This window comes from Callithrix jacchus, chromosome 22 (genome assembly GCF_049354715.1).
Source record: "Callithrix jacchus isolate 240 chromosome 22, calJac240_pri, whole genome shotgun sequence".
NCBI classification, from domain to species: domain Eukaryota; kingdom Metazoa; phylum Chordata; class Mammalia; order Primates; family Cebidae; genus Callithrix; species Callithrix jacchus.
This window is the reverse complement of record NC_133523.1, coordinates 48,405,422-48,682,500: the sequence shown is the minus strand read 5'-3', so window position 1 is coordinate 48,682,500 and position 277,079 is coordinate 48,405,422. Positions and strand designations below refer to the sequence as shown.

The window sequence follows — 277,079 nt, the reverse complement described above, 5'->3', positions numbered from 1 at the left end:
CCAAAGTGCTGAGATGACAGGCAGGAGCCACCGTGCGTGGCTCTATCCAAAGTGCTGAGATGACAGGCGTGAGCCACCGTGCCCGGCTCTATCCAAAGTGCTGAGATGACAGGCGTGAGCCACCGTGCCCAGCTCTATCCAAAGTGCTGAGATGACAGGCAGGAGCCACCGTGCCAGGCTCTATCCAAAGTGCTGAGATGACAGGCGTGAGCCACCGTGCCCGGCTCTATCCAAAGTGCTGAGATGACAGGCATGAGCCACCGTGCCCGGCTCTATCCAAAGTGCTGAGATGACAGGCAGGAGCCACCGTGCCCGGCTCTATCCAAAGTGCTGAGATGACAGGCAGGAGCCACCATGCCCGGCTCTATCCAAAGTGCTGAGATGACAGGCAGGAGCCACCGTGCCCGGCTCTATCCAAAGTGCTGAGATGACAGGCAGGAGCCACCGTGCCCGGCTCTATCCAAAGTGCTGAGATGACAGGCAGGAGCCACCGTGCCAGGCTCTATACAAAGTGCTGAGATGACAGGCAGGAGCCACCGTGCCCAGGCTCTATCCAAAGTGCTGAGATGACAGGCGTGAGCCACCGTGCCCGGCTCTATCCAAAGTGCTGAGATGACAGGCAGGAGCCACCATGCCAGGCTCTATCCAAAGTGCTGAGATGACAGGCAGGAGCCACCGTGCCCAGCTCTATCCAAAGTGCTGAGATGACAGGCAGCAGCCACCGTGCCAGGCTCTATCCAAAGTGCTGAGATGACAGGCAGGAGCCACCGTGCCAGGCTCTATCCAAAGTGCTGAGATGACAGGCAGGAGCCACCGTGCCCGGCTCTATCCAAAGTGCTGAGATGACAGGCAGGAGCCACCGTGCCCAGGCTCTATCCAAAGTGCTGAGATGACAGGCAGGAGCCACCGTGCCAGGCTCTATCCAAAGTGCTGAGATGACAGGCAGGAGCCACCGTGCCCGGCTCTATCCAAAGTGCTGAGATGACAGGCGTGAGCCACCGTGCCCGGCTCTATCCAAAGTGCTGAGATGACAGGCAGGAGCCACCGTGCCAGGCTCTATCCAAAGTGCTGAGATGACAGGCAGGAGCCACCGTGCCCGGCTCTATCCAAAGTGCTGAGATGACAGGCAGGAGCCACCGTGCCAGGCTCTATCCAAAGTGCTGAGATAACAGGCGTGAGCCACCGTGCCAGGCTCTATCCAAAGTGCTGAGATGACAGGCGTGAGCCACCATGCCTGGCTCTATCCATTGTTTATCTTCTGGGCATCTAGAAAGACTTACAGGGACAAGCCCGACAGGTACTGAAAATGTGCAGAGTAGCCGCCAGCTCTAGATAAAATACATGTGCAGGCTTACTGCTGCCCCTGAACTGGTCATACGGAGGAAGAGATTTCAGGTTGTCTCCAGTCATAGCCTAAAACAAATCATTTACCGTCTGCTAAACTGCTGTTGGTTAATTGATCATGGTAGCGAGACTCCAGTGTTACCTTCTGATGCGAGGAGAAGCCAGATCTCAGTGTCTGCCTCTTTCACATTTAATTGTTGGTACCCATTTCAAACTTTAAAAATGGCTTAAAATTTAAAACCGTCTCATGGGCCAGGTCCAGGTTTGGTCCCAGATTTAAACCTCTGGCACAAAATGAGAAGATAGGGAGTTTGAAGCTGAATCAGGTGAGCAATAGGGAAACTTGGCTAGCGTATCCCACTCGCCCACCTTATTCGAGAGCTGAAAGCTGTTTTTTCATTTTTCACATCTTCTCGCATATAAATTTACAACCAGAAAAAAATCTAACACATAGCCTACAGTATTCAAAGAATACAAAAAACAAAACAAAAAACTAAGGTCACCTGGAATCCCACGTCGTTGAGTATAGCCAACATTAATAGCTAACACCTTCCGAACTTTCCAGGCGGACAGATACAAATGTGTAAAAATAAAATTGGGCCAGGTGCAGTGATGCCTGCTTGTACTTTGGGAGGCCGAGGCAGGCGGATTGCTTGAGGCTGGGAGTTCGAGACCAGCCTGGCCAACTTGGCAAGTCCTCGACTCTACAAAAAAAAAATTGCAAAAATAAGCCAGGCGTGGTGGCGCATGCCTGTAATCCCAGCTACTTGGGAGGCCGAAGTGGGAGAATTGCTTGAACTCTGGAGGCTGAGGCTGCAGTGAGACATGATCACGCCACTGCACTCCAGCCCGGATGGCAAAGCAATACCTGTATCCAAGAAAAAGGTCACACTCTCTACTATACTTAGGCCCATTTCGATTTACCAGATTTCCAGGTAAGCATTTTCAGATAAGCTTAAAAGCATCTTAAGCCGTCCCCATTCTGCGGCTCCTTCCAAAGGAGTAACAACTTATCAGTTTTCATAGATACCCTTCCAAGGTTTTTACCAATGAGTTACAATGACATATCTAGATAGAGCAATTTGAATAGAAGAAGCGGGCTGGGCGCGGTGGCTCACGCCTGTAATCCCAGCACTTTGGGAGGCCGAGGCGGGTGGATCACGAGGTCAACAGATCCAGACCATCCTGGTCAACATGGTGAACCCCTGTCTCTACTAAAAATACAAAAAATTAGCTGAGCACGGTGGCACATGCCTGTAATCCCAGCTACTCGGGAGGCTGAGGCAGGAGAATTGCCTGAACCCAGGAGGCGGAGGTTGCCGTGAGCCGAGATCGCGCCATTGCACTCCAGCCTGGGTAACAAGAGCAAGACTCTGTCTCAAAAAAAAAAAAAAAAAGCAACCTCTAATGGATACAGAAGTGAAACCGTAAGGGAGGCACAATCTATAAAAAGTGGCCAGTGGCCAGTCCCGTTAGAGAACCTGGTGCGTTGTTTTTCCTTCAGCGCACAGTGGGCAGATGCTCCTCCCGGATGAAGAGTCCACTGTTCACCTCTGTGATTTGCTCAGGTGGATACATTTCATCTTCCTGAGGGTGAGGCCATAAGCCCAGTGGAGAGTGGATGGTGACAGGCCAATGCTTCAAGTAACGCTTTCTATTCACTGCTTCCTGGACAGGGTCTGCGGTGGGAAAAGGAGACAAACCCCAAGAACGCTGTCTGCTTGATGCTGCTTAGACACTCCATTGGTTAAGAGCACAGACAGGCCAGGCGCGGTGGCTCACGCCTGTAATCCCAGCACTTTGGGAGGCCGAGGCGGGTGGATCACAAGGTCGAGAGATCGAGACCATCCTGGTCAACATGGTGAAACCCCGTCTCTACTAAAAATACAAAAAATTAGCTGGGCATGGCGGTGCGTGCCTGTAGTCCCAGCTACTCGGGAGGCTGAGGCAGGAGAATTGCCTGAACCCAGGAGGCGGAGGTTGCCGTGAGCCGAGATCGCGCCATTGCACTCCAGCCTGGGTAACAACAGCAAAACTCCGTCTCAAAAAAAAAAAAAGAGCTCAATGAGTTACCCACACTGGCGCCTGAACCCCAGTTGTGTATCTGATATGCCTTTTAATGCCAAGCGATACAGGCTCAGTATTTTAATAACTCGAGAAACAAGGGTTCATTAAACTGGTCATTCTAACAAGTAGCGGATGTGTGCAGTGAACAAGTCCAGAGATCTACAGGTATTTCTGTTAAACAAGCCTCCTTCAGCTCTTCTAGTCACACACAGAAGTAACTGTGTGGTGATGCTAATTTGCTTCTCCCACTGCAGTAACTCCCTTGTGATCTCTACGTATCCCATAACACCATGTTGTGAACCTCAAATGTCTATGACAAATCTTATTTTTAAAAGATCATGTCAAACCATACCTTCAACATGTAACTAGAATTAATATTTAACTCCTAGACATCAACTAGGTTATTAGTAGCAGTAGGTTGACAATGTGACTTCTGAATTATTTTTATCCGAATGTTCGAATTTAAAAGTCAACTGAAATGAAGGAAATTGGACTATAGATCTTTAATTTTTGTGGGTACACATCAGGTATGTATATTTATGGAGTCCATGAGATGTTCAGGCGTTCCATGTGTAATAATCATGTCATGTGAAATGGGGGATTTGCCCTTTCAAGTTTTATCCTTCGTGGTACAATCCAATTACACTTTTATTTTACGGTATATACTTACTGAGTATGTGTCGCTCCGTGCTATCAAATACTAGGTGGTTTTTTTTTTTCTGGACTCATTAACCAACCCCACCTGCACCCACCTCATCCCCTATTCCCCTTCCAGACTCTGGTAACCTTGAGTTCAGTTGTTTCCGTGGTGTTTTACGTTCCCACAAATAAGTGAAAACACGCGACGTTTGTCTTTCTGTGTGTGGCTTGTTTCACTTAAGGATGACCCGTTCCAACTACCTTGTTGTAAATGACGGGATCTCATACTTCTTATGGCCCAATAGTGCTCCATTGTCTAAAGGTACCACCCTTTCTTTATCTGCTGATGGACGCTACGGTTGCTTCCAAATCTTGGCTTTTGTGAACGCAGCTGCCACACGCACGGTACTGCAGACATCTCTTTGATAGACTTACTTCCTTCCTTTTGGGTGTATGCTCAGCAGCGGGATTGCTGGGTCATGTGGTAACTGTATTCTCAGGTTTCCAAGGAACCTCCAAACTGACCCTCACAGTGGTTTTACTGACTTACATTCCCATCAAGAGTATATGAGGGTTCCGTAGCTACCTGGTGGGGAGATACGGTGATCACGAGGGTGGTTTTCCCACAGGGAGGCTTACCCAGTGCACTCCAGATGTGCTGACCCCCGCCATCTCCCCAAATGCGGCAAGCTCCACTGCATAATTTGTGGTGACGGGGACTGCATTCACGCTTTCCCCTGGATAAAGAAAAAAAATTGTTTAAGAGTGTATGAGGGTTCCCTTTTCTCTACACCCTCTCCAGCATTTGTTCTTGTGTGTCTTTTGGATGTGAGTTATTTTAACCAGGGTGAGATGACGCCTCCTTGTAGCTCTGATGTGCATGTCTTTGATCAATATGTTGAGCACCTTTTCATATGCCTGTCTGCCACTTGTATATCTTCTTTTGAAACATGTTCGAGTCTTGTGTACATTTTTGATCCAATTATTAGACTTTTTCCTCTACAGCTGTTTGAGCTCCTTCTATATCCTGGTTACTGACTCCTTTCAGATGGGTGGTCTGCAGATACATTTCCCCATGTACGGGTTGTCTCTTCACTTTTTGATTGTATCTTTTGCTGTGTAGAAACTTCTTTTTTTTTTTTTTTTGAGGCGGAGTTTCGCTCTTGTTACCCAGGCTGGAGTGCAATGGCACGATCTCGGCTCACCGCAACCTCCGCCTCCTGGGTTCAGGCAATTCTCCTGCCTCAGCCTCCCGAGTAGCTGGGATTACAGGCACGCACCACCATGCCCAGCTAATTTTTTATATTTTTAGTAGAGACGGGGTTTCACCATGTTGACCAGGATGGTCTCGATCTCTTGACCTCGTGATTCACCCGCCTCGGCCTCCCAAAGTGCTGGGATTACAGGCACGCGCCACCACGCCCAGCTAATTTTTTGTATTTTTAGTAGAGACGGGGTTTCACCATGTTGACCAGGATGGTCTCGATCTCTTGACCTCGTGATCCACCCACCTCAGCCTCCCAAAGTCATTTCATTTATCTTGAGCAGTTCATTAAATGGTCAGGATTTAAGTAAAAATACGTGTAAACAAACCAGAAGGAAAGGTGAGTGTGCACCTGACGACTGACGGGCAGAGATGTAACAGGTTAGCTGCTTCGAGCTGAACGCGTGCCAGGAAACAGTCCCTCAACTCAAGTTATTCCCTCAAAGGAAAAGCTGGGTGTGAAACTAGCATTATAACTGAAGGCTACATAAAATGCTATGGAACCCCAAAACAGGGAGGAATATGTCCCCGATGCCAAGCGAATGAGAGGGCGCAATGCTAAAATAGATGCCGATTCCATCGTAGGGGTGAATAGGTTTTATCCAACCTTTTTCCTTTAAAGCAACACGGGCCGGGTGCAGTGGCTCATGCCTGGAATCGAAGCGCATTGAGAGGCAGAGGCAGGTGGATCACCTGAGGCCAGGAGTTTAAGATCAGCCTGGCCAACATGGTGAAACCCCCGACTTCACTAAAAATATAAAAAATTAGGCTGGGCACAGTGGCTCAAGCCTGTAATCCCAGCACTTTGGGAGGCCGAGGCGGGCGGATCACAAAGTCAGGAGATCGAGACCATCCTGGTCAGCATGGTGAAACCCCATCTCTACTAAAAATACAAAAAATTAGCTGGGCATGGTGGCACGTGCCTGTAATCCCAGCTACTTGGGAGGCTGAGGCAGGAGAATTGCCTGAACCCAGGAGGCAGAAGTTGCGGTGAGCTGAGATCGCACCATTGCACTCCAGCCTGGGCAACGAGAGCAAAACTCCGTCTCAAAAAAATATATATATATTAGCCGGGTGTGGTGGTGCACGCCTGTAGTCTCAGCTACTCGGGAGACTGGGGCAGGAGAATCGCTTGAACCCGAGAGGTGGAGGCTGCAGTGAGCCGAGACTGCACCACTGTACTCCAGCCTGGGCGACGGAGTGAGACTCTGTCTCAACAACAAAAAAAGCAACATGTTAGTAAATATCCTTGTACCTGTATCTTTATGATGAGTAGTAAGTGAAAATTTCTACCATGCTTTTCCTGTAGACATGAAAACAAGGTAAGACTGATCGTACATCTTAAACTTTTTTTTTTTTTGAGACTGAGTTTCGCTCTTGTTACCCAGGCTGGAGTGCAATGGCGCGATCTCGGCTCACCGCAACCTCCGCCTCCTGGGTTCAGGCAATTCTCCTGCCTCAGCCTCCGGAGTAGCCGGGATTACAGGCACGCGCCACCATGCCCAGCTAATTTTTGTATTTTTAGTAGAGACAGGGTTTCACCATGTTGACCAGGATGGTCTCGATCTCCTGACCTGGTGATCCACCCGCCCCGGCCTCCGAAAGTGTTGGGATTACAGGCTTGAGCCACGGCGCCCGGCCTAAACTTTTATCTTTGCATTTCTTTCTGCCATGTACCCGCTGACTTAGGCAATGTGGAAGCATGCAAAGCTCTCATGAGGAGAAAATTCACGCTGCAATGGGAAAATCAGACTCTGGGAGAATTTCACTATAAGTTTTTCTGTGACACTGCCGCGGATGTGTTCTACGTGATTCACTTGGCCTACGATCCTACCAGCCCTTACTCAGCAAGGGATCTCAACGTGTTCCTGATGGGAGAGGCGGCCTCTGGCAAAACCATGATTGTGAGAATGGCAGTGACGAGGTGGCTCAGCGGTGACATGTGGCCCAACACGATCTCGTACGTCGTTCCCCTCACTGCTCACGAAATAAACCAGATGAGCAGCCTCAGCCTGGCTGAGCTGATCGCCAAGGACTGGCCTCACCGCCAGGCTCCCGTCGCAGACATCCTGTCTGATCCCGGGCAAGTCCTTTTCATCCTGGAGGACTTGGACAACGTGAGTTTCCAGTTAAACATCGACGAACACGCTTTGTGTAGCGACAGCACCCAGAGAGTTCCGATCCCGATCCTCCTGGTCAGTTTGCTGAGGAGAAAAATGGCCCCAGGTTGCTGGTTCCTCATCTCCTCGAGGTTCACCAACGAGGGTGCCGTCAACATGTTCTGGAAAACCGCGGATATCTTCACGAGCTTGCATCTCTCTAACGGTAAGAGGGAGATCTACTTTAACTCGTTCTTCAACGACCGCCAGAAGGCTTCGGCGGCCCTCCGACTCGTTCGTGGCAACGACATGCTCTCCGGTCTGTGCCGAGTCCCCATCTTATGCTGGATCACGTGCTCTGCCCTGAGTCAGCAGAGGGACACGGGGGAGCAGGACCTCGAACTCTGCTTCCAAACCCCCACGGATCTCCATGCCCACTTTCTTGCGGGTGCCTTCACGTCGGAGGCTGGAGCTGCCGCCAGTGAGTATCACCTAAACCTCCTCAAACGTCTGTGTTCGCTGGCTGCGGGAGGCCTCTTCAAAAACACCCTACATTTCAGTCGGGAAGACTTCAGCTGTGTCGGGCTCACCGAGGCCGACGTCTCCCTGCTGCAGACCCTGAACATTGTCCTGCCAAGCAGCACTCATAAAGACTGCTGCACGTTCATCCACCTGACCCTGCAGGAGTTCTGCGCGGCCATTGCGTTCCTGATGCCAGTGCCTCCCTGCCAGCTCCCCTCGGGCGCGAGCGGGCATAAAGAGAAGAGGGAACAATACTGTAACTTTAGTCAAGTGTATTCTTTCATTTACGGCCTTCTGAATGAAAAGAGGAGAAGGATTCTGGAGACGTCCTTCGGCTTCCAGCTGCCGACGGTGGACGCCTTCAGGCAGCACTCGCTGGCATACCTGAAACACGTGGGCCGAGACGCGGAGAAGCTGACGCACCACGTGTCTCTGTTTTACTGTCTCTTTGAGAATCGGGAGGAAGAATTTGTTAAAATGACTGTGGACCCTTTGCAGGAGGTTACCGTTTACCTTGAAGCCAACAATGACATGATGGTCTCGTTATACTGCCTGGGGCACTGCCGTCACGTGCAGACCCTCAAGTTGAGTGTTCAACGCATCTTTGAAGGCAGAGAGCCAACCGTGAGGCCGACCGCTAGGTGAGTCTTAAAAAAAAAATCCTCTTTCCTGTTTTGCTGAGACCTGCCCGTAATTCTAGAGCTGGTTGACCAGAACAAGACAAACACAGGGCCATTAAACTCGATGTCCAATCTGGCGTCTGATTAGACCCGTGACGTCAGTGTCTCTGCTTCTGTTTGAACTGAAAGTTTGAGTTCCACCTCAGCGCTGTTGACCCCTTCGGCCAGCCCGTTCATTGTGGTGAGGGTTTAGCAGTATTTCTGGTCTCTCCTTCAGCCAGTAGCATTTCCTTCTCTCCGGCTGTGACAACAACAAAAATCTTTAGACATAGCCAGATGTCTGCTGGAGGGCAGAACGGCCTCGTTGTGAAGCGGTGGTTTCACCTAATTTCTTCAGATCTGTTGTATAGATTAAAGAGAAATAAACCTCGTGCTGTTACATTCCAGGACTGTTCATGATAGCACAAAACTTGTGATATGTATTTTCGGGTGGATCACGAGGTCAAGAGATCGAGACCATCCTGGTCAACATGGTGAAACCCCGTCTCTACTAAAAATACAAAAAATTAGCTGGGCATGGTGGTGCGCGCCTGTAATCCCGGCTACTCCGGAGGCTGAGACAGGAGAATTGCCCGAACCCAGGAGGTGGAGGTTGCGGTGAGCCGAGATGGCGCCATTGCACTCCAGCCTGGGTAACAACAGCGAAACTCTGTCTCAAAAAACATATATATATATTTAATCTCACATTTAAAGGCCCTGCACTCTGCTGCATCTCTCTCACCTGAATATGGAGTCACCAGCTCCTTCAGTGGGTCTGAGTACTGAGTTTTCATGGCCGACCCTACTCTATTTCTCGCTGAGTGGTCTGAAGTCGGAGTGAGCAGCAGGCACTCTCAAAAGATACCTTAATGTACACGTTTCTTAACTTGCTGGAGTTGAATGGATTCTGTTGGAAAACTCGATCTTTCTTCCCTGTAGTCAAATGAAGAGCCTTGTCTACTGGAGAGACCTCTGCTCTCTTTCTCGGACGATGGAGAATCTCCAGGAGCTGCACGTTTTCGACAGTGACCTTAACAATCTTTCAGAAAGGATCCTGTCTCAAGCCCTGGAGCATCCTAGCTGCCGACTTCGCACACTTCGGTGAGTACTGTACCGACCGCTGCCTTAGATGCTCCTCCAGGAATAACTGCCATCTCTCTTCCTTTCTCTCGGAGAAGACGATATACAAAACCTACTTTCGGGTCAGGCTCATCAGGGCCGAGGCTCCTTCTGTACTTGTCTCCCATCTTTAGTGTGTCTGTGATAAAGATGACCTTGGGCCACAGTGACGCTGAGGTCCCAGCCAACATGGCTGCCTTCAAGGCAGGAAGCAACAGAAGGGAGAAGGAAAGGTTTATCGCTAAGCTTCAGGGGCTTCCTTGAGGGAGCCTTTCCAAAACTCTGTCTTGTATCACTTCTGCTTGCATCTCACTGGTCTGTTTATCTTGTCCTCACACAGCCTCATATAACTGCAAAGTAGTCTCTTGCAAGCAGGAAGAAATAGTAACCACTGGAGTTATCTTAAGGGAGAAAGTGGAAATGGGTCAGGGTAGGCGTCTAGCCGTTTCTTTCCTAGAGAGGCGTCAGAATCAGGTGAAAAGCAGCTGCACTTGCCGAAACACTCATTGGGATAATCAGTATTTATCTGAGTTTACAGTAGCTCCACAGGGAATGTCACTAAATTATTCAGCACACATCAACATCTATGGTGTTCTTAGGATTCTGGAAGCCCAAGAGTTAGTGTTGTTTTCATTCAAGAAGAACGCCTACTTGGAAGTGCTAGTCTATCGCTTGGGATAGGGGAAAAAAGACAAATGTCCTTGCTTGGCTCTCTGATGAGACAGAATATAGGAAAACATAATAAGTGCATGCATTGTAAAGTATTTTAGGGTTAAGAGTGCTATGGGGAAACGAATGGCAAGGACAGGTGCCTAGGTGGATATTTGGGGGTGTGGAAGGGTATAGCCTGTGCCTCAGTGGATATTTGGGGGTGTGGAAGGGTATAGCCTGTGCCTAAGTGGATATTTGGGGGTGTGGAAGGGTATAGCCTGTGCCTAAGTGGATATTTGGGGGTGTGGAAGGGTATAGCCTGTAGCAATAAGTTCCACAGGGAAAGTGAGGTTTGAACAAAGACTTGAAAGAGGTGAAAGAATGAATCAAAGAAACAGCTGTTGGTCGTTCCTGGGGGGGTGGGAGAAACGGTGGAAACAAAGGCTTTGTGGTTAGACTGGCGTGAGAGGAAGGGTGCCAGTGAAGTGGCTCAGAGGTGTCCGTGGTAGGATCCTGTGTTGTAACCAGGGTTGGGACTGGGTTTTCTGGAGCGAGGTGAGGAGTTTTGAGGGGTTTTGAGCAGAGATGCCATAATTTAGCTTGCATTTTAAGAAACTCATTCTGGATACTGTGTTTAAAAATGGCCAATCCGGGAGCAAGGGCAGAATCTGAAAGCCCAGAGGAGGCTCTTTCTCGGTGTTCTCCGGGTGAAAATCAGTGGTGCTTCTGAGGATGTGAGTTGTTTTTTGCACGTGGTGTGAAGAAGGCGTTCGGTTTGTCTTCTGCATGTGACTGGTCGGTTACCCCAGCACCCGTTAGTGAAAAGGGAGCCCTTTCTCCATTGCGTGTTCTTGTCAACTTTGTTGAAGGTCACATGGTTGTAGGCGTGCGCCCGCACTTCTGGGGTCTGCGTTCTGTCCCACTGGTCTCTGTGCTCGTGTACCAGGACCATGCTGTTTCGGTGACCGTAGCCTACGTACAGCTGGAAATTGAGTAGTGTGACGCCTCCACCTTTGTTCTTTTTGCTGAAGACTGCCTTGGCTGTTGGGGCTGTCTTTCAGTTCTATATGAACTTTAAAATAGTTTTTTTCTAGTTCTGTGAAGAATGCCATTGGTAATTTGATAGGAATAGGGTTAAATCTGTAAATTTCTTTTTGTTTTTGTTTTTGTTTTTTTTTTTGAGACGGAGTTTTGCTCTTGTTACCCAGCCTGGAGTGCAATGGCGCGATCTCGGCTCACCACAACCTCTGCCTCCTGGGTTCAGGCAATTCTCCTGCCTCAGCCTCCTGAGTAGCTGGGATTACAGGCACGCACCATCATGCCCAGCTGATTTTTTGTATTTTTAGTAGAGACGGGGTTTCACCATGTTGACCAGGATGGTCTCGATCTCTTGACCTCGTGATCCACCCGCCTCGGCCTCCCAAAGTGCTGGGATTACAGGTGTGAGCCACCGCGACCAGCCGGCCATTTATTTCTGTCTCTTGCCTGATTGCTCTGGCCAGGACTGCTGAAACGGAATGATTTACATGTGCTTGGTCCTGTGGCTATACCAGCCATCAGCATATTATGTCTTTTGCTCTCAGTATAGAAGAGCATGATTAAACTTACGCATGTGGATGTACATTTTCTCAGTATCCCACTCGTGAATCCTGCTTACGAAAATCAGTAAGGTGGGCCGGGCGCGGTGGCTCATGCCTGTAATCCCAGCACTTTGAAAGGCCGAGGCGGGTGGATCACGAAGTCAAGAGATCGAGACCATCCTGGTCAACATGGTGAAACCCCGTCTCTACTAAAAATACAAAAATTAGCTGGGCATGGTGGCAGCTACTCGGGAGGCTGAGGCAGGAGAATTGCCTGAACCCAGGAGGCGGAGGTTGCGGTGAGCCGAGATTGCGCCATTGCACTCCAGCCTGGGTAACAAGAGCGAAACTCCGTCTCAAAAAAAAAAACAAAAAGAAAATCAGTAAGGTGAACACACAATAAAGAGCCAGGGATTACTTCACGGTCGACAGGCTGGCCTTGGAACTAGCAATAGTCTTTGGACCTGACTAGAAATTTAAGATGGAGAGCCATGTGTGAGGACGTAATCCACGCCCAGAATCTTTATTCTGGAATGAAGTAAAGCAGGCAGGAGACATTGCGGAGCTGTTCAGACCTTTACTGGCCCTTTCCTGCCACTCTGTCTTCTGCAGATTTTCCTATGTCTCGACGGGCACTGGTTTTGAGGACATACTCAGCGCTGTGGCTTCTAACCGGAGCCTGACCTGCCTGAGCCTCAACTGCATGTCCATTTCCCTAAACATGTTTTCACTTCTGCACGAGATCCTGACGGAGCCCACATGCCAAATAACTCATCTGAGGTGAGTCACCCACTGCATCTCAGGGAAACGGCTGGTGCTGGTGGGTGGAGGTGCCCTTTCCGTAACACTACCTGCTACCTACCTTCGATGCCACTCATTCCTCAGAGGTTTTCAGCTCATGGTTTATTTCTACCTCACCAACATGATTGCTGTCTTGATTTCAATTTCTACATTGATGTTTTATATAAAACGGCTTCCCCTTCTACTGATATTTCTGTAATGATCTAATTCCTCTGGTGTTCCTGAAGTACAGGTGACTCGTGAAACCCTAAAACAGTGTCCGTTGGAAATTATTCAAGCCACGAACTGAAATTTTCCTGCAGCCACATTAAAGAGCAGAAGGAAGCAGCTGAAACTAATTTTAACAATATCTGAACCCAGCAAATCAAATTATATCCATATGTCATTAGTACAAAAAGCTGTTGGTGTGATTTTTATATTCCTTTTTTGGGCAGAGGCTTCAGAACCCGGTATTTCACAGAGAATGTCGCCATTCCGGCACATTTTCATCAGAAATAGTTGACCTTCATATTAACTGCATAAAATTTGCAATTGAGAGAACTAATTCACGTGCCCGTGTCATAAACATACTTAAATCTTCCAATAATCTGAAATCAACCTTTAAATTTAAACTAACCAGGCCTGCTGGCTCACACCTATAATCCTGGTACTTCGGGAGGCTGAGGGGTGGATCGCTTGACGTCGGGAGTTCAAGACCAGCCTGGCCAACATGTTGAAACAAAAATTGGCCAGGCGTGGTGTCAGGCGCCTGTAATCCCAGCTACTCAGGAGGCCGAGGCAAGAGAATCAGTTGAACCTGGGAGGTGGAGGTTGCCGTGAGCTGAGATCATGCCACGGCACTCCAGCCTGGGCAACAAGAGCAAAACTCCATCTCAAAAAATGAATACAGGCTGGGCGCGGTGGCTCACGCCTATAATCCCAGTACTTTGGGAGGCTGAGGCAGGTGGATCAAGAGGTCAAGAGATGAGACCATCCTGGTCAACATGGTGAAACCCCGTCTCTACTAAAAACACAAAAAATTAGCTGGGCATGGTGGCGCGTGCCTGTAATCCCAGCTACTCGGGAGGCTGAGGCAGGAGAATTGCTTGAACCCAGAAGGCTGAGGTTGCGGTGAGCCTAGATCGCGCCATTGCACTCCAGCCTGGGTAACAAGAGCGAAACTCCGTCTCAAAAAAAAAAAAGAAAAAAAAATTTAGGTGGGCGTGGTGACGTGTGCCTGTAATCTCAGCTACTCGGGAGGCTAAGGCAGGAGAATCGCTTGAACCTGGGAGGCAGAAGGTCACAGTGAGCCAAGATTGCGCCACTGCACTCCAGCCTGGGCAACAGGAGCAAAACTCCGTCTCAAAAAAACAAAAAGTAGAGAGATCTATTCCTTTTCTTTTTAAGTGGATATCTCACTTGGTTGACTCTGATTTTTTTTTTTATTTGAAAGAGGTGTTGGTGTAAGCGGGAAGCCTCTTTTCATCTCCGAATTCCTCTTGCAGCCTGATGAAGTGCGACTTGCGAGCCTGTGACTGCAGACAAATCGCCTTGCTCATCACCAGCGGCTGCAGCCTGAGAAAACTGACCCTGTCCCACAACCCTCTGCATGACGATGGGGTGCACACACTGTGCGAAGCCCTGGTCCACCCCGACTGTACGCTCCGTTCGTTGGTGTGAGTCGGCTCGGACTGGCCTGAAAGTCCAAGCGTGTGATCAGAGAGTGGTGCTGGGGAAAGGGCAGCCACGCAAAGCAGCGGGGGGACGTGGGCTCTGGAGTTCGGCAGGTCTGGGTTCATACCGATTGGCGAAACGTTGGCAAAAACGTATCTGGATTTTTTTTTTTTTTCCTACTCGTATTTCTCAATCTGGACAGTGGGGTCATGACGCTTTGGAAAGAGAGTTAAAAATGGTGGTCATGGCTGGGCACAGTGTCTCACGCCTGTAATCCCAGCACTTTGAGAGGCCGAGGTGGACGATCATGAGGTCAGGAGATTGAGACTATCCTGGCCAACATGGTGAAACCCCGTCTCTACTAAAAATACAAAATTTGGCTGGGCGTGGTAGAACGTGCCTGTAGTCCCAGCTACTCGGGAGGCTGAGGCAGGAGAATCCCTTGAACCAGGGAGTTGGAGGTTGCAGTGAACTGAGATCGTGCCATTGCACTCCAGCCTGGTGGCAGAGTGAAACTCCATCTTAAAAAAAAGAAAAAAAAAAACGATGTTCACAACATTCCAAACGCAGTGCCGAGGCCATAGCACCTGACTTTCTAAGAGCAGGGAACCTATATTATTCTCGTGTAGAGTGAGGTGGAACTCAGAGCACAAGGAAGAATGCAAAGGAAGGGTTTGCTGCTAGATGGCCTTGAAATAGGATTTTTTTTTTTCCTTAGTCTCCTTCTTTCAGGAAGGTAGAGGACGGGTTCTTCCTGTACCTACACCTCCTGTGGGGCACTCCAATGGAAGATCGTCTCTGCTCTAAGTTGCTGGAAAGGCCAGCTTTCAGGAGGTTGGGTTGTGGCAAACACAATGAGAGATGGCAAAACGTGTGGCAAACGTAGGGCATCAAGGTACAAAAACCCAGGGTGGGGGTCTATAAAACACTGTCAGGAAACAAGACAGAGTAAGGACGCGGTCCCCACCTAGACGGAGTAAGGACGCGGTCCCCACCTAGACGGAGTAAGGACGCGGTCCCCAGCGAGACGGAATAAGGACACGGTCCCCCGCCTGCAATTCCAATTTCCAAAAACATGGAAGAATGCAGCAGCTCATCTTCTTTTGTTCTGATTTTGTTTTCTTCTTTTTTACCCCTGTTTGAGGACTCGCTAGATTCCAAAACAATACAAACTGGTATTATATTCTTTATCTTTTTTTTTTTTTTTTGAGATGAGTTAACTCTTGTTATCCAGGCTGGAGTGCAATGGCGCGATCTCGGCTCACCGCAACCTCCGCCTCCTGGGTTCAAGCCGTTCTCCTGCCTCAGCCTCCCGAGTAGCTGGGATTACGGGCATGTGCCACCACGCCCAGCTAATTTTGTTTTTTTAGTGGAGACAGGGTTTCTACATGTTGGTCAGGGTGGTCTCAAGCTTCCAACCTCAAGCGATCCACCCGACTCGGCCTCCCAAAGCGTTGGGATTACAGGTGTGAGTCACCGCGCCCGGCTTCTTTATATATTTTCTTTTTTTGAGACGGAGTTTCACTGTTGTTACCCAGGCTGGAGTGCAATGGCGCGATCTCGGCTCACCACAACCTCCGCCTCCTGGGTTCAGGCAATTCTCCTGCCTCAGCCTCCCGAGTAGCTGGGATTACAGGCGTGTGCCACCATGCCCAGCTAATTTTTTGTATTTTTAGTAGAGACAGGATTTCACCATGTTGACCAGGATGGTCTCGATCTCTTGACCTCGTGGTCCACCCGCCTCGGCCTCCCAAAGTGCTGGGATTGCAGGTTTGAGCCACCGCACCCGGCCTGCAATAACTTAATTCAAAAGGAATGTCTACTATGAATAAGGTGGCTATGTCGTAGCTATTATAGTCACGCATTCTACACATAAAATTTAACCAAATAGACTTTATTAAACAATGGGGAAACCGAATTCTAGAAGTAGCTTCCATGAGATGATTCTGTTACTGGGAGTTGGATTTCCCTTAAGCCCTGTTCTGCATTATCCATTCCGTAACTCACCCTCTGTACTAGCTGGGGTCCTTTTAATCACCTTTTCCAAATAAGAAAGTCATTGGTGGAGATCTTGGCAATGGCAGCAGAAGGCATAGAGGCACCCGTGGACGTGGGGTGGGTGGTCTCGCGTGCCCCCCTCTGGCGCTCACACCGTTGCTGATTTGCTCTTCTTTCTGTGTGTGTGGCCCTGTGCAGGTTGGTCTTCTGCTGCCTCACTGCGGGTTGCTGCAACTTCCTTGGAAAAGCTTTTCTGCTCAGCCCAAGTCTCAGAGAAGTAGACCTGAGCGTGAATCACTTAAAGAATTATGGAGCATTGATTTTGCTATTTCCCTTGGTATTTTCCTGTCGTTTAGAGGAGCTGCAGTAAGTCTTCCCCCAGTTCTCCTGGTTGCCATGTTTCTACTGTGTAAGGGCTTGGGTGGTGGAGTTGGCGACAGAAATAAGACTCTAATGATGCCATCATGGGTGATCCAGGTACGGGAACCCGTGGTCCCGAAAACAGGTGGCATGAAAGCACGGTAGGGGAACCCGTGGTCCCCAAAAACAGGTGGCATGAAAGCACAGTAGGGGAACCCGTGGTCCCCAAAAACAGGTGGCATGAAAGCACGGTAGGGGAACCCATGGTCCCCAAAAACAGGTGTCATGAAAACAAGGTAGGGGAACCCGTGGTCCCGAAAACAGGTGGCATGAAAACAAGGTATGGGAACCCGTGGTCCCCGAAAACAGGTGGCATGAAAGCCCGGTACGGGAACCCGTGGTCCCCAAAAACAGGTGGCATGAAAACAAGGTACGGGAACCCGTGGTCCCGAAAACAGGTGGCATGAAAACAAGGTATGGGAACCCGTGGTCCCCGAAAACAGGTGGCATGAAAGCCCGGTACGGGAACCCGTGGTCCCCAAAAACAGGTGGCATGAAAACACGGTAAGATTCGTTAGCGAAACCTTGTAGCTCAGAAAGAGCAGAGTTTACAAAATCCCTCAGATCCTTATCACACAGAGAAGGGTGCCTGGACCTGTCCCTGCCCCCAGGTGGACACAGCATGGGAAATGCCGCAGGAGAAAGGACCCAAATATCCTGCCCTGGCCCGGCTTACAGTTTCTGAGGCAGAGAACATCTTCTGGCGTGGGCAATCCTAGGGGCATGTTTTTGTCGGGAAATTGCTTTATTGGAAAAGGGATGCGTGGGGGGAGGTGGCCATATCCAAGCCACCGGTACCGGGAGAGACACCTAACTTAGGTGTGATGCAGCGGCCCCTGAATGAACCTCCGGGAGGAAATAGGTAACAAGCAGCCTTCTGAGTGTGCCTCATCAACGATGCCGAATAATCAGACTTCTTGTATTTTCTCAGAACTGATGAGTTCCCACTTACCTAAAAAAAAAAAAAAAAAATTGTTTAGGCCGGGCACGGTGGCTCATGCCTGTAATCCCAGCACTTTGGGAGGCCGAGACGGGGGGATCACGAGGTCAAGAGATCGAGACCATCCTGGTCAACATGGTGAAACCCCGTCTCTACTAAAAATACAAAAAATTAGCTGGGCATGGTGGCGCGTGCCTGTAATTCCAGCTACTCGGGAGGCTGAGGCAGGAGAATTGCCTGAACCCAGGAGGCGGAGGTTGCGGTGAGCCGAGATCGCGCCATTGCACTCCAGCCTGGGTAACAAGAGCGAAACTCCGTCTCAAAAAAAAAAAAAAGAACCAGCATGAGGGTCAGGGTGGTGAGGCGCTGAAGTAGGATCGCAGGAGTGGACAATCAGGGAGTGCGAGTGGCAGGTCACGTGGGAGAGCGTGGCCAGCCATAAGTACTTTGCTTGCTTTGAGAGGAAGGGCCATTGGGTAAAATTCTCTTTACGAAAATGCATGTTGCTCTCTCAGTGTTGGATTTTGACATGAGAACTGAAAGGTAGAAACACGAATGTCAGAGGTGGTTGCCTAACATCATTCTTCCGGATTCACGCTCAGGATGGCAAAGGCGTAGGTTGGAAATCTGACTTCCTGGGACAAAAATGCTTAAAACATTCTGGCCTCAGCCTCCTCGTTTGTAAAACCAGGATGAGAGCCTTGTGATCGTTGCGAGTTTAACGTGCCCTGGGAGTTTTGAATAATGCCCTGGTGTGTTGTAAGTGACCTGCGGATGTTAACACTGCTCTTGGCTCTGTAAACGGAGGGGAGCACTAGACACCGGGGCCTACTGGGGGGAATACGGGACGGACAGCGGTAGGGGGGAGCTGGGGAGGGATAGCCTGGGGAGAAATGCCAGATGTGGGTGCAGGGGAGGAAGGCAGCAAATCACACAGCCACGTGTGTACCTATGCAACTATCTTGCATGTTCTGCACATGTACCCCAAAACCTAAAATGCAATTAAAATAAATAAATAAAAAGGAAAAAAAAAACAAAACAAGTCCTTTATTCACAGACATTACAAGCCAGGTCCAAGAACGCTTAACCCTCTGTGGTACGAATCCTTGGAGGCAGCCGGTCATGACCTCAGGTTCCCCCCTTTGCAGGCTGTTTGGCTGTTTCCTTACCCCCGAGATCTGTGAGCAAATCGCCGTAGTTCTTGCTGCTAACGGAAACCTGAAGAGCCTGGAGCTCGGAAGCAACCACGTGGGCGATACGGGCATGCAGCAGATATGTGACGCTTTGAAAGAGCCCTCCTGCAAGTTGGCGAATATTGGGTAGGTGCCAGGGGAGAGAGCTCCCTGTTTCCTGCGAGGAAAAGCTGAAGGAAAGCACGAGAGGAAGTGGATCTGGAAATAACTCGGACATCACGGTTATTTCCTTTAAGAAAATAAGGCAGGTAGAAGCGGAATGCTGGATGTCACCACGCATGTCTACACATGTGGACGGTATGAATGGAAACTGGTAGGCAGCTTCTGAATGTGACTGTGCCAGTCACACCCTGGTATCATTGTCTCCTTGAGTGTAGGCAAGACCTGTGATTTGCTTCCCTTTTTTTTTTTTTAGATGTTCTCACTCTGTCACCCAGGCTGGAGTGCAGTGGCACAATCTTGGCTCACGGCAAACTCGGCCTCCAGGGTTCAAGCAATTCTCCTGCCTCAGCTTCCCGAGTAGCTGGGACTACAGGCGTGCACCACCGCGCCCGGCTAACTTTTGTGTTTTCAGTAGAGATGGGTTTTTACCAGGTCCATCTAGGAAAGATGGCTCTACTGTGTAGTAAGTTCTTTGGCCCAAAACTTGTCCAGCACTTTGGGAGGCCGAGGCGGGTGGATCACGAGGTCAAGAGATCGAGACCATCCTGGTCAACATGGTGAAACCCCGTCTCTACTAAAAATACAAAAATTAGCTGGACATGGTAGCACGTGCCTGTAATCCCAGCTACTCGGGAGGCTGAGGCAGGGGAATTGCCTGAACCCAGGAGGCGGAGGTTGCGGTGAGCCGAGATCGCGCCATTGCACTCCAGCCTGGGTAACAAGAGCGAAACTCCGTCTCAAAAAAAAAACTTGTAAGGGAGGGTTCTAGTAGACATCCACCTCTCACCCGTCTCATCTGTCATCTTTCCTCGAGGACTTGGCCCCATCTTACCTGTGCCTCTTTGTCACAGGCTAGAGGAGTGCATGTTAACCACTGCCTGCTGTGATGCTCTTGCCTCTGTTTTCGCCACCAACACAACACTAAAAAGACTCAATGTGCTTCAAAATAGCTTCAGCAATGAAGGAATTGTGAAACTTCTGGAGAGCTTGATGCACCCAAATTGTACACTAGAGATAGTTGGGTAAGTTGCTTATTTTCCTTGGCGATGGGGAAAATTCTGTGTGGAGATGGTCTCGGACCTATGAGAGAATGAGAAGCCCTCTTGCCAGTTTCAAATACCAAAAAAAAATGTGTTTCCTCTTGGGAGATGGAAAACGGATGCCTAGTTCTTAAAGCAGAGTCTGTCCTCAGTGGTGAGTAAAAGGTGACGATTGATGCTATACTTGACATAGAAAAAAAGGGTTCTATGTTTGAATATTTTCTTTCCTCCGTTTGGATGGGCCCCTCATTACAAGAGAAGAAAAATGGGGGCCGGGCGCGGTGGCTCACGCCTGTAATCCCAGCACTGTGGGAGGCCGAGGTGGGGGGATCACGAAGTCAAGAGATCGAGACCATCCTGGTCAACATGGTGAGACCCCGTCTCTACTAAAAATACAAAAAATTAGCTGGGCATGGTGGCGCGTGCCTGTAGTCACAGCTACTCGGGAGGCTGAGGCAGGAGAATTGCCTGAACCCAGGAGGCGGAGGTTGTGGTGAGCCAAGATCGCGCCATTGCACTCCAGCCTGGGTAACAAGAGCGAAACTCCATCTCAAAAAAAAAAACAAAAAACAAAAACTTGAAGATAAAACTAGGTAAGCTGGGTGCGGTGGCTCAAGCCTGTAATCACAGCACTTTGGGAGGCCGAGGTGGGGGGATCACGAGGTCAAGAGATCGAGACCACCCTGGTCAACATGGTGAAACCCCATCTCTACTAAAAATACAAAAATTAGCTGGGCATGGTGGCGCGTGCCTGTATTCCCAGCTACTGGGGAGGCTGAGGCAGGAGAATTGCCTGAACCCAGGAGGCGGAGGTTGCGGTGAGCCGAGATCACGCCATTGCACTCCAGCCTGGGTAACAAGAGCGAAACTCCATCTCAAAAAAAAAAAAAAAAAGGGCAGTTCTCACTGTGCTATTTCCTGTTTCCAAATCCATTAAATTCCTCTCATAAAGCAAAGTTTCTCTTCCTTTCCGTGTATGTTCCCACCGACTGGGGGATTAAATGACACATTACCCCACAGTCTCTGAGTGTCAGGGCTCCAGTCCCAGCTTTGGTCGTCCTCAGGATCTCTGATGAGGCTGCAGCCAAGATGTCATCCAAGGCTAGGGCCAAATCTGAAGGTTCCTCTGGGAAGGAAAAATCAGTCTTCTTCTCAGATCATGTGGTCGTTGGCAGAACTCGGTTCCTGCAGGGCTATCGGGCTAAGAGTCTCAGTACCTTGACAGCTGATGGCTGGAAGAGACCCTCAGTTATCAGCAATGATGCACTGAAAAGACTAGCTTTTTTTTTTGAGACGGAGTTTCGCTCTCGTTACCCAGGCTGGAGTGCAATGGCGCAATCTCGGCTCACCAAAACCTCCGCCTCCTGGGTTCAGGCAATTCTCCTGCCTCAGCCTCCTGAGTAGCTGGGATTACAGGCACGCGCCACCACGCCCAGCTAATTTTTTGTATTTTTAGTAGAGACGGGGTTTCACCATGTTGATCAGGATGGTCTCGATCTCTTGACCTCGTGATCCACCCGCCTCGGCCTCCCAAAGTGCTGGGATTACAGGCTTGAGCCACCGCGCCCGGCCTACATTCTAATACTTTATAGAGAAATCTCTATCTCGGGGTTTTTAGTCTCGAGCAGATTTTCGTTTCCTCAGAGATGGCTTGAGATACTCCCAAGGATGCCCGAAGGACGCCATATGGGGCATTAGTCATTGATGCAACCAACTGAGCACGTGGCATCAATGGAGTCCTCCCTCTGTTTTCCTCCAGGCTTCCGTTAAGCGGCGTGAGCACAGAAACCCAGCAGTTGCTGAGGACCGTAAAGGAAAGAAAACCCGAGTTGATCTTTCTGTCCGAAACTTGGTCTGCAAAAGAAGGCAGAGAAATCGGTGTGAGGCCGTCTTCTCGGCTGAGTTCAGAAATACCTCATTGTAATTTACAGAACATGTTTTCTGAATTTTCTCCAACCCTGTAGAGGCACATGCAGCATCCAGGCACCTGGTTCTGTCATGTTCTACATAAACCACATTCGTTATAAATGACTACCACGACTGGAATGCAGGAGAATCGGGGTTATGACTTTCCCGTTTTCTGTGTGTGTGACCTTGATCCAGTCAACCACTCTCTTCTGAAAATTCCAGCACTCTCAGGAGTATTAAAAGGTTTGTGTGACATAATAAAAGTTTAAAATGCATTGGAAAAAGGGGGGAAGCATGATTCTTTTATCGGCAGGCATTTATTTTCATGGTTTGTTTGTTGCTTGCTTTTGTTGTGCTCTTCTGTTTTTGTTCGGTCTAGGGAGCGTTGTTAGAAGGTATCCCTGGGCACCCCTCCTTTCCCCAACCCTTCTCTACTTGGCTGCTGTTTTAAAGTTTGCCCTTCCCCAAATTTGGATTTTTATTACAGATCTAAAGCTCTTTCAATTTTATACTGATTAAATCAGTACTGCAGTATTTGATTAAAAAAAAAAAAAAAGGAAGGTATCCCTGGGAATCCTGTGACATGAAATCTTTATTTAGCACCTAAAGACCCTAAAACCCGCCCCAACTTGAGTAGGTACCCCTCAGCTTTGGAGGCCTGCTAGATAAAGCAACCAGCTGCTGAGCAATGAGGCATTGTAAATAAAGCGTCAGGGCTAGAAACATGATCAAAGGATCCCCAGTGTGAACCCCAGCGTGGCCGGCGTCCATGAGATTTCTTATTCTTGCCAGTGTCTGATGAACCTGAGTTTAAGCACCTGGAGGCGAGCGGCTTCCTCGTGGGACACGCTTGGAGGAAGCTGGAAAGTGCTCCCCTGCGTTTCGGATTCCGGCCCAGCAGAGGGCGCCGGAGAGCGGGCGGGGCCGTGGGAAGCCGCTGGGATCCCGGGCGCGCTCGAGCTCCTCGTGGGCAGAGCACGGACTGTCCTCTCCACGCTCTTCCTGCAGCGCCCTGGCTCACCCGGCCCCCGCGGGGTGGCGCGTCCTCCCCGTTTAGACACCTGCAGTCACTGTCGCAGCTGAGCTGCATCCCCCTGAAAGCCGTCTGTTGAAGCCCAGCCCCCCGAACCCCAGAATTCAGGTATCACTTTTTTTCTTTCTTTTTTTTTTTTTTGATTCGGAGTTTCGCTCTTGTTACCCAGGCTGGAGTGCAATGGCGCGATCTCGGCTCACTGCAATCTCGGCCTCCTGGGTTCAGGTAATTCTCCTGCCTCAGCCTCCTGAGTAGCTGGGATTACAGGTGCACACCACCATGCCCAGCTAATTTTTTGTATCTTTAGTAGAGACGGGGTTTCACCAAGTTGACCAGGATGGTCTCGATCTCGTGACCTCGTGATCCACCCGCCTCGGCCTCCCAAACTGCTGGGATTACAGGCGTGAGCCACCGCACCCGGCCACTTTCTTAACATTTATTATATTTAGGGTTTTTTATCTCTAGGATCAGAAGGTTGATTTAAAAAAAAAAAAAAATTGGGGTTATTTTAGCCACATTTCATCCGTTTCTTTCACTGTCCCTGTTCCTCTCTCTACTCCTTCCTGGGCTGCAGTTAAATGCATGTTGTGATGCTTGAGGTGTTGGGCCATCCTCACATTGCTGTAAGGACCTGCCTGAAACTGGAGAGTTGATGAAGAAAAGAGGTTTCATTGACTCACAGTTCTGTAGGCTGTACGGGAAGCATCAGTGGGAGGCCTCAGGTAATTTACACCCATGGCAGACGGGGAAGGGGAAGCTTGCTTTTCACATGGCAGCAGGAGAGACAGTGAGTGGGAACGTGCCACGCACTTTTGAGCCATTCGATCTCTTGAGAACTCATGCATTATGAAAACAGCATGGGGAAAAATCCACTTCTGTGATCCAACCGTTTCCCACTGAGTCCCTCCCCCAAAACTGGGGATTACAATTAAACATGAGATTTGAGTGGGGGAAACGGAACCAAACTACATTAATCTGCAAATGGCTTCTCCCAAATCTCATGTCCTTCTCGCATTTCAAAACCAATTATGCCTTCCCAACAGTCCCCCAAAGTCTTAACTCATTTCATCACTGACCCAAACGTCCAGGTCCAAAGTCTCATCCGAGACAAGTCCCTTCTGCCTATGAGCCTTTAAAATTAAAAAAAAAAAAACAATTTATTACTTTTAAGGTAAAATGTGGGTACAGACATTGGGTTAATGTGCCTCTTCCAAATAAGAGAAATTGGCCAAAACAAAGGGGCTTGGGCCCCATGCACGTCTGAAACCCCACAGGGCAGTCATTAAGTCTTAGAATTCCAAAGTGTTTTCCTCTGACTTTGTCTCACATCCAGGGCCTGCTGGTGCAAAGGGTGGGCTCCCAAGGCCTTGGGCAGCTCCTCTCCTGTGGCTCTGCAGGCTACGGCCCCTCAGGTTGCTTTCACAAGCTGGGGTTGAGGGCCTGTGGCTTCTTCAGGTGCGTGGTGAATGAAAGCTGTCACGGGATCTACCATTCTGGGGTCTGGAGGACAGTGGCCCTTCTCTCACAGCTCCACAAGGCAGTGCCCCAGTGGGGACGCTGTGTGGGGTTCCAATCCCACATTTACCCTCTGCACACCTTTCACAGAGGTTCTTCATGAGGGTTCCGCCCTGGAAGCAGACTTCTGCTTGCACATTCAGGCATTTCCATATATCCTCTGAAATCTAGGGGCAGGTTCCGAAACCTCACCTCTTGCCTTCTGTGCACCTGCAGGCCTAGTCACATGGAAGCTGCCAAGGCTTGGGGCTTGGATCCGCTGAAGCAATGGCCCGAGCTGTGCCTTGGCTCCTTTCAGTCACGGCTGGAGTGGCTGGGATGCAGGGCGCCATGTCCCAGGGCTTCACAGAGCTTCGGGGCCCTGGGCCTGGCCTACAAAACCATTTTTCCTCCTAGGCCTCTGGGTCTGTGATGGGAGGGGCTGGCACGAGGAACTCTAAAATGCTCTGGAGGCGTGTCCCGCTTGTCTTAGCCATTAATATTTGGCTTCTCTTTACCTATTCATTTTTGCAGTGGACTTGGATTTCTTTCTGGAAAATGAGCTTTTCTTTTCTACCCATGGTCAAGCTGCAAAGTTTCCAAACTTTTATGCTCTGCTTTCCTTTTAAATATAAGTTCCGCCAGGCACGGTGGCTCAAGCCTGTCATCCCAGCACTTTGGGAGGCCGAGGTGGGTGGATCACGAGGTCAAGAGATCGAGACCATCCTGGTCAACATGGTGAAACCCCGTCTCTACTAAAAATACAAAAATTAGCTGGGCATGGTGGTGCGTGCCTGTAATCCCAGCTACTCGGGAGGCTGAGGCAGGAGAATTGCCTGAACCCAGGAGGCAGAGGTTGCGGTGAGCCAAGATCGCGCCATTGCACTCCAGCCTGGGTAACAAGAGCAAAATTCCGTCTCAAAAAAAAAAAAAAAATTGATCAGGGTTTATTTAAACGATTCATGGATTTCTTCCCATTACTGATTTCTAACTTAACTCTGTTGCCAATAGAGAATGGGATGTATATCATTCTCAGCAAACTGACACAAGAACAGAAAATGAAATACCACATATCCTCGCTCCTAGGCGGGTGATGAAAAAAGAGAACACATGGACACAGGGAAGGGAGCACTACACACTGGGGTCTACTGGGGGAAGAGGGGAGGGACAGTGGGGGGGGAAGGAGGGAGGGATAGCCTGGGGAGAAATGCCAAATGTGGGTGAAGGGGAAGACGGCAGCAAAACACACTGCCACGTGTGTACCTATGCAACTATCTTGCATGATCTGCACATGTACCCCAAAACCTACAATGCAATAAAAAAAAGAGAATGGAATGTATATTATTTCAATTTTAATATTAATGAGTTTTGTCTATGACCCCACATATCTACTCTAGCAAATAGTCAGTGTACACTTGAATGTCAGCTGTGGGGTTAGACTGAATACCTAGACATATATGTATAACTTTACTATATCCAAGTACGTTCTCGGCATTTGAAAAGTAAATTTCTCTGTGGGCTCACATTCGAATTATAATTTGGTTCATAACTTCCGTAACGCATAGTGCATCGATCATGCAGAAAACGGAAAAGAATGACAAATGAATCTGAAATTTCAAAATATTTATTGAACAAAAGAATAAACATAAGCCCCAAAGAAAATATGACAAACTTTATACGTAAAATGTCATTTTCCCCTAATTAATATCATTGCTTTCTGTCCGCGGTTTACAAAATGACTGGTGTTTCCCTTCTATCCCTCTGTACCCATGTGTATCTAGCAGAAACGTTTTTAACTCTGGCTACAGGCACACAGAATCCCGCTATCGATGATTATGTTCCAATGTTTATTTCCTTTCCTCAGAATAAACTGGGGGACTGGCACTGTCTGGATTGATCCCAGGACAGATACTCAGGAAGCTCTGATCATCTTGAGTTTCACGTTTATGAGAAAAAAATGGACGCAGAGGCTCGATAACAGGAAGGTCGTTGAACGTGTAGATATGGCACCCACCATCACTAACATTATAAAAGGAGATGGACCTCATGCCTACATCCAGGTAAATGCCCACTGTGCGCAACTGGGGACTCACCCAGAGAAAAGTCAAAGGCATCGTGCTGGCGGCAAAGATCGGCCCCGTCCTGCAGCCCACGGTCCAGAAGCCGAGTCCTGAAGAAAGCACGACGTCCCCCTGTCGATTCACAGATTCCTTACAAATGCCCACATCCCATATTTTGCTGGTGCCCACATCCACCTCCCAGTAATAGCGGCCGGAGGTGAAGCGGGAGGTGCCCAGGACGCACAGTGAGGAGCTGAACCTTTCCGCCTGCTCTTTCCTGTTGTGTCTGACATGCCCACATCGGAGGCTCCTCAGGTCTTCAGAAATGGTCAGACAGTTGCTGGCTGTGTCCACATCCAAGGTCATATCCACTGTGCAAAGAAGAACCGGTAGTTCAGCAAAGACACGCACTGCAGGCTCCCTCTGCCCCTTTACTGCGGACACCTAAATATATTGCTCACTTTCACTCTCCTTTCCCAAATCAAAATTGTCCTGTTGAGCTGCCTGATGAGGTCAAATTTTATGTATAGAATGCGTGAATATAATAGCTACGACATAGCCACCTTATTCATAGTAGAGATTCCTTTTGAATTAAGTTATTGCAGGCCGGGTGCGGTGGCTCACACCTGTAATCCCAGCACTTTGAGAGGCCGAGGCAGGTGGATCACGAAGTCAAGAGATCGAGACCATCCTGGTCAACATGGTGAAACCCCGTCTCTACTAAAAATACAAAAAAATTAGCTGGGCACGGTGGCGCGTGCCTGTAATCCCAGCTACTCGGGAGGCTGAGGCAGGAGAATTGCCTGAACCCAGGAGGTGGAGGTTGCGGTGACCCGAGATTGCGCCATTGCACTCCAGCCTGGGTAACAAGCGTGAAACTCCATCTCAAAAAAATAAAAAGTTCTTGCATAATTTGATAAGCATTTTTTCCATTGACTACGTAAGATACATGAAGGGAAAGACTGTAGCTAGCTCTCCAAATGACTGTGTAAACTTGCAGGTTCCATGAAAATCTATACCCAAAGGTGATGTTCTGAACGGCTGTTTGTGAAGCATGAAAGTTGTAGATGGCAGATTTCTGCTAACGCCCGTATTTAAACAAGTGTTTGAAAGTTGTTTTCCCAGTGCTTTCTCTTTTTATTGAGACGGAGTTTCACTCTTGTTACCCAGGCTGGAGTGCAATGGCACGATCTCGGCTCACCGCAACCTCCGCCTCCTGGGTTCAGGCAATTCTCCTGCCTCAGCCTCCTGAGTAGCTGGGATTACAGGCACGAACCACCGTGCCCAGCTAATTTTTTGTATTTTTAGTAGAGACAGGGTTTCACCATGTTGACCAGGATGGTCTCGATCTCTTGAGCTTGTGATCCACCCACCTCGGCCTCCCAAAGTGCTGGGATTACAGGCGTGAGCCACCGCGCCAGGCCCCCCAGTGCTTTCTGTGGGCTGTGGAAGGTCATATAGATTCCTCACCTTGAAACTTCTTCATCCTTGGGTTCATCGTTAGAATAGATTTCAGCTTGGGCTCTAGTTCCTTGATGATGGAAATCAGTGCCCTCAGCTTGTACTTGGGCTTGATGTCTTTCTTCTGAGACGCCACAGTGCATAAGGGGCACAGTACGCCTTCCCCATGGGGCTCCTTCTGCAGTGAATGGACACACTGCAGGCAGCAGGCGTATCCACATTTCAGCTGCACGGCTTCTTCAAGATCATTGAGACACACAGGACATCTAATTACTTGTTTGAAGTGTTCAGCCATGGCAAATGTCTATAGGAAAAAAATGAGCATGGTATTAGAATTTCCACGAGCTGAATGAACAGCTGATAGTGCTTGGGACCTTTACTGTTTACATGCAGAGAGTTATCAAGTATGATACTTACAATCACTACTACTAGTGACAAAGAACAAATAAATACAAATGTAAATGACTTAAGGCCCTGAGCTTCTGATATCTGTAATAGTCATGGAAACAGGGAGCCGCGGTGGCTCCGGCCAGTTGTCCTGGTGCTTGAGGAGGTGAGGCCATGAGTTCAAGGCCAACCTGAGCAACATAACAAGCTCTCATTGATTAACAACAACAACAAAAAAAAGAATTGGGGGACCAGGTGCAGTGGCTCACGCCTGTAATCCCAGCACTTTGGGAGGCCGAGGCGGGTGGATCACGAGGTCAAGAGATTGAGACCATCCTAGTCAACATGGTGAAACCCCGTCTCTACTAAAAATATAAAAATTAGCTGGGCATGGTGATGTGCGCCTGTAATCCCAGCTACTCAGGAGGCTGAGGCAGGACAATTGCCTGAACCCAGGAGGCAGAGGTTGCGGTGAGCCGAGGTTGCAGTGAGCCGAGATTGCGCCATTGCACTCCAGTCTGGGTAACAAGACCTAAACTCTGTCTCAAAAAAAAAAAAAAAAAAGTCATTGAAACAAAGGGCTTGATTCACTGAAAGACTTTGAGTTGAAATGGTAAAGCGGTCTCCACCTGAGCCGTTTGATATGGTAGCATCTGAAATGGGGCTCATCCACATGGAGATGTGCTGTGAGCAAAAACACTTTTATTTTTGAAGACAGAGAGAATGAGAGACATTGAGAAAAAGAAAATGCGAACTGTCTGCCTGAGAAGCTGCTCACATGTCGAAATGGTTACATTTTGAGTAAATTTAATTTGAGTCGTGAATTTTACATTAGGCTTGTTTTATTATACTCTATGTGACTACCAAAAAATAAATTTCCAATTACATATGTGGGTTGTATTGTGTTTCTGTTGGACAGAAGACCTTCGACATCCCCAGCGGTGCAAACTGGATGTGGTAAAAAAGCCCAACAGCACACACACCATGAGGACAAGACACAAAACACAGATAACTAAGTGGTACTAGGTAAAACTCAATCTTCTGCATAGGAAAAAAAAAGCAACTGTATATATATGACAATGGATTAACATCCAAAATATATAAAGAATTTTTTCAAGGTAATAGCAAAAAGAAAAAACCTCAACTAATCTCATCTTTTTTTTTTTTTTTTTTTTGAGACAAGAGTTTCGCTCTCGTTACCCAGGCTGGAGTGCAATGGCGCGATCTCGGCTCACCGCAACCTCCGCCTCCTGGGTTCAAGCAATTCTCCTGCCTCAGCCTCCCGAGTAGCTGGGACTACAGGCATGCACTACCGTGCCCAGCTAATTTTTTGTATTTTTAGTAGAGAGGGGGTTTTACCATGTTGACCAGGATGGTCTCGATCTCTTGACCTCGAGATCCACCCGCCTCATCCTCCCAAAGTGCTGGGATTACAGGCGTGAGCCACCGCGCCCGGCCATAATCTCATTTTCAATGGGCAAAAACCTGAATAGACATTTCTCTGAAGAACACATGCAAATGAGCAACGAGTACTGAAGAACATGCTCCCCTTCACTCACCATCAGAGCAATGCAGAGCAGAACTGAGACAGGAAGGCTGGGTGGTCACAGGAGAATCGAGAACATATCAAGTGACAATTTCACATAGCAGCAAAATGGTGGCTGTTAAAATGAGCCACTTGTAATTAAAATTACAAGGACAAGGTGGACCCTGGGCTGATAAAGTGCTAAAAAACAGGAGGGAATTAAGCTGGCTGAAACCATTACCACACTAATTACCACACTAATTACCACACTAATTACTAATTTAGCGTGGTGATTACCACACTAATTCACACACCTTCCAGTGCCATGGCCAACCCCAGCATGCCCATGTTTAGTATATAAAAATGGGCCGGGCGCGGTGGCTCAAGCCTGTAATCCCAGCACTCTGGGAGGCCGAGGCGGGTGGATCAAGAGGTCAGGAGTTCGGGACCATCCTGGTCAACATGGTGAAACCCCGTCTCTACTAAAAATACAAAAATTAGCTGGGCACAGTGGCGCGTGCCTGTAATCCCAGCTACTCAGGAGGCTGAGGCAGGAGAATTGCCTGAACCCAGGAGGCGGAGGTTGCGGTGAGCCGAGATCGCGCCATTGCACTCCAGCCTGGGTAACAAGAGCGAAACTCTGTCTCAAAAAACAATAATAAAATAATCAAGCTTTCCTGTTATACTGATTGATATTGACTCCGTACGGTCATCTTCATAGAAGAAGAATAATTATGGTCATCTTCATAGCAGACCTTTAGCCTTACAAAGAGTGCCAGAGAACAGTATGAGAAACTCTGCATCGTGCACAACATGCTGACGCTCTGTGAGAATCTTGCAGAATACTTCATTTTTGACTCAAAGACAGTGAGCACGGAAGAGTTCTTTGGCGATCTCAACAACTTCCCAACTTTGTTTTTGGAAGCGGTGAGAGAAAACAGTAAGAGAAGAGAAATGGAAGAGAAGACCGGGAAGGCAAAACTTGCAAAAGAGAAAGCTGAGCAAGAAAAGTTAGAACGTCAGAAGAAAAAGAAGCAACGCGTTGGTATCAACAGAGAGGGCGATGAGGCTGGTGTGGCGGCTAATCTTCTAGAAGCCCCACAATCAGGTGCAGCATTCGGAGACCGAAAGCAGATTCCAAGGAATCCAGTCGTCAATCATCCCTGTGCAACGAGGGCGAATCCAAGATCAGCCACATACACGGCCTGAGTGCTGTTCTAAACAGGTGATGGTACTCGTGACTTTTAAGATAATCAAATAGTAAAAGTTTCTAGTGGAAACATAAAAAAAAAAAAAAATAGCACTGCGTGCGTTCCAGCCATCCTCCTTCTGTGTTTATACATGAAAGAAATGAGGTCAGCATGGCGGAGACACGCCCGTACTCAGGCTCACAGCAGCCGTGGAAACAGCCCCAGCGTCTGTGGGAGAAAAACGGTTACAGAAATGATGCTATATACAATGAGGTTTTCAACCGTAAAAAAAAAAAAAAAGAAGGAAGTCCTGGCATTTGCACTAACGTGGATGAAGGCTGAGGGCATGAGGTGGAAAGCAGGGAGGCCAAGCAAAATGAATCATTATGATCTCAGTTATGTGGAATGTGAGTTGACTGATCTCGTGGAATCAGAAAATCACAGGAAATGGTGGTTGGCAGGGTTTGTGGGAAGAGGGGAGCAGGAAACCCGAGAAAACCCGTAGGAAGACCTGACCGTGCATAACCCAGCCAACCCAACCTCTGTCCATCGTTTGCATAAGTCTGCCAACTTCTGATGAAATTCAACAAAATGAAGACTGGCATTGGTCTAGCCTTGGTATTGAGACTCTGAGGCTTACCCAACTGCTCCCGGGGCGGTGGTCCCACTATCCCCCAAAACCACGGTGTGTCTGGGATGGAGTCGGCCTCAGACAACACCTGTAGAGTCAACAAGTTATTGCATTCCCCCGACTCTCCTACACGCTTCGTAAAAATGAATTTCGTCCAACTGAACTCACCTTCCTTCCCGAGTTTCCTCCCCTGGCCTCCAGCTGCTCCTGCTGATGGCTCGGGTCTGCAGTGACAGCTGCCAGGGGCTTTTGAGGAGAGAGTCTCTCCACCCAGTGAGCCACACCCTTCCCCACCTCTTTAATCAGATTTTGAGTGAATTCCGGTGTCTGTGAGATGCTTACTATCGGCATAGGTTTTTACCGTAAAGGAAGATGACTGTGTTTTCAGAGTTCTGTTGTTTAATTAACAAGGATAAAGTGTTGTCATATAATCGTTTTAGGGAAGATCGTAAAGATTATGCCCACTGATAAAATTTGGAAAATTAATTAAAATTAACTAAATTTTGAAAAATTCGGTTGACATTTAAAATTCCTCTAAAGTCAATGGTGCTACCTTCAAATCGTTTTTTTTTTTTTTTCAATTATAAATGTAACATCTTTTCACATTTCAATAACAGAGGTGCGTTAAACCTACTCAGAAGTTAGGACACTCCACAGACCGTGCTCCACTCTTGAAAACATTTTCTCTATACTGTAAAGATTCTAATTAAGAAGCTTAGAAGGGCGGGCGCGGTGGCTCACGCCTGTGATCCCAGCACTTTGGGAGGCCGAGGCGGGTGGATCCCGAGGTCAAGAGATCGAGACCATCCTGGTCAACATGGTGAAACCCCGTCTCTACTAAAAATACAAAAAATTAGCTGGGCATGGTGGTGAGCGCCTGTAGTCCCAGCTACTCAGGAGGCTGAGGCAGGAGAATTGCCTGAACCCAGGAGGCAGAGGTTGCGGTGAGCCGAGATCGTGCCATTGCACTCCAGCCTGGGTAACAAGAGCGAAACTTCGTCTCAAAAAAAAAAAAGAAAAATTCACTAGAGAGGTTCAACAGAAGTTTTCCAATTTTTTTTGTAATCCCAGCGCTTTGGGAGGCTGAGGTAGGAGAATCACTTGAGGTCAGGAGTTCAACACCAACCTGGCCAACAGAGAGAAACCCATCACTACTAAATATACAAAAATTAGCCCATCATGGTGGCACACACACTAGAGTTTTAACTTGTATTTCTCTAACGATTAGTGATTTTGAGCATTTAAAGGTATCTTTTGGCCCTTTGTGTGTCTGCTGTTGATGTCTATTCAGGTCACATGTCCGTTTTTTATCTGGTTGTCTGTGTTCTCAATTTTGAGGTGCATTTCTTTCACATTTTGGATGGGAGCCCTTTGTGAGATGCATGGTTGGGAAATATTTTCTCTTACTTCTTGTGTTATCTGTTCGCTCTGTGAATTGTTTCCTCTGCAGAGGCATTTTCGTTTGATGCGACCTAATTTGTTTATATTTGTTCTGTCAGCCTAAGAGGAGGAGGCTGAAGAACAAAATATAAATGTAGGGAGTTTCCTTTTCCAAAGTGAGGACAGCTGCCTGAAAGACACAGGCCTCTGTGATCTCGGATTTGAGCTCTTTTCAAATCTTTGTAACAAATCTCTCTTTTATTACAAGCAGCTTTTAAAGACAAGTAGTGGAAACAGGGAATGGGCTGTTACAAAGTTGTTTGTCAGAAGCTCTGAGTGACTGACAAATAACATTGATCAGGCCGGGCGTGGTGGCTCACGCCTGTAATCCAAGCACTTCGAAGGCCAAGGCGGGCAGATCACCTGAGGTCGGGAGTTCAAGACCAGCCTGGCCAACATGGTGAAACCCTGTCTTTAAAAAAAAAAAAGAATATTGATTAGTCATTGCTGCTACACCGTTAAACTATAGCGTATGGATTATAGTGTCCAGTGCAGCTACTAGAGTATATAACTACTTGGGGCAATAGCAGGCAGTTTCAAGAGATGAACACGTAGCTGGGCGTAGGTGTGAGTGTGATCTCATTTTAATGTCTCTCTGGGTCGAATAATCAGGACTCACATTCCTAAAAGTTTATTTTTCATTTTCCCCTTTGGATCAGAAATATTTCTTCTTGAAAGCACTGATGATCAGAATCTGATTCTCAAGCTGTCCCTCATCACCGGGAAACTTGTTTCTGAGCAGTCCTGTCAACTTATTGTCCCATCGCTGCTGTGAATGGTTGAATTATCTCTAGTCTTCACGGTACCGTGAACTTGGTTTTTTCAGAAGAAGTAAAACACTGAGAGACACAGAGTAGAAATATAATTCACATAAGAATGATAATTTAAGAAATGTATATGCCATGATGAAAAAAAAAATCTATTCCACTGGGGAGTCCGTGAAAGACATCATGAAGAAAATTAAGACTCATTCCTTTTTTAGGGATTTGTTGTAGCAAGAAAATAATTCAGGATTTAGTTGAAATTGTAGAAAAACAACATAAAAATAACATAGAAATAATGGGTGGTCGGATAACAGATCACCCATTATTTAGATATTTAGATAACAGATCATCACAGAAATACAGATTTCCTCTGAACAAACGGTTTTCTTTTTCCAGGTCTGCGTTTTTACTAAACTTCATTTTAATAAAGATTTATTATAAATCTTCACAGAACAAATTTATTTGCAAAACATGTTTTAGTATCATACTTATCCTGCTTACGTGTACAAAGTGCAACAAGAATAGAAAATGGCCACATAGTCTCTTTCCAAGTTGGCTTTTCTGGAACTTTTTCATGAGGAATCCAGATTACCATTTCCAATGTCTGCCTGTAATACCTGTATGAATTGGGTGAATTTCTCTCTTCTTGAGGTCCCAAAATACCTTGTTTTTCCTGTGCCTGTCTGAAAGTAACATTCTTTACTTACTGCAAAGTAATGAACCTTGCAAGGAAATCGTGTATACAAGGTATCAGGCCAGTCTTTCTAAGAGACATTTTATCATCTCTGTAAAGTTAACCTTCATTCCTCAAAGCAGTCTGGTTATAACTGAAAATATGCCATTCCACTAAAAGCCTTGGTAAAATAACCCGCATATCTAATTGTGTGGTGGTAAAAAAACAGGTTCTTATTAAACTTATGCACATAACTGTTTTCCCATAAAATAAGAATGCTCACAAATGATTTCCAAGTACTAGAGAAATCAAATGGAAAGATAAATATTTCCATTTTTCCCACAAATATATACTTTACCCAGTTGTTGGAAGCTATAAATAGTTCAAAATAGAGTTTTCTTACCTCTGGAAGACAAAAACATAAAAATAGTGAGCCATGATATATAATAAAATAGTGTAAGAAAATTTAGTTATCTGTTAGTTTAGTCTCGTGTAACTAATTCTGGTTCCACTTGATGTTGGGTTAGCAATCAGGTCATAACAATATTATCCTACGCTGCCAGGATTCTCACACCAGTTTCTTCTCATCTGGAGAAGCCATCACTGCTTAATTCTGAATTTGCGTTCTTGTGGATGGATGGTTCCCCTCACCTCGAGGGTGTAACTAATGCATGTTGGGTGGGGTCCTGTGGCTTCACTTCTGAGTGCTTTCAGGCACAGGCTCCGTGTGAATTCCTTGGTTATAGATAGGGTTGGTGTGGTGGTTTTCTCAAACGCTGATTCTGCATAGGTCGTACTGGGCATGTGAGCAGGCTCACTGCCTCCTGCAGGACTGAGAAGGTGGAGCTTTCTGGAAGCTTCTCTCATCCCCCAGTGCTATGAACTGTCAGGGGGTTTTACAGGTTTGTGCAATTCAACGTGCCAGCCAGCAGGTGGAGCTTGTGCATAGGAGCTGACCTAGCACCGTGCAATTGCCTGGACTTCTGCAGAAAGGGGCTGGGCAGGTTGACCTCCCAGACAGCAGGTGAAGCTTGTGGGTAGGAGCTGACCTAGCACAGTGCAACTGTATCCGAACCCATAAAAGGGGCCAGGCACGTTGACCTCTCAGCAGGTGGAGCTTGTGCATAGGAGCTGACCTAGCACGAGGCAATTGCCTCGGCTCCTGTAGAAAGGGGCCAGGCAGGCTGACCTCCCAGTCAGCAGGTGAAGCCTGTGGGTAAGAGCTGACCTAGCATGGTGCAATTGCCTTGGCTCCTGTAGAAAGGGGCCAGGCAGGCTGACCTCCCAGTCAGTAGGTGAAGCCTGTGGGTAGGAGCTGACCTAGCACGGTGCAATTGCCTCGGCTCCTGTAGAAAGGGGCCGGGCAGGCTGACCTGCAGGCCAGCAGGAGGCTCTGGCAGGAGGCAGCTCGGTGGTGCCTGTGGGATTCCCGCCTGGCCTTTTTTTCATCAGAAGCCCCGGATGTCCCAGGCAGAGGGCAGTGTGTGGGGCTCTCAGGTTCCCCTGTATCACGTCTGACAGCCAGGTGGTAAGTGCTACCCCAAAGGTCCCAGGACCCTGGGACACTTTTCCAGGGAAGGGTGGGGCCTCTTCACTGCCCCAGAGCTCCTCAGAGGGCAGAGGGCAGCTGCACCCCACAGCCCCGCTGGTGTTGTGGGGACCCGCCAGCTCTCTCCCCGCCTGGCCTTGGTGGGCATCCCTCGGGGGTCTGGCCTGGCAGCAAACAGCCAACCCAGCCCCAGCGTCTGCGTTCAGTTCCTGAAGCTGCGCCACACTCCCTGCCCGGGGCAGAAACTGGGACTCCCAGGCCAGCATCTTCCAGGTCAGATTCTAGGACGGAAGGGCTCCTCTCAGATCTGACCCCTGGGGCTCCTCTTCTGCTCCGGTCAGATCCTCGATCTCATCCCCGTGCTCCTGGACCTGGACAGCGAGCTGGAGTCCTAGGGGGATGGGATTAGGCCGGGGGACGTGTCCTCAGGCTCCCTGTAAAGGGGCTAGGCTGGCTGAGCTGTGGACCTGCCACTGGGGCACAGGACAGCACCAGCCTCCTCTCGCCTTCCCTGCCTGCAGTGGGCAGTGGCGGCCTCGGGGCAGGACGCAGAGCCTTGGGGGAGGGATATCGAGAATGGCGCCCTGCAGCCCCTGCCCACTCTGGGAAGCCCGTGGGGCTCCATGTGAGTTCCTGCAGTGCCTCGGTGTGACCTCGAGGCAGCTCCCATGCCAGTCGGGAGGCCTGCAGGGGTTGAGGGCTCTCCTGTACCTAGGATTGTAAAGGTCCATGGTGGGAACGTGGAGCCTTGAGGGTCTCCCACTTACTCTTCCATGGGTCCAGGCCTGGGGGCCTCTCTTGCTCCCAGAGATCCGGTCTGAGCAGGCATCACTGCTTCCCGGTTTCTGCTCCCTCGGAGTCTCCCATAGCCTCTGTTGGATTCTGGAGTTCCTTCTCAGACAATCGATTTAAAGTGTCAATGTCTACTGCGTATTTTGGGTCCTCTCCGTGGAAGAGGGCCCCAGCTGGACCTCGTCAGCCTTCCTGCATGTCCTGTTTCATGCTTTTCCTTCTCCCCTGTGTGTATGACTTAGACGTCTTCCTCCTAGTGCAAGTCCTTCAGAAAACAGGGAGCATCTGCTACTCAGAGTCTGGTAATCCATTAACAGACACAAGAAATTCGGGCTCTTTGGGTGTCTTGAGAAGCACACTGTACTCTCCCTACGTGGGAAGGCCAGCAGCTTCTGGGAGAGAAACGGTGCTGCCAGGCGCGGTGGCTCACGCCTGTAATCCCAGCACTTTGGGAGGCCGAGGCGGGTGGATCACGAGGTCAAGAGATCGAGACCATCCTGGTCAACATGGTGAAACCCCGTCTCTACTAAAAATACAAAAAATTAGCTGGGCGTGGTGGCGCGTGCCTGTAATCCCAGCTACTCAGGAGGCTGAGGCAGGAGAATTGCCTGAACCCAGGAGGCGGAGGTTGCAGTGAGCCGAGATCGCGCCATTGCACTCCAGCCTGGGTAACAAGAGCAAAACTCCGTCTCAAGAAAAAAAAAGAGAGAGAAACAGTGCCTTCATGTGGCTTATTTACTAGTCTAAAGAGAGGGGGTGCATGTGTAGCAGGCGTTGTGCTATTTCACTTTGTAGGAAAGATCAGACTCCACATCATATGGAGACGTTCAGTGTGGAAGGATTTTAAGGTGTCACCGTGATTTTGGAAAAGGGAAGCAGCGTTGGGGGGAAAATGCCCCCAATTGGAAATGCGTTTGTCTGTGACCCACTCCTGGGTGTCCCTTCCACATCTATGAAGACGTAGATTCTGAACTTAGCTTCTTCCATAGGGAACAGAAAAAGCTTTCTCTGCCTTCTACTCAGCTGCTGTTAGCGTCTTGCCCGGAGTTGTGAAACGTTGTTATCAATCCCTGGAAGTTGCTGGTGCTGAACTGCGCTGGGGACAGATTTTGTTCTTCATGGAGGTGCTTCAGTCTCTCCACACAGATGATGCCACTGATTCTCCAGATGACATGATAATGGCATCTCTGTGGGGAGATCAGGTCCGGGAGCCCTGTCCCTATAACTAGGGACTCAGGTGCCCCAGCTTGTCCTGACTGACACCTCCCTGCACAGAGCTCTGCAGCCAAGACAGCCAGGTGGGTCTTCCTTCTGCTCAAGGCAGGAAAGAGGATAGGAGTCTCCACCAGGACAGTAACGTAGAGCAGAGGACAGGTGCCAGCTTCCACACCCTGAGCAGCCCCGGCCATGCTCTGGCACGGAGCAGGACAGGTGCCAGCTTCCACACCCTGAGCAGCCCCCTCCATGCTCTGGCTGGGCGGCTGCAGAGTGAGCGTGGCCTGCGGACATCTCAGGTGGGACCACCTGCTGAGGGTCCCTGCAAATCCCTGTGTCCTGGAGACCCTGTCAGTGAGAGAATGAGGGATGAGGTCTCCTCCTGGAGTCTGAGGCAAGCCTTGGATTTCCAGAGGCATTGAGCGCCTCAGCAGGTGAGACTAACAGATTAGTGTCGCCTGTGGATACAAGTGAGCAAGTTGATGTGCTGGGTGTGGATTCAAGTTTTAAAAATCTCAAACAGGGGCCGGGCGCGGTGGCTCAAGCCTGTAGTCCCAGCACTTTGGGAGGCAGAGGCGGGTGCATCACGAGGTCAAGAGATCGAGACCATCCTGGTCAACACGGTGAAACCCCGTCTCTACTCAAAATACAAAAAATTAGCTGGGCATGGTGGCGCGTGCCTGTAATCCCAGCTACTCGGGAGGCTGAGGCAGGAGAATTGCCTGAACCCAGGAGGCAGAGGTTGCGGTGAGCCGAGATCGCACCATTGCACTCCAGCCTGGGTGACAAGAATGAAACTCTGTCTCAAAAAAAAAAAAAGTCACACTTCTATACAATCTGAATACTAACTAAACTTCTAATTTTTTTCTCTCATTGCTTCATCATGTTAAGGAAGTGTAGAGATTTGCGTTCACTTGAAGCGCACACAGAGACACATGCACCACGCACAGTGCAGAACACACAGAAAAGCATCCCAGGAAGTCCTTGCAGAAGTACGGAGATGCTCACACCCTACTGCAGCGGGATTTGAGAAAGAAGAAACACCCATCACGCCATAATGCACCGCAGACTGTCCCTATGGATTTCTCTGTGTACATTTATGCATGTGTCACTCGACCTGATTTGTTTTAGGGTATTTAAGTTTTAACAAACACCCTGCACTTCAATTTTTTCTCTCATATTCATGCCCAAGTCTAAATCTATCAGGTCTGAGAAGATGAGCAGATTCTTGTGTACGCCGTTGAGGAGCTCAGTGGGTCTGGTCATCCAAGGTTTGCTTCAGACCCCAAAAAGACCCTGCCCTTCCTTCTCTCCCTGACAGGGTCTTTAGGATGCAGGGATTTGCAGCCACCCTCACCTGAGGTCCTACCTGAGACACTCCCCTGCAGATGGCCACCCACATCTGTCCAGCCAGAGCATGCTGGGGTAGCAGCGTGAGGCAGGGTCATCACCCACTCTGAACAAGGTGACTTCACAGCCACAGCGCTGTGTCCCTCTCCGGTGGGATAACACTCAGCCTGGCTTCTTCCCTGAGGCTGAACATAAGGAAGCACCCACCTGGCTCCTCTCGGCTGCAGAGCTGTCTGCAGGGAAGCATCGGTCAGGATGAGCAGGGACACCTGAGTCCCTAGTTAATGGGACAGGGCTCCTGGAGCTGATCTCTCCACAGAGATGCCATTATCATATCACCTGTAGGTTCCATGACATTGTCAGTAGGGAATAGTCTGGAGAACATCTAATGAGGAGCAAAATGTATCCCCAGTGAAAATCCCCCTCAGCCCCTTCTGGTGATGAGTGACAACATTCAGCAGTTAGCGAGAGGTTGGTAAAAAGCAGCTGAACCAGAGGCAGGTTTTCCGTGCTCCCTGTAGGAGAATTTAAGTTCAGAATCGATGTTGTCAGAGTGGAAGGGACACTCAGCAATGGGTCTGGGCTCCCCTTTTTTATTGGGCATTTTCTTCAATGCCTTTTTTTTTTTTTTTTTTTTTCTGAGAGAGAGTCTCTCTCCATCACCCAGGCTGGAGTACAATGGCGCCATCTCGGCTCACCGCAACCTCCGCCTTCCAGGTTCAAGCAGTTCTCCTGCCTCAGCCTCCCAAGTAGCTGGGATTACAGGCACCTACCATCATGCCTGGCTAATTTTTGTATTTTTAGTAGAGACAGGGTTTCACCATGTTGGCCAGGCTGGTCTCCAACTCCTGACAGGTGATCCAACCACCTCGGCCTCTCAAAGTGTTGGGATTACAGGCAGGAGCCACCGTGCCCGGCCCTTTAACTTTTTTAAAATCACGCTGGCACTCGAAGCCTGCTAATACAGAGCATCCGTGTAGGATCCAGAGTCTGGTCTTCCCCTGCTAATACAGAGCATCCGTGTAGGATCCAGAGTCTGCTCCTCCCCTGCTAATACAGAGCATCCGTGTAGGATCCAGAGTCTGCTCCTCCCCTGCTAATAATACAGAGCATCCGTGTAGGATCCAGAGTCTGCTCTTCCCCTGCTAATACAGAGCATCCGTGTAGGATCCAGAGTCTGCTCCTCCCCTGCTAATAATACAGAGCATCCGTGTAGGATCCAGAGTCTGCTCTTCCCCTGCTAATACAGAGCATCCGTGTAGGATCCAGAGTCTGCTCCTCCCCTGCTAATAATACAGAGCATCCGTGTAGGATCCAGAGTCTGCTCCTCCCCTGCTAATAATACAGAGCATCCGTGTAGGATCCAGAGTCCGCTCCTCCCCTGCTAATAATACAGAGCATCCGTGTAGGATCCAGAGTCCGCTCTTCCCCTGCTAATAATACAGAGCATCCGTGTAGGATCCAGAGTCTGCTCCTCCCCTGCTAATAATACAGAGCATCCGTGTAGGATCCAGAGTCTGCTCCTCCCCTGCTAATAATACAGAGCATCCGTGTAGGATCCAGAGTCTGCTCCTCCCCTGCTAATAATACAGAGCATCCGTGTAGGATCCAGAGTCTGCTCCTCCCCTGCTAATACAGAGCATCCGTGTAGGATCCAGAGTCTGCTCTTCCCCTGCTAATACAGAGCATCCGTGTAGGATCCAGAGTCTGCTCCTCCCCTGCTAATAATACAGAGCATCCGTGTAGGATCCAGAGTCTGCTCTTCCCCTGCTAATAATACAGAGCATCCGTGTAGGATCCAGAGTCTGCTCTTCCCCTGCTAATAATACAGAGCATCCGTGTAGGATCCAGAGTCTGCTCTTCCCCTGCTAATAATACAGAGCATCCGTGTAGGATCCAGAGTCTGCTCTTCCCCTGCTAATACAGAGCATCCGTGTAGGATCCAGAGTCTGCTCCTCCCCTGCTAATAATACAAAGCATCCGTGTAGGATCCAGAGTCTGCTCCTCCCCTGCTAATACAGAGCATCCGTGTAGGATCCAGAGTCTGCTCCTCCCCTGCTAATAATACAGAGCATCCGTGTAGGATCCAGAGTCTGCTCCTCCCCTGCTAATAATACAGAGCATCCGTGTAGGATCCAGAGTCCGCTCCTCCCCTGCTAATAATACAGAGCATCCGTGTAGGATCCAGAGTCCGCTCTTCCCCTGCTAATAATACAGAGCATCCGTGTAGGATCCAGAGTCTGCTCCTCCCCTGCTAATAATACAGAGCATCCGTGTAGGATCCAGAGTCTGCTCCTCCCCTGCTAATAATACAGAGCATCCGTGTAGGATCCAGAGTCTGCTCCTCCCCTGCTAATAATACAGAGCATCCGTGTAGGATCCAGAGTCTGCTCCTCCCCTGCTAATACAGAGCATCCGTGTAGGATCCAGAGTCTGCTCTTCCCCTGCTAATACAGAGCATCCGTGTAGGATCCAGAGTCGGCTCCTCCCCTGCTAATAATACAGAGCATCCGTGTAGGATCCAGAGTCTGCTCTTCCCCTGCTAATAATACAGAGCATCCGTGTAGGATCCAGAGTCTGCTCTTCCCCTGCTAATAATACAGAGCATCCGTGTAGGATCCAGAGTCTGCTCTTCCCCTGCTAATAATACAGAGCATCCGTGTAGGATCCAGAGTCTGCTCTTCCCCTGCTAATACAGAGCATCCGTGTAGGATCCAGAGTCTGCTCCTCCCCTGCTAATAATACAAAGCATCCGTGTAGGATCCAGAGTCTGCTCCTCCCCTGCTAATACAGAGCATCCGTGTAGGATCCAGAGTCTGCTCCTCCCCTGCTAATAATACAGAGCATCCGTGTAGGATCCAGAGTCTGCTCCTCCCCTGCTAATACAGAGCATCCGTGTAGGATCCAGAGTCTGCTCCTCCCCTGCTAATACAGAGCATCCGTGTAGGATCCAGAGTCTGCTCCTCCCCTGCTAATAATACAGAGCATCCGTGTAGGATCCAGAGTCTGCTCCTCCCCTGCTAATAATACAGAGCATCCGTGTAGGATCCAGAGTCTGCTCTTCCCCTGCTAATACAGAGCATCCGTGTAGGATCCAGAGTCTGCTCCTCCCCTGCTAATAATACAAAGCATCCGTGTAGGATCCAGAGTCTGCTCCTCCCCTGCTAATACAGAGCATCCGTGTAGGATCCAGAGTCTGCTCCTCCCCTGCTAATAATACAGAGCATCCGTGTAGGATCCAGAGTCTGCTCCTCCCCTGCTAATACAGAGCATCCGTGTAGGATCCAGAGTCTGCTCCTCCCCTGCTAATAATACAGAGCATCCGTGTAGGATCCAGAGTCTGCTCCTCCCCTGCTAATAATACAGAGCATCCGTGTAGGATCCAGAGTCTGCTCCTCCCCTGCTAATACAGAGCATCCGTGTAGGATCCAGAGTCTGCTCCTTCCCTGCTAATAATACAGAGCATCCGTGTAGGATCCAGAGTCTGCTCTTCCCCTGCTAATACAGAGCATCCGTGTAGGATCCAGAGTCTGCTCCTCCCCTGCTAATAATACAGAGCATCCGTGTAGGATCCAGAGTCTGCTCCTCCCCTGCTAATAATACAGAGCATCCGTGTAGGATCCAGAGTCTGCTCTTCCCCTGCTAATAATACAGAGCATCCGTGTAGGATCCAGAGTCTGCTCCTCCCCTGCTAATAATACAGAGCATCCGTGTAGGATCCAGAGTCTGCTCTTCCCCTGCTAATACAGAGCATCCGTGTAGGATCCAGAGTCTGCTCCTCCCCTGCTAATAATACAGAGCATCCGTGTAGGATCCAGAGTCTGCTCCTCCCCTGCTAATAATACAGAGCATCCGTGTAGGATCCAGAGTCTGCTCCTCCCCTGCTAATACAGAGCATCCGTGTAGGATCCAGAGTCTGCTCCTCCCCTGCTAATAATACAGAGCATCCGTGTAGGATCCAGAGTCTGCTCCTCCCCTGCTAATAATACAGAGCATCCGTGTAGGATCCAGAGTCTGCTCTTCCCCTGCTAATACAGAGCATCCGTGTAGGATCCAGAGTCTGCTCCTCCCCTGCTAATAATACAAAGCATCCGTGTAGGATCCAGAGTCTGCTCCTCCCCTGCTAATACAGAGCATCCGTGTAGGATCCAGAGTCTGCTCCTCCCCTGCTAATAATACAGAGCATCCGTGTAGGATCCAGAGTCTGCTCCTCCCCTGCTAATACAGAGCATCCGTGTAGGATCCAGAGTCTGCTCCTCCCCTGCTAATAATACAGAGCATCCGTGTAGGATCCAGAGTCTGCTCCTCCCCTGCTAATAATACAGAGCATCCGTGTAGGATCCAGAGTCTGCTCCTCCCCTGCTAATACAGAGCATCCGTGTAGGATCCAGAGTCTGCTCCTTCCCTGCTAATAATACAGAGCATCCGTGTAGGATCCAGAGTCTGCTCTTCCCCTGCTAATACAGAGCATCCGTGTAGGATCCAGAGTCTGCTCCTCCCCTGCTAATAATACAGAGCATCCGTGTAGGATCCAGAGTCTGCTCCTCCCCTGCTAATAATACAGAGCATCCGTGTAGGATCCAGAGTCTGCTCCTCCCCTGCTAATAATACAGAGCATCCGTGTAGGATCCAGAGTCTGCTCTTCCCCTGCTAATAATACAGAGCATCCGTGTAGGATCCAGAGTCTGCTCCTCCCCTGCTAATAATACAGAGCATCCGTGTAGGATCCAGAGTCTGCTCTTCCCCTGCTAATACAGAGCATCCGTGTAGGATCCAGAGTCTGCTCCTCCCCTGCTAATAATACAGAGCATCCGTGTAGGATCCAGAGTCTGCTCCTCCCCTGCTAATAATACAGAGCATCCGTGTAGGATCCAGAGTCTGCTCCTCCCCTGCTAATACAGAGCATCCGTGTAGGATCCAGAGTCTGCTCCTCCCCTGCTAATAATACAGAGCATCCGTGTAGGATCCAGAGTCTGCTCTTCCCCTGCTAATACAGAGCATCCGTGTAGGATCCAGAGTCTGCTCCTCCACTGCTAATAATACAGAGCATCCGTGTAGGATCCAGAGTCTGCTCTTCCCCTGCTAATACAGAGCATCCGTGTAGGATCCAGAGTCTGCTCTTCCCCTGCTAATAATACAGAGCATCCGTGTAGGATCCAGAGTCTGCTCTTCCCCTGCTAATAATACAGAGCATCCATGTAGGATCCAGAGTCTGCTCCTCCCCTGCTAATAATACAGAGCATCCGTGTAGGATCCAGAGTCTGCTCTTCCCCTGCTAATACAGAGCATCCGTGTAGGATCCAGAGTCTGCTCCTCCCCTGGTAATACAGAGCATCCGTGTAGGATCCAGAGTCTGCTCTTCCCCTGCTAATACAGAGCATCCGTGTAGGATCCAGAGTCTGCTCCTCCCCTGCTAATAATACAGAGCATCCGTGTAGGATCCAGAGTCTGCTCTTCCCCTGCTAATAATACAGAGCATCCGTGTAGGATCCAGAGTCTGCTCCTCCCCTGCTAATACAGAGCATCCGTGTAGGATCCAGAGTCTGCTCTTCCCCTGCTAATACAGAGCATCCGTGTAGGATCCAGAGTCTGCTCTTCCCCTGCTAATACAGAGCATCCGTGTAGGATCCAGAGTCTGCTCCTCCCCTGCTAATAATACAGAGCATCCGTGTAGGATCCAGAGTCTGCTCCTCCCCTGCTAATACAGAGCATCCGTGTAGGATCCAGAGTCTGCTCTTCTTCTGCTAATAATACAGAGCATCCGTGTAGGATCCAGAGTCTGCTCCTCCCCTGCTAATAATACAGAGCATCCGTGTAGGATCCAGAGTCTGCTCCTCCCCTGCTAATAATACAGAGCATCCGTGTAGGATCCAGAGTCTGCTCCTCCCCTGCTAATAATACAGAGCATCCGTGTAGGATCCAGAGTCTGCTCCTCCCCTGCTAATACAGAGCATCCGTGTAGGATCCAGAGTCTGCTCCTCCCCTGCTAATACAGAGCATCCGTGTAGGATCCAGAGTCTGCTCTTCCCCTGCTAATAATACAGAGCATCCATGTAGGATCCAGAGTCTGCTCCTCCCCTGCTAATAATACAGAGCATCCATGTAGGATCCAGAGTCTGCTCTTCCCCTGCTAATACAGAGCATCCGTGTAGGATCCAGAGTCTGCTCTTCCCCTGCTAATAATACAGAGCATCCGTGTAGGATCCAGAGTCTGCTCTTCCCCTGCTAATAATACAGAGCATCCATGTAGGATCCAGAGTCTGCTCTTCCCCTGCTAATAATACAGAGCATCCGTGTAGGATCCAGAGTCTGCTCCTCCCCTGCTAATACAGAGCATCCGTGTAGGATCCAGAGTCTGCTCCTCCCCTGCTAATAATACAGAGCATCCGCGTAGGATCCAGAGTCTGCTCCTCCCCTGCTAATACAGAGCATCCGTGTAGGATCCAGAGTCTGCTCTTCCCCTGCTAATACAGAGCATCCGTGTAGGATCCAGAGTCTGCTCCTCCCCTGCTAATAATACAGAGCATCCGTGTAGGATCCAGAGTCTGCTCCTCCCCTGCTAATAATACAGAGCATCCATGTAGGATCCAGAGTCTGCTCTTCCCCTGCTAATACAGAGCATCCCTGTAGGATCCAGAGTCTGCTCTTCCCCTGCTAATAATACAGAGCATCCGTGTAGGATCCAGAGTCTGCTCCTCCCCTGCTAATAATACAGAGCATCCGTGTAGGATCCAGAGTCTGCTCCTCCCCTGCTAATAATACAGAGCATCCGTGTAGGATCCAGAGTCTGCTCCTCCCCTGCTAATAATACAGAGCATCCGTGTAGGATCCAGAGTCTGCTCCTCCCCTGCTAATAATACAGAGCATCCGTGTAGGATCCAGAGTCTGCTCCTCCCCTGCTAATAATACAGAGCATCCGTGTAGGATCCAGAGTCTGCTCCTCCCCTGCTAATACAGAGCATCCGTGTAGGATCCAGAGTCTGCTCCTCCCCTGCTAATAATACAGAGCATCCGTGTAGGATCCAGAGTCTGCTCTTCCCCTGCTAATAATACAGAGCATCCGTGTAGGATCCAGAGTCTGCTCCTCCCCTGCTAATAATACAGCGCATCCGTGTAGGATCCAGAGTCTGCTCCTCCCCTGCTAATACAGAGCATCCGTGTAGGATCCAGAGTCTGCTCTTCCCCTGCTAATACAAAGTTCCACGGCTCTGGTCGTTTATGGCCCAGGTCTGAGTAGTCTGGAAGACGTGCCATGTGACGCTTTTCTGTGTCATCTCAGACCTCATGTTTCCCTAATATCTACAGGACTCTGCTGGACACTAATTTTTTTCCGTGTTTCCATACAGCCCTGCTTCCTTGTCTGTCTTTGGCCCACCAGGCTCTCCCCCTTTATTCCCGGTCACACGGGCTGGTATTAGGGGAATGAAACATAGGAGGAAGATGATGCCAGCATTCTTTAACATTGTGGGAAAAGGCCAAAAGCAAATAGAAAATTTGACAAAAACGTTTATAATTGCTTAAACATATGGAAAACATGGAAGGAAAATCAAAGCAGAGTGGGAGCACTCTCCACCAAAGACTGGAAACTTCAGCCTCCCAAGTATTCAAGAATCCGTAAGTGTGCCAGCAGAGCCAAGAGGAGGTCCACAATTTCTCATTCTCAGGAGAATCTGAGATTATCTTTTAATCTAGTGAAAACGGATACATAACCCGCCTTTATCACCTTTTGCACTCTAATAAAAATTTTAGGCTGGGCGCTGTGGCTCACACCTGTAATCCCAGCACTTTGGGAGGCCGAGGCTGGTGGATCACCTGAGGTTGGGAGTTCGAGACCAGCCTGACCAATATAGTGAAACCCCATTTCTACTAAAAATATAAAAAAATTAACTGGGTAGAGTGGTGGGTGCCTGTAATCCCAGGTACTTGGGAGGCCAAGGCAGAGGTTGCAGTGAGCTGAGATCGTGCCATTGCATTCCAGCCTAGGGGACACAGTGAGACTTCGTCTCAAAATATATATATTTATGTTAGACCAAGCCAATAAGGCATGAGCAATTTACCGTAGAGAACTAGGGAATGTTTACTTATGTCACTGAGGCGTTTAATATTGTCTTTTAAAATATAAAGTGTAGATAGATTTGAATAACACTGAATTTTTAGAAAAATCTGTTGGAGCGTCATACGAAAGGATAAGGCGAGATTTGAACATGCTTTTTTATTGGACAAGAAAACTGATCAAATCTAAATCTGGACAAACTAGAAAGTTCGGGTGCTCGCAATACAATCTATAGACACATTGTAGCGTGGCTTCTACGTCAGAAGAATCAGGATGGTGGTGCTTGCAGATCCATGGTCCTCCACACCAGGACACCGCTAAGAAAATAAAGCCGTGCTCTCCAGAGCCTCTAGCACTCATTTAACGTACTTGTTTTTCTAAGTATCACACAGTAGGACAGGATTTCTAAAGATAAGGGAATATAGGACCTAGGCCAAGACAATCAGCACACACCTACTGAAGCACACTCCGTAATCATCCTGCTAGAACCTGTCAGGGAACAGCCCTGAAGTCACAGCCCTGCTGCCGGGACATGCAGTTACAGGGAGAAGTGCCCGTGGTGATCGAGGAGAGCCTTTGTGAGAAGACTACTTCAGGGCGTGCTCCATCAGGGGATCACACCCCTGATCCTGTATTCCTCGTCAACCCAAGGTTCATGTGCAATGCTCAGGTGGGGACATTTTTCTTCCAGAGCCGTCAGCATCTTCTGAGATTCTTCATCAAAGGCGGATTTCTGCAGCCTGGGAAAATAGAAAAATTTTTGTTTTTTTCATTTTTACACAGTATTGCCTCTTTACATTCTGATGTCTGCGTCTTCTCTCCTCTCTGTTCTTTCCTAGAAATCACTGAGGATTGTAGTGAATTTGAAAAAACAAGCATGAATCTTTCCTGTAGAATAGGAAGCCTCTGATTTATACCATAAACTGAAATTTCATATACAGCATGTATCGATTAAGATTTAATTCAAAGAAGATGAATTTAGGTTAAAAAAGGAACAACTTCCATTCACTTGATGTTCATATGACCCGGCCCATTTATTCCTTCTTAAAATGTGGTTTAAACATATAAGATTTTCTCAGAGATACTCATATAATGAATTCACATTCCCATCACCAGCTTCTACAATGATCAATTTTCAGCCTCTTCCATTTACAACCCGCCCATTTTCGAGATGTAATTAAAACAGATGCTACACGTATAAAGTATTTAAAACGTCCCTTTCTATTTTTGGTATTTTACGTTTCTTTCATGTCATTGTCTCCTGAACCCTCTTCAATAAAGCTGGTTTTTGTAGTCACTAATAACATTGATTTTTTTTTTTTTTTTTTTTTTGAGACGGAGTTTCGCTCGTTACCCAGGCTGGAGTGCAATGGCGCGATCTCAGCTCACCGCAACCTCCGCCTCCTGGATTCAGGCAATTCTCCTGCCTCAGCCTCCCGAGTAGCTGGGACTACAGGCACGCGCCACCGTGCCCAGCTAATTTTTTGTATTTTTAGTAGAGACGGGGTTTCACCATGCCAGGATGGTCTCGATCTCTTGACCTCATTCGTGATCCGCCTGCCTCAGCCTCCCAAAGTGCTGGGATTACAGGCTTGAGCCACCGTGCCCGGCCAATAACATCAATTTTTAAAGTGACTTCTATCTTACTTAACCAGTTAGCCTTGAATACAGTTAATGACACTTGTCTGTTTTTCCCCTTCGTTTCCTGGACGCTGCTTTCTCCTGGCTTCCTGCCTCCCCCACCAGCTACCCTCCTTGCCTTATACACTGAATCTTTATCTACATGTTATGAGCATCAGGAAAACAAAAAATAAGTTCACAAGTAACTGGCAAGACTGGAACACAGGCTCTCCTGAGAGAATATGAGTAACATTTGCCAGTTTCTTCTCCCCTTCCCCGTGTCCTTCCCTCGTCTGGTGTTCAGTTATGTGCAAAAAGTTGAGGATTCGCAGGTCACAAAAATTCATAGACGCTTAGACACAGGAGAAAGAGTTTGTTACCTTAAATCTTCGGAAGTAGAGGAGATGCCTAAATTTGCTTTCAGCTACAGCGACACTTATCCAGAAATGACTGCTCTGATGTTTGCTACTGTGGAATGACGTGTTTTGGGTGTGGGGATGGTAACTGAACGTGAGCAGGACACAGTAACATTTTATACGCAAGTCTTCAGTACCCTGCCTGTCCCTACAGGTTCTGGGTCTCTCCCTTCCTGTGCTGTAGAGCTCCAGGGCCTGTGCGTTTTGCTGTAACCTCTTGGGATCCTCCGTAGAAATTCGTTGTATGGTTTGGATCTGTGTCCCCACCCAAATCTCCTATTCAATTATAACCCCCAGTGTTGGAGGTGGGATCTGGTGGGAGGTGACTGTATCGTGGGGTGGAGCCTTCACGAATCATTTCACACCGTCCCTTTGGTGCTGTTCTCATGATACAGCTCTCAGGAGATCTGGTTGTTTAAACGTGTGTGGCGGCCCCGACTTTCCTCCTGCTCCAGCCACCAAACGCGTGCCTGTTTCTCCCTTGCTTTCCCTCACAGTTCAAAGTTTCCTGAGCCACCTCAGAAGCAGAAGCCGCTGTGCTTCCTGTACAGCCTGCAGACCTGTGAGGCAATCAAACCTCTTTCCTGGCCGGGCACGGTGGCTCACACCTGTAATCCCAGCACCTGGGGAGGCCGAGGCGGGCGGATCACGAGGGCAGGAGCTCGAGACCAGGCTCACAAACATGGTGAAACCCCATCTCTACTAAAACTACAAAGATTAGCTGAGTGTGGTGTAATCCCAGCTACCGAGGAGGCTGGGGCAGAAGAATCGCTTGAACCCCAGAAGCAGACGTTGCAGTGAGCCAAGATCGCACCACTGCATTCCACCCTGGGCAATAGAGTGAGACTCCGTCTCCAAAAAAAAAAAAAAAAACCTTTTAAGTTACTCTGCCAGGTGTGGTGGCTCCTGCATGTAATCTCAGCACTTTTGGAGGCCGAGGCAGGTGGATCACCTGAGGTCAGGAGTTTGAGACCAGCAGGACCAACATGGTGAAACCCCATCTCTACTAAAAATACAACACTTAGCCGGGCATGGGGGTAAGCGCCTGTTATCCCAGCTTCTCCGGACACCGAAGCACGAGAATTGCTTGCGGCCGGGAGGCGGAGGTTGCAGGGAGTAGAGACGTCACCACTGCACTCCAGCCTGGGCAACAGAGCAAGACTGTCTCAAAAGAAAAGAAAAATTACCAGTCTCAGATATTCTCCATAGCAACGCAAGAACAGACAAATACCACTCAGCTGACCTCCCTGAACTCTGCTGGGAACTTTCCCCAGAGCCCACCCTGGGAGCATTTCGGTCAAGGACATTGTCAAGAGCTGTGTGTCTTTAGCCTTCATTGCTGATTCCAAGGTCCAGCTACACAACCCCTCAAGCAGAACTCGGCCCCTGAGCATCAGTGTCCTCACCCAAAAGGCAGGGTCACAGGAGTGCCCTCACAGACGACTGTGAGTTAATGTACTTAAGGAACCCAGAACCGTCCCCAGCCCTCTAGAATCTCTGTCCATCTGCCCCGCCCGCCACTCCAGGCCTCTCCTGCCCTGGTCAGGTAGCCTGCCTCACACTGCTCAGTAACCCGCAACCCTGGCTCTTCTCAGCAGCTCACTCATCACCTCTCACACACCAATCCTCCCGCCCCCGCATCAAGGGCACAAGGACAGAGATGTGAACGGTTTCGTTCCTGACCTCATCCCCAGCACATCATCCTAGCACGCATTCAAACATGCATCCTACAGGCTGGGCTCGGTGGCTCACACCTGCAATCCCAGCACTTCAGGAGGCCCAGGCGGATGGAGCGCTTGAGCCCAGGGGTTCGAGACCAGCCTGGGCAATGTGGTGAAACGCCGTCTCTACGAAAAATACAAAAATTAGCCAGCCTCATAACCCAGTCTCAAAATAAATAGAGATTAAGATTTGCTTCCAAAAAGATGAGTTTAGGTTTAAAAAAAAAAAAAAAAAAAGGAACTTGTATTCATTTGATGTTCATAGGCCCCAGGCACATTTATTCCTTCTTATGCAAAAGTTTATATAAAACGTAAACATAGGACAGGCGCGGCGGCTCAAGCCTGTAATCCCAGCACTTTGGGAGGCCGAGGCAGGTGGATCACGAGGTCGAGATCGAGACCATCCTGGTCAACATGGTGAAACCCCGTCTCTACTAAAAATACAAAAAATTAGCTGGGCATGGTGGCGCGTGCCTGTAATCCCAGCTACTCGGGAGGCTGAGGCGGGAGAATTGCCTGAACCCAGGAGGCGGGTTGCAGTGAGCCGAGATCGCGCCATCGCACTCCAGCCTGGGTAACAAGAGCGAAACTCTGTCTCAAAAAAAAAAAAAAAAAACCTAAACATATTGTGAGCTTTTTTCAGAGACATTAATATAATGAATTCACGTACCCCTCACAAACTTCAACAATTATCTATATTTAAAAAAAACTTTTAAAAATGAAAAAAAAAAATCAGAAGGAAAAATTAACTTTAAAAATTCATCCGACAGATTTCAAACAAGATCGCTCCAGTTTTCCAGACAACGTTAGCTGCTGCTGTTGGGCGAATGCATTTCTGGGTCGAGACCCTGCTCCGCCCATCCCAGAAGCCCTCCCCAAGTGTGCGCTGGGGTTGCGTTTTGTGGTAAGTAGGAGGTGACGTTTCAGGACAGCGCTGCTTCTCGCCCGGTGCGGCTGTGGCTCCAGGGGGCTTTCGGCAGTTTCTGGGGCTCTTTTTGGTCGTCATCACTCAGGGAGATGCTACTGGCCCTTCATGAGAAAGGCCAAGAATGCTGCTTGACATCTTACAATGTCAATGATTTGACATCTTGCAATGTGCACGGGGGCCCAGGGCAGGCCCCACGACAAAGAACCCTCCCGCCTGGTGCCCGTCGTGTCGCGGTTGGGCAAATGGCCAGCGAACTGAGCTCGTTCTGAAGTCACTCGCCACCAAGGGAGACAGAGTGCACTCACCCCAGCATCTGCAGGGCACAGTCCGGGTGGCTCAGAGCCTCACACAGCAACACCACCCCCTCGGGGTCCAAGGTGATCCAGTCAAGGTTCAGGCTCCTCAGCGTTTTGCTGGCGATCAGTGCCGCGGCGAGGTCTTCACAGCAGGCGTGGGTGATCCGACATGTTTGCAGCCTGCAAAAGGGAAAGCGGAGAGGGCGCCTTGGCTTTGGGCAGGCTGGAAGGCAGCCACCGTCTGCTGCTGCTGTTGGTGTTCCAAGGCAGCTTCGCCAGGCCGGAGTGCAGTGGTGCGATCTCGGCTCACCACAGCCTCCACCTCCAGGGCTCCAGTGATTCTCCTGCCTCAGCCTCCCAAGTAGCTGGGATTACAGGCACGCACCCCCACACCTGGCTAATTTTTATATTTTTAGTAGAGATGGGGTTTTGCCATGTTGGCCAGGATCCTCCCGAACTCCTGACATCAGGTAACCTGCCTGCCTCGGCCTCCCAAAGTGCTGGGATTACAGGCGTGAGCCACCGTGCCCAGCCAGGCACACCATTGTTACCTGTCAGTGACATACCACCAGGCAGGGGACTTTACAGTCTAAAAGAGCAGTTCTCAGCCAGGGCAGTTGTGCTCCTGGGGGACACGTGTCGAGTGACATTTATACCAGGCAGGGGACTTTACAGTCTAAAAGAGCGGTTCTCAGCCAGGGCGGTTGTGCTCCTGGGGGACACGTGTCGAGTGACGTTTATACCAGGCAGGGGACTTTACAGTCTAAAAGAGCAGTTCTCAGCCAGGGCAGTTGTGCTCCTGGGGGACACGTGTCGAGTGACATTTATCCCAACTGAAGGGTGCTGCTAGCAACTTGAGGGTAATGGCCAGCGCCACAGCTCACATCCTACGAGGCACAGGATGGCCCCCAAGGCAAGTAACGCTCCAGTCCCAAACCCCAAGAGTACCGAGACTGAGCAAAGCCTGGGACAGCATTTCACGCATCAGATCATCCCAGACAGAGTCGCTTTTAAACCTGCCCCCTGGCATTCCATCAACCCTCCAGATTTTCCTCTTCTAGAAATAGGTAAACTTTCCTACGATGAAGGTCAGCGGATACTCACCCAAGACACTCTAATTTACAGTTAGGATGCTTCAAAGCTTCACATAACTGTCTGACACCAGCGTCTCCTATCTCATTATGCCCAAGTTTCAGGATCTTCAGTTTTTCATTGCAGATGAGGGTATCAGCGATGTCCTTACAGGAATCGGAAGTGAGGAAACAGGCCATCAACCTGTGGGGGGGAAACACACACACTCACTCACACACTTACGAGGCCAATCACGATGGCCTAGCTAATTTTCACTTATTCTTAGGGAGCAATAAATACCCATGGACTTCTGAGATGAAAAGGGTGGGGAGGGGAGAGAGAGAACAAGGGAGAAAAGGGGAGATGGGAGGGGAAAGAAGGGGGCGTAAGGGGGGAAAGGGGATAGTAGCGGGGCACAGGAGGGGAAGAGGATGGATGAGGTAAGGGAGGAGGGGAGAGGGGAAAAGGAGGGGAGAGAACAGAAAAGGAGGTGAGAGGGGAAGAGGAGGGAGGAGAGGGGAAGAGGAGTGGGTGGGGAGGGGGAAGAGGGGATGGGGAGGGGAGAGGGGAAGAGGGGATGGAGAGGGGAAGAGGAAGGGGAAAAGAAGGGGGAGAAGAGGGGAGGAGGAGGGGACAGGGAAGGAAGAGGAAGGAGGGAAAGGGAGGAGGGATGAGGGAAGGGGGAGGAGGGATGAGGGAAGGAGGAGGAGGGAGGAATCCACCCAGAATGGTCTTCAGTTCCTAGCAGAAGGAATGAATGATTCTCATGCTCCGACTGTCATTTATCAAGTGTGCATGAAGAGCCAGGCATGGATCCTAATCCTTCAAGCATGTGATTCCCACAGACCACCTCAGTTCTTTGAGGAGACTGTAGCTATCCTCACACTGGATGGGGAGAGGGGAGTCGCCTGCACAAGTTCGCCCGGTCAGGGGCACTCAGGACTCCATCCAGGCCTTTCTAGGGCCAGGGACACAACCCCGAGTCCTGTGCTGCGTCCTTACAACCCCCTTCCAGAACGCTCCCAGAACCAGGTAGGGTAGATATAGAGTGAAGACACCGTTCTCTCCCTGTCTCGGTCTATGCGGGCTGTTATAACAAAATACCATAGAAACGGGTCCCTTAGAGATGACAGAAATGTACTTCTCACAGTTCTGGAGCTGGGAAGTCCAAGACCAACATGTCCACAAACTCTGGTGAGGGCCACATTCTGCTTAGCAGGTGGCATTTTCTTTCTTTTTTCTTTACTTTTTTTTTTTTAAGACGGGGTTTCACCATGTTGGTCAGGCTGGTCTTGAACTCCTCACCCCAGGTGATCCATCCGCCTTGGCCTCCAAAGTGCTTGAATTACAGGCGTGAGCCACTACGCCCAGCCACAGGTGGCATTTTCTTACTGTGACCACAGATGGTGGAGGGGCAAAGTCTCTGGGGCCTCTATTTTTTTTGAGACAGTGTCTCGCTCTGTCACCAGGCTAGAGTGCAGTGGCACGATCTCAGCTCCCTGCAACCTCTGCCTCCCGGGTTCAAGCAATTCTTCTGCCTCAGCCTCCTGAGGAGCTACAGGCACGTAGCTACTTGGGACTACAACTAGTTTGTAGCTACGGGTATGGGACCACAGGTGCACACGACTACACCCAACAATTTATTTTTCTTAGTAGACACGGGGTTCCACCATGTTGGCCAGGATGGTCTCCAGCTCCAGATCTTGTGACCGCCCACCTGGGCCTCCCAAAGTGCTGGGATTACAGGCATGCGCCACCGCACCGGGCCTGGGGCCTCTTTTATAAGAGTGGGACGCTCCACCCTTACGACCTAACCACCTCCCAAAGGCCCCGCCTCCTAGTGCCATCAGCCTGGGGGTGAGGATCCAGCATCCGAATTTTGGAAAGACACACCCCTTCCGATGCTCCATGTCCCTCTCCTGTTTCCTCCCCAGGGCCAACATTCAGAAAAGACACCCTGACAGTGAAGCGAGTCCCGGCCGGTCCTACCACAGCTCCCGTATGCTACAGTCCGGGTGCTTCAGCGCTTCGCACAGCAAGGCCACCGCACTGTCTTCCAGATGATTGGACCCCAGATCGAGGAGGGACAGGGATTTACTGCGCGCAAGCCCTTCGGAAATGGCTTCACAGGACACACAGGTGAGACAGCAGTACATCAACCTGCAGAGAAACACACCGTCGACCAGCCCACCGAGGCTTCCCGCAGTGACATTCACGCGCGCTCTCTGCCACAGGCAAAACCCTTCCAGGTATTCCTTCAATTCTGCTGTCACTCAGCAAAACAAGGAGCCGGGTGCGGTGGCTCACGCCTGTCATCCCAGCACTTTGGGAGGCCCAGGCGGGTGAATCACAAGGTCAGGAGATCGAGACCAGCCTGGCCAACATGTTAAAACCCCGTCTCTACTAAAAATACAAAAATTAGTCGGCACGTGGTAGTGGATACCTATAATCCCAGCCACTCGGGAGGCTGAGGCAGAATTGCCTGAACCCAGGAGGCGGAGGTTGCGGTGAGCCGAGATCGCGCCATTGCACTCCAGCCTGGGTAACAAGAGCGAAACTCCGTCTCAAAAATAAAATAAGGAGCTGGGCGCAGGGGCTCATGCCTGTAACCCCAGCCCTTTGGGAGGCCGAGGAGGGTCTGCTTTTATTGTCTAAACAACCCTCTCAGTAACAGTTGATTCTAGCCCTGTCTTACTCCACATGTATGCGTGAGCGTGTGACCCACATGTACACAGATGCCCTTGTGTGCACAGCATGCGAACGGAGCTGGCACTTCTCACTCTATGGACTTGAGTGTTGCGTGTCCCCAGTTTGGGCGTCCCAGTTTTGTCTTGTTTTTAATTTTTTTTTTGCGTGTCCCCAGTTTTTTGTTTTTTTTTTTTTTTTTTTTTTGAGATGGAGTTTCGCTCTTGTTACCCAGGCTGGAGTGCAATGGCGCGATCTCGGCTCACCGCAACCTCCGCCTCCTGGGTTCAGGCAATTCTCCTGCCTCAGCCTCCCGAGTAGCTGGGATTACAGGCACGCGCCACCATGCCCAGCTAATTTTTTTTGTATTTTTAGTAGAGACGGGGTTTCACCATGTTGACCAGGATGGTCTCGATCTCTTGACCTCGTGATCCACCCGCCTCGGCCTCCCAAAGTGCTGGGATTACAGGCGTGAGCCACCGCGCCCGGCCCAACGTGTCCCCAGTTTTAAGGCACCGCAGCAACCTGTCTCACTGAACACCAGGTGTCTAGCGTGGCCTCACTGGGAAAATAGAGAATGTGCTCTACTGTGACCCTTACCACGCCCCACCCACCGAGGAGGCAGGTCATTCTACGCATCAGCAGCAGGTAGGAGGACACGCAGGAGGGGCCCAGAAATAACCCTCGACATGCAAAGCCCCATCCCAGAAAGGAATCTAATGATTTCACCTTTCTCAAGTATTTATTCTCCCAGGCTGGGCATGGTGGCTCACACCTGTAATCCCAGCACTTTGGGAGGCCGAGGCAGACGGATCACCTGAGGTCGGGAGTGTGAGACCAGCCTGACCAACGTGGAGAAACGCCATCTCTACTAAAAATACAAAAATTAGCTGGGCGTGGTGGTGGGTGCCAATAATCCCAGCTACTTGGGAGGCCGAGGCAGGAGAATTGCTTGAACCCAGGAGGCAGAGGTTGCAGTGAGCTGAGATTGCACCATTGCATTCCAGCCTGGGCAACAGAGCAAAACTCTATTAAAAAAAAAAAAAAAAAGTATTTATTCTCCCTTACCCCAGCATCCAGGATACCCACAGGGACGTCATCCCACTTTGTGACCACCAAGATTTACTGAGCTCCAAATGAGATGGGAGACATATGGGGGCTAGTCGGGCACCTCCTGAATTCAATCTCATGGTGCCTCTATGGTTTCTTATCAGCTCCATTTTATTTATTTATCGTGAGACTGAGTCTTGCTCTTTCACCCGGGTTAGAGGGCAGTGGTGCGACCTTGGCTCACAGCAACCTCCACCTTCCGAGTTCAAGTGTCTGTCCTACCTCAGCCTCCCACGTAGTTGGGATGGAAGGTACCCGCCACCATGCCCGATTAATTTTTGTAATTTTAGTGGAGAGGAGGTTTTGCCCTGTTGGCCAGGCTGGTCTCAAACTCCTGACTTCAGGTGATCCACCTACCTCGGCCTCCCAAAATACTGGGATGACAGGTGTGAGCCACTGCGCCAGCCAGCTCCATTTCACTGATGAGCAGCTGGGGCACGGAAAGGGAACTCAGGGCTACCTAGGAACTCCACATTCTGCCGTGCCCCTCAGTGAGCACCGTAACGGGCGGACCCAAGTGCGCGCTTCAGACATCTCCCCGTCGGCCTGCTTCCCACAGCCCCACTTACATCAACTTCTCCAGGGCACAGTTGGGGTGCTTCAGGCCTTCACACAGAAACAGCATGCCTTCATCCCTCAAGGGGTTTTCTACCAAGGAGAGAAGTTTCAGCTTGGTGTTGCAGGCCAGGACAGAGGCGATGTCTTCACAAGCTTCGTGGGAGAGGTCACACTTTCCCAGTCTACACACGAGACACACACCATGAGATGGGACCGGAGCTTTCGATGACTCGTGCAAATTGGCCACGGGCCACACGACACCTCTGATCCTAATCTTGCACCTGCCCATCAGACTGAAGTACAGTGGCGCGATCTCAGCTCACTGCAACCTCCGTCTCCTGCGTTCAAGCAATTCTCCTGCCTCAGCCTCCCAAGTAGCTGGGATCACAGGCGTGCACCGCCACACCCAGCTAATTTTTCTTATTTTTTATTTTTAGTAAAGACAGGGTTTCACCGTGTTAGCCAGGCTGGTCTCAAACTCCTGACTTCAAGAGTTCTGCGCACCTCAGCCTCCCAAAGTGCTGGCATTACGGGCACCGGCCACCACACCTGGCCCACAGCTGCCTTCAGATCTCTCTTCTCCATCCTACTCAAAGGGCAAGGCACATTGCAAGTTTTAGGCATGGATTGTCTGCTCTCCATTATAATTTTTAGAAAGTTCCTCAGTCTCTAACTACTTACTGCACGCCTGTATCAAATTATCTTATGTACCCCACAGAAAGCTCCTCATTCTTCAAGCCTCTTGATTGAAAGTATGATGGGGATCTCTCGTCCCAGACCAAGGGGAAATTAGAGATAAGATGAAGAGAAGCAATATTTGAAGATAGAGATCACAGTAGAGTGTCCTCAGAAGCCTGTGCAAATTATTCATCCACAAATGTAGGAAGCTCAGTGAACGTTTAAGCAGTTTAAATACAAAGACATACCAAAACCACACAAAATTAGGGAGGAAAAAACCCTTAACATTAGCCAGAGACACGTTGCCTACCCTGGGATGAAATACTGATGGCTACACTTAGAGCATGGAAGCCAGAATGGAATGGAATTACATCGTTAACGTATGAAAGAACTTTGGGAGGCCGGGCCAGGCAGATCACAAGGTCAGGAGATCGAGACCATCCTGGTTATCATGGTGAAACCCTGTCTCTACTAAAAATACAAAAAAAATTAGCCGGGCGTGATGGCCTTGGGAGGCTGAGGCAGGAGAATCACTTGAACCCAGGAGGCAGAAGTTGCAGTGAGCTGAGATCGTGCCACTGCACTCCAGCCTGGGTGACAGAGCAAGACTCATCTTAAAAAAAAAAAAAAAAGGAACAAAAGAAAACATTGAAAACCTACAATTCTCTGATGTGTAGGGGAAAAGAAATCTTCAAAATTAAAATCAAAACAGGCATTCGTGGCTCATAAATACACCATGGTCACCTGGAATATACCATGGTCACCTGGAATTCACCATGGTCACCCGGAATTCACCATGGTCACCCGGAATACACCATGGTCACCCGGAATTCACCATGGTCACCCGGAATTCACCATGGTCACCCGGAATACACCATGTCACCCGGAATACACCAGGGTCACCTGGAATTCACCAGGGTCACCTGGAATTCACCATGTCACCTGGGATACACCATGGTCACCTGGGATACACCATGGTCACCTGGAATACACCAGGTCACCTGGGATACACCATGGTCACCTGGGATACACCATGGTCACCTGGAATACACCAGGTCACCTGGGATACACCATGGTCACCTGGGATACACCATGTCACCTGGAATACACCATGTCACCTGGGATACACCATGTCACCTGGGATACACCATGTCACCTGGGATACACCATGGTCACCTGGAAGTCACCCAGAATACACCATGGTCACCCGGAATACACCATGTCACCCGGAATACACCATGGTCACCTGGAATTCACCATGTCACCTGGGATACACCATGTCACCTGGGATACACCATGGTCACCTGGGATACACGTCACCTGGGATACACCAGGTCACCTGGGATACACCAGGTCACCTGGGATACACCATGGTCACCTGGAATACACCATGTCACCTGGAATACACCATGTCACCTGGGATACACCATGGTCACCTGGGATACACCATGGTCACCTGGAATACACCAGGTCACCTGGGATACACCATGGTCACCTGGGATACACCAGGTCACCTGGGATACACCATGGTCACCTGGAATACACCAGGTCACCTGGGATACACCATGTCACCTGGGATACACCATGTCACCTGGGATACACCATGTCACCTGGGATACACCATGGTCACCTGGAAGTCACCCAGAATACACCATGGTCACCCGGAATACACCATGTCACCCGGAATACACCATGGTCACCCGGGATACACCATGTCACCTGGGATACACCAGGTCACCTGGGATACACCATGGTCACCTGGGATACACCAGGTCACCTGGGATACACCATGGTCACCTGGGATACACCAGGTCACCTGGGATACACCATGGTCACGTGGAATACACCATGTCACCTGGGATACACCATGGTCACCTGGGATACACCAGGTCACCTGGAATACACCATGGTCACCCGGAATACACCAGGTCACCCGGAATACACCATGTCACCCGGGATACACCATGTCACCCGGGATACACCATGTCACCCGGGATACACCATGTCACCCGGGATACACCAGGTCACCCGGGATACACCATGTCACCCGGGATACACCATGTCACCCGGGATACACCATGTCACCCGGGATACACCATGTCACCCGGGATACACCATGTCACCCGGGATACACCATGTCACCCGGGATACACCATGTCACCTGGGATACACCATGTCACCCAGAATACACCATGTCACCCGGAATACACCATGTCACCCGGGATACACCAGGTCACCCGGAATACACCATGTCACCCGGGATACACCATGTCACCCGGGATACACCATGTCACCCGGAATACACCATGTCACCCGGAATACACCATGTCACCCGGGATACACCATGTCACCCAGAATACACCATGTCACCCGGGATACACCATGTCACCCGGGATACACCATGTCACCCGGAATACACCATGTCACCTGGGATACACCATGTCACCTGGGATACACCATGTCACCCGGGATACACCATGTCACCCAGAATACACCATGTCACCCGGGATACACCATGTCACCCGGGATACACCATGTCACCCGGGATACACCATGTCACCCGGAATACACCAGGTCACCCGGGATACACCATGTCACCCGGGATACACCATGTCACCCTGAATACACCATGTCACCTGGGATACACCATGTCACCCGGAATACACCATGTCACCCGGGATACACCATGTCACCTGGGATACACCATGTCACCCGGGATACACCATGTCACCCGGGATACACCATGTCACCTGGAATACACCATGTCACCCGGGATACACCATGGTCACCCGGGATACACCATGTCACCCAGAATACACCATGTCACCTGGGATACACCATGTCACCTGGGATACACCATGTCACCCGGGATACACCATGTCACCTGGGATACACCATGTCACCCGGGATACACCATGTCACCCGGGATACACCATGTCACCCAGAATACACCATGTCACCTGGAATACACCATGTCACCCGGAATACACCATGTCACCTGGGATACACCATGTCACCTGGAATACACCATGTCACCCGGAATACACCATGTCACCTGGAATACACCATGTCACCCGGAATACACCATGTCACCTGGGATACACCATGTCACCTGGAATACACCATGTCACCCGGAATACACCATGTCACCTGGGATACACCAGGTCACCTGGGATACACCATGTCACCCGGGATACACCATGGTCACCTGGGATACACCATGTCACCCAGAATACACCATGTCACCCGGGATACACCATGTCACCGGGATACACCATGTCACCTGGCTTATAAAGGTAAGGACTGTTGGTTGCTCACTTGAGGAAAAGCCATCTTCAACAGCGTTCTGTGTTCACATGTGCAAACGTTTCTCTTAAACCCGACTTTATACTTCACAGAAACATTGATTCAAAGTAGATTATAGCCCCAGTTTGCATGGTAAAATAAGGCTTTTAGAGAAAAATGCACAGCAGTTATCTATGACTTTGGGCCTGGAAACAATTCTTTTTTCCTCTGAGACTGGGTCCTACCCTGTCATTCCGATTGGAGTGCAGTGCAGCGATGACAGCTCCTTGGACCTTTGGGCTCAAGAGATCCTCCTGTCAGCCTCCCGAGTGACTACAGGTATGTACCACCATACCTAGCGAATTTCTTTTTTAGAGACGGGGGTCTCACTATGTTGCCCAGGCTGGTCTCTTCCTCCTGGCCTCAAGTGATCCTCCTGCCTCAGCCTCCCGAGTGACTACAGGTATGTACCACCATACCTAGCGAATTTCTTTTTTAGAGACGGGGGTCTCACTATGTTGCCCAGGCTGGTCTCTTCCTCCTGGCCTCAAGTGATCCTCCTGCCTCAGCCTCCCGAGTGACTACAGGTATGTACCACCATACCTAGCGAATTTCTTTTTTAGAGACGGGGGTCTCACTATGTTGCCCAGGCTGGTCTCTTCCTCCTGGCCTCAAGTGATCCTCCTGCCTCAGCCTCCCAAAGTGCTGGGATCACAGGCATGAGCCTCCAAGCCTGGCAACAGTTCCCTAAACACACGCAAAAGACAGCTGAACGTGAAAAGATCAATGTAGTTTTGATAAGGAATCTCTCTGAATTCAAAGATGATGTTAAGAATGTGGAAAACCAAACCACACAGAAGATATTTGCAATGCATATAAATCTGACCCAGGATTCATTCTGCAATATAGAAAGAACACCCATCCGTCAATTAGAAAAAGACAACCAAACAAAACCATGGGCTACACCAGCACATCAAACAGACACATCCCAACAGGAAGCCCAGAAAATCAAACGCATGAAAAGGCTCCCAAATTCTTAGTCATCAGAGAAATGCAAATTAAATCCACTCAGACATTATGCCCTAAGCAGAATGGATTTGAAAAGATCAACACCATCAAATGTGGTGAGAAGGTGGGACACGTAGAACAGGTTCATTTCACGGGAGTATAATCCGGGGAAGCCTCTGGTTAAAAGAAACTGATTCAGTCTAGTTTCACTGCAAGTTTTATAAAAGGTTATTTTTAAAAGCAGCTTTGGGCCAGGCACGGTGGCTCACACCTGTAATCCCGGCACTTTGGGAGGCCGACTCTGGTAAATCACCTGCGGTCAGGAGTTTGAGACCAGCCTGGCCAACATGGAGAAATCCTGTCTCTACTAAAAATACAAAAAATTAGCCAGGCATGGTGGTGCACACCTGTAATTCCAGCTACTCGGGAGACTGAGGCAGGAGAATCACTTGAACCTGGGAGGCGGAGGTTATGGTAAGCCGAGAGATGGCACCACTGCACTCCAGCCTGGGCAACAAGAGTAAAACTCTACCTTAAAAAAATTTTTAATTTAAAAATAAAAAAAAAATTAAAACAGCTTTGTACATTTCATTAGTAAAATTTTCTGGTTGTAAGAATGCACTGTTGCTGTGTAAGGTGTTACCTTTGGTGGAAGCTGGGTGATGGTTGGGACGTGGGACTTCTCTATACTGATTTCCTGTGAGTATAATAATCTTTTAATAAAAATAAACAATGACAAAGTAAAATGGCTGATGTGGGAAAACAGGTGTTTGCCATAAAGGTTTCCAGACACACATGAATTAAGGCGGTGGTATCCACAAAAGTGTCCAGGGCCTCTGCATACTATTGGATGGTTTTTTCCCTAGCACAAGAGCCCCTGCATTAGATTTAAGCAAATGTCTCCTTCTGTTTTAGCCAAGCTGACCCCCTCCCACCACCAGAAGAGAGGCATCACTCTAATCTATCCTAGGGCACGTCGCAGACTAGCCCTGCTGACATTTGGACTAGACAATCTTTCATTGTTGGGGCGCTGTCCTCCACATTACTGGCTATTTAGCAGCAATCTTGGTGCCCAAATCTCATCCTGTAGCTCCCATAGTCCCCACGTGTTATGGGAGGGACCCAGTGGGAGATAATTAAATCATGGGGGCAGGTCTTTCCCATGCCGTTCTCGTGACAGTAAGTCTCACAAGATCTGATGGTTTTATAAAGGGGAGTTTCCCTGCACATGCTTTTCTCTCTTGTTTGCCACCATGTGAGATGTGCCTTTCACCTTCCACTACGATTGTGAGGCCTCCCTAGCCACATGGAAGTACTGTTAAGTCCAATATATCCCTTCCTTTCGTAAATTGCCAAATCTCGGGTATGTCTTTCCAGCAGCGTGAAAACGGCTTAACAGGCTTGGTCGCTATCCACCAGATGCCAGCAGCAGCCCCCAACTCAGTTGTGATCACTGAACGTGTCTCTCAACATTGACATCCCCTAAGAGACAAAACTCCCCGCATTGATAACTACTTAGAGAGAACCTGATTTGAAGACCTCCCACCACCACCACCACACTGAAGTAAATGAATAGTCTGCCCCAAAAGGCAACATTTCTACCTACATTATGTTCTCCAATCCTTATGTTAATATATAATAGATGAATAATGTATTCATCTATTATATGCAAATAATGTAATTTGAAACAGAGCAAAATACTATGGAATTTTGAAAGTTTCCCCTGAGAAGAGAAAGAGTAGAAATTGAAAAAAAAAAAGTTGTCATGCACTGTTCACAATAGCAAAGGCCTAGAACCAACCCAAATGCCCATCAGTGACAGACTGGATAAAGCAAATGTAGCACATACACACCATGGAATACTATGCAGCCATAGAAAAGGAACAAGATCATGTCCTTTGCAGGAACATGGATAAAGCTAGAAACCATCATTCTCAGCAAACTGACACAGGAACAGAAAACCAAACACCGCGTGTTCTCACTCATAAATGGGTGTTGAACAATGAGAACACATGGACACAGGGAGGGGAACATCACACACTGGGGCCTGTTGGGGGGTGGGGGACTAGAGGAGGGAGAGCAATAGGAGAAATACCTAATGTAGATGACAATGGGGATGGATGCAGCAAACCATATGGCACATGTATACCTACCTAACAGGCACATTCTGCACATGTACCCTGGAACTTAAAAGTATAATTTTTAAGCCGGGCGCAGTCGCTCACGCCTGTGATCCCAGCACTTTGGGAGGCCGAGGCGGGTGGATCACGAGGTCAAGAGATCGAGACCATCCTGGTCAACATGGTGAAACCCCGTCTCTACTAAAAATACAAAAAATTAGCTGGGCATGGTGGCGCGTGCCTGTAATCCCAGCTACTCGGGAGGCTGAGGCAGGAGAATTGCCTGAACCCAGGAGGCGGAGGTTGCAGTGAGCTGAGATGGTGCCATTGCACTCCAGCCTGGGTAACAAGAGCGAAACTCCGTCTCAAAAAAAAAGTTGCCATGATACGGAAACAGCTTGAATGAGGAATGATATCCACAGCAGTTCTACGAACAACCCTTATGCACAGAACCTGCCTCTTTCTCCCAAAGAGTCTGGACACATAAAATTAACAGAGGATAGGTGAATCTGTCAATTACATTCTGATGGTTCCCGCAACAAAGAGACCGTGAACTGGGAGAGAGAAGACCGTATTCTCTTGGCGGGTTTCCTGAGCTGATTTCGCTTACTGCTGCCTCAATGACCCTTTGTTCTCTTTTGAAAGATACACAGGCTCTCCTTAAAAATCACCCAGTTAAGAGAGGGGCAGCCCAGAAAATTTTCAAGAGAAAGACGTGACTTTGGGCAAGTGACATTTCCCTTGGCTTTAATGCTGTCAACTGACAAATGAGATAATCACACTTGTGATCTTTTTTTTTTTTTTTTGAGACGGAGTTTCGCTCTTGTTACCCAGGCTGGAGGGCAATGGCGCGATCTCGGCTCACCGCAACCTCCGCCTCCTGGGTTCAGGCAATTCTCCCGCCTCAGCCTCCCGAGTAGCTGGGACTACAAGCACCCGCCACCATGCCCAGCTAATTTTTTGTGTTTTTAGTAGAGACGGGGTTTCACCATGTTGACCGGGATGGTCTTGATCTCTTGACCTCGTGATCCACCCACCTCGGCCTCCCAAAGTGCTGGGATTACAGGCGTGAGCCACCGCGCCCGGCCACTTGTGATCATTAACATGCTTCACTTTTCAGTTTCTATAAATATCTTTACGAAAAAAATCGTGTTGTTTTATCCATGTTTGTTGACGGCAGAAGCAAGAAGTCTCAAGTGAGGTGTCCGTGAGATGAGGCTGGGTGCAGCCACTCATGGGGAGTACCGTGATCCCAGTACTTTAGGAGGTCAGGGCGGGCAGATCACTTGAGACCAGGAGTTCGAGATCAGCCTGGGCACTAGGGTGAAACCCCACCTCTACAGAAAATATAAAAATAGCTGTGTGTGGTGGCGTGCACCTGTAATTCTAGCTACTCAGGAGGCTGAGGTGGAAGGATCACTTGAGCCCAGGAGGCTGAGGTTGCAGTGAGCCAAGATCGTGTCACTGCACTTCAGTCGGGGCAACAGAGTGAGACCCTGTCTCAAAAAAAAAAAAAAAAGGAATTAAAGTGAGATGGGAAGGCGAAAACAAACGTTCTGAGGAGGCCTTGCCCACTGGAGTGTACCTTCACCTTACCAGACAGACTGAGATCCGAAAGATGAAAAACGAGAGAGGTGAGGACATGCAGCGGCCCCTGCAGACGGAAACCCCGGTAAAAACAGCACTCGGCACGAACAGCCCAGACTCACATCAGCTCCTGTATCTTACACACTGGGTGCTTCAGAGTCTCACACAGGTACTTGACTTCGCTGTGGCAGAGGCTAGTGCCATACAGGCTCAGCATTTTCAGGTGAGGGTTGTGAAGAACAGCCCTAAACAATCCTGAATCCTGTCCAAAGTTAGACATAAAAGTAAGCCTGGAAAAGATGAAAAAATACGTAGTCACGCGACGAGATCCCAGCGCGAAGCCAGACACCTCTTGTACGATGCTTCCTGCCCCGCACGCTTGGCCTCACGACGCCGTTTCTGGAATTCCGGTCACTCCTGCTCGTAAATTATTTCTCGGTGGGTCTTCAGACAGCAGACAAGCACAGGGGCTCGAGCTGTTGGGCGTTTTCCTGTTTGTTCCTAGTCTGTCCACCAGTACATGACAGCAAGCACATGAGGAAAAGGAGTCAGAGGAATCCCGTGTTCAGCTGAGCCCCTGAGAACGGGGACAAACTATGCTTGTACCTCTGTGTGTTCCAAGATTCACGCCTCACATAAAATAGTCCCCGTATCCGAGGAAAGAACCCATTTCCTTTTCAAAACTAAGATTTTTTTAAATAGAGGAGACAATGTTAAGCACTGTCAAAAAAAAAACTCAGGCTCCAGAGTTGCAGAAAACTGGATCTGACGTTTTGCTTTCCTCCTTGTTGGTTTCGCAAGATTGGGCAAACAACCTAACGGCTGTGTGGTCCAGTCTCTTCATGAAATAAAAAAATACGGTCATGTGATTGAGAAATCAGCATTTAAGGCCGGGCACGGTGGCTCACACCTGTCATCCCAGCACTTTGGGAGGCCGAGGCAGGCAGATCACATGAGGTCAGGAGTTTGAGACCAGCCTAGCCAACAAGGCGACCCCGTCTCTACTAAAAATACAAAAAATTGGCTGGGCATGGTGGTGCACGCCTGTAGTCCCAGCTACTCAGGAGGCTGAGGCAGGAGAATTGCCTGAACCCAGGAGGCGGAGGTTGCAGTGAGATCACGCCATTGCACTCCAGCCTGGGCAACAGGAGCAAAAAGTCCGTCTCAAAAAAAAGAAATTAGCATTTATTGTAATGCCTGGAACACAGGCAATTCATGTTGGCTCTTATTTTAATATCTACATGTATTTGTCATATGTGTATTTATAAACCAAATACGTATCTATAAAACAGATATATACTTACCAGATAAATATGTATTTACAAACCAGAATATGTACTTATAAACCAGAGAAACATATGTATTTATATATTAGCCTGATAAATGTGTATTTACAAAGCAGACACGTAAGTATAAACACGTGACACGTACAAACTGCTGCGTCGGACTCCTGGTACTATAGCATGAGGATACCCCGATTTCTCTCCCAGTCAACTTCAGCAATGACAGAACTTTAAAAGTAAATATTCTGCCATGTTCAAAAACTAGAATGGGAATTTTGAGTAGGCCAGAATCAAAAGACAATGAAGGGCAGATTGCAGAAGGAAATGGCAGGCCGGAGGAACTGCGGAGATTGCCGGCAACGACCCCCTCAATGTACGAGCGACATCCAGGTACCACCTGCCCGTGGAAAGCGGGCATTCCCTGTCAGCCACAGTCTGGACAGTGAGCCACCATCATCAGTTAGGTCCGTGGAAACCCTCCCGAAATCCAAGTGGCAAGACATCAGCCAAAGGCTAACCCAGCAAACAGGCCGTTCTAGAGACAGCCGTCCTGAGTCCGCTGTGTTCACTTTCTTCTGCTCAGTATGTTGGCCAATAATTCGATGCAGTAACTCTTACCAAAAATATGTATAAGGTGCTTTGGGAGCACAGAAAGTCTTGCATGATGACAGGACCTTTCGAGCTGAAGGAAGACTTAAATTTAACCCAACAGCAGTAAGTTGGCTCACAGGGTGAACAGAAGAGCGTGGCCCAGGCCCAAGTATCAGGACAGCTGTGCTTCTCTCTACCCTCTCATACATTATGTGCATAAAACAACAAAAACGTCATCAGGATTCAAAGAAACTGAAGAAACGACTGCACAGTAGCACCCTGCTCTGTTTTATAAACGGTGCCTACTGTTTATCATTTTTCTTTTTTTTTTTTTTTTGAGACGGAGTCTCGCTCTTGTTACCCAGGCTGGAGTGCAATGGCGCGATCTCGGCTCACCACAACCTCCGCCTCCTGGGTTCAGGCAATTCTCCTGCCTCAGCCTCCCGAGTAGCTGGGATTACAGGCACGCGCCACCATGCCCAACTAATTTTTTGTATTTTTAGTAGAGATGGGGTTTCACCATGTTGACCAGGATGGTCTTGATCTCTTGACCTCGTGATCCACCCGCCTCGGCCTCCCAAAGTGCTGGGATTACAGGCTTGAGCCACCGCGCCCAGCCTATTATTTTTCTTTTTTACAAAATGGAAGCCTATTTCTCTGTCTGTCCTCAGCACTCTTCCTTCCTTGCCTGGGAAACATCTCTTCTCCACCCATCCACATCCGAGCAAAGCTCACCCCTAACCAGGACTGCTCCCTCCCTGTCCCTCCGACTAGATTTCATTCTAGACGTCACTATGTTTAAGACACTGGACTGCAGCTCTTCATTGACGCACCGGTCTTCTTCAAAAAAGGCACCAGTAGAGAGGAGGAAGGTCTGCTCTTTGCTTAAGGGACAAGTTAACGTTGAACTTACATGAGTTTTTGGAGTTTACAAACGGGCCGAGCCAGCGCTTTGCAAAGAACGGCCAGGGAGGCGTCGTCGAAGCTGGTGTTCTCCACGTCTAACACCTGGAAGTTCTTGTTGTTACTGAACATTGAGCAAAGCTCCCGCCAGTACATGAGCTTCTCATTGTGTCTATGGGAGAACAGAGACGAACTGTCCAGTGGCCAAACTCCATTCGAGACATTCTCAAAAAACCATTTCCAAAGCCCCTCAAAGCTGACGAGACACCCAGGCCCGAAGAGGGAGGAGGTCAGCCAGACAAACTGAGGCAACATGACACAGTAGTTAGAAAGCAGGCCCTGGCCGGGCAGAGGGGCTCAAGCCTTAATCCCAGCACTTTGGGAGGCCGAGGCAGGCAGATCACCTGAGGTCAGGAGTTCAAGACCACCCTGGCCAACATGACGAAACCCCGTCTCTACTAAAAATAAAAATAAATTAGCCGGGTGTGTGGCATATGCCTGTAGTCCCAGCTACTCAGGAGGCTGAGGTAGGAGAATCACTTGAACCCAGGAGGTGGAGGTTGCAGTGAGCCAAGACTGTGCCACTGCACTCCAGCCTGGGCAATAGAGTGAGACTCCATCTCAAAAAAAAAAAAAAAAAAAGAGAGAGAAAAGAAAAAAGAAATTAGCCAGGTGTGGTGGCATATACCTGTAGTCCCAACTATCTGGGGGCTGAGGTGGAAGGATCGCTTGAGCCCAGAAGTCCAAGACTAAAGTGAGCTGCACTATGCTAGGGAAACAGAGCAAGACCCTGTCTCCAAAAAAAAAAAAAAAAAAAAAAAAAAAGTGAGCATTGTTTACAATCGCAAAGACATGGAATCAACCTAAATGTCCATCAGTGATAGACTGGATGAAGAAAAAGTGATACATCAGGCGGGGCGCGGTGGCTCATGCCTGTAATCCCAGCACTTTGGGAGGCCGAGGCGGGTGGATCACGAGGTCGAGAGATCGAGACCATCCTGGTCAACATGGTGAAACCCCGTCTCTACTAAAAATACAAAAAATCAGCTGGGCATGGTGGCGCGTGCCTGTAATCCCAGCTACTCGGGAGGCTGAGGCAGGAGAATTGCCTGAACCCAGGAGGCGGAGGTTGCGGTGAGCCGAGATCGCGCCATTGCACTCCAGCCTGGGTAACAAGAGCGAAACTCCATCTCAAAACAAAAGAAAAAGTGGTACAGCAACACCATGGAATACAATGCAGCCATAAAAAGGAACAAGACCATGTCCTTTGCAGGGACATGGATGGAGCTGGCAGCCATTATCCTCAGCAAAGCAGCGCAGCAACAGAAAACCAAATACCACATGTTCTCACTTCTAAGTGGGAGATGAACAATGAGAACACATGGACACAGGAAGGGGAACAACACACACCGGGGCCTGTTGGAGTGTGGGGTTGGGAGGAGGGAGAGCATCAGGAAGAATAGCTAGTGAGTGCTGGGCTTGATACCTGGGCGATGACACGATCCGTGCAGCAGACCACCACGGCCCACGTGTACCTGTGTTAGACACCCGCACATCCTGCACGTGAACCCCCGAATACCTGGGCCATGACACGATGTGTGCAGCAGACCACCACGGCCCACGTGTACCTGTGTTAGACACCCGCACATCCTGCACGTGAACCCCCGAATACCTGGGCCATGACACGATGTGTGCAGCAGACCACCACGGCCCACGTGTACCTGTGTTAGACACCCGCACATCCTGCACGTGAACCCCCGAATACCTGGGCCATGACACGATGTGTGCAGCAGACCACCACGGCCCACGTGTACCTGTGTTAGACACCCGCACATCCTGCACGTGAACCCCCGAATACCTGGGCCATGACACGATGTGTGCAGCAGACCACCACGGCCCACGTGTACCTGTGTTAGACACCCGCACATCCTGCACGTGAACCCCCGAATACCTGGGCCATGACACGATGTGTGCAGCAGACCACCACGGCCCACGTGTACCTGTGTTAGACACCCGCACATCCTGCACGTGAACCCCCGAATACCTGGGCCATGACACGATCCGTGCAGCAGACCACCACGGCCCACGTGTACCTGTGTTAGACACCCGCACATCCTGCACGTGAACCCCCGAATGTAAAAGTTGGAAATAAAAATGAAGTGGATCCCCAGACAAGAGGAATTGACTGGACTCAAACCCTGGTGTAACCGCTTAGTGACTGTGACCCCGCACAAGCCATCCGGCCTTTCTCTGCTGCATTCCCTCCTCTTTTAGATGAGAATACCTGATTGTTATGTGAACAAGGGTTCTTTGGTGACCTCTCAGTGAATAGACAGCTATATCCATAAACAGTATCATGAACAAGAGTCCCCTCCCAGTGAGGTCACCAGAGGATACTGCACATGCTCGGGGGGAGGGGGGAAAAGCACAGTCTGAAAACAATAAAATTGGTTTAAAAAACAAAGGCAAAAGAGGTGGAAGGCACGCCACAGTGGCTCATGCTCATGCTTGTAATCCCAGCACTTTGGGCGGGTCACCTGAGGTCAGGAGTTCGAGACCAGCCTGGTTAACATGGCAAAACCCCACCTCTAACAAAAATACAAAATTAGCCAGACACGGTGGCACATGCCTGTAGTCCCAGCTACTCAGGAGGCTGAGGCGGGAGAGTCGCCTGAACACCAGAGGTGGAGGTTGCAATGAGCCGAGATCACGCCACTGCACTGCAGCCTGGGCGACAGAGCAAGACTCCGTCTCAAAAAAGGAAAATCCTGCCAGCCTCTCAACTTCACACGTTGGCGCTATGAAGTAGATAAAACTTTTAACCCTCTTTAGGCACATGGAAAAAGTTCACGAAGTCGCAGCTCATGATCCCACAGCTGGCAAACATGGAAGGGAAGCCTCTCTGCCCGGGCCCTCCTTGCTCTAAACACAATAGAATAAGGCCCATGAAAAACCCACTGGACCCCAGCACACACTCCAAGCGTAGTGCCCGGGGCGGGGGATTCACAGACGGACTCACTCTGAGGCACATCCCGAGTCGTCGGGAAAGATGTTCTCCATACACAGGCGAAGGGTGGTGAGGTTGTGACTGCGCTTCACGCAGAAGGACGCGATCACCAGGTGTTCTATGTTCGCGATATAAACGTACACTTCTTCGAAGAAACTCATCACTCGTGTGACAAATGCTTCCTCCTGAGTTTCAAATAAACAGCTGAATAACTCCTGGAAACCTATGGCTTCCCTGTCGGCTTCACGCTGACTGAAACCTCGAAGGCACTGGGCTATTTCCTGCTGGAGGTCTTTGGACAGCGGAAAACCGAAGGATGCCTCCAGCATGCCAGCGATCTCTTCCGAGGAAACTCCAAACACAAACACCCCCATCTGGGTCAGGACGTTCTGAGGTCGAGCCACGCTCGCTCTCACAAGCTGGGTTACGCTTCCGACGGCCGGGTTGGGACTGTCTTTGGGTCCCCTGAGCAAATAGAACATGGCAGCACAGAACTCTTGGATGCACACGTGGCTGAAGGTGAAACGGTCACCTGACCTCCGCAGGAGGTTCATGCCCACCCACATCCAGCCCTCGGACTCAGACAACCCGTTCCTCCGGAGATCCTCACGGCAAAATACGAACGTGTGTGTCCACAGTCCCTCTGCAGCCAAAGCGCTCAGGTTTTTCAGTCGGGCTCTGTTCAACTTAGGTGGGGAACTCTGACTTCCCGCCTTGAATACGTTGGTTATAAAGGATGCATGTAAGGAGGTGGTGTTTTGGGAGTTTATTTCAAGGTCTTCTCCCCTCTCTAGCCTGTATTTCATGCAAGTACAGACCAACCAGCATATAAAGGGATTATGGCACAAGATAAACAGCGGTCCAATCTCTCTGACAAAATTAAAGACTTTTGAGGCTTTACTCTTCTCGCCAAAGAAGCAGGAGAAATACATCTTCCTCTCAGGTTCAGTGAAACCCGAGAGCTTGATGAGTTTGGGACGCTGCAGCAAAAAGTAGTTCTTCCGCATACCCACCTGTCCTAACGCGAGCAGCAGGGAGCACTCCGGAAGCATCTTCCTCTGCAGCAAACTGCTCAGGATAACGGGCAACGGCAGCCGCTGCCTCCAGTCACCACACAGGTCGGCCTCCTGGTCCAAGTCAAGCCTCAGCTGCTCAAAGCCGTCCATGATCAAGAGAATTCGCTCTGGCTGGGAAAGAATGTCTTCCATCTTCTCTGAGGACTCAGGCCAGTCCCTGGAGAGGAGCTCGGGTAAGCTGGTCTCTGTGACACTGTTCATTTCATAGACCGTGAGGAAAAACACAAAGGTGAACCTGTCCTTCCATAAGTTCCCCTCTGCCCAGTCCAACATCACTTTTCTCAAAAGGGTCGTCTTTCCGATTCCGTCAGGACCCTCCACGACCACAGTGACCGGCGCGGCCGCAGCAGCATATGCCTTGTTCAGCACCGTGCACTCGTGTTTCATGCTTTCCTTGTAGAAATGCTCGGGGACCTGAAGACACGTTTCCTTTTCCCATATGAGTTGAAACTTTTCCTTTATTTGTTTTCTATATGGGTTTAGCTTACCTGTGTTAATGAGAACAGAAGACAGGTAAAAACGCACCCATTCTTTTACACTCCTCAGAACTGTAACAACAAAAAAACTCTAATACCCGCCAGCCATCTGAATGGAGGGCGTTCTTAGAGCCCTTTTCAAATTTAACCCGAAAGGCCGGGCGCAGTGGCTCACGCCTGTAATCCCAGCACTTTGGGAGGCCGAGGCGGGTGGATCACGAGGTCAACAGATCAAGACCATCCTGGTCAACATGGTGAAACCCCGTCTCTACTAAAAATACAAATAATTAGCTGGGCACGGTGGCGCGTGCCTGTAATCCCAGCTACTTGGGAGGCTGAGGCAGGAGAATTGCCTGAACCCAGGAGGCGGAGGTTGCGGTGAGCCGAGATCGCGCCATTGCACTCCAGCCTGGGTAACAAGAGCGGAACTCCGTCTTAAAAAAAAAAAAACTCAATCAATTCTCAATCTGAGAATTTTTAAACCCGCCTATAATCTGCAAGCGTCCCCCAACCCCCAGGAGCTTCCAGTTGTCCCCCCTTTCTCAGCCAAACCAATGTGTTTCTTATATGCATTTGACTGAAGTCTGACATCTCCCTAACATGTATAAAATCAACCTGCACCCCAACCACCTTGGGGACATGTTCTCGGGACCTCCTGAAGGCTGTGTCACAGGCCAGGGTCACTCGTATTTGGCTCAGAATAAATCTTTTTAAACATACTACAGAATGTGACTCTCTTCACTGGCAGAAGGACGCCTGAAGGTTCACTGGCACACACAGGCGAAGGCTGGCACACATACCAAGGTAACCAGGCTGGTTAACAGAGCTTTGTCTGGACCGTAATCTGTCCGAAATCATGTTCATGGAAACACGTGACCAAATCGGAAACCTAGAGTGGCAGGCCACTGTGAGGTTTCCAAGCTGGAAGGGGTGGCATCTCCCCGGTACAGAATCCGAAAGCACCTCCATTTCCACCATTTATTTGCGAAGGACGTACCGGAGTCAGGGATGAGAGTACGAGGGCTGACTCCGCACATCTCATCTCAACAACTCCTTACGGTTCATCCTACTTCCACTTTCCCAAAACAAGTATTGAGTTGATGTGTCTGGACTAATTTAGACTGAAGAATCAGTATCAAGGGTCGGGTGTACGAACCACGCGTGTTGGATGTGAAGCCGTAAGGTCTAGGTTTTTCTCTGGCACCGTGCTGCTGTGCTGAATTTCAGAAATGCACCTCTGAACCAGCACTTGCTTTTTTCCTGTGGGGACGGGCTCTCACTCCGTCGCCCAGGCTGCAGTGCAGTGGCACAATGTCAGCTCATGCAACCTCCCACTCCCGGGCTCAAGTGATCCTCCTGCGTCAGACTCCCGAGCAGCTGGGACTAGAGACGTGTGCCACCACACTTGGTTAATTTTTGTTTGTTGGTAGAGATGGGATTTCGCTACGTTGCCCAAGGTGGTTTCAAACTCCTGGGCTCACGCGATCCACCCACGCTGGCTTCCCAAAGTGCCGGAATAACAGATGTGAGCCACCGTGCCCACCTCAACCTTCCTTCTTTCAACTTGCCTTTCTGGCCTTCATCTGCCTTTCTGTCACTTCATTTTGGTCAACGGTGTTATAGTAACTGAGATTTGACTGTCTCTGTTTAAACATCCAATGTTACCCCAACGATCAGAAACAAAATCCTCCTCTACCTTCTCCCATCAGCCAGCTTTGCCTTCCCTATACACCGGGACAGACATAAAGACATTCCTTTCATCCTTCAGTGGCAGTTCACCTAGACTCCTAACATGACAATGGCTTTGGGGCCTCTTGATGACAGTCCCTCTTAATCCCGATTGTTAAGAACCAGGATTGCGACCTTTATCGGATCTTTCCAGTAATAGCTGCTATTAAGCCAAAATGTAGAAACTTGTAAGAATTCTGGCCGGGTGCGGTGGCTCACACCTGTAGTCCCAACACTTTGGGAGGCCAGGAGCTCAAACCAGCCTGGCCCACACAGTGAAACCCCATCTCTACTAAAAATACAAAAATTAGCTGGGAGTGGTGGCAGGTGCCTATGGTTCCAGCTACTCAGGAGGCCGAGGCGCAGGAATTGCTTGAACCTAGGAGGCTGGAGATTACAATAAGCCAAGATGCACCAATGCACTCAAGTGTGGGCAGCAGAATGAGACTCTGTCTCCAAAAAAAACAAACAAACTTTCCCTGTATCAATTGCTTCTAAAATTGATCTCCTCTATGTAACTTTCCCCTAATTTCTGCATTCTCTTTAATTAAACTGATAGCCAGTCACCTATCAGCAAAATACATATTTTTTTTTTTTTTTTTTGAGACGGAGTTTCGCTCTTGTTACCCAGGCTGGAGTGCAATGGCACGATCTCGGCTCACCGCAACCTCCGCCTCCTGGGTTCAGGCAATTCTCCTGCCTCAGCCTCCCAAGTAGCTGGGATTACAGGCACGCGCCACCATGCCCAGCTAATTTTTTTAATTTTTAATAGAGACGGGGTTTCACCATGTTGACCATGATGGTCTCGATCTCTTGACCTCGTGATCCACCCGCCTCAGCCTCCCAAAGTGCTGGGATTATAGGCGTGGGCCACCACACTCGGCTGGTGATAATCTTTTTTTTTTTTTTTTTTTTTTTTGAGACGGAGTTTCGCTCTTGTTACCCAGGCTGGAGTGCAATGGCACGATCTCGGCTCACCGCAACCTCCGCCTCCTGGGTTCAGGCAATTCTCCTGCCTCAGCCTCCCGAGTAGCTGGGATTACAGGCGTGCACCACCATGCCCAGCTAATTTTTGTACAAAATACATATTTTATGCAAAGTTTAATGAGTGATGAGAAATGGGGAAGGGAAAAAAGTTAAAATTCTGTTCATAATCTGAGTTTTCAAATTTCAGAAAAATCTCAGGTCTGGGAAGGGAACGAACAGACCGCAGAGGGACCCTACGGCTGCTCACATAAAGGCAAGGATGGTTCCTCCAACGGAGTTTGTTCTCCTTGCACGCTCGACTGTGGACACAAGAGGGCGCAGCATCCGCTTTTACTCTCCGCTGTGTCCTTTACCACCAACACCGAGTTGTCAAGTCTCTGAGCAGTGACCGAGTCTGTGCAAAGTTATTATTGTAAAACCGTCTCGAATTTAAAACATAGGTGCCAGGCACGGTGGCTCACGCCTGTAATCCCGGCACTCTGGGAGTGCTGAGGCAAGAGGATCACTTGACGCCAGGAGTTCGAGACCAGCTTGGCCAACACAGTGAGACTTCGTCTCTATTAAAAAATAATAAGGCCGGGCGCAGTGGCTCACGCCTGTCATCCCGGCACTTTGGGAGGCCGAGGAGGGCGGGTCACGAGGTCAGGAGATCTAGACCATCCTGGTCAACATGGTGAAACCCCGTCTCTACTAAAAATACAAAAAATTAGCTGGGCATGGTGGCGCGTGCCTGTAATCCCAGCTACTCAGGAGGCTGAGGCGGGAGAATTGCCTGAACCCAGGAGGCGGAGGTTGCGGTGAGCCGGGATTGCGCCATTGCACTCCAGCCTGGGTAACAAGAGTGAAACTCCGTCTCAAAAAAAAAAAAAATAGCTGCCAGGCACGGTGTCTCACGCCTGTAATCCCAGCACTTTGGGAGGCCGAGGCAGGTGGATCACGAGGTCAAGAGATCGAGACCATCCTGACCAACATGGTGAAACCCCGTCTCTACTAAAAATACAAAAATTAGCCGGGCATGGTGGCGCGTGCCTGTAGTCCCAGCTACTCGGGAGACTGAGGCAGGAGAATTGCCTGAACCCAGGAGGCAGAGGTTGCGGTGAGCCGAGATCGCGCCATTGCACTCCAGCCTGGCGCCTGGCAACAGAATGAGACTCTGTCTCAAAAATAATAATAAAAATGATAAAACATGTAGATAAAGAGAAAGGAAATAAGGCCATCCCAAAATGTCATCAGTGTATGTAATCATGGTTCACAGCTTGATCTGAGTCCGGATTACTCCCTGTTTTCCTTCTGCCTAAGTTTTCTCCCTACAGTAGTTACATTGTATGCACTATTTCAGTTTTTCACTGAACATTACTGACATCATTTTCCATCGTAAAACCCTGTGCTCTTTATTGATTTATTTTGTGAGGTGGAGTCTCATTCTACGGCCGAGCCTAGAGTCAGTGGTGTCATCTCGGCTCACTGTAACTTCTGCCTCCCAGGTTCAAGAGATTCTCATGCCTCAGCCTCAAGAGCAGCTGGGATTACAGGGGCGAGCCATCACGCCTGGCTCATTTTTGTATGTTTGGTAGATACAGGGTCTCGCCATGTTGGCCAGGCTGGTCTCGAACTCCTGACCTCAGGTGATCTGCCCACCGCAACCTCCCAAAGCGCTGGGATTACAGGTATGAGCCACTGTGCCCAGCAAAACCCTATGGAATTTAATTTTTTTTTTTGAGATGGAGTTTCGCTGTTGTTACCCAGGCTGGAGTGCAATGGCGCGATCTCGGCTCACCGCAACCTCCACCTCCTGGGTTCAAGCAATTCTCCTGCCTCGGCCTCCTGAGTAGCTGGGATTACAGGCGTGCACCACCATGCCCAGCTAATTTTTGTATTTTTAGTAGAGATGGGGTTTCACCATGTTGACCAGGATGGTCTTGATCTCTTGACCTTGTGATCCACCCGCCTCGGCCTCCCAAAGTGCTGGGATTACAGGCGTGAGCCACCGCGCCCGGCCTATTACTCACTTTCTATATTTGCCCATAATAAATATTTGCTGACAGCTTTTTTTTTGAGATAAAATTCATAAGCAGGAGAACGATCCAAGATGGCCGATCGCTAACATCCCGGGATTGCAGCTCTCAGGGAAGGCGCGGAGAACTAGAGGACGCCACACTTTCAGACAAAGTCTGGTCGCTCACAGAGCAGAAGATCCCCCAGTGGTGGAAACACACGGGTCGCCAGCGCGACTCTCGAGGTCGGCGCAGTGGTTCCGCCGGCACCTCCGCCCGGCAGCTCTCGGAGCAGAGTAAACGGGACCGGTTTCCCTTCTGACCGAGGTTTGGAGCCCCGGGGAGGCAGAGTCGCCTACTACGGAAACAAGAAGGAAGCCCGACAGGAGAATCCTGGGCAGAAAAGCACCATCAGTTTTAACGCCGCTGCTCTGGCCCTGGGAACTAACAACCTGGACGTCCACTCAAGAGACCTAATTGAAAGTTGGTAATTTCAAAGACGAGAGGAGGATAAATTTACAATGACGGGAAGAAACCAGCGTAAAAAAGCTGAGAATACTCAAAGTCAGAACGCCTCTCCCTCTAAAGATGATCACAGTTCCACATCAACAATGGAACAAGGCCTGATGGAGAACGAGCGCATCCCAATGACAGAATCACTCTTCAAGGAATGGATAATAACAAACTTCGGTGAGTTAAAAGAACACGTTGTAGCCCAACGTAAAGAAACTAGGAACTTTGACAAAAGGCTTGATGAAATCCTACTGAGAATAGACAACTTAGAGAGGAGTATGAGTGAATTAATGGAACTGAAGAATACAATACAGGAACTCCGAGAAGTATGCACAGGTTTAAACACTCGAATTGTTCAAGCAGAAGAAGGGATATCAGAGGTCAAAGTCCAACTTAATGAAATAAAACGTGAAGAAAAGATTAGAGAAAAAAGGATAAAAAGGAATGAGCAAAGTCTCCAAGAAATGTGGGACTATGTGAAAAGACCAAATTTACGTTTGATAGGTGTACCTGAATGCAACGGAGAGAATGAATCCAAGCTGGAAAATACCCTTCAGGATATTATTCAGGAAAATTTTCCTAAACTAGCAAAGCAGGTCAACATTCAACCCCAGGTAATACAGAGAACACCACAAAGATATTCCTCAAGAAGAGCAACCCCAAGGCACATAATCGTTAGATTCACCAGGGTTGAAACGAAGGAGAGGATACTAAGGGCAGCCAGAGAGAAAGGTCGGATAACCCACAAAGGCAAGCCTATCAGACTTACAGCAGATCTCTCGGCAGAAACTCTACAGGCCAGAAGAGAGTGGGGGCCAATATTCAACATCCTCAAAGAACAGAACCTTCAGCCCAGAATTTCATATCCAGCCAAACTAAGCTTCACAACTGAAGGAAAAATAAAATCTTTTATGAACAAGCAAGAACTCAGAGATTTTATTACCACCAGGCCTGCTTTACAAGAGCTTCTGAAAGAAGCATTACACACAGAAAGAAACAACCAGTATTAGCCTTTCTAAAAATACACCAAAAAGTAAAGAGCACCAACATAAAGAAGAATTTACACCAACACATGGATAAAACAGCCAGTCAACATCAAATGGCAGTAACCCTAAATTTAAATTGACTAAATCCCCCAATCAAAAGACACAGCCAAAACCCAACGGCATGTTACATCCAGACCTGTTTCACATGCAAGGATGCACAAAGACTCAAAACAAAGGGATGGAGAAAGATTTACCAACCAAATGGAGAGCAAAAATAAATAATAAATAAATAAAAAGCAGGAGTTGCAATTCTTGTATCGGATAAAATAGATTTTAAAGCAACAAAGATATAGTGGTAAAAGGATCAATGCAACAACAAGAGCTAACGATCCTAACACCCAGATAGGAGACTTAGATTCAATGAGACGGAAAATTAATAAGGATATCAAGGACTCGAACTCAGATCCAGAACAAGTAAACTTAATAAATATTTATAGAGCTCTCCACTTCAAATACACAAAATATACATTCTTGTCAATACCACATCACACCTACCCATTAGTTTAAATGAAACATTGATTGGCCATTATTAATACCCATTTTTTTTCAAAATAAAGCAATATTTCCATTTACTCTCCCTCTTTCTCTTCCTCTTTCTTCCTCTCCTTTACTTATTTTTTTTTTTTTTTCTTTCCTTCTCTCAAAAAAAAAGAAATCAACTTGTAAACCTCTAGATCCAGGTCGGCAATGTCTCTTTCATTGCTTGATTTCCTTTTTTCCCTTCCCTCCCTCCCTCCCTCCCTCCCTCCCCGCTTCCTCCCTTCCTTCCTTCCTTCATCCCTTCCTTCCTCCCTACCGTCCTTCTTCCCTTCCTTCCTGCCATCCTCCCCCCCCAAAAAAAAAAAAAAAAAAAAAAAAAATTCATAAGCAATATTATTTAAAATTGAAGATGTATCATTATTCACGGTATACCTACTATGTACCAGAAATGCAGGAACCTATGATATTGTAACTATTAAAAGAAAAAATCTATACATTAAAGTCGTTTGATGAAAGGCAAGGAAAATGAAGCCTTTGACCCCTATTTCCAGCATGCAACTCAGGTTACAGTGCTTAGTGGCTTCCTCTCCTTCTCTTAAAAACAATGAAAAGGTCGGCCAGGCGCGGTGGCTCAAGCCTGTAATCCCAGCACTTTGGGAGGCCGAGGCGGGTGGATCACGAGGTCAAGAGATCGAGACCATCCTGGTCAACAGGGTGAAACCCCGTCTCTACTAAAAATACAAAAAATTAGCTGGGCATGGTGGCACGTGCCTGTAATCCCAGCTACTCAGGAGGCTGAGGCAGGAGAATTGCCTGAACCCGGGAGGCGGAGGTTGCGGTGAGCCCAGATCACGCCATTGCACTCCAGCCTGGGTAACAAGAGTGAAACTCTGTCTCAGAAAAAAAAAAAAAAAGGACAGACAGCTACCATACTAGAATTCCATCTCAGGAGACATGGTAATGCACACACCAACTGCCCAGTCATCTCCTATAATAGCAGTGACTTCACCTGGGGTGGAGAAGCGGGAAGACCCTCCTCAGGTGAACGGTTTGTGTTCAGGACACCATCCACCCCAGTTCATCCCTGGCCGGAACACGAACAGCCCGGCCTTGCCACTCGTCCTACCTCCAGCTCTCACGCTGCCCCACACACCTTCTCATCGGGTGGAGGCCGTGGCCACTCATTCCGTGACATCACCTGGTCCCAGTGAACTCACCCTGCCCCTTGGGCCCCCGCCCTCCATCCGGCACTTACGCATCTCTTCCTGAGCCTTCGTCCGGAGATCTTCCCGACCGATCTGTAGGAACAGGTCCAGCGTCACCTCCCACGCCCGTTTTCCTGGGTAGTGTGTGTCCAGCAGCTTCGCTACGTCTTCCTTGGAAGCCTTTTTCAGCTCAGTCCAGGGGATCGGCTTCTGTTCCAATTTCAAAGCTGCTTGTTTCAGGAGCTCCTTAAATTTCCAAAACTCTTCTTTTCTGAGCTCCTTCAGATACCACAACAAGCCGAAATCCGAAAAAAAAGATTCTGCCATCTCGTCCCAGGACTGCGGGCTCCGGTGTCTCCAGAAGGAAAATAAAGATCCTCAAAAATAGAGAATGAATGATACCTGAAGAAGAACATGATGGCAGGGGTGAGTTTCCGCAGCCTAAGGCAGCTCAGAAGTATGGATATCCTCACACGCATCATGCATCAGTCATCATCTAGGGAAGAAGCTTCCTTTTTCTCCACACGAATGCATGTGAATGGTAGAGTTGTCTTTTTTTTTTTTTGAGACAGAGTTTCGCTCTTGTTACCCAGGCTGGAGTGCAATGGCGCGATCTCGGCTCACCGCAACCTCCGCCTCCTGGGTTCAGGCAATTCTCCTGCCTCAGCCTCCTGAGTAGCTGGGATTACAGGCACGCGCCACCGTGCCCAGCTAATTTTTTGTATTTTTAGTAGAGACGGGGTTTCACCATGTTGACCAGGATGGTCTCGATCTCCTGACCTCATGATCCACCCGCCTCGGCCTCCCAAAGTGCTGGGATTACAGGCGTGAGCCACTGCGCCCGGCCCACTTACGTGTCTTTCTAGTTTTTGTGTAACATAAATGATACTTCCATGAACAAGCATTTATGTGTAGTTTGGTACACACAAGCACACATTTCTCTAGATTTATAAATTACAGGTCAAACAGCACACACGGGTCACCATGTTTACCGCAAACTGCTCAATGATTGTCCTTTGCGGATGTAGTAACTCAGGTTCCTGCTGGCATCCTATGCGTTCGCTCTATACACCTTCCGACACTTAGTCTAGTCAAATCCAATTTTGATAATGAAAAAATAAACATACTAAAATTGCAGATGGTCACATTCAGGAGGATGAAAATAAAGGAAGAAAGAAGGTCTGAGAGCAAATTTAGAACTTTTCATTTTGTTTTGGGGTAAATGTCTTATTACAGTATATAAAGAAAAAGTTGGATTTACCATAGTTTAGTATCTGCAGACTAACGACTCAGACAGAAACAGAAGAAAAACTTTCCCACTATTAGAAACTCTCTGCTGGGTGTGGTGGCTCACGCCCATAATCCCAGCACTTTGGGAGGCCGAGGCGGGTGGATCACGGGGTCAAGAGATCGAGACCATCCTGGTCAACATGGTGAAACCCCGTCTCCACTAAAAATACAAAACTTAGCTGGGCACGGTGGTGCATGCCTGTAATCCCAGCTACTCAGGAGGCTGAGGCAGGAGAATTGCCTGAACCCAGGAAGCGGAGGTTGCAGTGAGCCAAGATCGCGCCACTGCACTCCAGCCTGGGTAACAAGAGCGAAACTCTGTCTCAAAAAAATATATATATATTTTTTTGAGACAAGCTCTCACTCTGTGCCCAGTCTGAGTGCAGTGGGCCAAACATAGCTCCCTGCAGCCTCGATGACCCCCCCAACCTCCCCACCTCCCCGCCCAAGTAGCTGGGACTACACACCACCGTGCCCAGCTAATTTTTTTAGATTTTTGTAGACATGATGTCTCGCTATGTTGCCCAGGCTGATCTCAAACTCCTGGCCTCAGGTATTCCTCCCACCTTGGCTTCCCAAAGTGCTGAGATTACAAGTCAAGAGCCACCACGTGCAGCAAAAAAAAAAAAAAAGAATTAATAATGTATCATTTAGGTAATGCATGAGAAAGTTTGTGGCGTATGTATGGGAAATACACGTATATTTTTTTAAAGGGAAAATGCTTTGACTCCAAATCAAATATGTACATTCCATTCAAACACACATGAGACCTTTACTAAACTTGACCTTATGTTGGGCATAAATTAGAAATCACCGGTCTCATTCTACAGTCACAATAGAATTAGAAAATAAAGGCAAAAGCATGACAATCCGTTGTTAAATTTTAAATGTACATTTTACTATAACAGGCAAGCAAGAAGCTAATTTAACTCATTGAGAAAGAAATGGACAAACTTAATGAAATAAACTTAAATGGCTGTTAAATATATGAAACATTTCTTAGAAGCTCATTTTCCATCCAGATTTGCAATATATAGGCCAGGCACAGTGGCTCACACCTGTAATCCCAGCACTTTGTAAGGCTGAGGCGGGTGGATCACCTGAGGTCAGGAGTTCGAGACCAGCCTGCCCAACATGGCAAAACCCCGTCTCTACTAAAAACACAAGAAGAGGCCGGGCGCAGTGGCTCAAGCCTGTAATCCCAGCACTTTGGGAGGCCGAGGCGGGTAGATCACGAGGTCAAGAGATTGAGACCATCCTGGTCAACATGGTGAAACCCCGTCTCTACTAAAAATACAAAAATTAGCTGGGCGTGGTGGCGCGTGCCTGTAATCCCAGCTACTCGGGAGGCTGAAGCAGGAGAATTGCTTGAACCCAGGAGGTGGAGATTGCGGTGAGTGGAGATCGCGCCATTGCACTCCAGCCTGGGTAACACCAGCGAAACTCCGTCTCAAAAAAAAAAAAAAAAAAAAAAAAAAAAACACAATAAGATTAGCCAGGCATGGTGGGTGCCTGTAAATCCAGCTACTCAGAAGGCTCAGTCAGGAGAATTGCTGGAACCTGAGAAGCAGAGGTTGCTGTGAGCAGAGATGGTGCCACAGCAGTCCAGCCTGGGTGACAAGAGCAACATTCCATCTCACAAAACAAAAAAAAGAAAAAATATATACAGAGAATATATAGAAAATATAGAGAATATATAGTATATAGAATACATATAGAGAAAATATATACAATATATGTCATTTTCTTTTTTTTTTTGAGACGGAGTTTCGCTCTTGTTACCCAGGCTGGAGTGCAATGGCGCGATCTCGGCTCACCCCAACCTCCGCCTCCTGGGTTCAGGCAATTCTCCTGCCTCAGCCTCCTGAGTAGCTGGGATTACAGGCACACGCCACCATGCCCAGCTAATTTTTTGTATTTTTAGTAGAGACGGGGTTTCACCATGTTGACCAGGATGGTCTCGATCTCTTGACCTCGTGATCTGGCCGCCTCGGCCTCCCAAAGTGCTGGGATTACAGGCGTGAGCCACCACGCCCGGCCCACACTTTTTTTTTTTTAAAGAACTCACATGCCCTTAATCTCTTCTCCGAACCTTCCTTTCTCCTTCCTGCTCTAGGGGAAGCCTCCCTCTGGCGACACTGAGACTCCCGCCTGTCCCATGCTGACGGTTTCCCCAGCCCAGTACTCCAGGCTGCAGAGTCCGCCTAAGGGGTAGTGGATAGCCTCGCCCCTGCTCCCCTACACCTTTAACTTTCCCGAGACCGACACTAGGCTCCACCACCCGTTACCATTTCGTGCGACTGCCATCCTAGGTCCCTGGCACAATCTCCCCCTTCCCCCCGGATTCTACCCCCTGGTTCACCCTCACACCGGTCTAGGCGTGCAAAGGAAACATTAATTCTGACAACGTGATGAAGGCATAATTTAGCATAAAACAGGACGTCCTAGCACCGGCTGATGAAAGATGACTTCAAACCCCATCAGCTGAGTCACTGAATCAGCAGCTTTCAAGCTTAGCTCTCTCCACTTGACTCCTCACGGCCAAAGATTCGCTGGTTTTTTGTTCGTCTGTCTCCCCAGGTTACATGAATCTCCTAATCAGACCCAACAAACCAGGTCGGTGTTGGATATTTTCATCATTTCTCCCTAGCCCTCCAAGACCTCCAGTTTTCTGTATCTCTAATTCAGTTTTAGAAAAAAAAAAAAATGAGGAGACAATGCCTTCTGGAAGAGTCTCATTCTCTCACCTAATTTAAAGTTGGGAAACACAGGCCGGGCGCGGTGGCTCAAGCCTGTAATCCCAGCACTTTGGGAGGCCGAGGCGGGTGGATCACAAGGTCAAGAGATCGAGACCATCCTGGTCAACATGGTGAAACCCCGTCTCTACTAAAAATACAAAAAATTAGCTGGGCACGGTGGTTCGTGCCTGTAATCCCAGCTACTCAGGAGGCTGAGGCAGGAGAATTGCTTGAACCCAGGAGGCGGAGGTTGCGGTGAGCCGAGATCGCGCCATTGCACTCCAGCCTGGGTAACAAGCGCGAAACTCCGTCTCAAAAAAAAAAGTTGGGAAACACAAAAGTTTTCAGTTGTGAAAATGCCGGGTACACAGTCTTTCTGCAAATGTAAATGGCTTTCATTACAGGCCCGGTATGGTGGCTCACTTGTAATCCCAGCACTTTGGGAGGCCGAGGCAGGCAGATCACCTGAAGTCAGGAGTTGAGACCAGCCTGGCCAAAATGGCAAAACCCCGTCGCTACTAAAAGGACAAAAACTAGCCCGGTGTGGTAGTGCATGCCTGTAATCCCAGCTACTTGGGAGGCTGAGGCAGGAGAATCGCTTGGACTCGGGAGGTGGAGGTTGCAGTGAGCTGAGGTTGCGCCATTGCACTCCAGCCCGGGCCACAGAGCAAAACTCCATCTCAAAACAATAAATAGGTGCTTTTACCTGTAGTGCATTCTTGCCGAAACACAAGGTCAGCACTTGATCACTTCTGGTGCCCTCCTACTTGTTCTTTTTGCACTCCCGACCTCCAGGAGGCACTGAGAGTTCGGGGGAACGAAGAAGAAAGAAAGGACAGAGGGGACACTTACCCAACCCAGACCCAGGTCCTCCCGGCTGGCACTCATCAAAGAGCAGCTGTGGACACCGAGCATTAAAAAGCCAGGGCGGCTCTCTGACTGGCCACGGAATCTCTCCCTTTTCATTGGCTGTCATGGATAATGAGGGCTAGACCCAGAGGGCAATTGTTTAGGTTCGTTTTTAACTCCTCAGGTGTGACTGCCACAAAGGGCAGGCGTTAGAATCTCCAGGTGTCTCCCAAGGCCCTGTTACCCGCATCATTGACTCCTGTGCACCGGCTGCCCATCTTCAACCTCACCCCCTTCATCCACCCACAGCTGCCATTCTTCTCTCCACCCTCTTTAGCATTATTTGAATGCTAATGTGTAAAAGTCCTACTGCTCAATGCGTTTCATGCAAGATCCTTCTCTTAACAGCCCCGTAAGTAGACAGCATTATCATTCCCTTTGTCAAACATACCGGAGGCCATCAGGGTGCAGCTACAGCTGGGAACGTTCCTACCCGCTGCCTCCAGGCATCGCTGATCCCAGTGGGGCTTAGGAAGTGTGTCGGATCTATGCGAAGGTGAGACTCAGTTCTGCCTAATGAGACTGAGCTAAGAGACTCAAAGAAGGCCGGGTGCGGTGGCTCACACCTGTAATCCCAGCACTTTGGGAGGCCTAGATTGGTGGATCATGAGGTCAGGAGTTCCAGACCAGCCTGACTAACATGGTGAAATCCCGTCTCTACTAAAAATACAAAAATTAGCTAGGCATGGTGGTGCACGCCTGTAATTCCAGCTACTCGGGAGGCTGAGGCAGGAGAACTGCTTGAACCCAGGAGGCGGAGGTTGCAGTGAGCCGGGATCTTGCCACTCTAGCCTGGGCGACAGAGATAGCATCTTTAAAAAAAAAAAAAGGGAGGGGGGCTGGGTGCGGTGGCTCACGCTGTAATCCCAGCACTTTGGGAGGCCGAGGCGGGTGGATCACGAGGTCAAGAGATCGAGACCATCCTGGTCAACATGGTGAAACCCCGTCTCTACTAAAAATACAAAAAAATTAGCTGGGCATGGTGGCGCGTGCCTGTAATCCCAGCTACTCGGGAGGCTGAGGCGGGAGAATTGCCTGAACCCAGGAGGCGGAGGTTGTGGTGAGCCGAGATCACGCCATTGCACTCCAGCCTGGGTAACAAGAGCGAAACTCCGTCTCAAAAAAAAGAATCTTTTCCCTCCAGGGATCTCGGCCCTTCTTTAACCCCGGCACTCATCAGAATTCTCACCTGGCCTCCTTACCCTGACTGCTGAAACCATCCTGAGCTGGGCCACGGTGCACACCTCAGAGGGCTGTGTCTTGATTTCCCTTTCCTCGGTTTTTCTGATGGCTGCCGCGGGATCTGCCGTAGGCCAGAAGTGGTGGAGCACTTCAGCAGAACAGCAGCCTCTTTTCTAGACTACGGTGCGGCTTAACTTCACACTTTCCCCGCCTGTGTGTGTGAAATGAAGAGGATGATGATCGTGATGATGTCATGATGGGGGTGACGATGATGAGGGTGACGGTGAAGACGAAGATTATGGTGTGATGATGGGGTGGGGGGAGTAGGGCTGGGCTGTCACTCGATTTCCCTTTTGTGAATTGCCTGTTCTTTTCCTTAAAGATTGACTTGACTTTACATATTTTAATACAAAATCACAAATCTTTCCAAAATTTGGGCTTTTCTATTTATTGTTTATGATATTTTAGGGGTAGAGTTGTTTTAAAATGTATTAATGTCTATTTTTGTTAGTCTTTTCATTTACGAGTGATATAAATACTTCCTATCCTGAAAGTCAACTATTTCCCTGTATTTTCTTTCACACACTAATATCTCGTTTTCACATGTAAATTTTTAATAAACCTTCGCTTAATAAACCTTCATAATGTGATGCAGTGGTTCAGTTTGATTTTATCTGCTGCCAGTTACTTCAACATATATATTACACAGCCTGTCTTCCCGTGTCGGTTTTCCAAAGCCACAAGCTGCCTTGGTCTCTTTCTTTCTTTTTTTCTTTTCTTTTTTTTTTTTTTTTTTTGAGATGGAGTTTCGCTCTTGTCACCCAGGCTGGAGTGCAATGGCGTGATCTCGGCTCACCGCAACCTCCGCCTCCTGGGTTCAGGCAATTCTCCTGCCTCAGCCTCCCGAGTAGCTGGGATTACAGGCACGCGCCACCATGCCCAGCTAATTTTTTGTATTTTTAGTAGAGACGGGGTTTCACCATGTTGACCAGGATGGTCTCGATCTCTTGACCTCGTGATCCACCCGCCTCGGCCTCCCAAAGTGCTGGGATGACAAGCCTGAGCCACCGCGCCCGGCCAATTTTATAGTTTGTATCATGCACCCTTTAGAGTGTGGGGTATCAGGGCACGCACTCTCACGCAGCGTCGCTGACTCTTGCTCATGGGAGATAGTTTCTAAGTGTGTCTTATAGTTATTTTGAAGCAGTGAATAAGGAATATTTTCACTTTGGTATTACTGTGGCTGTGCTTGCCAAGGTACCCGAAAGTGTTCGATTCTTCTTTGGGTGGGTTCACCGAGCAGCCCTTGCCCAGGATAAATTCGAGTGTTCGCGTGTTGGTTTCGTATCTTTTTGCCTTTAGGGTACTTCCAGGAAATTTGTGGAACGACCTTTGGCTTTCAATTGCTAATGTTTTTAAATTGTTGAGAATCAACTGTCCTTTGTGGGAAGTCACTGCCTTACTTTCCTGGCACAGAGGTAAGAATTCTGCTGCGGAATCACTAGAATCTCAGCACCTCAAGAATCTCCTGTGAATGAAGAGTTCTGTTTCTGCATCTCACTTCGCCAGTGTAAACGCTCACACCTGTCCCTGCACGAGTGATGAGTCTCCAGGTCTCAAAGGAATCCAACTCGTTTCCAACCTGACCCTCCGACCATGCCCCAGGCTCACAGTAGCACTGACGCGAAGAGGAAACACTCAGCATTCATTTTCCTCTTCATGTCCACGAGATGTCTTTATTTTTGTTGAAAGTTCTTAGATTGATGACATTAACCATGTTAGACAAAATCATGCCAATTATGATGGTGAAACTGTTCTTTTAATTTCAGGAAATTCTGCAGTTTTCTCTTCCTCTTACGGATGTATATTAGTTCTTTTTTTTTTTTTTTTTTTTGAGACGGAGTTTCACTCTTGTTACCCAGGCTGGAGTGCAATGGCGCGATCTCGGCTCACCGCAACCTCCGCCTCCTGGGTTCAGGCAATTCTCCTGCCTCAGCCTCCTGAGTAGCTGGGATTACAGGCACGCGCCACCGTGCCCAGCTAATTTTTGTATTTTTAGTAGAGACGGGGTTTCACCATGTTGACCGGGATGGTCTCGATCTCTTGACCTCGTGATCCACCCACCTCAGCCTCCCAAAGTGCTGGGATTACAGGCGTGAGCCACCGCACCCGGCCCTATTAGTTCTTTAATGAATTGCATTATGCCTTATTTCATTCTGGCTGAAACTGAATTTCCCACCCTGGCTGAATATTATATTAGCCCATGTGTATTAAGAAGTCTATTGGTGGCCGGGCACGGTGGCTCACACTTGTAATCCCAGCACTTCGGGAGGCCGAGGCAGGAGGATCAGTAGGTCAAGAGATCGAGACCATCCTGGTCAACATGGTGAAACCCCGTCTCTACAAAAATACAAAAATCAGCTGGGCATGGTGGCGCGTGCCTGTAATCCCAGCTACTCGGGAGGCTGAGGCAGGAGAATTGCCTGAACCCAGGAGGCGGAGGTTGCAGTGAGATAAGATGGCGCCATTGCACTCCAGCCTGGGTAAGAAGAGTGAAACTCCGTCTCAAAAAAAAAAAAAAAAAAGTCTATTGGTGGCCGGGTGTGGTGTCTCACACCTGTAATCCCAGCATTTTGGGAGGCCAAGGTGGGAGGATCACCTGAGCTCAGGAGTTCAAGACCAGACTGACCAACATGGAGACACCCTATCTCTACTAAAAATACAAAATTAACAGGGTGTGGTGGTGCATGCCTGTAATCCCAGCTACTCAGGAGGCTGAGGCAGGAGAATCACTTGAACTCAGGAGGTGGAGGTGGAGGTGAGCCAAGATTGTGCCACTGCACTCCTGCCTGGGCAACAACGACAACAATCAGGATGAGTGCCATGGCTCACGCCTGTAATCCCAGCACTTCTTTGGGAGGCCAAAGAGGGAGAATTACGAGGTCAGGAGTTCGAGACCAGCCTGGCCAATATGGTGAAACCCCATGTCTAAAAAAGAAAAAAGACATATACTGTAACCCATATATGTAATGATAAATTTTCTAGTAGATACACTAAAGAAATGGAAAGAAACATGTTGAATTAATTTTTTTCTCATCATGTTGGTCAGGCTGGTCTTGAACTCCTGACCTCAGGTGATCCTCCCACCTTGGCCTCCAAAGTGCTTGGATTACAGGCGTGAGCCACCACACCCGGCCATGTTGAATTAATTTTAACATCCAAAAATTTGTCATTTTAACATGTAACCAATATTAAACAGCTATTAATGAGAACTCTTTTCATGGAACACCTTCACAATCTCGTGTGTATTTTATACTCACTGTGCATCTCAATTCAGATAAGCTCCATTTCAGCGGATCGCTAGTCACATGCTGTTGGTGGCCGCCATGTTGGACAGCCTGGGTCTCAACCCTTTCACCACCTCAACTCTAAGTCAAATAATGAACGATATTCTTCGTTCCAGCTCACATTTGAAATTCAGAAGTTAGCAGCCATGCTTTGCCTGGCACAAGGGATCTCGCATAGTAGGTACACAATCCCTAAAGGTAAAAGAACCCCAGTTCATTCATCTCATGGAATCTCCATGAAGAGGCACTTTTCCCCCCAGGAAGCAGCCACAGCTGAACATTTGTGAGAAGCAAGAGGTCCTAACTGTCTGGCCTGTCTTGAGAAACCTGAATTTTTTTTTTTTTTTTTTTGAGACGGAGTTTCGCCCTTGTTACCCAGGCTGGAGTGCAATGGTGCGATCTCTGCTCACCACAACCTCCGCCTCCCGGGTTCAGGCAATTCTCCTGCCTCAGCCTGCTGAGTAGCTGGGATTACAGGCACGCGCCACTGTGACCAGCTAATTTTTTGTATTTTTAGTAGAGAGGGGGTTTCACCATGTTGACCAGGATGGTCTCGATCTCTTGACCTCGTGATCCACCCACCTCAGCCTCCCAAAGTGCTGGGATTACAGGTGTTAGCCACTGCACCTGGCCTGAGAAACCCGTATTCTTGAGATGTAGATACGTCTGCCGTATCAGCTGCATCAATTCGTTGAAGATGGAACCCCGAGGGGAGGCCAAACAGTGCCCTTTCTGTACCATGGTCACTCAGAAGAATGACATTAAGATAAATTATCAACTGGAGAAGCTAACTTCTAAGATCAAGGACCTGGAGCCACACCTGAGATCTATTCTACAGCTAAGCCAAGGATGCTGAAATTCTAAGGTAAAGTACGTGCCTCCCCTAGACCCTCCCCACAAAGGGCCTAGGAAAAAGCAACCGGGCGAACGCCTCATCAGATATTAGCAGAATTCTGGCGACCTTTGCGCATCAGTGGTTCTTACCTCTGAGTATAGAACCACCTGGAGATTCTTAAGAAAATATAATATAATATTTAGGTCATGCCTCAACGCTGTGCCTTCCACGAGGGTAGGCACTAGGGGCTATGGACCACGAGAAATGCAGCCAGTACCTAGTGGAGATCATGATATTCTGTACATAGTGGGTTCAATAAGACACGTTACTGATGTTAGTCTCACCAGGTTTTATGCTTCTGAATGTAGTAAATTCACAGTGACACGTGTGGGTCATGTTATATTTCTTTGGGTAGCACTGGCCTACAAGCTGAGTATTTGTTAAATTATCTGAGGGGCTTACTAAAATGTGTATTCTGGTGGTACAGCTCTGGGATTTCCTGAGAATCTGGATTTCTGACAAGAGCCCGGAAATTTCTGACAAGAACAGCAGATGCTGCTGGTTCCTGAAGCACACGTTGTTTTGGGTTTTTTTCCCTTTTATTTTTTATCTATTTATTTTTTTATTTTATTTTGAGACGGAGTTTCGCTCTTGTTACCCAGGCTGGAGTGCAATGGCGCGATCTCGGCTCACTGCAACCTCCGCCTCCTGGGTTCAGGCAATTCTCCTGCCTCAGCCTCCCGAGTAGCTGGGATTACAGGCACGCGCCACCATGCCCAGCTAATTTTTTGTATTTTTAGTAGAGACGGGGTTTCACCATGTTGACCAGGATGGTCTCGATCTCTTGACCTCGTGATCCACCCGCCTCGGCCTCCCAAAGTGCTGGGATTACAGGTGTGAGCCACCATGCCCGGCTTCCCTTTCATTAAGTTCTTTTTTTCCACCTTTTATTTTAGGTTCATCAAGTACATGTGCAGGTTTGTGACATGGTAACCTGCATGTCTCAGGGGTTTGGGGTACAGATGATTTCATCACCCGGGTAATGAGCATAGCACCTGACAGTTTTTTGATCCTCACACTCCTCCCACGCTCCACCCACAAGGAGCCCACCGTGTCCATTGTTCCCTTCTTTGTGTCCATGTGGCCTCCATGTTTAGCTCTCACTTCTAAGTGAGAACATGTGGTGTTTGGTTTTCTGTTCCTGTTATTTCACTTAGGACAGTGGCCCCCACCTGCATCCATGTTGCTGCAGAAGACATGATTTCATTCCTTATTATGACTGTGTAGTATTGCATGGTGTATATGGACCACATTTCCTTATCGAGTCCACCATTAGTGGCCATCTAGGTTGGTTCCACGTCTTCCATAGCGTGGATGGTGCCGTGACTCACACTTACGTGCATGTGTCTTTATAACGGAACAATTTATTTTCCTCTGGGTATATACCCAGTGATGGGATTGCTGGGTCCAATGGTAGTTCTGTTTTAAGCTCTTTGGGAAATCTCCAAACGGCTTTCCACAGTGGCCGAACTAACTTACATTCCCACTAGCAGCGTATAGCGTTTATTTTTCTCTGCAACCTGGCCAGCATCTGTTATTTTTTTACTTTTTGTTTTGTTTTGTTTTTGAGATGAGTCTCTGTCACCCAGGCTGGAGTGCAGTGGTGCAGTCTCTGCCCATGGCAACCTCTGCTTCCTGGGTTCAGGCAATTCTCCTGCCTCAGCCTCCTGAGAAGCTGGGATTACAGGCACGTGCCACCACACCCGGCTAATTTCTTGTATTTTTAGTACAGATGGGATTTCACCATGTTGGCCAGGCTGGTCTTGAACTCCTGACCTTGTGATCCACCCACCTCAGCCTCCCAAAGCGCTGGGATTACAGGCATGAGCCACTGTGCCCAGCCTGTTTTTTTACTTTTTAATAACAGCTGCTCTGATTGGTGTGAGGTGATATCCCATTTTGGGTGTTTTGTTTGCTTGAGGCTGAGTCTTGCTTTATCTCCTAGAGTGCTGTGGCATGACCTGGGCTCACGTGATTCAAGAGCACATTCCCAACTGCATTGAAAAGAATACAATTCTTAGGAATAGATTTAACCAAGGAGGCAAAAAGATCACTGAAAACTATAAGACAAATATGAAAATCACTGACACAAATATACAGACATTCTGCGTTTACGGATTAAAATCGTTAATACTGATAAATGTCTATATGCTTAAATTCTGCAATAATAATTTTTGTCATTCTTTTGTTTATTTGAAGAATGACTTGGGACCAGGATCTATTTCACTGAGTTGGGCAAGAATCTGGTCCCTTTACACCTCACGGATACAACAATGCTGTTCTGAGGGGCAGACCAAGTGGTGTTTTTTCGGACAGGTCAAAATAACGTTAATAATTAACGTTAGTAATAATTACTATTTCCCAGTATCAGGTTTATCAATCATGACTGTATTCATAGGGGCCGGGTGCGGTGGCTCACGCCTGTCATCCCAGCACTTTGGGAGGCCGAGGCGGGTGGATCACGAGGTCAAGAGATCGAGACCATCCTGGTCAACATGGTGAAACCCTGTCTCTACTAAAAACACAAAAAATTAGCTGGGCACGGTGGCGCGTGCCTGTAATCCCAGCTACTCGGGAGGCTGAGGCAGGAGAATTGCCTGAACCCAGGAGGCGGAGGTTGCGGTGAGCCGAGATCGCACCATTGCACTCCAGCCTGGGTAACAAGAGCGAAACTCCGTCTCAAAAAATAATAATAATAATAATTAACGTTTCCCAGTATCAGCTTTATCAGTCATACCTGTATTCATCCAATCACGATCTTTCTAGCTGCTCCTTCCATACTTCAAGCTTAGGCTGGCAGGGGCTCTCTCGTCTAATTCCCTTCAACCTTAACAGAATACATCACTATGGCTGTCGTCGTCTAAAACAGACACCTCAAATGACATTTTCACTGATTACGTACACATCCTTACAATTTAGTTCTGGCGATGAGGAATAAGCAGAGAGCGCTGTCGTGGACTCTACACCACCGAAAGAAGCTGACTTTGGGCTCTGTTTATTTTGCGAAGCTCCAGGCAGAACGGGGAAAACAAAGGAGACGACACTCAGAAACCTTAAGAGAGTTGCGGGCTCAGAACCAGGGGAAGAGTCCTGGATCCAGGCTCGACATCTTCTCTTGAAAGAGCCTGTCAAAGTCTTCACTCTGCGCCACAGTGAAGTGGTTTTTCCAGTCCCCAGAAACTCCTGCCAAGCAGACGAGGAAAGGGAAGCATCAGAACATGAGAAAGAGCCACGGTCAGGAAACCGACACTGTCACTCACTGCTTCCCAGTGGTTTCGTCCACCCAGCCCACGTTCTCCCTGAGGAATAAAATGAGGCATCCTGCAATTTCCGTGCTTCGGAGGCACTGCCAGAGGCCCCGGAGCACAAAAGGGAAAGGGGATGGAGGACAGTGGTTTTGAGTTCTTTTTTTTGAGACGGACTTTCGCTCTTGTTACCCAGGCTGGAGTGCAATGGCGCAATCTCGGCTCACCACAACCTCCGCCTCCTGGGTTCAGGCAATTCTCCTGCCTCGGCCTCCCGAGTAGCTGGGATTACAGGCACGCTCCACCATGCCCAGCTAATTTTTGTATTTTTAGTAGAGACGGGGTTTCACCATGTTGACCAGGATGGTCTCGATCTCTTGACCTTGTGATCCACCCACCTCGGCCTCCCAAAGTGCTGAGATTACAGGCGCCCGGCCAGGTTTTGAGTCTTTATGGCAACAGAGAGATTAGGTTTGAAATCCCGCTTCTGCCACATACTAGCTTGGAGAAACGGAGAAAGTTACATAATCTCTCTGAGGTTCAGTCTCTCTGAAAAAAACAATGGTAACCGTTTAAGAGAGCTTCAGTGGATTTTAAATAATACTTTGGGAGGCTGAGGTGGTGGATCACAAGGTCAGGAGTTCAAGACCAGCCTGTGTGACATGGTGAAACCTCGTCTCCACAAAAAATACAAAAATTAGTCAGGTGTGGTTGTGCACGCCTGTAATCCCAGCTACCCAGGAGGCCAAGGTTGGACGATGAATTGAGCCCAGGACACTGTGACTGCGCCACTGCACTCCAGCCTGGGCGACAGAGTGAGACCCTGTCTCAAAAAATAATAATAATCATGTAATGGGCCGGGCACAGTGGCTCACACCTATAATCCTAGCACTTTGGGAGGCCGAGGCGGGTGGATCACGAGGTCAAGAGATCGAGACCATCCTGGTCAACATGGTGAAACCCCATCTCTACTAAAAATACAAAAATTAGCTGGGCATGGTGGCGCGTGCCTGTAATCCCAGCTACTCGGGAGGCTGAGGCAGGAGAATTGTCTGATCCCAGGAGGTGAAGGTTGCGGTGAGCCGAGATCGCACCATTGCACTCCAGCCTGGGTAGCAAGAGCGAAACTCCGTCTTAAAAAAAAAAAAAGAAAGGATAGACTATTTAAGGCACTGACCCTAGTCAATGCCACATTCAATATCCAGAACAAATTATTTCTGCTTTAAAATACCCACTGTGGTGGAGTACAATACCTATCTCGGCAGGAGGCCCATTACGTATTTTTCTTTATTTTGAGTCGCAGTTTCACTCTTGTTACCCAGGCTGGAGTGCAATGGCGCGATCTCGGCTCACCGCAACCTCCTCCTCCCAGCTTCAAGCAATTCTCCTGCCTCAGCCTCCCGAGTAGCTGGGATTACAGGTGTGCACTATCACATCTGGCTAATTTTTTTGTATTTTGAGTAGAGACAGGGTTTCGCCATGTTGGCCAGGCTGGTCTTGAACTCCTGACCTCAGGTGACCTGCCTGCCTCGGCCTCCCAAAGTGTTGGGATGACAGGTGTGAGCCACTGCACCTGACCTCCAGGTTTTCATGAAGTACTATACTTGTGAAAACGCTGCCACTGGGGGACACCAGGTGAAGGACACACGGGACCTCTCTGTGCTATTTTTGCAACTTCCTGGGAATCTACAGTTCCTTCCAAATGAAAAGTTACCCAGTAAAGACCACCCAGAGCACCTAACAAGCAAAGATCTGTGGGGGGCACCGACATTCCGGGTTCTGCTCTATGTTGACAGAAGCCCTCACTGTTCAGAGAGAAGATGACCCATGTATCTGCCAACACTCTCTTCCTCTAGTATTTTCGGGCCCATTTTAATATTTATTCCGGAAACAACCAGTCTCCTCAAAAATGGAGCATGGGATAGTGAAGACTCAAACACCTCTGTTTCCATGCCTTGTGCTATACACGAATGTTAAAAGACGATCTGTGTGCCACATTTTCTTTGTCCGGTCTGTCATTGATGGGCATTTGGGTTGGTTCCAAGTCTTTCCTATTGTGAGCAGTGCAGAAATAAACATATGTGTGCATGTGTCTTTATAACGGAACGATGGCACATATACACCATGGAATACTATGCAGCCATAAAAAAGATGAGTTCATGTCCTTTGCAGTGACATGGAAACTGGAAACCATCATTCTCAGCAAACTGATGCAGAACAGAAAACCAAACACTGCATGTTCTCGCTCATAAGTGGGTGTTGAACAATGAGAACATATGGACACAGGGAGGGGAACATCACACACTGGGGCATGGGGGGTGGGGGGCTAGGGGAGGAATGGCAGCGGGTCGGGGGATTGGGGAGGGATAGCATTAGGAGAAATACCTAATGTAGATGACGGGGTGATGGATGCAGCAAACACTACCATGTCACGTGTACAGCTATGTAACAATCCTGCACGATCTGCACATGTACCCCAGAACTTCAAGTATCATAAGTAAATAAATAAATAGGGCCGGGCGCGGTGGCTCACGCCTGTAATCCCAGCACTTTGGGAGGCCGAGGCAGGTGGATCATGAGGTCAAGAGATCGAGACCACCCTGGTCAACGTGGTGAAACCCCGTCTCTACTAAAAATACAAAAATTAGCTGGGCATGGTGGCGCGTGCCTGTAATCCCAGCTACTCGGGAGGCTGAGGCAGGAGAATTGCCTGAACCCGGGAGGCGGAGGTTGCGGTGAGCCGAGATCACGCCATTGCACTCCAGCCTGGGTAACGAGAGCGAAACTCCGATGCAAACAAACAAACAAACAAATAAATAAATAAATGTTTTTTAAAAAGACGATTATGCCGAGAATACAGCATGGCCCCTCCAACCACCTCCTCTTACCCTTTCTCAGCGTTGGCGAAATGATTGCTTTCTGCAAGTTACTGTGTATTGCAAAATGGTCAGACATTGTGTTCTCTTTCATGGCTGAGAAAGAACTGTTTTGGATGACTAAATCAATTTCTTCCGGCTTCAGCTTTTTACCAAGAAACTGACAAATCTTCTCCACACTGGCCCTGGGGTCCTACAGAAAGAAAATGCTGTCAGCAGATGGCGGTACAAGAACTGACTGTGGAGCAGGCGCGTCAGTCCCAGCCAAGGTCAGACACAGGCCCGCACTCCCCTCTGCAGTTTGGGGGCTTCCTACAGGCCCCCCCCCACCCGTGTTCAGGACTGAAACGGAAACTACAAAAGTGTCTACCACCTAAGTTAGTTATGAGGCTTGAACTGGAAGCTAATGTGAGCTGACGTGATAACCTGCCTTCAACTCCTGACGTTCAGCGCTAAGTTGTTTTCTTGCACACATAAAGTTTAGCGTGGATTCTGCTAGTCACATGGATTTTATTTTTTATTTTTATTATTTATTTATTTATTTTTGAGACAGAGTTTCAGCCGGGCATGGTGGCTCACGCCTATAATCCCAGCACTTTGGGAGGGAGGCCGAGGCGGGTGGATCACGAGGTCAAGAGATCGAGACCATCCTGGTCAACATAATGAAACCCCGTCTCTACTAAAAATACAAAAATTAGCTGGGCATGGTGGCGCGTGCCTGTAATCCCAGCTATTCGGGAGGCTGAGGCAGGAGAACTGCCTGAACCCAGGAGGCGGAGGTTGTGGTGAGCCCAGATTGTGCCATTGCACTCCAGCCTGGGTAACAAGAGGGAAACTCCATCTCAAAAAAAAAAAAGTATGTATTATGCTGCTTGGGAAGTGTGCATAAGCAGAGAGACCAGGAGATGTGCCAGGATGCCGTTCTGGCCCCGCTGCAGAAGAGTATCTCATCCTAAAATTGGAGATCTATTTGGAAGAAGCATACGTCTGCAACAGTGACATGGCTAACATACACACCATGCCAGGCACTATTCCAAATCCTTTGGTTTTATTCTCACAGTGCAGTAAGTTAATAACTATCATCATCCAGGTTTAGGAATGCGGACACTGAGGCACAGAGTGGTTTAGAACTCGCCAAAGTTTCCCAGTCAATGGCACAAAGCCTCACTCACGAAATCAAGATCTTCACCACTACACTCACGGCTCCCCACCAATGACTCTGCCTAGAGGAATGGAAGAGGAATCCAGGAGGGGAGAGGAAAATATGGCGAACTCTGGGAGGGACGGTAAAAGGGAATTACCCTCTGCAGCTCCTCATAGAAAATTAGTAGGAAGGACCCCATGTCTCTCTTTTTTATCCATCCAAGGGTATGATCAAACCAAGATCCATAATGCACTACAATGACAGGAAAAAGAGAGAAAGGCGATGATTTCTCTCAAACTGATACCCATAAATACGTATTGCCGTTCCTTAGTGAAGGTCATACGTGTTTCGTGGAATATATTAGGTAAATGATGTCAAGCCTTCTCTCTAGAAGATTAAAACAAAATGATTAAATAAATCAACAAATCTAAGACACATTTTCTCCATATACTGAGAAAAAACTATACTCATTCTTACCACCTGGATTTTTTGTTTTTGTTTTGAGACAGAGTCTCACTCTGTCGCCCAGGCTGGAGTGCAGTGGTACGATCTCTGCTCACTGCAACCTCCGCCTCCCAGGTTCAGGTGAGTCTCCTGCCTCAGCCTTCCAAGCAGCTGGGATTACAGGCGCCTTTCACTACTCCCAGCTAATTTTTTGTATTTTTAGTGGAGACGGGGGTTTCATCATGTTGGCCAGGCTGGTATCGTACTCCCAATCTCAGGTGATCCACCCGCCTCGGCCTCCCAAAGTGCTGGAATTATAGGCGTGAGCCACCACACCCGGTCATAAAAAACCCTTTCTCACTGTGATTCAAAACCCTGATAAGATGAATAATAAGATTAAAATATGAATATGCATTTTTAACATTATGGGACCAAAAAGGAGTTGTTAAAAAACTGACAAGGCCGGGCGCAGTGGCTCACGCCTGTAATCCCAGCACTTTGGGAGGCCGAGGCGGGTGGATCACGAGGTCAAGAGATCGAGACCATCCTGGTCAACATGGTGAAACCCCGTCTCTACTAAAAATACAAAAATTAGCTGGGCATGGTGGCGCGTGCCTGTAGTCCCAGCTACTCGGGAGGCTGAGGCAGGAGAATTGCCTGAACCCAGGAGGCGGAGGTTGCGGTGAGCCGAGATCGCGCCATTGCACTCCAGCCTGGGTAACAAGAGCGAAACTCCACCTCAAAAAAAAAAAAAAAACAACTGACAAATTGGAGGAAATATTTAGAATAGATATTGCAGATAAATAATTAATATTAAAAATTTAAACTTAAATTTTAATTAAAGGAAGTAAAAACTTTTAAAAACTGTATTATCTATGGCCTCCTACTAAATTCTTCTTAAGACATTGGGTAGATTTTAAAGATTTATAGACCATAGATGTACTTTTTAAAAACAACACGTCATGAATCATATTTCTGACATGGCCCTGATTATTATCATTCCAACATTTTTAAATGAGAGGTTTGGATTTACTTACTATCCCCTTCCATAAACCGGTTCAAGAATTCATCAAAAGTCTCTGGTTGCTTCTTACAAAGGAATCCTCTTGATATGTGGTAAAGAGATGTAAGGATATCTTTCGGATTCCTTAGGATATAAACAACCTGAAAGAGAAAGGAGATTTATGAAAGTGCAGTTCAGATCTGTCTGCCCTCCTCAGCGTCCACATTCATCCCACGTCAAGCCCTATCTGCTCCTCTGTGGAAGCACAGCCCGGGTTATAAAAGAGAAGTCTTCAGCCTTCCACACGCGCTCCCCTTCCCGCTACCACTCCCTTTGCTCTTAAAGATGCTAAGTTGTTCTTAACCTTGAGCAGGTTTCTTAAGTAGTCACAGTCGCCATGTTTCACTACATGAAGAAAAATCTGGCCGGGCGCCGTGTAATCCCAGCACTTTGGGAGGCCGAGGTGAGCGGAGCATGAGGTCAAGAGATGGAGACCATCCCGGCCAATACAGCAAAACCCTGTCTCTACTAAAAATACAAAAATTAGCTGGGTGTGGTGGCGCGTGCCTGTAATTCCAGCTGCTGGGGAGACTGAGGCAGAAGAATTGAACCAAGGAGGCGGAGGATGCAGTGAGCCGAGGTCGCACCACCCTGGGTGACAGAGTGAGACCCTGCCTCAAAAAAAAAAAAAAGAGAGAAAGAAAAAGAGACAGTGAGAGGGAGGAAGGGTAGGAGGTAGGGAGGGAGGGACAGAGGGAGGGAGGGAGGAAGGAAGGAAGGAGGGAGGGAGGGAGGGAGGACAGGAGGGAGGGAGGGAGGGAGGAAGGAGGGAGGGAGGGAGGACAGGAGGGAGGGAGGGAGGAACGGTGGGAGGGATAGAAGGAGGGAGGGAGAGAGGGAGGGAGGGAGGGATAGAAGGAGGGAGGGAGAGAGGGAGGGAGGGAGTGATAGAAGGAGGGAGGGAGAGAGGGAGGGAGGGATAGAAGGAGGGAGGGAGAGAGGGAGGGAGGGAAGGAGGGATAGAAGGAGGGAGGGAGGGAGGAATAGAAGGAGGGAGGGAGGGATAGAAGGAGGGAGGGAGAGAGGGATAGAAGGAGGGAGGGATAGAAGGAGGGAGGGATAGAAGGAGGGAGGGAGAGAGGGAGGGAGGGAGGAATAGAAGGAGGGAGGGAGGGATAGAAGGAGGGAGGGCAGGCGGGAGGGAGGGAGGAAAGGAAGGAGAAAAAAGAAAACCCCAGAGCTGACCTCTGGCTTCACTGGAAGCGCTGTGGTCAGTTAATCACAGGTGCTGCAGATGCGGAGTAGAGAACACTACAACCCATGCGTGGACTCGGACAACTTCCTCACATTCTCTCTCAAACATGTCCTGGGATTCCTGAAAAGGGACGAGCATACTCACCTTGGCGTTGCAGCTGAAGTAGGACCTGGGGAAGAGTTGCACAGGGAGATGTGACACCATGAGGCGTGGTCCGTTTTGATTAACTAGGTCTTTCTGCAAATGAGCATCCTCTATCCATGGGGACCTCAAAAAAATTGGTACAGTTTGGATCCAGGTAGGGTCCCCATTGAAGTAGATCAAACCGATAATTTCAATTATCCAGTGCGTTCCTGGGTGTAAAATAAAGGGACAACCCTATTTTAATCTATTGCATTAAGATGGTGAAGATATTTCACATATTAAGGGCCCTGGAGTCTTTTTTTTTTTATTTTTAACTTTTGTGAGCACATGGTACGTGGATATATTTATGGGGTACATGAGATGTTTTGATATGGGCATGCAATGCATGGTAATTACATCGTGGAAAATGGGACATCCATGTCCTCAAGCATTTATTCTTCGTGTTACAAGCAACCCAATTTACTATTTTAGTTACTGACTACAGCAAAATTATTATTGACTACAGTTGCCCTGTTGTGCTATCAAATACTAGGTCTTTTTTCTTTTATTTCTTTTTTTTTTTTGAGACGGAGTTTTGCTCTTGTTACCCAGGCTGGAGTGCAATGGCACGATCTCGGCTCACCGCAACCTCCACCTCCTGGGTTCAAGCAATTCTCCTGCCTCAGCCTCCCGAGTAGCTGGGATTACAGGCACGCGCCACCGTGCCCAGCTAATTTTTTGTATTTTTAGTAGAGACGGGGTTTCACCATGTTGACCAGGATGGTCTCGATCTCTTGACCTCGTGATCCACCCACCTTGGCCTCCCAAAGTGCTGGGATTACAGGCGTGAGCCACCGCGCCCGGCTACTTGATGTATTTTTAAGAGCGGTTTCGCCTCTCCACTCACTTACACAGTGGGTATCATGGTTATTGTTTGCAGTTTTCAGACGAGGGCATAAAGGCACAGATGAATGAAGACCTTTGCTCAAGATCACACCGCTAGGAAATGGCAGGCCAAGGCTGATGCCAGGCAGTGCTCAAAGTCCTTTTGACAACAGCAAATACACTGATCTCCAGCCCAATGCCAGGCAGGTGGTGAGCCCTGAGTCAAGCTCAAATGTGGTCCGTTGTCATCATGTCCACACATTGCTCCACCGCCATATAAGCTCCACAGAACCGTGACTGCTCTGCTCTCCACCGTCTCCTCACCAAAAAACAAATACACACAAAAAAACTCAGTTCCGGCCGGGCTCGGTGGCTCACGCCTGTAATCCCAGCACTTTGGGAGGCCGAGGCGGGTGGATCACGAGGTCGAGAGATCGAGACCAACCTGGTCAACATGGTGAAACCCCGTCTCTACTAAAATACAAAAAATTAGCTGGGCATGGTGGCGCATGCCTGTAATCCCAGCTACTCAGGAGGCTGAGGAGGAGAATTGCCTGAACCCAGGAGGCGGAGGTTGCGGTGAGCCGAGATCACACCATTGCACTCCAGCCTGGCTAACAACAGCGAAACTCCATCTCAAAAAAAAAAACCTCAGTTCCTGGAACAGATTAAAAACTTGGGTTCATATTAGCTAAAAACATGAGTGTTGAAATCACTTGTCTGTTTATGTTCCTAACTAAACCAAACTATGAACATTTTAGGGCCAAGAACCTGATTTTATTTACTCAATGTGGCCAGGGCCAAGCTCAAAGTCCGACAGGCAGCAACCTTCCTCACATGTCTGCCCAACAGACTTGCCTGCGAAGGTCTCACACCACTGTACCTGCTTGATTCCATTTCACTCTCACACGAGCCCCGAAGAGGAGAATTTTCAGTCATTACCACATAATAGATGAGGAAACCGAGGCACAGAGGGGATAAGTAAATGGGCACAGATCACACTGGGAGGGAGAAGCATGACTCAAAGCCAGGGCATGTAACCCCCATGACAAAGTCATCCACGCCTCTCCTACGGCTGCTGCTAATAATAATAATTAATAGCCACATGAAGGGATCCTGCTGAAAGGACCCCTAAAGGAAAACATGTAACACACTAAATCGTGTCAGTTGTGAATTCCACGAAGAGGAAAAGGTGGTACACTTCACCTGCACCACCCTGCATCCCATTCGGGAGAAGCTCAGAGGCAACAGGGCAAGGGGATCCCAGAGAGATCCTCACACAGGAAGAAGGAGAGCAGAAAGACTCCAGCAGCCCTCGTCACCATCACGAAAGCTGAGATACAGGGCTCTGTAAATCACAAACATAAAATCTTTCCATAAAGAAACGCCCAGGGCCTGGCCGGGCGCGGTGGCTCACGCCTGTAATCTCAGCATTTTGGGAGGCCAAGGTGGGTAGATCACAAGGTCAGGAGATCGAGACCATCCTGGCCAACATGGTGAAACCCCATCTCTACTAAAAATACAAAAATGAGCCGGGTGTGGTAGCACGTGCCTGTAGTCTCAGCTCCTTGGGAGGCTGAGGCAGGAGAATGGCCTCAACCTGACAGGTGGAGGTGAGTGAGATGAGATCGCGCCACTACACTCCAGCCTGTCGACAGAGCGAGACTCCATCTCAAAAAAATAAATTAACCTGGAACTACAAAGCCAAAACAATTCTGAAAAAGAACCAAGCTGGAGATCTCAACTTTCTGACTTCAGACAAAGCTATGATGCGATAAGGAAAACAACTCTCCAGACATACAGACCAACACAACAGAATACAGAGCCAAAACCTATGCTTATGCGTATGTGACCAACTGCTCTTCAATCCGGGTGCCACAAAACTACACCGTGGAGAGAGGATAGTCTTTTCTTTCCTTTTTTTGCATGGAGTTTCACTGTTGTTACCCAGGCTGGAGTGCAATGGCACGATCTCTGCTCACCGCAACCTCCGCCTCCTGGGTTCAAGCAATTCTCCTGCCTCAGCCTCCCGAGTAGCTGGGACTACAGGCACGCGCCACCGTGCCCAGCTAATTTTTGTATTTTTAGTAGAGACGGGGTTTCACCATGTTGACCGGGATGGTCTCGATCTCTTGACCTCGTGATCCACCCGCCTCGGCCTCCCAAAGTGCTGGGATTACAGGTGTGAGGCACCGTGCCCAGCCCCACATGATGCATTTCCTACCACAATAAAAAATGAACATCATTATCATTATCCACTGGGTTACGCAGAAGACATTTCCATGGGTCTCCTGCCGAGAACACACACACATGACGTATGCATGCGCACGCAGGCACGGATCCTCACGCACACTCTGCTCACCTGATCTAGGGTAGCTTAGTATGATGACATCATCATCTCGCACCAAAAATTCCTCCCTGGCAAAGCACAACGTCTCCACATTGGTCAAGATGGGAGGCATCCGGAGTCCCTCAAATAAGAAGTATTCGCTCATCTCGACACTGTCCTGGAGCATTTTTCAATAAAGCTTGCAGGTCTGACAGCCAAGAGTCCTGATACTGGGGGTAATGGCTTCGAGGTGTCACCGCCAAGCGTCCTGATACTGGGGGTAATGGCCCTTTACATTAGCCGGGGAAGGAAAGTGCAGTTACCGGTGCTGAGTGAAGAGCAGCCCTCCGCGGCTCACTAAGAGCAGGTCTCACTAAGAGTGGAGCTAGGTGGGTGGAGCTTCAGAGAGAGTCAAAGTAAACAGGAGGGTGGAGAGAACTGAGCCAAAGAGAGGACATGGCAGCCTACGGAGGAAAAAGCGTTTTCCAGTGAAAGAAAATGGGCCTTCTGGGGGCAAAGGGACTTCCTAGGGCTCCTGGCAGAAGCTCTGAGTCCTGCCTCTCACCTCTCAGGATCCTCACTGCCTGCCTTTAGCCAAGCTCCCATGGTGGGATGTGTCTGGTGCAATAGGAGGAAGCCCAGGTCAAAGCGGCTTCTTATCTCATGTCAAAGGTTCCCAGGGACTTCTGGCTTCATCCCTCGTCCAGAAAGAGCTTGCTCCAACCCTTACAGTGAAATATGTGCTGAACTGACTTCCAGTTACGTGTGTGTGTGTGTGTGTGTGTGTGTGTGTGTGTGTGTGTGTGTAACTCAACAGAGAATTGGGGCCGGAGAGAAAACAACTAACTTAAAATCTAAAGAGAGGGCTGGGTGCGGTGGCTCATGCCACACTCCTGTAATCCCAGCTACTCGGGAGGCTGAAGCCGGAGAATATCCTGAACCCGGGAGGCAGAGGTTGCACTGAGCCAAGATCACGTTACTGCACTCCAGCCTGGGCGACAGAGCCAGACTCCATCTCAGAAAGCAAACAAAACAAAATCTAAAGAGAGACACTGTCTGCAGGGAAAGAAGGGACGTGGGTATCCACTTGGCTGAGTCAAGACAGACAGTGTTAGAAGAGCCGATCCAGAACATCTATGAAGCTAGTTCAAGCTGGCAGGACTGGGAAACCCTGAGGCTGCAGATATTGGTGAAATCTATTCCACTTCAGGCTCATTCTCCATGAATCCCATGAGACATCCACAAAAAAATGTTTCAAAGAACCTTTAAAGGTGTCTATTATGGTGCATCCTAGGGGGACAGAAACAGCAGACATGCCAGAGGAGCTCCTGGATCAAGATGGAACCTTGGAAGGCCCAGGTGTACGCACCTGTTTGAATGGATATCTAATCTGGGAGACCCAGGTATATAGAAAAGGTGGATGGAAATTTAACCTTGGAAGACTCAGGTACACAGATGCAGCTGGAACACACCACTGCTCCTCAGTCAGAGGACACTGCACTAGCCCCAGATTTTCCCAAAATGGCCTTGGCCGAGCTGGGCAGAGTTGACAAGGGGACAGTGGCTGCTGGCAGCATCTTCTAAGGAAGATCACCTTCCCAGGGACAATTTTCCCAGCTTTCCACCTGTGCAGAAACTAGTGTCTGCACGTGTGCTCAGGAGAGAACGAGGGACTGGACTGGTGTGACATTCCTTCATTTTCCTTTGGATTTTCCACGCAGGCCATACATTCTCCATTTTACCACAGAAAAAGAAGATCCTTCTCCTCTATGTCCACTAAGGAAAACATCACTTTCATCTGTGTGAGGATGGGCGCCACTACTGGCCTTCAGGCATTAGTAAACGTTCATTGTTCAGACAAACAGACCCTGAAGAAATGTTTGCTGGCAGATAAACCATTTAAGATATGCCAAAGCAAGTTTTTCCGGCAGTAATCATGTAATATCAGGTTAACGCTAGGTCTTTACAGAGGAGCAAGGGGTACTGGAAATGGAATATATTCATGGTTTTTACTTTTTTCTTTTTTTTTTTTGAGACGGAGTTTCGCTCTTGTTACCCAGGCTGGAGTGTAATGGCGCGATCTCGGCTCACCACAACCTCCGCCTCCTGGGTTCAGGCAATTCTCCTGCCTCAGACTCCTGAGTAGCTGGGATTACAGGCACGCGCCACCATGCCCAGCTAATTTTTGTATTTTTGTTAGAGACGGGGTTTCACCATGTTGACCAGGATGGTCTCGATCTCTTGACCTCGTGATCCACCCGCCTCGGCCTCCCAAAGTGCTGGGATTATGGGCGTGAGCCACCGCGCCCGGCCTAGGAGGGACTTTCTTATGCAAGGAAAAGTTAAGCAGAAGAACACCAGTATCCCCTATTGCCACCACAAATACAGCAGTTCTTACTAGAGAATTCCACAGTCCTCACAAGCCCTGATCCCAGTGTGGGCACCTGCCAGGAATCCACACTGCTGCATTGCTCCTGATTAGGAGCACAAAGTGTGCCCTCCCTACCCTCGTCGTGCCCTGTGAGACAACCTGCTGTGGCACGGTGCCCTCTTGAGACAGAGCCACCTCGGGGGCATATCCTGCTCTGGGGGCCAGCAGCCACCGCACCTCTCCTGTCCTGGGCTCTGTCTTCATTCCACCAAGCCCACGCAGCTTGCTGAATGCCACCAACCTGGCTTCAGGGAGCCTGGGCCCAGAACTAGCTGTAACTCTGGTTCTGTGCGACAGGAAAGCCAATGCCTGTCAGCCACACTTCCACCGGGAGAAACAGTCTGGCAGTCCTTCCCAGGTTGAACCCACCTATTCAAAAGCCGAACCATTGCACATGGAGCTAGGGAGACCCCGAGCTGTTGAGCAGCTGAGAAGCCGTCAGGCCAGCAGAGTGGCTCTACATCCTGGCTCAAGATCTGACAAACAGGCCGGGCGCGGTGGCTCACGCCTGTAATCCCAGCACTTTGGGAGGCCGAGGCGGGTGGATCAAGAGGTCAACAGATCAAGACCATCCTGGTCAACAAGGTGAAACCCCGTCTCTACTAAAAATACAAAAAAATTAGCTGGGCATGGTGGCGCGTGCCTGTAATCCCAGCTACTCGGGAGGCTGAGGCAGGAGAATTGCTTGAACCCAGAAGGCGGAGGTTGCGGTGAGCCGAGATCGCGCCACTGCCTGGGTAACAAGAGCGAAACTCCGTCTCAAAAAAAAGATCTGACAAACAGCCCTGCCGGCCACCTCTGATGGACACAGCACAAGGCCAGCCAGCATCTGTGTGCCCGTGTCTGGGACCTAGGAAAGAGTGTGGCAGATCAGCTCACGACAGACATGCCCCCAGGCTGGTGAGCAGATACCAGCCCCCATCCTCGGCCTGGGAACCAGCTGGTGGGCTAGCTCCCAGAGGACCTCCTCCTGTGACTGTCCAGAGGTCCCAAGTCAGCACCCAGGGCCTGAAAACAGCTCAGCAAATCCGCTCCTGGCCAAGCAGCCACAGGCTTGCAGCCCAGGTCGGAGGAACAACCCCTAGAGCCACCCCAGTGGGCACCCCCTGGAATAGCCAACTGGTCACACACCCACATCCAGGACCTGAAAAACTGCCGGGCCGTTCTGCTCCCAGTGGTCATGTGCCCAGGCAGGCTACGCAGTGATACACACACTTCCAGTGGTGGGAAATACCCTGGGATGGTTTGGATGCGTGCTCCACCCAAATCTCATGTCCAGTTGTAATCCCCAGTGTTGGAGGTGGGGCCTGGTGGAAGGTGACTGGATCCTGGGGGTGGATCCTCATGCATGGTTTAGCACCATCCCCTGCATGCTGGTCTAATTATCATGATTAGTGAGTTCTTGCAAGAGCTGCTTGTGTAAAAGTGTATCGCACTCCCCCTTCTCTCTCTCTTGCTCCAGCTTCCACCACGTGAGAAACCTCCCTCGCTCTTTGCCTTCCCCCACGATTGGAAGTTTCCAGAGAAGCTGCTATGCTTCCTGTACAGCCTGTAGAACCATGAGCCAACTGAACTTTTCTGTATAGATGACCCAGTCTCAGGTATTTCTTCTTTTTCTTTTTTTTTGAGACGGAGTTTCACTCTTGTTACCCGGGCTGGAGTGCAATGGCGCGATCTCGGCTCACCGCAACCTCCGCCTCCTGGGTTCAGGCAATTCTCCTGCCTCAGCCTCCCGAGTAGCTGGGATTACAGGCACGCGCCACCATGCCCAGCTAATTTTTTGTATTTTTAGTAGAGACGGGGTTTCACCATGTTGACCAGGATGGTCTTGATCTCTTGACCTCGTGATCCACCCGCCTCGGCCTCCCAAAGTGCTGGGATTACAGGCGTGAGCCACCGCGCCCGGCCCCAGGTATTTCTTTATAGTAATGTGAGAACAGACTGATGCAGAAAATTGGTGTTCAGGAGTGGGGCATTGCTATGAAGATACCTGAAAATGTGGAAGTGACTTTAGAACTGGATAATGGGCAGAGACTGGAAGAGTCTGGAGGACTCAGAAGAAGACAGGAAGATGAGGGAAAGTCTGGAACTGCCTAGAGACTGGTTAAATGGTTGTAACCAAGTGCTGATAGTGATACGGACAGTGAAGGCCAGGCTGACTGAAGGCCAGGCTGACGAGGTCTAGATGGAAGTGAGGAACTCACTGGGAACCAGAGCAAAGGTCACTTTTGTTTTGCCTGAGAGAAGAATGTCGTTGCACTGTGCCCCTGCCCTAGGGATCTGTGGAACTTATTTGAGCGCAATGATTTAGGGTATCTGGTGGAAGAGATTTCTAAGCAGCAAAGCATTTGAGATGGGGCCTGGCTACTTATAACAGCCTATGCACATATGTGTGAGCAGAGAAATGACCTAAAGTTGGAACTTGTACTTAAAGGGAAAGCAGAGCATAAAAGCTTAGAAACATTTGCAAACTAACCACGTGGTAGAAAAGCAAAGCCCATTTTCAGGGCAGGAATGCAAGCCAGCAGGCTGCAGAAATTTGCACGAGTAAAAACAAGTCAAGTGCTAATAGCCAAGACAATAGGGAGAAGGTCTCAAAGGCACTTCAGGGAACTTCGTGGCAGCCCCTGTTATCACAGGTCCAGAGGCCTAGGAGGAAAGAATGATTTCCTGCCTAGGCCCAAGGCCTCGATACCCTGTGCAGTCCTGGACACTGCTATCCACACCCCACATCCAGCAGAATGATTTATAACCCTGTGTGTATATACCCAGTAATGGGATTGCTGAGTCAAATGTATTGATAATTCTAGATCCTTGAGGAATTGCCACTGTCTTCTACAACAGAACTAATTTACACTTCCACCAACAGTGTAAAAGTGTTCCTATTTCTCCACATCCTCTCCAGCACCTGTTGTCTCCAGATTTTTTAATGATGGACATCTAAGTGGCCTGAGATGGTAACTCAGTGTGGTTTTGATTTACATTTCTTTTTTTTTTTTTTTGAGACGGAGTTTCGCTCTTGTTACCCAGGCTGGAGTGCAATGGTGCGATCTCGGCTCACCGCAACCTCCGCCTTCTGGGTTCAGGCAATTCTCCTGCCTCAGCCTCCCGAGTAGCTGGGATTACAGGCACGTGCCACCATGCCCAGCTAATTTTTGTAATTTTAGTAGAGACGGGGTTTCACCTTGTTGACCAGGATGGTCTTGATCTCTTGACCTCATGATCCACCCGCCTCGGCCTCCCAAAGTGCTGGGACTACAGGCGTGAGCCACCGCGCCCGGCCTTGATTTACATTTCTCTAATGACCAGTGATGATGAGCTTTTTTTCATATGTTTGTTGGCTGCATAAATGTCTTCCTTTGAGAAATGTCTGTTCATATCCTTCACCCACTTTTTGTTGGGTTGTTTGTTGAATCAACCTGTTGTTGGCAAGGAAGAGAAACTCATTGTGTTGAAAACCACATGGACTGTAGCATCCCAGCTCACTGGGAAAGGAGCTGGGTGGAGAGCCTTTCCCACACACTGGGAGCATAGCTAACGAAAGAGGGAAACTCAGTGTTAAGGTTTAGGGTTCTTAGGAGGCCAACAGTTATTACAAAAGCCTTTGAGCTTTTTGATTTAGAACATGATGACTTGGTCGGGCGCGGTGGCTCACAACTGTAATCCCAGCACTTTGGGAGGCCGAGGCGGGTGGATCACGAGGTCAAGAGATCGAGACCATCCTGGTCAACATGGTGAAACCCCGTCTCTACTAAAAATACAAAAAATTAGCTGGGCATGGTGGCGCGTGCCTGTAATCCCAGCTACTCGGGAGGCTGAGGCAGGAGAATTGCCTGAACCCAGGAGGCGGAGGTTGTGGTGAGCCGAGATCGCGCCATTGCACTCCAGCCTGGGTAACAAGAGCGAAACTCCGTCTCAAAAAAAAAAAAAGGAATGTGATGACTCCCTAACTGATGTCATATGCTTCAGGGTCATTTTTCATTATATTTTTAAGATTTTTTAAATAATTTTCACCAATTTCCTTTTTTTGTATTTTGGCCTTTTCCCACAATTTCAAATAATGGTGGCTCAACCTCCTTGTAAATCCTATATAGGCTGGGAGCAGTGGCTCACAGCTGTAATCCCAGCACTCTGGGAGGCCGAGGCGGTCAGATTGCCTGAGGTCAGGAGTTTGACACCAGCCTGGCCAACATAGTGAAATCCCATCTCTCCTAACAAATGCAAAAACTAGCCAGGTGTGGTGGCAGGTGCCGGTAATCCCAGCTAATTGGGAGGCTGATGCAGGAGAATCGATTGAACCCAGAAGGTGGAGGTTGCATCAAGCCAAGATCGTGCCACAGCACTCCAACCTGGGTGACAGAGCAAGACTGTGTCTCAAAAATAAATAAACTAATGAATTAAATCCTATCTGTTGCCTTCCCTTAAACAGCTTCCCATGTGACCAGAGATGCTTATTCCATTCTGGAGTAAAGGAGAACAGCCTTGTGGTCCAAAGGAAGATAAGGATGTAGGGCTGTACGGAAACAGAAAACGCAAACGACAATCTCCCAGCAGAGTTGTGTGGGCATTACAGAGACAAGAGCTCCGAAGTCACACAGAAAGGCTTCAGACGGAATGTCTTCCGGACTGCTCAGACCTTGGGCATAAGTCACCAGAGCTGCGGAACTTGAAGTCATGGAGAAGGCCAGACTGCAGACCAAACGCCTGTATCAACGGCCTTTCAGCATCAGCATGATTTTACTTATTTATTTTGAGACGGAGTCTTGCTCTGTCATCCAGGCTGGAGAGCAGCGATGTCATCTCAGCTCATTGTAACCTCAGCCTCGTGGGTTCAAGCGATTCTCCTGCCTCAGCCTCACCAGTACTGGGATTACAGGCACCTGCCACCGTACCTGGTTAATTTTTGTATTTTCAGTAGAGACGTGGTTTCCCCATCTTGGCCAGGCTGGTCTTGAACAATCCTGACCTCGTGATCCACCCACCTCGGCCTCCCAAAGTGCTGGGATTACAGGCGTGAGCCACCGCGCCCGGCCGGCATTTTAGAAAACTGAAAGAGCGTGGAGAAAATGCGCAGCTGTAAGTACAGAAAAGAGCCCAGGACCCATCACCGAGTGGCCCCTCCACCCTGATTCCAGCACTGACTCTCAACTTAGCTTCTCCCGCTGGGATCACAGAAAACTTTTCTCTGACTCCTTTTCAACTGCTCATTAGGATCTTCTCACTAATTGCCAAAAGCTGCTACGCATCACCAGCAGCGCCCGAGGGTGATTGGCACTGGTGATCAACTTGGCTCCTCCTCACTGAAGATTCTCCACTCTGCACACTGACAGTGGCACTGATGCCACAGATGACATGACTGTGGCATCCCTCTGGGGGAAAAAGTTCCAGGAACCCTGTCCCTATAACTAGAGACTCAGATAACCCCGGCACATACTGATTGACACTTCCCTGCACAGAGCTCTGGAGCCAAGACAGCCAGGTGGGTGCTTCCTTAGGTTCAGTCTCAGGGAAGAAGGAGATGAGTGTTATCCCACACATACCTGTGGCTGTGAGGTTACATCGTCCAGAGCAGGTGATAACTGCCTCATGCTGAGATTCTATTCATGCTCTGGCTGGGCAGGGGAGGGTGGGCTCGTGCTCACGACTGTCTAGGGGTGGGACCACAGGTGAAGGTCACTGCAAATCCCTGTGTCCTAGAGACCCCATCTATGAGAGAAAGAAGGACAGGGTCCCTTTGGAGTCTGAACCAAACCTTGGATGTCACTGAGCTCCTCAGCCATGTACACAAGAGTCTGCTCATTTTCCCAGACTTGAGAGATTTAGACTTTGGCCCAAAAGTGGGCCGGGTGCAGTGGCTCATGCCTGTAATCCAGCACTTTGGGAGGCCAAGGCAGGAGGATCATTTGAGGTTAGGAGTTCAAGACCAGCCTGGCCAACATGGTGAAACTTTGTCTCTACTAAAAATACAAAAAAAAAAAAATGGCCAGGCATGATGGCAGGTGCTTGTAATCCCAGCTACTCAAGAGGCTGAGGCATAAGAATTGCTTGAACTCGAAGTGGAGGTTGTAGTGAGCTGAGAGTGCACTACTGCACTCCAGCCTGGGAGACAGAGTGAGATTCTGTCTCAAAAAAATATATTTTTTTAATTTTAAAAACAAAAACAAATAGAAAATTGGCAAAAATCATGTTTAAAAATTTACAAAATATGGGCCGGGCGCAGTGGCTCACGCCTGTAATCCCAGCAGTTTGGGAGGCCGAGGCGGGTGGATCACGAGGTCACGAGATCGAGACCATCCTGGTCAACATGGTGAAACCCCATCTCTACTAAAAATACAAAAAATTAGCTGGGCACAGTGGCGTGTGCCTGTAATCCCAGATACTCAGGAGGCTGAGGCAGGAGAATTGCCTGAACCCAGGAGGCGGAGGTTGTGGTGAGCCGAGATCGCGCCATTGCACTCCAGCCTGGGTAACAAGAGCGAAACTCCGAATCAAAAAAAAAAAAAAAAAGTGATACCTGAATTCTGGGGTTCGGGGGGCTGGGCTTCAACAGACGGCTTTCAGGGGGATGCAGCTCAGCTGCGACAGTGACTGCAGGTGTCTAAACGGGGAGGACGCGCCACCCCGCGGGGGCCGGGTGAGCCAGGGCGCTGCAGGAAGAGCGTGGAGAGGACAGTCCGTGCTCTGCCCACGAGGAGCTCGAGCGCGCCCGGGATCCCAGCGGCTTCCCACGGCCCCGCCCGCTCTCCGGCGCCCTCTGCTGGGCCGGAATCCGAAACGCAGGGGAGCACTTTCCAGCTTCCTCCAAGCGTGTCCCACGAGGAAGCCGCTCGCCTCCAGGTGCTTAAACTCAGGTTCATCAGACACTGGCAAGAATAAGAAATCTCATCGACGCCGGCCACACTTCAAGCGTTCTACGTGGCATGTGGCTAGTGGCATCCCTTTTGCACGGCACAGAGAATTTCCAGGATCTCAGAGTTCCGCCAGACGCCCCGCCAGTGACCACTCAATCTCTGCAAAAAAGTGAGAGGATCCCGGGCTGGGCCGGGGGCGATGGTTCAGGCCTATAATCTCAGCACTTTGGGAGGCCGAGGCGGGCGGATCACCTGAGGTCAGGAGTATAATGAAACCAGCCTGGCCAACGTGGTGAAACCCCGTCACTACTGAAAATACAAAAATTAGCCATGTGTGGTGGCGGGCGCTTGAATTCCAGCTATTCCGGAGGCTGAGGCAGGAGAATCGCTTGAATCTGGGAGGCAGAGGTTGAAGTGAGCTGAGATTGAGCCACTGCACTCCAGCCTGGCTGACAGTGAGACTCCATCTCAAAAAAAAAACAAAAATGTGAGGATTCCAAACTGCCCACAACGTGCGGGCGCGCACACACACACACACACACACACACAGCAGAAATCTCTTGAGGGCACTTCCCACTTAGGCCCCTCAGCACAGTGCTGTCCAGGGTAGAGACACACGTGGCCACACACAGGCCGTCCCCTGCATCTAGGGTTCGCCCACAGCAGCCCAGCCAGAGACGACACAGGGTGGAAGGAGATAATCTGCTACCCAAACAGTGACAGAGGCTGGGCCGGGTGGTTTATGCCGGAACTTTGTGAGGCTGGGGTGGGCGGATCATGAGGTCAGGAGATTGAGACCATCCTGGCCATGGTGAAACCCTGTCTCTACTAAAACACAAAAAGTTAGCCAGGCATGGTGCCGTGCACTGTAGACGCAGGAGGCTGAGGCAGGGGAGTCGCTGGGAGACGAAGGTTGCAGTGAGCCGAGATCGGGCCGCTTCACTCCAGCCTGGTGACAGCAAGACTCCATCTCAAAAAAAAAAAGAAAGAATGCAGTAAATACAGCTTAGATGAATAAATACATTCACTCATTCTACTTCAAATCAATACCCAATTGATATAATAGAGGGAAATCATTTAGGTAGATAGGGTGAAGACAGTCCCTGGGAAAAAGCATTCTAACAAAAAGGAGCTTAGAAATTGCTTCCTTTCAGCCCGGCGCAGTGGCTCACGCCTGTAATCCCAGCACTTTGGGAGGCCGAGGCGGGTGGATCACAAGGTCAAGAGATCGAGACCATCCTGGTCAACAAGGTGAAACCCTGTCTCTACTAAAAATACAAAAATTAGCTGGGCATGATGACACGTGCCTGTAATCCCAGCTACTCAGGAGGCTGAGGCAGAACTGCTTGAACCCAGGAGGCGGAGGTTGCGGGGAGCCGAGATCGTGCCATTGCATTCCAGTCTGGGTAACAAGAGTGAAACTCTATCTCAAAAAAAAAAAAGAAAAGAAACAAAGAAATTGCTCCCTTTCTAACCACACCACAGTTCAAAGAAATCACCTCTCCTAACAAAGAGCAGCCTGAAAGGTCAGCCTGTAAAACACAGATAAGCAACCTGGGCAGAGGGGGAGTTTCCTGGGTAATCACCAAACCACACACATACGGTGGGCCCCGATAAAAACAGTGGCCTTGGCCGAGCTCGGTGGCTCCTGCCTGTAATCCCAGCACTTTGGGAGGCTGAGACGGCCAGATCACCTGAGGTCAGGAGTTCCAGACCAGTCTAGACAACAGGTGAAATCCTGTCTTTACTAAAAACACAAAAATTAGCCGGGCGTGATGGCAGGCACCTGTAGTTCCAGCTACTCAGGAAACTGAGGCAGGAGAATCGCCCAGGAGGTGGAGGTTACAGTGAACTGAGATTGCGCCACTGCCCTCCAGCCTGGGGGACGGAGCAAGACTCAGTCCTCCCCGCACCAGAAAAAACCAGTGGGCCTTAATAAGCACATTCCTTTCCCTTTCTTTAGGCACAGTAAGATAGGGAAGCTGGAAGCGTGCACAGGGGAGATGTCTGCGGCTGCGAGGAGGAGCCTGGGAACGGGCACAGGAACTCTCCCTCCTGTGTTAGCACACGCAGATAGGCAGCACAGAGCAGCACAAACTGCAGGACTGAGGAATGCGGTGGGGGCTGGGCACGGTGGCCCACCCCTGCATTCCCAGCACTTTGGGAGGCTGAGGCAGGTGGATCACCTGAGGTCAGGAGTTCGAGACCAGCCTGGCCAACAAGGTGAAACCCCTGTCTACACTAAACACACAAAATTATAAAAACATAATATCCGGTGTGATAGCATAACCTGTAATCCCAGTTTCTCAGGCAGCTGAGGCATGAGAATTGCTTGGACCCAGGAGGTCAATGTTGCAGTGAGCCAAGAACGTATCACTGCACTCCAGCCTGGGCAACAGAGCCAGACTCCATTAAAAAAAAAAAGAAGGGCCGGGTGCAGTGGCTCACGCCTGTAATCCCAGCACTTTGGGAGGCTGAGACGGGTGGATCACAAGGTCAAGAGTTCAAGACCATCCTGGTCAACATGGTGAAACCCCGTCTCTACTAAAAATACAAAAAATTAGCTGGGCTTGGTGGCGCGTGCCTGTAATCCCAGCTACTCGGGAGGCTGAGGCAGGAGAATTGCCTGAACCCAGGAGGCGGAGGTTGCAGTGAGCCGAGATCGCGCCATTGCACTCCAGCCTGGGTAACAAGAGCGAAACTCCGTCTCAAAAAAAAAGAAAGAAAGGAGGGAGGGAGGGAGGGAGGGAAGAAGGAAGGAAGGAAGGAAGGAAGGAAGGAAGGAAGGAAGGAAGGAAGAGAGAGACAGAGAGAGAAGAAAGAAACGGGTTGGGGCTGCTAAAGACTGTGCCCTATGTAGCTAGCACAGCTGGTCCTAACCGGTTCTTCGGGCCCTAGGAAGATACGACACCCCCTCCTCACCAGCCCATCTATAAAAGCCTGACATTTCTACTACAACTTGACAACCCGTTTGGGCCCCCTCTCTGCGACAGAGCTGTTCTTTCCTTTTGCCTATTAAACTCCTGCCCCAATCCCACCCTGTGTGTATCCGCATCCTTGATGTCCTCGGCTGTGAGACCTAGGACCTTGGTGTTTACCCCCGACGGCAAGCCAGGCAGGGTCCCGAAAGCTCAGCGTTTTAAGGGTGGAACAGGGAGAAGTTGTCATGGATGTCAGGATAGGCTGGGAAAGGGGAGAGGAGACACAAGGTCCTTGGTCAAATAATGTATTTCTTAGATACTAAGAAAAAGGGAAGGAAAAGTCAAGGAAGCTACAGAAGAAACAGTATCTTTTTTTTTTTTTAGATGGAGTCTCCTATGTTTCCCAGGCTGGAGTGCAGTGGCCTGATCTCGGCTCACTGCAACCTCCACCTCTCAGGTTCCAGTGATTATCCTGCCTCAGCCTCCTGAGTAGCTGGGACTACAGGTGCTTGCCACCACACCCAGCTAATTTTTAAAATTTCTTTTAGTAGAGATGGTGTTTCACATTGGCCCGTCTGGTCTCAAACTCCTGACCGCGTGATGTACCCGTCTCAGCCTCCCAAAGTGCTGGGATTACAGGCATCAGCCACTGCGCCCGGCCGAAATGGTATCACGTCTAACCCTTTTCACATGGCTGTCCAGACTTGTTTCCAGCACCAAGTCCAGAACCAGGGACTCAGTGCCCCAGCGCCAGCCCTCCCACTGCAAACCCACACACACACTCACCATCTGGAGCTTGCCCTCCCACCGCAAAGCCACACACTCTCTCTCACCATCTGGAGCTTGCCCTCCCACCGCAAACCCCCACACTCTCTCTCACCATCTGGAGCTTGCCCTCCCACCGCAAACCCACACACTCTCTCTCACCATCTGGAGCTTGCCCTCCCACCGCAAACCCACACACTCTCACCATCTGGAGCTTGCCCTCCCAACACAAACCCACACACTCTCTCTCACCATCTGGAGCTTGCCCTCCCACTGCAAACCCACACACACTTTCACCATCTGGAGCTTGCCCTCCCACCGCAAACCCACACACTCTCTCTCACCATCTGGAGCTTGCCCTCCCAACACAAACCCACACACTCTCTCTCACCATCTGGAGCTTGCCCTCCCAACACAAACCCACTCTCTCTCACCATCTGGAGCTTGCCCTCCCAACACAAACCCACACACTCTCTCACCATCTGGAGCTTGCCCTCCCAACACAAACCCACACACTCTCTCACCATCTGGAGCTTGCCCTGCCACCGCAAACCCACTCTCTCACCATCTGGAGCTTGCCCTCCCAACACAAACCCACACACTCTCTCTCACCATCTGGAGCTTGCCCTGCCACCGCAAACCCACTCTCTCACCATCTGGAGCTTGCCCTCCCACCGCAAACCCACTCTCTCTCACCATCTGGAGCTTGCCCTCCCACCGCAAACCCACTCTCTCTCACCATCTGGAGCTTGCCCTCCCAACACAAACCCCCACTCTCTCACCATCTGGAGCTTGCCCTCCCAACACAAACCCCCACACTCTCACCATCTGGAGCTTGCCCTCCCACCGCAAACCCACTCTCTCTCACCATCTGGAGCTTGCCCTCCCAACACAAACCCCCACTCTCTCACCATCTGGAGCTTGCCCTCCCAACACAAACCCCCACACTCTCACCATCTGGAGCTTGCCCTCCCACCGCAAACCCACTCTCTCTCACCATCTGGAGCTTGCCCTCCCAACACAAACCCACACACTCTCTCTCACCATCTGGAGCTTGCCCTCCCACCGCAAACCCACACACTCTCTCTCACCATCTGGAGCTTGCCCTCCCACCGCAAACCCCCACACTCTCTCTCACCATCTGGAGCTTGCCCTCCCACTGCAATCCCACACACTCTCACCATCTGGAGCTTGCCCTCCCACCGCAAACCCACTCTCTCACCATCTGGAGCTTGCCCTCCCACTGCAAACCCACTCTCTCACCATCTGGAGCTTGCCCTCCCACTGCAATCCCACTCTCTCTCACCATCTGGAGCTTGCCCTCCCACTGCAATCCCACTCTCTCTCACCATCTGGAGCTTGCCCCAACCTGGCTCCCCATGGTAGGGAGCTGGAGTACCCCAGCCGCTCTGGACAGAACAGCAGCAAAGCCTCTGTGAACTTTGGCTGAACTGCAGGGAAGTGAAACCACAATAGAAGGATGTGTATGTCTTGGGGTAGAAGAGATCGGCCTAGAGAGATACCAGCTTTCGCCGACCTTGCTGTAAGATAGTTGTTAGCTGAAGTATGTTAACTGGGGTATGGGAATAGTATCCACAGGCTGTTCTAAGTAACGGCACCCTCCCTCTGCTGTGTGCTTTGTGAACATGTCAAGTACACTGAGACAGGTCGGGGCAGAGACTGGCATCCTCACCTCTTGGACCGCCTGGCCCAGCTTTCTCTATGTCCTTCATCCCACACCGTTCCCTCTTAGGTCTTTGAACCCTTGTGCAGCACAGGCCACAGCACAGGCCAGACACCGTGACATCTGGACCTAGCCACTCCTGGGTGAGGGGCCCTAAGCCCACCTCCCCCGAGGACGCAGCAATGCTTGATTCAGGTGGGCCATTCCCCACAACACAAGCCATTCTGCATCCTCACATCCAGAGCCTCTGAGCTACCCTTCATTCCCTTTGAGAACGCGAAAACTGCTGCAGGGGTTCCACCCATAAATGCATGAGTTACACTTTTTTAATTTTTGAGATGAAGTTTCGCTCTTGTTACCCAGGCTGGACTGCAATGGCGTGATCTCGGCTCATCACAACCTCCGCCTCCTGGGTTCAGGCAATTCTCCTGCCTCAGCCTCCCAAGTAGCTGGGACTACAGGCACGCGCCACCATGCCCAGCTAATTTTTTGTATTTTTAGTAGAGATGGGGTTTCACCACGTTGACCAGGATGGTCTCGATCTCCTGACCTCAAGATCCACCTGCCTCAGCCTCCCAAAGTGCTGGGGTTACAGACATGAGCCACCACGCCCGGCCAAATTACACCTTTCGACAGTAACACCCAAGGATGACTAGAGAGCGTGTAGTTATCATTTTTAAATGTTTCATGGGAGGAGCCATGAGGAGGCTGTAGGTGAAACAGGAGTGTCTAAGATGCAAATGATGGCTGAACAGCAGTGAGGCCTTCGCGAGGTTGGGAGGGCTTATGATAATGCTGTGCATAATTTTGGGTGCTTCAAGATGTCAGTCAGAAAGTTTGTATTTCTGAAGCAATCATTAAATAGTGCTTTGTGAAATCATAAATATCCAAAGTAAAATACTGTGGATGAAACATAACCTTATAGAATTATCCCTAAACGCACATGACCACCACGAGCAAGCAGTCCCTAGCAAACAAGCGGCAGAAGGAACGGTCTCCCGGTGGAAAGCCTGCTGGACCCTGTGGGAGCCTGGGTGTCCCAGACCCCTGCCAGGTACAAGGACTCGCCAGGGGTCAGCACACTTTTTCTGAAGAGCCAGACAGGAGGTATTTGAGGCTCAAGGTCCAGGCCGCCTCCCCTACACCTGCTTCATGCGCTACTGTAGTGCACCAGCAGCTGCAGCTGCATTCTAGGCTCGCTGCCTTCTAGTAAAACTTTTTTTTTTCTTTGAGATGGAGTTTCGCTCTTGTTACCCAGACTGGAGTGCAATGGCGCGACCTCGGCTCACCGCAACCTCCGCCTCCTGGGTTCAGGCAATTCTCCTGCCTCAGCCTCCTGAGTAGCTGGGATTACAGGCACCCACCACCATGCCCAGCTAATTTTTTGTATTTTTAGTAGAGACGGGGTTTCACCATGTTGACCAGGATGGTCTCGATCTCTTGACTTCATGATCCACCCGCCTCGGCCTCCCAAAGTGCTGGGATTACAGGCGTGAGCCACTGCGCCCGGCTCTAGTAAAACTTTTTAAAGCAAGCCACCAGCCCCGGGTCTGCAGTTTGAGAAGCCCGTGGTCACCTGTGATGTGAGCGGGCAGGTTTCTCACAGCCAAGGGCCTGGCAGGACGGTACTTGAGGGGTGAGCTGGCCGACCCAAGGCATCACAGAGACAGACAAGTTCTCAAGAAATAAAGTGTTTCTTTCTGTTCAATGAGAAAGTGAGGGAAAGGCGGGGGCTGGCTGGGAGAGTGTCTGTGTGTCTAAAACTGAGTTTCAGTGTAAAGAAAAAATCAAGGGCGGAACTAAAAGCCGAGGCTGGCGTCGCAGTTCCAGAGCAAGGGGCAGAAGTGGCCTGAGTGTGGGTGGGCGGGAGACACGGGAGTCAGCGAGAGCTCCCAAGGGCCCCAGAAAGGTCCCCTCAACGCCCTCCCCACCCAGTCTCTAGGCCCTGGAGTCAAGAACCAGGAATGCCCCACGCCCCATCCACTTCTCCAGTCCCAGGGAAAAGTTCTGTGGGGTTTTGTCCACTTCTGCTCCTCTGGGGGAAGATGCCTGGTCAGAAGCACAGCTCTGACCCCAAAGAGCTGGGTGGGAGCACCGCCGTGACTCTTGCTCGTCCAAACCCGAGAATTCTGACCTCCTCCTAGGCCTGTCTGTGCACGTCCTTATAAAATTGTTTTGGCAGACGAACCCCACCCCTGCTGCCCCCCTCACATCTGATCGGCTTTTTCATCCTCCACCATCCCCAGGCAACGTCTCATCACCCTGGCCTGCCTTCAGCAAGAATCCTGCTAGGTGGGTTCAGCCAGCACCCCCAGACCCCTGAGGTCTGCTTAGTGATCTTCCATCCCCTGATGGAGGAGAGGACCACCTATCTCTGTGGTCCTGAGTAACATCCTCCTTATGGCCACTGAACAAGCTCGCCATCCCTCTGGGGATAGAGACACATTTGCTGTAGAAAGTGACGCACATACGGTGGGGGCAAACCCTCGATCTGGACACAGCAAGCTCCCAGCATTCACCCATGTGTGGTCACTAAGCCCTGGTGCTGGGGCCTCATCGGGGACTCTCACGTGGCAGCTCCTGCTAGGCACTTTGGTGGCTGGAATATTCTGGAAAGAGGAATAAAGTAGGAGACACGAGATCTCTGGTGCTGCTTTGATTCGCACTGTAGGGAAAGGAAGATGCCGAGGATGCTGTAATTTATGCGCAAGTGCCGTGTGGGTTTTTGTAGCTTTTTCAATACTATGTTCTCTGTTTCACCAAGTGAGGACATGGCAGGGAGAACCCTTCCACTGGACTAAGCCCAGCTGTGACAGGTGAACATCTTCTGCCTCAGCTTCTTCAGTAGAAAGGGGTGAAGGCAGTATGAAATAGTGCAACTGGTCCTTCATCTGGCCAATGGAGGGTCTGACAAGTAAGTGAAGGAGACCAAGACGGGCGAGAGGGAGGCTTGCCTCCCCTTCCCTGCGATCCCATCCCCAGCCGCCTTTGGCTGGCTCTCCGTGCCCTGTGGGGAGCTCCCCCATCACCAGGGCCTACAGCAGGAGGGTCTCAGAAAGCCCAAGCATAAGGAATGCTTGTGGCTGCCCAGGGACGGCCCCCATTTTCTCCCTGGAAATCACTCCCCACAACACATCCAGGTGGGGTGTGAGAAGGTGGCTTCCCCTCCCTGGCTAAGCAGGGGAATGATCCTCTGCAACTGAATCTGGAACCAGCTGACCCCAAAGTTCCTGTGTCCCTGGCCCCACCCCCACTCTCTGACCTCATCCTGGTGTCTCCGCAGCACAAGCATGTGTCTGAAGACCCTCCTGAGCTCTCCAGAGCAGGGCCTCCTGCACTGGGAGCGACTGGCCACTTCTGGCCTCCCAGTGCCTGGACCTGCGTGGGCTGCAGCTCCGCCAGGCCTTGTGCCCTCCTACCCCCAACCCAGCCACCCCTGGACCCAGGAGGGTCAGGGAAATCAGGGCTCCTGATACAGAGGGGCTGGTTCCCAGCCACCCCTGAGAGACAGGACCTGAGCCCTGGGTCACTGGACAAAGGGGCTCAGAGGGACACACGAGTCACAGGTGGGAATCTGGGGGAGCCACGCCCATGGGAAGTGCCATTTATTCCCAAAGTCGCCAAAATCATCACCAAGGGTTCACCGAGGGTGTGTGAGGGGAACGAGGAGGCTCAAACACTGACTGGGGGTTGGGAATTTGAGGGAGGGGAACATATGGGGCCCCAGCCGCCCCTCCCCCTCTAATGCCACGAGAAAGGGTCTTTCTCTGGCCAGCTCCCTCCCCAGGCCCCATGTCCAGTTTCTCCCCCGGGAGGCAGGGTGGGAAAGGGAAGAGGGTGTAGTGTGAGTGGGCCCCAGGACAGGGAAGGGCACTGGGGGCGCGCACCCCCATTTCACATGCACTCACAACACTGATCTCCCAGAGAGCCGGAATGGGGGCGGCCAGGTGGGGCCAGGTCCCCCTCCTGCCCTGGATTATAGGAGGAAGGGGTTAGTGTTGGGGGCCGGGGGACCCGGGGGCATCATGGGGGGCAGGCCGGGGCCCCCACCGAGGGGAGAGATGTATGTGGGTGGCGCTCCCGCGACAGGAGGCACAGGACTGAGACGGAGCTGGTTCAAGGTGAGCGTCGCGGGGGGCGCGGGCTGGAAGGGGTTGGTGACGGAGGGGCTGGCGGCTGGGCCTCCTGCAGGGAGAGAAAACCAGAGACAGGAGCAGAGTCAGCAGCGCAGCCACCCGTGTCCATCCGGCACGTGCGGGCGGGGGCGTGAGATGCCTGCTCTGCTGGGACCCATGGGGAGGGTGCAGGCAGGCAATGGGGCCACACTCACCGCCTGGCAGGAAGGGGTTGGAGGCCTTGGCTCCAGGCAGCGTGGGGCCTGGCCGGCTCACCAGCGAGTCCAGGTCGACGAGGGCTGCATTGGGCCCCAGGAATGACTCCGGCGTCTTCCGGGTTGGGGGTGTGGGAGTTGGCGTGGCTGCAGGTGGCGGGCTGCCCACAGCCTCGGCCAGAGATCCCCTGACTCCACTCATGTCAAACGCCCCAGGGCTTCGGGCCGGCACCTCTCCTGCCAGCAGCTCCAGCTCCCCTGGAAGGAGCGGGAGGGGCTCAGAGGGGCAGACAGCAGTGAGGTCCCAGCCCAGGAGCAGTACAGGCGTCCTGGGAGGCGCTTCAAAGGCCCCGGTGCCAGAGGCCTTGGGAAGGAGAAACTGAGGCATTGCTTGCCCAGGCCAGAAGCTCGAATGTCAGCCCAGATTCCAAACAAGATGGGTCTGATTGCAGTGAGCAAACTGAAGAGGAATGGCGGACCCTGGTGTAACCCTGACAACCACAGGGCAGCACCTGCTGCAGGGATGGGCCGTCTAGGGTCTCCAAGCCAGCATGGGCCTGTCACAGGCACCTCAAGGCTCACAGGAACCTGCCCTCAGACGCTCCCTGACTACAGGGTCCCCAGCGGGAGCTTCCAAGTGGACAGACAGCACAGCAGACATGTGTTCCAGGCTGGTGTGAAGGCGTCTGTTGGCTGGAGGTCCTTTTTTTTTTTTGAGATGTAGTTTTGCTCTTGTTGCTCAGGCTGGAGTGCAGTGACGCGACCTCGGCTCATTGCAACCTCTGCCTCCGGTTTAAGCAATTCTGCCTCAGCCCCCTGAGTAGCTGGGACTACAGGTGTGTGCCAGCACGCCTGGCTAATTTTTGTATTTTTAGTAGAGATGGGATTTTCAGCATGTTGGTTAGGTTGGTCTCGAACTCCTGACCTCGTCATCCATCCCCCTTGGTTTCCCAAAATGCTGGGATTACAGGCGTGAGCCACCTCGCTCGGTCTGATTTTTTCTTTTTAAGTAGATTTAAGAATTCTATCTAATGTTGAAAAAAGGCACACGTTTGTATGGGACAAAAAAGGGCCTAAAAGAAGGGAACCTGCAGGCTGGAAGCTAGTTGAGACGAGGGGTGGGCTGCGCTCAGTCCCGGCAAGGTGCCCGCCTTCGGTCAGCGGAAGCAGGGTTCTGTACCACAACCTGTGCTTCAGTAACAGCTCGGTTAAAAAAAACAAGTGATCAAAGCCGACAGACTCATCATGGACAGACAGGGTTGGGGCCGCGGCAAAGCACTAGCGGCCCACCATGACCTCAGACACTCCTGACGGAGGAAGAGCCACCCCGGGACTCGGAAGACGGGCCTCATGGGTGGTGGGTGCCAGGAAAGGCCCAGTGAGCCAGTGCAGCCAGCAGCACCCGAGAGGATGCACCCTGGCCCCGGCGCCGCCAGCAGGTGAGTGAGGACCTGGGCTGCCTTCCACACCCCTGTCCATGGAGCTTGCTGCACAGGACAAGACAGTCCCTGTTCTCTGACACACCTGTAGAGTTTGCAAGGCATTCGAGTGATGTGGAGGCAGAGAGGGTCAGAGGTCAACATTTGGGTGGGAACCCTTGAGAAGCACTCCCCACTTTTCTCTAAGTCTGCAATCTAAAATAAAGAAGCGTACTCTCTTAAAGACAGGTGGATGGTTCCGGCCCCCACTATCCACCTGAACTTTTCATCCCTAAGTCCAGCCGGCCCTGCCTGGAGCAGGACAAAGCAGCAGGGGACAGTGCTCCCGAAGAGCCAGCGAAGGCTCCCTCTGGTCGCTGGGAAGGAGGGGAGAGGCTCACCCGCGCTGCTCCCGGGGGTCGGCAGGGCCGTTCGGAGTCGGTCGAAGTCAGAGAACTCATCGGGCTCCGTGTGGAAGCCCCCGGCGGCTGTGGGGTCAGGGTGTTCTGCTCAGCACCCCTCCAGTCCAGGCACCCACCCCTCCCTTAGGATGCTAGACACTAACTTCTCCCACCCACCCCCACCCGGGGCTCTGTTCCCACCCCGACTCCAGTACCTGTGGTGCCATTGGTGCTGGGCTTTGCAGGTGACCCTCCCCAGGGGTCCGAGAAGGCCGGGGCCGGTGTCCAGGGATCAGAGGCGGAGGGTCCACTGACCGGGGCCCCACCTGGGTGACGACAGAAGAGCCTGAGGGCTGGCAACCTTGAATGCCTGGGTGGCTGAGGGGACCAGTGCCTCTGAATCTGTGGCTGTTTACAAAAAAGCCTCCCCACTGCCCCCAAGAGGCCAAGCCCACCGGGCCTCCCGCACACACCAAGTTCCAACTGGGCATCACTGCCAGGCTCTGCCCCTGGAACCCCAGTTGCGGTGAGGGGTATCCCCACGGCCACTGCAAGACCTGACCAGCCCTCCCCAGCTCCCATGGCTCCCCTACCCTTCCCGTCCAGCTGGGCGTCAGGCCCCTTCTCCACCTGCACCTCCCAGCTCCACCCACTGAGCTCCCCAGATGCCTACACCACACAGGCTCTGCCCTGGCTATAGCCTCGGCCCCTCGGCTGAGCTTCTCACCCTCTCCATAGCACCCTACCATGTCCTCCAAGGCACAATCTCACGCACATTGTGCTGGGCTGTCTCATACGACCCCTCTCGGCCCCTCTCCTGCACCCAGGACGCCCCCACCACTGCCCTGGCGCCATTTAGCTGCATCTGTCCCTGTCCAAGGGCACAGCCAAACAAGGACAGGTGCACACAGGCTTGGAGGCTTCGTGCAAGCCAGCCACACACTCACCATCGGAGCTTCCCCATGGATCCGGCGTGGGCCCCTCTCCAGCCGCAGGGGCTGGGGTCCCACCCCAAGGGTCAACTGAGGGTCCTGCAGGGGCAGCAGGCCTCCAGGGGTCCCCAGAGGCTGGCGTGGGGGCTGAACCCCCCCAGGGATCAGCAGCCGGAGGGACAGGGGGGCCACCCCAGGGGTCTGGGGTGGGGGCAGCCGTGGGGATGGCAGCAGCCACGGGTGCTGGGCCCCCCCAGGGGTCTGTGGTCGGGGGAGGAGCTGGGGCTGTGAAGACGTCAGCAAGATCCATGAGGGATGACTGTGGGGGAGAGAGAAGAGAAGGAGCATGAACAAGCGGTGGGAAGCCTGGGACAGGGACCAAGCTGGGGACCAAGCTGGGCACCAAGCTGGGGAGGTGGCCAGGCCCTGGGCAACCAGACAGCAGCCATCCATTCAGAAGGAATGAGAGGGAAGCAGGCCCCAAACATGCCACCTGTGCTCCCTCCTCGAACGTCCTGGGGTCGGACAACCTCTGCCAGCCTCCCCTACCCCAGGGCACCCCAACATGGCCTCCACCCCTGCCCGCATCCACTCTCCACACTGCAGCAGGGCAGTCCCTTCACCCCACCTGCTCCCAGGTCCCCTGGCCCTGACTAAGGACAGAGGCTGAGCCGTCCCTCTGTCCACTGCGCCTTCTCTAGCCAGCCCCTGTGCCATGCCTTCCCCTGGGAAGCCCCTGTTAACTGTCACTCAGGCCACTCTGAGCACCTCTCATGATGCCCCCACACGGCCCTGCAGTCATCACGCTGCAGGCCTTCCCGTGCCACATGCACACACAGCAAGGTCCTGTGTTCTGGAGGTGGGCACACGACGGGCCCGGCTAACCAGAGTGCTGGTCTCGGAAAGGGGAGGTGCCCCCACATACTCATGCAAACACCTCCAGTCGGCACCATGAGGCAGAGGCCCTAGGGGGCTGTGAGGGGAAGAGCTGAGTGTGGGGTAGGGGCAGGGGCAGGGGCAGAAGAGATGGGTGAGACCTGGCGCTCCTCCAGCAGGGCAGCCCTGGGGTGACTCTGAGCTGTGACAGAGGCCTCTTGACCGAGGCCAACCTAAAGAGGCTTTCTGTCTACCAAGAAAGCCCCACTGTGCCTGATCACAAGCTGCCTGCTGCCTCCCATGGAGAGCGGCCTCGTCCCCACCCCTCGAACCTGGGCTGGCCCCTCAGGACCCGCTAAGACCAGCAGCAGTGCAGGCTGGCGAGCCAGCTCCAACCCAGCCCAATAAACTTGTCCTGTGGGGGGTGGCAGCAGCTGCTGTGCTGTGAGGACACTTGGGACAGACTAGTGACCGGGGAGAGGCCAGGGGAGGAGGTCAGAGGGCAAGGCCCGTGTGGATGTCCCAGGCCCAGCAGCATGAGTGACCTCAGCCCTGACTCAAAACAGAACCAGCCAGCGGATCTCATCATAGAGAAGCACCGAAGCATGACCTGGACGCACAAGGTCGTGGGTTTGCTACTCAGCTGCAGAGCACAGAACGCCACAGAAACACTGTCTGGGAGGGCAGGACCACGCCTCCCTCGCTCACCAGCACACGGCCTGGCACCAAGGAGGTGTCGGAGCAAGTGGGGCGGATGGCCGTGTCAGCTGCTGGCCTATTCCGGGCCTTCCTCATCCAGCCGAGACGGCTGGTGGTGGCCCTCACAGTGCTCAGCCTGAAGTGGGATGACCAGCGCTGACCACAGGAGGTCACAGGGCAGCCTGGTCAGTCAGCGGCCTCACCCCAGCAGGGAGGGAGAAGCAGGCTTGTTTGTCAGCCTCTGCTCCAGGCGCCTGGCCGCCCTCGGGAGCCCCGCTCACCTCCTCCTTGCCCCCGGTCTCCCTCTTGCTCTCTTCGATCGCCATCTGCAGCCGCAGGTCATCCCCGCGCCGGATCCGCTCCTCCTGTGGGGCATGGGCAGCACCAGGAAGAAGCGAGAACATGAGCCACGGTGCCACCCCAGCCCACCCCAGCCCATCCCGGCAAAGGCGGCTGGCTGAAGGAGTTGATGGGATGCGGACGACGTATGAATGGGGATGGGACACCTGGGTCAGAGGTCAGGCAGGACACAGGGACTGAGGGGGTGGGGGCTGTGCTGGGGCACCCGGGGAGGACAGGCACCCGCTGCGGATGGGACACCTGGGTCAGAGGTCAGGCAGGACACAGGGACTGAGGGGGTGGGGGCTGTGCCGGGGCACCCAGGGAGGACAGGCACCCTCCTAGGTGGTATCTCCTGTGCCGGAAGAGGGAGGCACCCTGGTCACCCGAGGAACAATGGCAGGGCTACGCTGGCCGCCACCCAGGCTCTGTCTGACCTGAGGTCCTATATCCTACAGCTGAAGGTTCTGGCGTTTCACCTCTCGTGAGCCTGTGGACCTCGGCCCAGCAGGATGGCAGAAGGGGACTCAGGAAGGGGCGACGGGGCTGGTCTGAGGGGAGCCCCTGGCAGAGGCAGGGACAAAGAGGCTGCTCTGACCTTATCGTGCTCTTCTCGGCTCAAACTAAGGGCCAGCTGGAGCTGGGCGTCGTCCTCGGGGCCGCAGGACGGGGGCTGGGGGAGAGAGAGTGTGAGGGGCACGGCGGGAGGGGCCAGAGCCAGAGTCACAGAGGCGAAGGCAAAGGCAGAGCCAGGGTCAGATAGGGCCGAAGAAAGAGTGGGCTTGGGGTCCCTGAACCAGCAAGAGACAGGCAGAGAGGGACACGCAGAGGGACAGAGGGGTGAGGATGAGGCAGGCTGGGGAGGAGGCGAGTGATAGCACGAGAAGCGGTGACAGTGAGGGCCAGGCCCGAGTCTGGCCAGGAGGAGCGTGAGGTGAGGCGCGGAGGTGGGCGGCGGGCAGACAGCCGCGGCTGCACACCCGGTACCTGATCGGCCTCCTCCTTGCTCATGGCCAGGGCCAGCTGGAGCTGCAGCTCCTCCTCCCCGCTGCTCTGCGGCCATGCCTGCTCCGCCTCAGGAGGGGGCCCCGAGCCCACAGCTGCTGATGAGGCTGGAGGACGGGGGAGAAACTTATGAGACCCAGGCCAGGGAACAAGAGACAGGAAACCCCATGGATAGACAGACTGGGGCTTCTGCTTCCAAACCCCGCCGTCTCCCACCTCCAACCTCTGAGGGCCAAGACCAGGACTGAGAGGTGGGGACCAGATACCAGGTGCTCAGAGGAGGAGGGGCAGAGATGCAGGGTTCCCAAGAAGGGGTGCAGGCAGCCCCACCCATGGGAGAGGCCAGGCCTCCGGGAAGGACAGGAGCAAAAGTCGGCCTGATAAGCAGGTGGGGAACCCTGGAGGCCTCTGAGCCCTGCCACCATCCGGACTCTCTGCGGCCTGGGGTTTGTTGCTGGGCCCTGGGGGATGGGAGGAAGCGGGCTCCCAGGCCTGTGTCCCGGACTCATTGAGTGCAGTAGCTCTAGCAAGGAACAACTGGAATTTGCCAGGGAGAACAGCGTTGGTTTGATGGTGGAGTCCACGACCCGGCTGGGGTTGGGGAGTGGGCCAGCGAGGAGCCCTTGGTTCCAGGAGCAGGAAGGGAGAGAGGACACACGAAGGTAGGGCTGGACCTGCCAGGAAGGGGCCAATATCCCCAGCCTCAACTGCAGCAACCTCTCAGCGACCCCGCCTGCACTCACACTCTGACTGCCCTCTCTACCCGCAAGACCTGTGAACCCCAGCCCCTTTGCAGTCCAGGGGAAAGGCTCCAACCAGGCCCAGGGCCATTGCCCCAGCCTCCAGAGCCCCAGAGTGGACCCTGCCTCCCTGCCCCCCTGCCCCAACACTGTGGACTTGTCAACAAGTTCTGCTTCTCCAGCTGCAAGATGCCTTGCATCTGTGCCTGTACTTCCCTTCAAACCCTGCCCACGGCCCAGGCCCAGGCCTAGGCCTCTCCTCGATGAGCAGGCCCTGGCTTCCCCTTGCCTGGAGCCACAGCAGGCAGCTGTCTGGAGGCCCCACTCGCACTGGGAGCAGGGGCCCCAAGCTGGCCCCCGTGTGGTGAGCCTAGCAGGGCTGGGTGCATGGGTGCCCCAGGGGGCAAGTGTGCAGCAGAGCAGGGCGAAGAGTAACCATGTGAGGTGAGGATGAGAGAACCAGCAGGGACTAACGGACTTGGGTGGGTAAGTGGCCATCTGGAGGGGACGGGCAGACAGAAGGGCAGCGTGGGGCACAGGTGATGCCAGAGCACGGGGAAGACCACACCCCTCTGGCCCCTCTTCCCCTTCCCTGCCCCAGGACTCCCTCCTAACCTCTGAGGACATCACCTAACCTGTACCTTGCAAATGGCCCAACCCCCCAGCCCGGTGGTGATTAAATACAACGCCCCGAAGCCCTGAGGGCCCTGCCTCCCACATCACAGGTAATCCAGCACCCAGCCAGCAACACTCAGGCCTTCCCATCACTGGAGCACCCACCCTTGGTGCTACCCACTGGGGTCTCAGGGCGCACTCCCCAGCTGCCCCCATCTTCCTCCCCAGCCACAGCCTCCCCACAGCTCACTCCAGGACAGGGGCCAGCACACAACAGTGGCAGCCACAGGTGGCCTGAGAAGGTCTAAGAAAGGACTTTACATGTTTCAATGGCTGGAAAAAAATGAAAAGAATGCACCAAGATGGGCAAAAACTCAGAGCACTACCTTAAAAAATTAAATAACAATTTAAAAGTCTTAAGTCATGTGAAAACTACAAGAAATTCAGATTTCAGAGTCCTTGGTGAGTGTTGGAGAGGCGGAGCTGCTTCCCAACATCTGCCAGAAGGGCCAGGAAGCTGAGACTGGACGGCATGGCCAGCCAGCAAAGCAGAGGATGCTGGCTCTGGTCCTGCATAGAGTCTGACGACTCCCAAGCCATGATCTCCCATCCACAGGCCTCTGCCCTGAAGTAGCTCCCGGCTCCTGCCAAGGTCCCTCCTCAGTCCACCCCAACCTCGATGCCCACCTGCCTGCCTGCCTGCCTCGAGTGGCCAGCCCCTCTATGCCTCCTGCCTACCTACCTCCAGTTGACTAGCCCTTGTATGCTGCCCACCCGCCTCAAGCTGACCAGCCCTCTCTGCCACCCACACTCCCTCCTGGTATCCCCGGCTCTGAGCACTCCCCAGCCAGTCCAGCCTCCTTCCCTCCACTTCAAACTCTCTCTGCTCTAATGCTGTGTACAGGCTTGTGGGTCCCTACTCTGGAGTCTCGGCCATGCCTGTGTCTCCCCATGGATGCTGGACAGTGATCCCAAATGAGACCTGTCCAAACAGCCGAGACTTCACTAGACCAGTCCAGTCCCTCGAGCTGGACACCAGGGGGGCCATGGGCCCTCCCTGCTGTCTGTGCCAGCCTGGCTGACCTAGCTCCACCTCTAGGGCAGTCCTCCGGTGGCCTCGCCCCATCTCACACAGCTCCGCTGAGGTGCCTCCACTTCCTGGAGAGCAGGAAGAGCCTCGCAGACGTTCTCCCAGCCTCACTGCAGGCCAAAGGCAGCTAGACTAGTCTCTTCCCAACCACCATAGACAATACTTCCCAGCACAGTCCGAACCCACCCCATCCACAGAACTGGAAATGCTTCGTGGGACAGAGCCGTGGCCCATGTACTATTTCCACCATTTTCTTCAGTGCAGGTCACCTCCCAGCAGCCTGCGTCTGCCACCTACGCAAGCACTGTCAAGGCTCCTAACACAGGCCCAGACACCTGGAGCAACCCGCAGGCCCTGCCTCTGGCCTTCCTTCTGTGCCATGCCAGACCACCCTGCCTGTCCGATGTCCCTTCATCTCAGCACAGACAGAAGGACAGTGCCCCCAGGGGTCGCTGTGCGTGTCGCCTCAGAGCCCGGCCTCCAGCACTGGCTGCTCTCAGGCCCTGTGCCTGTTGGGGAGCGAGATAAAGGTCCCCAGTCCCAGGCCTGCCCTGGGGCATGGGGCAGGAGGCAGGAAGGGTACAGAGCTGCAGCAGGAAAGGAAAGGACCCAAGTGAGAGCAGAACCGGGGTCCCAGGCGGGGAGAGAGAAAGGGGCCGCCTCAGTCGCTCCTGCCTCTGCAGCCAGAGAGGACAGATCTGAGGCCACCAAGGGCCTCAGGAAGGGGGCTCACCCGTGGCGGTCTGTGCCAGCTTCTCCTTGGTCTTGAGTGCATGTGCCCGCTCCTCCCGCAGCCGGTCCTCGTCGCGCAGCAGGGCCACCAGTTGCTTGGCTTTCTCACGCACGTTCACGCCCTGGTCCTTGCCGTCGCGGTCCACGTACTGGAAGTCCTTCAGCGTCTGCACGGCGTACATGTTCTCCTTGCACTGCTGCGACACGCGCTCCGAGCCGGTCTTAATGAGGTACTCCATCAGCGTCATGGCCTGCGGGTGGGCGCGGGGACACCCAGTCACACGGCAGGCTGGAGACTGCACGAGGCCAGGCCCTGTCCCCACAGAGCAGCACGCAGCCACGCACAGGAATGGAGCACGGACAGACGCCATGACGGGGCCAGCCACAGGAGCACTGTGCTCAGCGACAGAAGCCAGCACAGAGGGCCACACTGCATAAGTCCGCTGACACGAATCTCCAGAACAGGCAAATCCAGAGAGGCGGGGAGTGGACTACGGGTTGCCGGGGTGCAGGGAGGGAGGGACAGGGACCACCTGAAGGCTGTGGGTTTTCTTTCTGGAGCTAGACAGAGGTGCTGCACAACCTTGTGAATGGGCCAAACGCCGCGGAGCTGTTCAGTACAAAGTGGGAGCTGCACCGTGCAGGAGCTCCATCTCAACTGACAGAGGAGGCAATGGCCACTGCAGTCACCCTGGCCACCGTGGCATCGCTGGGTGTCCCGGAGCCCTGTCTATTTCTTTAAAACTAAAATCTAAAGTAACATGGCCAAGAAAACCACATCTGCTGAATCACAATGAATGGGGGGGGGCTTAGCATTCAGCTTGAAGTATGTCACCATTTCTGACTAAAACCTCACAGTGGCACTGAACAGCCTGGAACAGGAGCTGACCCGCTCTGCAAGAAGGGAGGAGATCCACACAAAGGCCTGTGTGGGCCCGGGCTCTCTCGGGAAGGGCACCCAGGTTTGACACCAGCGGGAGCAAGAGGACAGGCGGAGGGAACAGAACCATTCAATCTGCACCCTTTGGCATGTTTGCATTTTACACCATGAGAACAAACTCCCCCTTCAACAAGTTGAAATTAATTTGTTGGGGATGGGGGGGGGACCAAGGTCTCTGGGGCTCTCCCAACTCAGGCTCAAGTCCTGCACTTGGGGGGTCATGGCCCCTTTAAGGCTCTGCAGGGGGTGTCTTGGTCACTGACCTCAGAAAAAGGCACACCTTCACAGAGCCACAGAAACCCCCCGAGGGCTCCTAGGGCTAGAGTACTGCCAAAAAAAAAAAAAGGAAGGACTCAGCTGTCACAACTAAGCTCTGTCTGAACCAAGGAGAAATGTGCCAGGAAAAATGCCAGGGCCATCCATATCTCTCGCCCTCTGAGGCAGCTGGACCTAGCTCTGGCAAGGCCTTTGGAAGGTGTGTTAACAGTATTTACAGTGTAATCAGAGATTAGTGTTTAACCAGCTCTCAAGGTATTCACAGAGGAGGAGAAAGGAAGCAAGGAAAGCCATTTGTACACCTTAGCACGCCGCAAGCCAAGAGGCAGTCCCAGCTGCAGAACTCCTGCGGCTCTTGTGTTCTGGAATTCGGAATTTTCATGAGTGCAGACCAGGAAAACAACACATATACAACACAGAAGAGAACCCTCCAGGCAGCGGGTTGTGCCCACACTCTGTGCCAAGTGAATCAAGAAAAACTTGTTTTCAGAGCTCTCTGGACTTTAGAATTGCAGCTAAAAAGATTGTGAAGTGGGAAATGAGCGAATACCCACCCACAGTGAAATGCATATATAAACCACAGCAAACTTACACAGTGGGACTACCACATACGCCAAAATAAAAAAACAAACGAGGAAGGGCGCAGTGCCTGGTGCCTGTCACCCCAGCATCATGGGAGGCTGAGGCTGGAGGATCACCTGTGGTCCGGGGTTCGAGACCAGCCTGCCCAACATGGCGAAACTCTGTCTCCACTAAAAATACAAAACAATTAACCAGATGTGGTGGTGCATGCCCGTAATCCCAGCTACTCAGAAAGTTGAAGCAAGAGGATTCCTTGGATCAGAGAGGTAGAGGTTACAGTGAGCCAAGATCACGCCACTGCACTCCAGCCCAGGAGACAGAGTGAGACTCCACTTAAAAATAAACAGGCTGGGCGCAGTGGCTCACGCCTGTAATCCCAGCACTTTGGGAGGCCGAGGCAGGTGGATCACAAGGTCAAGAGATCGAGACCATCCTGGTCAACATGGTGAGACCCCATCTCTACTAAAAATACAAAAATTAGCTGGGCATGGTGGTGCGCGCCTGTAATCCCAGCTACTCAGGAGGCTGAGGCAGGAGAATTGCCTGAACCCAGGAGGCGGAGGTTGCGGTGAGCTGAGATCGCGCCATTGCACTCCAGCCTGGGTAACGAGAGTGAAACTCCGTCTCAAAAAAAAAAAAAAATACATACATACATACCTACATACATACAACAAAATAAATTGGGCCAGTGGCTCAAGTCTGTAATCCTAGTGCCTTGGAAGGCTGAGGTAGGCAGACTGCTTGAGATCAGGAGTTCAAGACCAGCCTGGGTGACAATCTCTAAATAAATAAATTAAATAACAAGAAATTAGCTGGGCATGGTGGCACATGCCAGTCATCCCTGTTACTTGGGAGGCTGAGGCAGGAGGATCGCTTAAGTCCAGGAGGTGGAGGCTACAGTGAGCCGAGATCATACCACTGCACTCCAGCCTAGGCAACCATGAAACTCTTCCTCAAAATAAATGAACAATTGCTTTATGCAATAGCAGAGTCAACCTCACTGACCTGATGTTGACAGTGAGCAAAAGAAGCCACACACACATACACGACCACACATGTGACTCCACGTGTATAAAGTTCAGGAACAGTCTCAGCAGACTCAACTCAGACACACTGCTTGTGGGAGATGGGTCTCAGAGGGAACCTGGAAGCCCGGACGCATCCAGTACTCTCTGGGCAAAGCCTACACAGGTGTCCACGCGCGTTAAGAGCTAGCTGTGTTACACAATCATGACGTGCTTAGTACGTAACTCCTTAATGAAAACTTTAAACCCTTATTTTAGAAGAGAGCAAGTGGGCCAGGTGCAGTGGTTCATGTTTATATAATCCCAGCCCTTTGGGAAGCCAAGGCAAGAGGCCTGCTTGAGCCCAGGAGTTCAAGACCAGCCCGGGCAACAAAGTGAGACTCCCAACTGTACAAACAATTTGAAAGATTTTAAATTAGCTGGCCATGGTGGTACGTGCCTGTGGTCCCAGCTACTCCTCAACCACACCTGGAGCCCAGAAGGTCAAGGCTCAGTGAGCTATGCCTGTACTGCTGGATTCCAGTCTGGAATACAGAGAAACACCTTGTCTCTAAAAAAGTGGAAAAAAAGAAAAAAAAATTCAAAAAATAAGTCATTATCTCTCCTTTGCTTTTCTAAAAACAAACAAAAAGCAGTGGACAACTGCATAAAGCAACAGTCTTTTTTTTTTTGAGATGGAGTCTCTCTCTGACAACCAGGCTTGAACCAGGAGTGCACAGTCTCGGCTCACCGCAACCTCCACCTCAGTCTCCCGAGTAGCTGGGACCACAAGCATGCACCACCATGCCCAGCTAATTTTTTGTATTTTTAGTAGAGATGGGGTTTCACTATGTCAGCCAGGATAGTCTCGATCTCCTGACCTCGTGATCCACCCACCTCGGCCTCCCAAAGTGCTGGGATTCAGGCATGAGCCACCGCGCCCGACATTTTTTTTTTTTTAAGACATAGTTTTACACTGTCAACTGGAGTGCAATGGCATGATCTCGGCTCACTGCAATTTCTGCCTCCCGGGTTCAAGCGATTTTCTTGCCTCAGCCTCCTGAGTAGCTAGAATTATAGGCACCCTGGCTAATTTTTTGTATTTTCAGTAGAGATAGGGTTTTACCAATTGGCCAGGCTGGTCTGGAACTCCTGACCTCATGATCCACACACCTCGGCCCCCCCAAAGTGCTGGGATTACAGGTATGAGCCACTGTGCCCGGCCAGCAACAGTCCTTTTTCATGTTTAAGGTAGCTTTGTCAAGGACACCCTGCAACGCAGAAATAGAGTTTAAAACAGGGATCAGCAAACATTTCCCTAAGAAGCCAGATGATAACAATACAGTTTTTCAGGCTATATACTCTCCGTCTCAACTATTCCACAGCCACAGATGAATGGGCCTGGCCGTGTTCCAATAAAACTTTATTTACAAAAACAGGCCATGAATGGGATGTGACCAGTGGGCTGTCCTTTGCTGACCCCTGCTTTAAAATAAAGACTGAGACCCTGCATTCGTCAGAGAACTCAGGTGACAGAGCTAAGCATCTCTGTATCTCAGTTCCCGCACCTGGAAAACAGAGGAGGAAGAAAGGTACTTCCTTCACCAGGTAACTGAGGATTCGAAGAGAACCTATGCGTGCTACACATACAAGGTACCAAATAAACCCCGGACCTTACTCACCAAGACTCACCCCAAAGGCCATGCAGGGAGGCCGTGCAGAGCCCCCACAGCTCAACCTCCCTCTCCACGGGGACAGTAAGACCCCCAAAGTGCCAGCCAGCAGGGTCGCAGGGTAGAACAGCCTGGAGTCTGCAGAGATGGGCCCAGGCCCAAGCCCCAGCTCCACTCTCTCTGGGCCTCAGTTTCCCCATCCATCAAAGTGGAAAGATTGCTCTCGCACAACCCACCACCTGGGACTGAATTGACAAAATAAGACCATGGTCGGGAACAGGACCCACTCTCGTGCCAGAACAGGTCAGCACGCTGGGCTTTGGAGAGGGCCAGAGGGGGTGGCAGCTTCACAGTGGCTCAGGCCCTCTGGGCCAGTCCCTCGTGCTTCCAGAAAGGGACTGCAGGATAGAAGTGCTCAGCCAAGAAGGCAGGCACTGGCTGGACGTGGCCCCAGGGAGCCCCTCTGGAGCCCTGCCCTGTGCCTGTGCTCAGTTATCATCACGTGCCGCAGTACAGACAACACTGACACACGCCGGCCCCACACGGCTGCTCTCAGGACAGCGTCCGGAGGGGATTTTCAGACACCATCAACCCTCCCCTGGGGCACTGAGACTGAACCCTGCCCTCAGTGTGAGGAATCAGTGGTTCAGGGTAGAGCAGGAACCCCATGTCCTCAGCCACATGGGCTGGGGAACCCAAGCATTCAAAGCAAAAGGCCCGCGCCATGGACTCTGCTGTGGGGAGCACAGAAAGGAGAGCCCCAAGAATCAGGAAAGACTTCGAGGATGGAGAACACAGCAGGAACAGCGGGCCTGGGGAGGCTCAGGAGGCGCTGCAAAAACCACAGGGGAGGTTTTGGGGGTGACAGACACCTTGTGTGCCTTGACTGTGATGACAGTTACAAGATATGTCCATCTGTCAGAATCCAGAGAACTCTATCTTCGGAAAGGCTGGGTTTTACTGCATGCAAATTACACCTCAGTAACTCTACTTTTAAAAAGTTATTAGGAAAACCCAGGGTGGAAAGGCTGGCTGAGTCCTGTGACTGGCTGACTGCTTCCTCCAGGAAGTCTGCCCTGACCACTCGAGGCCTGCAGGGCCTTGTGCTGTTGCCTCCTCCACAGCACCCGCCAGCCTAACCACTCGACTCCCACCTACCCAGGAGCGCTTGAAGGCTGGGGTCAGGTCTGATCAGGGCTGGGTCCCTAGCACTACCCAGCAAGAGGCTGGCCCACAGGAGACCTCAGGACAAATAGTGCAGCATGAACAAAAGAATCCATCTGCTTCCCAGTGTAGACTCTCCCACCTCCTTTAGGGAGCAGCCTGCCAGGAACTGGAGGCCACATCCCCCTCTCCTGCCCGGCCTGGCTGCCAGCAGTGCATGCTCCCCAGCACTCTCAGGCCTTGGCACCTGCCGGCCCTGCCCAGAGGCCACACTCAGTCTCTGCCCCCACAGCATCACCTCTGCCACTGGCAGGCAGGATCTGCGCCTGGAGCCCCTCTGCACACCCAGCCCTCCAGCCCCACCTGCCCCATCCTTCCTCCTTGCCTCCATAGAGGCTCGCCTGCACCCCTAGCCGTTTCCATGATTCTAAACTCCACAAACACCACCCAGCTCTTCACAATGAACTACCCGTAACTGATTCAACTTGAGTTGACCTGATCTTGGTGTGTCGGGACGGGCATGAGAATAAGTCACAGGAAACCCACCTCCACTGCTCCAGTGTTTAGGTGGAACAGCGCTCCGGCCTCAGCCTCCTGCTCTGTGAGCGGAGGGAACCACCCCCACCTAGGCAGGAAGTCTCAAAAATCAGCAAGGACAGGGACCTCAGCTGCCCTGTTGGTCTCGTGCACCCTCCGCGGAGGCTTGCCAATGGAACAGCAGCAGCAGGACTATGACACTCACCAGCCCCCACGTCAAGTCACACGGGAAGGGACTCCAGACCCTCACGCAGAGGAAGATCCAGGGACCAGCCTGAGATCCTGCCACCGGGAGTGTAACCCGGCCCCAGCCTGTTTCCTTGGCCACTTTGCCATTACATAAGGAACACAATGACCACAGGCAGGGATTATCTGTGCGCTAAGGCCCCTGGCCGCTGAGTCCTGCTCACAGGCGCAACCCCTGCGATCTGCGTGTCTGGTCAGTGACTGGATCAGGGCCAGCAACTACGCTGCATCTGTGGCGAGCACTTCGGCCACGTTCACCGAAATTACACATGCACGAGCCTCTTGACGTGGCAGCTCCAGTTCTAGAAAACAGCAAATATATGAGGATATTCACGGCAGTCTTGTTCTTAAAAGCAAAACACTCCAAAACCCTTTTTAAAGAATCCATCACGGAGGCACTCGTTAAACTAGTTATGGCCAATCCATAGAGCTGAATGTTCTGCAGTTGTAACAGGAAAAAAGTGACAAATCTTTTACATCCTGAGAGGAAGTGTGTGAGATAAAGTCTCGTCTTCCTTCCTTAAACTGGGGTCTAATTTACATACGGCAAGGCCCACGCATTTTAACGTCAGCCTGAGTTCTGACAAGCGCAGAGGACATGAAGCCACCACTGCCCTCAAGGCACAGAACAGTCTCACTGACCCCAAAATGTCCTCGTGCTGCGCTGTGTAGCTGACCCCTCCCCTTCAATCCCGCTAGTGCCAGCCTGTTATCCGCATTCTGTCCCCACGGTCCTGTCTCTCCCACAATCAGACTGATGCCAGCAAACAGCACGCAGGCTTGAGTCTGATGGGAGTGTGAGGTCACCACGCTGTTTCGGCGTTCATCCCAGCCTGGCATTGACTGCCACGGAGCACACACCTGCCTGAGGCGCATTCACAGACGGGGCCCAGAGTGGAGCCGTGGCTGCTGTGAGGAAAGGCACTGGGTGTCTGGGCACACAGGAAAGATGGGCACCAAGGGCCCTCTCAGGCCTCCTGAGCACACGAATCGCACCACTCACTCACAGACAGATTTCAATCACCAGGCTCCCGACTCCTTGGCCTTATATTCGTTGCCTTCATTAAACAAAAGGAGAGACTTTACTCTTCTCCAGCTCCCCTTGGGAACCAGGAAGCCACCCAGGCAGAGTGCACACAGGCTCCCATCCCCCCGCCTGAGCCCCTGCACCTGCCCACAGAGGAGAGCAGGGCGCTGACCTTGTAGACGTGCCGCCAGTTCTTGCCGTGGTCGTTGAGCCGCTTCCAGATCATGCTCATGATCTCTGAGAAGGCGACGACGTTGTAGGTAAGGTCGGCAATCTCTGACATGAGGGAGCTGGACGGGCCCCAGGGGTCATTGCTCGTGGCCTCTCGAACCTTGATCTCCGCCTCTGAGTAGTTGTGGACGATGTTCTTCATCTGGCGCCTCAAGGACGAGGTCGACATGGTGCCCTGCTGCAGCAGCAAGGGGCACAGGGCCCCTGATGCGTGGAGAGATGGGGAGACTCTGGACAAAGGCAGTGGCAGGCGCTGGCAGGTCACCGCATCTGAGAGGGGAAGAGGACCTCTGCAAACACAAATGGGACATGGGCTGCCCAGAGCTCTCAGGGTCAAAGATGAGATCCTAACTGTGGCCCACAAGGCTCTGTCCCTTGTTAACCTCAAGGCCTGAAAGTAACCCCATCCATGTTTCAGTTCCTCAAATAGGCTGCCTCCTTCCTGCCGGGGCCCCTGCTCAGTGAGGCAAAGTATGCAGTGGCAGATTAAAGGCCCATGCCCTGGCTCGGCCACTTCCTGGCCAGGCCACGCTAGGTAGGCTGCCATCTTCTGCACCTCAGCCTTCTCGTCTGTCAAATGGGGCTCCATGTGGCCATCTCGGGAACTGACACTCTGTAAACACTGGCGGCGTGTCCCGAGATACTCCGTCCTGCCCATGCGCTCCTTCTTCCTCACCCAGGAACGGACACTCACCACAGGGCTCTGCTAACACTTCTCAAGTCCACATCCAAACACCATGGTTGCCTTTCCCTGGAGCCTCATCAGTAAACTCAATCTCCCTGACGATTTTATATTGTCTGATTCTGTAGCTAAGGTCAACCCTCAGGCCCCCAGCAGGCAGAGATCTTGTTTGTCTAGACGTGGCTTTTCCCAGCAAAGAAGCTGGCCCAGAAAAACCATTCAGTAAACCATGCAAGGAGGACGTTGGGGGTGGGGGGCAGGTGAGACCACTGGAACAAGGGTGGAGTGGACAGGAATACACAGCAGAAGCGACACATGGGAAAGAAGGCTGATGGAAAGGATTAAAGAGAGGGGCAGGAGCTGGGAGCCAACCCAGGGTGTCAGGAACTGCGGAAGCCAGAGGACCAGACAAGGGCAGGCGAAGCCCAAGGCTCAGAAGAGATAAGGAACCTAACAGCTCCACTGCCTGGGTCCCAGCTGAGAGCCAGGCACTCACTCAGCACAAGAGAGGGACATTCCCTCTTTCAACAGTGCATGTAGAGACTGGGCTCCTGGAGGTTAAATAATTCAACCAAAGTCACACACCAGGAATGGCAGGGCAGACTCAACCCAAGGCCCACCTGAACTCCAAAACTTGTACTTTTAAATTAACCTAAATTACATTAACCCAACCCAAAACTGGTGATAAGAAACAGAAGGAGAGTCAAGCAAATGATGATTACACCAGCGGACACTTGCGAGGCTCTTATCCCGGCCAGGCCCTGCTGTAAGCGCTTTACATGTATTAAGTCAGTTAACCCTTCAAACAACCCCATGATTCACAGCCACCTCACACGGTGGAAACTGAGACACAGAGAGATTCAGCTTCTTGCCCACGGACACACACCTTACTCCTGGAGCAGCCTGGTTCCAGAGCCAGCTCTAATCACCAGTCTATGAGGCTCCAACAAGCCACAGAGGGAGGCTTACAAAGCCTTACGATGATGTAAGCCCAGGGGAGATAGGGATGACTGAGAGAGGCTGGCCTCTGCTTCCAACTCAGGCCACAGGGCCAGGCACCTGAAGACAGATGTCCCAAAGCAGCCCCAGCCCAACACATTTTGATGAAGCAATGATGTAACAAATATAGAGGAGACTGACAAGAAATGAATTTAACAAATACAGAGAAGAAGACTGACAAGAAACAGACACACCGAAACCCAGGCAGAGAGAACTACCCAGAGAGACAGTGAGAAAGACACAGACAGCAGCAGATATGAGACATGGGAAAATAGGGAGGCAGGAGGCCAAGGAGGAAAGATAGAGGCCCAGAAACAATATGACACCTGGCACTGAGAAGTAAGAGACAAAAGAATGGCATATAATGGAAAAGAACATCAACCGGGTTCAAATCCTGGCCACATCAGCTACCTGCAGCACAAACCTTGAGGTGCAGTTTGCTCCACTCTGAAATGAAAGAAGGCCTACCTGGCAGGCCTGTTGATTAAATAAGATGGGTACATACAGTGCTTGGCCGTGTGCCCCACAGATAGTAGGCGCTCAATAACACTGGCTGCTATCATCAGAGAAAAAAGCAGAGAACAGCTCCAAAAGGGTGGCAGCAGACACTGCACTGTCTTCACACTGTGGAGTGTGCAGGAGAAAAACATAGATTAGCACATCAAAGCTAAGAGTTCTTAGATACTGCTTAGAATGACTGTATTTCAAATTAAACTGATTCCGAGAATTAATAGATTAAAAAGCATACAAAGAATATGACAAAATTCCCCAAGGAATACTCCAATGACCGACCGACACCTAACGCTTCCTGTGTCAAAATCTCTAAGCACTGTAATAATAAAAACCAGAGCTCCCCGTAATTACACACTTCCTCTGTACCAGAGACGGCCCGGCACTGTAGAAGCATCACCTCAATTTACATGCACAAGGACCCTGTGGTGCAGGAACTATGAACGTCCCATTTTAAAGACTAGGCAACTGAGGTTTGGAGATACACAATAGCACATGGCAAATATCGCACGGCTTAGCAGGCAGCCCGGGCCTCTGAATCCAAGCCTGGGACTCTTCACCATCACACCAGAGACTCAGAAAACTGCAGAAAAGGGGCAGATTCTTCTAGACCAAGCAAGACTCCTGGAAAGAGACTTCAGGATCGGAGGTGATAGATACGGGGGCAAAAACAGATGCGAAGACGGGGCAGAAGAGTCCGCAGGGGAGGGCTGGGGACACCCTGGGAAACGAAGACTCGGAAACTCAGAGACAAGAACAAAATCCTGAGAGACACGGACATGACAGAGGAGAAAGAGACTCGGGACAGACACGCTCCTACGTCCAAACCCTCTTCTAAGGCCACTGGGACAGGCAGAGGCCCACGGCAAACAGACGCCGACAGACACGACAGAGAGGGAGACACGAGGGGCAGGGGGAGAGACAGACACCGACACCGACACCGACACCGACACGGGGGCAGTCAAGGCCGACCCAAGAAAAGAGACACAAAGGCCGCCAGAGACACCCAGAACCCGAGGCCCGGCCCGAGCCCGCACGCGCCGCGGACCAAGCCCGAACACCCGGAGCAAGCGGGCCGGCGTCCCCTGCGCTCACCTCGGCCCCCTCACGCTGGGCTCCGGGGGGTCATGGCGGTCAGCACCCTGCCCCGCTCGGCCTCGGTGTCGCGGAGCGTGCGCCGGGCCGCGGGCGGCGGACCAGGAGGCGGCACGGGCGCACGCACAAACGCACGGAGGGCCGCACGCCCAGGGCCCCGCCGCCCCGCCGCCCAGAAGGGGCGCGGAGAGCCGGGCGGGGGAGGGGAGCCGCCGGGAAGACGGGAAGCTACCGAAGGCGACGGACCGGAAGCGGAAATTGCCGCGCTCCCCGCCCTCCCGTGCCGCACCCGGCCCAGGCGGGAGTTACTTCCGCAGCCCAGCCAACCAGGGAGGCATCACTTCCGGCGCGCAGGTCCCCGTTACTAAGTGTTCTTTACGTCATTTTTGCCCGCCGCCGCTAGGCTCCGCACGGGACCCCGAGGCTCAGTCCCAGCTCCCTCCGCGGAATTCATGGAGTTCCTGGCGCACCCACGCCGCGCCCGCCCGGTCCCGCTCGGCCAATCCTCCCTCCTGCCGGTGGGGTGGGAGATCACTCGGGAACTTCACGCCCCACCCCCCCGAGCCGTGCCTGTGCCAACCCCCAGAAGCGCACTGCGCTAGCAGGGAAGGCCCCGGGGATGCGGATGCCGGCACCGGGGGCGTCCCGGTCAGGGGCCCGCAGTTTGCCAAGGGGACCCCCACCCGAGCCCGGAACCGAGGAAGAGGGTGGGACACACTGGACACACAGCCGCTCCATAAAGTAAAATACAACAAAATGTTTAATGAGCAAATTCGTCTTAGCAAATATGAAACTGCCACAGAGAGTAGGAGAAGGACAGAGGGACAGAGCCACGGGGCTGGGCGCAGATTGGGGAGACTAAAGAGGGAAAAATCAACTACATAAGAAATCCGGGAGGGGACCAGAGAGGACCAGAGGCCGAAGGAACAGAGCTGTGGTCCTGATAAGGGAGAGGGCAGGGCACTGAGGGCCGGACAACAGAATTCAAAGTAGTTTGGCCATAAAATATAAACACGCTATGTTCCTACTGTGGGGAAGGGGAGGAGAATGGGGTCTAAGGGAGAAGGGAGAGGCTGTTTTGGGAGGGGCTGGGGTCGTACCCCGCCCTGCTGTGCACCCTGTCCCCATCCCTACCCCTTCCCTCTGTGTCTGTGTGGGTGCATGTTGTCTTGTGGGCTGTGTGCGCACTTCCCCAGTCCCGTCCCTGCCCTAACCCCCAACCCCCGCCCCCCACCCTTAATTGCTGCCATTCCAGTTGCTGCCGGCTGCCGTGTGTTGTGCGGCTGTCACTCCTCTGCCCATCGTCTTCACAGGGGGATAAGGGGGGGGCGGGAGTGGGGAACAGCCCCCAGCCAGCCCTGCCCCCACCCTCCCCCGGCCGCCTCTACCAGAAGTCCCGGCGGTGATAAGAGTCGGGGTCACAGTATTTTGTGACAACCACTCTGTTGGCGAACTTGCGGCCTGTCAGGCCCTGCATGGCTTTCTGGCAGTCAAACACAGAGGTGAACTCCACAAAGATCTGCGGGGAAAACAAAGGCAGGTTTGTGAACAAGGCTCACACCCAGTGGCCAGCCAGCATCCACCCAAACCCAGAACTGAACGCAGGAAGGGGCAGGGAGGAAGGGGCTTTGCCACAGGCGTCAGAAAGGGACCCTTAGTGGAGGTTTGGTGGAATTCACCCAAACATCCTGCAAGATCAAAAAACAAGAGCACAGACACACCACAGGCATAGAGAATCAGCAGAGCCACAGAGGGCAGGCGGAAGGCAGAGGCAGAGGCAAGCTCACCACCCCTACCCCAGGGGTCCCTCGTGCTGAGTGTCTACTCCACACCAGCCATCACGGTGGGCGCTCCCAGAACCACCCCAACAGCCATGTTCTCCCAACAATAAATGAAGTAAGTGATGCTCGGAAATTAGGAATCGGAAACAAACAAGTATTCTTGAGTCAGAAACCTTTGAACATGGACTAGGCACTGAAAACTTAATTTTGCTAATTAATCATGCTATTGTGGTTTTGTTAAAAAACAATTTTTTAAGGTTATCTGGTTAGAGCAGTGGTTGTCAACTGGGGGAGGGGAGAGGGGCGTGTCCCCAGGGAACACTGAGCAATGTCTAGAGATGCTTTTGGTTATCTCAAAGCAGGGAGTAGTGCTTCTGCACTTGATGGGTGGAGACTGGGGATGATGCCTCTCAACACCCTACAACATACAGCATAGACCCCCACAGAGAAGTTATGTGACCCAAAGCTGAGAATTCAGAGAAACATACTTAAGGACCTCAGGAGAAATATATCTGACATTCTTTATCCAGCAAAGAAAAAAAGAGGCGGCGGGAGAAATTAGCTAAATATAAAAAGAATGACAAAAATATTGGCAACTTGAAGCCAGGTAAAGGTAAACCAAAATATTACCACATATACTATGATAAAAATATATTACTATCACAGTCTCTGCTTTTAAATATATTTGCAAAGATAAGTAACAAAAAAAATGTAATAAATAAGACGCATTTTTTTTTTTTTTTCTGAGACAGAGTCTTGCTCTGTCGCCCAGGCTAGAGTGCAGTGGTACAATCTCTGACTCACTGCAACCTCTGCCTCCTGGTTTCAAGTAATTCTCCTGCCTCAGACTCTCAAGCAGCTAGGATTACAGGCATGCACCACCACACCCAGCTAATTTTTGTACTTTTAATACAGATGGGGTTTCACCACATTAGCCAGGCTGGTCTTGAACTCCTGACCTTGTGATCTGCCAGCCTTGGCCTCCCAAAGTGCTGGGATTACAAGCATGCGCCACCACACCTGGCAGATGCAATACACTTAATATGCAAAACAGGTCAGCTAATCCCAAAGGCCAGGGTCTCTTCATTCCTCCTCGTTCCCACAAATGTTTCCTCAGCTTCTGCCTGAGCCAAGCTCCATCCCAGCACCAGAGGGCAGCCCTGAGCAGCCCTGACATACCGTACTCTGGAGCGCAGCGGGCAGGAGATGCCGTTGGCCTTCCACATGCTCCTGTAAGATGCCCCTTCCACCTCTCCAGCTGCCCTCCCCAACCCTGTTCTCCCTGGGCAAAGCACTCCCACATCCCAGGCCGGACCTGCGACCATCAGCCCTCACACTGGGAACACAGACCTGTCCAGTTAAGTGTTGCTGGACATCTCTACTGGGTGTCTCAGAAACCGCAAAGCCAGCTAGCCCCACACCTGCTCACCCCTGCATTTCACCTGGCATCCCCACCATCAAAGCTGCCACCGAGTATCTCATAGGCCTTCTCCCTCCCTCCACACCAATCACCAAAGTGTGCACACTTCCCAGGCCCGAGTCTCGAATCTATCAACCCCTCTCCATCCCCTGCTACTACTACTTTAAATCAGGTCACCAGGAGACCTCCCCACCATTCCTTTTCTCAACAGCAGCCAAAATCACCTCAAAAATGGAACCACGGCCCTGTTTTCTCTTTAAAAAAACCCACCACTCCAGGGAGAAACTGAGCCTCTTCCACAACATATGAAGGCCCTCCCCAGTCTGGCCCTGCAGAGCCAGCCCTGGCCCCGACACCCCTGGCTCCTGGGCCACTTCAGCAGCATCGACCCTCCAGCTCCTGGCATGCCCTCCTGCTCATCCACATCCTGCCCTGCAAGGAAGTGCCTGCTGTACCTCTGCACCCCCAACCTCACTACATGGGGCCATTTCCATCTGCCAGGTGTGACCACACTGGAGGCCTCTCAATAGCTTCCCTCCCATCTGGCTCAAAATAACTGGTCCTTCTAAGACCCACGCAGCCCTCCAAGGCCCACCACTCAGCCCCAGCCCCACCACCTCCCTCCCTCACCTGCTCACTGCCACCTCTTGACCTTGACCCCCCTGAATGAACATGCCCAGGAATGCTGCAACTCAACACAACAGGGGTGCCCTCTAACAGCTGCATCCCCAGGGCTTCAGCAGCACAGGATGGAAGAGACCGCTATTCATTACTGAAGTCTCAGAGCCTGGTCCAATGGGAATTCCATACACACGCCCTCACCACTGCCTCAAGAGGCAGACAAGGTGAGGTGATGATGACACCTGTCACGGCGCTGGAGGTAACAGGACTTGGTGGGCTCTGAAATCAGACTGCAAAAACCTGACACCTCCCTGTGTAGCTGCCCCCACTGTGCCTGTCTCCTCCCACGATGGGGCTCAGGAGCTACTGGGAGGGCTCCGGGTGAGCACAGACACAGCTTCAGCAGGGTGCCTGGCACACACGAGACACCAGCAGGTGTCCTGGGGCTGTTCCCAGCACTCTTCCCTGCTCCACAAACCAGGCAAAACCATTTCCACAAGCAAGACCACTTAAGGAGGAGGAGCAGAGTCCAGCTCTAAACAAATACAGAGCTGCATTCCCCAGCTACTGACCCTCCTGCAGGCCCTGGGCCCCCACAGGACCACACCGCCCTCTGGGTCACCAACATCTCCCATGGCCAGGCCTGAGGGCGGCACACAGTGATGGCACCTATGCTCGTGAAGCAAAGGGAGACCCAGACAGGGAGAGCAGGAGAGAGGGAGAGGAACGGGAAGACAGAACAGGAAGAAGGCGGGGGCAGGGAGAGGAGGAGAAGGGGAGAGGGTGAGGAAGTGGGGCGCGGGCCTGGGGCATCCTGACCTTTCCGCAGCCAGGCACCTCGACACCGTCCACGGGCCGGGGGATCTCGATGGACTTGACCAGCCCGTACTTGCTGCACTCGTCACGCACGTCCTCCACGATCTCCTCATACTCCTCGTCATCCAGCAGCTCCTCGGGCAGCACCATGTTCATGAGGCACAGGACCTCAGTTGGGTGGCCGCCCATCTGCACCTGGGAGCTCATCAGCCCCGGCACTTGCAGGGTCACAGGTGTCTGATTGATGGTACTCTGTGGAGCCAGAGGACGAAGGGGTGTCACAGGGGGCCCAGACCCAGTCACCCTCTGCTCAAGCCTGTGCCCCTCGGATGCCCACCCTGGGGAAAGGCCAGCTCTCCACTTCAACACCTAAAGCCCCACTCCGCAACACTGCACTGAATGACCCCCAAATGCCTTCCCATATATGCTGGGGGAGAGATCAGGAACACCTGTCCCTAGCCAGCCCCTCCCAACCCCGGGGGCCCTCGAGCCAATGGAAGATGACGTGCCGGGGGGCTCACCAGCGTGGCATTCTTGGCTCCCACACTCGCCCTCTGGACAAGCAGCTTCTTATCCCCCAGCTGCATGCCGTTCAGCCCCGCAATGGCCTGTGTTTGGAGGACGAGGGGTGGAGGGGTGCGGGGAGAGGTGGGGTCAGGGATCTGGAGCCCAACACCTACCCCCAAGCCGGGGCATTGGTGGGGGAAGAGGGGAAGGCAAAGGGGATGAAGAGCCTGGAAAAAGTCAACACCATGGGAAAGGGACCAGCCCACACGCAGGGCACTGCCTCAGGTTGGCCGCCTCCCGCCCCGTCCCCTGAGGAGGGGAGACCACAGCTTGGCAACAGCACAGAGCGGGGAAGGACAGATGCGGCAGCGGCCAGGGACTGGGGACTCACCTGATCCGTGACGTTGATGTCCACGTACTCACAGAAGGCGTAGCCCTTGGAGAGCCCCGTGGCACTGTCCTTGACCAGGTTGAAGGCCTTGAGGGGCCCGAAGGATGTCAGCAGCTCTTTGACCTACAGCAGCCAAGAGTCCATTAGGGCTGGGCTGAGGTGGGGCAGGGTGTGGGGAGGGGACTGGAGGGAGGCAGGGAGGTTACCTGGTCATCATTTAGGTAGTTGGGTAAGCCCCCGATGAACAGCTTGTGAGCAGAGTCAGGGACCACAGTGGATACAACCCCTATGGGCAGAGGAGAGACAATTCCAGGACCAGGTCAACTCCCAAAAACCTGGGACAGTCCTGAGGCAAGGAGGAGGGGCCACACCACGCGCCCATCACCACCCCCCCGCCCCCGCAGCCTGATCTGACAAGGGAGGGCCTGGCCAGTGGCACACCACGGCTCCGTGAGAAGGCACCATGTCTCCCAGATCTGCCCAGCCTCAGAGGAACCTCAAACTAGAACATCCCCCAAAACACCCCGAGGGCACCAAGACCCGAGTTCACACCCACCTCTGCCACCTGCTGCTGTGGAACGCTGGCAGGTCACCTGGGCTTGGGACCCACTGGTGAGTCCCAACACACTCCACCCCTTCACTGACAGCCACCCAGGCAAGGCTCCCATTAACGCTCGGTCCCCCACTTCACGCCCTGTCAGAACAGCAGGTGCCACTGCAGGGGCAGCCTGCCCTCCTAAGTGGCATGATGAGATGAGGAGCCAGGGCTGCTCGGGCAGTCTCAGGACAGCGTCCACAGCGTGAGCTGTTCTGAGCTGCGTGGGAGCTGTGGGCTGACTCCGGGCCCGACACACCACAGTGGGGCTTAGCAGCTGAATTGATCAGCCCAGGGTCCTGCCCTCTCCACTGAACTCTGGACTCAAAGACAGGCGCCTGCTGATGGGATACTTCAACCTGACACCCCACAGGCTCTGCCAATGATCTTGGTGCTGAGCTGTCAGATGTGAGCTATGCAAGGCCCCAGTTCCCCACCAGCCTGACTCCCAAGTTCAAAGCCTAGACCATGTGGCCTCCCCTTCCTCTGCAGCCCCCACACCAAGTGTGAGCAGCCCCATGCCACCTCCATCCTGATCCTGGGAAGAAATAGGTAAGAGTTAATGAGGAAGAGCCTCAGAAGCTGAACCACTGTGCCCATGGGAGGAGGGGAGGCGCCGCATGCACCCCTTCCCACCAATCTACTCAAGCCCCTCTAGCCCATGATGATACTGCCCCCGGCAGAACTGGAAGCACCAACCAAGCCGGCTCCAGTCATCAGAGGGGGGCCACATAGACCCCAGGAGACTTGGCTCCTCTGCTACAGGGACGAGCGGCAGCAGCCTGGGAGCAGGATGCGCACCGAGCACTTGCCCAGGAGCCAGGCATCTCCTACTGCAGTGCTGTAGATACAGCACAGACGGCAAAAACTGAGGCGCTCAGAGAAGCCACAGAGGCAGGAAAAAGGCAGCCTCCAGAGCCTGCACCCGGCTGTGACTCTCCACAGGCAGTGGGGCAGGCTGCAGGCTCTGCCTGGGTCCAAGGAAGAAGGGGCCTCACTGGAGCTGGGCCCCAAACCCTGGCTCTGCATGTCTCACTGGAGCAACGTGGGGCCGAGGGTACAAGAGCTGGGCTCGCCGGGTTCATGGCTCCTCGGGCTCGAGTCATATTTCTTCCACATGAGACTCCAAAGGCCTCAGTGTCTTCATCTGCAGAATGCGAAGGACCCTGGCACTCATCGTACAAGCCTCGTGCATGAGAACAGCTCGGGCCGAGTGTTTGATTTAATAGAACTGAGAACAGGCACAGCAGTCCCTGTGGCCTGGGCATTTGCTAGACTCAGTGCCCACAACAGGGCAGGCCAGCCACTGTCCCCTGACAACTTCAAAGGAATCTTCTCCACTCATCACTGAGGAGGATAAGCCCCACTTGACAGGGACACTGCAGTAGCCGGGTGGGGAGCAAGCCCCAGGCCTCTGCAACGGCTACTGTCTATAAAGCATCACAACTGGAGCAGAGGCGGTGTGGGAAAGACCCGGCAGGGATCCCCACTGTCCCACAGCTCTTTCCTCATCCGGAAGATGGAGGAATACCCACTCCCATGGTGACCAGGCCAGCTTGGCCCAGGGGTGCCTCAGAGGAGCTCAGCAGCCACTGCTATCACTGGGCCACCCTCAGCCCAGCCCCTGGCAGAGCACCCCATCGCCCTCAGAAGAGTCAAGGCCCTCAGCCTGGTAACAGAAGCAAACGTTAGATCCGTAACCCACCCTTCCTATTCCCCAAGGCCCACGTGTCCCTACCCAGGAAGGAGGCACTGCAGAGAGGCCAGCTGTGCGGCAATCCATCCGTATTTACAAAAACAGGCCATGAGCCAGAGTTAGCCTCTAAACTGCCCTGCCAATCCCTGTATCACCGAACTGCCCTGAAGGCTAAAGGTGATCCGTGGAGTGCACTTAGGACAGTGCCTGACACACACAGGAAGCACCAGCAAGTGGCGGGCCACTTATGTGATCTACAAGGAACAAAAAGGCAGTGGCTTTTCCAGGAAGAGACATGGGGAAGATATTCTATAGCTTGATCTGGGACACATACCCATATGTAAAAAGTCCATAAAGATTAAAGCACGTCAATACGTACATGCTCTAAAATGTTAGCGGAATTCACCAAAACTCATGGTAGACAAACACTGAGCTGGGTGCAGTGTCCCACACCTGCAGTCTCAGCACTTTGGGAGGTTGAAGGGGGTGGATCACTGGAGGTCAGGGGTGGATCACTGGAGGTCAGGAGTTCAAGTCCAGCCTGACCAACACAGTGAAACCCTATCTCTACTAAAAATACAAAAATTAGCCGGGCATGGTGGCAGGTGCCTATAATCCTAGCTGCCTGGGAGGCTGAAGCAGGAGGATTGCTTGAACCCCAGAGGCAGAGGTTGCAGTGAGCCAAGATCGTGCCACTGCACTCCAGTCTGGGCAACAGAGCTAGACTCCATCTCAAAAAATAAAACAGAAAGAAAGAAGCAAAGCACTGGAGGCAGGTGAGACCCAGCCCAAGTCCTGCTGGACACAGATGTGCTTCGGTCTGACACTCCACATCACCCACCCTGAAGAGCTGGTTCGGTTCCTAAAGGGCTCCTCCAACAGTCGGTGCTGGCCAGCAGAACCCACCTCCTCCATGTCCCGGGTCTGAGACACAGCCGTACCCAACAGGGCGCCGGACAAGCCTCAATTCTCACTCACATCCCATTCATCCACTGCAAGGGTCAGCAAACAGCCTAGGGGCTGACACGGCCCTCTGCCTGCTTGTGTACCCCTTGCACGTTCTCTAAAGGGAGACCATCCCATGGCCCGGGAAAAGCACAGGAAATCCCAACCTCAGCAGCCACGTGTGTTAAGGTGTGCCAGCACGAAGGCAGACACCCTCCAGCTGCTTCAGACACAGTGAAATGGTCTGCCCACCCCTGGTCTGCTCTGTTACCTACCAATTAGAGATGATATTAAACACAGCTATGAGGAGTGGCCCGAACACAAGATTCAAGGCAAACGTTGGGAGACGAGAAATGAGTGAATATCCAGGTGCCAGACCCCACAGCAGGAGCTCTGCTGACAACTGCTGATGGCACACCCGCCCCGACGTGCAGACTGAGCCCTCTGAAGTCCCACAGCCGCAGACCAGGAAGAGGTCCAGGCCACAAGCCCCTCACTTCCCCAGCACCTTTGGTCTGTCCTGGCACTGCCACGTACAAGCTGTGTGTCCTCAAGGAAGTCAAAGTTTACCGTCCTGGCCCCAGACACCTCCTCTATTAGCAGAGAGCACCCCACTCACAGAGACATGGAGGAAGCAGGTCAAAGAAACCTGTGTTCCAGTACTTACATGACTCCCTACGCCACTCCAGCTGGGCTGAAGTGAAGGATGGGCCAGGGGAAGAGGGTTGAGGGAGATGGGGGCCCTTAATGGATCCCCCACTCACCAGGCACATAGACGGAGGGGTTCTCTGACATGCCAGGAAGCGGCTGGTAGTCATGAGGCCTGCGGATCTTTAGCGACTGGCCCTGGAAGATGATGCCATCAAAGGCCATAGCCTGGGTAGTCTCGTCCACTGAGCGGAACTGCAGAGAGAAAGCAGTGGTGAGGGATGAGGGCAAGGGGCTAGCACAGCCCCACATACTCCAGGATCAGGATTTCTTCTTTCCTTTCACTCATGTCAACAAATGCAACTTATCAGGCCCCGGGCCAGGCACTGGGAGGACGACAGACATGCACGTCCCCGATGCCAGGAGTTCACACTCCACAGTTAGACACCAGGCACCCAACACACACAGAGGCAAACACACAATTGCAGGCTGTGATGAGGAGGGAGGGGCAAAGGGCTGAAAGTGGATGCTGTGGGGAGGTGACAGTACTGGAGTCTTTCTGGTGAGGAGACGTTTCAGCCGATACCCGGAGCAGTGCACCTGAAAGAGGACCTCAGCGAGGCGAGTACAGAGCGAGAGGAAGCGCTGGGAAACCTCTGCAGCAAGCTACCAATGCCCTTCACAGTATTTCACCAGAGAATCAGTCCACCAAGAGTGGTCGATCAAAAACCATGGCCCTTTTCCAGACACTTGAGAAACACTGACATGCAGGACTAGTTAGTAACATCAGTTAGCTGGGGTAAGTACCTCCAGCCAAGTGGGCAGGTGCGTGGTATGTTCTGGGAAGGTCGGTGTGGCCAGGCAGGCCTCTCAAGTCACACAGAAAGCAAAGGGGAGGCAGACAGTAGGATCGGATCTACAGAGCTATTACAGGGCTCACTTTGGCAACCAGGTAGAGAGCGGACTGCAGAGGGTCCGGTGGAAACAGCGCAAGGCAGCTTGCCACACCTCAGGCCTGAGGGACAGGCCCTCCAATCACACACATTGCCTTGACCCCACTCGCTCCCCCTGCTCACCTCCAAAAAGGCAAAATTCTTGTCCTGGTTAATCTGCACAGCCAAGACCGGGTTGCCGGGGGCCTGCGTCAGCCCCCCGAGGCGCATCTGGGCGTTGAAGAAATCCATCATGGCCTCCTGCAGAGGGAATAGGAGACAGGGGGGGGCGGGGGAAGGGAGGTGGAGAGAGGAGGGGAAGGGTGAGAGAGGGAGACACAGAGGGGTTTGGGGGCAAGGGGAGAGGGATGAGGGGAGGGAGGAGTCGGGGAAGGAACAGTGGATTATGGGTGGGGGTGTAGAAGTCAATAGTAGGAACAGAAGCGAGAGAGAAATGGGGAGGAAGCAGCAACAAGAGACGGCCAAGGGCAGGCGGTGGACAGGCGTTGGGGGAGAGCCACAGGGGCCCCGAAAAACCAGGGAAAAGAAGATTGTTCGAGAAAAGGCAGAAGGAATGATGACAACGCAAAATGAAGAAAAACATGAACAGAGATGGAGACAGCACACAGGAAGGGACACCCAGTGGAGACAGACGGAAGAGTGGAGGAAAGTAGAAAGGAAGCAGCAGGCAGGGGCAGAGACGAGCAAGGACAGAAAGAAGAGCAGGACGGAGACGAGCAAGGAGGAGGTCAGAGTGCAGGGGCGGGAGAGGAGGAGTGTGGGGAGGAGGGGCAGGGCGGGAGGGGAGGAGAAAAGAGTGATGTGGAGGAATCTGGCCCTGGAGTCCGGGGGCTGGTTTATCAAATGTAGCAAAGTGCAGGTTGAGAAAGTCAGAATGGACCTTACTTGCCTTCAACGATGGTAGCAAACTTTTTGTTGCTACGAGGGATCTCAGCCCCACAATATTTCACTTTAAAGAGAAATGGAAACAACTCTTTGATCTCGGGATTCTCAGGGGGTGCCACAGGAAGGGGTGGGGGAGAGGGATAGGGAAAAGGAGTGGTGGGGAAGGGGGGAGGTCAGGGGCGATCAAAAATAAAAGAACAGCGACCATGGGAGGGACATGGGGAGAGGATGGGGGACAGGCGGCAGAGAACGAGAGGCGTGTCAGAAAAAAACTGAGGGGCAGCGTGCGTCTGTGTGTGTGTGTGTGTGTGTGTGTGTGTGTCCAAGTCTCCCTCTCTGTCTCTCTCCGACACGTAGGTACAACACGTGGGTACATTATGTGTGTGCTTGATCCCTGGGTTGCTGGAGGAGGTTGGGGGGAGGGGAGACGGGAGAGGGGAAGAGGAGGGAGGGAGGGCCACCCCCAGCCCGGCCCCTGGCTGGCTCAACTCCATCCGTCCGTCTGGGAGGGGGCCGGGGGGTCTTGCAGGAGCAGAGTCTGACCCGTGCAGGTTGGGGAGAGGGAATGGAGGGAAGGGGAGGAGTGGGGAGGGAACAAGGGAGAGGGTGGGGCAGGGGGAGGGCAGTACCTCAGTAATGCCAAAGGGGATGTTGCCGACGTAGAGGCGCCGGGCCTGTCTGGTCATCTGGCTCCCGACCACGGGCACCGGCGTTGGGGTCACAGCCAGACCGTCAGGGGTCATGGTGGGGAGAAGAGCAGTGGCTGGAATCTGGCCCGCGGCTTGAAAGGGGGTAAAAACAGGATAAAACCCCATCAGGGGAACACTCAGTGACCACCCACACTGCACACCAGGAGCTCCCCCCTCAGCAGAAAGCTCCTACAGGCTCTCAGCCTCTAGAACCCTCTCCCCACCCTCGGGGCCCCCAGTCAGTAACTGCTGCTCATGCAAAGCCTAGTTTCCCAATGGCGTCCAGATGGAGGTCTCATTCGCATCAACCATGGGTGTCTGGTCATCTCCTCCTCTAGGGAGGCTTCAAAAGGGCAGAGGCCAGCCAGAAACCCCAGGCTGCACAGCGCCCCACGCGCACACACAAGGCAGCCTGCAGAGAACCCCGCCTGCACCCTCCAGCTCTGGGAGCAGCCCGGCCTCAGACCTACCTTGCATGGCCTTGTACTGCATCGGGGTGATGTGCTCGAAGCCTGGTGGGGGCACATCCCAGTATTTACGGACCTTCTTCTTCTTCTCATGACGGGGGGAACGACTGGGGGAGGTGGGAGGGGAGAGGGGGGCAGGGTAACCTCAGTCTGACCAACAGTGGGCCTCAGAGCCCCTCCCAGGTGCCCTTTCACCCTCCCCCCCACCATGTAAGCTGCACTCTCTCCAGGGAAGGAGAGGATCCGGGACAGGGCCTGGGGAAGGGGTGCTGGTTTCAAGGCAAGTGGACTCTTCCCAGTGCTTGGGCCAGGGCTGGAAGCGGACAGGGCAGGGTAGGCGGGCGTGAGGAAGGTGAAGGGAGTGGACATCAGGGAGGAAGGGGCAGGAAGAGAAGCTCACATCAATCCACCGTGCTCCTCTTTAGCGCCTCTGGTCAAAGGTTTGCTGGGGGGTGGGAGGGAAAGGTATGGGGAGGGGTGACTGGGGACCCTCGTCTTCCCCACATGCCACACCCCCCCAAGGGCACTGAGCCCCAGGATGGGAGCAGGGCCGAGGTGAACAAGCAGCAAGCAGGCCCCCCTCGGCCCTGCCATTTCCCCCCAAACACTCCCACCCCCAGGAAAGAGGAAGTGAGGAAAGGAGACAGGGGCCAGGGGCCAGGAAGGACCAGTCTCTAGCTGGAGAAACTGCTGGGAGAAGGCAGGAGAACTCTGCCTATCCTGCCCTTCCTCACCTAAGGGGCAGAGAACAGAGACGGGAGCCTAGAGAGAAAAAGGCGGTGGAAACCAACACCCCTGGGCCAGAAAAGAAGCCCAGGCTGTGTACACTGCCTCACTCCCAGGAGCTCCCTTCTCCAAGGAGGCAGGGAAGAAAGAAACTGGAGGCAGAGACCAACCCCCTCGAATAGAGTCCCACAGAGAGCCCCAGAGAGTTGACAAGAAGAAACAGGCAGTCAGAGTCAGAGACAGAGAACAGCCCCTTGCAAAGGAAAACACAGAATCAATTCCATGGCCCCAGAGAAAGAACCTATTGCTCCCAGCAACCCACCAGCAACCCCCAATAGAGGAAATGAAAGAAACCCCAGAAACGGGGGAAAAATCGGAATTCAAGACAGACCAAGCAGTAGATCCCTCCCCCAGATCCACACAAAGAAAGATGAGCCACAGAAGGCCTGGGCCCAGATACAGAATCAATGGGCCACCCCCAGGCTGGCCAACACCCACCCCCCACCCGACTCCCAGGCTGGCCCAGCCCGGGGTCCCTGAGCCCTAGTACCTTCGGCGCCGCCTGTCCCGGGAAGCGCTCCGCTGGTCCCGGTTGCGCCGGTCTCTGCTCCGGCTGCGGCGTTTGCGGTCCCGGCTTCGAGAGCGGCTGTGGCTGCGCTTCCTATGCCGATTCTCCTTGTCCCGCTCTGGGCAAGGGTGAGAGGAAGGGGATGCGATGAGCGGAGTAAGGATGTGGACCCAGCCCACCCTGCGCACTGGTGGCTATGTCCCAAGCCCCAGGGAGGCCACCCCCCAAAGGGAAGGGATTCGATGGAGGAAGGGAATTAACAGGCCTCCTAGATCCACAAGCGAGTCCAGGGACCCTGAGGGGACCAGGGGGACGGGCCTGGAAATGCCCCCGGGGTGTAAGATACCTGAGGATGCTCAGGAGGAGCTGGGGAGCCAGAGAAGACAGAGGCTGGCTCCTGGTCCCCCTCGAGGGCTGAGGGGCCTGACCCCAGGGTCGTCCCTGAGAGGGGCAGGGCTAGAGGCTGGGGAATCAAGAGACCCAATGATGTTTTCCTGAAGGGACGCAGAGACCCCTCAGGAAAGACCTCTGCAACCAGCTGGCACCCACAGCCCCATCATCAGGCCTAGAGGTCAGGTGCCAGGCAGGATTTGATATCCCCAGGAAGCAGGGAAACTCAACCCATCCCTTCCCAACCTGGTGAATAATGCAGAAGCAAGCACGCTTCCCCCGGGGAGTGAAGGGCCTTGAAGCAGCTGCAGATGGAGGGTACAGAGCCCTCCTCTGCTTCAGCAGGTCAGGGGAGGAGCTTGCCCTACCCAGACTTTCACCCCAAACCACCTGACTCTCCCTGCCTCGCTCCCTTCAAAGCCAAGTACTGGAGAGGTTGTAGAGTACGGGTGTGTATCTCCGCCAGCCTCCAGACGTCCTATTTTCCTCCAAGGTGGCCACTAGAAACAGAGCCTCACTGGCAAAACCACAGAAACCTCTGCTTCCACCAGACCCTTCAACTCCTGAAGACCAACCCTTCAAGATGGAGGATAAACCATGAGCTGGGGGTGTTCATAAGCACCACTTAGAATTCCCTGAATTCAGAGATACCCAGATTTCTCAACTATCCATGAAACACACACACACACAAGATGCACATGTTAAGGTGCTCATACATGTTAACAAGCATCACCTAGAGTGATGATCCCTGGGGCCAGAGGGGGGAAAAGGCACAGAGGGAGAATGTTAAACTTCAGCCTCACCCAGCATTTTGTTATTCTGACACCAGATGAATGTTGGGAAAAGCATCACAATTCCAAAACCACCAACACTCAGAAAAATATGCACCCAGCGGGGGGAAAAAAACAGTAACAAATAATGTGATGCTTCTTACGACGGAAATCTGTATTAAATAGTTCTGTTTGCAAAAAATTAGCTGGGCATGGTGACGCATGCCTGTAATCCCAGCTACTTGGGAGGTTGAGGCAGGAGAACTGCCTGAACCCAGGAGGCAGAGGTTGTGGTGAGCCGAGATCGCGCCACTGCACTCCAGCCCGGGTAACAAGAGTAAAATTCTGTCTCAAAAAAAAAAAAAAAAAAGTTCTGTTTGTACTTAATCCTCACTACTGCTTCAGAAAAACACTGCTGGGGGCTGACATAATGGATAAGGAAACTGAGGTACAGAGAGACCACAACTTGCCCAAGGCCAAACAGCTAGAAAATGGTGAAGCCGGAATTTCAACTCTGTAAAGCCATCAAGTTCAGCATGAGGCCATGCTCCTGAATTCGGATCAGGCAGGACATTCTGGCTAGAACCACTAATGACAATGCAATTGTCGGCTTGAAGGCCCAAAACCCCAAAATCAAAGACAGAAACGGGGGGGAACAATCAGCAGGACAAGCCAGCAGCGGAGTAAGCACACAGGCATGGCAGCGGGCACAGCGCTGGCTCCACACTTGAAAGATGGACAGGCTGTGAGCCCCAGGAGCCCTTCCTGCTGCTAAGGCTCTGAAACAGGCAGCAGGCAGAAAGGAACACACGCACAGAAAGCAGTGACGCCTGGCTGGGTGCCTGGGACATAGACAAGGAAATTCCCTGTAGACACAGCGAGCAGAGGAAGGCGCTGAAGCAGAAGCGGGCAGGTACAGAAGCTGGCCCGTCCTCCAAAGAGACAAAGACCCACAGCCAGAATGATACGTGTGCGCGGGCAGAGCTTCCCCTACGGCAAGAACCCTCTCCCACACACTGATGCTGGACAGGTAAAAACAGAAAGGGAGTTTCGTTTGCTGAAAACATTGTATTGTGGTCATCTTATGGGAGCAGCTCCGCCAACCCAGGAACCACGCCAGGTCCAGGCACTGGCCTCCCAGCATCAGAGGAGAAACCACAGGAGAACCAGTACGGTGCCATCTAAGGGCCTCAAAGAACGGACCAATCAGCTCGACTTGGTGGTCAGCATAGAGGAACGTGGCTTTGCAGCCAGCCAGAGCTCAAAATCAGTACCTGTTTTTCTACTTACCAACAACATAAAACCATGCAAAAGCAACTGAAGCCTTTAAGATTTGGTTTTTTCTTCTTTAAACGAGGGGGGGGGTCACATCTACTCCACCCAGGTGTTGTGTGGCAGAACAACATGTGGAAAGTGCCTTCGCCTGCCCTTGGCCAACTCTGAAACCATCTCTATGAGAGTGAAAGACTTTCCTCTCTAGGCATGCAATTTTACAATTGCAAGTATTGCTTACTGGACACCTGGTGTAAGCCAGGCCACATGCCACGCACTTTACATGTTACCTCATTTAATCTCAGCTCTGCCTCTGACCAGCTGAGACCTGAGAAAGCTTTTAACTTTGCTGAGCCCTCAGTTAGTTTCCTCCCCAGTAGAAGTGGAAATCATTTTGGCCTTACAGGGAGAGTTGCTACAAGGATCCACTTAGGGCCGGGCGTGGTGGCTCACGCTTGTAACCAAGCACTTTGGAGGCCAAGGCGGGCCTATCACCCGAGGTCTGGAGTTCAAGACCAGCCAGACCAACATGGTGAAACCCCGTCTTAAAGGATCCACTTAGTACAATCATGATAAGAGTTTAGCAAAGAGCCTGCACGCAGCGCTCAGTTTAACTGCATCTATCATTACTATAATCCTTATTGACATTCTCAAAGCCCAGTGACAAGAGAACAATAATCAGTCTATTAAAAAAAAAAAACGAAGACGCAAACATATTAAAAGTAGCTATTAAACAACGCAGCAGGTATCTAAACCCCTAGTGCGTTCAGCTCCAACGCCTATGCTCTTGAGCAGTCATCACCGAAGACAGTCAGACACTCGGTAAACGTTACTTCTTCCCCAGGGCACTGTTTCCTAATCCAGCCCCTATCCAACTCTAGCCCGGGTTCAAAGGAAAATTCCTCAGCCCTCATTTCGTCCTCTGAACCAGCTGGGAACGCTAGGAACACGGGCAGCTGAAGCCTCACAAGGAAACAAACACGTCCCCAACCTTCCTCGGTCCTCTATCTGTTCACTCTAACTAAAACATCCAAAACTCCCCCACTTGGAATATTCTCGGAATCCCTAAAATGAGTCGGGCCCCAGGCTTTGTTCTAAGCCATCGCAATTCTCCATACCCTGATGGGAACCTGCCTCCCACCTGCCCCGTAAGTGGAGAGTTTAGCACCGTGGGCCAGACCCTCCGCTTCCTTCTCTGTATTGGGATCTGAGACCGAGTACAGGAGCCCTGACTCTGGCATTGCACATCATTTGGGGTTTATCTCCAACACTCCATATCGCGACTCTCGGGACCGCTAAAAGCCCCGCGTATGCAGCATGTCTGCGTGTCGACACTCAACGCAGACACTTCTCCTCTACGAGGGAAGAGGGGACATGCGGCCACCACGCTAATATGAGGCGCCCCACGACCAGCAGCTGGAGAGGTCACAGCAAACCAACAAAAAGGAAAAAGGGTACGAGATGGGCCCGTGGCCTCTAAGCGTCCCCGAAATGGTTCTGTCCTCATCCACGTGAAGAAGGGAAATGGGGCTCCCCCCCCCCCAGTTCTCACAACCGCCATTTTGGAAACAAAGGGGGCGTGGAGACGCGGCCGTAGGCCAGACCGGAAGCGGAAGTGCCAAGGCAGCGGGAGAAAAAGGAGGGATTACGGGGCCTAATATAATCTCCTTTTTAGAGGAAATAAAAAGATTTTAAAAAACAAAAATTCACGTCGAGGCATCCGGCGCGCCGGCGCCGCGTTCTCCGCGCCACCTCCGCCAAGACCACGTGGGGCGCGGGGACAGCCGCCGCACGCATGCGTCACGGGCCCGCGCCCCGCCGCCCCCTTCCCCTCACGGTGCGCGCGGCATAACGCCGGGAACGTCACGTGAACGAGGCGCGCGCCACGGAACCGGGGTGGGGGGGCGCCGCGCAGCCGTGAGAGGTGGGGGGAAGAGGGAGAAAATGGCGGGGGACAAACAGCGACGCGAAAAGCCGCCCACACCTCCGCCCCGCGACCCCGGCGCCCTCACCTTGTTTATTCTCGTTGAGCTGCCGCTCGAACTCGTCGAAGTCCGACATGCTGAGGCGGCCGCGTAGGGCCCGGTGAAGCTCTCGCCTTGCTTTGCCGCCCGCTCCGGCCGCTTCGGCTACTTCCGCCGCTAGCCTCGGCTACTTCCGGCCGCCGCCGGCGCTTCGCCACCTCCTACCTAATCAAGCCTCCGGCAGCCCGCCCCACCCCACCCGGGCTCCGCCCCCTTGCCCGCCCGCCCGCCTGCCCGCGAGTTTGCCCCTCCCCCCGAGCCTGGCTCCGAAACGCGTCGGCTATTTTCGGACACTGGACGAAGGAGAGGCAGGCGGCAGTTTCGGCTGCTTCCGAAAATACCCGAAGCTAGGTTTTCGCCGACTTCCCAGGTTTCCGTAACTTTTCGGAGATTAGCTCCTCAACCTTCAGAGGTTTCCGTGTGTCCTTGTGTTCTACTGCGCCCAGCCCCCTCTGAGAGTTTGGCTTCTTCCAACAATTCAATCCGTCTCAGTCTTTGGCTTCTTCCACGGACTTGCTCCGCTCCTCTCTGTCCAAGCAATCGGCCACTTTCGAGAATCCTAACGGTCCGGGTCTTCGGCTCTTTCCGGAGCTCGCCTTCGGGATTAATCCCCTCCTGGAATTAAGCTCGATTCCAAGTTTCGGCTCTTTCCGGATATGCCACTCGCTCACTCCTCCCGTCAGACAACTTCGGCTCCTTCCGCCACCGCTTCGTGAAGGCCTCACTCTCGGGGGACAGCTTCGGCTTTTTCCGTTGGTGCCTCGGCTCCTTCCGGCTTCAGGAATGGAAAAGGGAGTGAGGACAGAGGCGAGGTGGGTCAGGGAAAGAGATACAGAGGAGGGGGCGAGGTCAGGGTTCTCGGCACCTGGCTCTCCGAGTGGGGAAAGTGAAAGAAAAAAACAGCTGGCCTCGCGGAGGGCCTGCGAAGGTTGCGCGAGACAAAAGCAGCCAGAGGAGTAAAGGGTGCGCGCGACCGCTGCGGAGGTTGCCAGCGCGGCTTTTTGCGCCTGCGCAGGGTGGAAGCGGCGGGTGGGGGGGAAACAGGCTTCTGCGCCTGCGTGAGTCGTTGTGTGGCTTGCTCTCCCACTGCTCGGGTGGAGGGGGTTGAGGGGAATAGGTTCCAGAATCCCCATTGCGCGTGTGCGAGATTTTCCTTTCCTAGAGTGAAACTGCTTAATCCCCAACCGTTAAATCCAGCCGCCCTCTTGGTTGTCTTGGCAACCGCATCAACGCGCTCCGGCCCCTCCCTCCGCGCAGGCGACCAATGACCGACCATTAGTTCCTGGAGATGGATAATCTCGCATTACTGCCCCCTGGCGGCCCAACGGAAGTATCCTCCAGACTTCGCCGGGCCCCCAGGTGGCCTCCAGCGCTAGAGGTCATCGAGTCCCGCCGCGATGTGATCCGGGTAGCTCAGCGGATCGTATCCGTGCTGCGCGCGCGCGCGCGTGTGTGTGTGTGTGAGACGGAATTTCGCTGTCACCCAGGCTGGAGTGCAATGGCGCGATCTCGGCGCAACGCAACCTCCGCCCCCTGGGTTCTGTGTGTGTGTGTGTGTGTGCGTGTGTGGGGGGGTGTGTAAGACGGAATTTCGCTCTTGTCACCCAGGCTAGCGCGATCTTGGCGCAACGCAACCTCCGCCTCCCGGGTTCAAGCGATTCTCGTGCCTCCTGAGTAGCTGGGATTACAGACTCGCGCCACCACACCCGGCTAATTTTTGTATTTTTAGTAGAGACGGGGTTTTTCCATGTTGGTCAGGCTGGTCTTGAACTGCTGACCTCAGGTGATCCGCTCGCCTCGACCTCCCAAAGTGCTGGGATTACAGACGTGAGCCGCCATGTCCGGCTGTGTCCACGCTTCTTTTCCCGAGCTCTGCCTCCAAGTTTTCTGGGGCACAGCTGCTTCTCTCTCCATCTCTGCCTCCAGGGAGCTAATTACACCCTGTCCTCGCCGGCCTCCCGCCTGACCGCCCACCACACTGGAAGCCCCCGCAACCCTTTCACTGTCTTCAGGGCGACGGCCGTCCCCTCCCAGGCACGTCCCCCTCCTAGGAAGAGGCTGGGGCCCAGTTTATTCCAAATTTTCACGTCTTTTTTTTAATTTTAAATTCTCTGAATAATTCTCTGTCGCGCGGAGTTGGGAGGTCCGTCCGGGAATCGGTTGGGAAGCTCCTCCGCGGGGCAGCGGGACAGGGAGCAGAGCCGGGGTCTGTACAGTCCCCCACCCGAGACGGGGCGGCACCCGCCTGCCTGGTTCTGCAGGAGGAAGGGGCCCGGCAAGGGCAGGGCTGGGCAGCCCCAGCAGAAAGAGGTGCCGGCGGCCTTCGGGAGGGGGACGCGGCCGGCCCGGGGCCGTTGCGCTTGGGGACCCGGACAAGGGAGCCTTCAACCCAGGGAGCGAGGAGGAGGGGCAGGGGCGCGGCGGGGACAGGGGCAGGTCATCCACCGGGGGCTTGGGGAGGGAGGCCCGGGCCGGGCGCCGAGACGCGGCGCGATCACCGCTTGAAGCGGTAGGTGATGGGCAGCAGCAGCTTGCTCTTCTTGAGCGCCTGCACCTTCTTGAGCGTCTCGTCGTCCAGGGCCAGGAAGCAGCGGCGGGAGTACTCGAGCAGGCGCTCCTTGGAGGGGTCGAACTCGCCCACCTCCGCCAGCTTCTCAGGGGCCACGATGAGCAGCTCGGCGATGGGTGTGGTCAGCGCCACGGTGTTCCTGTCCACGCGATGGTGCTCGAAGGCCCGCGACATGCTCTTGAGTTTCTGGAAGGTGCCCAGGATCTTCTTGTACCGGCAGAGGACCCCATCAGCGTCCTTCACTGCGGGGGGGAGGTGGGGACACGGAAGTGAGGGGCAGGGGGCGGACACGGGAAGGGAAACGGCCATGGGAAGGATCCCGGCGGGTAGAGGCACGGGCCGTGCAGAACAGGAGGCCGAGGGGAAAAGTGCATCCAGAATTTGGACCAGTGGGAAGTGGGAAGAGGCCCAGGGAGGGGGGTGAGGAGAGAAAATGAGCCAAGAGACTGAGTTAAACCGACAGGGTCCCAGGCCCGGGCGGTGCCCTCACCCTCTCCTCCCTGCCTCAGGTGAATTCACTTACTCAAGCCTCACGCTCCCCGTGAGACAGGTCCTCCAGCAGGCCTCTTTCTCACTGATGAAGGTTAAGGAGGTGCCCAAGGCGCTCAAGGATGGACCCAAACTTAAAGATACTAAACCCAGGGCAGGCCCGGTAGTGTGGCTCACGCATGTAATCCCAGCACTTTGGGAAGCCGAGGCAGGCGGATCACTTGAGGTCAGGAGTTCAAGACCAGCCTGGCAAACACGGTCAAACCCCGTCTCTACTAAAAATACAAAAATTCGCCGGGCACAGTGGCGCACATCTGTAGTCCCAGGTACTTGGGAGGCTGAAGCAGGAGAATCGCTTGAACCTGGGAGGCGGAGGTTGCAGTGAGCCAAGATCACACCACTGCACTCCAGCTTGGGCAACAAAGCCAGACTCCCTCTCAAAAAAAAAGTAAACTGAGGACCACACGTGGAGGAGGGAGAGAAAGAACCTGGTGGGTCTTTCTCCAGCAAGGTGTAGGGGCTTGGGGAGAAAGGAGGGCCTCTGGGAAGGTCACAGCAATTCAGCAGCCCAAGACCTCAGCGCCTACCCCATGCCCCCCACTCACCCCGCTGCCTCTCCCGGGCCTTGGGCTTCCCAAAGCGCCTCCGACGGGCACCTCCCTTCTGCTTCTGCCGCCTCTTCTCACTGGCACTGCCTTCTTCCGACGCTCCGCTGAGGGAAGAGGCTGCTGACTCGGGGTCTGAGGCCTCGCCCCCAGCTCCACCCCGGCTGTCCCCCTCAATCCGCCGTGGCCCAGGCTTCACCCGGCAGTGGTCCTCTGGAGAGAGAGACACACATGAGCTACCAGACCAGAAACCCATCACAGGTCCCGGGACTGACAGAGGCTGCAGTCCCCAGAACTGGATCCCCCAGGCTGGGCTGGTCCCCTACAGAGATAGATGGACAGGGAGGACAGCAAAGACACTGGTGGGCTCAGTAGGGCCAGCTGGGGGCTGTGGGGGGTGCTCACAGGTGGAGCGTTTTCTCAGAGGCCTGGGTTGGTCAGAGATCTTGGGGAAGCAGCCAGAACCAAGGACCTTAGGACCCCTGTGACTGTGTGTGCTTCCCATGGAGGAGGGGCTGGGTCTGGGAACCCAGGAGGCAGGCAAGGCCTTGGCTGGAGTCGGGGGGTCAGACCCTGAGAGAAATCAGGGGCCCTGGGTGCAGCAGGCTGGGTCCCACCTCCACCCAGACACAGGGTCCTCTAGAAGGCGGGTTAGGGGAGGGGTCTGGTGCAAGGGTCCCCGCTGGGAAAGTGCTGGGGCCGCAGGGCCCAACCTCCGTGCAAAGGAGTCAGAAAGTCAGTGGAAGGAGACAGTGGCAGGCAAGGGCAGCCGGAGGCAGTGTGCTTCAGAGCACAGGGAACGGCAGATCCCCAGATGCCACAGGCCCCTAGCCCACGCTTTTGGGGGAAAGGGTTGAATTTACAAAGAGAGATGTGGGAGCTTTTGAGGGGTCTTCCCAACCAGGGAGCTACCAAGGCTGAGCTGAGGGTAGGTGAGGTAGAGTGGGTCTTCAGGACATGGGCTAAGGGTCTGGGGCAAAGGGCCTGACCATCTGGAGAAAAGGTTGGGGCTGGGCTCTCAAATGTATGAAGCAGGGCACAGGGTCCCAGCGGTCAGAAGAGAATAGCTGTGAGCTGGCTGAGGCAGTGGGCTGCCTCTGGTCATGAATTAGAGCAAGGGACGAGGGTGGGGACTGCCTGGGAACCTGGTGCAGGGTCTGGGGGACAGCACATGCTGAGGCCCCACCTGAAGAGCCTCACTAAGGGACTTAACTTCTTTGATGGGGAAGGAGTGCTCATTAACCAAGGATGGGACACGGTGGGTAGGAAGACAGCCCCTGGTGTCACACAGGGGAGGGGACAGAAGAGGCTAGATGGCTGGACTCCTGGATCTCAGAGAAGACAGGCCTGGGAAGAGAAGCGGGGGCCCCTGAGGACACTCAGAGGACTAGGATGGGCTTCTCAGCCAAAGAGAAGCAGGAACATCCCCTAGGAGTCCGGAAGAGAGAAGCTCAGGTCCCTGAGTCCCTAAAAGCACCCAGGGCTGGGGAAACATGGTGGGACACTTGAGGCTGATGGAGAAGGCAGAACGGGCCCCAGGAGATCGTTCATGGGGTTGAGGCCTTGGAGGCCAAGCGAGAAGGAAGCTGGGCTTGAGGCCTGGAAACAGGCAGGGGACTAGCAGAGAGGGCCAACATGGCAGGTCCCACACAGCCAAACAGTGGAGCCTCAAGCCTGGGCAGGCGGGTGCCCAGGAGCGGGACAGGGAGGTGACAGGCCCAGTGTGTCCCACAGACACACCTGCATCCATTCGAGCGGAAGAGATGAACTTGTCCAGCTGGCAGCGCAGGAAGTCCCTCTCTTCCTCCAGGTCCTCGATGCGTTTCTGCAGCCAGGAGTTCCTCTCCAGGGCCATGTGCAGCTGGGCCTTGACGCTGTTCATCAGGGCCCGGGTAGGGGATGTGTCTTCAGGGAGCCCTAGGGACACAGCAAGGGCGGGGCCCAGGTCACACCTTGGGACTCAGGGCCTGGCTTCCCAGCTGGCTCCAATCCCTCCTCGGCCCCTCAGCTCACCCTCGAAGTTTCCCCGAGAGGGGCTCAGACTGTAAAAGATCTGGGAGTCTAGGTGGGGCGCCTCGTCGAAGGGGATGGAGATCTCGAAGGCCTCATCTTCCTTCACTGGAGAGGAGAGGCCCTGGGTCACCCCAGAGGAGTTCCCAAGCCCCTCAGCCCACCCCCCCCAACCACGGCAGCCTGGAGCAATAGCACTGGGACCCAGCTTCCTCACTTGTCCGCCTCCGGCTGGTCCGGTCATTCATGGTGTGGCTTCCTGTGGACCCCAGCAGCCGAGCGCCTCAGAGGCACTGGACAGAAACAGCAGCCACAAATGGAGGGACGCGGACGGACTCGAGGGTCCATCCTGGGGGAGGTGAGATGAGAGAGGAGGGAACCCTGGTCTGAGGGAGGAGGGAGCCCGGACGCCAGGACTGAGGCCAAACGTCCAGGTTCGAACTCCTGGCCTCCCAGAGACAGGGGCAGGGGGCCCAGCCGCCTATGTCCTGAGGAAGAAGTGAGCTGGGGACGTGGGCTCCTGGGTATGAAAGGAAGAAGCGGAAGCCCTAGGTAATTGCTGGGGCTCATCGCAGGCCACCTCCAGGCCTAAGCAAGAGGCAGGTGCAAGGGAAAACTGCCCCAACTTCCCAGGATAGGGGGAGGTCCGGCCGGTGCGCGCGGCCTCCCATACCCCCTGGGCTCCATGCCCCTCCCCCGCACTCGCGTGGGCGGGCGAGCCCTCCCCCGGTGGTGGGGGCTGGGCGCGTGCGCAGTACGGGGAAAGGTCACGCGTGGGGATGCGCCCCCCCCGCCCCCGCCCTTTGTCCCGCGGGTTGGGGGGGAGCAGTCGTGGAAAGATCCCAGCGGGGTCATGCAACAGGCCGGGGGTGCAAACGCGGCCACCATCCCCTGACCGTGGATGCCCGGGGTCCGAGGGGCCGCGGTCCCCCACGCTCACCCACCCGCGCGTGGAATCCGGCTCGGGGACCGACGGCGGCGGCGCCCATGCCCGGCGCCGGGGAATGTCTGCAAAGTGTCACGGGGAGCCGAGGGAAGCGCCCACTCACCCGCGAACAGGCGGGGCGGCAGGGTAGCGAGCCGTGGAACTGAGCGATGGAACGGACAGGGACGTGGGGACTCGCCCCGTCGGGCTAGGCCAGCGCGCCTCGTTCGAGAGTCCCTGGGTCCAGGTGAGGCCTGTCGTTTGCGGCAGAAGCAGGGGGATGCACTTGTGCGATGGTCCCTTACAGCACTCCCCCGCCCTCCCCGAAGCTCAGGCAGGGAACGTCACGAAATTCCCATCCAGGCGAGCCGGAGAGTCTCCGGGGGTCCCCGGGTTCGGTGGCGGTGTGCCCAGTGGGCCCCGGAGAAGGCAGGAGAGTTGGAGCGAAAGAATCTACTTTTAACGATCCCTCCGGAACTAGCCAGCGCGGACCCGCCCAGAGCCCCCGCCTCCCACAGCCAGACTCCAAGGTTCCCAGGGACGTGGGGGCCAAAATGGGGGAAGCTACCCTCTCCCGGAAAGCGAGGGCCAGGAACACGCCACCCCCACCCCCATGTTGGTAATGAAGAGCTAGCTTTGGAGCAGAGCTACATTCCAGTCCAGACTGTTCCTGCCCCTCCCCAGCCTGCTAACTCACCTGTGAAATGGGGACATGACAAGCCCTAAATTTCTTGCCAGCGTGCGGTGCTGTGACAGGCAGAAGCGCAGCCCAGCACCTGGCCATAGGCAGGGCTGAAGAGAGGGGCGCTGCCGGCATTGAGGCCACATGATGGGGTGTGATCGCAGCCTCTGTGAGGCTCTTTCCCACTTCTGGGAGTTGAAACAGATTTGTTCCTCCTCCCAAAAGAGGTCGGGAGAACAAACGCGGCCTAGCACAGGGCCTGGCACAAAACAGGCAAGGAAAGTGCACTCAGCTCCATCTGCCTCTCCTGTCCACCAGAAGCATCCAGCCAGCTCTTAAGAAAGCGAGGTCTTCACTCCATAGAGAATCTACATGTCTGCACCTCCTGCAAAGCTGTGACCATGACTCTCCTCCCCAGCTCACTTTACAGATAAACTGCAACCTGGTCCAAAAATTCCTGGGCGAGCCACCTGCCCTAGATTGGCCTCTTCCAAAGTACAAGATCGTAAGTGGAGAATTCAAAACAGGGTGGAATCAGCAGTTTAAAAAAATAATTAGCCGGGTGTGGTGGCACATACCCATAATCCCAGCTACTCAGGAGGCTGAGGCAAGAGAATCGCTTTCACCCGAGAGGCAGAGGTTGCAGCGAGCCAAGATGGCACCACTGCACTCCAGCCTGGGTGACAGAACAAGACTCCATCTCAAAACAATAATAACAGTTGATGGAAAAAAAAAAATCTGCATACTAAAGCTAACTATGGTAAAGAAATTTTTGTCTCGAGGCCCAGCACTCTGGGAGACTGAGGCATGTGAATCACCCAAGGTCAGGAGTTCCAGGCCCATCTGGCTAACATGGTAAAACCCCATCTCTGCTAAAAGTGCAAAATTAGCCAGGCGTGGTAATCCACACTTGTAATCCCAGCTATCTGGGAAGCTGAGGTAGAAGAGTCACTTGAACCCAGGAGGTGCAGGTTGCAGTGAGCCGAGACCACACCATTGCACTCAGTCCAGAGCAAACACTAAAAACAAACAAATAAAAGGCCTGTAATCCCAGCGCTTTGGGAGGCTGAGGCAGGCAGATCACGAGGTCAGGAGTTCTGAGACCAGCATGGCCAATATGGTGAAACCCTGTCTCTACTGTAATACCAGCTACCCGAGAGGCTGACACAGAAGAATTGCTCGAACCCGGGAGGTGGAGGTTGCAGTGAGCCGAAATTGTGCCACTGTACTCCAGCCTGGGCAACAGAGGGAGACTCCATCTCAAAAGAACAAACAAAAAAAAGAAACTTGTTTCACATATATTTTGTATATCTGTGTACTCTATTGCCATATAAAATCTGTTAGTTTTAAAATTTAAGTTTAAAAATATTCTTTCCAGATGACACAGGTCTTTAGGAGCTGAGGCAGGGTTAACCCCACGGCAGGCCGACCTTCCTATTCCCCAGCCAGGCGGCCACAAAACAGGGTCTGAGATGCTGTGTCTGGAAACAAACCAAGTGCTCAGAGTGGGAAATGTGTTTATTGTCAGGTCAGTCTCAGGCCTGGTTGGGGGGTATAAGGCAGGATGGGGGTCCCTTCCCCAACAACAGCACAGGCCTCAGGAAGATGGCAGCAATTCCTGATGACCCCAGCCATCTTCTATGAGGCCAGAGGATTTCCACAGCACTCTCCCAACCCCCATCCAGTCAAGGCTCTGCCACGGAATAGCTGATCTCTTTAGGACTCCACTCTGCGTGGGGTTCATTCCCATCTCAGCTCCAAAACACGGAGGACCTGAAGACTACTCACGGATTCCTCCTTCGGGCAGGGCTCTGCCTTTGAGATGCGGCTGCTCTATGTCTGTTCGGGGCCCTGAACGCCAGCCTCAGGCTCTCACCAGGTGTCTGGACCAGAGTCCAGGCTCCCTGCAAAGTCCTGTGGTACCTGGGGCACCCAGCCACGCGGCTCACGGGTGCTTCCACCGCGTGTGCTTCTGCAGCGTGTTCTGCTCCATGAAGCGGCGAGGGCAGTGCGGACACTGGAACGGGCGTTCCCCGGAGTGCACCCGGCTGTGCTGGGCCAGCTCACCCGCATCCCGGAAGCGGCGAGGGCAGAGCGGGCAGCCGTGGGGCCGTCCGCCACCCGCCCGGTGAATGGAGATGTGCCGTGCCAAGTGGCTGGCCCGCTTGAAAGCCTTCCCACAGGTGTCACACGTGAAAGGCTTCACCTCCGAGTGCGTGATGCTGTGTCGCTGAAGGTACGACATGTACTCGAAGACCCTGGAGCACACCGGGCAGCTGTAGCACTTTTTCTGGCCTGAAGCCCCATTGGCCCCCGGCTCCCTCTTCGACTCCTCATCCACCAGCACAGTGTAGGGGACACCCTGAGTGTCAATGAGCAGGTAATGGTTGGGCTTTGGAGGGGATGAAGTCTGGGGAGCTCCGATGGAGGAGGAAGGTCCAGGTTCTGGGGAGCGGCATGTCCGACGCGGAGGGCCCTCCATGGTCTCAACGGAGGAAAATGCCAGGGGCTGAGGGCAGCGGGATGGCAGCACCAGCATCCGGAGGGGTGGCTGAGGCCTGGCGGATGGGAAACAGGATAGGAAGGTTATACAGAAGAGGGCAGCTCAGCACCGCAGGCTCCACCCTTTTCCCTCCCTATATCCGCCCCAGGACTTCTGCAGCCCGTGGCCCCTCAGTCCCTCCTCCAGTCCCACTCAAAGCTGGACTCTGGCCCCCTAAAAAGTTCCCCCCTCCTTGGAAAACCTCTTCCAGCCTCGGTGCTCCGCCACCCACTGTACTCACAGGACCTCTTGGCCTGCTCTGCACAACCTGGACCTCGCTCTGACTTTCCCCTTTGTGCCCTCCCAGGTCACTGGGTGCCCCCCCCGCAGGCCTCAAGGCCTCTCCCTCCCCTCTTTCTGGCTCCTTCCAGGGTCTGCGTGTTGGCCCATCCTACACACTCCACTCAAGCCTTTCCTGCCCCCTCCATACATGCCAAACCTATTCACAGGGGCTGCGAGTTAGGCCCCCCAGGTTTTGGGTCCCTCTCCAGGCACGTGCCTGGAGAACTCTGTGCCCCCGCCCCGTCCACCCACCTCAGGTGCTCGCTAGTCCTCGCCCGGCCACCACCAGGCTCGTTCTAGGTCCCAGCAGTCTCCAGGCCTCCACCCCGAGGGCCGCAGCTCTCGCCTTCTGGGCCTTTCAGTGGAACTTCTCGACCCCGGGAAGCCCCAAAACAGCCCCCTCCGGTGCCTGCCCCACCCCCGCCCGGGCCCAGGTACCCTCCACGCGGCCCCGGCCCTCCCGCCGCCCGCTCCCAGCCCCCTCTCTCTTCCCGGCCCTCGTACCCAGTGCAGCAGCCTCTCAGGTCCGGGCGACTCCAAGTGGCCCCGGGCTACCCTCGCAGTTGCAGGCAGCGGCGGGAAGGGAACTTCTGGGTGTGCCCGAGGAGCAGACGGCGCCGGCCAAGAGTAGCCGAAGAGAGGAGAGGGTCTAAAGAAGGAAGTTGGGGGCGGGGCGCCGAGGCCGTCGCGAAACGGCTCCGGCCAGAAACACACACCCAGAAGAAGGTTCCTAAGCGAGGAAGGTCCGGCCTCCACCCCCCAGCACCCAGGGCGCACGCACACGCAAGACAGACCCTGATCATGGAATGCGGAATGTTTATTGAGCGAAGGGTAGGGAGCGTGGGCGGAAGGGGGGTAGATACAGAAATGAACCAGACCGTGCCCGCGCTCTTTATCATCTCTTCCCCGCTGACAGCCACCGGCTCACCGCTCCAGAGGGCAGGAGACCAAGGCTTAGAGAGGTCATGTCACTTGCAAAAGTTCACACAGCACAGCTGGACCGGAACGCAGTTCCGACTGGTTCCCGGGTCCAGGGAGGGGCAACGACTTTGGTCTACATCACACAGCTAGAAAGGGGATAAGGAAAGAATGATGCGCCTCCCTTTGGAAGGTGGGGAAACTGAGGCCCGGGGTAAGGCAGTAACCTCAGCAGAGCCGGGGGGTGTGTGTGGGAGTGAGTGACGCTGTGTGGGTCAGACTTGGTGGCCCTGAGAGGGGCAGGGCAGCACAGGCCGGGTCTCGAGCTCAGTGGAGGCGCACGTGCTGCGCCAGCTCCGCGGCGTCCTGGAAGCGGCGTGGGCAGAGCGGGCAGGTGTGCGGCGGCCCGGCGCGGGCGCGGTGCGTGGCGCGATGCCGCGACAGGTGGCTGGAGCGCTTGAAGGCCTTGCCGCAGGCGCCGCACGTGAAGGGCTTGAGGTCCGAGTGCGACACGCGGTGGCTCTGCAGCCTCAGAGGGCTGGCAAAGACACGGGCGCACTCCGGGCAGCTGTAGCCCTTGCGAGGGCTGGGCTCTCCTGGGGGCGCCTCGCGCTGGGGCGGGCCCCGGGGCTCCTCCTCCAGCTGCACCGTGTATGTGTAGGGGACCCCGTTGGCGTCGATGAGGAGGTGGCGGCCCAGCCGCGGGGGTCGGGGCCCCGCCGCCGAGGAAGGCGTGGAGGAGGGGCCTTCCGCCTTGGGAAAAGGGGGAGCCTTGGGGGGCGGTGGGTCCATGGCCTCCGGAGAGGAGGACCGAGGGTGGGGTGGCCGCGGCGGCAGCAGCAGCATCTGGAGCGGCAGCTGGGAGCGGCGGAGGGGAGATTAGTTAAAATTGCCACTTCCTTTAAGGAAAAGCTTCTTAAAATGGAAAGCGTCCCCACTATCACTGCTTGTTGCCCTTTATGCGCCACTGACCACCTCCCCAGCAAAATACAAACTGACTGCAGCCCAGCTCTCCCACGTTCCATCAGCCTGCCTCGGAGGGGCCTCCAACTGAGCTCGGCAAAACCCTGCCACCACCCGCCGTTCCTCCAGGGCCCGCCTCTCAGCACCCAGCCAGGTCTGAGGGCGTGGCCCCCCGACTTCTCAACCCACCCCAGCAGACAATCAGTCCTCAACTCTGTTTACCCCTTTTATGTCTCACGGCCCGGCCTCCTGACCTCCGGGATTTCTCTAATCTGTGCTTTCTTCCTCTGTTGCCCAGCCCCAGTTCAGGTTGCTTCCCCTCCCTCTGCCCCCCACCCCGCCGCCACGGGCCCCGCATCAGCCTCCGCGCCCTCCCGGGGCTGCATCCCCGCTACAAGCCGCAGGGCCTCCCCATCTTCAGATTCCGTGGCCTCCCTCACTTCCTTTCTAGGTGCCTCCCCAGAGCCCCACTAACCCAATTCCCCACATTTCACTAGGGCTCCTCCATCCTGCTCCTACACTTAGCACCTGGAAGTCTAGCCACCTCTCCCCACTACGGAACCCATCGTCTCATCCATCTAGAAAGAACCAAGATGCCTCAAATGCCTGCCTTATGTATACCCCGTCCCCCCAACCTGGCTATCTGCTACATTCTCCCCCGCCCCTCAGACGACGGCGACATCGTGACTTCTTTCTGTACCCATCAGGGGGCTTCTCCCAGGCCCCGGAACTCCGCTTCCCACACTACCTCTCCAAAGCCCCCCTTTCCCTCCTTTCTCTGCATCTCATTCTCCTCTTCACCTCTTCCAGGAGCCCCATCCCTCTCCCCGTTACACAGCATGGCCCCATCCCTGTTCTTTCGCTCCGCTCCCCTTGATTGTGGGAACCCCAGCGCCTGGGCGTTTTCGCCCCCAACCCGCTACACCGCCCCCCCGACCCCGGGGCCCCTCCTTTTCCCCTCACTTCCCGGCCCCCGTACCCCGTGCGTCGGCCTCTCGGGTCCTTAGGAGGGGGCCGAGGTCCCGGGCTGCCCCGGGCTTCCCCTGGCGAGCGCCGGCGGCGGAACCGAGACTTCCGGGCAGCTCCGGGCCGGCGGCGCCGGGGACGCGGGGACTGGGGGCGCGGGCGCGGGGGCGCGAGGGGCGGCGGCGTCCCTGGGAAAAGGCGCCGGCCGGAAGCGCGCGAGCCCCGCGCGGAGGTTCCGCCGCCTGGAGCCGGCGCTCCCACCGCCCCCACCCCCGCCTCTGCGGAGCGCCCTGCGGGGAGGGGACCCGAGGCGGGGGGGCCCACGGAAGACGCCCGCCCCCGGCGGCCCAACTCCCCTCAAGCCTCCCGACCGGAACAGTTCGGCCGCTTTGACAGAGATCGGCCAATAAACCGATACTAAGCAAAGTGACGTCTTGGCCCGCAAGCCCACAAGGGTTTGTTCTCTTTCCACTGGGCGGTAGCTGCCTGACCCGCCGTGGCCACCCACCGAGGCAGACGGCGGGAGAAGGGGTGTTCCTGCCGGCTGAGCAAATGGGGAGACCGAGGCCCGGAGAAGGCCAGACACTGCCACATAGTGTGGGAAGGTGTGTACTTCCCACAGGCACATGCGGGAACTGAGACCACAGAGGGCCAGACTGCTGAATGTGCAGGTGGGGGGGGTGTGAGGTTTCCAGAAGTCACGTGGGGACACCGAGGCGCAGCGAAGGCGGAGGTGGGAAACGCTGGCACTGCCCCCGAGAGCCGCGGGAAGCCTGGTGCGGGCGCGCGAGCTGCGCCGGGTCCTGGGGCACTTGAGGCCTGGGCGCTGGCTGCGCACACGAAGGACTTGGGCGTCCAGAGCAACCGCGGAGGCGTAGCGGCCGCACTAGGAGCCGCACACGTGGTCAGCACTAGGGGCAGCTGCAGCTCACGCCCGGCTGCAAGTGGCACCCACAGCTCCTCCTCCAGCCATGTGGCACCTCGGCCTCGCAGGAGGCCGGCAGCAGCAGCATATGCAGGTGCAGCTGGGAGTGGGGGACGGCAGGGCAGTAACTGTAGCAGCCAGCCCCAGGACCCTGGGTGTGCCACAGCTACGTCCTAGAGCACTGTCCATCAGAACTTTCTGCAATGGTGAAAAGTTCTATGACAGTCACTAGCAACGTGAGAGTCTTAACACTTGAAATGTGGCCTGTGCGTCAGAGGACCTGAATTTTAAATTTCCCATTATCAGTGCGGTGGCTCAGGCCTGTAACCCCAGCACTTTTGGAGACCGAGGCGGGCAGATCACCTGAGGTCAGGAGTTCAAGACCAGCCTGGCCAACATGAGGAAACTCCGTCTCTCATAAAAATACAAAAATTAGCTGGGCATGGTGGTGTGCCCTGCTGTCCCAGCTATTTGGGAGGCTGAGGCAGGAGAATCACTTAAACCCAGGAGGTGGAGGTTGCACTGAGCCAAGATTGTGCCACTACCATCCAGCCTGGGTGACAGTAAGATTCTGTTTCATGATAATTTCCCAACATGGTGAAACCCCATCTCTACTAAAAATACAAAAATTAGCTGGATGTGGTAGTGCATGCCTGTAGTCCCAGCTACTTGGGAGGCTGGGACTGAGGCAGGAGAATCGCTTAAACTTGGAACACAGAAGTTTCAGGGAGCCGAGATCATACCACTGTACTCCAGGCTGAGACTCTGTCTCAGGAAAAAAAAAAAAAAAAGAGTTTGTCACCTCCCACCAGTCTTTTGCCCCCACCATGTGATATGCCAGCCACCCCTTCACCTTCCACCATGATTGTAAGCTTCCTGAAGCCCTCACCAGAAACAGCTGCCACATGTCCTGAACAGCCTGCAGAACTGTGAGCCAATTAAACCTCTTTTCTTTATAAATTACCCAGCCTCAGGTATTCACTCAGAGATGCCACAAAACTAACACAATCCTCTCTCGTTTCAGACCACATAACTGGTGGCATGATAGTGGCCACGACCCCCACCCCCACTGCTATCCCTGAAAACAATGACAACGTAACCAGCATTTATTGAGCCTTCACTCGGGAACAGCCATGGCTAAAGCATAGCATCCTCGGGGCAGAGCTACAGGAGTGCCATGAGGATCCCTATTTTACAGATGAGGGAAGCGGAGCTCAGAGAGGTGCTGTGACTGGCCTGAAGTCACACATCCGCAGACGGGGTGGCCAGGACAGCACCTGCTTCTGCCTGCCCACAGTCAGTACACATGACCCGTCAGCAAGCCACACACTTCCCCATAATCCCACAGTCGCTGCCGCCGCCCCAGAGCAAACCACCACCATTCACCCCGGCTGAAGACAGCAACAGTCTCCCCCTCCAACCCTCTCCCTCCCCTCTCTGCTGTTGTTGTCTGTTTTTCAGATAGACTCTCACTGTGTTGCCCAGGCTGGAGTGCAGTGGTGCCTTCTCGGCTCACTGCAGCCTCCAACTCCTGGGTTCAAACGATTCTCCTGCCTCAGCCTTCCAAGTACTGGGCCACCACGCCCAGCTACTTTCTTGTTATTTTAGAAGACACAGGGTTTCACCATGTTGCCCAGGCTGGTCTCGGACTCCTGGCCTCAAGCGATCCACTGCCGCAGCCTCTGAAAGTGCTGGGATTACAGATGTGAGCCAGTGCGTCTGGCCTTCTCCCTCCCCTCTCTATGGCAATTTCCAAGTGATTTTTTTAAGCTCATAGAATTATTCCCTAAATTAAAACCTTCCCCTTTGAGACTGAGCAATATATTGAAACCCTGTCTCTCCAAAGAAATGATAATGACAATTAGGCAGGGGTGGTGGTGCCTGCCTACAATCCCAGCTACCCAGGAAGCTGAGACAGGATTGCCTGAGCCCAGAGTTTGAGACTGCAGTGCCTTGTGATCTAAACCTTCCCCTCTGCCCTTATCGAGTAAACCCAGACACTCTGCAAGGCCCTGTGTACACTGGCCCCGCAGCTGCCTTTCCTTCTGGGCGCCACGGTGCTGCCTGTCCCTTGCCCGCTGCACCAGCCTCTCCCATCTGCAGAGCCTTTGCGCTTGCTCTTTCCCTCTCCGTGATGTTCCTTTCAGCTCCTCACAAGAGTGACTCCTTCCTGCATTCTGATTTCAGCTCACGTAACACTTGGTCATAGCAACCATGTCAGCTTGAGGTGCCCTCCATCTGTTCATTTCCCTCATACCCCACAGCACGATCCATGATGGCCTCGCTGACCTACTGCCTGTCTGCCCCACTCTCCAAGGCCCAGCTCCATCCTGGTCAACATTCTACTCTCAGAATCTATCGAAGGTCACAGGAAAGGGTAGGGAATCCATTCGATATTGGTTGAATGAATAAATGAATAAATTTGATTGCCCCATCCAAAAGCCAAGCATTACTTCCCTACCCAACTCCCCACCAAACAGAACCCCTACTCACCCCCGAGACATGATCATGGGGAAACCATAGCATCTAGAACTTTGAATGTCCTCATTTCCTCCCACTCCCTCACTCCCCAAAGCCAGGCAAGCATCGAGTTCCATACCCTCACCCACTGAAATGTTCTTAGAGCTGGCCACTCCCCTCCATTCTCCAAGCTCAGCTCTGGCCCCTCCCTTCTCACGTGGACCACGATACCAGCCTTCTCCCTGGTACCCTGGCCTCCTGTTCCCCTCCCACACTGGCCTGACCCCGACGGATTCTTCTCACAGCTGTGTTGATGCAACTTTAGCACCATGCATAACAGTCTCCCTGCCCCCTTCACCCTCAGGACCAAGTGCGAGTTTCTCAGCCTAGAATTTGAGGCCCTTTGTGAGGTGACCCAGCCACTTCCCCACCTCACCTCTCTTCCTGTGCTCCAAGCATACATGGCATCTCACAGCCCCCTGGCCAGACCCCGAACATACACGGCTCCATACGGAAAGGCGTGTGTGTGTTCCGTGCCCTGGGAATTCTTCCCCTTCACTACGGCAGCCTTCCCTTAGCCTTCCTTCTAGAATCATGTCTTCTGACCTCTCAAATTGGCCAGGTGTCTCCTATGTGCCCGGCTCACCAGTCCACCAGCTCCTCTGCTTAAAATCCTCCCTACAGTATAGTATAACCCCCTCAGCCTGGCTGAGGCCTCTCACAACCTGGCCAAGGCTACCTTTCCCACCCTTGCACCTCACCCCACTTGTTCCAGACAGCTGCAGCGAATCTTTCTGACGTCTCCATTTACACCTCAAATCTCGGGCCACAGTGGCTGATTACCCCTGTCCCCAAACTTCAGTTTACACTGCGTGTTCATATCCAGAGTCTCGATGAATCCTCTCGACGGTCCAGCGAGGCTGGCAATCAGACGCACTCCACGGCGCAGAGTGGGCAGAGGCCACTCGGATCTCCGGCCGGAGTGACCGAGTGACCCCAGCTCCACCACCCTCACCTCCCTCTGGCTGCCCAAACCCTCCACAGCCTGCAGTCTGGGTCCTACCTCCTCCAGGAACCTTTCCCGGCCACCCCCTCTTCTCAAGGTCCGCTATTCGTCCCACTTTGTCTTCCCATGCAATAACCCCTTGTCCCCTCGGGGACAACTGGGACCCAAGAGGTCCACTCTCAACGCTTTCTGCCCTCCTCTTCCTATACCTCGTCCCCGGCCTCCGCAGCCCCTCCCCAAGCCTTCCTCGAAGGACCTCAGTTTCTAATACCCACTGCCCTGGGGGCCACTGTGTCCCACACCCAAGTCCTTCACTTGGGCAGGACTCTTCAGAATGCCGTCCCTGCTGAACCTGCTCGCTCCCCGGAGTCCGGTCCGGCCACCCTCTCCCTACGCAGCAAACTTTCACGTCCGGAAGTGGCCGCAGGGACGACTTCTGAAATGCTCCGACTTCTCCAGCAGCTTCCGGATTCCCAAAGCATCAGGAAAGCACTCCGGCCAGAAACGCACACGCAAGAGAAAGGTTCCCGGGTCGCGCCCCTTGCTGCTGCTCTGCAAACAATACACGGAAGTTCAAATGAAATCACAATTTGGCGCAGTGCTGGATGCTGAGGGAGGGAGTAGAAGAGAGGTGGCTTTTGTCCAAAAAATAGGACTTTTCTTACACAGTCACTTAATCAGGCCGGGCGCGGTGGCTCACGCTTGTAATCCCAGCACTTTGGGAGGACGAGGCGGGCAGATCACGAGATCAGGAGTTCGAGACCATCCTGGCCAACATGGTGAAACCCCGTCTCTATTAAAGATACAAAAATTAGCCGGGCTTGGTGGCGGCGCCTGTGATCACAGCTTCTCGGGAGAATCGCTTGAACCCGGGAGGTGGAGGTTGCGGTGAGCCGAGATCACGCCATTGCACTCCAGCCTGGGTAACAACAGCGAAACTCCATCTCCAAAAAAAAAAAAAAAGACGAAAGAAAATGCATTAACTAATATGATAGAATATGTTAGGAAGAAAATGCATTAACTAAAGGTAGAGAGACGCAACCTAAGGGTTGAGGTAATCAAAGAATCCTGTATCCCCCAATGTTTCTTACCCATTTAATCCTCCATTTCCCTACTCCTTAAACCCGTCATTTCCCCAAGGCGCTGATTTTTTAAGGCGTTCTATGTGCCCAAACTTTACACTTTTTTTTTTTTTTTTTTTTTTTCTTTTTGGGATGGAGTCTCGCTCTGTGAGCCACCGCGCCCGGCCCAAACTCTACACTTTCTTTTCTGAGACGGAGTCTCACTGTCACCTAGACTCGAGTGCAATGGCGCGATCTCGGCTCAGCGCAACCTCCGCCTCCTGGGTTCAGGTAATTCTCCTGCCTCAGCCTCCCGAGTAGTTGGGATTACAGGCACGCGCCACTGTGCCAGCTAATTTTTGTATTTTTAGTAGAGACGGGGTTTCACCATGTTGACCAGGATGGTCTCGATCTCTTGACCTCGTGATCCACCCGCCTCGGCCTCCCAAAGTGCTGGGATTACAGGCGTGAGCCACTGCGCCCGGCCTGTTTGTATTTTTTAGTAGAGATAGCTTTTACCACGCTGGCCAGGCTGGCCTCAAACTCCCAGCATCAGGTGATCCACCTGCCTTGGCCTCCCAAAGTGCTGGGGTTACAGGTGTCAGCCATCACACCTGGCCAGATTGATCTTTATTGGAAAACTGCTTTGAAAGGGAACCCTCTTAAGCCTCATGGGGGCGACAAAGACCAAAATATCAAAATATCTCACCCACCTTAGGACCTAGGAAAAGTAGGTAGAGACTACTGTGTTTCCTCTAATCTACAAAAACTCAATTTCAAAGACTCGTTCAGCCTCACTGAGGAAACTTATGTAACTCATGACTAGAATTTGGAAGAGGAAGGCCCTTTGGTTTCTCAAATTCAGCTCTAACATGTCACAGATAAGGAAACCGAGGACCAGTGAGCTTGAATGGAATGATGGTGGCTAGATGTGGTAGCTCACATCTGTCATCCCAGCACTTTGGGAGGTCAAGGCAGGAGGATTGCTTGAACCCAGGAGTTCAAGCCCAGCCTGGGCAACATGGTGAAGCCCTGTCTCTACAAAAAAAAAAAAAAATTACAAAACTTAGCCGGGCATGATGGCATAAGCACTTGTAGTCCAAGTCACTCAGGAGGCTGAGGTGGGAGGATCACTTGAGCCAAGGAGTTTGAGGCTTCAGCGAGCTATGATTGTGCCGCTGCGCTCCAGCCTGGGTGACAAAGCAACACCCCGTCTTGAAAAAAAGAAAAGTTGGTCACAGTGAGTGGATGGCAGAGCCAGGATTAGAACACAAAGGTCAGGAGGTCTTTACACATCCTCATCTAAGAATCTTGATTTTTAGGGAATGGAGGCTGTGGCCCTTCAGGGATACAACTGGCAAAGTCAAGGTTGGGAATGATGGAGGGCTTCCGTGGGGAACATGTTTCTTGATGGGAAACAGAAGCCCCAGAACAGGTGGAGGGCGTGGTCTGGACTGGTCAGCCACATGCTGAGAGTCAGTGCCGGCAAACAACGGTTAGGAAAACGAGAAAGTGGGCCTTTGAGTTTCTGTTCACCCAGAGCCCTGTGAATTCATGAAAATGCTGCCTTGCTTCAGTGCAGGCTGTCTTGAAGGATTAGGGTTGTGTGGCAAAAATATCATGTTTTAATAGGCGGCTTAGAAATGACAGGATCCTGTATCTGGTCTGAAAACAATCAGTCCTTTCCAGGAGGACCTGAGAGCCACTGGGGGCTCCATTCCCCACCTGGTGGCTCGGTTTGCCCATCTGACCCAAAAGAGGTCATCCTTTTTTCCCATTTTATTTACTTTATTTATTTATTTAGACGAGGGCTTGTTCTGTCAGTCAGACTGGAGTGCAGTGGTATCATCGTGACTCACTGCAGCCTCTTACCTCCTAGGTTCAAGGGATCTTCCCACTTCTCAGCCTCCTGAGCAGCTGGGACTACTATTAGTGTGTACCACCACGACCAGCCACTGTTTATATTCTTTGTAGAGACAGTTTTGCCATGTTGCCTAGGCTGGTCTTGAACTCTTGGGCGCAAGCAGTCCTGCCTTGACTTCCCAGTATGCTGGAATTACAGGCGTGAGCCACCATGCTGACCAAGAACTATTCATTTTTCAGGGCAACTGAGCACAGACAATGTGCCAAGCAAGGGACGATGCTGGTGGAGCTATCTACAAGTACCTGACTAAAGAACTTGGACTTTGTGCCAGAGGCACTGGGGCATCATGGGAGGGTTGAGCTGCAGGGGAACGGCATTTGGTGAGAGCATTAGGATTCCTCTAGAAAGAATGGCCTAAAAGCCACACAGGAGAGGAGCTGCAGGGGTGCCTCACTCTGCCTGGGAGAAGGAGGTAGGCAGAAGTCAAACGTGGCTTTCCAGAGGAAATAAGTCCTGAAAAAAAAAAAAAATGAACAAGTTACACAAGAATAGTTACTTGGCCAGGTGCAGTGGCTCACGCCTGTAGTCACAGCACTTTGGGAGGGTGAGGTGGGAGCATCATAAGCTCAGGAGTTAGAGACCATCCTGGCCAATATGGTGAAACCGTCTCTACTAGAAACACAAAAATTAGCTGGGCGTGGTGGTGCACGCCTGTAATCCCAGCTACTCAGGAGGCTGAGGCCAGAGAATCACTGAAACCCAGGAGGCAGAGGTTGCACTGAACGGAAATGGTGACACTGCACTCCAGCCTGGGCAAAAGAGCAAGACTCCATCTCAAAAAAAAAAAAGAAAAGAAAAGAAAAAAAAGAACGGTTAAATGAGGCTGCTGGAACAGTCCAACGCTTAGCACCTGGACATGTGAAAGAGTAAGGGTAGGGCACAAAGTGGTGAGAGGTGAGGCTGCACTGTTCCGCCGACAATACCCGATGAATAGTCCTCAGATGCCAGACTGAGGAATTGATTTTATTTTATTTTTTGTCTTGAGTCAAGAGGAAGCAGCAGAAGAGATCAGAGCTGGGAAAAGCACGGGTTTTAGAAAGCATTTTAGAAAGATCTGTCTGTGGCCAGGTGCGGTGGCTCACGCCTGTAATCCCAGCACTTTGGGAGTCTGAGGAGGGCAGATCATTTGAGATCAAGAGTTAAAGACCAGCTTGGCCAACATGGTGAAACCCTGTCTTTACTAAACACACACACACAGCCGGACGTGGTGGCACACGCCTGTAGTCCCAGCTACTCAGGAGGCTGAGGCAGGAGAATCGCTTGAACCCCGGAGGCGGAGGTTGCAGTGAGCCCGAGATTGCACCATTTCACTCCAGCCTGGGCTACAGAGCGAGACTCCATCTCAAAACAAACAAAGATCTGTCTTCGTGTGTTAAGCGGCTGAGTTGGGAGCCGAGAGACTAGGGAGGAGGCTGGGCTGGTGCTGTGACCCAGATGAGGAAGAATGAGGTCTGAGCTAGGGACAAGGTTTTGTAGATGGGGAGACCTCGAGAGTGATTACACGGGGAATCCTTGGAGATGGGGAGACCTCGAGAGTGATTACACGGGGAATCCTTGGAGATGGGGAGACCTCGAGAGTGATTACACGGGGAATCCTTGGCGATGGGGAGACCTCGAGGGTGATTACACGGGGAATCCTTGGAGATGGGGAGACCTCGAGAGTGATTACACCGGGAATCCTTGAGAGTGATTACACGGGGAATCCTTGGAGATGGGGAGACCTGGAGGGTGATTACACGGGGAATCCTTGGAGATGGAGACCTCGAGAGTGATTACACGGGGAATCCTTGGGGATGGGGAGACCTGGAGGGTGATTACACGGGGAATCCTTGGAGATGGAGACCTCGAGAGTGATTACCTGGAGAATCCTCAGATCTCTCTCTTTTAACGAACGAGTGCCTGGTTTTCATTCCCTGATGAACTTCAGCGCTGCAGAAAGAATTTCGGCGTGGGAAAATAATACCAGCACCCGTTCCCAGGTGCCCCCTATTGTCCGTGCGAAGGCATTATGCTTGGTCCTTTCATGCACGGTTTTATTTCATCACCCTAGAGGTGACAGAATCATTGCTGTTTTACAAGTGATCAGTATGAAGCCGACTGAGAGTTCACAGCTCTAGGGCACGCCGGTAGCGCTGGACTGAGACTAACGCCCTCCCAACACGCCGGCATCTCTCAGCCCAAAGAGATCCGTTTTCCGTTCCCGCCTTCGGAGGCCAGCTGCCAGCCCCACACCGCACCTCGCCCGTGACGGCCCGTCTAGCCACTCCGCGTCTCTAGGGTTTTCCCTTCTTGCCCATCTACCCGCAGGCTTCCTCTCGTCTCTCCACCCACGCTGGCCCCTCTACGCGCTCACCTCTCTATGGTTCACCCTCTCCCCAAGCCCAGCCTTCCTTGCTTCTTACATCCGCTCCTTCTCCAGGCTCCTCCATGCTGGAGCCGGAGGGTCCTGCTCGGGTTGGGTCGGCTATTCGGGCTGTCTTTCTGGTCCAGCCCGGGATAAACGGTGGCCAGTGAGATTGCTTTTACGGAAGGCCCGAGCCGCGACTTCTGGAGCCAGTCCCCGGGAAGTAGGGTCGTGTTTTGGGTTCTTTGCGAATACGTTCCGGCTGGAAACACAAGGCTCCGAGAGGAAGGAGCCGCTCTCCCCTGGGACCTACCCCACCCCCTTCAATACTTGGGATTCCCCCCCGCCCCGCCCCACCAGTTTTCCAAAAGATCACCCTCCTCAGAGGGGCTTCCTGACCCTCGTTCATTTTTGTTCTGACAGCGCTGGGGACCAACAGGGAGATCGGGAAGTGCCCGTCTCACGACATAGACGAAAACATCAGTCCCAGGGAGGAACTCGCTTAGAACGAGTCAGCCTGGAGCCAGTTGGGGTTCCCGACCCTTCGTCCTGGAAAACTGCGCGTTTTTCTGTTTGAAGATGGGCAGAGCAGGTAGCGACAGGAAGGATCCCAAGAGAGGCGTGGGGGGCCGCCACAGTCAGGTTCCAAGTCGGAGTCCTGTCTTGCCCATCAGGATTCCCTCTTTGGGTAGGAATGCGGATGTTACTCTTCCCTTTAAAAATAGGGCCGGGCGCGGTGGCTCACGCCTGTAATCCCAGCACTTTGGGAGGCCGAGGCGGCCAGATCACGAGGTCAAGAGATCGAGACCATCCTGGTCAACATGGTGAAACCCCGTCTCGACTAAAGATACAAAAAATTAGCTGGGCATGGTGGCGCGCGCCTGTAATCCCAGTTACTCAGGAGGCTGAGGCAGGAGAATTGCCTGAACCCAGGAGACGGCGGTTGCGGTGAGCCGAGATCGCGCCTTTGCACTCCAGCCTGGGTAACAAGAGCAAAACTCCGTCTCAAAAAAAAAAAAAGTAGTTAAACATAACTATTCAGGTGGATTTACCACAAGGCTAGTAAAGCTCAAGCTTCAGAGGCTCCTCGCGGGGACAACTCCTTCCCTACGTAACGAGTGCCAACAGTTCCAAGTGTTTAAGAGTAGTCATTGCTCAAAAAAGTTTCCCATGCCCTCTAAACTTAACTTCATACCTGAAAGAAACGTGATTATGATTTTCCCAAACTTGACAATACTGAAAGTACAACTGTCATGAATCTGAAATAAAAGTTTCTTAAACTGCAAATTGTTGTGTGAAGAACAGACTGAAGGTCGTAGGGAGGAAAGTACAACACAGCTGTGTAAGGCCTACAATCCCAGCACTTTAAGAGGCCAAGCCAGGTGGATCACCTGAGGTCAGGAGTTCGAGACAAGCCTGGCCAACATGGTAAAAAGCTGTCTCTACTAGAAAAATAAAATTAGCCGGATCAGAAGCCGCTGAGCTCTTCCCTGGTTATTGCACGTCTAAAGGCCGAGCAGCCCCGTACGTAGCTAGGATGCCACCAGGAAGCCGAAGCCGCTCCTCCCGCATGTCCCCTCCGGCCAGCCGGGCCCCTCAGATGAGAGCTGCGCCCAGGCTCAGCCACCAGCATCGGCACCCCCCTCTGCAGTTGGCTCTCCTGCTGCTGCGCCCAGGCAGCCAGGTCTGCTGTCCCAGATGGCAAGCACTGCAGCTGGCGTGGCTGTGGGCGCTGCTGTGGGGCACACACTGGGCCACGCCATTACTGGGGGCTTCAGTGGAGGAAGTGATCCTGAGCCTGCGAGGCCTGACATCACTTACCAGGAGCCTCAGGGAACCCAGCCGGCACAGCAGCAGCGGCCTTGTTTCTATGAGATCAAACAGTTCTTGGAGCGTGCCCAGAACCAGGGTGACATCAGGCTCTGCGAGGGTTTCAGTGAGGTGCTGAAACAGTGCCGACTTGCAAACGGATTGGCCTGATCAAGAAGTTCAAACTGGAGAAATGGAAAACCAGCTCTTATAACCAAGTTAACTTGATATAAAAATTTAATTAATAGTGAAGGTATAAAGTGTAGCCATCAGGTAAACCTCTCCTGTCATTCCTAGCTTCCTTGCTTCAGAATTGAAATGGAAGGGGTTTTTCCTACTCTGTAGAATTTGGAGCTGGTCAAATGTTTGTGTGGCCTCCTTAAACTAGTTGTTATGATTTTATTCTTTGTGAGGTAATTAGAATAAAGCGATTTTCTTCCAAAAAAAAAAAAAAAGCCCGGCCCATGTGGTGGCGCATGTCTGTAATCCCAGCTACTCGGGAGGCTGAGGCAGGAGAATGACTTGAACCCAGGAGGTGGGTGCAGTGACTCGATCTCATCTCACTGCACTCCAGCCTGGCGACAGAGTGAGACTCCGTTTCAAAAAAACCACAGAGAGGCTGGGCAGAGTGGCTCACTGCCTGTAATTCCAGCACTTTGGGAGGCCAAGGCGGGTGGATCACCGGAGGTCAGGATTTCAAGACCAGCCTGGCGAACGTGATGAAACTTGGTCTCGACTGAAAATACAGAAAACTTTAGCTGCGCATGGTGGTGGGAACCGGTATCTCAGCTGCTCGGGAGGCTGAGTCAGGAGAATGGCTTGAACCCGAGAGGCGGAGGTTGCAGTGAGCCAAGATTTCGCCATTGCACTCCAGACTTTTTTAAACTCCTTTTAAAAAAGTATGTCTTCTTTTTTTTTTTTTTTTTGAGACGGAGTTTCGCTCTTGTTGCCCAGGTTCACCACAGCCTCCGCCTCCTGGGTTCAAGCAGTTCTCCCGCCTCAGCCTCCCGAGTAGCTGGGACTACAGGCACGCACCACCATGCCCAGCTAATTTTTGTATTTTTAGTAGAGACGGGGTTTCACCATGTTGACCAGGATCGTCTCGATCTCTTGACCTCGTGGTCCACCCGCCTTGGCCTCCCAAAGTGCTGGGATAATAGGCATGAGCCACCGCGCCCGGCCGTTAGCATGATGTTTTAAAGGTTCATCCATGTTGTAGCAAGTATCAGTATTTTATTTATTTATTTATAGCCAAATAACATTCCACTGTATGGATAGATCACATTTTGTTTATGTTTTGGGCATTTGGGTTGTTTCTGCTTTTTTACTATTATGAATAATACTGCCGTATAAGCATTTGTTTCCAAGTTTTTCTGTGAATGTATATTTTCATTTTTCTTGGGCACATAGAAAAGTGAAAGGGAGAGGGAGTGCAGAGCCATCAAGCTAACTCTATTAGCCAATTTCTTTTAAAAGGCAGGAAATCTAGGCTCAGTGAGGAGAAGTAATGTGCTCAGGTTTTATAGGAAGGTAGACAGAAAGAAGCGAGACAAATCTTCTGACTCCAAGTCCAAGGCTCTTTCTGCCATTTCCTTTTTTTCTTTCTCTCTCTCTTTTTTTTTTTTTTTTTTTTTGAGATGAGTCTCACCCTGTTGCCCAGGCTGTAGTGCAGTGGTGTGATCTTGGCTCACAGCAGCCTCCACCTCCCGGTTCAAGCATTTCTCCTGCCTCAGCGTCCCGAGTAGCTGGGATTACAGGCCCTGCCACCACGCCCGTCTCAATTTTTTTTGTACTTTTAGTAGAGACGGGGTTTTCACCGTGTCGGCCAGGCTGGTCTTGAACTCCTGACCTTGTGATCTGCCCACCTCAGCCTCCCAAAGTGCTGGGATTACAGGCTTGAGCCGCCGGGCTCGGCAGCCATTTTCTAATGGCTCCATGTGTCGGGACTTCTGGCCTCAAGTCATACAATAGTCTGTTAGTGTCATGCTGGCACCGAGGGACTCAGAAGCCAGGCAACAGGTGAAAAGGCAAGAAACCCACATTTGTTTTTAAAGTTTATATTTATTAATTTTGTTATGTTTATTTATTTTTATTGACAGGGTCTCTCTGTCAATATTTTATTTTACGTTTTTATAAAATACAAAAATGCTTTATGTTTATTTTTTGAGACAGGTTCTCTCACTTTGTCATCCAGGCCAGAGTGCAGTGGCGTGATCTCAGCTCACTGTAGCCTCAACTTCCCAAGCTCAAGCACTCCTCCTGCCTCAGCTCCCCAGGTAGCTGGGACTACAGGGGCACAGCAACGGGGCTGTTAATTTTTGTATTAACACTGCACCCAGCCAGAACCCACATTTATGGAGCGCCAGTTGACTCCAGGCATGTCATAGTCCTTTGGCATTCTCTAACTACAACCCTGCCAAACGGCATTATGGTGCCCACTTTGTAGATGTCAACTAGACACGTAGAGGGGACATCGCTTGCCCAGAGTTGTGCGGCAAGCGGATACATGGATCTGGACCCAGGTTTGCCTGATTTGAAAGCTTATGTGAATTCCACTAAACACTGCTCTCTTCTGTGACTATGTAATAGCTTTAGTGGGGGTGGGAGGAAAAAAAAGGGAACAAAAATATTTAGCAGCCTTAAGCTCTGGTACATTAATTCAATCTCTCAGTCATTCATTTAGCAAACATTCACTCAGGCATATACGTGCCTTCTCTGTAGGGACGCAGAGATGACTCACTTCCACCTCTAAAAAAAGGGAGACTGGGGGATGAGTTCTGTGTGCTATGAATGATCTCATTTAACGAAGACACTCTCAATAAGAAATAGGCCAGCCACAGTGGCTTGTGCCGGTAATCCCAGCCACTTTTGGGAGGCCGAGGTGGGAGGATCAACTGAGGTTAGGAGTTCGAGAACTGCCTGGCCAACATATAGTGAAATTCCATCTCTACTAAAAAATTACAAAAATTAGGTGGGCTGTAACAGCCTGGGAACAAATCCAGACGTTCCTTCTAAACCAACGCAGGCCAACCTGAGGCTCTAGCAGTCAGCGGAACCTTGGCAGAGCTCAAGAAGCCTTGCTTTGTTCCCACAGTAAAGGTTTTTGTGGTTACCTCGGCACCACGAGTGATAATGTAATGACGTGTTATGCCTGTAGTACCAGCTACTTGGGAAGCTGAGGCAGGAGATTCACTTGGACCTGGGAAGCAGGGGTTGCAGTGAGCTGAGATCACGCTACCACAGTCCAGCTGAAAGAAAGAAAGAGAGAAAAGGAAGGAAGGAAGGAGAAGAAAGAGAAGAAAAGGAAAGGAAAGAAGAGATTTCATACCCAAGAGATTAGCAAACATGTTACAGTTTGACTCTCAGATACCGATACTTCTGTTAAGCAACAGAGGTCCCCATTAACTGCTAGTGGGAGTGTCCATTGGTAATAATGATTACAGCTGACTCATAGCACCTGTGTGCCGCACATTGTCCAAAATACTTTACATGGAATGGTTTCTTTAGTCATCATAGCAACTATGTGAAGTGGGTTTTATTATCATCCTCATTTTTCAAATTAGGAAATGGGCAAAAAGGGCTGACTTGTGCATTAAACACAGTAGCAAATACAGTGCCTCGGCCCATGATACTCGTAGTAACCAAAAAAATTTAAAAATTTATTTTAAAATCGAAAGAAAAGAAAGAAGAATATAGCTTTGGAAAACCAAAGCAGAAGGATCGCTTAAGGCAAGGAGTTCAAGACCAGCCTGGGCAAAACAGCAAGACCCCCATCTCTATAAAAGAAGAAGAAAGAAGAAGGAAGAGGAGGAGGAGATAATTTAGCCTAAGTGGTGTTTATTTTATTTTATACCAATATATCATAAAATATAATTTTCACATATATTTATGAATGAAAAGATCACAATTAGGATGATGTTTAAATATCTCCTATCCTGCCCTTTCAAGAAAACAATTTAAAGACGTTTCCGGGCCAGGCGCGGTGGCTCATGCCTGTGATTCCAGCACTTTGGGAGGCCGAGGGGGGTGGATCACGAGGTCAAGAGATCGAGACCATCCTGGTCAACATGGTGAAACCCCGTCTCGACTAAAGATACAAAAAATTAGCTGGGCATGGTGGAGCGTGCCTGTAATCCCAGCTACTCAGGAGGCTGAGGCAGAAGAATTGCCTGAACCCAGGAGGCGGAGGTTGCGGTGAGCCGAGATCGCGCCATTGCACTCCAGCCTGGGTAACAAGAGTGAAACTCCGTCTCAAAAAAAAAAAAAAAAAAGACGTTTCCAAACTCTCCCATATCTCTTCTCAGTGGGTTGTCACAATGCTTCTACAACTGTATACAAAAGAAACAAAAGAAAGAGAAATGGTCCAGAGAAGTGGGGTGACTTATCTAAGGTGACCCAGCCGGGAATGACCAAACTGGGCAGCTCAGAAGAGCCCTGTCCTTGGTGCTGCCGAAAACCCTGCGTCTTTGAGCTCCTTCCTCCCTAACATAACGTCAGCTTGCCGGTTTTTGCGCCCTCCCAGGACTACCCGTGTTGCTGTTTACTGAGTATTTTTCTCTACACTGCCCTTTTTTTTTTTGGACAGAGTCTCTGTCGCTCAGGCTGGATGCAGTGGCGAGATCATGCTCACTACAGCCTCGACCTCCTGTCCTCACGCGATCCTCCCATCTCAGCCTCCCGAGTAGCAGGCAGCAGCCACCGCACCCGGCCTAGAGGGACATTTTAAAAATCCTCACATTCATAAACTTGGCGTCATTACGTTATCATGAGCAGTGCAGAGGTAACCACAAAAACGTTTACTGTGGAAACAGCAAAGCTTCTTCGGTTCTGCTGAGGTTCCCCTGACTGCTGGAGCCTCGAGTCGGCCTACGTTGGTTAAGGAACGTTTGGATTTGTTTCCAGGGTGTTACAGGCATCCCAGCGCCATACAGAGCGTCCCCTAGGAGGGACCAACAGGTAACTAGATAGGGAACAACTCACTTTCTCCCGGGCACAGCCGCCACGCCACGCCACACCTCGCCACGCCACGCCACGCCACGCCCCCTGCTGTGCCACGCCCCCTCACCGCCCCACAGTGCGCCTGCGCAGTAGCTCTTACGCCAGTTAGAGCCCCACCCTCTTCCAGAGCGAACACTGGCCTCGGGGGCGGGGCTTGGGCACAAGATGGCCGCTGCGCGCCCGGAGCCCCAGAGTCCGAGCTCACCGACCCCGGAGTCGCGATCCCAGGAGCCACCGGACCTGGTGCGGGCGAGGAAGGGGCCTGGGCCTGGGGCTCGAGGTGGGAGGGGGTCGTAGTGTAGGGGGCGGGGCCGGGGCGGGGCCTATGAGGGATGGGCGGGGGAGGTATTTAGTGCTATGGCGCTGGGGGTGGGGCTTCTTGGGGTTACGCGAGGGGTGGGACAGGGGAGGAGCCTATGAGACAGTGGGCGGGGAGTGGGGAGGGGCCTATAAGACTGGGCGGGGCCTGAATGGAGCGGAGTCTGAGGACGGTGTTGTCCGTCGGGCGGGTATGGGTTCAGGGAACGGGGCTTACCAGGGGCAATTTGCATAACTAGGGTGGAGCCTTTTGAAGGGCGGGGCGTCGTAAATTATGTGGCCAATTCTACGGTTGGTTGGAAAGGTGACCCTGAAAGGTGTGGGGGATTATGATCTATTGGAATATCTATGTTGGGGTAGGGGATAATTCTGCAAGGGTCTAAGTGATGCTTTTCGAATGCCCAAGGGAGGAATTGCGGGTAGAAGTGGGTGGTCTAGGTGACTTTGGAACTTCCTCCACGTTCCCCCTAATTCCTCTCAGAATTAGAGAGCAACAGAGGATATTCATTCATTCAACAAACATTTACCTAGCTCCTACTTGGGCTCTGTAAATAGAGAAGTGACCAAGACAGACGAGGGCTGTGTTCCCTTGGAGCTTGCAGTCTCCTGAGGGGAGAGAGACAGTAAATGAGAGTTATGGTGATATGTTCTATAAAGGAAATAAAAATGGAGCCAGTAGAGTGGGGGTGGGGAGCTAAATTTAGATGAGGGAAGTCAGCTGGCTGCCGGCTTATGTTTAAGCTGGGGTCAGAGAGATAAGTGGAGCTACATCGCCACAGATATTATAGTGACGATTTAGGATAAGTACATTTGGAGCCATGGGAGTGTTTTGAGTACGAAAAATGACTTGATCTGATTTACATTTTCAAAAGACCTGCAGGCTATTCTAGGGAGGTGGGTTAGAAGGCAGCGGAAGCAGGAAAAGAGATCCCCTTCTGTTTTTCAATTGTGGAGGTGCCAGGTGATGGGGCTTTAACTAGGGTGGATGAAAAAAGGTGGGATCTATGATTTATTGGGGACAGGAGAGGAAATGTTGATAAGACCACAGCAGAATCCTGGAGGATGGGCCCGGTGCGGTGGCTCACGCCTGCAATCCCAACACTGGCAGAAGGATCTCTTGAGCTCAGTAGTTGGAGACCAGCCTGGGCAACATAGTGGGACACCCTCTACTTTAAAACAAACAAACACTAAATCTTTTGTTGTTGTTTTTGAGATGGTGTCTTGTTCTGTGGCCTGGGCTGGAGTGCAGTGGTGCCATCTCATCTCACTGCTACCTCCACCCCCACGGGTTCAAGTGATTTTCCTGTCTCAGTCCCTGAGTAGCTGGGATTACAGGTGCCCACTACAACACCTGGCTAAGTTTTGCATATTTAGTAGAGACAGAGTTTCGTCATGTTGGCCAGGCTGGTTTCAAACTCCTGACCTCAAGTGATCCACCTGCCTTGGCCTTCCAAAGTGCTGGGATTAACAGGCCTGAGCCACCACTCTGGGGCAGAAATAATTTTTTTTTAATTAGCTGGGGTGGTGGTGCAGGTAGTCCCAGCTACTCAGGGAGCTGAAGCGGGAGGATCGCTTCAGCCCAGGAGCTCAAGGCTGCAAAGGCCATGATCGCAACAGAGTGAGACCCTGTCTCAAAATAACAAAGAAGCCTAAGGTTTAATAATTGGGATGTACTGGGGAGGTCTTGAGGCAGGGTCCACAGGCTTTTCTTTTTTCTCCCCTTGCCCAGGTCCTGGTGCCTGATGACGGCCGCCCTGGCACACCCCCGAGTGACCTCATCGAGATCCAGGTGGTGAAGGTGACAGACACCACACTGGTCCCCGAGCCCCCGGAGCCAGGTTCTTTTCACTGTGCCTTGTGCCCTGCTGCCTTCCGGCTGGTTTCCGAGCTGCTGTTCCACGAACATGGCCACCTGGCTGGGGCCGAGGGAAGCGGGCAGGGTGGGGACCCAAGCCGGTGCCACGTGTGTGGCCACAGCTGCCCGGGCCCCGCCAGCCTGCGCGCGCACTACAGCCTGCACACTGGGGAGCGGCCCTACCGTTGCGCGCTGTGCCCACGGGCCTTCAAGGCCTTGGCACCCCTGCTCCGGCACCAGCACCGGCATGGGGTGGAGCCGGGCACCTCCCGGAGGCCTCCAGACGCGGTGGCCACGGCAGAACAGAGGCCCGGGGTGGCCCCGGAAAGGGCGGAGGTGGTGATGGCGGCGGCGGCGGCCGGCGCGGCAGTGGGGAAGCCTTTCGCCTGTAGGTTCTGCGCCAAGCCGTTCCGCCGCTCCTCAGACATGCGAGACCACGAGCGCGTGCACACGGGCGAGCGGCCCTACCACTGCGGCATCTGCGGCAAGGGCTTCACGCAGTCCTCGGTGCTGAGCGGCCACGCCCGCATCCACACCGGCGAGCGCCCGTTCCGCTGCGCGCTCTGCGACCGCACCTTCAACAACTCCTCCAACTTCCGCAAGCACCAGCGCACCCACTTCCATGGGCCGGGGCCTGGGCTGGGAGACTCTGGAGGCCAGCTGAGCTCCGCGGCGGCTGAGGTGTTGGGGAGTGGGTGCGGGGCAGGGGACCCCGCAGAAGAGGGGCAGGGGGAGACCGCGAAGGTGAAGGTGGAGGCCGACCAGTAGGCTGCAGACCAGGGACATGGGTTAGCTAAGGAGGCTGGTCCGGGGGGCGGGGGTGGGGAAACGGAGGCAGGGGACGGAGGAGAGGAGATTGGGGGAGAGATGACAGCTACAGGGATGGCTGTGAGCTGCTGATGATGGAGAGCAGAGGCAGATGGCCAGGCTCCAGACTCCTACAAGCCCACGCAGCACGTCTGCCAGACCTAGGAGAGGGACAGGTGCAGCTCCACAGGTGTGCGGCCACAGGCACGGCCCACAGGCTGGACGTCGCTGCTCTGATGGCTTCTTCATTGGCTTGTCCTTGCGCAAGACCCAGCCTGTCACGGCAGAGCCTGGGCACTTCAGAGGGGGAGCCCAGATCCAATGGAATGCGGGAATTGGGGTCCACCATGGTTTTCTGCTCTGGTCCTCCCTCAACCGAACCCTGGACTCTAGTGGGACTCCTTGGGTGGACCAGGATGGAGTCTCTTGCCTACCTCACTGCACTGCACTGGATCTGGGATGCCTACCCACAATGAGGCACAAGATACCCACCAAGTTGTCTGTGAAGAGACTCTGGGATCCCATCATCTCAAAACCAGAGGGTCCCCAAGTCACTGCTGAGACTGAGCCTCAAGGATGTAAGCCTGACCATAGGATCTTGACTCCAAGAGAGGCTGCCCCCCCTCACCCCCATGGTGGCCCATCCTTAACCCATCCACTCTTCTTTGGAGGCAACTGAAAGCACATAAAGCAAGCAGCTACCTAGCATCCCCTCCTAAAGCTTTAGGCTCAGAGCCCATGCCCCGCCCCCCCAAGCTACAAGGTAGCCTCAGGTTTCCCTCATTTCCTCCACTCCCAGCTGGAAGCAAACAGCTTACCCCATAGTCCCAGGCAGTCCCAAGGAAGGGCTGGCTGACGGCATGACGGCAGCATGGCCGGCTGGTCGGGATGTGGGGCAAAGAAGTCACTGTGGCAGGGGCCAGAGGACTTGGGAGCTGGAGGTGTGAAACTTCCAGCTCCGTTCCTATTAAAGGACATTGTGAAGGGCTTCTCTCTCAGTCTTGTGTTCGGATGTTCCGCTTTGGGGAGGAGGGGCCACACTGTGGTCTCGCCACCAGCAGTGAGTCGCATCATGCCTTCCTCCAGGATTGTTTCCCCATCGTTAGAATGGGTGGGGGGGAGTGAATAGGCCCCACTGTGTGGTTATGTGTTACGTGCTTCAGCTGTAGGAGAGGGGGGTCAGGGAAGTTTGGCAAAGTGAAGGGACGCCTGTGCTTTGCATGCTCGTTGAGTGAGAGTCTCTGATTGGCACACCTTTCTCCTCACCCAGCGCACCCCATGAGATAACTCACAGGCAACTCACAATGTGAACAGAACGCATTCCATTTTCCTCGAAGAAACCTCTCTGCTTCTGATGTCATTGGCACCACCAGCACCCAAGCTGGATACCTGGGCAGGTTTAAACTTCTTCATCCCTCATCCTCGTGTCCAATGTCGTATCAGTTCTCTCAGTTGAGCCAGTTAAATATCTTTGGAATTGGAATGTCTTTTCACCATCACTACACCTGTAGACCAAGCTAACAGCAGTCTCACATACAGACAACTGCACGGCAGCCCAGCTCCCCGCCCACGACTGCCCTCTTTTTTCTTTCTTTCTTTTTTTTTTTGAGATGGAGTTTTGCTCTTGTCACCCAGCCTGGAGTCCAATGGTGCAATCTCAGCTTATTGCAATCTCTGCCTCCTGAGTTCAAGCAATTCTCCTGCCTCAGCCTCATGAGTAGCTGGGATTACAGGTGCCTGCCACCACGCTCAGCTAATTTTTTAATTTTTAGTAGAGACAGAGTTTCACCATGTTGGCCAGCTGGTCTCAAACTCCTGACCTCAGGTGATCCACCCTCCTAGGCCTCCCAAAGTGCTAGGATTACAGGCGTGAGCCACCACGCCCAGCCACCTGTCTTCTTCTTCCTCCATATGGCAGGCACACAGATCCTCGTGTCTTTGAGAAGGGTTTGAAAATGTGAATGCCTACAGGAGCTGGGTGGCAGTGTAAACACATGAACAAGGCTGCCAGGTTCACGGGGAAATTGCCAGTGACATGAAATATGGGGACTGCCATCAGGTCTCAGAGTTGGGATTCAACAAATTGGACAGTGTCCCATCAGAAGAGGGAAACGGCTGCTCAGCTCCGGAATGCAGAGGGGGTTGCTAATTCGTCTCTTTCAGAAGTTCCATTAGTTCACATTACATAAAATCTTTTGATATCCCAATGTTGGCAGTTAAGTAAAACTTTTTTAAAAGTTCATAAACTAAACAAGAATGTGTGGGTCAGATTCCGCCTTGCAGCTGCCAGTATCCAGCCTCTAGTCTGTAAAATCACCCACGCCCCACCATTTGGAATTCAAGACCCTTCAGGGTTTAGCCCTCAAGAACTCAACCTTCAGCCATACTACTGTTTTAAATTATCCAGAATAGCAGGGGTTGGTTCAACACACTGCGCTCTCTGCCTGGAAATTGTTGCCACTTCTCTACCTGGCAAACTCCAGTTGGTTTATGTCATTGTTCAGGCATCACCTTCTCTCCAAGAAGCTTTTCTAGCCCCCCCCGCCCCCCGTCCACTCTGGCAAGGTCACTCCCCTGTGCTGCCTCAACCCCCAGTGATATTTCCATGTCCTTTACATTGTGAGACTCCATATCCACATTGCTGCTACACCCTGAACCCTGGGGCACTGGCAAAACGTCTGTCTCATGCTGGGTCTTCAGCATTAGAACATGGAGCCACATGGGGTAGCTGCCCTCTCATGGGTCACACAGGACTCACCCAGGCAGTGCTCTCTTACCTAGTTTTTTTTTTTTTTTTTTTTGAGATGGAGTTTCGCTCTTGTTACCCAGGCTGGAGTGCAATGGTGCGATCTCGGCTCACCGCAACCTCCGCCTCCTGGGTTCAGGCAATTCTCCTGCCTCAGCCTCCCAAGTAGCTGGGACTACAGGCGCGCACCACCTTGCCCAGCTAATTTTTTGTATTTTTAGTAGAGACGGGGTTTCACCATGTTGACCAGGATGATCTCGATCTCCTGACCTCATGATCCACCCGCCTCGGCCTCCCAAAGTGCTGGGATTACAGGTGTGAGCCACCATGCCAGGTCTCATCTTCAAATGTCTGTACTCAAGCACCCTGAGACTGGAGTCCAAAAAAAATTTTTTTTTGTTTTTGAGATAGTCTCGATCTGTCACCCAGGCTGGAGTGCAGTGCCTCCATCTCAGCTCACTGCAACCTCTGCCTTTCAGGTCCAAGCGATCCTCCTGCCTCTGCCTTTTGAGTAGCTGGGATTACTGGCACCCGCCATCATGCCTGCCTAAGTTTTGTATTTTTAGTAGAGACGGGGTTTCACCACTTTGGCCAGACTGGTCTCGAACTCCTGGCTTCAAATGATCCACCCATCTCAGCTTCCCAAAGTGCTGGGATCACAGGTGTGAGCCACCACGCCTGGCCGAGTCCAAATTCTACCTTGAATTTTGAAGATGTCCCTAGAGCATCTTTGTTCTTCAGGACCCCAGGCCCCTCTTCTAACAAATGAAATAACTAAACACACACTGCCCGGCATACATCTCAATGTTCCCCGCACCAGCATGAGAGCTGGGAATGGGCTTTTGAATCTGCCAATCATCCTGAAGGGCAGGTGCTAAGAGGGAGCTATATCATGACCGCTAGTCTGCACACGGCGTGGGGCAGCCGCGGCAGCTGGACGGGAGTTCTCTTTGTCTTATTGGAGACCCAGGGGCATGTCCACTGCATCTGTTTCCCCAGTGCCCAGCTCAGGGCCGGGCAGGCAGGAGGCCTCCGGAAGCGCTGGCGGAGTGAACAAAGGCTGAAAGCATCAGGAAGGGGAGGAGACCGGGCATGTCAAGTCAGTTCCTGAGAGCAGAACCCAGCTCAGACTAAGCTTACCTGTCTTGCCCATTTGCCCAGCTCAGACTAAGCTGGGAATACGGCAAATGCTCAGTACGTCCCCGTTGAGTGAGCGTGAGAGGCAGAGACGCCCAGAATCAAAATTGCAGAGGAAACAAGCTTTAACTTTGTGCTTTGTGACCACGAAACCCCCACTCTCCCTGGGTGGCATTTAAGAATGGACTCCAGCGGCCCTCATGGTAACGTTTATTATTCTCCGCTTTGTACAAGCCGCGTCAGCCATCCCGCCTCCCACCCGCCCACCCCAAAGAGCACCCAGCACCCCCTTGTGCCCTCCCAACTCTGCTCATACTCCACTGTCCAGCCAGATTTCAAAGGACGGGGAGGGGCTGTTCAGACCCATCTCCGCCAAAGTTTACTGGGGCAGAGCGCTGCTGGGGTGGGGGCTGATGAGGGTCACAAGAGAGGGTTGGACGGAGGATCGGGTTCAGTGTCTGATGGGATGAGGAGAGGGCGGAGAGGTTGAGGATGGGAGTGATTCAGTCTTGAGCCTGTCGGGCGTGCGCCTGAAGGTCGCCAGTCCGTCGGAAGTTCTGAAGGAGCGGGCAACAGCGGGGGGCGGGGGGAAGAGTCTGATGAGCCCTGGGAGGAGGGAGTCCAGAAGGGGGCTTCTGTTGGGCGTGGGATGGGACGCCCTCGGTCACGCATCTTTCCCGGCCAAGGTGCCCGCTCCTGCTCCAGGACCCCCGAGGTTCTCTGCCTTGTGCGCCAGGCGGTGTTTCTTGAGGCCGTAGGTGTTGGCGAAGCCCTCTCCGCACGAGGAACAGCGGAAGGGCCGGCCGCCCTGGTGGGCAGCCAGGTGCTTACGGAAGTAGCCGGGATCCTTGAAGGCCTTGAGGCAGGCGGGGCAGCGGAGCTCGGGCCGCGGCGGCTCGTGGGCGCGCTGGTGGCGCAGCACCGAGCTCAGATAGAAGAAGCCCTTGCCGCAGTGCTCGCAGCGGTAGGCGCGCTCGCCCAGGTGCAGCCGCTGGTGCTCCAGAAGGTTGGAGCGGTAGCGGAAGGTCTTGCCGCAGGCACTGCAGCGCTGGGGCCGGGCCACAGCGTGCAGCCGCCGGTGCTCCGCCAGGCTGGAAGACTGCGCGAAGCGCTTGGCGCACACGCCACACTTGAAGGCCCGCTCGCCAGTGTGCACCACGCGGTGCTGCCGCAGGTACCAGGAGCGCAGAAAGCCGCGGCCGCACACGCCGCACCGGTACGGCCGCTGTTCCGTGTGGCAGCGCTGGTGGCGCATCAGCAGGGCCGCCTCCCAGAAGCGCTTCCCGCACACCGGGCAGCGGAAGCCCCGCTTCTGCCGATGGCTGCGGCGGTGCAGGAGTAGGTCGTAGGCGCCCGCGAAGCTCTGGCCGCAGAGGCCGCAGCCCAGGGTCCGTCGCACCAGGTGCACGTACTTGTGAGTCACCAGACCCAGGAAGTGCTTGAAACTCTGGCCGCACGTGGCACAGCTGAAGCGCTCCGGGCCTGAACTGGCACCCCCGCCGGCCCCCGCCACTGCCGCCCCGCCTGCGTCCTCGCCTCCGGATACCCCAGCTAGCGCCGCCACAGCTGCCCCCACCTCCCCTGCCAGCCCGTTGTCCAGCACGCTGGCCGCATCCGTGCCGCTGGAGCCGTCTGGGGGCTGCGTGCCGCCGGGTGTGGGCGGGAGCAGGCGCTCGGGGGCGGCCTGGTGGACCAGCTTGTGCCACATGAGGTTCTCGATGAAGCCGAAGGTCTTGCCGCAGGCGTCGCAGCCGTATGGCTTCTCTGCCATGTGGGCCTCCTTGTGGCTCATGACGTGAAAGAGATCCGGGAAGTGCTCCCCGCAGTCCGAGCAGGCGTAGCTCAGCCCATCGGCAGGCCCTGCGGACGCGCCCGAGGCCCCCGGCCCACAGGCCCCCGGAGCGCCCTGGGTGGAGGGGAGGCCCGCGGCCCCGGCCAGGGCGCAGGGCAGCTGGAGCCGGTGCACCTGGCGGTGGCGGGTGAGGCTCTGAGGGTAGCCGAAGACCTTGCCGCACAGCTCGCACTTGTATGGCCGCTCGCGCGTGTGCACCACGTGGTGCTTGCTCAAGTGGAACGATTCACGGAAGCGCTTCCCGCACACGGGGCACTGGTGGGGCTTCTCGCCCGTGTGGATGCGCTCGTGGCGCTTCAGGGTCTCGCGGCGCCCGAAGCCGCGCCCGCAGATGCCGCAGCAGAACGTCTTTCCCGGGACACTGGCACCTGAGCCTCCTGCCCCACTGGTCCCCGCGCCACCGAGCAGCAGCGGATGGGCACCTAGGAGGGGGACCGGCACGGCGCCGTACACTACCGCTGCAGCTGCCGCGGCCGCCTTCTCACTGTCGGTGGCGGGAGGGTCGGGGGGCAGGAGGTACGGGCCCGGGGGGAAGGTGGGCGGGGGCTGCGGAGCGGAGGCAGCCCCGTCCTTGGGTGCCTCGGTGGCGGTGGCGGCAGCGGGCGGGGCGTGGGCGGCCTTGTGGCGGAGCAGGCTCTGCGGCGCCGAGTAGGACTTGCCACACAGGTCGCAGGGGTACACGGGCCGAGGTCCCCCCGCGCCCGCGTGGGCCGCCTGGTGCTTGAGGAGGTAGGAGGCGTCGCGGAAGGCTTTGCCGCAGATGCCGCAGGGCAGGCGCAGCAGGTCCGCGGAGTGCGTCTTCACGTGGCGCTTCAGGCTCTCCCTGCGGTTGAAGCTCTTGCTGCACACGGAGCAGGAGAAGGGCTTCTCGCCTGTGTGGATGATCTGGTGCTGGTGCAGGTGACTGGGCTTCTTGAAAACCTTCCAGCAGAGCGGGCAGGCGAACGGGCCGTCGCCACCCCCGGTGGTGGGAGGGGCCACCCCAACACCAGCTGGGGCAGCGCTCCCGTCTGCGGAGGGGGCGGGAGCCGTGGGCGTGGCGGGAGGACCCGAGGACACGGTGGAGGGGGCAGCAGCGGCAGCCGCAGTGCTGGCAGCGGGCGCCGGGAGGCCCAGCTGCGGAAGCTGGGGGCCGGGCTGGGGCGGGCCCCCTGCGGCCGGGGGCACGTCCTTGTGGCAGCGGCGGTGGCGGATGAGGCTGGACACGTGGTTGTAGGTGCGGCCGCAGACCCCGCACTCGTAAGGCCGCTCTCCCGAGTGCACCAGCATGTGCTGGACCAGGTGCGAGGACTGCTTGAAGGACTTCTGGCACACGCCGCAGGGGAAGCGCCGCTCCATCAGGTACTTCAGCCTCCGGAAGTAGCCCTTGTCGTCCTTGGTGGGGTCGCAGGCCGCTACCGCGGGGGGTCCCGGTGGGGTCTGTGAGGGGGTGGGAAGTGGCCCTGGGGCCCCCGCAGGAGGGCCCAGCCCGGGCGTCACCCCCGGCCCTGACGCGGGCCCTCCTCGCTTCAGGTTCCCGAACAAGTGCTGGTGTCCCGAGAGGTCCACGATGCCCCACTGGGGGGTGGGGAAAGCAGCGTCAAAGAGGGGAGGAGGGGGCGCCCCGAAGGCGGGCGGCAGGGGCGGATCGGGCTTCTTGGCTTGAGAAGAGGAAGAGGACGAAGACGAGGATGACGAGGAAGACGAAGAGGAGGAAGAGGAGGAGGAGGACGAGGAGGGCACCTCCGCCTTGGGCTTGAAGGTGGACTGGGGCGGGTAGTCATACTGCGGGGGTGGGGGCTGCGGCGGGGGCTGCGGTGGGGGGCCGGGGGCGCAGGGCAGGGCCGCCACCGCCTTGGCATGTTCCCCATACAGTTCCATGGGCTCGAAGCGCTGGTGGTTGAGGAATTCCAGGAAGTCGAAGGGGTAGCTCTGGAAGTGCACCCCGTCCTCACCCCCAAGGCCGCTGCTCCCGCCTCCCCCGGCGCCGCTGCCCACTGGGTTCGCCTCCATCTCCGGCAATTAGGAGACGCGAGACCCTGTGAAGAGGAGGAGGGGGCTGAGGACACGGCCGGGCCGCTGAGTCTCCCCACAGGTGAAGGGAGCTGTGCGCCCACCCATCCATCCAGCTGGGGATCACCCCCTGCCAGGTTTAGGCTTCCAGTCCCTCTGCCTGTCCACCCCGAAGGGCACCCCTTCCTCTCGGCTCCTGCCCCCTGCCTCTCCGGTTCGCCTTCACCTTCCCTCTGTGTGTTCTCAACTCCCACCCTGCTTCCCATCTCTCTTTTCCCTCGAACTCCTTCCAGCTCTTCCCATCTTTTCTGGGGTCACGACAGCTTTGCTGCCATCCTCAGACGCTCTCCTCCACACCACCTGCAGACCCTCTACGATTTGCAGAAACAGGGCCTTGCTTTGTTGCCCAGGCTGGTCTCAAACTACTGGACTCAAGTGATCCTCCTGCCTCCACCTCCTAAAGTGCTGGGATTATGGACATGAGCCACCGCCCCAGACGGGGCCCTCTACTTTCTCTCCTTCTCAGACTCCAATTCTCCCAGCATCCTGGGGCTTCTGGACCGGGTCTTTCCAAACCCTCTCAGGCCCTCTGCTTCTCTGCACTCTCCTGCTCCCTCCCCCACCCCAGCCCTCAGTCCTCATCCCTTCAGGTTTTATCCTAAAATGAGGATAATGTTAAGGGTAATGATAATGTTAAGGGTAATAAGAGTTTCTATCAGCACGATTGGGAGGGAAGACTCTGGGGCCAGACTGCCAGGTTCAAATGTAAGCCCTGCCACTTTCTAGCTGTGTGCCCATGGGCAGGTGACAGAACCTTTCTGTGCCTCCATTTCCTCATCCTCAAATGGGGACGACAAAGCACCTGCCTGCCTCACAGCGTTGTGAGACTTCAACACAACCCTGTGAGGGGGGCGGTTCCTGGCACTCTGTAAGCACTCGGTACACAGAAGGTATCAGCTGGGTGCAGTGGGTCACACCTGTAATCCCAGCACTGTGGGAGGCTGAGACAGCAGAACTGCTTCAGCCCAGGAGATGGAGGCTGCAATGAGCTGTGATCACAACACTGCACTCCAGCCTGGGTGACAGAGCAAGACCCAGCTCTAAAATTTAAAAAGAGAAGATATGAGGCTGCTCTCACTGTTATTACTAGCAGAAATAAGGAAGTCAGGACAAGCCTAGAGAGCTGAAGTCAGTATGCTGGGGGGGGGGGGGGTGCACTCTTTTAATACTAATACAAAGTAGAAAGGAGAATTTGCTTGCCTGGGAGAAATAAATTCAGCAAGGGGGCTGGCATGTAGTCAGAAGGTGGCCCGATGCAATCAAAACACAGACCTTGGGCTTGGAAAGACCTGGGTTCAAATCCCAGCTCCACTGGGATCCATGCTTTCTCCATGTTTAAAATCTGACTGGGGAGAACCCTATACTGCAGGGAGATTGAAGGGGGTTGGAACAGAATGAAATGAAACACACGCATCAGCAGAATGCATTCAACCCCCTGAGGTATCGGCACCATTCCTGACACCACGCCCCTGGGCTGAGCCTAGCAACAGACTTGAGTTCCCGTCCTCGCCCGTAGTGGGGCTTCTCCTGACCCCCCCACCCTGGCATCATTCTCTGGCACCTCCTTTAGCTGACTTTTCATTCCAGACTGCAGGTATCCATGTGTGTACCCCACACCACACCAGAACCTCAGCTCCCGTAACTGATCTCTGAGCTTACTCTTCCTGCTGGCATGGGGAAACACCTCCAGAGTGGGTGCAGGGCCAGTGGGAGAAGGGCCTGTGAGGTCTGACCCGCTTCCTGTCCATCATCCCCACCTGATGGGGGCCTGGCTCTAAGCCCAGACCACTGCGGGGGTCAAGGGGATTCCTACCCAGGCCTGGGCCCTTTATCCTCTATCCATCGGGCTGCTCTCTCCTCCCACAGGTGAGGGGTGAGTGTCTCTTCCACTCCAAACGCCATCCTGGAGTGAGATATTTTTAGTCTCCAGCTCTGGCTGTCCTTATCTTTGGACAAGACTCAACATCCCATGCCCTTCACACTCCCTCTGTCTAATCCGATCTCCGGAAAAAGGACAGGCGTGGCTAGGGTGGTAATTGGAAGGCTGTAGGTGGAACCTAAGTTGGGGAGACAGCTCTGGAGGGGGCTAACTGGACACGGAGGAAAGTGCAGGCTGTAAGGATGCAGGGAGCAGGGGGTGACTTAGGGTGCTATGGGGAGGAAGGGAAGAGTGTTTGGGGAAAGAAGCCACGGACCTAGCTTGCCTCCATCAGAGCACCATCAATCACAGCTACCACTGGGCATTTCCTAGAGGCCAGCCACTGTTCTAAGAACATTACACGTATTAATTCACTGACTCCCCACAACTCTAAGAAATAGGAGCAGCTGAGCAGCCCCCAGGCACCACAGCAACCCTAGGGTGCCACAGCCTGGAAGCTAAAAAATAGGAGCAGCTGTTACCACCACTGGATAAATTAGAAAATGAAGGCACGGAGAGGCAAAGTGAGTTGCCAGTAGTCACAGGGTAAGAGTCTGGATCAATGGGCATGAACCCCATTCCCACCCCTGCCCCCACGGCGGTGTTTCACCTGGGGTTGTTCCCAGAGTGAAGGACGGTGAGGGTGGAACTATCAGGATAAGAGCTTTATTGAGAGGTGTCCTCTGGGCTATGAGGGGTGTCTATACAAGGGGCCTGGTAGGAGATGGTGGTGGTTACACTCTCCTCTGCTTGGAATGTTCTTCCCCAGATTTCAACAAGGCTCCCACAGGAGCCTCCCTGGGTCTCTATTCAGCACTCCCCACCCCATCACCTGTAGCCCCTCATCAGCTGTAGGTTATTCATCATAGTTATTACTAGCAACTTATTGATACTCCTTTTCTGTGTGTTTACTGTTTGGCCTCTCTCTAGGAAAGCAAGGACTTGGCCTGTCTAGCTCGCCTCTGTGACCCCAGCACTTAGCGTAGCACGTGGCACAGTGTGGGTGCTTGACAAATATTTACTGATATGTGAAAATGAAACACCGCTTTCCTAAATCGCCAGTGGGTCCACAAAGAAATCATACATTAGAAAATGCTGGCTGGGCACAGTGGGTCACGCCTGTAATCCCAGCACTTTGGCAGGCTGAGGCAGGAGGATCACCTGAGGTTAGGAGTTCAAGACCAGCCTGGCCAACATGGCGAAACCCCATCTCTAATAAAAATACAAAAATTAGCCAGGCGTGGTGGCACATGTCTGTGATCCCAGCTACTTGGGAAGCTGAGGCAGGAGAATCGCTTGAACTTGGGAGGCAGAGGTTGGAGTGAGCTGAGCCTGTGCCACTGCACTCCAGCCTGGGTGACAAGAGCAAAACCCTGTCTCAAAAAAAGAGAAAATGCTTAGTAATTAATGAAAATGAAAACACAATATGCCAAAGCTGAGGAGGTACAGCCAAAGCAGTGCTCAGAGGGAAATGCATAGCTGGGAATGTCTATCTTGATATTCGTGGAATGAAAGGATTAGACTAAGCTGACCAAACTCCCAGAGGAACGGAGGGGGACATTTAGCATAAATGGAGCTCAGTGACCCCAGGAGTTCCTGGGAAATGATGTTACAGGGAAGGTCACTGAGGGCAGGGTGTGTATGTTGGAGGGATACATCAGCGGTGGACAGGATCGGTCAGGCTCATAATTTCCACTAGGAAACCAGAGACGTTTCCTCTTTCATACGACTCAAGCCTAAACTGGTGTTTTTTGTTTTTTTTTGAAATGGAGTCTTCTCTGTCACCCAGGCTCACTGCAACTTCTGCCTCTGGGATTTGAACGATTCTCCTGCCTCAGGTCCTTAGCAGCTGGGATTACAGGCATATGTCATTATGCCCAGCTAATTTTGTATTTTTAGTAGAGACGGGGTTTCACCACATTTGCCTGGATGGTCTTGAACTCCTGACCTTGTGATCCACCCACCTCGCCCTCCCAAAGTGCTAAGTGTTGGAATTACAGGCCTGAACCACCAGGCCTAAACTGGTGTCTTTAAGTGGGGATGTCATAGGAGGGTTTTATGTGGAGAGAAGCACGATGGGCCGTTCTGCTGCAACAAAGCTGCCTTGTGACAAACTTCTAGTTTGTTAATAAGAGACAAACATAAAGCGACATATGACACTGGCTGAGTGCTTTCTACTGCCCAGTACTCTTCTGGCTCTTACCTGTGTTTACTCAACCAGTCCTCCCACTAACCATAGGAGATGGTTACAATTACTGACTCTGAAATACGAAGGAAGAGACTGACAGCCAGAGACATAAATTAAACTTCCAAAGTCAGGCCGGGTGCAGTGGCTCAGGCCTGTAATCCCAGCACCTCCGGAGGCTGAGGCGGGTGGATCACCTGATGTCGGAAGTTGGAGACCAGCCTGGCCAACATATAGTGAAACCCCATCTCCACTAAAAATACAAAAATCACTTGGGCCTGGTGTTCCAGCTACTTGGGAAGCTGAGGCAGGATAACCGATTGAACCCAGGAGGCAGAGGTTGCAGTGGGCTCACTCCATGCACTCCAGGCTGAGCAACAGAGTGAGATTCCATCTCTCAAAAATAAATAAGGGCCGGGCTCACACCTATAATCCCAGCACTTTCGGAGGGTGAGGTGAGCAGATCATGAGGTCAGGAGTTCAAGACCAGTCTGGCCAACAGAGTGAAACCCCATCTCTACTAAAAATACAAAAAATTAGCTGGTGTGGTGGTGTGCGCCTGTAATCCCAGCTACTCAGGAGGCCGACGCGGGAGAATAGTTTGAACCTGGAAGGCAGAGGTTGCAGCGAGCTGAGATAGCACCACTGCACTCTAGCCCCACTGCAAGACTGTCTCAGTCAATCAATGAATCAATAAACAAACTTCCCAAGCCACACTGTGAACTCGTGGCAGAACCAGTGGTTGAAGAAAGGCAGCAAGGCTCCAGAGTCCATCTCATGCTGCCTTTCAATATTTCTCCCTCCAAAATGAAGGAGGAGCCCATCCCACTTCATACTGGATACATGCATTGCTCCACCCACCTTCCTGCCACCTATTCCCAAGTCTCTTGGCTTGACCCAAGACCAGGACAAGTTTGCTGAACTCTAACAAACATTGTGCTTAGGTACCTAATGTGGCTTGTTTCATTCAAACTTCACAACGAACTTGTAAGTATTAATATTATTCCCATTTTACCGACAGGAGGACTATAGCCAAACCATGTCTATCCTCTGTCTAAAATCAAACAGCAATCCCATCTTGCTCAAAAGCCACAGTCTTTACAATGACCTACACAGTCCCCACAGTCTCCTGGCTGCTATTCCAATATACCCACTCCATTACTGCCCCAGGGCCTTTGCACTGGCTGTTGCTTCTGCCTGTAATACTGACTCTCAGGCATCCACCTCGCTCACCCTTTCACCTCCTTCCCATCATTGCTCAGCTGTCTTCTCAATGAGCCTCTCAGTAACCAGTTACCTGTCACCCAGGCCCACATCTGGATCTCCCCTACCCTATTCATTTCTCTCCTTCCTGCTCATCCTCATTCACGACATTATGTAGTTGACTTCTCTGCCTTGATTTTGCTGCCCTCCCCAACCAGATCGGCTTCACAAAGGCAAGGATTTTTCTCTCTTGTTCACTGTTCTGTCCCCGGGACTTAACAACTGTTTCTGGCTTGACACATTTTTGTTTGAAGAAGTGAACGAATGAGACTAGGAAAGGAGGGAGTGGTGTGCTCAAAGCCGTGAATCCTGTTGGAACCCAGGGCTCATCCTCCTAATCACTTGACTCCTGGGGCTGGGGAGCTTTTAAGAGCAGCCTCCCAGTGGGCCACAGTTGTCCCGGAGAAGGGGAATTGATACCCTTGTACAACTTTTTGGTGTGTGGGTTTTGGGAAGGACAAGATGACAAGACATAGGAATATCCTGGGAGAGGCCACCCTGATGCCCCTGCTCCCCGTCTCCATCTCTTTACCCCCTGATATTTTACTTTTAACACACAAATATGCTCTTGGTTTTTATTTTCTTTTCACTGCAGCCTCGAACTCCTGGGCACAAGCAGTCCTCCCACCGCAGCCCCCTGAACAGCTGAGACTACAGGTGCATACCACCCACACCTAGCTTTTTAATTATTATTATTTCTGTAAAGACAGGGTCTATGTTGCCAGGGGTTGGTCTTCAACTCCTGGCCTCCACCGCTCCTCCCACACTGGCCTTCCCAACTGGTGGGATTACAGGCATGAGCCACTTCGCCTGGCCTGTGTTTTGTGTTTTAATCATCTGTCCCCTCAACTAGCATATCCACCCTATGAGGACAGGGATTCTTGTGTATTCTGTTCTCTGTTGCACCCCCAATGTAAAGTAGGTGCTCATTAAACAGGTGTTCAACAAGTGTTTATGAGTGAACATATAAATGAAAGAAGAACATTCTGGGCTTGGTAAAGCTGAAAAAGGCTAGATAATGTATCCCAGTGCCCTCACCTCCAAAGCCTTTTGAGACCAAACCTTCCTTCCTCTTGTTCTTCCCTTCAAATTGCCAGCCTCCCCCGCTGCTCCCCCACTCCCCGTGATCACAGCCACATAAGGCCCTTCTCACTTGCTGCTCCTGCTGCCTGTTCACCCAGATCTCTGGATGGCTTAACTGCCTCTTGTAATTCAGGTTTCACCTCTAAAGTAGTTCATCCGCCTCTGAGAGAACCCACAAAACCCCACATATCTTTGTTGATTTGTTTCTGACCGACTAGACTAAAACCCTGCACAATGAGAAGGCTGGGCACCTCTCCCCTTCATGCCCTTGAGCTAGAATGGCCAATGTTCATTCAATGAAGAATGCACGCCCAAGACGAAATAAGTCACACCCTAGTTAAGTCAAGGGTCTTCCCTAGAGAGTCCAGGACGAGGGCAGAGAGCTGGGTAAGAAGTTGCAGGTCAGGGCAAGCCTCGTTCATGCCATGGGAAGAGGGTGAGTAACACCCTGGGAGGAAAGGCCTCGCGGCCTCACTGCGGGACACTTCTGTGGCAGAAGTAATGAAGACAGGGGCTGACCATGACGAGGGTGGGGTGAGAGGAGGTACAGGAGTATTTCACGGGAGCCGAGAGCTAAGCAGGCAGATATTTCTACCTGAATGGGAAGAGGATGTGGGTATGAAAGAACTCTAGAGGGAGCTGTCCCGCCGCGAGGGGAGGTGTCTTTCAAAGGGGGGTGTATTCTTAAGGGGAATCACTGGGGGATCTACAGAAGGGAAAAAGGCATTCTTGTGCTGACCAGAATAGAAAGTATTTTCACACCCACGAAAAGGCGTTCGGCTGGAGCGGGAGGTGGCCAGGATCATTGGGGGCTGTTGCTGTGTATGAACAGAGATAACGGGGGCAGTTCTGCTGCAAATCGCTAAGGCAACACTCTGGGGAGAATTCTGTAGAGGACACTGAAGAAGAGGGTCCACGAGCAGATGCCCGACACGGGGAGGGGCAACGCTGATGGCATCTGGAGGCTGACCTGAGGAAGCAATGACGGGGGCGCTATGTGGAGGGGATCCTAGGAGGAGGTATCGGTTGGGGGACCTGGCAGCCGTTTAGGGGATCGCCACGAATTAAAGCGCTTTGGCAGTCATCCTAGCTGGGGGCGTTCACGGAGGAGCTATCTGCAGTGGTCTTACGGGGGAGCAGTGATTGGGGGTTCCCTGGCAAGGGCCGGGCGGGAGCTGCACTGACTTGCTAGGGGTGGGGGGACGCTCTGGGGACCAGAGCCGGCCAGGGCGGGGGCCCCCGCCCACGCTGCACCCGGGCCCCCGGGCCACGCACCCCGTCACTCACCGGCGCCGGGGTCTCCGCCGGGAGGAGGCCGAGGAGGCGGAGGAGGCGCCGCCGCTCCGGGGAGACCCGAGGGCCCGACCGGAAGTGCCGCCCCCTTCCCCCTCCCCGCAGCCCCGCGCCGCTCGACCGGAAGCGGAAGTCGCGCCCGTTCCCGAGGCGCCGGCGTGGAGGATCGGAAAGAGAAGGCGGTGGCGGGGAGCAGGAAGGGGGAAGTGCGCTTGCGCACTGACTCGGAAACGCGAACGGTGAAAGCTCGGCCGCTTCCGGTGGGAGAGCTGTGCCAGGTGCGCCTGCGCTTTGTGTGCCCGCCTCTTCTCAGGGCACCGCCTACACGCTCTGGGCATCCAGTTAAGCCACACCTCCAGCTCCGGTCTCACACTGAAGCTCCACCCACCCCCTGGCTCTGAACCACGCCCATTTCCCAGCGTAGTTCTAAGTCCCCACCGTCTGAAAATCTGTCTTCTTCCCCTAGCCTTCAAGCAGTTTCTCCTGTTCTGCCACTTCTCCAAGCTCCTATCTGGAAATTCACCCATCCCTAAACCACACTCCTTTCGTCCCAGCCCCCATGCAGAACCACGCCCCTTGCATGTAATCCCCGCCCCTTCACCCTATAGCATTTAAGCTGCACCTCGTGACTTTTGAGTACCTCCTACCTGTAAAGCAGTTTTTAAATCGATGGTTGTCAAGGACAGTTGGGAGGCCAGCAGCATCAATATCAGTATCCGGCTGCCTGCTCAGACCATGCAGAATGGAAGACCCCGGCGGTGGGGTTCTAGGGATCCGTGTTTTGAGATACTCTTCGGCTGATTCTGCTGCATGCTGGTCAAAAGCCATGGCTTTACCACACTTGACACTGCCCGGCTTATATAATCTCTATAATCCCGGCTCCCAACTCAGCCCCATCCCAAGCAGCCAAACCCAGGCCCATTCAGCCCCTCTTGCTAAGCTTCCCCCTCTCCCAGGAACTTCCCGTTAGTTACTCCTCTCTTAGATACTTACTTCTCTCCCCACCGCCTCCATAGCAGTTGTGCGCATCCCTCAGCACCTTCTTCTAAGTCTCACCTCTCCTAATACCCTGTTCCCTCCATTAAGCCCCGGCCCCTGGCCCTGAACCACGTCCACCTCAGAGCTGAATAATTATAAGCTCCGCCCCTCGCCTTAAAATCAGTCCTCTTGGACTGGCGTGGTGGCTCACGCCTGTAATCCCAGCACTTTGGGAGGCCACGGCAGGCAGATTACTTGAGCACAGGAGTTCAACACCAGCCTGGGCAATATGGCAAAACCCCGTCTCTACAAAAAAACATAAAAACTAGTCAGGAATGCTGGCGCGCGCCTGTAGTCTCAGCTCCTCCGGAGGCTGAAGTGGGAGGGTTGAGCTTGCAACCCTCAAACCCTGTTTGAGGCTGCAAGGTGCCGTGATCAGGCCACTGCACTCCAGCCTGGGTGACAGAGCGAGACCCTGTCCCAAAAAATATGTAATAATCCTTTCTCCTCGCCCACCCTCACACAGTTCCTCCGGTTCTTTCTCATCTCCAAGCCCCTACTCTCTAGAAGATAAACCCTATCACACTTCCTCTAAACCTGTCACTTTCTGCAGACCACTCCTAGGCCTATTTAAGCTCCACCCAACTCTAACCTCCTTCTCCTAAGCTCCTCCCAGTTCCCTAACTGTCCAATAAGCCTTGTCCCGCTGTCTCAGCCCCACCCATAGCCCTTAGCCCCGCCCTAAGCCACACCCCTTATCTCTAAACCTTACCCAGACCCTCAGTCCTGCTCACACCTTCGTCTCAATTTTTCCTTCCAAAGAGTAGGTTCTCAGGACAAGGAGCTGGGGCAAAATGCCTGCAGAATTTCTAGGAATTTGGCTAGGATAGAGGGGGGTCGGACCTAGGGTCAGGTTTCCATGGAAGGTTCAATGTTTTAGATTGGATGCGTATTGGGAATACAGCTGACCCTTGAACAACACGGGTTTGAACTGCAGGTCCACTGAAAGGCAGACTTTTTTTCACCCAAATACCGGTGGAACATACAGCATACGGAGGGCCGATTTTCCTAAATCCGCGGGTTCCGCAGGGCCCAGTGCTGGACTTGTGTATGCTCAGATCTTGGTATCTGCGGGGGTCGTGGAAACAATTCCCCACGGACACCGAGGGACCACTGGACTTTGGGGTCTGATGGGGACGGGAGAGGGACCAAGGCTCCCCCACAAACCATTCTTCGGCGAGCACCACGCTCATGAGGCACAGGTGGAGGGTTCCTCTCCCAATTTCTGGCACCCCGGGCAGGACGGTGTAGCCGAGGAAAAACATTTGAAGGCAGGAGAGGACGGCATGCCGGTAGGGAACACACACAGGCAGCCAGCAGGCAGAGATTTATTTCTACAGCCCCTGCCTCCAAGGGTCTGTTAGTCTGGGGGAGGGGGGCAGAAGGCAGCTGGACCCAGCAGTTTAGGTGTCCACCCTCCACCTGCTCCCACAATGGGAAGACCATCAGAAACAAGCGTGTCCCTGCCGCCTGGCCCAGGCCCACCACCAGCCAAACTCCCTGATCTAAGCCTGGCCCAGGGAGTAATGGCAGGGGGTGTGGGTCAGGCCGGTTCCCCCTTCCCCTCTGTCTCCCCCTCCTCCTCGGCCCCTGCTGTTCCCGGGATGCCCTCGTCGTCCCACGATGGTTCAGGCTCTGGGTCTGATGCACATAGGGGTACCCCCATGGCCTCCGGGTGCTTGCGCTTGGCATGGCGCCGGAGCGTGTTGGCCTCTGTAAAGCGCAGCCGGCAGACGGGGCACTGGTACGGGCGCTCCCCCGAGTGCACGCGGTGGTGGTGCGCCAGCTCGCCTGCCTCGCGGAAGCGGCGGGGGCATAGCGGGCAGCGGAAGGGCCGCAGGCCAGCATGGATGTTGCAGTGCCGCCGCAGATGGCTGGAGCGCTTGAAGGTCTTGCCGCAGTCCTTGCACTGGTGCGGCTTCAGCTCTGAGTGCGAGATGCTGTGGCGCTCAAGGTCGGAGAGGTAGGGGAAGGCCCGCAGGCACACCGGGCAGAAGTGCGGGGCCTTCCTGGGGCCGGAGCCTGCACACCCAGCCACTGACCCTTCAGAGACCGTATAGGGCACACCCTGATCATCGATCAGGAGGAGGTCGCTCCCGCCACTGCTGCCCACTGGGGCTGTGACCCCCTGCACCTGCACCTGCACCAGCTGGGGCTCCTGCCCTGACTTGGGGGGGCGGCCCCGCTTGCGAGGGAGGGAGGCCTTGAGCGTCCGATTTGAGGAGGTGGCTCCCCCAGGACGACGGCCTCGGCGGCCCCGGGGAACAGGAGGAGGTAAGGCCAGAGGTTTCTCTTCCTCCCCGGGCAAAGGCGAAGGCAACAGGTCTGGGCTGGGGGTGTCCATTGAGCAGTGGGGGGCTTGGGTCTGGGCACTGGAGCCAGCTAAGAGGAGAGAGGGGCAGAGTCAGTGCCCACAGGGTCTAGAGCACCCCTGTGTCCCCCAACACCTTGCCCATCCCTCTCTCCAAGTCGCTTGACAAGGGTGTAGTTGACATTCATCCAGACACACAATTTTAGCTATGCTGGTGGGTAAAACGGTGAGATGATCTTGTATCAGCTGATAAACAGGCACTTCCCTGAGCTCCACCAGGCATCCCCATGGCTCCCTAACCCTCCTCCTGGATCTAAAAGTTCAAGATAGACATGAGCCAAAAACAAAAAACCACTTCTGGTCAGGCGCTGTGGCTCAAGCCTGTAATCCCAGCACTTTGGGAAGCTGAGGTGGGCGGATCACAAGGTCAGGAGTTCAAGACCATCTTGGCCAACATGGTAAAACCCCATCTCTACTAAAAATACAAAAATTAGCTGGGTGTGGTGGTGGGCACCTGTAGACCCAGCTACTCAGGAGGCTGAGGCAGGAGAATCACTTGAACCCAGGAGGTGAAGGTTGCAGTGAGCTGAGATCAAGGGACTGCACTCTAGCCTGGCTACAGAGCGAGACTCTGAGCCAGACTCTGTCTCCAAAATACAAAAACCATCTAGACAGGATAGAGTCCAACTGAGGGTGCAGGGCAGTACTGTGGTCCTTGAAACGCAGAGCCCATCAAACTCCAGAGCCATAGAGACCTTATGAATGATCTCATCCCTCCCTGCTGACTGGTAGAAGTGAGGAAGGGGTTCTAGACAGGAATGAAAGGACTGGTCCCAGGTGATATTTGACCCTGATTCCTGGATGAGGAAATATATCCGAGATGTTAAGGGCATGGGCCCTGGAGTCAAACATCCTTTGTTCAAGTCTTTACTTTCTGCCTGGCCTTGGGCAAGGTGTTCGCCTCTCTAAGTCTTAATCAAGACTTTTGCAAAATGGGACACATAGTTCTACGTACTTGCCCAGACATGCCTTGAGCATAATACCACAAAGTGTACATACACAAAAGCTTTCGGGACACATTAGCCACTGTTATCAGGAGCAGCAACCGTCTGAATAGGGCACATCTGTCCCATTTTGCAGATGGGAAACTGAGGCACGGGAAAGCCAAATCAGTTGCCTAAGTTCCTCTTCCAGTAAATGGCAGGGCCAAAACTGCAAGCCGGTCATGCTGACCCCAATGTCCCAGAGAATGGAGAACAAATGGACCCAAGGAGGAAAGGAGACATGATGAGGTCTCAGTCCTGGGTTTGAACTGAGCCCTGCCTATAACTAGCAAGTGACTTTGCCTCTCTGAGGCAGTTTCCTCCTCTGAAAAGTGGATAAACCAGGTTGTCAGGAGAATCGAATGAGATAGTGGGCTTTAAAATGCCCCTTGCACACTGCACGGTGCATAGTAAACACTGAACTTCATCAACGCGACCACCATCTTCCCAGCGCCCACTCAAATACTGGCACCGGAGTGTAACGAAGGGGGAGGGGAGGCGCAGGTGCAGCTGGAAGCAGGTGCTGCAGGTGCCCCTCCTGCACACCCGCCCCCCGCCACTTAACAGCACCATAAGCTGTGGTCCAGAGAGTTGCAACCACCTTTCCATATACTTCGCTCCCACGGGGCAGTCTAGTCTAGGAGTCAGGTCTCTGGAATGGTGGAACGGGGGAGGCTGGTCCCCGATCCTCCTGGTCTCCTCGCCCCGGTGCGTGCATGCGAGCCCATCGGACCCCGAGCTGCGAAGCCCGAGCGAGGGGCGGGCCCTGCGGGGGCGGTGGCCAATGAGCGCGCCGGGGCCGCGGGCGGCGGAGGCTGCCAGGAAGGGGGTCTGCGCGCGCGCGCCCGGGCGGCTTCGCGGGGCGCGAGGTCGGCGCGCGGGCGGGCACGAGCGCGGGAGCAGGAACAGGTGTTGGAAGCGCGCTCCGGGAGCGCGCGGCCCGGCCTCCCCTACCCCCGCACCCCCCACCCCGCCTGCGCCCCCCGCCTCTCGGGTACCTCATTTGCATGTCGCCGGGGCTCGCGAGTGTGCGCGCGCGCGGGGGCGACGGGGCCGGAGCGTGGGAAGGGGCGGGGGTGAGGGGGCCCTGCCCCTCAGCGGCGGCGGGGCGGGGGCGGCGGCGCGCGGCGCCGGCCCCGCCCCTCGGAGCTGTGCCGGGGCCCCTCCCTTCCTGCCCTCTCCGCCCGCCCGCGCGCCTGTGGGAAACAAAGGGGACACGCTGGGTCCTAAGGACCGGTCACAGGCGCGCCCGCAAGCCGCGCGTGCGCACCAGCGGCCCTGGTGTGTTCCCAGTGGGAAATAATCGAGCACCATATCTCCAACGGCCTCGAAACGCCTTTCCCTCACAAAACACATACTCGGGTGACCCAATCAAAGACAAATACCGAACGAGGAGGAGCGGGAAAATGGCTGCCCAGTGCCCGTAATCAACATGGCACCGGAAGGCTTCAAAGCCCCACGGAGGGCTGTGGATAAGATGGTTGCCGCTCTTTTCCAGCAGTGTATTGCAGTTCACGCACTTCGCTTACTCTTTTTTTTTCCTAATGCAACTGTACATTCTAATCAGGAGGGGTCCGAGGCTCAGAAAAAGGAATAGTATCTGCTCTCATTTACATTAGCTTCGGCAAGGGTCGCCACGAAGGCAACGCCGCGCTCTGAGCTGCTTGCCCTTAGTCTGTCTCTAAGTCCCGCCCCTTCTCGCTGCCCTCACCGAAGATGGCGTGGGCCTGGCTTCTCCAACCTCCAGGGCTGGGAAAGGAAAGGGAAAGAGGGAAAAGGGCGGGGATGAGGAAGGGGAGCCAAGAGGGCGGGAGAAAGGGGGAGTACGGCGGGGGAAGGGAGCTGAGGCGGAAGTCGAGGGGCACCCCGGGTGGAAGTGACGCTGCCCCTGCTGCCCAAAATGTCGGCGCCCAGAGGGAGGTGTAAGTAATTAAAGAGGAAAGCCGACTGACTTCCCAGGCCTCCCGGGGCCCCCCAGGGTCTCCAGGAGCTACGCTCCTTATGAGCGACGTGGACTCGCCTGGCTTCGGGGCCCGCCCGACTTGCCCCCACCTCGGGCTCCCAGGGCCGCACCTTTTAGGGGCAGGGGGAGGGGCACAAAAGGCCGGCTCTCGGGGCCTGGGGCCCGAGTGGACTGGGCGTGGGGGGGCCCACGCGGCAGGCTGCGGGGTGGAGGAGGAGGCGGGGCCTAGGGGCTGCTGGGGCGGAGCAAGGGCTGGGAGGAGCCTGAGCTGGGCGGAGCTTAGAGTGGAAGTGGGTGGGGCGTGGAGGAGGGAGAGTGCGTGGGTGGAAAGTGGGAGGGGCTTAGGCAAGGGGTGGGGTTTGATAAAGGGGCGTGGCTCAAAGAATTGGGGGTAGGCCCTTGGTTGAGGGGTAGAAGGAAGTTTATTGAGGCTGATTGGGGAAAGGGAGCCCAAGAAGCAGGAGGTAGGAGTTTAGGGGTATAATTTGGAGGGGTTTAGTGCAACTCCCAGGTCTTTATAATGGATGTGGAAAGGGCTTGCAGGGAATGGGAAGAGACTTCGTGGAGGAGTCCTGAGAAGGTGACAGGAGTCCACTGGAGAGTCTTAGACAGGATGTGGCTTCTTTAAAGGAAAAATTGGGTGGAGTTTTGGAAGTGGGTCTTAGTGGAGAAGAGAGGGGCTTGGAGGAGTCAAATAACTTAGCAAGCATGGTAGGACTGAGGGAGAAAACCAGGAGGCACTTACGGGATAATAGTCATCCAGACAGCTACTCCTTGCGTCTTTGCTGTGCAACAGCTTAAGTAGACACGTAGCATTTATTGCCACAATTTTACTTAATTCTCGCCACCACTCTGTGAGGTAGCTACTACTACTTCCCATTTTGCAGATGAAGAGTTTTTATTATCTGATGTTAGAGGACTGGTGTTGGTCTTCCAGGAAGGATCTCTCTAGTGTGCTTAGCCCCGAATCTTTGTCCTCCCATTCGCTCAGTGGTCATCCAGGAAGAGGAGTGGGAGGAGCTTAGAGGGGAGTGGGAGGGCCTTTTGGAGGGAAAAGGGCTTGGCAAAGAATAGAAGATGCTTAGGGATCCGTGTGAGGGACTTTCAAGGGAGTAACAGGGACTTAAGGAAGAGTGGGAGAGTCTTTTTTTTTTTTTTTTTTTTTTTGAGACGGAGTTTCGCTCTTGTTACCCAGGCTGGAGTGCAATGGCGCGATCTCGGCTCACCACAACCTCCGCCTCCTGGGTTCAGGCAATTCTCCTGCCTCAGCCTCCCGAGTAGCTGGGATCACAGGCACGCACCACCATGCCCAGCTAATTTTTTGTATTTTTAGTAGAGACGGGGTTTCACTATGTTGACCAGGTTGCTCTCGATCTCTTGACCTCGTGATCCACCCGCCTCGGCCTCCCAAAGTGCTGGGATTATAGGCGTGAGCCCCCGCGCCCGGCCGGGAGAGTCTTAAATTACCGCGAGAGGGGCACAGAGAGGAGCGGCCGTGCATTCGCGAAGAGTGGGAGAAGCTTGAAAACGCTCTGTGGAGTGAGGAGACTGGGAAGCGATTAGGAAGGTTGCCGCAGGAGTGGAGCAGAGGAAGAAGGGTTTCTAAGAGAGTAGGAGGATTTGAAAGAACAAGGAGAGTGTCTTATAGAGGTGGGCATTGGGAGGATCTCCCAGGGGACAGGTGGTGAGTCTGGAACCTGGGAGGACAGGGCTGATGGGAGCCGACCCCCTCACCTGCTCCTCTGCCTCCCCCTACTCCAGAGAGAGCCCACACACACCACTGTATTCCCTGCCACCATGGATGACGTCCCGGCCCCAACCCCTGCACCAGCACCGCCCGCTGCTGCCGCCCCCCGGGTCCCATTTCACTGCAGTGAGTGTGGCAAGAGCTTTCGCTACCGCTCAGACCTCCGGCGCCACTTCGCCCGACACACAGCGCTCAAACCCCACGCGTGTCCACGCTGCGGCAAGGGCTTCAAGCACAGCTTCAACCTAGCCAACCACCTGCGCTCACACACCGGGGAGCGGCCCTACCGCTGCTCCGCCTGCCCCAAGGGGTTCCGCGACTCCACCGGCCTGCTGCACCACCAGGTGAGTCCCACAGGCCGGCCCCAGGCTGGCCTCCCTGGTCTGGTCTGGACTGCTGGGGATCCTGCGCCACTGTACTCTGGGCAAAACGAAGCTGAAGCTGGCCCAAGGCCCAGGCACCTGCCTCCTCCCTAGAAAATGTCCCTCCCTCCCTCCCCACCAAAGCACCCTGACCCGTGAAAGCATGCCATGGGTCTCATTCAATCACCACCAACCCATAAACTGGAACATTCATAGTAAATTTCCCCACCTAGAGGCACCTCCCCTCCCCTTCTCCCTGCCAGTGCCCAGCAGGCACGCACCAGCATCTGCAATCTAGTGTTTATCCTCTCATTCCTTACCATCTTAAAAAATAGGTTTATCAGGTATATACTCAATTCCTTTATTCAGTGACTGTCAGCTTTCCCTGCACCAAGCAGCTGTGTTGCCAAGGTAAAAGCAAATTCTGAGCCTTCAGAGAACTTAACTTTCCTTTAGAGGTGGTCAGTAGCCAGGTAGACAAGAAGCAATGAAGCAAGTATGCAGGCAAGAAGGGGGTAAAGATGAGTGTCGAGAAGGAAATTTTAAGGAACAAAATACTGGCTGAGCGTGGTGGCTCACGCCTGTAATCCCAGCACTTTGGGAGGCAGAGGTGGGTGGATCTCCTGAGGTTAGGAGTTTGAGACCAGCCTGGCCAATGTGGCAAAATCCCATCTCTTCTAAAAATACGAAAATTAGCCAGGCGTGGTGGCGTGCACCTGTAAACCCAGCTACTTGGGAGGCTGAGACAAGGAGAATTGCCTGAACCTGAGAGGTGGAGGCTGCACCACTGCATTCCAGCCTGGGCAGCAGAGCAGGACTCGGCCTCAAAACAAACAAACAAAAAATACAAATCAATGTGTGGGAGTAGAGAGGAGAGCTTTGGGCTACTTCAGAGAGGGCGGGGACGGTTAGGGCAGGTGTTAGTTCATCGAGACCTGCAGTGTAAGGAATCCTCTGTAGGGGGAGCATTGCAGGCAGTGGACAGGAAGGGCAAAGGCCCTGAGGAAGGAAGGAGTGTGCTGTGTTCCAGGAAACGATGGGAGCCTGTGGGGTTGGGGTGGAAGGAGGTAGAAGATGGGGCGAGCTAGGTCACACTCTATGTGCCAGACACTTGCACCACCAGGGTGAAGAAAACTGGACATCTCCTTATGGTCTCTCACACGTGGCCGTCCTCTGTGTCCCCGTGCCTCCGCCTGGGTTCAGGAGCTCACATCCTGAATGTCGGCCCCAGCTTTCTCAGGGGTTTCCTTTCTCTTGTCTTTTCCCTCAGGTCCAGCTTCTGCATCTATCTCAGAGTGACCAGGTACCCCCTGCTTAACCCCCTGATCCTTAGGATGAAAGGGGAGCTCCTTAACTTAATGCAACAATTCACAGCCCCCTGAGGCCTCACCTCCACCCACCAGTAGTTTGTGCAGCTACTGTATTTAGGTACAGTGCTGGGCTCTCTGGGGCCAAAAAAAAAATCTAAGGGAACAAAACAGACACAGTCCACCCTTTGTATGGCCTCAAGGCAAATGTGGGAGATGTGAACTGAACAACCAGGTTAATCAATGTTAGGCTGCAGCCCAGACATCTGAGGATGGAGGGTAACCGTATCCTGAGGCTAAGCAAGAGAGATCTGAAGCAGTCTGGATCAGGGATGGAGTCAAGGATGGTTTACAGGTGAAGAACGATCTGCCCTGGGGACTGAGGCTTTCTGGATCCAGGGAACAGGATGTGTACTTTCAAGGAAGAAAAGCAGGCTTTTGAGGAACTGGAGGAAGGCCAGTGTGACTGGAGCACAGAGAAGCAGAAAGAGTACAGCTCAGGAGAAGGCTGGAGAGTGCCGGACCCTGGAAATACAGCTGTGAGCAAAACCAACGTGGCCGCTGCTTTGATTGTCCTTAGCTCGTGGGGAGACAGACAACACTCAGGTTATGCGTAGACACTAAATGTGCTACAAGCCATTGGCTTTAAAAGAGGAGGGTGGAAGAGGATGACTGATGAGCCAGGGGGCTAGATTCAGGGAAGGGTTTCCAAGGAGCTGACAGATACATAGACCTCCAGGCATTCCAGGCAGTGAGAACAGCATGCACAAGGGCCCCGGGACAAGCATAACCTTGTGTTATAAACAGTAATGAGAAGATAAATGTACTGACATAGAGGGTAGAGACCCCTAGACCGTCACTGTACAGCAGGTGGAGCCAGAAAGGCGAATGAACAGCACTCCCTGTTCCTTCTGGTCTGTGCCCCTGACAAGCATTGCTAACAAGCCCTGCACTCTTTCTCATCCAGCCTCACCCTTCTCCTCACAGGTCTCCAGGAAGACATTACCACACCCACAGATCTCTCTCTGCCATTCCAAACTCTTAAGTCAACAACAAGGACAAATATCAGTTAAGAAAAAAAAAAAAAAAAAACCTCTCTAAGACCCAGTTTTACATAGTCTACAAGCCTGGCTATGCCTCAGAGGAAATACAGACTCCTGGACTGCCTCCTGGGAGATTTGATTCTCTGGATCTCTATGTGTGAAAAGCAGTCAAGGGAGAGACTCTCAGTAGCCGGATTTGGTTGAAAATCACTTCTCTGCCCTTAAACCTGAGGGCTAATACGCCTGAGCTCCTGACAGCTGGCTCAGGATAGCAGGGCTCCAGAAGGGAGAGGACACACCCTACCAGGCCTGGCTACTGTCTCTTGAGAGCTGCACTGTCCAGTATGTAGCCATTAGCCACAGGTAGTGATTTCTTTTTTTTTTTTTCTCTTTTGAGACAGAGTCTCGCTCTGTCACCCAGGCCAGAGTGCAGTGGTGTGATCTGTGTGAGTGGTGTGAGGTTGCTCACTGCAACCTCCACCTCCCGGATTTAAGCGAGTCTCCTGCCTCAGCCTCCTGAATAGCTGGGATTATAGATACCCACCACTAGTCCGGGGTTATTTTTGTATTTGTAGTAAAGGCAGGGTGTCACCACTTTGGCCAGGCTGGTCTCGAACTCCTGACCGCAAATGATCCACCCACCTCGGCCTCCCAAAGTGCGGAGATCACAGATGTGAGCCGCTGCGCCTGGTCGTGTTTTTGGGTTTTTTTGTTTGGGTTTTTTTGTTTTTTTGACACAGTCTCACTCTGTCATTCAGGCTTACTGCCGCGATCTCCTTGGCTCAGCCTCCCGGGTAGCTGGGCCCACAGGATCACACCGTGCCCAGCTAGTTTTAGAAAATTATTTGTAGAGACAAGGTTTCGCTGCGTTGCCTGGGCTGGTGTCAAACTCCTAGGCTTACGCAGTCCCAGAGTGCTGGGATAACAGGTGTGAGCCACTGCGCCCAGCCAGGATGTGGCCCTTTTGAGGACTGACAGAATTCCAGTGCGACCCACAGCAGAGAGTGATAAGACGAGCGTTTCCCTGGATCTCGGCCCTGTGGGTGTGACAGGGAGCGTGTGCCACTTCCCTCCCGGACTCCAGGAACCCGGGTTCTCAGCCCTGACGTTGTGCCCTTCCTCCCGCACCCCCAGGTTGTCCACACCGGCGAGAAGCCCTACTGCTGCCTGGTCTGCGAGCTCCGCTTCTCCTCACGCTCCAGCCTGGGCCGCCACCTCAAGCGCCAGCACCGCGGGGTCCTCCCGTCTCCCCTGCAGCCCGGCCCCGGCCTGCCCGCCCTGAGCGCGCCCTGCTCCGTCTGCTGCAACGTGGGGCCCTGCTCGGTGTGCGGGGGCGCGGGGGCCGGCGGCGGAGAGGGCCCGGAGGGGGCGGGCGCGGGCCTGGGCAGCTGGGGGCTGGCGGAGGCGGCCGCTGCGGCCGCGGCCTCGTTGCCCCCCTTCGCGTGCGGGGCCTGTGCGCGGCGCTTCGACCACGGCCGCGAGCTGGCTGCCCACTGGGCCGCGCACACCGACGTGAAGCCCTTCAAGTGCCCGCGCTGCGAGCGCGACTTCAACGCGCCCGCGCTGCTGGAGCGGCACAAGCTGACGCACGACCTGCAGGGCCCGGGTGCGCCCCCCGCGCAGGCCTGGGCCGCTGGGGCCGGCGCGGGGCCCGAGACTGCGGCGGGCGAAGGCGGCGCTGCGGGTGTCGTCGGCGACGCTCCTCCCGCCGCGGCTGCGGACGGCCGGCTGCTCCTGGGCCCCGCGGGGGGCGGGGTGCCCAAGCTCGGGGGGCTGCTCCCCGAGGGCAGCGGGGAGGCACCTGCGCCCGCGGCGGCCGCCGAGCCCTCGGAGGACACCCTGTACCAGTGCGACTGCGGGACCTTCTTCGCGTCGGCCGCGGCCCTGGCCAGCCACCTGGAGGCCCACTCGGGCCCGGCCACCTACGGCTGCGGCCACTGCGGGGCCCTGTACGCGGCGCTGGCCGCCCTGGAGGAGCACCGGCGGGTCAGCCACGGCGAGGGCGGCGGGGAGGAGGCGGCGGCCGCGGCCCGGGAGGGAGAGCCGGCGTCCGGGGAGCCCGCGTCTGGCTCGGGCCGCGGCAAGAAGATCTTCGGCTGCTCTGAGTGCGAGAAGCTGTTCCGCTCGCCGCGCGACCTGGAGCGGCACGTGCTGGTGCACACGGGCGAGAAGCCGTTCCCGTGCCTGGAGTGCGGCAAGTTCTTCCGCCACGAGTGCTACCTCAAGCGCCACCGGCTGCTGCACGGCACCGAGCGGCCCTTCCCCTGCCATATCTGCGGCAAGGGCTTCATCACGCTCAGCAACCTCTCCAGGCACCTGAAGCTGCACCGGGGCATGGACTGACCCCAGGCCGCGCCCTGCCCTCCGCCCAGCCACCTGCACTCGGGGCCTGGACCCGGGGACCTTGGGACTGCGAGCGAGGCCCCGGCCCTCCAAATCCAGACGCAGGCCCTGAAATGAGGGGACCCTGGCTGGAGAGGTGGAGACCACCAAAAACCCACACAGGCCCCAGAGCTAGGGGACCACAAACAGGGTCCTTAGCTGGGGCAGGGGAGCCTGAATCTAGGGAGAGACTGCTGAGCCTGAGGTCCCTGGAATGAGTGTGGGTAGCCCTAAGTCCCCAAGACACGGAGACTTTGCAGCGATCAATGGGTCTCCTAAATACCTCTCATCTTGAGGGCCCTAATAATAAAAGATGGGTATATTCCCCCCAAGGGAAGGCCGCCCCACTCCCTGAGAGCCATCATTCCCAACCACCGTGATCTGGAGAATGTGGAGGGACCATGTCCCTGAATTTTCCTAGATCCCCTCCAAATGCTACCCACCAGAGTCACTGGTGACCCCCAGAAAATGAATATAGCCGAAATCTGCCTTTCCCCCTTTTCATTCCTTGTGCTGAAAGAGGGACCAGGGTAGATGCCCCCTGCCCTCAACCGCCTCCCCCCCGCCCGACTGTGGAATTGATCGACCCTAATGATCTTCCCCACCCAAAACACTAGAATAGACCGTCCCTTTGCCCAGTAGGATGGACTGATCTATATGCACACACACCCCCATGACATGGAATGGGCTGGTCCAAGTGGTTGCCTGTACCCCACCTTCCTTAGAGTGAATAGGGCAGACACTCCCTTTTCCTGTAGCGAGTGGACGGGCCCACACCATTCTTTATCCTGTGAACTCATCTGAGTGGGAGGTGGCGGACACTGGGGTTTCCCTCCCCCACTACCATAGCAACTGTTGGTCTTTCTCTCCATCTCTGTTGGTTTGTCTGTCTCTGTCTTCTGACCCCAAGGGGAAGGGGGCACTTGGCTAGGAGGTCCCCTGTGAGCCTCGACCTCATCCCCTCGTCCCTCTCCCCAGTGTCTCCAGGACCCCCAATAAACCTTGTCCTGTCAGTCGCTACCGTCTTGATTTTCTGATCCTTGGCTCCAAGGAGGACGGGGAGTCTCTTAGGGCAGAACCCCTAAATACAGACAGGTCTTCCTTTTCTCCTGAGAAATTTCAAAGCTTTAAGTAGGACAGGACCTTTAAAATTAGAGTCGCTTTAGGCCTGGCTTGGTGGGTCATGCCTATAATACCAGAACTTTGGGAGGCCAAGGCAGGCGGATCATCTGAGGTCAGGAGTTCAAGACTATGCCTGGCCAACATGGTGAAACCCTGTTTCTATGAAAAATAAAAAATTAACTGGGTGTGATGGCACATGCCTGTAATCCCAGCGCCTCAGGAGGCTGAGGCGGGAGGATCTCTTAAATCCGGGAGGCAGAGGCTGCAGTGAGCAGAGATCCCACCACTGCACTCCAGCCTGAGTGACAGATGGAGACTCCATTTCAAAAAAATAATAATAATAACAAGGCCGGGCGCGGTGGCTCAAGCCTGTAATCCCAGCACTTTGGGAGGCCGAGGCGGGTGGATCATGAGGTCAACAGATTGAGACCATCCTGGCCAACATGGTGAAACCCCGTCTCTACTAAAAATACAAAAAATCAGCTGGGCATGGTGGTGCGTGCCTGTAATCCCAGCTACTCAGGAGGCTGAGGCAGGAGAATTGCCTGAACCCAGGAGGCGGAGGTTGTGGTGAGCCAAGATCGCGCCATTGCAGTCCAGCCTGGGTAACAAGAGCGAAATTCCGTCTCAGAATAAATAAATAAATAAGTGAAGTTAGAGTCGGTTTCAACCAAAACGAGCTCTGTCCCTTAAATACATGATCTGCCTCCAACAGACAGACACCCCCAAGAAACTAGGCATGCCCTTTAGAAACCACCAATCTTACAGGACATGCCCCTTGGGAAACCAAACTGCCTCGCTGGAGGCATGTCCGATGTGAGGCCCCACCCCTTAGACTCTGCCTTAGACCTTACAGCAGGCCCTTAGAATAGGACTTAACCATCAGGGAATTGAGGAGGGGGTACCTTCAGACTATTCTGCACACTGGATTTCATTTCTGTACTGAGGGCTTATTATTATTATTATTATTATTTTTTGAGACGGAGTTTCGCTCTTGTTACTCAGGCTGGAGTGCAATGGCACGATCTCGGCTCACCGCAACCTCCACCTCCTGGGTTCAGGCAATTCTCCCGCCTCAGCCTCCTGAGTAGCTGGGACTACAGGCACGCGCCACCATGCCCAGCTAATTTTTTGTATGTTTAGTAGAGACGGGGTTTCACCATGTTGACCAGGATGGTCTCGATCTCTTGACCTCGTGATCCACCCGCCTCGGCCTCCCAAAGTGCTGGGATTACAGGCGTGAGCCACCGCGCCCGGCCAATTCTGAGCCAGGCATTGGAACTCGCTGTGGGGGTCATCCCTGCCCTCCTGGATATGTTCTGTCATGTGCGTGACAGGCATGGGGAAAAGAGGAGTCAAATAAATATAGACAATAATTTCAGATTGTCACAAGCATTCTGAAGGCAATAGGGAAGGGTGGTAAGAAAGTGAGTGGCTAGGCTATGCCACCTTAGATGGGGTGGTCCAGGTGGGCTTTTTGGTGGAGGTGGATCTGAGCCCTGAAGGGTGAGCAAGGACCAGTGAGGAGGACGCCCAAATGGACACAGAAGGCGAGTGAGCTCAGGGAGGGAAGGATGTGATAAGGTTAAGAGGTGGGTAGAGGTCCCATCGCAGTGAGCCAGGCAAGCCAAGATAAGTGCTTGGCTATGTTCTCTGGGCAATGGGAAGCAAAGTGTTCATTGAAGAGGGATGGGACCACCCTTGCACTTTACCAAGATCCCTGTGCCTAAGGAGAGGAAACGAAGCTGGAGGACACAGAGTCAGAAGACTGCAGACCAGGAGACACCTGTGGGAGTGTGAACCAGAGTGACGAGCAGAAATCACACCTGTAACCCAGCACTACGGGAGGCAGAGGCAGGAGAATCACTTGAGCCCAGGAGTTTGAGATCGGCCTAGACAATATAGTGAGACTCTGTCTCTAGTAAACATAATAAAATAAAACGAGGGCCGGGCACGGTGGCTCAAGCCTGTAATCCCAGCACTTTGGGAGGCCGAGGCGGGTGGATCACGAGGTCAAGAGATCGAGACCATCCTGGTCAACATGGTGAAACCCCGTGTCTACTAAAAATACAAAAAATTACCTGGGCATGGTGGCGTGTGCCTGTAATCCCAGCTACTCAGGAGGCTGAGGAAGGAGAATTGCTTGAACCCAGGAGGCGGAGGTTGCGGTGAGCCGAGATCGCACCATTGCGCTCCAGCCTGGGTAACAAGAGCGAAACTCCGTCTCAAAAACAAACAAACAAAAACAAACAAACTCTTGTCGAGAAACAAGGCCCGCCCCCTTCGAAGCAGGCACCGCCCCCAGGGACAAGACCCGCCCACTGCGAGACGGGCTTAGAGACAGGCTCAGCTCGGGAGATGCGCAATGGAAAGGCGCCAGCGTTGCCATGGAGATGGCCGCCGGCTAGGGAGTAAAGAATAGGGACCTCGCGAGGCTGAGGTTCCCACCCACTTCACCTGCACCGCAATCCTTTCTCTTCTGAGGCAGTAACGAGAGGGACTCATCCCATCTCCTGAGTGTCTCACAAGTGCCCGCTGCTGGGCTGGACGCTGTACCTAACGCGTCACATGGTGGCCCCATTTTATAGATGCGCTGATTGAGGCTGGGGGGCAAGGAGGGGGCCGGAGCGGGAATTTTACCCTGAGGACGATTTCAACCGCTGCAAGGCATTAATTACAAGCCAGAGGCCGGCAACTCCCACGCCTGTGTTTGGCAAGCTGATTCCTGCGTGCAGACCTTGGAGCTGAGCTGGCGTTTCCCTCGGCCACCCCGGCCTGCTTCCTTTCAGGGACGGCCTCAGATCTCAGTACCGAAGCCCAAGCCCCCCTCACTCCTCCCTGCCCTTCATTCCTTTTTATACATCCACAAATGCTTGTTAAGCCACTTGTCTGTCCCGGGCAGCCACCTGTGAGCAGAGCCGTTAAGCAGACAGGCAAAACAAGCCCCTGCCCTCGTGGAGTTTTTATTCTAGTGGGAGGGGAGATAGGCAATCCATCGGACATTCACACGTTGCCTAGCGTGTGTTCGATATATGTACCATGTTGAAAGGCCGGGCTTGGTGCCTCACGCCTGTAATTCCAGCACTTTGGGAGGCCGACGTGAGCGGATCACTTGAGGTCAAGAGTTCGAGACCAGCCTGGCCAACATGGCGAAACCTCGTCTCTACTAAAAACACAAAACCAACCAACCAACCCAGCTGCGCGTGGTGTCGGGCGCCTGTAGTCCCAGCTACTCAGGAGGCTGAGGCAGGAGAATTGTTGGACCCGGAAGGTGGAGGTTGCCTGAGCTGAGATCGTGCCATTGACTCCAGCCTGGGCAACACAGCAAGACTCTAACAATAAATAAAATAAAATAACCCTGAAAAGAAAGAAAGAAAAAAGAAAATTAAGGCAGCGAGGGCTAGAGGATGATGTAAGGCGGATAGCCTTGCTAGGAGCCGGATGAACAACACCCACCCCTCTCTATGCCTGATAAACTGTTATCAGGCAGAACACATTACTCAGCATCTGGCTCCTCCATGTGGGCTCCCCTCGCCCACTTCTGCACTCTGTCCCCAGGTCTATATTCAGCACTAGACTATGCACTCTCAGCAGCAAGCTGTGCATTTGAACCTCAGCACTAGACTATACAGCTGAACCCGCGAAAATTGAAAAATCCCGCCGAGCCTTACCCAATGGCAGCCCACCCCGTGCATCCTAGGCCAGCCCCACTCTAACCCCCATAAAACCCCCTGCCCTGAGAAGTCAGGCGTGACTTCTCTGGCCCCCTTTCCTTAGGACCACAGAACCTCGCCCGGGAGATAAATAAATCGGCATCTGATTGTTCTTATCCTGGCCTCAGTTTCCTCATTTTAAACTCGGCAGTAACCATTACAGATGACAGGAGGTTAATTTAGCTTGGGTGGACAAGACAGGTGTCTCCAGGGAGTTGTAGGAGTGAGGGACGTAAGAATCTGGATGGAAACCCTCGGCAGAGCGTTCCAGGCCGGGGCAACCCCAAGTGCGAAGGCCCTGAGTCCCTTCAGAGCGCAGAGGGCGGTGCGACACGGCGAGAGAGGTAGGAAAGGAGGGAGGGAGGCCCCGGGTCCAGGAAGCAGAGCCTTGGGGGCGGGAGCGGGCGTGGGGGTCAGAAGGGAAGCTCTGGGTTTTATTCCAGGGAGATGGGGAGCCATGGACACGAGGCTGTTGGGCTCAAGAGTGAGATGATGTGATTTCTGGGTGCTGGAGGCTGGACGGGAGGGAGGGGGGCTGGAAGCAGGAGAGCCAATGAGGAGGGGGAGACGGTGGGATTGGCAGCCTGAGTCCAGCCCTCAGCCAATCAGCGACAAGCCCCGCCCCCAGCCCGGGGAGCCGCCTTCCCAGCCGGAGGTCGCGGGGCCCAGCCCCACTCTAGCAACCTGGGCCCGAGCCCCGCCTCCTACCGGCTCCCCGCCTCGGTCTCCCCCGCATCCGGCCCAGCCTGCACGCGGGTCCCACAGGAATTTCTCTAAAACACTAATCGGATCATGTGACTCCAAAACCTTTTCAATGGCTTCTCAGTGCACTCGGAATGAGTCCAAGCTTAGCCCGGACTAGGAGGCCCGGCACGGTCGCTGGGTGCAGCTCTGGCCGCTCTCCAGCACACTGGCCTCCTTTATGGCCTTAATGCGAGACCCCCAGCCCCATCCCTCGACACGTGCTGGGGAAGCAGAGACCAGCCCCCCTTCCATGTGCTGTGCTCTCTGCTTAAAGTTTTCTTTTCTGTCACCTCCATTCCTGAACTCATTATTATTCCTCCCCCCCCCTTTCTCCTCCTCTGTCTTTCAAACCTTCAAAATATAGATGAGGCCGGGCGCGGTGGCTCAAGCCTGTAATCCCAGCACTTTGGGAGGCCGAGGCGGGTGGATCACAAGGTCAAGAGATCGAGACCATCCTGGTCAACATGGTGAAACCGCATCTCTACTAAAAATACAAAAAATTAGCTGGGCGTGGTGGCGCGTGCCTGTAATCCCAGCTACTCGGGAGGCTGAGGCAGGAGAACTGCCTGAACCCAGGAGGCGGAGGTTGCGGTGAGCCGAGATCACACCATTGCACTCCAGCCTGGGTAACAAGGGTGAAACTCCGTCTCAAAAAATATATATAATATATATAATATAATATATATATATGATAAAATAGCACACACATCCTTGATAAATACCCAAAAGAATTAACAACAGCTGTTCAAACAAAAACTTATCCACAAATGTTTATAACAACACTAATCACAATAGCCCAAAGATCGATGCAACCCCAATGTCCATCAACAAATGAATGGATAAAGAAAATGTGGGTGACAGCAGCCCTCCACATCCATGGGTTCTGTACCCTTAGATAGGAGGCTGTCAGGGACTCCATCACTCAGGGATTTGGAATCCGAGGACAGTCCTGGAACCAATCCCCTGAGGACACCGAGGGATGACTGCACTCATGAAATGGAACACTGTTCAGCCACAGAAAGGAATGAAGCACTGACTCATGCTAGTGCACGGATGAACCTTAGCGTTGTGCTGGCCGCGCGTGGTGGCTCACGCCTGTAATCCCAGTGCTTTAGGAGACCGAGGTGGGCTGGTCGTCTGAACCCAGGAGTTCAAGACCACTCTGGGCAACATGGCAAGACCCCATCTCTACCAAAAACAAAAATTAGCCCGGTGTGGTGGTGCATGCCTGTAGTCTCAGCTATCTGGGAGACTGAGGCGGGAGAATCTCTGGAACCCCAGAGGTGGTGGTTCCATTGAGCTATGATTGTGCCAATGCACCGCTGCCTGGGCGACAGAAAGACCATCTCTCGGTTTTTAAAAAGGTGGAGCAATGTCCTTTGTGGGGGAGTAGGAAAACTTTTATGCAAATTTAAGAAGCTAGTCACAAAGGAACACATGTTGTATCCTTCCACTGATATGAAATGTCCAGAATAGGTGAATTCATAGAGACAGAAAGTTGATTATTAGCTGACATGGGCCAGGGATAGAAGGGAGTGCGGGAATGACTGCTAATGGGCTTAGGGGTGTTTGGGCTGATGAAAAAGTTATGGAACTAGGCCGAGCATGCTGGCACATGCCTGTAATCCTGGTGCTTCAGGAGGCCCAGGTGGGAGGATTGCTTGAGACCAAGAGTTCAGAACAGCCTGGGCAACAAAGAAAGATCCCATATCTACAAAAAAAAAAGAAAAGAAAGAGAGGAAAGAAGGGAGGAAGGGAGGAGGGAAGGAAGGAAAGGAGAGAGAGAGAGAGAGAGAGAAGGGAGGGAGGGAGGAGGGAAGGGAGGAAGGAAGGGGGAGAGAGAGAGAGAGAGAAGGGAGGGAGGAGGGAAGGGAGGGAGGAAGGGAGAGAGAGAGAGAAGGGAGGGAGGGAGGAGGGAAGGGGGAAGGAAGGGGGAGAAAGAGAGAGAAGGGAGGGAGGAGGGAAGGGAGAAAGGAAGGGAGAGAGACAGAGAAGGGAGGGATGGAGGAGGGAAGGGAGGGAAGAAGGGAGGGAGGGAGGGAGGAAGGGAGGGAGGGAGGAAGGAAGAAAGGAAGGAAGGACGGCCAGGTGAACACCTTTAGTTTCAGCTACTCAGGGGTTAAGGTGGGAAGATCACCTGACCCCAGGAGTTTGAGGCTCCCATGAGCTATGATGTCACAGCACTCCAGCCTATGAGACAGAGTGAGACCCCCCATCTCAAAAAAAAGAAAAGGAAAGAAGTAAAGAGTTCTGGGCTGGGCGCGGTGGCTCACGCCTGTAATCCCAGCACTTTGGGAGGCCAAGGGGGGCAGATCATGAGGTCAGGAGTCCGAGACCAGCCTGGCCAACACGGTGAAACCCCATCTTTACTAAAAATACAAAAATTGGCTGGGCATGGTGGCTCATGCCTGTAATCCCAGCTACTCGGGAGGCTGAGGCAGGAGAATTGCTTGAATTGGGACCTGGGAGACAGAGGCAGAAGTGAGCAGAGACCACGCCATTGCACTCCAGCCTGGGCTACAGAGCAAGACTCTGTCTCAAGAAAAAAAAAAAAGAAGAAGAAATTCCACTTCACAGAGAGATAGAAGAAATGATAGTGGATCAGCAGGATGATTTTTTAAAAAATGATATAGGGATGGGGTCTCAGTATGTTGTCCAGGCTAGTCTTGAATTCCTGAGCTCAAGAGATCCTTCCACTTCAGCCTCTCACAGTGCTGGGATTACAGGCATTAGCCACCGTGCCCAGACTGGGAACATGCTTTTTTAAAGCACCTTGTCCATAATACCGTATTTTAAAGAATATATACCATGGAATAGAAGTTTAAAAATATTCATGGTAATAATGGGCACCAAATTCAAGATAGAAGTTATGTTTGAGATAGGAGAGGCAATCAAATTTTGGAGGGGGTAGCCCATGGGGAGTCAGTTGCATCGCTAATATTTTAGAGCTGGTAAGCAGAATATGGGTGTGTGTTTTAACTTTCTTTTGTAAAACACATATAAAATTTACAATTTTAACCATTTTAAAGCACACAGCTCAATGGCTTTAAGTAAATGTTTCACAACTATCCACAATGTTTAGTTCCAGAACTCTTTTTTTTTTTTTTTTGAAATGGAATTTCGCTGTTGTTGCCCAGGCTGGAGTGCAATGGCACGATCTCGGCTCACCGCAACCTCCACCTTCTGGGTTCAAGCGATTCTCCCACCTCAGCCTCCTGAGTAGCTGGGATTACAGGCATACACCACCACGCCCGGCTAATTTTTGTATGTTTTGTAGAGATGGGGTTTCTCCCTGTTGTCCAGGCTGGTCTTGAACTCCTGACCTCAGGTGATCTGCCCACCTTGGCCTCCGAAAGTCCTGAGATTACAGGCATGCGCCAATACACCTGGCCTCCTTTATTTTTTTGAGTGTATAACACATTTGCTCGGTTTCAAATTCAAAAAGTACAAAAGGCTGGGCACAGTGGCCAATATCTGTAATTCCACCACTTTGGGAGGCTGAAGCAGGTGGATCATTTGAGCCCAGGAGTTCTAGCCCAGCCTGGGCAACATAGGGAGACCCCCCTGTCTACAAAACATACAAAAATGAGCCAGATGTGGTGACATACTCCTGTAGTCCCAGTTACTCAGGAGGCTGAGGTGGGAGGACTGCTTGAGCCTGGAAGGTCAAGGCTGCAGTGAGCTGAGATCATGCTACTGCGCTCCCTCCAGGCAGCCTGGGCAACAGAGGGAGAGCCGGTCTCAAAAGATAGTAATAACAATAATAAAGAACAAAAGGATCGAAAGGATAGAGTGTAGTACGTTTCTGTCCTGGAAGCTAGACTATGTTGCTAGTTTCGGTATCTTCTCTCTTGCTCCAGTTCATCTGGACACAATCCCAGAACACGCGCAAGCCCAGAACAGGCTGCAGGCTGTACGTGACCTTCCTTTTTTTCCCCTACAGGTTATCACTTGGAGACTTTCCATACATTCACACAGTGAGCTTCTGTGTCCTTTTTAATGGACGCCTAGTATTCCACTGCATGGATCAGCCATGATTTATTGCTCAAATCTCCTACAGATGGTAGTTTAGCGTGTTTTCAGCCGTTTGCGGTGACGTGCGGTACCGCAGTCATTAACCTGCTACAGACATTATTTTGCATAGTTTCGAGTAGATACCGCTGAAGAGTAAATTCCTGGAATTGCTGGCTTGGTAAGACTGTTCCAACTTCTACTTGCCCCAGCTGGGTATGAAAGGACCTGTTTGCTCACAATCTCATTCACACCGTTTGGCAGGAACGTAACCTTAAACAAACAGAGTCAAGCTGTGGGTATCCTCCTGCAAAATGCCTTTCCTCCTCCACATTAGGTTTTTGAGATGTGGCCAGGTGGGTTTCATTCTGCCGATTTCAGCTGAAATGTTGCCGCCTCCAGGAAGACCTCAGGAATCACCTCCTCCCAGTGTGAGCTCAGCTCAGTGCCTTCTGTTCTCTGCATTCCCGTAGCATTTTCCTGCCTTGGAGCACACATTCCCCAACACGCACTCCACCGTGTCTGTCTGCCTTCCCCATCAGACCATGAACTCGCTGGGGACAGGGTCGAATGGCCTCTGTCTTTGCTATTGTGGCTCCAGCACCAAGGACAGCATCAGCCCATAATAGGTGTTCAGTAAACATTGGTTGCTAAGGTCCCAGGGAACATGCCTACAGGTAACACCTAACAAAAGATACGCAGGCTGGCCTGCAGCAGATAGTCAGTACATATTGGTCACTTAGGGTCAAATGACTATATGCAGGGGCTTATCACAAAGGGGAAACTGAGGCTCGAGGTGGGAGAATCCTTCACGCAGGCAGCCAAGGGAAGGCTGGAGCCGGGTTCTAATCCAGAGTGCCGGTATTTTGTGAAAATACTCCGTCACTGCTTCATTCATCTTCCTCCCCCAGCCACCCCCTCGGCTTGACACAGTGCCTGGCACAGACACGACTTGATAAATGTGTATTTGTCGAAGGAATGAATGAGTGTGTGTGTGTGTGTGTGTGTGTTGGGGAGCGGGGGGGGGCAGGGTGGGGAGCTGGATACAGCGTCCCAGGCCCCTCAGCACCCGCTGCTCTGTGGGAGCCCGGGGGACAGGCCCCCAGCCCCCTCCCCTCACAGGACCCTGTGGTGCAAACTGCCCCCCCGCTCCCCTCCCTGGGTCCCCGTCCTCCCGCTTCCGGCTTCCTAGCCAGTCTTTCCTCTTTCAGGCTCCGACGAAAGGCCGGGTTTCCGGGGGGAAGGCTTAGGCGGTGACACCGAGCCCAGCCTCCTCCTCCACCCCCCACCACACTCGGGTCCCCCCTCCCTCCCCGCCACCACCGTCCGCGTTCGGCCGGCCGTGGGGAAGGAAGAAAGGAGCCAAGGAGGCCAGGTAAGAAGCGGGCCCCAGCGACCAGGGCCGAGCCCCAGGCCCGGGGCTGAGAAATCCTCAAGGCCTGACCCGGCCCCAATTCTGCTGATCATGCCTTCCGGGAGCTGCGGGCTTGGCCCAGGGGAGACTGGCCCCGCTCTGGGACCCGGGACCCCTGAGCCCACCAGCCTCCCTCCTGGGTCCAGGGGTCCAGTCCTCAGCCGCCTCCTCCCTGGGGACTCCTGGCAGCTGGGTCCCCAGCCCGCACCGCCCCCTTGCCCTAGGAGCCCAGCCCCCTCCCCAGCCCCTCCTCCACCGGGACCCCGGAATCCACACCTTCTCCATAACAGATTCCCCAATCCGCCCCGGCCTGGACCCAGGAGTCATCCCAATCCCCAGCTCCCACCTCCCTCAGGCCCAAGAGTCTGGGCCCCCAGCCCCCTCCCAAGTCAGACCAGAAGTCTGAGCCCTCCTACTCCCGGGCCTCTCCCAGCCCCTGGCGTCTGGGCACAGGCTCCATTTCCGGGGCCTACTGGCTTCGAATCCCACCCCTCCACTCAGGCCCCACGGGCTGTGTCCCAGCCCCTCCCGAAACGTTCAGCCTGGCCGGGGGGCCTGGAGCAGAAGCGGGTCACTGACTTTGCCCCCTCTGTGCCTCTCCCCTGTCTCACTCCCTCTGTGTCTGTCTCGGTCTCCCCAGCCTCCAACCCACCGCTGCTCTCCTGACCGCTCTGCTTGCACCCTCTCTGCCTCTGGGTCTCCAAGTCTCTTTGTTTCCTCTTCTCTGTGTCTCTGTCTCTCTGCTGGGTGCTCCTCGCTCTCCTCCCTCTCTTCTCTGCTCTGCGGTTCACCACCCTGCCTTTCTGTGTCTCCTGGTCTCTGTCCATTTGCACTTGTCTGTGTCTCCCATCTCTGCCTTCCCCTGTCTCTGTTCCCTGCTCTGTGTCTGATCTCTGTCTTTCTTCCTATCTCCCCATCTCTGCCTCCTCGCCTCCGTGTCTCTCACCTTTGTCTCTGTCTCAGATCTCTCTCCCCTGGCTGAATACCTGGCCCTCTCTGCCTCTTTATCTCCGACTGTCTGTCTCTGCTTCTCTCTCTGCCACACCCCACGCACTTCTCTTTATCTCTGCCCCCTTCCCATCTCTCCCTCTCTGCCCACAGGCATGGATCCGCAGCCTCCTCCACCTGCCCAGGGCAGCCCACCTCACCGTGGCCGAGGCCGTGGCCGTGGCCGAGGCCGTGGTCGAGGCCGTGGCCGTGGCAGGGGGGGCGCTGGAGCTCCTCGGGCGCCCCTGCCCTGCCCCACCTGCGGCCGCCTCTTCCGCTTCCCCTACTACCTCTCCCGGCACCGGCTGAGCCACTCGGGGCTCCGGCCCCACGCCTGCCCGCTGTGCCCCAAGGCCTTCCGCCGGCCGGCCCACCTCTCCCGCCACCTGCGGGGCCACGGGCCCCAGCCCCCGCTGCGCTGTGCCGCCTGCCCCCGCACCTTCCCGGAGCCCGCCCAGCTCAGGCGCCACCTGGCTCAGGAGCACGCGGGCGGCGAGGTCGAGCTGGCCATCGAGAGGGTGGCCAAGGAGGGGGCCGAGTCCAGCTGGGGCCCGCAGGACGAGGGCGCGGAGCAGCCCACCACTGCTGCGGCGGGGGCCGCGGAGGAGGAGGCGGCCACAGCGTGGCCTGAGACGTGGCCTGCGGGGGAGCCGGCCACGCTGGCTGCGCCCACCAGCACCGCGGAGCCCCGAGAGTCGGAGTCAGAGGAGGCCGAGGCCGGGGCCGCAGAGCTGAGGGCCGAGCTAGCGCTGGCGGCTGGGCGGCAGGAGGAGAAACAGGTGCTGCTCCAGGCGGACTGGACACTGCTGTGCCTGCGCTGCCGCGAGGCCTTCGCCACCAAGGGCGAGCTCAAGGCGCACCCGTGTCTGCGCCCCGAGGGCGAACAGGAGGGTGAAGGGGGGCCCCCGCCGCGCCCCAAGCGACACCAGTGCTCCATCTGCCTCAAGGCCTTCGCCAGGCCCTGGTCCCTGTCGCGCCACCGGCTGGTCCATTCCACCGACCGCCCTTTCGTGTGCCCAGACTGCGGCCTGGCCTTCCGCCTCGCCTCCTACCTCCGCCAGCACCGCCGCGTCCACGGCCCACTCAGCCTGCTGGCCCCGCTGCCCGCGGCGGGCAAGAAGGACGACAAGGCCTCGGGGGCACGGAACTCAGCGAAGGGGCCAGAGGGGAGCGAGGGGGCGGAGTGCGGGGGTGCCTCGGAAGGCGGAGGAGGCGGGCAGAACGGAGGCGACGCCGCCCAGGCCCGGCCCCCGGCCGGGGAGCCGCGCTTCTGGTGCCCGGAGTGCGGCAAAGGGTTCAGGCGCCGCGCGCACCTGCGGCAGCACGGGGTGACCCACTCGGGAGCGCGCCCCTTCCAGTGCGTGCGCTGCCAGCGGGAGTTCAAGCGCCTGGCCGACCTGGCGCGCCACGCACAGGTGCACGCGGGGGGCCCTGCCCCGCACCCCTGCCCGCGCTGCCCGCGCCGCTTCTCGCGCGCCTACAGCCTCCTGCGCCACCAGCGCTGCCACCGCGCAGAGCTGGAGAGGGCCGCCGCGCTGCAGGCACTGCAGGCCCAGGCCCCGCCGTCGCCGCCACCGCCGCCGTCTCTGAAGACCGAGCAGGAGGAAGAAGGGCTCCCACTGCCTCTCGCAAACATTAAGGAAGAGCCGCCCTCTCCGGGGACCCCACCCCAGTCCCCGCCGGCTCCCCCTGTCTTTCTCAGCGCCTCCTGTTTCGACAGCCAAGACCACTCAGCCTTTGAGATGGAGGAAGAAGAGGCAGACAGCAAGGCTCACCTGCGCGGGCTGGGGGGCCTGGCCTCCTGACCTCCGCTGTCCTGCCCTCTGCCACTCCGCCTGAGCTCCTGTTTGCAGAATGGAGGAGGGAAGTTGAAGGAGCCGCCTCCTCTGTCCACCCACCTGTCCCCTTCACGCCCTTGACACTAAGGAGTAGGGGAGCCCGGACTGCCCCTCACTCCCCATGGTCTGTCCCCAGAACCCCCGATGCTGGTTAGGAACCGCTCACCCCAACATGTGTCTTAAGTCAGGACGACTTGGGAAAAAAGGCGGCGGACAGTTGGCCAGAGGGATGGAGACTGGTGGGGACGTCCCCGCCTGCCTGTCCCCCGTTACACACACTGGACACCATCACCTCTTCGGAACTTCGAGACCCTGGGGGTTCCCAGTGAGCAAAGATCTGTCCTGGTCCCTTTGTCTGTCTGTGAATAAATGTGAGTTCGTGAAATCCGAGAGAGCGAGGTATTCTCTGGAGGTGGGGGCAGGCTGGGGGCGCTGGGGCGAGTTAGGATTTGTCCAGCGGACCCTGAGCTCAGGTTCAGAGCAGGAAGAAGACAGAGGCATCCGAGAATACGTGGCCCTCAACCAGGCAAGAAGCTGGTGAAGCCTGGGTTCACAAGAAACGGGAAGGTGACATGACAGATAAGCGTCTCCCCTGCCCTGTGGAATCTCTGAGCGTGTTATTATTCACTCAGTCTCTACCGAACCCTGCTCTGTGCCGGCGGTGGGACTAGGCCCTGAGAAGGAGGCCAATGCCGTCCTCTGAAGGAGCTAGAGTTGTAGCCCTGCATTGTCCAACATAACTTTTTTTTCCCTAGAAAAGTTCCCCTAATTTTTCTTCCCTCACTTTGTTGCCCAGGCTGCTGCGCTGTGGTGCAGTCGTAGCGCACTGCAGTCTGAAACTCCAAGACCCAAGCGGTCCCCTTGCCTCAGCCTCCCTGGTGCATGCCACCACACCCAGCTGATTGTTTACCTTTTTGTTGAGATGGAATCTTGCCCAGTCTGGGAGAACTTTGTGTGATGATGGGATACTCTGCATCTTCACTGTCCAGTATGGTATCCGGCAACCACACGTGGCGATTTCCATTTAAATTTAGAATGCAGAAATGTCAAGTCATTAAGATGAAATAAATGTAAAAGTTCGGTTCCTCAGTCACACTTTTTTGCTCACCCAGGCTGGAGTGCAGTGGCACAATCTCGGCTCACTGCAACCTCCACCTGTTCGGTTGGAGTGATTCTCCTGCCTCAGCCTCCTGAGTAGCTGGGATTACAGGCACGCGCCACCATGCCCAGCTAATTGCTGTATTTTTAGTTAGAGATGGGGATTCGCCATGTTGGCCAGGCTGGTCTTGAGCTCCTGACCTCAGGTGATCCACATACCTCAGCCTCCCCAAGTGCTGGGATTACAGGTATGAGCCACTACACCTGGCCTCAGTCACACTATTTCAAGGGCCAAAGAACCTCACGTGGCTGGTGGCTGCCATATTTGACAGCACAGATCTAGAACTTACATCATTGAAAAACGTCCTGCAGAATGCAATGCAGCAGCAGGTATAAGGGCTACCGAGATAGACCGCCAGATAGCATGATGGCAGAGCAGGACGCGGAGTCAGCGCTTCTCCGGGGAGGCCGTGTTTGGTTTGAATGAAGATGGAGGGAACCTGGTGTAAGAAAGAAGCATCCGTGAGAAGAAAACACCAGGCAAAGAAAAAACAAGGACAAAGGCTAGGAGGTGGGTGGGTGCTACACGTTTTTTGGTTTTTGTGGGTTTTTTTTTGTTGTTGTTGTTTGTTTTTTGAGACAGGGTCTTGCTCTATTGCCCAGGCTGGAGTGCAGTGGCACAATCATAGCTCAATGCGGCCTTGTCCTCCTGGCTCAAGGGATTCTCCCTCCTTGGCCTCCCAAAGTGCTGGGATTCGTAGCATGAGCCACTGCACCTGGCCATTACTACATATTTTAGAGACTGTAAGTAATTGGAGGTGGGGTGGGAAGTTTCCATCTCTACACATCTTCCGGTTGCGTTCCTTTTTCACTCGTTTATTTAGGTGCTAGGAATGGAAGGAAGAGGTATACCTGTCAGCTCATCTCCCTTAAATAGCTTTCTCTCTCCTTCTCTTGACACCCTGCCTTCCCCCAGCACCTTCAATGGTTCTCTCTTGCCCTACGCAAATAATGACATTGACCACTTGGGCATCTGGACACCCTTAAGAAACAGCAAGGAAGGCCGGGCGTGGTGGCTCAAGCCTGTAATCCCAGCACTTTGGGAGGCCGAGGCGGGTGGATCACAAGGTCAAGAGATCGAGACCATCCTGGTCAACATGGCAAAACCCCGTCTCTACTAAAAATACAAAAATTAGCTGGGCACGGTGGCGCGTGCCTGTAATCCCAGCTACTCAGGAGGCTGAGGCAGGAGAATTGCCTGAACCCAGGAGGCGGAGGTTGCAGTGAGCCGAGGTCGCGCCATTGCACTCCAGCCTGGGTAACAAGAGCGAAACTCCGTCTCAAAAAAAAAGAAAAAAAAAGAAAAAAAGAAACAGCAAGGAAGGGGCAGAGCCTCTCCTTTTTCCGGGACAACAAACTGAGGCTCAGAGAGGGAAGATGTGTCCCCCAGTGTGACAATGATCCTAGATGGATCAAGCCAGGAAGGGAAGCCAGAAGGATGGTGGTTGAGGATCAAGGTGGGAGAGGATGACCACTTGGAATGGTTCCACCTTCAGTGATTTCATACATCTTGGCTGAGCCCTGAGCACTGTGCCAGCTTGTACGTCTCAATATGGGTTAGCTTGTCTGATTTTTTTTTAAACAGGCCCTCACTTTGTTGCCCAGGCTGGAGTGCAGTGGGATAATCATAGCTCACTGCAGCCTCCATCTCTTGGGCTCAAGTGATCCTCCCGCCTCAGCCTCTGCAGTAGCTAGGACTACAAGTGCGTATCACCGTGCTTGGCTGATTTTAAATTTTTCTCTTTGTAGAGACGAGGTCTCACTATGTTGCCCAGGCTGGTTTCCAACTCCTGGTCTCAAGTGATCCTCCCCACTCAGCCTCCCGAAGTGCTGGGATTACAGTTGTGAGTCACTGCACCTGGCCTACCCCGACTGTTTATCACTGAGTTTAAGCCCAGTGCTGGATGTTGGGGCTAGTATTTGATGACACCACCTGGGCACCCTTGTGACACCAGCAGTCCAGCTCAGGAGATGAATAATAACCAAATATTGGCCCGAATTAATTAGGGTTACCAAATGAGACTGGTTCCCCAAAGAACTAGCTCCTACAGGAAACTATAACCAAGCCTCAAGTGTTGGGGGGATGGGAGGCTCAAGTCTGCTTTTATTACATCAAAGCCACTCCCTCCTCAGGAAGCTTCAGTGGCTCCCTATTACCATATCCAAATGTAGGCTCCTATTTAGTGAGAGCCTACCACAGCCAGACACCTGATCCATACAATATCATGGACAAAACCCATCAAACGAGAAAATTATATAGCTCCATTTATAAAAGGGCCAAACTGGGGCTTCAAGCAAATAAGCCATCTGTCCCACTTTAGTAATCGCTCCTACAAAATGAACCTTGCGTATTAAATGACTTACTTCATGGAAAGGGCCGAAGACAGTGCTTGGGGTTGGCAAGAAGTTGTTGTTGGCTGTGCACGGTGGCTCAGGCCTGTAATCCCAGCACTTTGGGAGGCTGAGGTGGGTGGATCATCTGAGGTCAGGAGTTCGAGACCAGCCTGGCCAACATGGTGAAACCTCGTCTCTATTAAAAATACAAAAATTTAGCCAAGAGTGGTGGCAGGTGCCTATGATCCCAGTTACTGGGGAGTCTGAGGCAGGAGAATCACTTGAATCCAGGAGGCGGAGGTTGCAGTGAGCCGAGATCATGCCACTGCACTCTAGCCTGGGTGACAGAACTAAAAAAAAAAAAAAAAAAAAAGTTGCTGCTGTTGCTACGTTAACTATTATTCTCCCTGGCTGGTACGTACATGATCTCAGTGAATCCTCACCACTCTACTGGGAGACAGGAAACACCCTCTCCATTTTCCAGATGTAGAGAGGAAGTCCCTTGTCCAAGATATCATGGTTACAAATGGGCAGACCTGGTACTTGAACCCTTACCCAGGCCAGTCTTACCCTCCCATCAGCTCCCACCACACAGCCCACTCTCAAGCCCCTTCCTACACACATCTTGGTCTCCAGGACCCATGGGCTCCTCTGCCCTGTGGGTTTGCCCACCCTTCCCCATGCAGATCCGCCGTCTCGGGAGGGACACACTTTCAGAACAAACTACAGAATTGGCAAAGAGAAGGCGGCCTCAGACAGAGAGCCCAGAGTTTTCACTGTGCAGGTGGAAAAACTGAGGCCAGATGCATAGGACAGACACAGAGAATGATTAACCGAATGTCGTGATTACCGAAGGAGTCGTGGTCATGCAGGGAACACGACCTGTCATTTGTCTTTCACTGTGCTGACGGCTTTACACGTGACCGCAACCATGTTTGTCAACAATTAGGAACCCACTTCTCCAGTGTTCACCCTATGTCTGTTTCAAGGGTGTTACATAGATTAGTCCATTTAATCCTCACAATAGCCCCATAAAATAGATACTGTTACTGGCTCTGTTTGCTGTTCTGGATTTTCATAAACAGCTTTATTGAGGTATCATTTACACGCCATAGACTTCATCCATTTGCTCGTACAAGTCGATTTATATCTATATCTATATCTATATCTATATCTATATCTATATCTATATCTATATCTATATCTATCTATATCTATATCTATATCTATCTATATCTATATCTATATCTATATCTATATCTATATCTATATCTATCTATATCTATATCTATATCTATATCTATATCTATATCTATCTATATCTATATCTATATCTATATCTATCTATATCTATATCTTTATCTATATCTATCTATATCTATATCTATATCTATATCTATCTATATCTATATCTATATCTATATCTATATCTATATCTATATCTATCTATATCTATCTATATCTATATCTATATCTATATCTTTATCTATATCTATCTATATCTATATCTATATCTATCTATATCTATATCTATATCTATCTATATCTATATCTATATCTATATCTATATCTATATCTATCTATCTATATCTATATCTATATCTATATCTATATCTATATCTATCTATATCTATATCTATATCTATCTATATCTATATCTATATCTATATCTATATCTATATCTATATCTATCTATATCTATATCTATATCTATATCTATATCTATATCTATCTATATCTATATCTATATCTATATCTATATCTATCTATATCTATATCTATATCTATATCTATCTATATCTATATCTATATCTATATCTATATCTATATCTATATCTATCTATATCTATCTATATCTATATCTATATCTATATCTTTATCTATATCTATCTATATCTATATCTATATCTATATCTATATCTATCTATATCTATATCTATCTATATCTATATCTATATCTATATCTATCTATATCTATATCTATATCTATATCTATCTATATCTATATCTATATCTATATCTATCTATATCTATATCTATATCTATATCTATATCTATATCTATATCTATATCTATATCTATCTATATCTATATCTATATCTATATCTATATCTATCTATATCTATATCTATATCTATATCTATATCTATCTATATCTATATCTATCTATATCTATATCTATATCTATATCTATATCTATATCTATATCTATCTATATCTATATCTATATCTATCTATATCTATATCTATATCTATATCTATATCTATATCTATCTATATCTATATCTATATCTATATCTATATCTATATCTATCTATATCTATATCTATCTATATCTATATCTATATCTATATCTATATCTATATCTATCTATATCTATCTCTATATCTATATCTATATCTATATCTATCTATATCTATATCTATATCTATCTATATCTATATCTATATCTATATCTATATCTATATCTATCTATATCTATATCTATATCTATATCTATATCTATCTATATCTATATCTATATCTATATCTATATCTATATCTATCTATATCTATATCTATCTATATCTATCTATATCTATATCTATATCTATATCTATATCTATCTATATCTATATCTATATCTATATCTATATCTATCTATATCTATATCTATATCTATATCTATATCTATATCTATCTATATCTATATCTATATCTATATCTATATCTATCTATATCTATATCTATATCTATATCTATATCTATCTATATCTATATCTATATCTATATCTATATCTATATCTATCTATATCTATATCTATATCTATATCTATCTATATCTATATCTATATCTATATCTATATCTATCTATATCTATATCTATATCTATATCTATATCTATCTATATCTATATCTATATCTATATCTATATCTATATCTATATCTATATCTATCTATATCTATCTATATCTATATCTATATCTATCTATATCTATATCTATATCTATATCTATATCTATATCTATATCTATCTATATCTATATCTATATCTATATCTATATCTATCTATATCTATCTATATCTATATCTATATCTATATCTATATCTATATCTATCTATATCTATATCTATATCTATCTATATCTATATCTATATCTATCTATATCTATATCTATATCTATCTATATCTATATCTATATCTATATCTATATCTATATCTATCTATATCTATATCTATATCTATATCTATATCTATATCTATCTATATCTATATCTATATCTATCTATATCTATATCTATATCTATATCTATATCTATATCTATATCTATCTATATCTATATCTATATCTATATCTATAGAGAGAGACAAAGTCTCGCTCTGTGACCCAGGCTGCAATGCAGTGGCACAATTTTGGCTCACGACAACCTCCTCCTCTCAAGTTCAAGCAATTATCTGCCTCAGCCTCCAGAGTAGCTGGGACTACAGGTGCCTGCTACCACACCCTGCTAAATTTTTTTGTATTTTTAGTAGAGACGGGGTTTCACCATCTTGGCCAGGCTGGTCTTGAACTCCTGACCCCGTGATCTACCTGCCTCAGCCTCCCAAAGTGCTGGGATTACAGGCGTGAGCCACCGCACCTAGCCAATTTTTAATAAATGTACTGAGTTGTGCCATATCAGCACAATCCAATTTTAGAATATTTCCAGGCTGGGTGTGGTGGCTCAGGTCTGCAATTCCTGCACTTTGGGAAGCCAAGGTGGGAGGATCACTTGAAGCCAACAGTTGGAGACCAGCCTGGGCACCAAAGCAAGACCCTGTCTCTACAAAACACTGAAAAAAATTAGCTAGGTGTGATGGTGAATCCCAGTTGCTTGAGAGGCTGAGGTGGGAGGACTGCTTGAGCCCAGGAGGTGAAGGCTGCAGTGAGCTAGAATCTCACTGCACTCCAGCCAAGGCCACAGAACAAGATCCTGTCTCTAAGAAACAATAATAAATAAACTAATGAATTAATCAAAACTTTAAAAAAAGAACATTTCAATCACCCCAAAAAGACATCCTGTGCCTGTTTTTTTTTTTGAGACGGAGTTTCGCTCTTGTTACCCAGGCTGGACTGCAGTGGCATGATCTCGGCTCACCGCCACCTCCGCCTCCTGGGTTCAGGCAATTCTCCTGCCTCAGCCTCCCGAGTAGCTGGGACTACAGGCACACGCCACCATGCCCAGCTAATCTTTGTATTTTTAGTAGAGACGGGGTTTCACCATGTTGACCAGGATGGTCTCGATCTCTTGACCTTGTGATCCACCCGCCTCGGCCTCCCAAAGTGCTGGGATTACAGGCGTGAGCCACGGCGCCCGGCCTCATCCTGTGCCTGTTAATAGTGATTTCCCATTTCCACCCTCAGCTCCAGGCAACCACTCCGCTATTTCGTGTCTGTGGATGAACCTATTCTAGACATTGCATATAAATGGAACGCGCCATATGTAGCTTTGGGGACTGCTTTCCTCCTCCTAGCAGAATGCCTTCAAGGCCCGTTCACACTGTAAATTGTGTCAGTTCAGTACTTACTTCCTTTGTTGTTCTTGCTGCTGCTGCTGTTGAGACAGGGTCTCACTCTGTTGCCCAGGCTAGAGTCCAGTGGCACCACCATGGCTCATTGCAGCTTAACCTCAAGTGACCCACCCGTCCCAGTTTCCTGAGTAGATGGGACCACAGGGCACACAGCTGCACCTGTCTAATATTTTTATTTCTTGTAGAGATGGGGTCTCACTATGTTGCCCAAGCTGATCTTCAACTTCTAGGCTCAAGCAGTCCTCCCACCTTGATCTCCCAAAGTGCTGGGATCAAAGGCATGAGCTATTGCACCCACCCTCTTTATCCCTTTTTATGGCTGAATAATATTCCATTGTATGGATACACCAGACATTGCGTATCCACTCATCCACTGATGAGTGTCTGGGTCGTTTCTACTCCTTGGCTGTTTAAGTAACGCTGCTGTGAACACGCATGTACAAGTATTTTTTTTTTCTTGAGACTGGGTCTCACTCTGTTGCCCAGGCTGGAGTGCAGTGGTGCAATCTTGGCTCACTGCAACCTTTGCCTCTGAGGTTCAAGCAATTCGCCCACCTCAGCCTCCTGAGCAGCTGGGATTACAGGGGTGCACCACCACAGCTGGCTAATTATTGCATTTTTAGTAGAGATGGGGTTTCACCATGTTGGCCCAGCTTGTCTTGAACTCCTGACCTCAGGGAATCCACCCGCCCCACCCTCCCAAAGTGCTGGGATTACAAGAGTGAGCCACCACACCTGGCAACAGGTCTTTGTGTGGGCATATGTTTTCATTTCCTTGGGGCAGATTTCTAGGAGCAGAATTGCTAGGCTGTGTGGGAAGTGTGTGATTCACTTTTTAAGAAAGTGCCAGACTGTTTCCCAAAGTGACTATACCGCTAGCCCACTAGTGATTATGAGGGTTCCCTACAGGCCCTGCTTTCCTGAGAAGAAAACCCAAGTACAGAGGTGAAATGAATTAGCCAAGCCCACACGGCTGGTAAGTACCATGTCAGATAGGACCCCAGGCGTTGTAACTACCAAGCCTCTGCTTTTAAACTTTACACAATGCTTCATCCTTACCCCATTCAGGAAGTTTTTCTTTCTTTCTTTCTTTCTTTTTTTTTTTGAGATGGAGTCTCACTCTGTCACCCAGCCTGGAGGACAGTGGCATGATCTTGGCTCACTGCAACTTCCATCTCCTGGGTTCAAGCGATTCTCATGCCTCAGCCTCCTGAGTAGCTGAGATTACAGGCATGCGCCACCATTCCTGGCTAATTTTTGTATTTTAGGTAGAGACGGGGTTTCTCCATGTTGGTCAGGCTGGTCTCAAACTCCTTACCTCAACTGATCCACCCACTTCAGCCTCCCCAAGTGCTGGGATTAAAGGCATAAGCCACCGAACCCAGTCTGATTCAGTCTCTTTCATTCATTCATCCTAAAACTCATTACTGAGCCTCTGCTATGTGCCAGGCATGGTCCCAGGTGCAGCTTATTAGTTAACAAAACAGATAAATTCCTCCATAGGTGGGGATTCCATTCCAGTGAGGGAAGTCAGGCAAGAAAACATAGTAAGAAAGTAAATTATAAAACATCTCAGAAAAAGAGAAATGCTATGGAGAAAGATTATGCAGGACAGGGTACATAGGAACTGCAGGTGCATAGGCCGAGAGCTGAAGGATAGCTGGGATGTGTCCCACATCCGATGCAAAAGTCCTGAGGAGGGGACATGACTGGAGTGCTCAAGGAGCAGAGGGGCCAGTACGGCTGGAGACAACTGAGTGAGCAAAGAGGGAGCAATGGGAGAGGAGGTCAAGGAGGTGATGGGGTACAAGATTGGGCAGAGTCATGAGGGCCTGATTTCTACTGGAAATGAGATGGGAATCTTGGAGGAACTCAGGCAGAGGCTGACAGGATTTGACTTTCCTTTTTCCTTTTAGGGTGTTATTATAAAAATATGGAAACATACAGAAATAAAAATAATTATGCAGTGAATGCCTATACACCCACAGTTTACATCCATCCATGCATCTGTGAACCCATCCATCCATCCACCCATTCACCCATTCATCCATTCATCCATCTACCCATTCATCCACCATTCACCTATCCATCCATCATCCATACATCTATTATCCATCCATTCACCTTTTCATCCATCCATTCACCCTTTCATCCATCCATCCATCCATTCATTCATTCACCCATTCATCCATCAATCCATCTTCCATTCACTCATCCATCTATCCATTCACCCATCCATCCATCATCCACTCATGTATCCATCCATCCATTTATCCATCCATTCATCCATCCATTCACCCTTTCATCCATCCATCCACTCATCCATCCACCCATTCATCCAACCATCCATCCATCCATCCTTCACCCATCCAACCATTCATCCATCATCCATCCATTATTGATCCATCATCCATCTTTATAAAATTAAACATTTTATTTTTTTAGAGAAGTTTTAGGTTCACAGCAAAATTGAACAGAAAGCACAGAGAGTTCTCATACATGCGTCCTTTTCCATCGATTTCAAAGCAACTTGCACATGTCAGTTCACTCCTAACACTTCAGCATGCATCACATGTCTTCATTGTTTTTAACTTTTCTGTTTGATGTTTTATCAGCATAACATAACAAGACATCAAATATTTAAGCTTCTTAACCTTAGTAAACTTAAAATACAGTGACATGTCATATTTCACATGCTACCATTTGATGAATTTTGACAAAGACATACACCTGAATAGCACAAACTCCCCTCTCCTGATGTAACAGATTCTTCCTGGCTTCTGTGTGAAGAGTCTGGTGGGGAGTGTGGAAAAGTTACTCATAAGCCCACCTGGTTTTCTTTTTTACATAACATTTTTTGTTTAGAAACATTTGGCCGGGCATGGTAGCTCACACCTGTAATCTCACCACTTCGGGAGGCCGAGGAGAGTGGGTCACCTGCGGTCGGGAGTTCGAGACCAGCCTGCCCAATTTCTACTACTACTAAAAATACAAAAAACTAGCTGGGTGTGGTGGCACATGCCTGTAATCCCAGCTACTCAGGAGGCTGAGGCAGGAGAATTGCCTGAACCCAGGAGGTGGAGGTTGCAATGAGCGGAGATCGCGCCATTGCACTCCAGCCTGGGTAACAAGAGCGAAACTCCACATCAAAAAAAAAAAAAAAAAAAAATGCAAAAAAGTTAGCTGGGCATGGTGGCACGTGCCTGTAGCCCCAGCTACTCAGGAGGCTGAGGCAGGAGAACTGCTTGAACCCAGAAGGCAGAAGTTGCAGCGAGCCGAGATCGCTCCATTACACTCGAGCCTGGGCAGCAAGAGCAAAACTGTCAAAAAAGAAAAAAGAAACATTTAAGAGATGATAATAGAGTGGCAGTGCTGGCAGGGTTGCCAGAGACCCCTCACCCAACTCCCCTATATGTTCTCGTCTCCCATTACCGTGGCACATAACACCAGTTCAGCACAAAACTCCACCCTTTACTCAGCTTTTCCGTTCAGGATCCCACCCGGGATAACACATGGTGTCTCATCCTCATGACTCCTTCATCTCTTACCGTCTGCCACTGTTTCTCAGACGTTGACAGTTTTGAACGGTCCTGGCGAAGCGGACCACGGAAGCGTGCTGCCCCAGGAATCCGGGGCTGCGAGTCTGAGACGAAGGTGCTACAGGGCCACCCGCCTCTGAAGCCTGTAGGGCATCAGGGCGGGGTATTCAATCTTGTGGCTTTTCTGGGCCACACTGGAAGAAGAATTGTCTTGGGTCACACAGAAAATACACGAACAGTAACAATAGCTGATGAACTAATAAATACATAAATAACAAAAACACAAAGAAAAAAAGTTTTGTTTTGTTTCAAGATGGACAGGAGCCGCGGTGGCTCGGGCCAGTTGTCCTGGCCCTTGAGGAGGCAAGGCTATGAGTGTTGAGATGGAGTCTTGCTCTGTTGCCCAGGCTGGAGTGCAGTGGTGCCATCCTGGCTCACTGTAACCTACAAACCCTGGGCTCAAGCGATTCTCCTGCCTCAGCCTCCCGAATAGCTGGGATAACAGCCACACACACAAAATGTCCGTCTTGGCCAGGCACAGTGGCTCACACCTGTAATCCCAGCACTTTGGGAGGCTGAGACAGATCACGAGGTCAGGAGTTCGAGACCAGCCTGGCCAATAAGGTGAAACCCTGTCTCTACTAAAAAATTAGTCAGGCAAGATGGGGCATGCCTGTAATCCCAGCTACTCGGGAGGCTGAGGCAGGGGAATCGTTGGAACCCAGGAGGTGGAGGTTGTAGTGAGCCGAGATCGAGCTACTGTACTTTTTTTGTTTTTTTTTTTTTTTTGAGACAGAGTCTCACTCCATCGCCCAGGCTGGAGTCCAGTGGTGCAATCTCAGCTCACTGCAACCTCCACCTTCAAGTGAGGTTCAAGCAATTCTCCTGCCTCAGACTCCTCAGTAGCTGAGAACACAGGTGTGTGTCACCACGCCCGGCTAATTTTTGTATTTTTAGTAGAGATGGGGGTGGGTCTCATTATGTTGGCCAGGCTGGTCTCGAACTCCTGACCTCAGGTGGTCCTCCTGCCTTGGCCTCCCAAAGTGCTCGGGTTACAGGCATGAGCCACTGTGCCCAGCCTCATCCACATATTTCTTTGTATCAGTGTGGACTCAGAGATACTTATTTCATATCTTGTATTCTGGTCCAATTCCATTCGATTTGCTTCCCTGAAGCCCACCTGCTTCCACGCCAGGTGCTATCAGCAAAACACAGAGTGGTGCCCGAGGGGAAGCTGGAGAGAGCTGTGAGGTGCCGCCGGGGCCTTCTGGGTGGGAGGAAGCTTCATACGAACCAGGCGGGAGCTGACCTGTGAAGTGTGAACCGCTCTGCAGAGGGGACCCGGGCTCCAGGGGACCCTCACCTGTGCGACCCCAGTGCCCAGCCCTCCCTCTGGGGCGCCTCCAATTCAGCCTGGAGGTCAAGACCGGGAATCTCCCCTGGGCGGCTTATCTCGCCACGCCCAGCCCCGAGCCTGGCACGGACTGGGTTCCATAAATGTTTGCTGCCGTTGTCCCCCGCTGCTCCCGGCCTCCTCCCACCGCTGGGCCTTAGCCCAGGCTGGGCCCTCCCCAGGCATCGGCTCTTTGGGCTCAGGGAGGGGCAGTCTTGGAAGCAGATGAGGACCCAGGAAGCAGAGAGGGACAGGGGAGGGACTCACTCAAGGTCACCCACTGCGGGAGGGGGGAAGACAGAGAGGGCAGTGAGGGAGAGAGAGAGGGAGCAGAGAGGGAGAGAGAGGCAGAGAGACACAAACAGAGAGGAAGAGACGCACAGAGAGACAGTGGGAGGAGGGAGAGAAAGACAGAGGAGACAGGGAGAGACAGAGACAGAGAGGAAGAGAGAGGGAGAGAGAGCCCTCGGCAGACAGAGACTCGGAGCGAGGCGGTTGGATGGCCTCCAGCCTTCTGAGAGTGGGATAATAGCACTGTTGCTATTTATTATCTCCCCACTCTCCAGTGCCAGCCACTCCACACATCGTTCACTCTAATCTCCACCACTCTGTCGGTTCCTAGCACAGGCCACGCGCCCTCCTCTGCGGCCTCTCACAGGCAACTCTCTCTGCCTGGAATGACCCTCTACCCGCGGCATCAGGCCTCCCTTGGCATACCCCCCCCCCCCACGACCTTTCCTACCCTACCCACAACCATCTCTCTCTCTGTCAATCCCTGTCCTGGGCACAATTGTAAGAGGGTCCCCAAGGCCCCTGTTCCCCGGGTGCTCACACACCCCCTCCTAGCCCTTCAGTCAGACGCTGCTCTAGATGCAGAGTGGAATTAAGGTTCCAGGTGGAATTAAGGTTCCAAGTCAGGTGGGGCTAGATGGCTCAGGCCTGGAATTCCAGTGCTTTGAAAGGCTGAGGTGGGTGGGTCACTTGAGGTCAGGAGTTCGAGACCAGCCTGGCCCACATGATGAAACTCTGTCTCTACTAAAAATACAAAAATTAGCCTGGCATGGTGGTGAGTGCCTGTAATCCCAGTTACTTAGGAGGCTGAGGCAAGAGAATTGATTGAACCTGGGAGGCGGAGGTTACAGTGAGCCAAGATCGTGCCATTGCACTCCAGCCTGAGCAACAGAGCGAGACTCCATCTTGAAAAAAAAAAAGTTCCAAGTCAGGTGGGGCTTGGTGGAATCCCAGTGCTTTGGGAGGCTGGGACCGGAGGATCCCTTGAACCTAGGAGTTTGAGAACAGCTAGGCAGCAAAGTGAGACCCTACCATCTCTTAAAAATAATAATCATACATAAGATTCCAAATCAGCTGACTCTAAAGTAGGGAGTTGTGCTTTGGTGGGCCTGGTCTAATCAGGTGATCCCTTAAAAGGAACAAGCCTCTTCCAGAAGTGCCGGTGAGGCCACTGATGGCTTTGCAGGTGGAGGAGGCCACATGGCAAGAAATGTGGGCAGCGGACTCCAGCCACAGCCAGCATGGAGGTGGGAACTTCTGCCCCACCTCCACAGGGCACTGAATCCCGCCACAGCCTGAAGGAGCTCAGAAGACGGCCTGGAGCTCCAGAGAGAACTTGATTTCAGCCTGGCAAGACCCCCAGCAGAGCCCCCAGATGTGCAGTGCCGGACTCCTGACCTGCACAAACTGGGAGCGGATGAATGGCTGCTGTTTGAAGCAGCTGCGTTTGTGGTCGTGTCTCTCAGCGCAGAGGACGAATGCAGTCTCCCCGTCTCATTTCCTTCCTGGCATGCACCATCAGCGTAAGTTGGTTTCATTATCCGCTTAATTCTCTCAAGTCCGTCCACCTGCATTCAATTCCTGGGGCCGCTGCAGCAAACTGCCACAAACCGTGTGTCTCAAAACCGTAGAAGGCTGAGCACAGTGGCTCACACCTGCAACCTCAGCACTTTGGGAGGCTGAGGCGGGGGATCACCTGACGTCAGGAGGTTGAGACCAACCTGGCAAACATGGCAAAACTTCATCTCTATTAAAAATACAGAAAAATTTGCCAGGTGTGGTGGCACAGCCTGTAATCCCAGCTACTTAGGAGGCTGAGGCAGGAGAATCACTTGACCCCAGGAGGCAGAGGTTGCAGTGCGCTGAGATCCTGCCATTACACTCCAGCCTGGGCTACAAGAGCAAAACTTGGTCTCAAAAAAAGAAAAACAAAAACAGAAACAGTCACAGAAGGTGCTGTCCCGGGGCTCTGGGGTCCGGGATCCAGGCGTCAGCAGGGACACACTCCGTCGGAAGCCTGCATGGGAGGGGTGTCCAAGCTTGCGGCTTCCCTGGGCCACACTGGAAGAATTGTCTTGGGCCACACATAAAATACACTAACACTAACAATAACTGGTGAACTGGTGAATCAATACATACAAAAATGCAAAAGAAAAATCTCATAATGTTTTAAGAAAGTTTACGGATTTGTGTTGGGCCACACTCAAAGTTGTCCTGGGCAGCATGTGGCCTGTGGGCTGCGGGTTAGACAGCCTTGCTGTAGGGGAGGCTTCCTTGCCTCTCCCTGGCTTCTGGTGGTTGCCAGCAAGCTGTTTGTTTGTTTTTTGAGACAGGGTCTAGCTCTGTCACCCAGGTTGCAGTGCAGTGGTGTGATCTCTGCTCACTGTAACCTCAACCTCCTGGGCTCAAGTGATGCTCCCATTTCAGCCTCCTGAGTAGCTGAGACTACAGGCAGGTATTGCCATGCCTGGCTAATTTTTGTATTTTTTGGAGACGGGGGTCTCGCTGTGTCGCCTTGGGAAGCCTTGGCCTGTGGCTGCACCACCTCAACCTCGGCCTTCATCGGCACTGGCATCCTCCCTACGTAGGAATCTGTGTCCAAATTTTCCCGGTGTATATAAACAGCAGTCATATTGGAGTGGGACTCCTCCTCTCCAGCATGGCTTCATCTTAACTAATTACATCAAAACAGGGCCGGGCGCAGTGGCTCACGCCTGTAATCCCAGAACTTTGGGAGGTTGAGGCGGGGGGATCACCTGAGGTCTGGAGTTGGAGACTGGCCAACATGGCAGAACTGTCTCTGCTTAAAATATACAAATGAATAAATGAGCCAGAATTTGGCAATCAGTATTCTTGGTATTTACTCAAATGAACTGAAAACTGATCTCCACGCAAAAACCCACACGTGAACGTCTACAGCGACTGTATTCATAATTGCTAAAACTTGAAAGTAACTGACCAGGCGCACTGGCTCACACCTGTAATCCCAGCACTTGGGGAGGCTGAGGCGGGCAGATCACCAGGTTAGGAGTTCAAGAGCAGCCTGGCCAATATGGTGAAACCCTGTCTCTACTAAAAATACAAAAACTAGCCGGATGTGGTGGTGCATGCCTGTAGTACCAGCTACTGGGAAGGCTGAGGCAGGAGAATTGCTTGAACCCGGGAGGTGGAGGTTGCAGTGAGCTGAGATTGCACCACTGCACTCCAGCCTGGGTGATACAGCAAGACAAAGAAAGAAAAGGAAGGAAAGAGAAAGAAAGAAAGGAAGGAAAGAAGGAAGGAGGGAGGGAGGGAGGGAAAGAAAGAAGGAGAAAGAAAGAAAGAAAAGAGGGAAAATTAGCTGGGCATGGTGGTGCGTGCCTGTAATCCCAGCTACTCAGGAGGCTCAGGCAGGAGAGTTGCCTGAACCCAGGAGGCGGAGGTTGTGGTGAGCCGAGAACGTGCCATTGCACTCCAGCCTGGGTAACAAGAGCGAAACTCCGTCTCAAAAAAAAAAGAAAGAAAGAAAAGAGGGAGGGAGGGAGGGAGGGAAAGAAAGAAAGAAAGAAAAAGAAAGAAAGAGAAAGAAAGAAAGAAGGAAAGAAAGAAAGAAAGAAGGAAGGAAGGAAGGAAGGAAGGAAGGAAGGAAAGAAAGAAAGAAAAGAGGGAGGGAGGGAAAGAAAGAAAGGGAGGGAGGGAAGGAGAGAAAGAAAGAAAAAGAAATAAAGTCCTTCAATACATGGATGGGTGAGCTGTGGTCCATCCACACTAAGGAATATTATTAAGCAATAAAAAGAAATGAGATGACAACGAAAAGTTTTACTGAAAAAAAACAAAAACAAAAACAAGTAACCAAGCCATGAACAGACTCGCTGGAGCATACGCGCGTGTTTCCGAGTGAAAGGCGCTGACCTGAAAGGGCTGCTTACTGTTACGGCTCCACCCACGCGGAGACAGGAAAAGGTCAGTGGTTGGCAGGTAGCAGGGGGAGGGATGAGGAGGCGGAGCCCAGGGGGTGTTCAGGGCAGTGAGACTGATATTCCGTCTGATTCTACAGTGTTGGGGATGGGTCATTCTGAAGGTACAACTTCACGAACCAGGAGCGAGCCCCCATGTACACTGTGGCCTGTGGGTGATGACCGTGTGTCCCATGCACCACCCTGGTGGGGATGCTGGGAGTGGGGGAGGCTGTGGGGGTGGGTCAGGGAGTATAGAAGACCTTTGTACCTTCTGGCCCCCGTCTTTTCTAAAAATACAAAAATTAGCCGGGTGTGGTGACACAGGCTGGTAATCTCAGCTACTGGGGAGGCTGAGGCACGAGAATCACTTGAACCCAGAAAGTGGAGGTTGCAGTGAGCTGAGATGGCACCACTGCACTCCAGCCTGGGCGACAGAGCGAGACCATCCCAAAACAAACAAACAAACAAACAAAAAACAGCAACTTCGTACTTTCTGATCAATTACCGTGAACCTAAAACTGCTTTGAAAATTATTCTATTTAAATACTTTTTAAAAATATTTTTTAAAATAATTTTTAAAAAATTAATTTCTATTAATTAAAAAAAAGAAAGAAAACTCCCCACCCCAGTCAAGAAAAAGGTGCAGGTGATTATTACATCATGATGATTATTGAAAATAGTTCTTTTTTTTTTTTTAAGACAGAGTTTCGCTCTTGTTACCCAGGCTGGAGTGCAATGGCGCGATCTCGGCTCACCGCAGCCTCCACCTCCTGGGTTCAGGCAATTCTCCTGCCTCAGCCTCCCGAGTAGCTGGGATTAGAGGCACGCACCACCATGCCCAGCTAATTTTTTGTATTTTTAGTAGAGACGGGGTTTCACCATGTTGACCAGGATGGTCTCGATCTCTTGACTTTGTGATCCACCCGCCTCGGCCTCCCAAAGTGCTGGGATTAGAAAATAGTTCTTTTATAGAGGAGTGGGTGTTAAAAGTTAAAAATGGGCCTGATGTGCTAGCTCCCACCTGTACTCCCAGCACTTTGGGAGGCTGATGTGGGCTGATCACGAGGTCAGGGGTTCGAGACCAGCCTGGGCAACACAGTGAGAGCCCACCCGTCTTTACAAAAAAAAAAAAAATTAGCCAAGCATGGTGGTATGTATGTGTAGTCCCAGCTACTCAGGAAGCTGAAGCAGAAAAGTCACCTAAATCCGGGAAATCAGGGCTGCAGTGAGCTATGATTATGCACTGCACTCCAGCCCGGGTGACACGGTGAGATCCTGCTTCAAAAAGATAAATAAATAAAATTTAAAATGATCTGAGCATCCCACAGTCTGTGTTTTCGACGGTCCCTCACTCACTAAAATGCAGGTTCCACAAGGCCAAGTTTTTTTTTTTTGAGATGGTTTCTCTGAGTCGCCCAGGCTGGAGTGAAGTGGTGCAGTCTCGGCTGAGTGCAGGGGCACAATCTCTGCTCACTGCAGCCTCCAACTCCTGGGATCCGATCACGTGATCCTCCTGCTTCTGCCTCTCAAGTAGCTGGGATTACAGGTACCAGCCACCATGCCTGGCTATAGGCCAAATATTTTTTAAATCGCATTATGGAAATATAATCCATATACCATAAAATTCACCATGTAAGGTGGACAACTCAATGGTTTCTGGTATAGTCCTAGAGTTGTGCAACCATCAACACAATCATTTTTTTTTAGACAGGGTCTTATATGTCGCCCAGGCTGGAGTTCGCTGGTGGGACTCGGCTCACTGCAGCCTCTGCCTCCTGGGTTCAAGTGATTCTCCTGCCTCAGCCTCCTAAGTAGCTGGGCTTACAGCTGTGCGCCACCACGCCTGGCTAATTTTTGTATTTTTAGTAGAGATGAGATTTGCCATGTTGTCCAGGCCGGTCTTGAACTCCTGAACTCAAGCAATCCACCCGCCTTGGCCTCCCAAAGTGCTGGGATTACAGAAGTGAGCCACTGCGCCTGGCCTAACACAATTTAAAAACATTTTTCATTACCCCGAAAAGAAACATTGCACTCCCTAGCCAGAGCCCCCCAGTACACAGCTCCTGTCCCCCACGCCCTAGGCAGGCACTGATCTGCTTCCCATCTCTGCAGATCCGCCCGGGCGGGGGAGTCAGCTTCGCTTTGAGGTGTGTCTGAGACGCTGCAGCAATGCTTGAGTCCTGCGGGTAAGCAGGTAGGCGTCTACTTGTTATTTGTTTATTGTTACTTTTTATTTTATTGTATTTTATTCATTTATTTTATTTATTTTAAGACAGAGTCTCACTCTGTCACCCAGGCTGGAGTCCAGTGGTGTGATCCCGGCTCACTGCAGCCTCTGCCTCCCGGATTCAAGCGATTCTTCTGCCTCAGCCTCCCAAGTAGCTGGGGTTACAGGCGAATGCCATCATGCCCGCCTACTTTTTGTATTTTGAGTAGAGACGGGGTTTCACTGTGGTGGCCAGGCTGATCTGGAACACCTGACCTCACGTGATCTGCCCACCTCGGCCTCCCAAAGTGCTGGAATGACAGGTGTGAGCCACGGCGCCCGGCCCTCGATCGTGATTTGATTAATTTTGTTTTAATTTTTTTTTTTTTTTTTTTTTTGAGACGGAGTTTCGCTCTTGTTACCCAGGCTGGAGTGCAATGGCACGATCTCGGCTCACTGCAGCCTCCGCCTCCTGGGTTCAGGCAATTCTCCTGCCTCAGCCTCCCGAGTAGCTGGGATTACAGGTGCGCACCACCATGCCCAGCTAATTTTTGTATTTGTAGTAGAGACGGGGTTTCACCTTGTTGAGCAGGATGGTCTCGATCTCTTGACCTCGTGATCCACCCGCCTCGGCCTCCCAAAGTGCTGGGATTACAGGCGGGAGCCACTGCTCCCAGCTAATCTTGTTTTAATTTGAACCCAGTCACCGCTGGCCTGGCCTGCCTTGCTACTGCTACTTGACTCATCCTCCACGTCTCTGAACCCCTTCCTCCCCCACCCCCTTTCCTGCCAGGATGGCTGAGAGCCACTTTTAGGCCTCTCCTGATTGCCTTTGTGAGAGGCATATCTTGCTTCATAGCAGCTGCGTCCTTGTTCCCGGCACCTCCCGGGTACCTCTGGAGCAGGGACAGAGTCCATCTGTGGTCTCCCCGCGCCCAGCCTCAGCTCAGGGCTGCGTATACAAAGTCCCCGGGTAATGTGTGTGGTGTTTGAATGGAAATAAGAGAAGTCCGCAACCTTGGCCTACACCTGCCCCTGGCTCCCGGCCCGCAAACATACACGAACAGCAGAGGCCGAGGGTGTGCACTGCAGGGTTGCCTGGCAGCGGAGTTCCTCCTGCGGCTGATCCGCGTTGAGAGGCCGGGCGGGAGGCTCTGTCTCTGTGAGTCTTGCTTTCCTCAACGATGAGGCTGAGCTAATAATAGGACCACCTCCCCGGGGTGCTGTGGGGATTAGCACTGGGGCTGGTAAGATGTTCAGTAAATGCTGGTGATAATTATGGTTAATCACAGGGGATTTCTGAAGCCATTACGAACCCGCCACATTCGGCCATTCCTCTGCCTCCTCATTCTGCACACATTTCCTGAGAAACAGACAGAGAATCCACTGTGCCCGGGCATTCCAAGTTCTTGCATGTGCCTGGGTGTTGGGTGAGATGAACGGGTTGGGAAATAACATGCAACAGGTGCAGCTCCAGAAGGGCTCGGAGGCCAGGCAGCGGGGCGTGCGCTCTAACCCAAGGGCAGTGGGGAGCCATGGGAGGCTACTGAGGAGGAGAGGGCCTGGATCAGAGCTGAGTGTTAGAAAGATGTCTAGTGTAGTGTGGTGGCTCACACCTGCAATATCAGCACTTTTGGAAGCTGAGGCAGGAGGATCGCTTCAGCCCAGAAATTTGAAACTAGCCTGGACAACATAGTGAGACCCCATATCTATAGAAAATTTAAAAATTAGCTGGGCAGGACAGTACACACCTGTAGTCCCAGCTACTTGGGAGGCTGAGGCAGGAGGATCACTTACTCATAGGAGGTCAACACTGCAGAGAGCTGTGATTGCACTACTGCATTCCAACCTGGGTGAGGGAGTGAGACACTGTCTCAAAAAAGAAAGGGAAGGGAGGAAGGGATGGGGGAAGAGAGGGAGAAGGAAAGAGAGGAGAGGTGAGGAAGGAAAGAAAGAGAGAAAGAAAAAGAAAGAAAGTTGGAAAGAAGAAAAAGAAAGGAAGAAAGAAACAAAGAAGGGAGGGAGGGAGGGAGTGAGGGAGGGAAACTTGTATGTGTCAGATGGGGCAGTCCAGGGGCGAGAGGGGAGGCCAGGAAGAAGCTGGGGTTAGGGTCACACAGGGGCTCACACCTGTAATCCCAACTCTTTGGGAGGCTGAGGAGGGCAGATCACTTGAGGTCAGGCGTTCGAGACCATCCTGGTCAACACGGTGAAACCCATCTCTACTAAAAATACAAAAAATTAGCTGGGCATGGTGGCACGTGTCTATAATCCCAGCTACTCAGGAGGCTGAGGCAGGAGAATCGCTTGAACCCGGGAAGTGGAGGTTGCGGTGAGCCAAGATTGTGCCACTGCACTCCAGACTGGGCAACAGAGGGAGACTCCATCTCAAAAAAAAAAAAAAAAAAATCAGTTGTTCAGGCAAGATAGCTCACACCTTTAATAATCCCAGCACTTTTGGAAGCCAAGCCAGGAAGATTGCTTGAGGCTAGGAGTTCGAGACCAACCTGGCCAACATGGTGAAACCCGTCTCTACTAAAAATACAAAAAATTATCTGGGCATGGTGGCGCGCACCTGTAGTCCCAGCTACTCGGGAGGCTGAGGCAGGAGAATTGTCTGAACCCAGGAAGGTTCAGCTCTGATCCAGGCCCTCTCCTCCTCAGTAGCCTCCCATGGCTCCCCACTGCCCTTGGGTTAGAGCGCACGCCCCGCTGCCTGGCCTCCGAGCCCTTCTGGAGCTGCACCTGTTGTATGTTATTTCTCACCCAACACCCAGGCACATGGAAGAGCTTGGAATGCCCGGGCACAGTAGATTCTCTGTCTGTTTCTCAGGAAATGTGTGCAGAATGAGGAGGCAGAATTATATTTCTCAAACAGGATGGTGGATACATGAACACTCATTATATTTTGGGGTGTGTATGTGTGTGTGTGTGTGTGTGTGCGCCTGAAATATTTCATTGCACGGAGGATCCCAGGAAGGTTTTGTGCTGCATGTCAGCTGGTCAGAGACGATGGTAAGAGTTAGCATGTGTGACCTGTCTGTTTCTCGGAAAATAATAGTTCCTATGTCATAGGTAGAACACAAGGATTCAGCGAGATTACCGTAAGGGTATCAGAAACCCCCGAACGGTGCCTGGCCCATAGTAACTGCCATAGAGTATCTGTCAAGGCCGGGCGCGGTGGCTCAAACCTGTAATCCCAGCACTTTGGGAGGCCGAGGCGGGTGGATCACGAGGTCAACAGATCGAGACCATCCTGGTCAACATGGTGAAACCCCGTCTCTACTAAAGATACAAAAAATTAGCTGGGCATGGCGGCGCGTGCCTGTAATCCCAGGTACTCGGGAGGCTGAGGCAGGAGAATTGCCTGAACCCAGGAGGCAGAGGTTGCGGTGAGCCGAGATCGCGCCATTGCACTCCAGCCTGGGTAACAAGAGTGAAACTCCATCTCAAAAAAAAGAGAGTATCTGTCAACAACAGCAACGATTATGGTTCAGTATTCACTATGCTTGGTGCCCTGGCTTGTGTTTCGTCCATGATTTAATTTAACAATATGTGTTCAATGTGTAGAGGGTGCTGGAAAGAAAATAGCATCACTGTCTTGAAACGGGAGCAAAGGGCCGGGTGCCGGCGCTCACAGCTGTAACCTCACCCAGCACATGGGAGGTCAGGGCCAGAGGATAGCTTGAGGCCAGAAGTTTGAGACCAACCTGGACAACATAGTGAGATCCCATCTCTACAAAAAATTTAAAAAGTAACCAGCACAGTGGCATGCACCTGTGATCCCAGCTACTCAGAAGGCTGAGGCAGGAGAATCACTTGAACGCAGGAGACAGAGGTTTCAGTGAGCTGAGTTTGCGCCACTGCACTCCTGCATGGGGAACAGAACAAGACTCCATCTCAAAAAAAAAAAAAAAAGAAAAAAAAATATATATACACACATATATATACACACACATAAAAAATATATATATCATACATAAGATATATACTACATATATCACAATATAAATATAGGAAAGTACATACAATATCTACAATATTGTCTTAGATAGAATGTTACTATAATGTGCATTATGCTCTGCATTGTAAATATTACTTTTTTATCAGCAATGCTGTGCGTAGGAGCTGGGGATGACCTTCTCTTAATACAAGAGAAAACTGAGGCACAGAGGCATGCCGGGAATTCAAGACCAGCCTCAATTCCAACATGAGAGAGTCGAGGCAGCATGCTGAGACCCCATCTCTACAAAAATCATCACAAGCATGATAATAACGCACGGAAACACCAGCCGCGGCAGCGAGTGCCGTATGACTGTTGACAATATTATTATTGTTGTTAATACACTTAACTTGTTGGTGTGCCCTCGTTTGGCCAGGAGGGGACAAAGGCAGGAAACGGTCACAAAAAGTCCCCAGACCTCAAGGAGCCCTCAGAGGCTGGTGGGCGGGCGGGAGGGGAGGAGAGAGGCACGGCGCCCAGCTCTAATGAGGGATGTGTGTGTGCCCTGGGGCAGGACTGCAGCCTCCCCCACCACACCTGCGTGCTGAGGTCACTCCGGGTGACCCCACAGAGTGGCGTTACTAAATGGGGAGGTGCAAAGCTCCCCGGATCACCAGTGAGCCTCTGGGGGCGGGCTTGGAGGGCTGGAGCCCCGGAGGCCCACAGTGTCCCCTCTCACTCTCCTCCCAGGGGACCCAGGTGGCCGGCTCTGCTGCCTGACCTTTCGGCTCTGGAGGAGCAGATGCATGTGTCCCGTCGGCGCACAGCCAGCCCGGGTCTCCAGTGGAGGAGCCGGTGGAGCTGGGCGCCTGAGGTCAGCTGCATGGAGTGGCACAGGCAGAGGGCACAGAGGAGCCTGCAGTCCCCGACCTCAAGGTATCCCAGCTCTGCCTCTCACTGGCTGTGGCTCCGGGGTCCATGACTCTGCCACTTCATGCCTCACTGTCCCCATCAGGAAACTGGAAACCATCATTCTACCCGCCCAGGGTTTGTTGGGAGGACTCCACAAAGTCTTAGGTGAAAAAGAGAGAGAGAGAGAGAGAGGGAGAGAGAGAGAGAGAGAGAGAGAGAGAGAGAGAGAGAGAGAGAGAGAGAGAGAGAGAGAGAGAGACAGCGCGAGCATGACCAGGGCCTGACAGCAAGTCAGCACCAAGTGTTACGATCTTACTGTATCATCATCACTGTATTATTTTATTCTATTTTAAAATTTCAAATAACACATACTCACAGGAAAAATTCAAATAGTGCAAAAGGCACGGTGATAAAAAGTTCCCTGAAAGTCATACAGGGCGTTGACGTTGATTCCTGACTCATAAAGGATATAAGGCTTTCGTTCTCTTTTTTCTTCTTTCTTTCTTTTTTCCTTCCTTCCTTCCCTCCCTCCCTCTTTCCTTCCTTCCTTTCCTTCCTTCCTTCCTTCCTTCCTTCCTTCCTTCCTTCCTTCTCCTTCCTTCCTTCCTTCCTTCCTTTTCCTTCCTTCCTTCCCTCCCTCCCTCTTTCCTCCCTCCCTCCCTCCCTCCCTCCCTTCCTTCCTTCCTTCCTTCCTTCCTTTTCCTTCCTTCCCTCCCTCCCTCCCTCTTTCCTCCCTCCCTCCTTTCCTTCCTTCCTTCCTTCCTCTTTCCTCTCTGTCTCTCTCTCTCTTTCTTCCTTTCCTTCTTGACAGAGTCTTGCTCCATTGCCCAGGCTGGAGTGCAGTGGTGCAATCTCAGCTCACCACAACTTCTGCCTCCCGGGTTCAAGAGATTCTCCTGCCTCAGCCTCCCAAGTAGCTGGGACTACAGGCACTGGCCACCACGCCCAGCTAATATTTTTGTTTTTTATTTTTTTAAAGATGAGGTTTCACCATGTTGTTCGTGCTGGTCTTGAACTCCCTACCTCTGGTGATCCGCCTGCCTTGGCCTCCAAAGTGCTTGGATTACAGGCGTGAGCCACCATGTCCGGCCTTAAAAGTTTTATTTTTAATTTCTTTTTTCTTTTTGGAGGGGAACGGACTCACACTGTCGCCCGGGCTGGAGTGCAGTGGCACGACCTTGGCTGACCGCAACCTCCACCTCCCGGGTCCAAGTCATTCTCCTGACTCAGCCTCCCGAGTGGTTGGGACTACAGGCGCCTGCCACCTGTAGTGGCTGGCTAATATTTGCATTTTTAGCAGAGACAGGGTTTCACCGTGTTGGCCAGGATGGTCTTGATATCTTGACCTTGTGATCTGCCCGCCTCAGCCTCCCAAAGTGCTGGGATTACAGGCATGAGCCACTGTGCTTGGCCTGGCATTTAAAAATAAATAAATAAATGTGAGAAATTGAAGACCCGCTTGTTATTATCTGATTTCGAGAACTCTGGGGCTGGGTTCTGTGGCTCGCACCTGTAATCTCAGCACTTTGGTAGACCCACATAGGAGGATCACTGGCTCGCCGCAACCTCAACCTCCCAGGTTCATGCAATTCTCCTGCCTCAGCCTCCGGAGTAGCTGGGATTACAGGCGCCCGCCACCACACCTGACTAATTTTTGTATTTTTAGTAGCGATGGGGTTTCACCATTTGGCCAGGCTGGTCTCACACTCCTTAATTCAGGCAATCCACCCACCCTGGCCTCCCAAAGGGCTGGAATTACAGGCATGAGCCATGGTGCCTGGTCTTGTTGTCGTTTTTTTTTTAAAGTCATTAAGTATGACAATTTTACTGTAGTTGAACCAGAAAATTTCCTTACTTTTATAGGCCGGTACCCCCAAGTGGTTGGGCACAATGTATCCTGATGCCTGTAGGGTTGCGGATAACCTGTAGCTTTTTATGAAGGAAAATTGCTGGCGTAACCAAAAACAGAGGAATAAAACGAGTTCCTTCCTTCTCACTGTCTCACCCCCCCACACACACCCTACACACTCACACATCCTACACTCACACCTCCTACACACACACAGCCTACACACACACCCTACACACACCCCCTACACTCACCCCCAACACACACACCCTACACACTCACACATCCTACACACACACCTCCTACACACACACAGCCTACACACACACCCCCTACACACCCCCTACACTCACCCCCAACACACACGCCCTACACACACACACCCTACACACACACACCTATACACACCCTACACACTCACACATCCTACACACACCTCCTACACACACACAGCCTACACACACACCCTACACACACACCCTACACTCACCCCCAACACACACACCCTACACACACACCCTACACACACACCCTACACACTCACACATCCTACACACACACCTCCTACACACACACTGCCTACACACACACCCTACACACACACCCTACACTCACCCCCAACACACACACCCTACACACACACCCTACACACTCACACATCCTACACACACACCTCCTACACACACACAGCCTACACACACACCCCCTACACACCCTACACACACCCCCTACACTCACCCCCAACACACACACCCTACACACACACCCCCTACACACACACCCTACACACACCCTACACACACCCCCTACACACTCACCCCCGACACACACACCCTACACACACACCCTACACACACACCCTACACACACCCCCTACACACTCACCCCCGACACACACACCCTACACACACACCCTACACACACACACCCTATACACACCCTACACACACCCCCTACACTCACCCCCAACACACACACCCTACACACACACACCCTACACACACCCTACACACACCCCCTACACTCACCCCCAACACACACACCCTACACACACACACCCTACACACACACACCCTATACACACCCTACACACACCCCCTACACTCACCCCCAACACACACACCCTACACACACACCCCCTACACACATCCTACACACACCCCCTACACTCACCCCCAACACACACACCCTACACACACACCCCCTACACACACACCCTACACACACCCCCTACACTCACCCCCAACACACACCCTACACACACCCCCTACACACACACCCTACACACACCCCCTACACACTCACCCCCGACACACACACCCTACACACACACCCTACACACACCCCCTACACACTCACCCCTGACACACACACCCTACACACACACCCTACACACTCACCCCTGACACACACACCCTATACACACCCCCTATACACCCCCTACACACACACCCTACACACACACCCTATACACACCCTACACACACACCCTACACACACCCCCTATACACACCCCCTACACACCCCCGACACACACCCTGCACACACACACCCTACACACTCATCCTATACACACACCCCTACACACACCCTACACACACACCCCTACACACACACCCCCTACACACACACTGGCTACACACACCCCGTACACACACACACCCCCTACACACTCACCCCCGACACACACCCTGCACACACACACTCTACACACTCACCCTATACACACACCCCACACACCCCCCTACATACACACACCCTACACACACAGCCTACACACACACCCCTACACACACACCCCTATACACACCCCCGACACACACCCTACACACACACACCCTACACACACACACCCTACACACTCACCCCCGACACACACATCCTACACACACATCCTACACACACACCCTACACACACACCCTACACACACACCCCTACACACTCACCCCCGACACACACACCCTACACATACACCCTACACACACCCTATACACACACCCTACACACACCCTTACACACACAACCCCTATACACACACCCTACACACTCATACCCCCTACACACAGCCTACACACACACACCCTACACACTCACCCTATACACACACCCTACACACACACACCCTAAACACACAACCCCTACACACGCACACCCTAAACACACAACCCCTACACACACACAACCCCTACACACACAGCCCACACACACACACACACACACACACACACATTTTCTTTTCTTTTGCCAGATTATTTTAAAGCAAACACACCGGGCAGCTCAGCATTTCCACCTCCAAAAGACTTTGGTATCTATCATTTACTTTAAACTGATTTGTATGTCCTCCAACAAAGAAATACAGATCAAGAAATCATGGTCAAATAGGCACGTCTGTGAAGTCTAGACCGTGGGTGTGTGTGACAGCGCGTTTTCTGCTTTTCCGTAGGTCTGTGACTTTTCCCAAGGTAACCTCACAACAGTCAAACAGCGAAGGAAGTTCTGCCTCTGCCCCCCCTTGGGCCCCATCCAGGTCCCCAACGTCCAGCGCCACAGCCGGTTTCCCGGGGATCCTTCCAGAGCCTCTGCGTCGCGGCCGTTGCTGACTTTATTAATAGCAGGGCTGTAGTAGTAGTGGAAACACGAGTGGGGCAGGCAGCAGGCCTCTGAGTCACACAGGCCTGGCCCGGGGCCCGCTGCCCTTCTGACCTTGGCTAACACCATCGCTTCTCGGAACCTCAGTTTCCTGCTCCGTACACTGGGGATAAATACTGAGCCTTTGGGCAGCTGGGAGGATCCACTGCAAAGCCCTGCACAAGGCTAGGTGCAGAGCACATGGCAGTGCCCGGGCCCTGGGTGCACCCCACAACTACTGCAGCCCCTGGGTCTCAGGAAGGGGCTGGGGCCTGGACCCCTGGGTCTGAGGGAGGAGGGGCTGGGGTCTGGACTCCTGGGTCTGAGGCAGGAGGGGCTGGGGTCTGGACTCCTGGGTCTGAGGGAGGCGGGGCTGGGGTCTGGACTCCTGGGTCTGAGGCAGGAGGGGCTGGGGTCTGGACTCCTGGGTCTGAGGGAGGCGGGGCTGGGGTCTGGACTCCTGGGTCTGAGGAAGGAGGGCCTGGGGTCTGGACCCCTGGGTCTGAGGGAGGGGCTGGGGCCTGGACCCCTGGGTCTGAGGCAGGAGGGGCTGGGGTCCGGACTCCTGGGTCTGAGGGAGGAGGGGCTGGGGGCCTGGACCCCTGGGTCTGAGGCAGGAGGGGCTGGGGTCTGGACTCCTGGGTCTCAGGGAGGCGGGGCTGGGGTCTGGACTCCTGGGTCTGAGGGAGGAGGGGCTGGGGTCTGGACCCCTGGGTCTGAGGGAGGAGGGGCTGGGCCTGGACCCCTGGGTCTGAGGGAAGAGGAGCTGGGGGCCTGGACTCCTGGGTCTGAGGGAAGAGGGGCTGGGGGCCTGGACTCCTGGGTCTGAGGGTGGAGGGGCTGGGGTCTGGACTCCTGGGTCTGAGGGAGGAGAGGCTGGGGTCTGGACTCCTGGGTCTGAGGAAGGAGGGCCTGGGGACCTGGATTCCTGGGTCTGAGGGAGGAGGGGCTGGGGCCTGGACTCCTGGGTCTGAGGGAGGAGGGGCTGGGGTCTGGACTTCTGGGTCTGAGGGAGGAGGGGCTGATGTCTGGACTCCTGGGTCTGAGGGAGGAGGGGCTGGGGTCTGGACTCCTGGGTCTGAGGGAGGAGGGGCTGGGGTCTGGACTCCTGGGTCTGAGGGAGGAGGGGCTGATGTCTGGACTCCTGGGTCTGAGGGAGGAGGGGCTGATGTCTGGACTCCTGGGTCTGAGGGAGGAGGGGCTGGGGTCTGGACTCCTGGGTCTGAGGGAGGAGGGGCTGGGGTCTGGACTTCTGGGTCTGAGGGAGGAGGGGCTGGGGTCTGGACTCCTGGGTCTGAGGGAGGAGGGTCAGGGGCCTGGACTCCTGGATCTGAGGGAGGAGGAGCTGGGCCTGGACTCCTGTGTCTGAGGGAGGAGGGGCTGGGTCCTGGACTCCTGGGTCTGAGGGAGGAGGGTCAGGGGCCTGGACTCCTGGATCTGAGGGAGGAGGAGCTGGGCCTGGACTCCTGTGTCTGAGGGAGGAGGGGCTGGGTCCTGGACTCCTGGGTCTGAGGGAGGAGGAGCTGGGCCTGGATTCCTGGGTGTGAAGGAGGAGGTGCTGAGGCCAGGACTCCTGGTGTGAAGGAGGAGGGCTTTGGGAACTGCTGCCTGGTCCCTGGATAGCAGCACTCCTGGCCTCTGGGGCAAGAGCGAGTGCTCAGCTCTGGGCCGGTCACCCCAGCTCAGGTGTATGGAGGGCCTGGCCCACCGTCTCCTCCGGCAGGGACCTTGTTGGGGGTTCACAATATGTTTTGTCCCCTCTGTCCTGGGACCAGAGCCCAGAGTCCAAGCCGGTCTAAGTTTGGAAGGGAGAGGGAGGGGGCAGCGGAGAGAGGGGGTGAGGGAGGGGTGTGGGGGGACAGGATGTCTCTGTCTCTGAGCTGTCACACACACCCCTGTCCCGGGCCCAGAGAAAGGGAGGGACAAAGGCTTTGAGAGAGAGTCGGGAACAAAGAGGCAGAGAGAGACACAGAGACACTGGGGAGAGCGGGTGGAGATGCCCAGAGGGACCGGAGAGATGGGACCCAGACAGACATAGAGAGGGGAGCAGACTGTGGGGACACCCCCAGAGTTGGTGACAGAAGGGTGGCCCAGTGTGGGGACAGGGGAGAGGGGCCAGTGACCCACAGAGACAGGGCAGGGAGAAGGAATCCCACCCCAGAGATCCAAAGGCAACAGAGAGACAGGGAGTGGGGGGAGACAGAGAGGACTGGGAGAGAAGGAGACAGACACATGAAGAGAGACAAGACAGAGGGAGCAGGAGACAGGCTGAGAGAAGGTGCTGGTGCAGAAGGAAGGACAGCCTGAGGCTGGCTGGAGACAGGGCAGAGAGGGCGGGGCAGCAGGGCGATCACCTGGGCAGCAGCGAGGAATACTCCCAGAGCGTGGCAGGAGGGCGCACAGAGGCAGAGACACTCCTCCAGCTAGACAGGCCGGGACAGACAGGGGGGCTGAGGCCGACCTTCCAGCCCCTGGCTCTGCGCAGCAAGAACCTGTGGGGTGCAGGGGGCTGGTTGCTCTCTGGGGAACCCTGACCCGGGGGGCCTGCCCAAGGGCCACCTCACCCCAGGCAGCCCTGACATGGAGCGCAGGGCCTCCGAGACCCCTGAGGATGGGGACCCAGAGGTGAGAGATGGGGAAGAGGGAGGAAGACAGAGGGAGAAGAGGAGGGGAGAGAGACAGGAGGCCACACGGGGAGAAAGAGGAGATGCAGAAAACAGGGAGACACAGACTCAGAAACCCAGAGCCAGGGAGAGAGGATGACAGAGACCTGAGGACACAGCGAGGACCCCAGAGAAAAGGACTCAGAGACATAAGGCAGCGGGTGCGGGGGAGAGGGTGGCGGAGAGAGGCTGGGTGGGTGGGTGGGGGAGCTGAGGATGCAGCCACACTCGGGGCTGGGGGCTCCCACAGGCAGGGGCAGGCAGGGCCTCTGAGACAATGACCCCTAACCTCACCAGGACACAGAAACAGGTGGCCTGAGCCTGGGTGAGTCACTGTGACTCATCCTCCTCTCTGGGGACAGTGACCCCTGTCCCCTGCTCCACCCCCATCCCGGGCTGGGCTCGACCTCCTTCCCTGCCACTCTCAGCAGACCCCAGACTCGCCCCCGCCTCACCCTGCCTGTCTCCCATAGGAGGACACAGCCACAGCCCTCCAGCGGCTGGTGGAGCTGACGGCCAGCAGGGTGACCCCAGTGAGGAGCCTCCGGGACCAGTACCACCTCATCCGGAAGCTGGGCTCCGGCTCCTACGGCCGTGTGCTCCTCGCCCAGCCTCACCAGGGGGGTGAGTTCGGCCACCCAATGGCAGCCTCCCCTACTGCCCCACAATAAGTGTTCTCGGAAGCCACCCCCACGGGGAGCATTCCCAGGAGGAGCTGACGGGGGACCCTTCTCCATGGGGACCTTCTGAAAGTTACGAGCTCTGTGATCTTCTGAGAAATACAGGCCCCCAGAGAGGGTGGGGGGCTGCCTACGGTCCCACAGCAAGACAGGCAGGCAACCCAGGTTGGAATCCAAGTCACCACCACGTATCTTAGTGGATGCAAGGGGAAGCTGAGGCCCGGAGAGGGTGAGGCCGTTGTGCCAACCCACACCACAGTCCGAGGCAGAGCAGGGAGGGTCTCCCACCCACACCTCACAGCGGGGGAACCCATGCTGCCCATGAGAAGGGTGAGGCTCAGCGAGGTTATGCGCTGGCTCAGGTCCCACCGCAGGAGCAGAGTCACCTGAGCGTCCCTTCCGACCATCTTCCCGGCAGGCCCGGCTGTGGCTTTGAAGCTCCTGCGTCGGGACTCGGTCCTGAGAAGCACCTTCCTGAGGGAGTTCTGTGTGGGCCGCTGCGTCTCCGCGCACCCAGGCCTGCTGCAGACGCTGGCGGGACCCCTGCAGACCCCCCGCTATTTTGCTTTCGCGCAGGAGTATGCACCCTGTGGGGATCTCAGCGGGATGCTGCAGGAAAGGGTGAGACCACAAGGGACAAAGGTTGGGAGCACTTATCCCAGGTCCAACTCTGGCCCCCAGATCGGGGCCCGCCCAACCCCTGGCTCCACCCTGACCCCCCAAATGACCTCCCCCTTTGTAATTCTCAGTGAGGTTTTCTGTACGACCTCAACCCTGATCCGACCAATTACCCAAACACAAGCGTGGAAGGGCAGGGAGCTGGGCTGGGGCCGAGGATGACCGAGGTCAGTGGCGCAGGTGGGGATGGAGACAGGGTTGGGATTTCAGTTGACACTGGGGATAGGGGCATGGGCATGGGCGGAGGTGGGTGGGTTGAGTTTAGGGTTGATTACAGATTGATCATGGCTATGGAGAAAAGCATGAATAGGGCTGCAGAGGGAAGCAGAGATGGCTGAGGATGTGTATGAGATGGGCTTGAAAGGAGACCAGGTCAGGACAGGTCCCTTGAGTTTCTAGGGCCTCTTGAGTTTGGAGATTTGGGGTAGGGATCGTTTTAGGAATAGATTTTGGATTTGAGATAAAGTTGAGGATAAATGGAAGGAACAAAGGAAGGAAGGGGATGAGGAAGGTTTATGTGGATGAATGAATGGAAGGATGGAAGGATGGGTGAGTGGATAGATGGATGGGTGAATAGACGGGTGGAAGGAAGGATTGGTAGATGGATGGGTTGGTGAATGGATGGATGGACGGATGGATGGATGGATGGATGGATGGATGGATTGGTGGTTGGATGGTTTGGTGGGTGGGTGAGTGGATGGATGGATAAGTGGATGGGTGGGTGGGTGGGTGGATGGAAGCATTGGTGGGTGAATGGAAGGAAGGATTGGTGGATGGATGGTTGGATGCATGGATAGATGGATGAAAGGTTTGGTGGGTGAGTGGACAGATGAATGAGTGGATGGGTGGGTGGGTGGATGGATGGGTGAATAGATGGGTGGAAAGAAGGACTGGTAGATGGATGGGTTGGTGAATGGATGGATGGGTGGATGGAAGGAAGGATTGGTGGATGGATGGATGGATGGATGAAAGGTTTGGTGGGTAAGTGGATAGATGAATGAGTGGGTGGGTGGGTGGATGGAAGGATTGGTAGATGGATGAGTGGATGATGAATGGATGAGTGAAAGGAAGCAAAGGAGAATGAATATATGGATGTTGGATAATAATTGAATAACTTACTGGATTGCTGACTGGCTGGTGGAATGAATGCTGAATGGACACATATTTGAATACCATTAGGATGGATGGCTTCATGGATGGATTGCTGCCTGGCCAGCTGGATGGCTAGATGGATAGATAATCGATGAAATGAACTGGGAGATTTTAGAACAGACTCTGAGTTAGAGATGGGGTCTAGACTAGTATAAGGCTAAGATTTGGGTTAAGAATGAAATTTGAGTTCTCACTGGAGAAGATCCGGATGGTCAGTTTACAAAAGATGTATAAGAAATGTTCATAGTGGCCGAATCTAACATACCGGTTCATAGTATTCGAGTTAGGAGAATCTTTGAAAGAAGCTAAAAGAAGGAGCTCTGGTAACAACTGGGGTTCCAGTGGGGAAAACTGGGAGGCCAGCTGGGAGTCGGTCTCCGGAAGTGCAGCCATGGCTGCAGGTTGAGGTTGAGAAGGATGGAGAGAGAGTGTCTGGGGCGTGCGGTGGGGACACTGGAGGTAGCCACTAATCTTGGGTTCTAGATTCTCAAACCCCAAGAGTCAAACTCTTAGGACTTAGGAGTCTAGAACTCTTCCAGGAATGGTTAAGAGGAAAACGGGTGCGGTGGCTCCTGCCTGTAAACCCAGTACTTTGGGAGGCCAAGGCAGGAGGATCACTTGAGGCCAGGAGTTTGAGACCAGCCTGGACAACATACAGAGGACAGAACCCAGACACTCTGACCTTCCTCCTGTCTTCTTGACTGCAGGGCCTCCCAGAGCTGCTGGTGAAGCGGGTGGTGGCCCAGCTGGCAGGAGCTCTGGACTTCCTCCACAGCCGGGGCCTGGTCCATGCAGACGTCAAGCCGGACAACGTGATGGTCTTCGACCCGGTCTGCAGCCATGTGGCCCTGGGGGACCTGGGTCTGACCCGGCCAGAGGGCAGCCCGACCCCTGCCCCTCCAGCACCTCTGCCCACAGCACCACCCGAGCTCTGCCTCCTGCTACCACCCGACACCCTGCCTCTGCGGCCAGCGGTGGACTCCTGGGGCCTGGGGGTGCTTCTCTTCTGTGCTGCCACTGCCTGTTTCCCTTGGGATGTGGCACTGGCCCCCGATCCTGAGTTCGAGGCCTTTGCTGGCTGGGTGACCACCAGGCCTCAGCCACCTCAGCCACCACCACCCTGGGACCAGTTTGCGCCCCCAGCCCTGGCCTTGCTCCAGGGGCTTCTGGACCTGGATCCCGAGACAAGGAGCTCCCCGTTGGCTGTCCTGGACTTCTTGGGGGACGACTGGGGGTTGCAGGGGAACAGAGAGGGGCCTGGGGTTTTGGGAAGCGTGTCCTATAAGGATGGGGAGGAGGGAGGCTCAAGCCTGGAGGAGTGGACAGATGAGGACGATAATGACAAAAGTAGCGGGAGAACGGGGACAGATCGGGGAGCTCCCTGACCAGGTGACAGGGACAGGTGGCCAGAGCCTGGGCCAAAGGCCCTTCCCCCAGCCCCTAGGGCCACCTGGATGGAGAGACAGCTGCAGCCAGGAGGACAGAGAGGAACAGGCTGCACTCTCCCTGTGGGACACTGGGCTTGGCTGTACCACCCCTCTTCCAACTGGGGACTCAGGAGTCCAGCTCCTGCTCCTCCTCTCTCAGACCCAGGGTCCGGGCTCCCAGCCCTCCCCCTCGAGAACACCTCCTTTTCCTTCTGTCCTGAGTATGTCTTCTTGAAGGAAGAAGGCGCTGGTCCCCCCCCCCCACCTCACCACCCTCCCCTTGTGTGTTTTTGTATTCACAGGACATGCTGAATGGGTATCGTGGGGTTCTTTTTCTTTTCTTTTCTTTTTCTTTTCTTCTTTTCTTTTCTTTTCTTTTTTTCTTTCTTTACTTCTTCTTTCTGAGAAGGAGTCTCACTCTGTCTCCCAGGCTGGAGTGCAGTGGTGTGATCTCGGCTCACTGCAACCTCTGCCTCCCAGGTTCAAGCGATTCTCCTGCCTCAGCCTCCTGAGTAGCTGGGACTACACGTGCACCACCACACCTGGCTAATTTTTATATTTTTAGTAGAGACAGGGGTCTCACTATGTTGGCCAGGGTGGTCTCGAACTGCTGACTTTAGGTAATCTTGCCGTCTTGGTCTCCCAAAGTGCTGGGATTACAGGCATGGGCCACTGCACCCAGCTAATTTTGTATTTTTAGTAGAGATGGGGTTTCACCATGTTGGCCAGGCTGGTCTTGAGATCCTGACCTCAGGTGATCTGCCTGCCTCGACCTCCCAGAGTGCTGGGATAACAGGTGTGGGCCACCGCACCTGGCCATCATGGAGTTCTGATGGGATCACTCCTCTCCTCTAAGACCTTGGGTGGCTCCTGCTGTCCATGTCACGAGATCTGACCTTTAGGATCCGACACCATGTAAACCTCACTTTCCACCCCTGTCACTTCTCTGGGTGACATCATGGTGGTCACTCCTCTGCTCTGGACCTAAATCTACACATGCACACATGAGTGCACACACACACACACACACACGCACCCACATACATGCACACACACACACACACACACAAACATGCACACACACATACACACACCGGTGCACAGACGCACACACAGCTGCTGGCAGACACTGGCACACTGTTCCCTCCCCTGAGAGCATCTTCCTCCCAGTCCTGTGGCTCCAGGAAGTGCCCCCTGCCCCAAGCCCTCTCTGGCCTCCTGGGAACTTGTATGGGAAGGATCCGTGTCTCTTTCTGTCCCTCTTCTCTGACTGTTCAGGCTGGACCTGGTCTTTTCCACATTTAGATCATTCCGGGTTCTGCTCCCACAGAGCACCACGGATTGTGATTGTCCCAGCTCCATCCGCCCATCTCAAACCCGTCAATCCTAAGAGCCAGGCCTGGTGCCAATGGGTCTCCTATCTCACCAGGGCCAGTCTGCGTCCCGCTCAGTCCCATGCCACCTCCCGGACCAGACACAGAGCCCAGCTTGTGGAGGTTCATGCCTGTGAGACAGGGACAAATTAGATCCAAATTCATGTCCCCGCACCCAGCGGAGGGTCAGGAACTGGAGACTGCATTTGCTATACAGGAATTTATGCTTCTAGACTGAAAAGTGAGCTCGTGACAGGCGACATGGCATCCTGGGTTCCAGCCGTCGTGGAAGCGCTGGTGAAATAACAGTCTGGTGTTGGCCCAACTGTGAGCCTCTTCGTTTTGACAAATGTCTCACGGTTTGCATCACGACCCGACACTGGGGGAGGTTGGGGAGGGTGCACGGGAAGTCTCCTCAGAGCTTAGCAACCATTTTATGAATCTAAAATGATTCCAAAATAAAACGTTTATTTTAAAAAATTAAGTGACATCACATCAGTCATGGCACTATAAACTCGAAGGGTAGGCCGGATAAGGTGGCTCATGTCTGTGATCCCAGCACTTTGGGAGGCTGAGGCAGGTGGATCACCTGAGGTCAGGAGTTCCAGGCCAGCCTGGCCAACATGGTAAAACCTTGTCTCTATTAAAAATATAAAAATTAGCCAGGCATGGTGGTGGGAACCTGTAATCCCAGCTACTCGGGAGGCTGAGGCAGGAGAATCGCTTGAACCCGGGAGGCAGAGATTGCCATAAGCTGAGATCATGCCACTGTACTCCAGCCTGGGCAACAGAGCGAGACTCTGCCTCAAAAAGTAAAAATAGGCCGGGTGCAGTGGCTGACACCTGTAATCCCAGCACTTTGGGAGGTCGAGGCAGGGAGATCACGAGGTCAGGAGATCGAGACCAGGCTGGCCAACATGGTGAAACCCTGTCTCTACTAAAAATACAAAACTTAGCTGGGCATGGTGGCGCACACCTGTAATCCCAGCTACTCGGGAGGCTGAGGCAGGAGAATTGCCTGAACCAGGGAGTCTGAGGTTGCGGTGAGCCGAGATCACACCACTGCACTCCAGCCTGGGTGACCGAGAGAGATGCTGTCTCAAAAAAAAAAAAAGAAAAGAAATTTTTAAAATCCTGAAGGGTGGGCACACCCATCTCAAAAACAACAGGGGTGTGAAGTCCCACCGTAGCCCAAGGCTTGGGGGCTTCGGGGCGGGCCTTAATCTTCCTGTGTTTACAGCAGGGAGGCGCTCTCTGGCCTGTAGTCCTACTGTGTGTTTTCAAACTATTTTTATTGTTATTCCTCTCTTTGGAACGAGGAGGCCTCCAGTCCCTCCTGCCTCAGGCCCAGGAGTCCAGGTCCCGTGTAGAAAATGAACTCATTTCTGGAACCCACCCCTGTGATGACCCCACCCAGCTGCCCCATCAATCCCCCATTGACAGGTCAGACACAAGTGTTTGGAGAGGGGTGTCCAGGGGATCAGATGCCGGGGTCTTGTTTGGGGAAAGAATGAGACAACGAGATTCCAGAATCATGCAGTGTGAGATGACCTCAGACTAAGGGGGGCGGGAAGCAGGTGGTGGAGCAACTGGGAAGAGAGGGGCCTTGAGGGGGGCAGGGGAGGCCTCGGTTCTGTGCCCGAAAACTTCAAATGGGTGGGGGAAGCTAACGCCTGAACTCCTGGGTCTGTGACACTGGGGGCTGGGGGCCTGGACTCCTGGGTCTGTGACACTGGGGGCTGGGGGCCTGGACTCCTGGGTCTGTGACACTGGGGGCTGGGGGCCTGGACTCCTGGGTCTGAGGGAGGAGGAGGGGCTGAGGGCCTGGACTCCTGGGTCTGAGGGAGGAGGAGGGGCTGAGGGCCTGGACTCCTGGGTCTGAGGGAGGAGGGGCTTAGGGTCTGGACCCCTGGGTCTGAGGGAGAAGGAACTGGAGGCCTGGACTCCTGGGTCTGAGGGAGGAGGGGCTGAGGGCCTGGACTCCTGGGTCTGAGGGAGGAGGAGGGGCTGAGGGCCTGGACTCCTGGGTCTGTGACACTGGGGGCTGGGGGCCTGGACTCCTGGGTCTGTGACACTGGGGGCTGGGGGCCTGGACTCCTGGGTCTGTGACACTGGGGGCTGGGGGCCTGGACTCCTGGGTCTGTGACACTGGGGGCTGGGGGCCTGGACTCCTGGGTCTGTGACACTGGGGGCTGGGGGCCTGGACTCCTGGGTCTGAGGGAGGAGGAGGGGCTGAGGGCCTGGACTCCTGGGTCTGAGGGAGGAGGAGGGGCTGAGGGCCTGGACTCCTGGGTCTGAGGGAGGAGGGGCTGAGGGTCTGGACCCCTGGGTCTGAGGGAGAAGGAACTGGAGGCCTGGACTCCTGGGTCTGAGGGAGGAGGGGCTGAGGGCCTGGACTCCTGGGTCTGAGGGAGGAGGAGGGGCTGAGGGCCTGGACTCCTGGGTCTGTGACACTGGGGGCTGGGGGCCTGGAATCCTGGGTCTGTGACACTGGGGGCTGGGGGCCTGGACTCCTGGGTCTGTGACACTGGGGGCTGGGGGCCTGGACTCCTGGGTCTGTGACACTGGGGGCTGGGGGCCTGGACTCCTGGGTCTGTGACACTGGGGGCTGGGGGCCTGGACTCCTGGGTCTGTGACACTGGGGGCTCGGGGCCTGGACTCCTGGGTCTGAGGGAGGA

The 277,079-nt window shown here is 52.8% G+C and overlaps 15 protein-coding genes, 2 long non-coding RNA genes, 1 other non-coding gene and 1 pseudogene across 45 annotated transcripts in view; 8 read left to right on the top strand and 11 right to left on the bottom strand.

Moving 5' to 3' along the window:
- The window catches only part of NLRP11 (NLR family pyrin domain containing 11), a 25,950-nt gene extending 3,645 nt beyond the window's left edge, over window positions 1–22,305 (top strand). Inside the window, exons 2-9 of the mRNA XM_054249455.2 lie at window positions 7,004–8,576; window positions 9,534–9,695; window positions 12,557–12,724; window positions 14,230–14,400; window positions 16,595–16,762; window positions 18,905–19,075; window positions 19,963–20,133; window positions 21,911–22,305. Of these exons, the coding sequence (XP_054105430.1) occupies window positions 7,004–8,576; window positions 9,534–9,695; window positions 12,557–12,724; window positions 14,230–14,400; window positions 16,595–16,762; window positions 18,905–19,075; window positions 19,963–20,133; window positions 21,911–22,115 (2,789 nt within the window). The 3' untranslated portion in view covers window positions 22,116–22,305. The remainder of the gene's footprint in view (window positions 1–7,003; window positions 8,577–9,533; window positions 9,696–12,556; window positions 12,725–14,229; window positions 14,401–16,594; window positions 16,763–18,904; window positions 19,076–19,962; window positions 20,134–21,910) is intronic.
- On the top strand, window positions 4,629–4,790 carry LOC128930579 (U1 spliceosomal RNA). Its single transcript, XR_008478814.1, has one exon. It is a non-coding gene; the product is annotated as a U1 spliceosomal RNA (small nuclear RNA).
- A 4,128-nt stretch (window positions 22,306–26,433) lies between the features above and the next one.
- LOC100409497 (ret finger protein-like 4A) lies at window positions 26,434–28,402 on the bottom strand. Its single transcript, XM_035290069.3, has 2 exons — window positions 28,117–28,402; window positions 26,434–27,017 (listed from the first exon to the last, which is right to left on the bottom strand). Exons 1-2 carry the CDS (start codon window positions 28,400–28,402, stop codon window positions 26,434–26,436), a joined length of 870 nt encoding a protein of 289 aa, XP_035145960.1.
- Window positions 28,403–47,820: 19,418 nt separating this feature from the next.
- NLRP9 (NLR family pyrin domain containing 9) lies at window positions 47,821–87,064 on the bottom strand. The gene is made up of 10 exons (XM_054249458.2): window positions 86,929–87,064; window positions 82,099–82,450; window positions 72,556–74,107; window positions 69,547–69,708; window positions 66,882–67,049; window positions 58,093–58,263; window positions 55,718–55,888; window positions 53,762–53,932; window positions 52,667–52,837; window positions 47,821–48,416 (listed from the first exon to the last, which is right to left on the bottom strand). Exons 2-10 carry the CDS (start codon window positions 82,373–82,375, stop codon window positions 48,284–48,286), a joined length of 2,976 nt encoding a protein of 991 aa, XP_054105433.1. The 5' UTR covers window positions 82,376–82,450; window positions 86,929–87,064; the 3' UTR covers window positions 47,821–48,283.
- Window positions 87,065–95,388: 8,324 nt separating this feature from the next.
- Window positions 95,389–106,094, bottom strand: LOC118151026 (sulfotransferase 2A1-like). 2 transcript variants are annotated; one of them, XM_078360936.1, is made up of 6 exons: window positions 105,747–106,094; window positions 102,521–102,729; window positions 101,156–101,282; window positions 99,832–99,926; window positions 98,543–98,723; window positions 95,389–95,592 (listed from the first exon to the last, which is right to left on the bottom strand). In XM_078360936.1, the coding sequence occupies exons 1-6, from the start codon at window positions 105,898–105,900 to the stop codon at window positions 95,480–95,482; spliced, it is 879 nt and encodes a 292-aa protein (XP_078217062.1). In that variant the 5' UTR covers window positions 105,901–106,094; the 3' UTR covers window positions 95,389–95,479. The 2 variants fall into 2 exon arrangements, with proteins under 2 accessions (XP_078217062.1, XP_035145955.3); XM_035290064.3 differs by lacking the exon at window positions 95,389–95,592 and adding an exon at window positions 97,459–97,705.
- A 17,838-nt stretch (window positions 106,095–123,932) lies between these two features.
- Window positions 123,933–144,761, bottom strand: EPN1 (epsin 1). Of its 8 annotated transcripts, none has more exons than XM_035286750.3 (11): window positions 144,509–144,761; window positions 141,164–141,512; window positions 133,544–133,793; window positions 130,348–130,472; window positions 129,959–130,033; window positions 129,303–129,386; window positions 127,462–127,765; window positions 126,730–126,840; window positions 126,515–126,601; window positions 124,696–124,953; window positions 123,933–124,550 (listed from the first exon to the last, which is right to left on the bottom strand). In XM_035286750.3, the coding sequence occupies exons 2-11, from the start codon at window positions 141,389–141,391 to the stop codon at window positions 124,342–124,344; spliced, it is 1,731 nt and encodes a 576-aa protein (XP_035142641.1). In that variant the 5' UTR covers window positions 141,392–141,512; window positions 144,509–144,761; the 3' UTR covers window positions 123,933–124,341. The 8 variants fall into 8 exon arrangements, with proteins under 8 accessions (XP_035142641.1, XP_035142644.1, XP_035142642.1 ...); XM_035286753.3 differs by having other exon boundaries at window positions 124,757–124,953; XM_035286751.3 differs by having other exon boundaries at window positions 141,164–141,492.
- Window positions 144,762–145,245: 484 nt separating this feature from the next.
- U2AF2 (U2 small nuclear RNA auxiliary factor 2) lies at window positions 145,246–163,685 on the bottom strand. 2 transcript variants are annotated; one of them, XM_035286754.3, is made up of 12 exons: window positions 162,661–163,685; window positions 158,199–158,334; window positions 157,323–157,367; window positions 156,926–157,029; window positions 156,396–156,547; window positions 155,005–155,121; window positions 154,045–154,183; window positions 150,251–150,330; window positions 150,045–150,167; window positions 149,656–149,754; window positions 149,150–149,398; window positions 145,246–146,027 (listed from the first exon to the last, which is right to left on the bottom strand). In XM_035286754.3, exons 1-12 carry the CDS (start codon window positions 162,707–162,709, stop codon window positions 145,893–145,895), a joined length of 1,428 nt encoding a protein of 475 aa, XP_035142645.1. In that variant the 5' UTR covers window positions 162,710–163,685; the 3' UTR covers window positions 145,246–145,892. The 2 variants fall into 2 exon arrangements, with proteins under 2 accessions (XP_035142645.1, XP_035142646.1); XM_035286755.3 differs by having other exon boundaries at window positions 149,668–149,754.
- Window positions 163,686–164,011: 326 nt separating this feature from the next.
- LOC118150273 (uncharacterized) lies at window positions 164,012–164,779 on the top strand. The gene is made up of 2 exons (XR_013531150.1): window positions 164,012–164,080; window positions 164,599–164,779. It is a non-coding gene; the product is annotated as an uncharacterized LOC118150273 (long non-coding RNA).
- On the bottom strand, window positions 164,742–169,538 carry CCDC106 (coiled-coil domain containing 106). Of its 12 annotated transcripts, none has more exons than XM_054249596.2 (7): window positions 169,395–169,538; window positions 168,563–168,694; window positions 168,349–168,453; window positions 168,076–168,252; window positions 166,336–166,548; window positions 165,765–166,092; window positions 164,742–165,483 (listed from the first exon to the last, which is right to left on the bottom strand). In XM_054249596.2, the coding sequence occupies exons 2-7, from the start codon at window positions 168,591–168,593 to the stop codon at window positions 165,471–165,473; spliced, it is 867 nt and encodes a 288-aa protein (XP_054105571.1). In that variant the 5' UTR covers window positions 168,594–168,694; window positions 169,395–169,538; the 3' UTR covers window positions 164,742–165,470. The 12 variants fall into 12 exon arrangements, with proteins under 12 accessions (XP_054105571.1, XP_054105572.1, XP_054105579.1 ...); XM_054249597.2 differs by having other exon boundaries at window positions 168,563–168,638; XM_054249604.2 differs by having other exon boundaries at window positions 168,563–168,638; window positions 169,286–169,535.
- A 1,696-nt stretch (window positions 169,539–171,234) lies between these two features.
- ZNF581 (zinc finger protein 581) lies at window positions 171,235–173,427 on the bottom strand. 2 transcript variants are annotated; one of them, XM_035286617.3, is made up of 2 exons: window positions 173,029–173,427; window positions 171,235–172,510 (listed from the first exon to the last, which is right to left on the bottom strand). In XM_035286617.3, exon 2 carries the CDS (start codon window positions 172,489–172,491, stop codon window positions 171,898–171,900), a length of 594 nt encoding a protein of 197 aa, XP_035142508.1. In that variant the 5' UTR covers window positions 172,492–172,510; window positions 173,029–173,427; the 3' UTR covers window positions 171,235–171,897. The 2 variants fall into 2 exon arrangements, with proteins under 2 accessions (XP_035142508.1, XP_035142507.1); XM_035286616.3 differs by having other exon boundaries at window positions 173,281–173,427.
- Window positions 173,428–173,578: 151 nt separating this feature from the next.
- ZNF580 (zinc finger protein 580) lies at window positions 173,579–175,769 on the bottom strand. Its single transcript, XM_017967313.4, has 2 exons — window positions 175,637–175,769; window positions 173,579–174,552 (listed from the first exon to the last, which is right to left on the bottom strand). Exon 2 carries the CDS (start codon window positions 174,538–174,540, stop codon window positions 174,022–174,024), a length of 519 nt encoding a protein of 172 aa, XP_017822802.1. The 5' UTR covers window positions 174,541–174,552; window positions 175,637–175,769; the 3' UTR covers window positions 173,579–174,021.
- Window positions 175,770–177,636: 1,867 nt separating this feature from the next.
- On the bottom strand, window positions 177,637–185,598 carry LOC144580866 (uncharacterized). Of its 2 annotated transcripts, none has more exons than XR_013531149.1 (4): window positions 185,402–185,598; window positions 184,858–184,928; window positions 180,680–180,958; window positions 177,637–180,566 (listed from the first exon to the last, which is right to left on the bottom strand). It is a non-coding gene; the product is annotated as an uncharacterized LOC144580866 (long non-coding RNA). The 2 variants fall into 2 exon arrangements; XR_013531148.1 differs by having other exon boundaries at window positions 180,680–180,807.
- A 1,159-nt stretch (window positions 185,599–186,757) lies between these two features.
- LOC103790095 (coiled-coil-helix-coiled-coil-helix domain-containing protein 2 pseudogene) lies at window positions 186,758–187,440 on the top strand (annotated as a pseudogene).
- Window positions 187,441–192,306: 4,866 nt separating this feature from the next.
- ZNF784 (zinc finger protein 784) lies at window positions 192,307–196,118 on the top strand. Of its 2 annotated transcripts, none has more exons than XM_002762514.6 (2): window positions 192,307–192,393; window positions 194,198–196,118. In XM_002762514.6, the coding sequence occupies exons 1-2, from the start codon at window positions 192,316–192,318 to the stop codon at window positions 195,089–195,091; spliced, it is 972 nt and encodes a 323-aa protein (XP_002762560.3). In that variant the 5' UTR covers window positions 192,307–192,315; the 3' UTR covers window positions 195,092–196,118. The 2 variants fall into 2 exon arrangements, with proteins under 2 accessions (XP_002762560.3, XP_035142505.3); XM_035286614.3 differs by lacking the exon at window positions 192,307–192,393 and adding an exon at window positions 192,602–192,659.
- Window positions 196,119–199,209: 3,091 nt separating this feature from the next.
- On the bottom strand, window positions 199,210–212,286 carry ZNF865 (zinc finger protein 865). Of its 3 annotated transcripts, XM_035286611.3 has the most exons (3): window positions 211,653–212,286; window positions 211,307–211,472; window positions 199,210–202,883 (listed from the first exon to the last, which is right to left on the bottom strand). In XM_035286611.3, exon 3 carries the CDS (start codon window positions 202,855–202,857, stop codon window positions 199,678–199,680), a length of 3,180 nt encoding a protein of 1,059 aa, XP_035142502.1. In that variant the 5' UTR covers window positions 202,858–202,883; window positions 211,307–211,472; window positions 211,653–212,286; the 3' UTR covers window positions 199,210–199,677. The 3 variants fall into 3 exon arrangements, with proteins under 3 accessions (XP_035142502.1, XP_035142500.1, XP_078217057.1); XM_035286609.3 differs by lacking the exons at window positions 211,307–211,472; window positions 211,653–212,286 and adding an exon at window positions 210,654–210,739; XM_078360931.1 differs by lacking the exons at window positions 211,307–211,472; window positions 211,653–212,286 and adding an exon at window positions 204,731–204,827.
- A 723-nt stretch (window positions 212,287–213,009) lies between these two features.
- On the bottom strand, window positions 213,010–216,173 carry ZNF524 (zinc finger protein 524). Of its 2 annotated transcripts, none has more exons than XM_035286615.3 (2): window positions 216,050–216,173; window positions 213,010–214,079 (listed from the first exon to the last, which is right to left on the bottom strand). In XM_035286615.3, exon 2 carries the CDS (start codon window positions 214,039–214,041, stop codon window positions 213,241–213,243), a length of 801 nt encoding a protein of 266 aa, XP_035142506.1. In that variant the 5' UTR covers window positions 214,042–214,079; window positions 216,050–216,173; the 3' UTR covers window positions 213,010–213,240. The 2 variants fall into 2 exon arrangements, with proteins under 2 accessions (XP_035142506.1, XP_002762559.1); XM_002762513.7 differs by lacking the exon at window positions 216,050–216,173 and adding an exon at window positions 215,653–215,801.
- A 756-nt stretch (window positions 216,174–216,929) lies between these two features.
- Window positions 216,930–224,871, top strand: FIZ1 (FLT3 interacting zinc finger 1). The gene is made up of 3 exons (XM_035286613.3): window positions 216,930–216,973; window positions 218,776–219,105; window positions 222,608–224,871. The coding sequence occupies exons 2-3, from the start codon at window positions 218,812–218,814 to the stop codon at window positions 223,814–223,816; spliced, it is 1,503 nt and encodes a 500-aa protein (XP_035142504.1). The 5' UTR covers window positions 216,930–216,973; window positions 218,776–218,811; the 3' UTR covers window positions 223,817–224,871.
- Window positions 224,872–234,741: 9,870 nt separating this feature from the next.
- On the top strand, window positions 234,742–238,069 carry ZNF579 (zinc finger protein 579). 2 transcript variants are annotated; one of them, XM_035285115.3, is made up of 2 exons: window positions 234,742–234,820; window positions 235,961–238,069. In XM_035285115.3, exon 2 carries the CDS (start codon window positions 235,963–235,965, stop codon window positions 237,649–237,651), a length of 1,689 nt encoding a protein of 562 aa, XP_035141006.1. In that variant the 5' UTR covers window positions 234,742–234,820; window positions 235,961–235,962; the 3' UTR covers window positions 237,652–238,069. The 2 variants fall into 2 exon arrangements, with proteins under 2 accessions (XP_035141006.1, XP_035141005.1); XM_035285114.3 differs by having other exon boundaries at window positions 235,500–238,069.
- A 30,939-nt stretch (window positions 238,070–269,008) lies between these two features.
- Window positions 269,009–273,084, top strand: SBK3 (SH3 domain binding kinase family member 3). The gene is made up of 4 exons (XM_035285302.3): window positions 269,009–269,053; window positions 269,565–269,715; window positions 270,190–270,392; window positions 272,309–273,084. Exons 1-4 carry the CDS (start codon window positions 269,009–269,011, stop codon window positions 272,984–272,986), a joined length of 1,077 nt encoding a protein of 358 aa, XP_035141193.2. The 3' UTR covers window positions 272,987–273,084.
- The last annotated feature ends 3,995 nt before the right edge of the window (window positions 273,085–277,079 follow it).

Bases quoted from the DNA above. Each gene is read 5' to 3' on its own strand.
- EPN1 (XM_035286750.3), bottom strand. From the start codon at position 141,391: ATGTCGACCTCGTCCTTGAGGCGCCAGATGAAGAACATCGTCCACAAC. The intron at 130,473-133,543 runs GTGAGCCCCCTT...CCCGTCCTCCAG, and splicing joins GCTGGCACAGACCGCCACGG to CCTCATCAGCAGCTGTGGGC. The intron at 124,551-124,695 runs GTGAGTGTGGCC...CTCTCCCTGCAG, and splicing joins CAACCCCTTCCTGCCAGGCG to GAGGCCCAGCCGCCAGCCCC.
- U2AF2 (XM_035286754.3), bottom strand. From the start codon at position 162,709: ATGTCGGACTTCGACGAGTTCGAGCGGCAGCTCAACGAGAATAAACAA. The intron at 158,335-162,660 runs GTGAGGGCGCCG...ACCCTTGCCCAG, and splicing joins GCTCAACGAGAATAAACAAG to AGCGGGACAAGGAGAATCGG. The intron at 157,368-158,198 runs GTACTAGGGCTC...CCCACCCCCCAG, and splicing joins CGGGACAGGCGGCGCCGAAG to CAAACCTTTGACCAGAGGCG.
- LOC118151026 (XM_035290064.3), bottom strand. From the start codon at position 105,900: ATGCTCCAGGACAGTGTCGAGATGAGCGAATACTTCTTATTTGAGGGA. The intron at 102,730-105,746 runs GTGAGCAGAGTG...TTTTACACCCAG, and splicing joins ACTAAGCTACCCTAGATCAG to GAACGCACTGGATAATTGAA. The intron at 101,283-102,520 runs GTGAGTATGCTC...TTTCTCTTTCAG, and splicing joins ACTTCAGCTGCAACGCCAAG to GTTGTTTATATCCTAAGGAA.
- NLRP9 (XM_054249458.2), bottom strand. From the start codon at position 82,375: ATGGCAGAATCTTTTTTTTCGGATTTCGGCTTGTTGTGGTATCTGAAG. The intron at 67,050-69,546 runs GTAAGTTCAACG...CATCTTTTCCAG, and splicing joins TGTAAACTCCAAAAACTCAT to GCTTACTTTTATGTCTAACT. The intron at 48,417-52,666 runs GTGAGTGCACTC...CTATTTTCCCAG, and splicing joins TGTGCCCTGCAGATGCTGGG to GCTGCAGAAATCCGCCTTTG.
- ZNF524 (XM_035286615.3), bottom strand. From the start codon at position 214,041: ATGGACACCCCCAGCCCAGACCTGTTGCCTTCGCCTTTGCCCGGGGAG.
- ZNF580 (XM_017967313.4), bottom strand. From the start codon at position 174,540: ATGCTGCTGCTGCCGCCGCGGCCACCCCACCCTCGGTCCTCCTCTCCG.
- ZNF784 (XM_002762514.6), top strand. From the start codon at position 192,316: ATGGCCGCTGCGCGCCCGGAGCCCCAGAGTCCGAGCTCACCGACCCCG. The intron at 192,394-194,197 runs GTGCGGGCGAGG...CCCCTTGCCCAG, and splicing joins CCCAGGAGCCACCGGACCTG to GTCCTGGTGCCTGATGACGG.
- CCDC106 (XM_054249596.2), bottom strand. From the start codon at position 168,593: ATGAATGACCGGACCAGCCGGAGGCGGACAA. The intron at 168,253-168,348 runs GTGAGCTGAGGG...CTGTGTCCCTAG, and splicing joins CTCTCGGGGAAACTTCGAGG to GGCTCCCTGAAGACACATCC. The intron at 166,093-166,335 runs GTGAGTGGGGGG...TCCGCCTCCCAG, and splicing joins GGCCCGGGAGAGGCAGCGGG to GTTCAAGCGATTCTCCTGCT.
- FIZ1 (XM_035286613.3), top strand. From the start codon at position 218,812: ATGGATGACGTCCCGGCCCCAACCCCTGCACCAGCACCGCCCGCTGCT. The intron at 219,106-222,607 runs GTGAGTCCCACA...CCGCACCCCCAG, and splicing joins CCGGCCTGCTGCACCACCAG to GTTGTCCACACCGGCGAGAA.
- SBK3 (XM_035285302.3), top strand. From the start codon at position 269,009: ATGGAGCGCAGGGCCTCCGAGACCCCTGAGGATGGGGACCCAGAG. The intron at 269,054-269,564 runs GTGAGAGATGGG...TGTCTCCCATAG, and splicing joins CTGAGGATGGGGACCCAGAG to GAGGACACAGCCACAGCCCT. The intron at 269,716-270,189 runs GTGAGTTCGGCC...TCTTCCCGGCAG, and splicing joins CGCCCAGCCTCACCAGGGGG to GCCCGGCTGTGGCTTTGAAG.
- LOC100409497 (XM_035290069.3), bottom strand. From the start codon at position 28,402: ATGGCTGAACACTTCAAACAAGTAATTAGATGTCCTGTGTGTCTCAAT. The intron at 27,018-28,116 runs GTGAGGAATCTA...TTCTTTGCACAG, and splicing joins AAGGATGAAGAAGTTTCAAG to TGGATATGACCTTGGATGTG.
- ZNF579 (XM_035285115.3), top strand. From the start codon at position 235,963: ATGGATCCGCAGCCTCCTCCACCTGCCCAGGGCAGCCCACCTCACCGT.
- ZNF581 (XM_035286617.3), bottom strand. From the start codon at position 172,491: ATGCTGGTGCTGCCATCCCGCTGCCCTCAGCCCCTGGCATTTTCCTCC.
- ZNF865 (XM_035286611.3), bottom strand. From the start codon at position 202,857: ATGGAGGCGAACCCAGTGGGCAGCGGCGCCGGGGGAGGCGGGAGCAGC.